The sequence below is a fragment of the Saccoglossus kowalevskii genome, chromosome 6 (genome assembly GCF_978046115.1).
Source record: "Saccoglossus kowalevskii chromosome 6, keSacKowa6.1, whole genome shotgun sequence".
Classification (NCBI taxonomy): domain Eukaryota; kingdom Metazoa; phylum Hemichordata; class Enteropneusta; family Harrimaniidae; genus Saccoglossus; species Saccoglossus kowalevskii.
Window position 1 is genome coordinate 25,119,100 of NC_140646.1, and position 288,358 is coordinate 25,407,457.

A 288,358-nucleotide genomic window follows, 5' to 3' on the forward strand; every position below is an offset into this window, starting at 1 on the left:
TTGTTTTAAATTGGCCTTAGATTTAGAAGGAAAAGGAGAAATTGTATTTTGCTCCATATTCTCACTTCTTGTTCACACAAGAACAGTAATGCTGTAGTTGTAATCGTGTCAATACATACAGGAACAGATGACATACTTATCCCTGATGCGCAATCAGTGAAACAGTCACTTTTGACCTTTAACTGACTTCTAGTCTAACCAACACTGACCCATCACCATGAATGGTGTTTCTTCTCAAGGCATCAGCATTTCGATTATTATTCTTACTGGATCGGTACTTAGTAACAAACTTGAACTGTACAAGGTCAGTGGCCCACTTTATTTATGTAGCATCCAACTTGACTGTCATCTGTAGATATCTCAACACGTTGCTGTCTTTGTATATGGTAAGTTCAGCTATGACCGAGAGCTCTCGGCATTTGTTCAATAAAAGCTCATTTATGACAAGAAATAATTCTGCACATTGCTTTGGTTTGGTTTTCGACTTCTACTGGAATGGGCCAGTACAACAATTCTGTCATTTTGTTTACATGAAATAACAGCTTCACGACAAGAACTAGCATCGGTTTCTAGTATGAAAGGTATTTTAAAATCAGGATACCCTAGGAACGAATAACATGTTTAAGATTCTGACAAGACTGGCAGCACTTTTCTTTTACATTACATGGTTGGTTATATGCGACCCTTCCTCTCTTGTCTTCATTGGTTTCATTCCAGGCTCAACTGGGTGTTGTGTAATGGTGCTTCTTTCCTGGAATAATCTGGCACGAATCTTCTGTAGTATCCCGAAAGTCCAAGCAATTCAACAGTTCACGCTCTGTTTCTGGGGTTGATCATTCTACTACAGCACACACTGTTCCATGGCCAGGAGAAACACAACAATTAGATACGATGTGACCTAGATAACTAACATTGGTACAGAAAAGTTGACACTTCTCGAGCTTCAGCTTGAGGTTGAGATTGATCAGATAAGACGAATCAGTAAATATAAAGTCTAGTCAGACATTCTTAATGGAAGATACAAAAACTAAGAGTACAAGGAGTGTTTAGGTCATCAAGTGTTGAGTCCATTAATTAACTAACGTCTTCTCAACACATCTCTCAGCTACTGGTGATTGATTGATGCCATGTATCAAGTCAAAACTACAAATATACTTAGCGCCACTAATGCTTCTTCTATACAAGACAATGGATAGGTGTTCTTCTGTGTTTTTGCATACAAAAGCCAGTGATCAATACAAAGTCACAACTTGCTATTTTTTTCTGACTAAGGCGATTAGTTAGATAAGACAATACGGGCTAGATGACTCCCTAATGACACTTAGTTCTAAAGATTTCTTCAAATACTCCTTCACTTCATTGCACTGATGTGGTAGTGTTCTACAGTGTGGGGTCTTCACTATTTTGTCACCAATAGTGATTATTCTGTGTTATATAATGTCACAGTAACCTATGTCATCTTCATCTAACTCTGTCCACAGAGGGACTAATCAATACTCATTCCATTTGACCATGAAATCAGGTTGTGTACAAACAGGGATGTGACGTCTGTACTTGTGACTGTTGTCACTTCATTTTCATTCACATTTATGGTATGGATTTTGATACATGGCTCCAAGGTCACAGGCTTGATCGCCTTGAACTTGAGTATGTGACTATTCATCTCTGTCACTTGAATTTTTCACCTACATGGGAACTCTACCGCCATCATCCACTGATAAGTATGCTGCACTAATGGCAGCTCCACCTTGCTACATAGGCTTTATGCTTTTTAAGCAAAACAAGTCTGTCCCATACAGGTTAAACATACTCTTCAATGAAACATATTGAGTGAGTGGGGACTAACACAGGCAACCTTAAAAAGACACATGGTCACTGTTAATACACATATCTGCTTCATGCAAATTGGACTGTACACTTCAAGGATGTGTAATGCTGCCAGGTCAATGTCTTGAAGCCCTTCAGTCACACTTTCCTTGACACCATATTGGTCAAAATGGGACATTTCGAAGCCTTAAAATCTCTCCTGAAGAAATCACTCAGTAATTGTTGACACTTCAACACCAATTTGGTGCCACGCAACAATTTAACACCAATATTTGAAAAATCACCTACAACATTATGTAACTGGGAGTCTCAATAAACTGTATATTCACTTACTAAACAGCTCTTAGTAGGGGTTGGACTAGTGTTCATGTTGTTGTCTTTTCTTCTTGGAACATTCATTGCGAAAATGACCTGGTAAATGGGTTTATCATCACCTGGGTGGTTTTATGCTTTGGAGTATCTCTAGTCTAAACCACCATCGTCAATGATTTAATCTTTTTCTGTAATGTGACTACTTGCTTACGCATCAAGGAAACAAAGTTTAGGTTGGTCTGCATTCAGTCTTTAACTGACTCTCTCTCTCTACCTGGCTTATAAGAGGAGACTGTGGTAGATTATCACCATCACCAAAAACCCTTGCAGGTACTGAAAATATCTTGTCTGGGCTTAATGTGGTATCAACAGCTCTGTCCAAAATGTCTCTACCTGCTTTGCCAGCAAGGTGTTCTATGCCAGCAGCCTGTTCATTTGGGCATCTGGGATCCAGTCTTCAGCTGACAAATCAAAATATAAGAAATTGTCAGAGAATGTTAATAAGCCTCTTATGCTGCTTTGTGACAAACATAGTATTATGGAGATCCTGGCGTCATATGACCGTACACATCACAAAGAAGAAGATGTATTAATATACAGCACACGAAAAATGAAACAAATGGATTTAAAGCACATTCATCACTAACTCAAATACACTGACTGTAAGAGACATGTTACTTGACCTGATCATATACCCTGGGGTCTAGGACTTGTTCGATCACCCACTATCAAACATAGTCTAGTCAAGCAGAGTGTACTATAGTACATATATCACCCACATTTGAAATTTGCTTTTTTGAATTGAATGTACCAACTTTGAACGGAATTCATCTATACATGACCGAGATCTGGTTCTGGGATTGCAGAAATTGTTATCACTGAAATGACCGCCATTCAGCCATTTTGAATCTGATGGTCAAACAAATTTACGTACATATGTGCGACAAAATGCATGATGTATCATCGGTCAGCACATATAAAAGATTGATCCACGAAATCACATGAACTAGCACAATATTGCGGCCAAGTCTAATGAACTACTGATAATTCAAGGTTCAACAAACTTATTAAATTATGACCGGCGACTTAGTTCATACAAATATTGAAATGTTTTTAACTGATTATTACCGATGTAGGCCAATACATTTTCAATTTTTTATATTATCCTATGGAAACTATATTCATGCAATACTTTCCTTTAGATTGCTTACATTTTTGCAGTAGCGCATCAGTACCAGTACATGGAATTAAAGCAAGGACAATTGATAATTAAATATTATAATTATTCATTGTGCATGCAAAATAGCTTTTATAAGGTCTGGGTGGATCGACAAACCGACTTAATAATATCCTACATCAGATACAGAGCTGAAACTTTGAAAACCTTCATATACTGGCAATCTCACCACGGACATTTGTCAGGAATATCTGTCACAATTGGTGTCCCAGTAAGTGGTGAAGTCCCGAAGCGACAGTGAACTTATTTGAATTTCTAACAACATAAATTAATTTCAAAACCCTCTGATATTGCTTTTTTGGTGAAAGAAGGGGAGCTACCATGTGCGCAATCATTGGTTTCTTGGGAACTGGTCTTGCCAAACAAAATTATATACATAAGTCTAGAGATGCTACTTACCCCGCATTAATGAAATGAAACACATTTGGATGATATGTGCTTCTAATAAAGTAATTACAGTATTACATATATGTAATTACGTATCCTATTCTCATTACCAGTTTACCATGTATTTCTTCGCAAATCCAAAGTAAAGTTTGATAAGTTATGTAATGATTTCCCTTATTACGATTTGTTTACATGGATACATTTCATTTAATTGACCAAGGAAATATTGGGTTGATGGTCAATTTACAAATTGTTATTAAACAAAATTATACTATGTGTATACTGGAAATGCACTTGTAATGGAAACAGTAGGAAATTAAAAATAATGTTAACCTACTGAACTTGAAGTTATGATAGCGAAATATTGCTTTTACTATACTTCCTGTATTAGTTTAGGGTTGACTTGTGCTGTTTTTTTCATCAACCAAGTCTCGAATTTAAGTCACAAATAAAGAAAAGTAGTCCCGATTATTTGTTGAAAACCTAAATATAGATCAGGGTTAGGGTGTGACTACAGAGAGGTAACGATTTTTGCCGAACAGTTACTGGAGTGCTTTCTATCCAATTTCAGACCCCTCTTAATTGATATATTACATTAGAAAATAAAATTGTATTTGAAATTTGTTTTCGAAAGACGATTAAACACAAATGAGATTGCGATTACTTGTCAAATTAAGTGCATCAGCGTCTTCTCGCGGAAAATAATATAAGCGTTTTACAATTGTATGGTTTTGTTTGGAAAAAAATACCAACAGACAGAATTAGTCAATTATTTGAGTCTCATTTGCGCCAGCTTCTATTGTGTGCTGTTATTGCTTGCCAACTTCATGGCGCCTACCACAATCACGCCCTTTGACCTGACCTATAATCAGCGTTCCCTTAACAGGGAATTCTGCGTTGTCATCATCCCAAATAGTAATTTGCGAATGACAAGCGCCACATAACGGCGTGAGCATGAAACGGGTGTCACTTCCAAGACACATGGGGCCGGGAACAGCCTCTGGTAGTTCTAGCGCTGAGATATGTCTATCCTCGGGGGCGGACATCCGGGCAATTTCTACCGCCTGGCAACCCTCGCGGTGAAAACAAAGACCAAAAACTCGCAGAAAACGGTACTTTGGGATGTTTGTTGAGACTCCCCTGAACAGTGTAACAAGATTAGTCCTACATGTGTAACATATATACATTTGGTTGTTCAGGATTACTTCAAAGTTGAGTTTGTGTTGTTTTCTCGAGTTTTCACCGGCTCCACCGGCGTTCCACAGCAGCGCGCACAAAACCCATAGAAATACGTGGTACAGTGGCGCGCGTCTTAGCAACGTAGAACGTCTGTGACGTAGCTCCGCCCCCGAGGATATCATAACCTCGTTATTAAAGTTGTTAGCATATTGTGTACACGCAGTGCTCATGCTTTGACCTCATTTTCTGTATTCCACAACGCATGAGGTCGATTGAAGTTTACGTTTTATGCAACATAACTTTCAGCACCATCAATGAGGTCTGTCAATCAATCAATCAATCAATCAATTCGTTCTTTTCCATAAACTTTGCTGTATATTCTTCAAATGAATTTCGACAGTACATACATGCATCTATAGCAGACGACTATGGAAATCGAGCTGGTACAATTAATTATTAAATTCCATATTTAATTCAGTCCACACACGCAATTATGTTTGTAAATTGCTTGTTATTTTGTATCATTCATTTTCATTCTATTACGCCGGGAATATTAATTATACAATTAGCATAAATTAGTCAAACCTCATCGGATTTCAATGATTGCGTCTGATTGCTTCGAATCCGTTTATATTAATAGTGTAATTTGCATAAATTGTACAATCTTAGTAGATCCACGTATATACATACGACTCCCGTGTGTTTTCGCGATCCAATAGCGTTACATTTGATTGTACTTCTGCATGGAGTACACTTGTATGTGAGTTTAGAATCAAAAGGTCGTTATACCGCTGATTATTTGGCAGAAGTATTTTGTGTCCGTGTGTACGGGAGAATTTTGTAGCCTCGGAATCAAAATATTGTTTTTATAAGATTTTTTGGATGATGACAAAATACGGAAACGACAAAAGGTCGAAGCCCGTTGTATGTGGGATTGATTATATAGAAGATACGTATAATTGGACAAGAGTTTGAAGACCGATTCCGAAATAGTCATCAATCAGCATGATTTCATTTCTAGAATCATCTACGAATCAGATTGTGCATCTCAAAACGCGTAGTTATATTGGCCACCATAAAATCCTGTCTTATTAACGTCCTTTGTTTATTTAGCTATTTTTTTTTATTTAATTTTAAATATTTTTTATATTTATTTCATGGTAAAGTGACCTGATGTTATTGTCAAAAAAATGTGTGTTGATAATAGTTTGTATAATCATAGATGATATATCAACTGACATGTTTTTTGTTAACTTTCCATGTAGTACTACACTGATCAATGAGAAAAGATGATACTACTTTCCTATTTGGGATAAATTTGTCCATAATATGTCTAGAATGGGTAAACCGTGTTCTGAATTCCCCAGACAAATAAAGTAATTCATTTACGTAATTCAAAAAAAAAAACGCTGACCAAATTTGGCTGTGCTAAGCAGAAGAAGAAGAAGAAGCTACGCATATATTAGGCTATTCGATAGACGTTGTATAGGCCTCTGGAACATGACGGTTGGTCATCGGCTCATCCATGTTTATCGCATTCATGCATTGTGTAACAAATATTCCAGGACTTTGAATAGTATATTTCATTTGAAAACTCGTGCAGAATTGTTGACAGAACACACTGAATGTCCACAAAAGCACGAGAATTTCCCTAAATATATATCTATAGATGGTTGGGGTGGTGGGCTGTAATTCACATATCCTTATGCCTGCGATCTTACCGTTTAACATCGTTTCTGGTTTGACCGCGTTACTTGACGACCGCGACGGCTACGGCTTGTCGTGCCATAATTTGGCAGTGACGTAAATAAACATATGTTTCCACAACCCCATTAAATATGCTATGCCAATCAATTATCAATTATCAATGATTAATAAATGGTATTACAAAACATGTATATTTTATGTACGGAATGTCGTTCTTGCCATTTTCCAATCTGTCACGTCGTTTAAAGTGCAACGTCGCCATTATAACAGCATGTATATTAACAGGGATTATGCACGACCCCTTGATGTCACCCATCCGGGCACTTTCTAGGGGTATTGTTACTTGCTAGTGATAATGTACAATATCTGACGTCTAAGAAGTTGCCATAATTACTGACTATTTCACTGTGAAAAGCAAGTTTATTCATAAAGTTTTTCACACAGTTTTAATCAATATTCCAAGTTACGTTGGTATTAATTCATCGCTTTTAGGGATGCATAAAAACATGCTCACGTAACACGTAACAATTATTGTATTGATATTTCCTGTCAATTATTTCAAGATATGAATTTTGAAAAAAAAATGCTCCTTGGATAAACAAACACGAATATAAAATGACATTAGTTCATAAGTTATTGGGAATATCACAGCATATCATTAAATTTCGTAGAACAAGGATGATATGCACTGAGTGTGTAACGTGAAATTACTGAGACAAACTTACATCACTCCATTGTTACCACCAAACTTTTAACTTGATACACTTTGCAGATCAACATGTTGAATGGTTTTGAACCCGCGTTTTGTCTTGACTTTGATGTTGGTTAAACAAGTATAAAGCTCCAAGTCGGTGAAAGGTTAAAGTCCATACAAATGATTCATAGTTGACCAGTTTTAAAGCGGGAGGGTCGTCACCTGCGCACGCGCGGGAATTGAGTCCCAGGCGACGATAACAACACACGCTAAAAACTCAAAAGCTCATGCTCATGTAGACGCTTGTTTGTAAACAATGACACGCTATGGCCATCTGACGTATGCGCAGGTGACGACTCCCCCGCTTTAAGGGATCACTCAGTTGAAAATTAAGATGAAATTGTTGGATTTTATGGAATACATACATAGTTATAGGGAAAATAACAAAATACTGAAAATAAACAAATATTTGTTGCCGTGCAGATGTGAGGTTCGACGTCAAATACTATTTCAGTTCATTGTTATTTACAAAGTATCATACACTACTAAGTCTGAATATATTAAAAACACTACTACGAAGAAGACAACGTCACATATCACCACTCGGGTCAGGGTTCATAGACGTAGGTTCTACATTGAGAGTCTTCTCCCAAAGCGTCACGTGGTATGGATTCGTCGATTGGCATCATGTCTTTCTTGCTGTCACGTACCTACAAATAAAATAGACCATATTTACTACGACATTAAAGTCACCATTCTTATGGGTTGCGCCCTCTAGTTTAGGGTAATTATTATAAACATATATCACAGAAATTTCATAAACTCATTATTTACTAATTGTGTAGTAGTGGAAACTTAACAATGTTTTAACCTTTGAGACACATCCCTGGTAATCACGTGATCGTGCCAACGGCTGCAGTCATTGGTTGATCACTTATTTACCCCGCCATACCATAGAGTTCTATTGGAACTATGTGAGATTTCGTAATAGAAGTTAACAACCAGGCGCTACCTTGTCTGACTGGGTGAGAAATAAAGCCGGACTTATGTATATTCTTTTTGGTCGGACCTAGTGTCTTTACAGTGTCAAATATTTCTACCAAGCGAGTCCCAAAATACTAGCCTCCCTTCGTAGCAACGTCATAAATAAAAGTGTTTCATTGCTAGACGGCGCGAATATTGAAAATGTTGTGACAATGTTATACGATTCCGATATCAGACATCTCTGGACTCACCTCTTCGGCTTTAGAGAATGCCCTTAGTAAATTATTCCCTAATAACTTTTTGACGTCATCATCAGACCAGCCGCGTCCAATCAATATAGAAATTAAGTCTGGGAACGTGGACACATCTTCCAGTCCATCTGGTAAACTGTAATTAAACACGCCCGGGGTCATTAGGAGAGAAAAACGATTCCTAAACTTGATAATTTCTTGTCATATATGAACGACACAAGGAAAAGGGGGTGTCTTAGATAGAAAGAAAACTGGGAAAATACATGAATCATACATACGTAGTGACGCCGTCATAGTCAGAACCAATACCAACACAGTCAATTCCACATACATCTCGTAAATGTTCAATGTGATCTATAATATAATGTGGTATATAATATAACATGAAACTACATTGATTTAAAGGGATTCACAAGCTTAAAGGGCGACAGTCGTCGTGCCGCGTTCTGTTCGGTATGGGACTCGTACTCATAGCGACGCATACAACGCGTGTAAAATACATTGTTTATTTACATGAAATTCAAACACGCGACAGACATGGTAAATCTATTAATAGAGATGATATATGGATCTCAAAGCATACATCCAACAGTTGTTTTGAAAAGCAAAAGCGAGATTTTCCCGTAATATATTATTAAAACAAATTATATCTGCAACATAATATTACACGCCTGCAAAATAATATAAAATACCTGCAACATAGTATAGCATACCTACAACATAATATTACATACTTGCAACATAATATAACATACCTGCAACATAGTATAGCATGCCTACAACATAGTATAACATACCTGCAACATAATATAACATACCTGCAACATCTTTAATATTGCACGTGGTTATGTTTTTCGGAAGGCAACACACATATTCATCATAAAAATTTACCATCACAACTCCGCCATTGTCTTTCTGTAATATATATGGTTTTAAATCATCAATATTTAACTTATTGTACAGTTCCATGGATGATACGAGAAAATCAACGCAGAGATTACATAACAAGGCTGCAAGACTTGTTTTTGGTCCTTGGTTCACGTGCACGTCGTAGACCCAACCCCTTTCGATTTTAAATTGACAACCAATATACATTTAATAGAAAAAAGAAAGCTGCTTTGTTAGAGATATCAACTTTGCGGGCGCTGTTGTGAATAATACTAGTATTATTATGAGGCCCATTATTCTTTTTGAAAATGAAAACACATTTTTCTGTTAACATTGAATTAATCGAAACTCTGTTTGTTTACACATTTGTGTGTGTGATTAAAAAAAGACCCACAATTTAAAAAAATGCATATAATATGATCAATTCGAACGGAACACGCCTGTTGCAAGGGTCATTCACTGAGTTGAACATTCTGGATGAATGTTATATCATGATTAAAGCGGCAATTGCTGTAATTTTGGACATTTTTTTAGTTTAAATATAACTATATAAAGATGACCAAATCATACCGAAATATTGTCTTAGGCACAATACACAATGCTAAGGTCAGATAAAATGCGATGTAAAAATCAAGGGTCGAGCAGCCGCCATTTTGTTGAAATCAGACACGTGACAGGAACCGTTGAAAATTATGACAAACGGTGCACACTATGATCGGAAATGACACACGAAATCATCAGTGAAAGACCTTCTGATAGAGGCTTAGTCTCTCCGCAAGATGGCGACTCAATTGATATTTTACTTAGTGCCCCTGGAAGTTATCATCTTGTACCGTATTTGTAGTTCGCTTGACAAAACTATATTTCAATAGACGGCGCCCTCTGGGAATGTAACCCTGTGGCCATCTTAATTCCCTTGCAAGTGATTTAATGTACAACGTCGTTATACATGTATAACGTTATATAGTTTTATTTAAAAAGATAGTTACAGCTATTGCCGCTTTCAATTTGCCGAGAGTTTGACGATGATTTAAAGCGGGGGAGTCGTCACCTGCGCATGCGTCAGATAGCTATAACGTGTCATTGTTTACAAACAAGCGTCTACCCTTCCCTCGCGTGCGCAGGTGACGACCCTCTCGATTTAATAACATGAGATTCTCACCACTAGTTCCAATACGTCATCCGGAACGTTTCTACTGTGGTTACATAGTGCATATGCCGAAGAATGGCTGAATATTACAGGCGCCTCGGTCACCTCCAATGCGTCACGCATCGTATCGAATGAGACATGTGAAAGATCAATGAGCATGCCGAGTCTGTTCATTTCTCGGATGACTTGCTGAAACAGACATAGTAAACATAGTAAAGAATAACACGGATGCAATGCCACTCACAATGTCAATGTCCCACAATTTCACGTTGTAATCTTTGGGATTCACCCGTTACACTCGTACTTAGAATTGCAAACAGCCCCTTGTTTATTTGTTGTTGTTTTCTTAATAAAAGAAAATGTTATGGGAGTGTAGAAATGCAAACGTGACGTGACACCGACAAAAACAACGTGAGTTACATACAGTGTTTGTATACACGTAATTTGAATATACACTGTGTAATGCTACCACATCCCTTTAGAATGTATCACTTTCTGTAAAATACACTTTTTTTAAAAAATTAGGCTGAACGATTCAATACGAACATTAAAAGTCGGACAAATATGTACAACCGCATTTTGGTAGGGGTTATCAGACTGGAAAAGACCTAGCACTTACCGAACACGCATAATTTACGAGCGGAAATTACGAAGGAGGTACTACGCATTTCATGAAGGAATGAAACTGTTTTATGAACAATCATAAAAAATTGGTCAGAGATGTCATTATTGTCTTTTTTTAACCTTTCGTCTTTTTTGGGGGAAAATAACAAACAAATATACTAGTAGGTGAAAAAATGGTTAAAGGGAGGTTGTCGTCGTCGCGCAGCGCGCGGTTGGAATATACCGAGCACGACACTTCACAGAGACTACTCGTTTGGTACCTTTCCCCAGTCAGTGAGTCCGAAGAATTGTTCATCCCCTTCTTTCCAGTTATCAGCCCTGTTGGTACATAGAACATGAATATATTACTGTAGAACACGTTGAAATAGCTGCATGCAATTTTAGCGGATTTGACTCTTGACATGAATTAACAAAATCTTAATTTAGCTTTAGTGTTGACCATTTCCCTGTTAGAATAGACTTTTTGTTAAATTAGCTGCACATTGAATTAGCGAAATTACAGATTAGCTGAATTAACTTGAAATTCCACGATTATATTGTCTCTTCATTTACTGTAAATAGACAGTACGCTGTGTTACCAAGCAATGGAATGCCTCTTCGACTAAAAACAGCCTTTGAATTTAATTTGCTTAAAATAATCAAATGATTGGAAGTTTTTAAAAAAACGATAGGAAATAATTAATTGCCAATAATTGATATTCATATTTATCTATGTAAAAGTACTGTTTTAATATTGTTTATGTATAAATGAACATAATATGATGTTATTACTAGGGTATCTTGGCTGCGCATCGGTCGATGCGATGGCGTACTGTCTGAGTGCATACTTTGGGGTATCCTCGTAATAACATTATTTTTATTATTATCATTATTATTATACATCTTTTCCTTCCAAGGATACATCATGGGAATGCCAAAATCCAAAAAGTTTAGAACAGATTTAGCGAACTTCTTTGTGTGGAGTCCGGTCAAACCCTGGGTGATGCAATGTTTGTTTTTATTACGTGCGTAATCGTTTCATACTTGGAATTCGCGTTTCATAATATGGTAGAATGAAAATACAGATTACAATATCGCAAAATTACGACACGCTGTAATTTATGGTGTTACGGTAACAGATGTATAATAAAATGATTTATGATACATCAATAATATTTTTTTCTGGCATTTCACTGTTTACTGTTCATTGTTATAAATTGTCATGAAAGATTATTTGTGTAGTTGAATCATGTAAAATATTACAAATAAAATTAAAACACATAACGCCGTACTCCCTGCATTGTCATAGTCATGTCATTTGAAAAGTCGAATAAGAACGAGGCTTGTATACAATTCCAATCTAGCCATACACAGTCGTGATATCGAGTGACGTCCCCAAATCTTACCATGGAGTGTTACAACTATGAGTTATTGTCATGTATCGAGTGCCTAATTCATAGAGCATGCGCAGAACACCCAACTGGCTGTCCATTCCATGTCCACCCTCTACACCAATCAAACTTCCGATTTTACCAGCTGCGAATGCGTCCAATATTCCTGCATATATTTAACACAGGGAAAAATTATAGATAAAATATATACGATGTTTCACACAAAAATATTTTAGTAAACTCGAGATAGTATGACTCCTCCTACCTTGGGCCGTGGTTACGAATTCAAACGTATCTGGGTACTGCTCTGTGAATCGTTTGATGACGTCAATCTGTTCAATTGTATGACGTAATGCATCTTTATATTGAGCATCACAGCTCATGTATGCAGCCCAGAACTTAAAGTAGAAAAAAAAACATTATATATACATAGGTCGCTCAAAATACAAGTGTGTGAGTAAACCACTGGATACGTTTAAACTGTTCTGAATCATTCTTCATTTTTCTGATTAAAACAGGTCAGGGTTACTCTCCCCATAGTGGTTATATTGGCTCTTACACCAACGTACTTAGTTTCAGCTCAGACCAATAATTTATTAGTGGTCTGGGGTTTAACACTCTTAAATCATTAACGCTTTAAGTATTTACTGTCGCTAGACAGATTAAATAAATGGTGGGTAAACTTTATTCAGCACGTATATATGGCTTTTTTCATTAGGGGAAATAGTAAATTAATACTGAAGCAGCATAGAATAGTATGATATAGGACAGTCGTGCAACTATCTTGGAAATACACTCGACTGATACTGATTGAACCGTAGATAAAGGGCGGTGGCCGTCGCGCCACGCATGTGCGAGATATGGGTCTCATACTAGTATATGAGCAAAAATGGCGACGTTGAATGTTGCTCAGAACAACGAGTACAAACTGAGAGGTTACCAAGCTTTAACTATGTAAAATCTTATTTGATTGGTCACTGGCGGTAATTAGTTCACATAACGCCCAGGTCAAAACTCGTACATGTGATTTTCATTAGAAGAGTGCATTGGATTGTGGGAAAATCTATGTTTATTAACACAAATGCCGCACATGCGCGGCACGACGGCTACAGCCCTTTAAGGTACTCGTTTACAACAGTATGCTGACAAGCGCAATGTGAATGATGAGGTTATTTGTCTGGTGACGCCGCTTTCCTTTTATGTTTCATATTATTAATTTTATTCAGTGTGGTAAATGACATTTATAATATCCACATTTACCAAAGATTCTATGTAAAATTGTACACATTGTAAGCTTGAAATTGGTGTGTGTGTTTTGTTTAGGAGCGGGAGGGGTCGCCTTAAACCTAAAAGAACGTTCTAGTCACACATCCTAAAGAAAATGTTGTTTTAATGTTGCTTCATTAGAAATTGTTAGCATATATTGGGTAAAAGGTGTGACTACTAACAAAAGAAAACAAATCAACATTAACGACGTTACATTGTACAACGCTTCATGTATTGTAAAATTAAATTTACCTGTGCTCCAAGCAGTCCTTCTCGCAGTCTAGGAATGTCTGTGTGTCCATAGTCTCCAAATTTATCTCTTGTGCTTGTACGCAGATCAATATTTTGTAACACGTTATCAAAATGGCTCTTCAGTTGCCATGGCAAATCATTGTGACTGAATGAAAAAGAATTGTATGAACATAAAATATTGAATTTATTAGCTGTGTTTGTCATGAGTTGTATATGGTTGTCAACTGGAAGCAAAAATACTTCTATTTTGTTCACGATTGGTCGGAAATCTGGTATACTAGCTCATGAACATAACACAAGTGATAACAAGTCTAAAAACGCTGTTCTTTCGGTAAATCACTACTACATTTATATGAAAACATGCTGGTATATATTAAACACATATATTAGGCCATGTAATATGTGTTTTATAACAAATTACACGTTCATGCTGTGCGAAGCCCGGCGTAGAATTGCCAGAGGAACGTGCACAGATCGTCTGCTGTCTTCTTCTCTACGTCTGCTAGGAGTGTCCCGAATTTCTTCACAAAACGATGTAAAGACGCTTCTAGAAAACCTGATAGCGTCCTTCGTCTTCGATGCATCTTTATTTTTTACTAGTGTGTCAAGTTTTTCTTCTGAACTGAAGCTAAATCGTCCAGTCTTTCGAGGCGGACCACCGATATCAGCGACCGAACTAGCAGACGACATATTGGAAATAACACGGTGACGTCATCCCCGGGCACTAGTTGATGTACTAGTCTCCCTAGTAATTTCCCTGGCGCTACTATGGTAATTAAGCCGATCCTGTGATCCTGTTTTGACCAATTCTAGTACAGTATTAACGAGTGATGTGTTAGAAATGTTCCACCCTTGATGGAATCACGAACGACCGAGGAATAAATAAATGAACTGCTCACATGCGCATGCGCTTGCACCATGAATTACTGGCACGTACTTGATATAAATTGTGCATGTTGCATAAACAATGAATTTATTTGACAATATATCACAAGTGTAAAATAGCATGTACTATCGAAAATAAAGTCCATCTATATTGCTTCTTAAAATAATTCTAAGAATTCGATCGCTAAAGCAAAGTAACATGTTATTTGTCGTGTTAAACAAAACTTGGAAATGAGAACTAACCTTTAAGTAATTTAATACGTGATATGATTAGAATAAAGACCCTGTACCCGGACTCGTTCGGGATTTAAAGTGTGACTCGTGATAGAATATCGAGGACACAGGCCATATGCAAGACTTTATATTGAGAAGAGTCCTAGCACGAGAACTTTATTCGACTTATATTCCACATTATGTATCTAATGATCGAATATATCCCCACACCAAGAACAAGCATCGTGTTCCAGACAGCTCAACGTACAACATGTCTATCATGGCGCCTGTGTGTTTGCTACTAAATTAGTGTTTGCGAACTGTATGTGATTCGACGGTGTGATTCGACGGTGCAGTCGGCGAGGCCCACCACCCGCCGTCCGATAAAATGCGAACACTGATAAGAATGAGAATAATACAAGGCTAATATAAGTCATAGAACAACTGGTGACTAGCTTTGAGTTGATTATGACTATATAGTGTACATAAAGTCCCGCAATGGAGCATTCTAATTGACCGTACAGCATAAACTACATTTCAAACATTGTTACGCCCCTTGAACCTTTTTTCAACCAACATTATAACTGACCATCTTCCGATAAAAACAAACACTGAATCATATAGTGCATAATGTATATTTTTTACAAAATCAGACAAGATCACTCACCCATCCACGAGAGGCACTTCCTTCATCAGTTTTTTCGCCGTGTCAATGTCTTTTGTTGACCTTGACAACGGCAAAGCGATTGCCGTCGCAATGACGGCTACTCCTACAAGAGTTATACCTACAACAACAGCAACAATTATCCATCGTGACGAGTTCTTCTGAGAAAATGTTATAACATTAAGTTTCTCTGACATTTTGAGGTAAAAATATGGCGATAGCGGTCGATTCACGACGTACGGACCTTAATGACAAATATATATTCTATACTGAATGCCAACGACTTCACGTCTGTCCAATCAGCTTGTTATCCCCGCCCCCAACATTCGGAAGCAACTTATATTGCGGAAACAACAACTTTCCAGTTTTTGACTTTTTTTAAACTTAGAAAAAACAATAAAATGAAAAACATTAATAACACTCTGGTAGTGTGATGGGTATTAAATTCAGATTCTTTGCAGTGGGGTCGTAAAATAGTAGCCAGTTTATATTTTTTAAAGTGATTTACATTTTTGGTATGCTGGGTCTATAGGTCATATGAAAAGTAACAGTGGTAAACTAATAGACCATCTGTCAAAAGTTGACAGCCCGCATAACAACTAGTTGCTGGGCATCTTGACATGATTCCTACTGGTAATCATCTGCTCTACCCTGCTATAGAATGGAACGACTCTATGAGTCACTTCAAATTGATTGGTTGTAGTCCAAATTAGCTACCCAATCACAATAAATCCTTGATGGCTCTATAAAAAACAATCTAATTTGGAATCTAAAGAGCTAGAAACCGGTACCAAAGAACCCATCTTTGAATCTCTATATAGAGGACTTGCTACCTTAGCATTTGGAACCTTTAAAAACTGACTAATCTTAACGATACAGATTTCCATCTTCAGTTCTCTAGTTTTGTGACACTGGCTATCAAGGTATTGAAAATAAGTGACTTCTCTTTCCCAATAAGGCTTATAGAAAAAATACTCTGGCAAGTTTACAAGGCCTACTTCGAGCAATGCGCATTGATGAACAACTGGAAATGAGACACACAAAGTATCTGATGGTAGGTTTATCAGAGTTTGTTCAAACGGATTTGACAGCAGCACGACTAGAGCTGGTGAAATATCATATTGGGAATTGACCTGGAAACTAGACAGGAGATGTAGGTCTGGCAGGCGGAAACATATGCTGCTGAGTTGAGAAGCAGACAAAGGAAACAAAAAAGAATTTGCTAGAATTTGGAAAAGAGAATAAGAGAACTGAGTGAAATGCTCTGGCAAGAGGATTTGCAGGCCGAAGGCGCTTTTGTTTATCTAAAGTCCCTAAACACAGCCTGTATTGGAGACGCAATTCCATATGATAAAATGTTGAACCCAGGGAATCATAAATAACTTGTAGATTAGTATAGTTCCCAGCATGGGTGGAATGTTATCGCTGAGATGGGAAGGGAGAATAGACACACAAGAATAGACTGTGCAGCCCTACAAATGGAATGAAACAGAAGAAGACCAAACTGGAAAGAAGGGACGTTGGGTACAATTCAGTAACCAAACCACACCCCAGGGAAATCTAAACCACCTCACAACCCTACAGGTTTATTGTAGAGCTACATGTACACCGACAAATAGGGGAATATAGAATTATGTTTTAATGCATTATAGATGAACCACCGACTTATTGACAGAGATAAATGATGACAAAATTTCCAGGTAGATACACAAAAACTAGGCCACTAGGCCACTGGGCACCAGTTGAATGCAAGTGGATAGGAATTTAATATAGAATCACCCAAAACAATAATTGCAATTGACGACTAGAAAATCATAAAATTCAAGTATTTTAAATTATAAAAATGATACTGGTATTTTCGACAAGGGGTCTCTTCTGTAAAATAAACGATCTTCAGTATTTGAAATTAGCGTTACTGGTAATGTTGCCGACATTAGTGAAGCCATACAGAAATACCTCCCAATCAGATCAAGCAAACAGTGGTGGTAACATATAAGAAAGCAAAGTTTTACTACATTTATTGTTAATATACGTAATGGGCATAAGAGGACATAATGATTTTCTTTCATTATGAAATTCACACCCATCGTTATATGTGTTGATATCAGTAATTTCATTATAATAAGTGTTGGCAGTACAGGTTTGTTTAAAGATACAATGTATTCGGTTTATTCTGGGGTGGAAAATAGTGATTTTTTTGGCCATTAGACGAAACACATTGAGTGACGTGCCATTCTGTGACTCAGATCATCTTACCATTTAACTCTACTTAAGCCGAAACGTCCGTCCACCGTGCTGGAAAGACTGGTAACTAAATACATGGGTGACATCTGAGCTGGATAGTGTATGGTAACTATATACCTTGCCCGGACTTAAATATTTTCCCCACGAAATACGAGTACACATACATTTATTAACCGTGTGTAAAAGTATACTCAGTTTATGGTTTAGTTTTTCTTTTTGTGTGTAGAGTTACATACTGACAAATTGAAAGAATGATATTTGTAGCCATGGTCTGGCAAGTGACTTGTAAAAAAAGGAAGATACATGTATTGCAAACAAATCTGGTGGAATCAAAAATAAAATCCGAGGTGTTTACCATATTTTATCATTGTGGCAGTGTGTGTTCATGCATTTTGTCAACAATTGTCTCATGTTATTTTCATTGTTGTTGCCCTGACCTGACCACACCTGTTTCAATTTTAGTTGTTTAATAATCTATATATTAATCAGTCGGAGTCGGATGGGAAGGCTGTGTGATTGTAATTATTCTCTGCTGAGGTCCCGAAAATACTAGCCGAGTTAAGTTTTTAAGTGATTCGACATTATGGTATGCTTGGTTCAAAGATCATATGAGAAATGACCGTGGTAAACTAATAGGTCATCTGTCAAAGATTGACAGCCTACATAGCAAATGTTTGCCAAGGATCTTGGCATTGTGTTATATATACAAACTTATGTTTATTCAACTTAGCGGTGTGCTGGAATTAGTTATTTTTAGTTAAACTTCAAATGAGGTACGAAGTCTTTGCAAACAGCATGTGTTAAAAGTCCCATTCTTTCATAGTATGACGGACTTGAGTAGGTGTCCGGTGAAACGTTACTATACCCTGACGTATAGTTTATGTCATTGTACGGGAAGGGGAATTTTTATTACTAAAAGTTGGAATGAATAGTGTGCATAATTTCATGAACGCCTTGTAAGAAGTCATATTCATTGAGACAGGGAATAACATTCCATTTATAACAACAGAGGCCGATTGTTTACTAATAAATATTGTTTTATATTAACCTTCAAGTCAATCGTACCGGTGCTATTTGTTAATCACTTGACTCACAATAACCAATTTAAAAAGAGGCCGCCTCTAAGTTGAGCCATATATCAATTTAATTGAACTCTCATATATCAACACTTCATCGAACAATGCATCTAGCGTTCATGACGTCAGTGTCCTGAGCCTTGTTTATTTACAATCTCACAAATAATGAGACAAGGCCACGCGAATAATATGTTAATAGTTATGATGCCAAAACTGTTTTCTCTTTAGTGACAATTACAATATATATATATATATATATATATATATATATATATATATATATATATATATATATATATATATATATATATATATATATATATATATATATATATATATATATATTATGCATCTAATAGAGAATAAATAACTGAACAGGTTCGCGTGCATTCTTGAACATTCTTGGCCTTCGTCAGAGCTTAGAAACAAAAATATTGATTGTATTCTAGTATATTTAAATTATTTATTTTCCATTAGATAGATTATATACTCAGATTATATACCCTACACGTTGGCAAAACAGAGTTTAAAGTGATCTCCAAGCAACCATTGACAGAAAGCAATGCACCATAGCGTCACTGAAAACAAACATAATATAAATTTGATTAATGAGTTGATGGTTAGAGCGTTCTTGTGAAACAAATGCCCCAAACTCTCGCATTTTTTTAGAAACATCCAAGATGGCGGATAAATTGCATAACTGATCCGAATTATTTGTTTGTTGTCTGAAAGAGGTTGGTATAAAATGGCAACATGGCATATAAATTGGATAAATTTCACGTCTATAAAACAACTATTACCTGTTTAGAAGAAATCAAAGATGTCAACCAAATCAAGAGCTGTGAAAACTTTATTGAGCGTTACACACAGATGTAAAAATCTAGTTTCAGATGAATGTGTTCAGTGGTTCTCAAGAAGACGATTTTCAAGCGTTTTTGCCATTTTTCAGGAAAACTTCTGAATTTTTCTAAATTTTAGAAGATTTGGGTTGTATAAACAAGGACTCGCAAAAATGTTTAACATTACTGAAAGGGGCATCGTTAATCCAATACAGTGATAGTTAAATTAAGAAATATTTGCCAAATTTGATCAAACACGTATTCAATTTAATCCTAGTTTCCGATATTTTTTTTATTGTTCTATGATCGTATAACTGCAGTTTCGTCATCCTTATTTTTAAGTAAGGCAATCAAAATGAAACACCTGTCATGACATTGTAGTGCCTAAATGTGTGTCTAATTATTCTATGGGCTCATTAACCATCTAGTAATTTAGAAATAATAATTTGTTTAGTTTTAGGAATGCAAAAACACAACAAACAATAGTTTCATTTGTGCATTTGAAGTAGTTGAAAGTAGTTTAATTGTTAAACCATTTATCACCAATGATCAACTACTCGCAACATTATTCGGTGACAGTATCAACTGATTACAGATACAATTTTGTGTAAAGGCACTTAACGTTGATTGGCCGATATCGAATACAGATCGACGATAATACTTATGTTATTGAATGTTACAAATGGTAATTTTGTAAGAAAATTAATTGACGAACTTTATGTTCAGATCTTTTCATTCTTAATAATTTCCTTTTAATATTTCGGAATTGTTTTGTTAGTTTCTTTGGTTTGTGTTCTTGTTTGTTGGAACTTAAGCAACCTGTAGTGTGTACGTTTCAAATAGAAATAAATATAATATTGTTATTAGCCAGATTTGAACCCCCTAAAATACTGGTTATTGATACGACATAAATATCCCTAGAATTGTGTGATGCACTTATATGATTGATATACATATCTCGTGTTGTTGACAATACTTTACTTGCATATTTATTGACCCTATACCGAGAAAACCTAGATAAATAACATCCATTGAATTGTGGCGTCACTATATTTTATTCATCAGTTGGTTTACAAGCAGTAATAACAATTTAAAACCTTCAATATATATTTCTAGGGCTCATAAAATATTTCAATCCGGTTCAAAGTACTATAGAACAAAGCAGGAAAAGTTCTATAAATCGTGATGGAAAGCTTCTGCGAATTCAAAATGACGTATGTCATTCAAATCGACCATGATTGGCTCTGTAGTCGTTGGTCATATATAATACAGTAAACTCTCTTGAAAACATAATCTTCGTTGATGGTCGACTTCATATCAAAACGATTTCGACAATTTAAACAGCCTTTGTATAACCAAGGTTACTAAAAAAACGTGGTCAGGTGTAACCCACTTATATCATATGAGTGTTTTGAAACTAGAGGGCGCGATTTATATGAAAGGAGGTATTTATTAATATTTTGACTACCCTTTAAATTTTGTATTGCCATTCAGACATGAGAAAACTCATATATTCAAAGTCATTGCATCACCTGTTGTGTCATTTTGTTGCAAAATGGGCGTCGACCAGTAATAAATTACCTCAATGTAACAATCTGGACTGCATCTTTCAGAATACCCTATAAATGATATCAGTAGACGGTCTCAGACCACAGAAGTCTGATACTGGCTGCCTCATTTCTGTAATTCTCCTTGTTGCATGATCTTATGTTTCGAGAAGATCCCTTGACCCCTGACCTCTCATCGAACCCTTCTAAACTAACTTACACCGTAAATATTGATATTAATAAAATAAACAAATAATGATAATGTCCAACACCAACCTTACAAATCTTAAAGTTTCCGGTAAAATTCAAATATAACCGGAAATTCAAATCAAGGCAAGTTCACAATGTTCAAAGCTTTGTTCACACAGCGAATTGGACAATGGCCTCTATGGAAATGGTGAAGAAAGCAAATCAAAAAAATTCTCAAACACTATCTCAGTACATTGTTATTTACAAAATATCACGCACTACTAGATACAAAAAATATACTAGAAACACTACCACGAAGAAGGAATGAATGCGTGCGGCGATATCGAACAAACGTGCACAGACAACGTCACATATCACCACTCGGGTCAAGGTTCATAGACGTGGGTTCTACATTGAGAGTCTTCTCCTAATGCATCACGTGGTATGGATTCATCGATTGGCATCATGTTCGTCATAGAGTCTCGTACCTATAAGTAAAATAAAAAAAACCTAATATTCAAAGATGTCACTGCGACTCTCAATGTCGAATGATATAATTTCGAAAGTACACCATCATACAATAGTGGACTTAGTATAAGTAATCATTATATAATATAAGCCACTAGGCACTCCAAGAACATAGATACAAATTACTTAATTTCACTAGTACCTCATTACCATATTAATATGTTTTCTAATAACACTGCACATTTATAGCATAAGCTTGAAACATAAGCTTTTTGAAAAGAGAGACCAAATTAAGTATTGACAACTCTAGTCACACAGCAAATCAAACAATGTCATTATATGGCAATGGTCTGAATCTTCTGAAAACTAATTCTTCATTAACTTTTTTAGTCATTGAAAATAATTTACATCACAACAAATTTAAGATCTAAACCAACTTCTAGCCGTTTGATACTTATTTTCGAATTGGCACACCTCTTGAAATGACATAAAAATTCACCAATAACTTTTTGAATTATAAATGAAGATTTCTCAACATCTGATCAAATGTTTTTTTGTGTAAAGACAATCCATTAAAAACGTTTTGAGTTACTAATGAAAACTCATTCCTGAATTCGCTATTTCTATGGAAACCAGGTTCACATCGTTACCAAAATTGTATGAATTGGGTAAACTCTCCTGGACAATTCATAAGAATTCATTCATAACCTTTCGAGTCATGACTGAAATCTCATTCTCGAAACTATCCTTTCCTTAGCAACAGGGTCCACATCTCTAAACTGTATGTAATTGGTTGGTCCTTGAGTCCTCACAATTTCAGGAGAATCCACGTATAACTGTTTGAGTTATCATGCTGAAAGTTAAATAAACAAAAAAACACCGGCCAAACGCATAACCTGCTTAATGACACCACACGGAGGACTCCTCCTCTATATATACGTCATTGCGCGTCTACACTCACCTCCTCGGCTTTAGTGAACGCCCTTAGTAAATTATTTCCTATCACCTGTTTGACGTCGTAATCAGACCAACCTCGTTCCACCAATATAGCAATTAAATCTGGGAATTTGGACACATCTTCCAGCCCAATTGGTAAGCTATAAATAACGATAAGTTAACAAGCATTTATTATAATACGTGAAGGAAACCTGACACAACCAAGATTGTGTACCATCAGTCTCTTATAATCTGTTGAATACGACTATTGATATTAATGATTGGGTATGTCAGTGCTTCTTATTTTGTAGGAGCAAAAATGAATAATTAAAACATCGTATAAGCAAAATGTACGCAACATACAGAGGTGATAAACTTTAAATGTATAGTGGCATTAGTAATGAGTTTTTATAGAATATCCTCTAGGAATCTGGCAACTGAATAAGTCCCATTAAAGTAGAATCGTCGATTCGTCGATATAATTAGTTGTAATACTAATCAATACAACATAACATAATTATTACAATGCTGTTAATTCAATCATATAATAATTGTATTTCAACTATAGTCTTTCTAGTCATATGATGGCATGAATTTTAAAACCATATGTAATAATTAACATTTTCAACGCATAATATCCATGAGATGAAAATGGTTACAATAATTTAAAGCGGGGAGTTGCCACCTGCGCATGCGTCAGATGGCCATAGCGTGTCATTGTTTACAAACAAGCGTCTACCTATGAGCCTTTGCGTTTTTAGCGTGTGTTGTTATCGCAGTTAGCGCAGGTGACGACCCTCTCGCTTTAATTAAAAACAACATAAACGAAGAAAAAGTGAAATCTGATAGCACAGTAACAGTCACAATTACAAGAATGTCATACATACGTAGTGACACCGTCATAGTCCGAACCCATACCAACACAATCAATTCCACAGACATCTCGTAAATATTCAATGTGATCTAATAAACAAAATAAATTGTTTTCATCATCAAAAATATAACAATACAATGGTAAAGATTCACTTATAAGAGGGCGCAAATGACCACAGTCGCCTACAACCATCATTCTGTGTCTTACATAATCATGTAACATGGGATGTTCCTCCCATAATTCTGTAACATTGGAAAAATACCTCTCATCTTGTGACAATAAAATATAGTACATTGGAAGGTTACCTCCCATTCTGTGACATTGGAAGGTTACCTCTCATTCTGTAACATTGGAAGGTTACCTCCCATCCTGTAACATTGAAAAGTTACCTCCCATCCTGTAACATTGGAAGGTTACCTCCCATCCTGTAACATTGGAAGGTTACCTCCCATCCTGTAAAATTGGAAGGTCATCTCCCATCCTTTAACATTGGAAGGTTACCTCTCATCCTTTAACATTGGAAGATTACCTCTCCTCCTGTAACAATTGAAGTTTATCTCCCATCCTGTAACAATGGAAGGTTACTCTCCATCCAGTAACATTGGAAGGTTATCTTTCATCCTGTAACATTAGAAGGTTACCTCCCATCCTGTGACGATGGAAGGTTACCTCCCATCCTGTAACATTGGAAGGTTACCTCCCATCCTGTAACATTGGAAGGTTGCTTCCCATCCTGTGAAAATGAAAGGTTACCTCCCATCCTGTAACATTGGAAGGTTACCTCCCATCCTGTAACATTGGAAGGTTACCTCCCATCCTGTAACATTGGAAAGGTTACCTCGCATCCTGTAACATTGGAAGGTTACCTCCCATCCTGTAACATTGGAAGGTTACCTCTCATCCTGTAACAATTGAAGATTATTTCCCATCCCGTGACAATGGAAGGTTACTCTCCATCCAGTAACATTGGAAGGTTATCTTTCATCCTGTAACAGTAGAAGGTCACCTCCCATCCTGTGCCAATGGAAGGTTACCTCCCATCCTGTAACACTGGAAGGTTACCTCCCATCCTTTAACATTGGAAGGTTACCTCTCATCCTGTGACAATGGAAGGTTACCTCCCATCCTGTAACATTGGAAGGTTACCTCCCATCCTGTAACATTGGAAGGTTACCTCCCATCCTGTAAAATTGGAAGGTCACCTCCCATCCTTTAACATTGGAAGGTTACCTCCCATTCTGTGACATTGGAAGGTTACCTCTCATTCTGTAACATTGGAAGGTTACCTCCCATTCTGTGACATTGGAAGGTTACCTCTCATTCTGTAACATTGGAAGGTTACCTCCCATCCTGTAACATTGAAAAGTTACCTCCCATCCTGCAACATTGGAAGGTTACCTCCCATCCTGTAACATTGGAAGGTTACCTCCCATCCTGTAAAATTGGAAGGTCATCTCCCATCCTTTAACATTGGAAGGTTACCTCTCATCCTTTAACATTGGAAGATTACCTCTCCTCCTGTAACAATTGAAGTTTATCTCCCATCCCGTGACAATGGAAGGTTACTCTCCATCCAGTAACATTGGAAGGTTATCTTTCATCCTGTAACATTAGAAGGTTACCTCCCATCCTGTGACAATGGAAGGTTACCTATGCCATCCTGTAACATTGGAAGGTTACCTCCCATCCTGTAACATTGGAAAGGTTACTTCGCATTCTGTAACATTGGAAGGTTACCTCCCATCCTTTAACATTGGAAGGTTACCTCCCATCCTGTAACATTGGAAGGTTATCTCCCATCCTGTCACATTGGAAGGTTACCTCCTATCCTGTGACATTGGAAGGTTACCTCTCATCCTGTAACATTGGAAGGTTACCTCTCATCCTGTAACAATTGAAGATTATCTCCCATCCCGTGACAATGGAAGGTTACTCTCCATCCAGTAACATTGGAAGGTTACCTCTCATCCTGTAACATTGGAAGGTTACCTCCCATCCTGTAACATTGGAAGGTTACATTCTATCCTTTAACATTGGAAGGTTACCTCCCATTCTGTGACATTGGAAGGTTACCTCTCATTCTGTAACATTGGAAGGTTACCTCTCCTCCTGTAACAATTGAAGATTATCTCCCATCCCGTGACAATGGAAGGTTACTTTCCATCCAGTAACATTGGAAGGTTATCTTTCATCCTGTAACATTGGAAGGTTACCTCCCATTCTTTAACATTGGAAGGTTACCTCTCATTCTGTAACATTGGAAGGTTACCTCCCATCCTGTAACATTGGAAGGTTACATTCTATCCTTTAACATTGGAAGGTTACCTCCCATTCTGTGACATTGGAAGGTTACCTCTCATTCTGTAACATTGGAAGGTTACCTCCCATCCTGTAACATTGAAAGGTTACCTCTCCTCCTGTAACAATTGAAGTTTATCTCCCATCCAGTGACAATGGAAGGTTACTTTCCATCCAGTAACATTGGAAGGTTATCTTTCATCCTGTAACATTGGAAGGTTACCTCCCATCCTGTGACGATGGAAGGTTACCTCCCATCCTGTAACATTGGAAGGTTACCTCCCATCCTGTAACATTGGAAGGTTACCTCCCATTCTTAACATTTGAAGGTTGCTTCCCATCCTGTGAAAATGAAAAGTTACCTCCCATCCTATAACATTGGAAGGTTACCTCCCATCCTGTAACATTGGAAGGTTACCTCCCATCCTGTAACATTGGAAAGGTTACCTCGCATCCTGTAACATTGGAAGGTTACCTTCCATCCTGTAACAATTGAAGATTATCTCCCATCCCGTAACAATGGAAGGTTACTCTCCATCCAGTAACATTGGAAGGTTATCTTTCATCCTGTAACAGTAGAAGGTCACCTCCCATCCTGTGACATTGGAAGGTTACCTCCCATCCTGTAACATTGGAAAGTTACCTCCCATCCTGTAACATTTGAAGGTTGCTTCCCATCCTGTGAAAATGAAAGGTTACCTCCCATCCTGTAACATTGGAAGGTCACCTCCCATCCTTTAACATTGGAAAGTTACCTCCCATTCTGTAACATTGGAAGGTTACCTCCCATCCTGTAACATTGGAAGGTCACCTCCCATCCTTTAACATTGGAAGGTTACCTCCCATCCTGTAACATTGGAAGGTTACCTCCCATCCTGTAACATTGGAAGGTTGCTTCGCATCCTGTGAAAATGAAAGGTTACCTCCCATCCTGTAACATTGGAAGGTTACCTCCCATTCTTTAACATTGGAAGGTTACCTCTCATTCTGTAACATTGGAAGGTTACCTCCCATCCTGTAACATTGGAAGGTTACCTCCCATCCTGTGACGATGGAAGGTTACCTCCCATCCTGTAACATTGGAAGGTTGCTTCCCATCCTGTGAAAATGAAAGGTTACCTCCCATCCTGTAACATTGGAAGGTCACCTCGCATCCTTTAACATTGGAAGGTTACCTCCCATTCTGTAACATTGGAAGGTTACCTCCCATCCTGTAACATTGGAAGGTTGCTTCGCATCCTGTGAAAATGAAAGGTTACCTCCCATCCTGTAACATTGGAAGGTTACCTCCCATTCTTTAACATTGGAAGGTTACCTCCCATTCTGTAACATTGGAAGGTTACCTCCCATTCTGTAATATTGGAAGGTTACCTCCTATCCTGTAACACTGGAAGATTGCTTCCCATTCTGTGAAAATGAAAGGTTACCCCCCATTCTGTAACATTGGAAGGTTACCTCCCATCCTTTAACATTGGAAGGTTACCTCCCATCCTGTAACATTGGAAGGTTACCTCCCATCCTGTAACATTGGAAGGTTACCTCCCATCCTGTGACATTGGAAGGTTACCTCTCATCCCGTAACATTGGAAGGTTACCTCTCATCCTGTAACAATTGAAGATTATCTCCCATCCCGTGACAATGGAAGGTTACTCTCCATCCAGTAACGTTGGAAGGTTACCTCTCATCCTGTAACATTGGAAGGTTACCTCCCATCCTGTAAAAATGGAAAGTTACCTCCCATCCTGTAACATTGGAAGGTTACATTCTATCCTTTAACATTGGAAGGTTACCTCCCATTCTGTGACATTGGAAGGTTACCTCTCATTCTGTAACATTGGAAGGTTACCTCCCATCCTGTAACATTGAAAGGTTACCTCTCCTCCTGTAACAATTGAAGTTTATCTCCCATCCCGTGACAATGGAAGGTTACTTTCCATCCAGTAACATTGGAAGGTTATCTTTCATCCTGTAACATTGGAAGGTTACCTCCCATCCTGTGACGATGGAAGGTTACCTCCCATCCTGTAACATTGGAAGGTTACCTCCCATCCTGTAACATTGCAAGGTTACCTCCCATCCTTAACATTTGAAGGTTGCTTCCCATCCTGTGAAAATGAAAAGTTACCTCCCATCCTATAACATTGGAAGGTTACCTCTCATCCTGTAACATTGGAAGGTTACCTCCCATCCTGTAACATTGGAAAGGTTACCTCGCATCCTGTAACATTGGAAGGTTACCTTCCATCCTGTAACAATTGAAGATTATCTACCATCCCGTAACAATGGAAGGTTACTCTCCATCCAGTAACATTGGAAGGTTATCTTTCATCCTGTAACAGTAGAAGGTCACCTCCCATCCTGTGACAATGGAAGGTTACCTGCCATCCTGTAACATTGGAAGGTTACCTCCCATCCTGTAACATTGGAAAGTTACCTCCCATCCTGTAACATTGGAAAGTTACCTCCCATCCTGTAACATTGGAAGGTTACCTCCCATCCTGTAACATTTGAAGGTTGCTTCCCATCCTGTAAAAATGAAAGGTTACCTCCCATCCTGTAACATTGGAAGGTCACCTCCCATCCTTTAACATTGGAATGTTACCTCCCATCCTGTAACATTGGAAGGCTACCTCCCATCCTGTAACATTGGAAGGTTGCTTCGCATCCTGTGAAAATGAAAGGTTACCTCCCATCCTGTAACATTGGAAGGTTACCTCCCATTCTTTAACATTGGAAGGTTACCTCCCATTCTGTAACATTGGAAGGTTACCTCCCATTCTGTAATATTGGAAGGTTACCTCCTATCCTGTAACACTGGAAGATTGCTTCCCATTCTGTGAAAATGAAAGGTTACCCCCCATTCTGTAACATTGGAATGTTACCTCCCATCCTGTAACACTGGAAGGTTGCTTACCATTCTGTGAAAATGAAATGTTACCTCCCATTCTGTAACATTGGAATGTTACCTCCCATCCTGTAACACTGGAAGGTTGCTTATCATTCTGTGAAAATGAAAGGTCACCTCCCATCCTGTAATATTGGAATGTTACCTCCCATCCTGTAACACTGGAAGGTTACCACAAACCCTGTAACATTGGAAGGTTATCTTTCATCCTGTAACAATTGAAGATTATCTCCCATCCCGTGACAATGGAAGGTTACTCTCCATCCAGTAACATTGGAATGTTACCTCCCATTCTGTAACATTGGAATGTTACCTCCCATCCTGTAACACTGGAAGGTTGCTTACCATTCTGTGAAAATGAAAGGTCACCACCCATCCTGTAACATTGGAATGTTACTTCCCATCCTGTAACACTGGAAGGTTACCACAAACCCTGTAACATTGGAAGATTATCTTCCATTCTGTAACAATTGAAGATTATCTCCCATCCCGTGACAATGGAAGGTTACTCTCCATCCAGTAACATTGGAATGTTACCTCCCATCCTGTAACATTGGAAAGTTACCTCCCATCCTGTAACATTTGAAGGTTACCTCCCATCCTGTAACATTGGAAGGTTACCTCCCATTCTGTAACATTGGAAGGTTACCTCCCATTCTGTAATATTGGAAGGTTACCTCCTATCCTGTAACACTGGAAGATTGCTTCCCATTCTGTGAAAATGAAAGGTTACCCCCCATTCTGTAACATTGGAATGTTACCTCCCATCCTGTAACACTGGAAGGTTGCTTACCATTCTGTGAAAATGAAAGGTTACCTCCCATTCTGTAACATTGGAATGTTGCCTCCCATCCTGTAACACTGGAAGGTTGCTTACCATTCTGTGAAAATGAAAGGTCACCTCCCATCCTGTAATATTGGAATGTTACCTCCCATCCTGTAACATTGGAATGTTACCTCCCATCCTGTAACACTGGAAGGTTACCACAAACCCTGTAACATTGGAAGGTTATCTTTCATCCTGTAACAATTGAAGATTATCTCCCATCCCGTGACAATGGAAGGTTACTCTCCATCCAGTAACATTGGAATGTTACCTCCCATTCTGTAACATTGGAATGTTACCTCCCATCCTGTAACACTGGAAGGTTGCTTACCATTCTGTGAAAATGAAAGGTCACCTCCCATCCTGTAACATTGGAATGTTACCTCCCATCCTGTAACACTGGAAGGTTACCACAAACCCTGTAACATTGGAAGATTATCTTCCATCCTGTAACAATTGAAGATTATCTCCCATCCCGTGACAATGGAAGGTTACTCTCCATCCAGTAACATTGGAATGTTACCTCCCATCCTGTAACATTGGAAAGTTACCTCCCATCCTGTAACATTGGAAGCTTACCTCTCATCCTGTAACAATTGAAGATTATCTCCCATCCCGTGACACTGGAAGGTTACTCTCCATCCAGTAATATTGGAAGGTTACCTCCCATCCTGTAACATTGGAAAGTTACCTCCCATCTTGTAACATTGGAAGGTCACCTCCCATCCTTTAACATTGGAAGGTTACCTCCCATCCTGTAACATTGGAAAGCTACCTCCCATCTTGTAACATTGGAAGGTTACCACCCATCCTGTAACATTGGAAGGTTACCTCCCATCCTGTAAAAATGGAAAGTTACCTCCCATTCTGTAACATTGGAAGGTTACATTCCATCCTTTAACATTGGAAAGTTACCTCCCATCCTGTAACATTGGAAGGTTACCTCTCATCCTGTAACAATTGAAGATTATCTCCCATCCCGTGACAATGGAAGGTTACTCTCCATCCAGTAACATTGGAAGGTTATCTTTCATCCTGTAACATTAGAAGGTTATCTCCCATCCTGTGACAATGGAAGGTTACCTCCCATCCTGTAACATTGGAAGGTTACATTCCATCCTTTAACATTGGAAGGTTATCTCCCATCCTGTGACAATGGAAGGTTACCTCCCATCCTGTAACATTGGAAGGTTACCTCCCATCCTGTAACATTGGAAGGTTACCTCCCATCCTGTGACAATGGAAGGTTACATTCCATCCTTTAACATTGGAAGATTATCTCCCATCCTGTGAAAATGAAAGGTTACCTCCCATCCTGTAACAATGGAAGGTTACCTCCCATTCTTTAATACATTGGAAGGTTACCTCCCATTCTGTAACATTGGAAGGTTACCTCCCATTCTGTAACATTGATAGGTTACCTCCTATCCTGTAACACTGGAAGATTGCTTCCCATTCTGTGAAAATGAAAGGTTACCTCCCATTCTGTAACATTGGAATGTTACCTCCCATGCTGTAACACTGGAAGGTTGCTTACCATTCTGTGAAAATGAAAGGTCACCTCCCATCCTGTGACATTGGAAGGTTACCACCAACCCTGTAACGTTGGAAGGTTATCTTCCACCCTGTATCATTGGAAGGTGACATTTCATCATTCTGTAACAATGGAAGGTTGCCTCCATCCTGTAACAATAGAAGGTAACATCCCATCCTCTAACAAGGAAAGGTTACCCCCAACATTGGAGGGTTACCTCTTATTCTGCAACATGTGTGCCAGGTTGATAGCCATCAACACAAATAGAAGAAGATATAAAAAAAATACCTGCTACAACATTAATGTCACACACAGTCTCGTTACTTGGGTAACAACATACATACTGGTCATAAAAGTTTACCATAACAACCCCTCCATTGGATCTCTGAAACATACAAAATGTTATAGTCATAGCCCATAGAATAGTAAGAGGTTGCACTGACTTGCATATGAAGAAGTGTGCTCACACAACTTGTCTGTCATGGTCACGTTTGCCTTGATCAATTGTATACTTGACTGGGTTGGCCATATATATGGCTGAATTATAGCACTATACTAACCTGAGGGTTTTTCCTTCAGGTTATGGTGAGTCGTTGGATATTACTATCACTGTTCGTAAAATGTATTAATTACATGTGAAAATTCTTACCACTAAATGCAATATGTCATCGGGTACGTTCCTACCATGGTGACAGAGCTCATATGCGGATGAATGGCTGAATATTACAGGCGCTGTGGTCACCTCCAATGCGTCACGCATTGTATCGTAGGAGACGTGTGAAAGGTCAATGAGCATGCCCAGTCTGTTCATCTCACGGATGACTTGCTATAACATGATGTACAAAATTGTGTTATCATATATTGTTTTCACCGAATACATTATTAGTTAAATGTCGTGATAGATAGACAGTATGGCAAATCGTGGACCTACACTATTTTAGCTCATGCCATATAAAGTTGACAGCAATAGAGCGTCCAATACGTGATTTACGCCCTCTGACGACGGGCGCCTTAATGACGTACACACGGCAGGAACACTATTCTTAGCATGGATATTATTTTAATCTGTTTCTTCCGTCAATGAAAACAACAGTTTTTAATAGATTTGCAACATTAGAAATACAATCAACCGCACAACCAAATACAGCCGCCGTTTTGATCTACATTTGTTAAAGGGCGGTGGTCGTCGCGCCGCGATAATCTCTGTTGATAAACATTGATTTTTCCAATGCGTTAGTTTAAAGCTGGGGAGTCGTCACCTGCGCATGCGTCAGGTGGCCATAGCGTGTCATTGTTTACAAACAAGGGTCTACCCATGAGTCTTTGCGCTTTTAGTATGTGTTGTTATCGTCGCCATTCCCCCCGCGTGCGCAGGTGACAACCCTCCCGCTTTAAGGAAGATACCTCGGAATACAACTTTAATAACTATATACATTTTGTGATTTCAGACTGAACTGCTGAAAGATTCGACCCAGTATTGGGGGACCGGCGACATTAACGTTAGTAAATACGATGGAGGCAGACATTATAATAAATTGGTCAAAATCGTGTATTTAATCGTATAATACTTAGGTACCTTTCCCCAGGCAGTGAGTCCACCGTATTCTGCTTCCTCCGCAATCCAATTGTCAGCCCTGTTCGTAGAAACAAATACACAGTGATATGATGTATTTACCTACCAGGGCTACCACTCTCGATACAACTCCAAACATATTCAACCTTACGAAAGTACAAGTTCAGCGTACAATTACAATACTCTAATACATGTATGTTTAATTTTCAAACTGAACAGATTGTTGATTGTGTCATTTATACTGTGGCCAAATTTTGTTCTCAATTACTAAACAATTCGGCGAAGAACATTTCAGTTGTTTGGTAAATTCAAAGCATAACATCCACCGTGCAGTGCGCGTTGAATTTCGCGTGAACAAATATATAAATTACTCCTGTTGTATACGTTGCATGGAACTCACAATGAAGCGGTCATATATCATCAGTTATACAAAATCACCTAAGTGCACGTGATTTCCGGTAAGAATGAAATTAGCATAATGCATCGCAAAAGAACAAAGCTCATTGAAGAGCTTTTGATATCAAGTAACGTCACTAAATCTTACCATGGAGTGTTACAACTGTGCGTTATTGTCATGTATCGAGTGCCTAATTCATAGAGCATGCGCAGAACACCCAACTGGCTGTCCATTCCATGTCCACCCTCTACACCAATCAAACTTCCGATTTTACCAGCTGCGAATGCGTCCAATAATTCTGCATATAAGTAGTGTAGTAAACAGTTACAATATAGCTGAAAGCAGCAATGATCGGCATGCAGGCAAAGGGCTGTTGGGAAATTTGGCTAAGGATATGTTAATATAAGGTTATTACGAGAATGCCTCAATGCCCAAAATTCAAATTGTTTAGAACAGAATCAGCGAACTTCTTTGTGTGGAGCCCGGTCAAACTCTGGTGGCAGCCATGTTTGTTTTTATTATTAGAGGACTCTTACGCGCGTAATCATTCCATATTTGGAATTCGCATTTCCTAATATGGTAGGATGAAAACACCCCATGAAATACCGCAACATTACGGTACGCTGTAACTAATGGCGTTACGGTGACAGATGTATAATAATGGGTGTTGTGGATAACCCCTTAACGAGGTTGCCAACAAAATAAAAGCATTACAGTAATATATATCGCTTCACACTCTTAACTCACAGACTATTCCATGTTTCAGAACATGAAATAAATGTACAGTACGCCAATACAACGTTTTTGGAAGTGCGAAATTCAAAGTTCATATTAGGACACTCCTTACCTTGTGCCGTTGTTACGAATTCGAATTCCGGATACTGCTCTGTGTATCGTTTGATGACGTCAATCTGTTCAATTGTATGACGTAATGCATCTTTATATTGAGCATCACAGCTCATGTATGCAGCCCAGAACTTAAAGAAAGGAGATTATTGACAGATTTGATATAAACAGTTTGTCACAGTCAGCTGGCGTACAAGTGATAATGAATTATATACGATAAATTTACTGATATTTACTATATATAGTATATAGGCCGATATCTTGAACCTGGTCGGATTCAAGGCGGCGGTCTCCATATAGTAAATATTGGTGAATTGCGCGAGTAGCCAATCAGAAATGGCGTCTCAAATGGTTATTGTCGTTAGTAAGAGGTAAGCCATAGTGTTACTGGCCTTACTTCCCCGCTTCAAACTCTACAGATGTAGGACTGAACGTTTCAGTGTGGTTGATAAAGTAGAGTGATTATAATCAGCGAGGCCGTAAGGCAGGTGTGGTCCTTGCTGCTGAGTGGTCAGTTTCAGCAGCAGGTGGAAAATAATTTGAGAAGGTAGAGAATGATTTGTTGATGGTGGACTTATATTGAACTTGTCTAATAAATTGAAGTATGTAGCACCGCGGAACATCAGGCAGTTGTCTCGGGCTACGCCCTCAAAACACATTTCTGTCCCGTGGTGTTACCAATACTTATTTTGTTATCTCTTGTACACAAGCTGACTGTGTCAATAGTGACCCAATTCACCGTGTCCTCAAATAAATATGACGCCGTTTTTGATTTAGGAGTATTCTAATTCCAGTGGTCTGCTAATATTTGTGTATTCAAGGTATTTGAGCTCCATAAAAAAATGATATATATCTCTAAAAATGATCAATAAAATTAAAGTTTATACTCAGTCTTGGCAGTTTTATTATTTTATTAGAAAATTTAAATATCAGATCAAAGTGCCTCAAAGATAATCTGTAAATTGACAAGGTCACTAGGCGCCAAATGACGTCACATGGTACCGGGAATGTTTTGATGATGCAATGGAGAACATGGAGAACCTTTACAACCATACATTAGGGTCCAATGAGTTATTTACCATTTACTTAGATTATTTTTGAATGGGTGATACAATTATTGGTAACAATTTCTGAGGAGGGGTCAGAAATTCAATCGGATAAAAGTAGAGGCTGTTGTCACTTTTAATTGTGTTTGCCGGTGACGTCGCCTTCTTAACTACGACTGATGAGCTACTTATATCATGGAATTATCACCTCCATGCTTATATCAAGTCGCAAATGAAAATCAACCAATCAGAATCAGTGTTATATGCTGATAAGGCACAGTTTAATTGGTTGAACGTGACTTGCATACTTGTTTCGAAATATTTTCATTGTAATTCGCAGCCTACAATGTCGAGTTCAAGTTACCTGTGCTCCAACTAGTCCCTCTTTTAGTCTAGGAATGTCTGTGTGTCCATAATCCCCAAATTTATCTTCAGTGCTCTCATAAAGGTTTATATCATGTAATCTGTTGTCATAGTGATTTTTCAGTTGCCATGGCAAATCGTTGTGACTGGAGGAGAAAATAATGTCATGAATACACACGTACAAAATTTCATTCTTCGAATTATTATTTATGTTTATTTTGAAAACTGGTATATTATTGTTATCAATCATACACCCCAATAACAATGACATCTCTTTAAACTGACAACAAACTACTTTGATGTGATTGACCGATGCCGGTCTGATGCAACCGAAAAGTCGTCCTGTGACCCATTTTGTTTTATTATTTTCGGTATCCTGACCCAACTATAATTCTGACGATGTACTGTTTTATCTTATCTACAAGTCTGGTGACTTTGGGCAGAATGTCGTAAAATAAATTCAGTGCTTTAAGCTTGTAAATAAAAAATACGCTCAGTTATTGTGACTATAGTCTGTGTGTCACTAAATTGGCAGACGTTTCAACTCGATGATAATGCAGTCCGTAGTCTCATGCCATTGCTTATAGAAAGTCGCGCGTTTCACGAGATTCTACACTGAGCATCAGATTGTTTCGTCCTTCGGTTTGCCCTACATAATTTCTTCAATTACTCATGCTCGTCAAATTACATCGATCTGACGCAATTGGCTGTCTTTTGCAAATAAATGCAAATAAATCACCTATTTGTAGGTGATTGGATCATTTTCCCTGACTGTGACCCAGAAAACCAAAAAGATGGCGACCAAGTTACGTTAATTTTGTTTTCAACGTAAACTTCCAGACCTAGTTTGAACGATTTCAGTTAAAGGGTGGTGGTCGTCGCGCCGCGTCCAGTAACGATATTGGACTCATAGTGAGTAAAATACACGTTTGTTTGTTCACACGAAATTGGAGCACGCGCTGCGCGGCGACCACCGCCCTTTAAAGTTGACATGATGCAAATATGTACTAGTACGCCGACTACTAGTCATCTATCATCAATGTTACAAGACCTGATGTTTGCTATTGGCAGCAGTTTGCTTATCAGTAAAAGGAAACAAAATAATTGTTTAACAACGGGGGGGGGGTATTAGAAGTGAGTTACAATCGTACCAACTTCTAAACACATTGTGCTTCTTTTAGATATTTATTTAACGATCAACTCATGTCACGTTTTTAGTACTACGCAACGCGGAATTTAAAAAAAACAGCTAACCATGTGCATATATGTATATGTAGTCAATTTTCCAGGTTTCTTGGTAGTTGAAAATGTGAAAATTGTTTACGCTGAATATGCAAACATGCAAAATTCTGAATGGCTTGTTTTCAAAATCTGTGGTCTGCAGAAATATATTGAAAACCACCATTATAAAATGAGACTAGATTATCGTTTTTGTATTACTGAGCTAAAAGTTGTGTTGGTTGCACACTATAGTAGTATTCATTTGATGGATAACTCACCCATCTACAAGTGGCACTTCTTTCATCAGCCTTTTGGCCGTCTCCAGAGAGTCGCTTTCTTTTGTTGATCTCGACAACGGCACAGCGATGGCTGTCATCACAGCAGCTAGCACTACTATAGTTATGGCGACAATGGCCACGATGACGACCCATCGTTTCTTGTCCTTCTGATACAAAAATATATCTGACTCTGGCATTTTGGCGATGGTGATCAAGTCGCGAATTACAGGTAACTGTTAATAACAGCGCGTCGGTATCTCGAATGGTTAGTTTAGATATCGATCACGGCGTCCTTATCTGTCAATCGCACCGTGTAAATATGTCCCCTTTATATCCGCCTATAATTGCTCATGGATCAATACAGACAGGTTTGAATTTAGGAATTAATTGACTTCTCTTACACCGATAAATAAAATGATCGATGAGTTTTATTCCAGTTCCGGGCTGGAATGATGTTGTTAAAGACGCCCATGATAGGGCTCGTGAATGTTTTCTTGCGTGGCGGGATGCGGGCAAACCCGGACAAGGTTTCATTCACCATACGATGCAATCATCAAGATCACAATTCAAGCTTCCACTACGTAGTTGTCGGTAAAATGAAGTACAGACAAGAGCAGACTCTATTACAAAATTCTTAATAAATAAAGAGTGTAGTGCATTCTGGAAGAATGTTAATACAAAAAAAAAACGTGTTACACCGCCCTCCACGGTTGAGGGTACTTCGGGTGAACCAGACTTTGCATGTAGGCAGATCATTTTGAAGCTATTTTGAAATCCGTGAAGAATGATCAATATAAAGCAAAAGTTCGAAATTATATATCTGACTGTGATAATGATGGTAATTATGTATCTGGTGCGGATATTGTGAAAATTATCGGTAAGCTGCCAATTCAAAAGTCACGTGACTCTGATGGTTTCTGCGCTGAGAATCTTAAGTATGCTAACTCGTATGTTAATGTGCATTTGTCTAATGTGTATCTCATTCATGTTTGCTCACGAATTTATCACTCCCGAGATGTCAAACGTTATCTTTCTCTCTCTATTGAAAAATACAAAAGAAAATTTAACAAGCAAGAAAGTTTGTTTCAGCCTATGTAACCGATTCAACACATCCTTGCTACAGAAAACCTTTATTAATAGTTGTCTAAGAGAAAACAGTTGTAAAATGCTATAAGATGAACAAAATTTGCCATTTTCACACATCGTCCGCCTGCACGGTGTTGTTCCGTTCGGACATTCCTCCCTCTACAACACCGTGCGGTAATACCATTCATAATCGTGTATGTCACGTGGTTGCGCGATAGAAAGTTTACCGACCAATAGAAAGCTTTGTTACAAAGACTGCCAGAAAACGCTCGGAGCTCTGCATTTCTGATATTTTCGGCTTCATTACTGCCAATATGTGTTGCAGTGATATCACGAGCTTTGGGGTATAACACCTACTCTTCTATAACAGTCAACAGTGGTGACAACACTATTACCACTATTATTAAGTAAAGCTTGAATAGCTTTGGTCTGAATATCAGTGAGTTGCATGATGTATGGATATTGTCGCTGTATCGCCTCGACAACCAAGCAAACACAGCTTTAGCTGTGCTCAGCAACATTTATTCTCGGGTCAGGCATTTTCACCGCCTGGCAACCATCATGGTGAAACAAAGACCAATAAATTCTCAGAAAACGGTATTATGGGATGGTTGTTGTCACCCCCTACATATGCAAACTATTTAAATTTGGTTGGATTTCTTCAAAGTTAAGTTTGTGCTGTTTTCTCGATTTTTTGACCAGTGCACAGCAGCTCGCGCAGAGTCCATAGAAATACATGGTATTGTGGTGCGCGTCTTAAATAGCAACGTGGAGCGTTTAGTGACTTAGCTCCGCCTCGAAGATTTTGATAGCTTGGCCAAGCGCGTTGAAGAAAGAAGTTATATGATTGGCTGTTGTTAAACTGATTCTAAACTGTGAGGGCATTGTCACATACACATAGTCCTAATGAAATACTTCAAGGTGATATAGAGTGGAGTGCTTCGCCGGAACATTCACCTTGAAAATTCAAGATGTTTTCACAAGGTATATCGATTTATCCTACATATAAATGTTGACAGAAATGGACAAATAATTCTCGCTTTTTTTACAAGTTAAACACCAAGTGAATAAAATATTCGTTATCACATGAGCCTGTGGCGCCATAACAGTCTGAGCCACGGTAAATAATTCTATTGACGTGCATAGCATTAAGTGCAGCGATACATATACTAATACCTCATAGATGGGTAAGGCCAGACTTTTTTTATTCCTTGTTTCTTGAGTTTTTATAAGGCAATTTTTTTGAGGAGGGCGGAAAAAAAAAATTAATTCCTTTTTTCCATTAGATTTGTGTGATTCTCAAAGAATTGTAAGTGAGATCGTTACATACATGCATTTTGATGTGGTAGTGCATATGACTCTCCTCTGGGTTTGGGGGTAAAATGTGGAGAATAACAAATAAAACGTGTTTTTTTTTTGTTCAAGTGTTATAAATTTCATTTGTAAACTTAGAGACTTCATCTGTAAATGCAGATTTGTATAAAAATGCGACCCAGGTAGGGGTGCATTGGAGTGCAAATAAAAGTTCCGTGAAAAAATCATTTTGAAAGACAAAAATAACCTAAATGTAATAAAGCATCTAGAAATTAACTAACGTTTTTTTGACACAAAGTCAATAGATAAGCATGTTGGACAATAACATCTTGAATTACTACATGCATATATAGTGAATAATAATAAATGTAAACATATTTAAATGAAAACGCAATCGTGGTTGTTCCAAAAAATGATGTCATGCATCAATAGCATTCAGTTCTACCGTTGATTGCGTCATCTTAGCTTGTCACTATTTAATATTAGCGCCCTCAGTTGCCAGAAGAAACTGCGCATGCGCTTAGTTCCTCTGGAAAAACAGGTTTGCGTTGTAATCTCCATGTTATCAGACGGATCAGGAAAACCCAGTAAAACAAGAACTTTAATGCACTGCAGGACATTAGTTGGTTGAACAGATTTAGTCCAGAAGTATTCCATGTACATGTATATTGTACCATAACAAATAATTTGGTATATTCTCCGAGTACCACCTCATTGATCACTTCCACTATTCATGTGTTGGTGAGTAAATATTCTTTAGGTGTTGATTTTTTTCACAAGTTTTATAGTTTATACTAACATTCTTGTAGAATTTGCACAATAGTTATGAAATCATTTTACTTGTAGGTGGAGATACATTTTAAGTTAGATATTACTACATAACTGGAGAGTAAAATGGAACTAGACTCCTGTCCAAGTACAAGTAGCCAGCGAAATAGTCAAGATAGCTCCATCCAGTAGAATTTATGTGTCTTGTGCCAAAAACAGTCAGATGAAAAGTTTGTCAGTCTAACCGCAAATAAGCAAGGTTCAGGATGCCATACACTGTCTGAGAATTTGTCTGGTTTTCAAAAATTAGGAAATGTACCTATGAACATTAATATAGCTAAACTTGATGAAGGTCAAGGAATTGAGGCTACCTTGAGAAGAAATGATGCAAAATGGCACAAGTCATGCTACAATAATTGTAGCACCCTCAAGCTCCAATGAGCACAAAAACGAAAACTAAGTGAAAGTGTTGTAGCACATGCAAACCCTGGGTTTCTAGTGGAAATAGGGATACAACAAACTGAGTGTGTTTTTTCTGTGACGAACCTGGAGGATCCCTACATCGAGCATGTACTCTTGACTTGGACCACAAGGTAAAATAGTGTGCCACAGAACTAGGAGACAGACAGTTATTGGCTAAATTAGCTGCTGGTGGCATGCATGCATTAGATGCTAACTACCATTTGAAATATCTGGTGTTTTTGTACAACCGAGCTAGGCGCACTTGCAATGGAAAGTAGGAAACTAGAACTGATGGGGAAGACACCACTTGCATATTCAGGTTATCAGACTTGGTGAGACTGTATACTTCAAGATTGGAACAGAATGGGGCTTATGTTCCTATCAGAGTTAACTCTTCAAGACTGAAGGAGCGACTGTTTTCAGAGCATATATAGAAGGTAGAGAAGTCATGCTTGCTTTTGAAGGAGACATTGGCACAGCTTTGCAATTCGCAAACAGAAGCCATGTATTTATCAAAGGCTACTACTATAGTGAGGAGGGAGATACTCAAGAAACAGAAATGCTTTGATGGCTCATTTGACCCGGAGTGTCAACATAATGTGTCTGACACATTACTTATAAATATGATATTGAAAGGACCTGACATACACAATCAGATAGGCAACGAGAAAGTTTATGCGGCTTTAACATTGTCTCAACTAATCATTTTCAATGCTGTTAATAGAGTGAGATCTCATAGTACACAGGCCAGGCATCCTACGGACAAGGAAACACCTCTAGCCATTTATCTTGCATTAATTGTTCTTGTTAAAACTCCTAAGAGAACTCTCGTGGATAAGCTTCATAGACTAGAACTATCAATTTCTTATGAGTTCTTCAGATATTAGCTGACATGGGCAATAGTGTATGCGCCTTGCATGAAACTGAATTAGTGGTATGTCCACCAAAACTAAAAAAGCAGATATTCACAACTGGAGAAAACAGATAATATTGATCATAATCCTAGTTCACGCACATCTAAGGACTCATTTCATGGGACAGCCATCTCTCTTACCCAGCATCCAAGCCAAACATCACAGGGAATAGACAGCCAATTTGTTGTCATAAACTCAGATTTAATAAAACATAAAGGAGTGTCGTAGCTTCCAGGATCATATAATGATGTACAACCCGTCTTTCTTGCAAAGGGGAACCAATATGCACCTATGGTTGATGGTCCAGTAAAACCCCAACCAAATCTTGTTATAGAGGTCCGAAAATTAGACTATAGATGGCTAGAAAGAGTGGATGAGCTTTTGAAGAAAGAGAATCTCGAAGATTGTGATTATGTTTCATGGTCTGCATACAATGCATCAATACAACCATCTTTCTCTAGACCATTGGCTAATACATCATTACTACTACGCTTCCACGAAACTGCACATTCGCCAGCAATGATGTTGAACTCAATGAAAGTCATAAAGAACTCAGTGGAATACCTCAATACCCTGGACAGACTCCTGTTGTGGTCATGTATCAACCATTGTATGCCATTAGCAAACAAATTCAATGGCATATTACTGACACATATGGTGAAGACAAAAACATAGTGATGATGGGACCACTGCACATTGAGATGACTTCCCTGAAGATGCTTGGGCATTGGTTGGATTGTAGTAGGTGGACAAGTGCATTAGTGCAAGCTGCTATCACAACCCCAGGGGAAGCAGATGCAATTTTGAAGGCCTCGCATGTCACACGTTCTTGCTATGCTCATCAAGTCAGTGCATGTGCACTGTATAGCCTATAAAGCCTGTAAAGCATATACTGATTTTGTTGAGGGCACAGAAGTTCTGGGTTTCACTACGTGGACAGAGGAACTGTCTAAAAAACACCCTCATTTCAAATTCTGGTCCACTACTTTAAAGTTGGAGCTTACACTCCTGGATTTTGTAAGGTAACAAAGAGTGGGTGACTTTTCCTTATATGCTCAAATACTTTCTGAGATAGTTCCATGGATGTTTGCACTGGGCCACAATAACTATGCCCATATATAATAGCTTTAGACCAAAATCATGAACAATAGAAAGAAGTAATTAGCTGTTGGATTGACTGAGAACCCAGCAGCTCTAAGACCCTGGATGATTGCAGGACCAGAGGTTGCAAAGGCTGTGAAAGAGTTTGAAGCTACCTTTCTTGCGCCAAAGATAAATGATTTGCATCACCATGAACAGGTTCCAAGTGTGCAAAATGCACACGCCCTTGTCTTTGTCATGGAGGAAATAGGCAACCCTTTCACAGAAGATAGCACTGATCTTCTGGTGCTCGACACCAAGGATATTATGCCTGAAAGTGTTGTTAGGTCAATCAATTGTGCAGAGAAATTGGGGCAGTCACAGTATCTTAAATATGTGGATGAGAGACATCAAAAGTGTTTAACTCCTGTCACAGACATAATTTCCAAGAACAGTTTGCCTTTGTTTGGAGCCCCCCAGAAAACTCGGTCAAGAATGAAAACCCAGATAGCTTCATTAAAGAATGACTGCAACCTTTTTTCCAGATTACATATTGCATGTCAATCCAGAGATCGAAACATCAAAGAGTTGTTTAAACAACGAGAACCATGCCTACCCTCCAGGACTCTCTTCCCAGGGAAAACTACGAATTGGTCATAAATCAGATTTACTTAAGTGTATGGAAATGAATACAGTATCTGACCCTCCAGATGTAGATAAGAAAGTAGTAGATGGTGCTGTCATAGTCAACATGCTTCTGCCAGGAAAATGTAAGACATTCGAGGATTATGCAGGATCAGTTTTTCTTCCCCATATTAAAAAAGAAGCACAACCTGTAAAGCGATTGGATCTTGTATGGGATCGATACATTCCAATAGTCTAAAACAAAGCACAAGAGATACAAGGGGCATGGTGTTCGTGAATGAAAACAAAACTGAACTGTTCACGTTTTTGGCAAGATATGTGACTGATAATACAATAGATGAAGTGGAAGTAGTCATCTTTTATAACGAAGATGTTGTTAGTTCAACTTCGATTGATACTACTTGCATTGCACCATGCTATCACGAGGAAGCGGACACCAGACTTCTCCTCCATATATCACATGGAGCAAAGAATGACCAACAAACAATTATGGTAAAAACACATTTTCAAAAGCTAGGCATTCAAGAACTGTGGATGGACTTTGATACTGGAAAACATAAACGATACATTCCTGTCCACATAATAGCTAATTTATTAGGGTTAGAGAAATGTGAAGCACTTCCATTCTTCCATTCTGTAACTGGGTGTGACACAGTTTCTGCCTTCTCAGGTAGAGGGAAGAAAATGGCATTTGAGACATGGAATGTAGATCCAAATGTGACTCCGATATTTCGTGCACTCTCTAACAGACCAATAACTATATCAGAGGAAGATCTCCAATCAGTTGAACAATTTGTTGTTTTGTTGTACATAGCCAAGTCAACAAAGCCCGTCAAGCCCTGTTTTCTCAAGGTAGAAGATCTATAGAGAATATTCCACCTAGTCAAGCTGTTCTAATAGAACATGTAAAGAGAGCTGCATACCAGGCTGGTCATGTCTGGGGACAGGCCCTTGTTTCTATTCAAGAACTTCCCAGCCTAAGTAACTGGGGTTGGGAATCACCAGACAATAGGTGGATACCAACATGGACTACCTTACCAGAAGCATCCAAATCATGTCATGAACTGATTCACTGTGGGTGCAAACAAACATGCAGAGGTAACTGCAAATGTTACAAAGCAAGCCTTCAATGCACCGAATTGTCACCAAGACTGAATTATGATAGGTAATTTGTTGTTTTGATAATTTTTTACCAAAATGTGATATTTTACTCTAAACACCAGTCTTTACGGGCCAGTTACAAGAATGGGATATGAATCTAAAATACAACCATTAAAAGTGTATACGTGTGCCAGATTATATGGTTTTAAAACGATCAAAACATTTGTAAATCATTTATTTTTATTTTCATATTTTTGAACCAAAATCTGATGTTTTTGCCCTAAAAGATAGCTTTCAAAAGTGATCTCAACGACAGTTCCAATTTTATATGAATTGTTACACGAAAATGTATATATCTACTAAATTTCAAAAGTCTACTATGATTTCAACATTTCTAAATTATTTATTTGTTATTTTCATAATTTTTGACCAAAATGTGATATTTTACACCAACAATAAGTCTTCTTTGGTCATTTACAAGATGAGTGAGCCAATGAAATATGAATCTACACATAAAAGTGTATACCTGTGCAAGATTGTATGTTCTAAATCGATCTAAACTTTTGTTAATCATTTATTGTTATTTTCATGTTTTTTGAACCAAAATTTGATGTTTTTGTCCCAAAAGATAGCTTTTAAAGGTATGCTCAACGATAGTTGCAATTTTATATGAATCGTAACTTTGAAATGTATATATGTACTAAATTTCATAAGAATACTATGATTTAAACAATTTGCAAATTACTTATTTGTTATTTTCACAATTTTTGACCAAAATGTGATATCCAATCAGTCTTCATCGACGAGATCTGCTATAAATTATATAATTATTGGTTGAACACACGCTTGATCATTCCGCTCAGTCGTTGCCTGGTATTAATGTTATTGCGGTTAGTGTATGCGAATAACACGATATAAAATAATTTTCAGTGGCAGACATGCCAAGTTTCAACAAAAACGCAGCATAAACGAATGTTGTGGCAGTTTCGACTCTAAGTGGCGCTGTTTGTGGAAATGCATTACGAGTACGTACGCGGTGATAACTTCACAATGAATAATGGGTTTCATTGTGTCCAACAAAATGTCAGGCGAGATCATCAAGAAAGAATTGAGGTAGATTCGCTGTACCCAAGAGCGAATGAGAGCCTGGTGTGGGATTATTACCACTAAGTGCATGCGCGTTTGCTTTCAGCGCTGCTAGAACCAAATCTCTTATGTTACCATAATGGCAATAAATAAGAAGGAGGGCTGACCCGAATTATAGTGAACATTGCATAAATAAAATATATGTAAAGCGATCGTCAAGAAATAAAGTAGGAAAGCGATCACATTTGCACTTGCACTTGTACATTGTATAGTGTTTGTCCCACTTCGGCCATTATGTTATACTGACCGTATTGTCTGTAATAGCGCCCGCTACGACAGAGTCCCACTCGGGCCAGTTAAAATCACATAATCCTAATAGAAAATTTGCTTGGCAAGTTTTTTTTTCAGTGGCTATGGGCTAAACGCCGCCCTGGGCGTCAGTGTTCGCTTTTCACGGCTTCGTCTTTAAGAATGTGTAAAAAATCGAATCAAGCAAATTCACAGGCATCCTTTTTATAGCCACCATTCCGATAACAGTGGGATAACTAGGAAAGAAAGCAGCATACTAATAGTACTACACCCGTCAAAGCAGTCTATCAAAAAACTAGTTTATTTGTAATGGAAGTGATATATCAAGTTTTGTCGCTCAGGCATTGAGAGGGCGAGCACGATTTACTATCCAATGGTGACTTTTTGAAACATCCTCCAAAAACCGAATACAGATGGACGTCAACTAAGATTAATTCTTGATTCCGATTAACCCCCCCCCCCCACTTTATCATTACAAGAAGCAAGTCGACCCCTTATCAGCAGTGAAAATAGTTAGAGACAGTGTGTGAGATCTAAGAGTAGAAAAACAGTGGCCGGCGGACTAAAATTATAACTGAGAATGGAAACATGTCATAAAATAAAATATTTATTATTAAATCATATTACACTGAATGTTCTTGTTGCTATATGGTAGATATTTATATTTATATATTACATATATATGTCGAGAATAAATTTAAAGACAGTTGATTATCGATATCAGCACTTCGAAGACACGTGCCGATGACGGAGCATATACTAAATAACTGAAAACGGAAATAGACAAATAATATCAAACTAGTGTAAATTCAACTTCGTGGTAATACTGTACAATATTAATGTTTCCCTCTTCTACAAAATGGCAAGCATAATACGTTGGTTTTATTTTGTTCCAACTTACGGACATGAACACATGAAATGTACACATTACCGTCTATTTACATGATGGAATACCGAAATACTTATCTCTCTCCTTCTAAACCCCCCCCCCCCCCACTTACACTTTGATAAGATAGTGTGCAAAGTATCTACCCGTTATCGTATCCAAAAGATACAAATAGCGATACATTCACGGTGAAAATTAATACAGAAACTATTAAATATTTTTTTCCTGATGGAAATTACCGTCTAATTTGGCATTTAGAGCGAGCTCAATGGCTGGCTGTGCTACCAATACGTGTGCGTATCGGGCGTCATGCTCAGGTACACAGTCCAACCAAACATGAGGTTCAGCTGATTTTTGCACATCCAGTTTAATAAATACAATAACATACACGGCGTTAAGGGTACATGTAATTAGCAAGACCAGTCAAGTACCATCATATTATACACCCCACAAGAACGTCCGCGGCCTCATGATTGTCCCAACACAAGTCCACGGTCTCGAGGTAGTATAGTTGTGCGTCGACGACGGGTCCAAGAATCAACTGGAATGCTCACAATTTTACCTGCGTCAGTTTATTATTTACAGTATGTAGTTGGAACCACACAACAGGTTACTGTTCTCTGTCAACAAATTTGAACTGAGCGGGAACATCCGGCGCGTTGGCAAGTCTAAAGAGTTGCTGCATAGGACCATGGTGCCATTCGATGCGGAAGTTTTTGATGAGCTAAAATAAAACGGGGGATAAACATTTAAATTATTTGTGCTGGAATTATAAATGGTTTATCCAACTGTGTAATTACTAGTAATATGTACAGTGGAGGGGAAGTGAGGGTGGATATGTCGCTGAAGATTTTCCAAATAATTGAATTTTTAAATGTCAAAAACCAATAAACATCATCGCAATGTAAATAAAATAAGTCGTAATGTACAAAAAAATCGATTTGAAAGATGAAAGTATTGAAAAGAACAGAAGAAAAAAATCCTTATTTTACATTTGTCTCAACGAACCACAGTAGTGCCGACGTTCGAATTTTACAGGCGTTGTAATACGTCGAGTGAAATCCATTACAATCACTATGCAGAGTGTCATTGATAAATTACAATTTATAAAAACGCATCGCAAAACATTTTCTGTCTAGGCGACTGATTTTTTTCTAATCATACCTTTGCTATTAAGATGTGTAGTTCTTGCTCAGCGAATCTACGTCCAATGCACATCCGGGTGCCACCGCCGTATGGCAGCAGTAGATGGTGGTCGATTTCTTCACTGGAGACCCTCAGCCATCGTTCTGGCTTAAACACGTGAGGTTCGTCAAAGTATTCGTGCATAAGACCCGCAATGCAGTGCGTTCGAACGACAGTCTGTAAACGAAAGAGCAAAAAGTCAGAACATCGTGAATATCATTGTCAACAAACAATTGCTTGTGTGTCTGCATTGATTGTTTTCTAGTGGTAGGTGTAATTCTTCATGTTCGTGCTGGGCAACGTAATGTTTATTTCATTCGAATAGGCATGCGCCTAGATTCTATGCAATTCAACATGCAGATTTGTTTTTGATATATTTTCCCCTACAATGTATTTCCCATCTTAGCAAAGAAAAAGTTCACCCATAGAAGCCTGCCCTCTCCATCAGTTTGACGATAAAGCACGTGTCAGACACGCGCGTGACAATAACATTGTTATACCTTTGCTGGGATGTGAAATCCAGATAACACGATATCTTTATCGGGAATTCTCGTTGTACCGTCAATGGTCGGCATCATGCGATGTGTCTCTTTGACGCACGCCTTCAAGTAAGGTATATTCTGCAGGGATTCCAGCGTCATTTCTTGGCTGTTCGCCAGTACGCTGTCAACCTCTTGGTGAAGTTTTTCCTGTGCATCGGGATTTGTGGCTAGTTGATACATGATGAAAATAGCTGTATGTGATGTCTGAAAGAAAAAAAAAAGATTGATAAATCAGTAAATAACTAATTACAGACAATGTCAGTTTTCGCATGAAGTAACTTATGGGAATAACGCCGTTCAATAAAGCAGTGATTATTCCGTTATAGCGCCCTCTACTTTACTACACTTACCGTGTCAACGCCACCTTGCATGATGTCAACGGGTACCATGGCAATCTCTTCTGAACTAAGACTCTTTTTGGATAATAAATAAGACAAAAGTGAACACTCTTTGCTCTCTTCTTCCAGACGTCCTTCCCTTGATAGCCGTTTAAGTTTGTCCAATGCTTTTTTTATATGTTTTTCGGCTATTCTGTAGATGCATACAATAGTACAATTAGAAGCCAACAGAAAATCCCACAATAGGTGATTTTCCGTTCACGTAAGAGATCTCGTGTGTTGCGAGGAATGCGCGGACCGAACGTTTTTTCTTTTCTTTTTATGGCTCAATGTCGAAAGACCGATCTTTGAGAGGGGAATATTGTGTTTAGTTACCCTTACTTCATCAAAATTGACCATCAACAAATGTGCATATCACATTATTAAGCGTGGAAATACCACCAAATACTTTCGCGTTTGTTGAATTCCACGTGAGATTGACGGCACTAAAACGCTATTGACTTTGTTTGCCCTGTTTTGACGTTCGATTCACGCAAAACACGATATCTCGCAATGAACGGGAAATGGTATATTAATAAAATTGTTACTTTTTCTCGAATATGTGAAATTGTTTTAAAATGAAAAGACTTTTTCTCGAATATGTTGAATTGTTTTAAAAAAGACTTACTTGTAAAAAGTCTCGTGGTGTTTTTCAAACTGCTTCCAAGTTTTGTTGTATATCCCAAATTTATATAGAGGCATGGAGAATGTCAGATCCCGCATTGTATCAAAGAAACCCAGAGTAGCTGTTATCATTTTCTGAGTATCAGAACCGCTCTGGATGTTCCTTTCCATACACCCGAGCCTCGTTCCCAGAGCCAGTGTACCGACACCTGCAAAAGAGAAGTTAAAACCTGTTGTAAATTGATGATAATGATAAATGTATTTTTGACTAAGTAAAGACAATTATGATTACGTATTCAACGTTTTTTTGAACATGCTTACATTCTAAAGCCCATTTATAGACTTCGTTTTGATAGTTATCCACTTCGCCATCTTCCCGTCGTAGCCTTTTTATCGATTCCGTGAATTCGGTTGTCACTTCGTCTACTATGGGTATATACGACTGTACATTTTTGGGTTTCAGCATAACTTGTTGAACTGGTTTTCGTACTCTGGCCCACTCTTCACCTTGCCTTGAAAGAGAAAAAAACGTGACATCAGAGTTAAAATAACAAAAGAAGAGTTCCATTTAAAGGGTCGGACCAGTTACGTAATAAGGGGTTGTCCATTATTTCAGCAAAAGTGGTAATATTTGATAGAATCTGAAAATGTATGGAAATAAACCAAAACAAGAAAACTGTGGTATTTTTTCCATTGATAGGTAGAATCTACTAACACTTACTGCCATATGATTAATCTGGTCGAGAATATTGCCACGCCCAGTGTGTTCAAAACGTTCAGTCCTAATGATACTTACAGACTGGCCAATCCAATATTCCGTTTTCGGAGCTCCCTTATGTACTGTAAAGGCGCCATTGGTGGACGAGCAGGATTTTTTCCGGAGCTGCGAAAGAGCGTTTCGACATCGGAAGCTTCGATGATGTTGATGAATGTATTTTCACCGATGGTTTCCTTAAATATCGGACCGTATTCTCGGAACCGTTCGATTGCAGCTAGATGTAATTTGTCGAGCTGATAAGGACCTGTGCAAAAAAGATTATAACTACGATAAAGCGAGACGAGACTGGAAATAAATAAATAATAATAAGATAAATTATATTATAATAATAATAAAATAATATATATAATATTGCAAAAGTAACGTTCTGAAATAAACGCCGGTCTCGCCAGTGTTAAAAATGTTTTCGGGACTATAGCCGTCACATAACTCGTCAGTTCGTTGCTGAAAATCATCAACCACATAGTACACGTCTGTTGCCATCGGTGTTAATTGATGGGAGCAATAGTTTAGCTCCGATAAAATGCTGCCGTGTAAACCTAAGCAATAATACTGCCCGGCCGAGACATCACATTTTTGCTTACTGCCGAGACACCACAAGATGCATGCGTGGGCGAGTGGTGTCAAAAACTCAGTCAGCTATTGTTTTACATATGACGTACTACAAGCAAGAGCTCGTCATCCCTTGTTGGTGTGAGATTTGGTAAAATATTTGCGGTGTTCACTTCTTAGGGCGGGTAGATGGATATGACAAGACAACGGATATGATGCAACTGGTCGGTTGGTTCGTCGATATATTCAGAGCGAATACTCGTATTTGACCGGTCGGTGTTCGGAGTAGACAGTGGTCGTATTTCACGAGTTGTTTTAGCATGAGCATCTATTGAGAATTGTCGGCGCCAAAATAAATCAGTTGATTAATCCCGGGTCGATTTTGCTATGTTTTACTGTATTTCATTAAAAAATGCGTGTTTTCAGACGGGATGATTATTACCGACAATCCGAAAAAAAAACATGTCATTACCTATAGTGTAATCCAGAAGAGATCCGATAAAGGGCAACCCTCTTGGACCAGGAATATCTTCGAATTTTTTTACTACCATTTCCTCACTGATAATGTTGTCATCATCTGATATATCCAGCGCTGCACTGGTTGCCATGGCGCAGCGAGAAGCTATAAACATAGCTTGCTGCTGAAAGCGGGCGCACTCGCTGATCAGTTTAACTTGACGTAAACTGAACATCTTCAGTATAAGGTCTGCAAATAACAGAAATTGGGATTGAATATTTGGGATACGATGAAAGTGTTTTCCTACTGCTGATAAACTCCTAATAGCAGATTTACAAGATTTTATCCGTCTTTGAGCAGCTCGTCTAAGTTCATTAAAAGCGGTGACGAAGGTCAAAAAACTATCCAATAGGATCACTACCAGGCATTAAGGTCATTGTAAAGTATGTCTATACCGCTAACTCATTGGCTGGAGTACGCGAGCACGCCAATATCGAAACGCTTGATGTCGCCGCGAAGGAGGATACAATTGTCATGGCAACAACGGGATGATTATTTTTACACAGAACAATGACGTAAAGCGAACAGCGATTGCGTGAGCAATTACGCAACACTAAGGCGAGAAAATACTTATAGGAGAATAGGATAAAACTCCGACTTTTTAAAATTTTAAAAACAGTACATTTCATTGAACGGACACATTGAGATTTGTGGAAAGTTGCCAACAAAGTTAGACTTCGAACGACTGATATACTAGTATTTGTTTTTAAAAATATGCAATGTGTAGCAAAAACGTTTTTTTTTCCATAGCTCAGGCTGATGCCGTTAAACCGGCACTTCGATAAGATATTTTTATATTATGGGAATAAATGAGTCAATGACGAATCAGAATTGATCATGAAGTTAGGAAAGATGTACTATACGTTGTATGAATAGTAGATAAAAGACGGTGCCTTACCGCGTTGTCGCAAAGGACGAGTTAACGGTGAATGCTGTATCGGAAATCCTGACCGGCGCTACTCTGACTCGCTGAGTGAGGAAGACGCGTGTATCTGTCACTTTATTCATGTTCGCGTTCTTTTTATATCATCGGACATAATGATATGTAAAATACCAATGCCACCGGGCGATATTTGTGAATGGGGGCATAGGATTGGATCGTCCCACTCGCTCTCGGTTGGTTAGTAACTCATTTTGTGGGCAGTGTCGAAGACGCGGCAACCGGAAGTTGTTTTGTTTTGCTACAATGACAGCGACAGGGAGTGATTGGTATTCCGGACGGTGCCCGGTCTCATTACCATGTAGTAGGCCAGCCCACATAACTACGTCATAGGCTGAGACGTTCTTGCTGGTAGGTAGGAACGATACAGGTGACTGACCGCTATGATCCTAGCATATACAGGATTCCAACTAAAAAAAAAGGCTATCCGAAATTAAGAATTGTTAAAAGTTCCTTATTATGCACCGGTCCATTAACGAGAGTTACGTGGGTGTACTAGGATCCTGGAGACGAGGATATACCCAACGTGTGTCCTACGTCCGTGGATAAAACAAATCGTCTGCATCCCAACATTCTGCCCCTTTTGCCTGCCTTCAGATTACTGTTATACCGTGCTTATTTGTATATTATCGCCATTATTTAAAGTGTTTGATTATTTTATTAAAGTGGGGTAATCAAGTACGCGTTAATAATGTATTTTTAGGAAAACAAGAAATGACCGTAACTGGGATCAACAGGGGTTAATGAACGACGATGAATGCCGCCTGTTTGGTGATCCCTTGGCTATAGCCAACGTCACCCGTAATCTAATTTTGTTGCTAGGAAACGAGGAAGGACATTCTGAAACAAAACGATGAATCTTGCTGTACGAATACCTGGAACATCGACACATTTCCACGTATTGTGCATGTGAAAGTATGCAAACAATCAAGACGTATTACGCAACTCACAGCACTACCCGCGTTTTATGGGTTACATAATTAATGCTAATTTGAAAGGAGCTGCCGAGTTCGTTGACCGACTGGCTGACACCCCTTTTCAGTGACGAGATTTTTGTTGTTGGCTTTAATTGCTGGAATAAATCCAATTAGCATCACAACCTTGAACGTCAGTTGACGTAAGGGGTCAAACATTTGAAATCAAGAGGTGATTGGAAGAGTTTGACCAGTATCTTTTTTTCTTGTAGCACCTGGCTTGCAATTTGTTTTTCTTGTTGTGTAGCTTGCAATCTTTTTTTTTTCTTTTTTTTAACGAATCTTCTAGCCACCCCTCATAATTTCAACTGGTCGATCCCTATATGCAAATGAGGATAATGTTTCCATCTTCCACAGTCGCGTTGTTAAGGATGTTTTGCCATGTATCTGTAATGAATGTCACTATCTTCCACATCACACTTTAACTTATCTAATTTAATTTAATCTTATCCAATTTAATCTAATCTAATCTCGCGTAAACGCATTTAAGAAAATACGCCATCAACTCAGTGTCTCGTCTTGTCCGTGACCACTTCATTACGTATTATACTTGTCCATTGTTCATGTGTGTGAGTGTCTGCGCTTTAATAATACTAGTATGATGAGATACCGCTAATACGTGATGTGCACCGTTCTTATTTATATTGCACTCTCGTGAACCTGTCCCGGACTCCCTCTTGATTTATCGTTCGACTTTAAATCATCGGTGATTGAGGGGGAGGTATAAACGTTCCGAAATGAGGTTTTGATGTTTTATTATACACCAAAGCAACATAAAACTGGCGACATTTGAAATGCCTTGCCTACACAATGGAATGTCTCGTATCGCGGCATTCCGAGGCATTCGTTTATTGTCACAACATTAATGCCAATAATTTAAAGATTTCGGAGCTACTTCCATTCGTGGCAAAGTCGAAAATATTCAAGTAAATAAATATATTAAAAAAATGGTGAACGTGATAAAAAAAAAAAAAAACCGCGTGTATGTATTGTTTGCGTTATCAAGGTAAAAGTGCCACACCCACAGTATTATTCATCAGAATATGTGTTGTCCGCGCCACGCCCAGCATAAATCATCGCATGGTTTTGTCGCACGCTTGAAATCATCGAACTGTGTGTAATCACCCAGTCCCATCAGAAAGCAGGACACACTACTTAATAACATTCCTTAACAAAGCATAGAACTAGTGCTTAGTATATGATCGCGATTGCCATGCTACCCTAGTTAGTCAATTCGTGAGATACACTCGTCACAGAGGCAGCGGCACAGTATTTTTCATGGGACGAGACCTGTACACTGTCCCTACTTTATTAGGAAGGACAAACATTTGAAATCTAGACCCTCTGAAACGCTATTCTCTGCATTTTGAGGGCGAAATTTTGCTGACATACACAGCTGTGGATTTAAGTAAAAAAAAGTTTTCAGCTTGATATAGGGGGGGTGGCGACGCCCCAACAAATTTGTTTAGGGGCGACCCCCCCCCCGTTCCGCCGCCACTGCGGCGACTTTGGATTGCACCGCACTCCGGTGACGTAGTTGCTACAGCAGGCTACTTGAGTCAGCTAAGGACCCCGGCATTTCAACCGAGAGGCGATTTTTACACTCATCGTAGAAATGTTGAAAAGTATGTTTACATCATCGTGCCCAGAATCCCGTATTTCTAGAGGTGACGAGATTGCATGTATCGTGCAATGCATGTGTAGTGTTGCTATATGTTTTGCACGTCATGTCCCCGGCTTGTGATTAACGGAAGATAATATACCTTCCATGCGTGAACATTATACTAGTATCTTTTCATGGACCACATTCCCTCTTTTCCCATAGAGGAACTGTGCACGACGGATGAACTGAATTATTGTGCGTTGCGCAGTAATTTCTATGAAGGAATTATAAATTAAGAATTTATAAATTATTATAAATTCATTATAAACATACTTTAATGAGAGTTAAGAAGTATAGGAAGGCTAACTATGAATTTAATGGACAATTCGGCTCATACATTTCTAGGGTTTGTATATGTAGGGACGTGTAACAACTGAGGATTGTTTATCGTGACCACGTGGTACAGAGATATCTCTCGTTGGGAAAACGCCTTTACATCGACAATATTAAACCGCTTACTTGACGACAGTCAGAATTTTGCACCCGATTGGGAATAGAAACTGACTTCCGACTTCAACAATCTTGCCATGGCAATAACTCTGATATTTCATTAAAACTAGTATGGTATTTAGGAGGTTGTGTTTTTAGTACGCCATGTCCCCAATACAGCAATTCTGCAACTAACACGCACGCTGCGATGGTTTCAAAAGCGATGAAATGAACACGGTAAGTAGGATTATATGTACACAGGTATACTACTATAAAGGCATGTTTGACTGCACACAGTGTGCCCATACGTGGTCAACGACCGGCGTTAGTCGCCCACAAAGGAAGGTGCTTTCATTATAGGACGGGTTCAATGCACTTAGAATATGATGAACGCGGTAGACCTGGTGTACGTTAGGGGGAGGGCGGGGGGGGGGGTATTCATTCAGTCCAAAATATTATAATGTAATATAAGAAAGCAAATAAACGACACTATATGTGTTTACCCAGGTAAATCAAATACTAGTCCGGGCGTTCAAAATCCAGGGCAGTTACTCGATGTGTTCTAATCGTTTCCGTTGCACAAACACTTCACCGTAACAATAGAACTGCCTTCGGGTGAGCCTTAAGGGCGAGAAATCTTTGGAACTCGGCCAGTCCAAAAAAAAACTCACGATGGCATTCATCTTATCCCAACCTAAAATTGAGCCAAAAACACCCCTCTCGCATGCGTATAATGCGGGGGGGGGGGGTCATCAATAATGCCACTTGCCAAAACAACACGTGTTTGTGTTGTTGTCTATGTTTTGTTTGGTCAAGAAGCGAGAACTTTACAAATATTCGTACGTGTGACGTCACTGTTAAAAAGCTTAAAATCAGTTGTAATGTACTATGAATATGACCACCGACGTTGAAACCGTCACTTGTTATCGAGGGCTGGCCCTACCAGTATTACCCCGGGAATCGTATTTTCACCAAGGTCGTTTAACTCCTCCCTCGGAGGTCATGTGGAGTCAATGACCGGGGAACGCATTTTCAGTACCACGGATGAGCAGATCAATCTGAATTAGGAATATTTATTTAAATTTCTTATAGAACGTTTTCGAGAACAACAGTTGGTTCAGTGCGTATAATATAACTCAATTGTTTTTCCTGTTATATTTTTTTTAAATCTTGTGCAATCAGTATTTATTCGATAAACAAGTATGTATATGATATACCATCGAGTTGAGTGTTGACAAAAAAAAAAAAAACGCACTTTGGAATGTGATGGCGTCACGTGGTGACTGGACCCCGGCCACAACTACACAGGTTCACATGTCTGCTAGCTACCCCCCAATCTCTTGTCATCGGCGTAATAAAACAACCCCAGAAGACAGTTGACCAGCAGCTACTGCATTACGATTGCCCGAATCGTACGAAATATCACAAGCCAAAATTACTATCTAGTGCAGTGTGCGATTGTACACCCGGCCATAATAATAATAATAACTTTATTACACTACTAAAAACCTTCAAAGGGTGTTTGTATGGTAAGGAACATAAATCCAAAGAAATAAAAAAACATACAATACATAAGAGATAAAAATAAAATGTTAGTAAAATAAAAGAAAAAATAAATTAATTACTTTCTGTGGTTTTAAAAAATTGTGCTAAAGCTATATTATTCTCCATAATCTTTTTAAATATGGAATTCACATCCATTGTGTAAATATTTATTGTACACTCATCAAACAGTTTTTTTCTTTGTTCTATATAGCCAGTACAAAATAGCAGGAAATGTTTTTTTTTATCTCATAATGCTTTCGTGTTACATTTATTACAGTGTCTATTTTCTAATTCTATTTTGGGCTTTGTTCTTCTACCTAATTCTATTTCTAAGTTGTGGTCACTCAGATGGAATTTTGAAAGCATTTTCCTGAGGCTGAAATTTGAAATGTTTTGCAAATAATTTTCCATATTATAACTTACTTTGAATAGTTTGTATGTTCTCAGTTTTGTTCCCCTATTTTCATTGGTTTCACTGAAATTTAGTTCTTCTCTCCATCTTTGAATATAAATCTCAGATAGTCTGAGTTTTACTTTTTTTAGTATTTGATTCCAATTTTCCATATTGTGATCATTTTTTATTTTAATTAGATCATGTCCCAGTGTAGCATTAATATTCCTTACCCAGTTTGAATTAATTTTTATCATTTCATCCAGGGCTAATTTTAAAATGTGATTATCAGGCAGACTATATAGTCTATGCCAGTATTTAATTTGAGCCAAATTAATTTTTACTTTTACTGGTAACTTACCAAGTTCTGCTTTCAAACCACTAATTGGCGTCATTTTACTCACTCCTAGGATAAACCTGTAAAAATGACTGCAAACTTGCTCTAAACTGTTACTGTCAGTTGTGATTTCATTGGCCCAGATTTCTGCACCATACATGAGTATAGGTGAAATTAATTGGTCGAAAATTTTCAAACTGAGTGCTGGTGAGATTATTTTGTGGTTTAAGACTGTTTGTTTGATGCTGAAAAGAGCCTTCATTGATTTATTTTTTAACATAGATAAGTTTGTTTTAAATTTCCCATTTGGAGTAAATATTGCCCCTAAATAGCAAAACTCGCTAACAGCTGTTATGTCTTGGTTGTTGATTTTAAAATTCATGTTTTTAATCAGTCTGTTGCTGCAATTAATTACCATGACTTTAGTTTTCTTTACGTTTACTTCTAAATTTCAATTTATACAATAGTCATTTAATTTGTTCAGACAGCTTTGTAGGCCGTCTTCCGTTTCTGAAATAAGTGCAAGGTCATCTGCATACTGGATGCAATTTATAGGTTTCTCGCCCATTAGAACTGGTTTATCAATTTGATCCCCAAATAATTCTGGCAGATCGTTCAGAAAAATGTTAAATAAAGTTGGTGATAAATTGCAGCCTTGCTTAACTCTACAGGTAGACTGAAATCTATCAGTTATACCCTCTGACAATTTAATTTTATATTTAATATCCTTATACATAGATTTTATTATTTCATAAAAGTTCCCCGTAATACCAATGTTTTGTAACTTGAAAAAAAGCCCATCCCTCCAGATGCTGTCAAAAGCTTTTCTAAAGTCAACAAAACATGTGTATCACCTTTTTCCGGAACTGCTGCTTTTATTTTTATTATAAATTGGTTTTTCAACTGCTGTTTTTAACAGGAAAATTGCGTCTGTCGTTCTCCTGTCTTTCCTAAAGCCAAACTGCATGTCGGTAAATAATTTATTTTCTTCCAAGTATGTGGTCAATCTTTGATTCATTATGCCAGTAAATAGTTTTGAGAGACAACTTGTTAATGGCAAACATGGGTTTAGGGAACGCGAGCTCGCATGCCAGGAATTACTCGTGCAGGAATTCATCTTTATCCATACATCGCCGCAGTTTCAAAAACAGACCCGCCTTTACTGCGCAAAATAATCTTCGTGCCACTTTCTCGAATTTTCGTGATGTATGACCTTACCAACATACCTTTGCAATTTATTATTAAGCCCTTTATGAAATTAAAAAGTCGTACACACCCAAACCGAAAGGAACGCACCGCTCCGCCTATACACATCTAACCGTAGTACACCCAGAGGGGACAGTGACATTTGGTCAGTATTCTAGTTACCGGCGGAATTCGTTGAACTTTAATCGCACAAAGGTTTCAGTGAATAACACAGTGGGCGGCAATGACGTATTATAGTTCCACAATTTCAAGTAACTGATATTCACCCGTTAATCTGTGGTTTCTTGTTGATATTCGAAATGCGTTGCTCGTAGTGAACTTTCGCCATATATGTGAATAATATTGAATTACATAAAAATACAGTCACTAGGAATTCTCATTGCATGTACTCGTTGAAACCACAGAAACCGCAATTCTGTCTGAATTAAATTAATAATGTCATTTAACAAATGGCCGTAAACCGATGAGAATATATGTTTTAAAATAATAGTCACGGTGGCTTTCGCTGAAAAGAGCATACGCACCAATATTCACTCACCTTAAAGTCTGATTATAACCCCGAAATGTAAATTAGTATATACGTTGGGTATAGCAGCAGCGCTCTTAATTAGCGCAGTGGTCGGCGCGGTAGCAGTTGCGATGATGTGCTCCTGAATACAATACACTGTGTGCACCTATAGCTACAGTAGTTCACACTTCACTGAACACATGTTGGTACTGCTTTATTTTGATCGGCAAACCATAAACAATAAATACAACAGCCACACAAACACGGAATAGACAACAGTTGGTATGGAGACGGCTTATCTTCGTCATCACGATATCAGCTTTCACGTCATTCCATAGGACTGTTCCATCGATCACCGATCAGTCAGCTCAATACAACAACGGTCACTCGATGTCATTGTATTGTAAAAATATGAGCGTACTAATACAATCGTTAATACGCCGTATAGTTTTTTTTTTTGTAATAATTTAGCTTGGCCAATGTATACACGCCAACATTCATGTATTGTGCTTTCCTGTGTCAATGTCAGGACAAACCGATGAATTGTATTGCACCTGACAAGCACTGCGAAATCAGGTCACATCATGAGTGTTGTTTTTACTGGGTGTTGTTGAAGTACTACAAATACTGCCATGACCCAGACCGGGCATTACAAGTATTTCAGTCTTTCACATCCACGTCGGGAAAAATAAAAATAATATACGCGCGGTTAAACTACACCATTTCATTCACGTCAGGTTTACTTAACCTGCAGTTGAGGGAAACCGTCACGGTCAAGTTTGCACACGTCATAACCAACGTCATATTTATCATGCACTCTACATGGTCAGTGACCTTATCGGTGGTGTGAGTATATGTGTTTTATTGGAAATTGGGCGACGGACTATGACGGATGTTGTTATGCGAAAAACAACTTGATATGTGAAAACCGATTCAGAAAACAAAAATATAATCTTCAACTGCCGTACGATATCTGTTCACAGTACGACGGGTCCGAGTCCAAACTTTCTCTTTATACTAGTACCTTATACATGAAAACACCGCTGAGTGGGCGGGGATTTTTGCCACGGCTGGTATGCCGAGACCTGGCTTGTTATTCGTGTGATCCGTTTTACGTCATGAAGTCGTAACCTTGATAAAGGTAACCGAGATTGGTCCACGAAGGCTCGACATAGCATACCTATTTATATTCGAATAAATGTTGTCTAATAATGCCAATTTTATAAATCGTCTATTGCATCACAGTCACTCCTAGTAGAGTTACCGTGATTGCATGAAAACTTTGCTCGTTGTGACCAGCTTTTAGATTATTTATATGAAAACACCCCCACATTGCTTAAATTCGATACTGGACGATATTATCGATCCTATCGGAGATTTAGTGTCACGTTTGTGTTTAGATAATATATATAGTATCGCTTTAGTCATACGTTTTTAGATAACAGTCAGTATTACTTTAGTCTGACGTTTTCACATGTACATGGCTTTAACCATAGACCCTCTTTTAGAGGGTCTATGCTTTAACACGCTGACACTGTCGGATAATATTGTTTACTATCTTCTATTATCGAAGTTTTTAGTAAGTATTTTCAAGCTGTACGTGGGCACTAGATAGTTGAGATTTTCAATAATACCGGATTCTATCGCAGATTGCCAAGCAGTGGAACACGTGGAAAACACTTCCACGACATTCAGTTAACACAGTCTATATTTGATACTAGGTGTTATTAGACGACTCGGAGATATTCAAGCCAGTTCTACTAATCACTATCACTTGGGAAACATTTCCCTGACATTTTGTTAACTACAGTCTAACTTTAAGTTAGTTAATACATGGAAGGTACTAACGTTTGTACCTTCTATGGTTAATATAAGAAATTTTCCAACTCCGATATTCGGAGATAATCTCTGATTTCGATACTAAACTACCTAACATACCGGCGATATTTTATAAATGTGCAATGTCGTGCCTTGGTTGACAACCTTTCCCAGGATGACATTTAGGAATGCCGGGTAAAGTTGTAATTGTTTCTATAAGTTTGCAACTAACTGCCAGTGAGTTTATTCACCTGGGTGTACACGCATTTTTTGCGTCGGGTGAATGATAGTAAGGTCGCCAGTAGCAATTAAAACCACGTTCCGTGCTTCACCGAGACTGGTTCAAATTAAAGAAGTTGGTATTTTTACCCGAGCCAATCCAGGGTCAAGGCAAGATTACGGAAAATACGTCGACCTTCAAGATATCAATCATTATGTTATCATCAGTAGTGGAGCGAAACCGGCGATTAGTTTTTCAATATTAGCTTCATAGTTGTTAAATATTGTTGGGCACAATTGTCATAATTTGTTTTATTTAAACAACAATGACCCCCTCCGCGATATATAAATACGGCGAAGGGTATATAATATGTGAGGCGAAGCCAAAAACATTATTGAGTCTTAGAATCCGAATCCAATATGAAACTGTGAGGATTCATTAGTTACCCACCATCAGAATTAAACAAATTAAGTTAAATTTGTTTTTTTGTTATTGAATTAAATTCACTTGCGAATAGAGTTTTACATTATTGTGTGATAATGTAAAGCTATGACGTTATAAAAACTAGTGGTGATTTTTAATTATTACCAATAATGTTTTAATTGGACACATACAAAATAGAATTAATGATAATATAGAAAGAGAAAACAAAAGAATCATATCTATATTTTGGTACATAGGAATTAGAATATAGCGTTAGGCAGTCTGATCTGATCCATTTTACAATCAGTTGAGTTCATTTCTGTTTAAATTAGGGCGATTAAAACCGATTTTTATCGGTATGCCGCCGCCTGGCTTGTTAGTAGTGTGGTCTCTGAACGTCAAGTCGTGACCTTGTTAAAGGTCGCCGAGGTTGACGACCTTTTTCAAGACGGCGTTTATGAATGTCGGTTAAAGTTGCATTTGTTTGAATGGGTGGGTGTATAGTAGTGGGATCAGTAATAAATACAACCTCGTTCCAGAAACAATTAAATTGTGGTCGAATGAATTATTTTGGAGAAGGGAGAATCCCGAATTTAGGTTTTGCAGAACTTAAAATAAATACAATGATTGCAGTGTCCAGGGCGCAAACGCAATACAAATATAATAACCACATTCACAGAGCCATATATTGTGTGACCATCGTGACCTTTGTCACTTGCAATATCACTCTAGCGGAACAGGCAAACAACAAGTTAGCTGTGACTTTGTTTGACAAGAAAACGGCCGTGACGCAATGAAAGCTCACTGGAAAAGGGCAAATTAACTAAATCTACATGCCCGTGTTGGAATTATACTTAAAATTGATTTCATTGATCTCCGATTTCTGATATGGGTACTAAAATGAATTGAATTGAAATGATTTCAATTGAATTCAATTCAATTAAACTGGTTTTCAAGCAAAGCTAACTGAGACCGTTAAATTAAATTATAAATTAAATTAGCCTGGTTTTCAAAAGCAGATAACCGAGACCGTCATTTGTCGAATGTTCCAACCTAGTGACGTCAGACCCTAATGCGATAAATATCTGACAAGTTTGGGTCTAAATAAGCGCCAAATAAAGGAAAGTAAGCCAAGTGTTGGGGAAAACTAATCTATGTTAAAAAATGCAGCTATAACTATTGCGTTAGATCCCTGAAGATTTGTTTCTCAACGGCCCACACACATGCCCGATAAAAATATTATCTCTTCGGATTAGGTTTCTGTTTTTGGTAGAACCAGAAATATCGAATTCTGTTTTTAATGAGTTTTAAAGCAACAGATACTGGATATATACAACAAACCGAACAAACTGTATGTCCAAAATTGGATCCAAGTTGACGGTTAATCAATATACATGAGAATACTTACTTCTCATAACGTTCCCATCTCAAATTTGAGTGTTGAAAGTTAGGATTGTTTTCAGTCATAACAGCTCAATCAAAACCAATTGACAGTTTCAATCCTGAATAAATAGTACCCACATGTATTCATTTCAAAAAAATTGAACTATACATTCCAGGTGAAGCTGAAAATTGCGAAAACCGAACTGTAAATAAAATGACACCCAAAATGTACTAAAATCTTCGACCTATCCACATCAGCATCTACCAGCAGTCGTTACTACCACATTTCTATTGGTCGTCCTAATCGTGAGTTTAGCCTGAGCACCACTGCCTTTACCGACCACTGGAAATCTATCTGACATTTGTGTTACCACGAGTATCTGATGACTTTACTACCTGGTCCAGATAAAATCTACAAGGAGAAGCAATGCAGGTGTTTTTTTAATGACAATCAGTTGTCAGGGACATCCTACCTAGGCTGGCCAAGGAAGCCTGCCACCTCACTGCACAGAATTTTACCTGCGCAAACTCTGTTCAAGTGGTATTGAACATCTCCATTTATGATTGTGTCAGTGGCTAGTCAACTCATTCGAATCTAGCTGGCCCATCAACGTTCTTTGAGTGTAACAACATATACCACTTGCTGATTCTCGCTCTCTGCTCTCCCTGGCTGATCGAGTGATGCAACATATCCTCAGTGGAAGCTGATAGGTGGATGATTCTAAGTCTCCTTTACTACATTACCACCAGGCTATAGAGCCCAAAGTACAGACATGACATTGGTTTCATTCAGTCAAACACATAACATCAAAGTCACATTGCAACTACACAAGACTTACACTTTACCTGACCTGGGTGAATACTAAATGGTAATGTAGAGTGACACATGGTGAAAATGAGCCTTGTTGACATAAATGTGTAACACTGGTAAGCAGTCAGCGGACCTAGCAGGGAGTAGTTCCTCTGCTACTCAGCTCTGGAGTTGACTACTTTGAGTTTTACCGCAGTAGGGATATGGCCGAGATTCCTTATTTTTACAATGACATCTGGTGCTATCTGGTGCTATCAGGTGCTATCAGGTGACCCTATACCTGGGCTAGGACAGATTATATTCTAGGAGTATTTGGGAGAGACAAGATTAGCATTTATGTAGGAATCCTTTTTCAAGGGGTTTTAGAAAGTACTACATTAAGCCATATATGAAAAGCCAATTGCTGGCCTCCATGAATGTTGCTGCTCTTAGTCTTTGTCCTGACTGGGTTTGCTCTTAGTCTTTGTCCTGACTGGGTTTGCTCTTAGTCTTTGTCCTGACTGGGTTTGCTCTTAGTCTTTGTCCTGACTGGGTTTGCTCTTAGTCTTTGTCCTGACTGGGTTTGCTCTTAGTCTTTGTCCTGACTGGGTTTGCTCTTAGTCTTTGTCCTGACTGGGTTTGCTCTTAGTCTTTGTCCTGACTGGGTTTGCTCTTAGTCTTTGTCCTGACTGGGTTTGCTCTTAGTCTTTGTCCTGACTGGGTTTGCTCTTAGTCTTTGTCCTGACTGGGTTTGCTCTTAGTCTTTGTCCTGACTGGGTTTGCTCTTAGTCTTTGTCCTGACTGGGTTTGCTCTTAGTCTTTGTCCTGACTGGGTTTGCTCTTAGTCTTTGTCCTGACTGGGTTTGCTCTTAGTCTTTGTCCTGACTGGGTTTGCTCTTAGTCTTTGTCCTGACTGGGTTTGCTCTTAGTCTTTGTCCTGACTGGGTTTGCTCTTAGTCTTTGTCCTGACTGGGTTTGCTCTTAGTCTTTGTCCTGACTGGGTTTGCTCTTTCATCGAGTGTACTTTCACAGGCTTTGACAGATTTTATTCGATTAAAATTGTCTTCACTCGGTTGGTTCATGATGCACATCATTTATTTCTGTGATTAGATTTATTTTTGCAAGGCAAGACATAATGGTGAATATTCTCCCCAGCTGTTTGGGAATTTTGGTGAAATTTAACTGACGTTATACAGCGGCCAAGTGTTTGACAGTAGGACTGGCCAATCGTCGACCTCATTGATTGGTGATTTCTTGCATTGATGAGAGACAAAGAAATGATGTTACTGGCCACAATTCCTCACTTAAACGTAAAAGCAGCTGGTCTGAAAGTTTCAATGTTTAGTCAGAAGGTGGGGTTATTTTAAGTAGTGAAGTCATATAGCAGGTGTGGTCCTGTCTAGAACGGCCAGTGTCAACAGATGATGGGGATTGGAGAATGATTTGTTGATGCACAGTACGTCAAATTAAATTAAAACAGTCAGTGTATAACACTACTGGAAATCAGAGAGTTGTCCTGGGCTATGCTCTCATAACACCCCATCTTAACCAATTTTATTTAAAATTGGTGGGAACAACACACATATCATGTTTTGAAATTTAATATCAGAATATTCAACTGGATCATGGGTGGATTATGCATTTGTGTCCGATATCACTGAGAATGAATGACCTTATTGCCAGAAGGCACCACTTTGACTGCAAACCAGGAAAATGTACCATTGAAAACGTTTACATGCAGAATACATCCCAAGCATTTAATTACAAACTAGCTACATCTTTCATGACACAACCACTAAAATTGGGTGGAGACTATGCCATTGATAATTAATTATTGTTGATAATTGTGTGTTTTTGACATAAACAAGGTAACAGGTAAAAATATATAATACAAAACACCCTCAGTAACAAATGTCACATGACATATGGGAGTCACTGTCAGTTATACAGCTACAACATATCAGCCTCGGCTTCGGTTCGAGATGGGAGGATAATTGCACTGTCGTACACATGACGCGTGTAATATAACTGGCGGCATGCGATGTTTCTTTATATAGAACACACATATTCTAAATATGAGAAATTCCTACAAGTAATATTACAATAACGTGCCATCCATTCGTGGCGATTATCCCTTTGACGTGATAGTATTGCACGGTGACGTCACCAGCACCGTCATAACACATTTGTTTTCATCGTGGCGTCATATCCGGTGCTGAACGAAATTGACATACTTTCCGGATTTGGAAGGCTGGTGAACTTTGAATGTCCGTTAAAATATGCGTTTTTGTCAGTGTTTCGTGCACTTTGCCTTGGAGACCTAAATATCAGGAGGCATTTTAGCTTCAACACAGACACTGTAACAATGATAAATGCTAACACTCGAGTAGTTTAAACATCACGCGACGTGTGTGAAAGGAATTGTCATCAGATATGAGCGCAACGTCGATAATCTTTTTGTAAGATATGTGTTTGACGCTGAGACCAAGGTTCATCGTACATAAATCACAAAATCACAATATATATAGGTCACCAGACGGTCTTGGCATCGCGACATCGCAAGTAAAACCACCAGGCATAGATCACGTGATCTCATCTCACGTGGCTGACCTATATTAGGTGTTCTGTATAGAGTAACAAACTATTTATGTCACAAAATTTATAAGGATAAAATATTTGATTTAGTAGCTATTGATAAACAAGTGTACCATGGCCACTGGAAAGATGAATTAGCACAACAAATACAAATATAATACGAGGAAGGACGTGTAATGTTTTATCCTGCTGTTAGATGTCCGTGAAGACATTTGATTAAAATTTACCACGAACTGTAAAAAAACGTCGATTTTGTCAATATGCCACAAGTCTGAATATTCATTCCATGAACAAAAATGAAATTCTCTAAAATGCATATGACCTTATTGTATTGATATGTACACTGATATATGCATAATGGTATCTATCATCTGAACAATACTTCTAGCGTGTTCTGCAAAAGCAACCCTGTCAGTTTACAACATTAAAAAAACATAGTTAAACTCTAGTTACCTTGTTCTTTGTTAGTATACTTTGAAAGTGAGCAGATGTTGTCACTCGTATGATTTCTATTCTATTTCATCAAGGGAAAATTCAAAGTCATGAAATGGACAAACTTGAGAAGATACGATGTAAGAATCAATTCTGAATAATGGTTTGAATACGAAAATGAAATATGTTGATAACACCAAAACAGACCTACTGATGATGATCAGTTTTTTTATTAATCTGAATGTAGAGTGATCTATGATAACTTTTAAAGCATACATTCAAGCAATAACACTTTAGAGTAAATTGGAAGATATACGTTCGAATACAAAAGTAACAGAGAAACAAACACAATTTGAAAGAGGCCCACCAGAGGTACCTAAATACCAATAATAAGTAGGAAATGTGCAGCCAACAATGACAGTTAAATTTGGGATAAATGTTAAACAACTCAGATAGAAAGAAATTCTATGTATTGTATGTGTAGACTTTAACAATAAAATGCAGTTATGTTATTTTTACAACGAATTATGTTATATATTTAATGAATTGATGTACTTCGTGTAGTGAATAAGTAAAGTGGGCATATCTCTATGCACCGTTGATGTCAATTGAAGTTTGATATCTTTGACGCTGAACTCTTTGAACGCCATTTCTCCGCCAATAGTTTAATGCAAAACATTATTTTTTTTAATAATTTGTTTTGATAATTTTAAACTAAATGGACATAGTTGCATATTGACTTCTGGTCGTGATCACAAGTTTAGAAACATGTGAACACAATTTTATGATTATAAGGAGTATTTATTGCATGTATTTTCTTGATATTTGCAAATTACTACTTAGCTTACTTATTCTAATATACTAGTATTCAGTTCCCTTTATTTGTTGACATTGAAGCCTATTCTAACATTGGGAAATTTATTGTCAGTGATTTTGTTTACAAGATTCACGTTCACAATTGTGAATATGATGGTGAGATACATTCCCTCTGGAACCAGTGTAGGTTTTGAATGCATATCAACTCTGTGACCAAGCACACATAGTCAGAGACAGATTTAGACCACAAATTTTTACAATATTTCGTGTCATTTTTGCGTGAGACATGAGAAAATCAAACTCGGATAACATTTTATACAAGACGCATTTATTCGGCCATCGACTCACCGTTGTAACGGGTTCGTAGGAACGGCTAGGATGGATGGGTATTGGCAAAAACCGTGCGAATCGGACGATTGGCGTTATACTGATGGATAATGTAATCAAGTTTGACATTGTTTGAATAAAAAAAGTTATCAAGCACATATGAGCAATTATTAACGAGGATGACAAAGTCGACAGACAAATTAACTCCCAATTTAATATTTATATAATATTTATTTAATATTTAATTTTATCCTAATTTAATCTTCTGATGACATTCTTTCAACTGTATCTCGATTTAACATTTTTGGTAATGATCTTCCCCAAACATTTGGTGAACAAGATGATTTCCCTGTTTCAATCAATGACAAAATTAATAATACAACTTTCATAATGCTGATGATCAAGTTCTTGTTTTACATACTACTGAGACCTACAAAACTGCTTGCATAAATTCACTAGTTACTGCTCACAATGGCAGTTGAGTGTTAATATTTAAAAAAAATCATGATTTTCAATAAATGTAATCGTTTATTAAATAATAACAATTTACTATTTACAGTATAATATAATTTAACTTTTTTGCAAACACCTGACATCATTTCTCGGCCTCAACTTTGAGGTCCATATATCGTTCATTCATACAATAATTTCTGTGAATGTCCCAGGACTGATCACTTCCCCTCGTGCAGCACATTAATTTCTGTACTACTATACACATAAATGTGTGTGCGTGTAAAGGTACTTTGTCTCATCTAAATTGTTATTGTTATATGTCAATTCTAGAAATCTCTAGACGACTAATGATTTTCGATTACTGGATGGATATGTATGTGCCGGTATTACTATCTTGGAATTGTTTTCACTTCCACTGGCAAACTCAAGGTCAGTCAACTGATGCTAAACAAATATAGTCTTAAAAGCATTTCTGTTGTAAAGTCGCGTGTCATAAAATAACAAGACCAAAGCTGTGTTCTAAACTTTTTGACCAGTTAGTTATGCATGTTTATTATACGTAAGTTAATAAGTTTGTAAATTATGTCATCGTTCCATTTTAGGAGTTAGTAACGTTTCTCCTACTGTAGGTATTCGAAGTGAACTTGGTAGAATGTCGAATTGGGAGAATTAGAATTATAAGTTCAATCATGAAATCCAAATATTAGTTTTGGGTAAACCCACTTATTGATAATCATTGCATTAAATCTGCACTTATCGACTCACTAAAGTTAGTTCGGCTGGGTCAAATAATATTGTACATTTAGTGAAATGCTCATGGATTAAACAAATAAGTCACAATACAGAATACCTGACTAAGTTTACTAATTCAGTTCAATCTTATTTGTTCAGTGGCTACTGATTCACCTGGAAGAAACAACTTATTGAAAAGCAATGGTAGAAATGGGGAAGGAAATTAACTTTGGATTCATGGTTTATTCAAATGCCAGTTTGTTTATGAAAATAACGTCATCTTAAATTTTAAAAATTCGTGAAATGTTAAGTAAATTTAGACTTAATGATCACAATATTTAAATTGAACTTAAGCGTCGACAAAAACCTAAAATCAATTAGCAAGACTACAATGCAATGTAGAAAATACAGTGCTAATTTTATTGAGGATGAATTGCTTTTTTAATATAAAATGTCCGTTTTTTTAAAACTGAAATAAACACGATGAATGAAACCTCAGTGTCATAGGAGAGATGGCGTTATGTCTGAACAAACCATCTTCATTAAAATTATGAACTATTATGTTCCTTTAATATCTAAAAGAATACTTTATTTGTGGGTTAACCTTTTGTTTCACCATTTGTTCTTGTGGTATGTTTTTTTGAAATTTACTATATTATACCCTCAGAAGGTTTTTAATATATAAGTGTTATGTTGTCGTGTATATTGCATCTTTAATAAATGCAACACAACTGTGAATCAACACTCTAAACTACAACATAGTACAATCATGAATTTTAGCGGCACAGGAAGCACGTGTTGAATTTTTTGTGTTAACGTTTTTTTCTTTGTGCAACTGATTTAGCATGTTTCCTTCAAACATTTTGCGCGCACTTTGCTCGATGTATTAGCTGCGGATCATGATATTTCTGGTGACTATAAACAGATTCAAGCCAATTGTGGCACAAGAATACTAAAAACAATATTTTAGGGTCGATCTCCGGCCACCTGCACAGCAGAGCCCATCCCGGGTCACCCATCCATCATATCTCACACGACCATACTACCATAGGTACATAGCTTCATATACGGTTGACCTACACTTGGACCCACGAATCCAGTGACCGTGGGGTCACTGGGCGGGTTTAAGTTCGTCATCAAGTTCAAAGTTCATTCTTCGGTGAAATGAGTTGCAGGGCTCTATGTTTTTGTCCTTTGAAATTATTGCAGCCTGTGCGCATGTCCAGTCGGAACAGGGCTGGCTTGAGTTGGTAGGACCTTGTGATCTCCCCATAGTGTTAAGCGTTATTTAGGTGGCCATTTTGGAATTAATTTTTTTTCAAAATACACATAATTCAATAACTAGTTCGTTTTCCCCACTTTATTTCTTCGGACGTCCAAAAAGCAAGTCACAGGGAATTATAATACTCTAGGAAATTCGATAGCCAACCCCGAACAGGCAGTCATCGTGTGCTTTGGTCTGAGTTTTTCAAATATTGTCTTAAAATGTATTTAAACAAAATATATACAATATGCTGGGGAAGGTGTGGGATAAATCGTTTTAAATGAGCGTATGTCTATTTACCAATCAGAGATGTGCTCCTTGTGCTCAACTATCGAAGGGGTGGCTACGCGTGATCGCCGACTAGCTGTGATTATGCATCGATTTCCGGTTAATTATGAAATCCTAAGATTTTGATACCTATCTACCACGCCTTAAAAATGATCTGAGACGAGAATTACTCGGAATTGTTCACATTTCCAACATCCCGGTGTTATGATAGAGCATTACTTAGACTCCTTGAGTACCGTTAACAATTTAACTCTACGGTGATTTACCAATTGTAATAACATCAATTAATGAAATAATACATATTATTATAAATCTGTTACTGCGACGCCATAAGTTACAGCGTGCCGTAATTTTGCGGTATTTTACGGGTATTTCAACCTACTATATTAGGAAATACGAATTCCAAATATGGAATGAGTACGCGCGCAAGCGTCCTCTAATGGCTGCCATCAGAGTTTGTCCGGACTCTACACAAAGAAGTTCGCTGATTGTGTTCTAAACATTTTGGTACTCAGATACTGCGGTCGATATTCCCGCTGTACTGTCTTCGTACATACTTTGAGGTATCCTCGTAATAACCTCATATTAATTACGCTGCCCCCTGCAGTAACACTCGTCATAATCGTGACATATCATATATAAAAATTGAATAAATGGTTGTACGCACAGTCACATCATAATATTAAAGTGGGGGGGGGGGGTCGTCACCTGCGCACGCGTGGGAATTGAGTTCCAATCGATAACAACACTTGCTAAGAACGCAAAGGCTCATGGGCTGTTTGTAAACAATGACACGCTGTGGCCACCTGACGCATGCGTAGGTGACGACTCCCCTACACAAGGCTATGTAAATTGTCTTTTGTCCAGCAAAAAACCCACGGGCAAGTTAACTGTATGTTAAGTACAGTACATGTATATAGGATATCTCATCAACCCTTTAACCATCATTTCCGCTAATATTTTAAATCATGCATTTTGACTATTTTTGTGTATTTTTTGGATTATTGGTGTAGGTGGACATAATTTCCTATTGGCTATCATGATAGCAATTTTGAACAAAAAAATATAAAAAAAATGTAGGTTTTATTTTGTGACATGGTCATAGATTTAAACATAGGGGAACCTATACTGGGTACTTTTTGCTAAAGTGCGTCAATTTGAAAATACTACTTAGCTTAATGCGCTTCCATTTGTTGACGGTGAAGTCCACTTAGTCCAGTCTATTCCCAGGGGATTTTGGATATGGATTGCAAGTGATCTTGTTTACGTCCACAAATTTGAACACAGACAATAATGCATATTCCCTCTGGGCCAGTGGAAGGGCGTGAATACATATAACTTATGTGTACACACGCTCATATTGTGCTCTACGTAAACTTTTTTGTTCAGAAAAAAAATATACTGCAACATGCAATCTCGTAGGCCGTTTTCCGGGCAGTCGCAGAGTTGGGATAACATAAAGATTGTTCATGAGCTATTATAATATTTTTACACTAATCGTATTTAATAATGACAGGTTGACGTTGTACTTATTTGAAGGCGTCTAGTGTGTCCAACAAATACGTCATTATCTGTGTTTCACAGAGTCCATATGGCCGTGTAATGCATTATATTCCAGTCTGCCAGTATGGTAAGATAACTGGTGCTGTCCAGAGTGACTCGAATTCTCTGTCCTGGACTCTATGAAATACGGTAAATTTTTGCCCTTTTCTACTCAGCAGGCATATATGTGTGCACGACCAGTGTTGTGCCCGCGTCTGAAATAAATGGCATTTGTGCCACGCTCACCGACCTTTAAAAACCACGTTGCGCAAGTCGTTTGAACTACGGAGACTTAGCCAGTGTCTTAACATTAGGTACAAATGTTGCGTCCATTATGAGCAAGTCCAATGTGCATGTATACCGGCGTGATGTTGTTTTCCCAAGATGGCTTTTGGTACAAAAAAAAAAAAAAGAAAAAAAAAGAACGTTTCCACTCACGACCGTCACATTCCGTTTGAATGTAATTTGTTTGTTTTTTTATTCACGGAAACAAAAATTTCAAATATATTCAAGTAACTGGTCATTCCGCTTTCAGGCTGGAATTATATATCAGTTTGCCTTCATTTAAGGTCAACCCAAACGATAAGCTTCAGTCTGTCCGGGCCTACTCAATGAATGTACAAACAAGGCGAAATTTGATACATAGACAAAAACAAGTAAATACAAATTAAACTCAAATTAAACTCAAATTACGTTAATAAGCATATTTGTGTTACCTGTTTATAGTATGCTCCAATACATGTGTCGACCAGACAACGATAGAAAGGAGTTATTTCAATACGTGGATGGTTTGGATAAGCCGGGCTATCATGCCGGTGTCAATGACTTATGAAATGTCAACCAGGTGTCAACAGGGGGGGGGGGGGTGTATACTACCAATGGCCGAATGCAGAATACTGTCTACTGTTTTTTTGGCAGCATCTAAGTGAATTGTGTCCATGTTGTTGTGATCCGTATGTCGTCTGACTTATTTTTTTGTATGGAGCTGTGTCACATAAAAATAGTTAAACACAAAGGAGACTGATATTTGGCGGTGAATACTAAATGGTGCTTTATTTTGCAAACGTTAAGGGCAGGCACATCCCAACACCGTAAAACAAAAAAAAAACAGCAAGAACCTGAAAGTAAAAAAAAAATCTCTGATAACACTCAATAAAACTTGTTATTCCTCAGCTTCTGAGAGCGAGGTATTTGTAGATATGTTGGCGATCGCCGCTGTGTCTGCGGAAGTACTATGAGAGATTGCATGATGGGAGTGAACAGTCTTTTGTTCAGTAAGATAATTTTAGAAAAGTGAAAACTTGAGTGACTGTGAAATAAAGGTTGGTTTTAAATATAAAATATCATGGAATCTGGATGAAATAATGAAAGGAATTGAACGGGTATGAAAGGGCAGTAAATGTGACAAGAATGCAAGGTCAGAATCCGGGGGTCAAAATACGTCACAATACATCCATCATCATCCATCGGCTCAGTGTCAACAACTATGGATGCGGTAAAAGTCTTGATTTGCAGTTTGCGTGAATGGCCGGGGGAAAAATCATGCCAATTCTGTGCTTCAGTAAGAGTATTTGCTGCTTTTTTGTGCAACGGAAATTAATTCAAGAAATGCTGTCAAAGGACATTTCCTTCTAGTAAACAAAACAACCCTTGGACGTTTATCTTGAGAAATTGAGAAGACGAAAATCTCTTGGGACAGTCGTTGTTGTGAAACAATGGACATACTTCTCCAGGGTATCAAGGGTAGTTTTGATTATTAGAAAAGGGAAACTGCTGCTTTATGGAAGAGCAAATTTCAATGTCATTGGCCACAGTAATTCTAAATTGATGTTGGTTTTAATTGGTGTTACCCGGTGTAGAAGTAATAACATTACGATGTTTTTGAGTTTAATAGTAAATTATTAATATTAAGAAATTAATAGTAAATAGTAGACTCCCTTTTGAATAACATCAACCAGTCTAACCTGTTTGACAACAATGAAATTCTAACAACAAGGCAATTAGGACAAATTAATAAAAATATACATTTATATCAACTTGGAAAAGTGAATTACAAAACGACAATCAATCAAACCAAAATGAAATATAAATAAATTAAGAACATACAGAGAATTAAAAAACAATTTTGCTTTTGAAACCTATCTTGTTACCCTGTAAAATATTGAGATGCGCGAAAATTTAAACAATTCCGCCTCAGTGACCATAACTTGAAAACTGAGACTGACAGACACAACGGAATACCCCTTGCTAATAGATTATGCAACCTTTGTGATCAGACTCAAGTAGAAAAGGAGTATCACCTAATGATGTCATGCAAAAGATATACCCCCTATAGAAATGTATTATTTGAAATGGCAAAAACCAAAATTTGTCACCAAAGACACAATTCATAGTCTTGCTAAACAACAGTGGTCTAATACTCCCTGTAGCAAGGTACCTAAAGAAGTGTTTTGAAATAAGACAGCAACCCCAGTGACAATTTTTTTCTATCTTTTTATTGTATAATAATTTAGTCTTAATATTTTCTTTCTCTGTTACAGTAATGTATTAGCTTAATTTTTTGTATGTTTTTATTTTATTTTTTTGTCTTTTATAATTTTTTTTTTATTCATATATTTTCCCCAAAAAGTACATTACTTCAAAATAATCTTACATGTCAAAAAGATGTACAAAAAAGATAATTAATTATCTTTTTGTATGTTTTTATTTTATATTATTTATTTAATTTTTTTAACTTTTTATTCTTTCTTAAACATTTGTAGCCATTGCCAATCCCTCCGGGGAATGTGTAAGTGTTAATGAAATTAATATTATTTAATTAATGAACCTGCACATTATTGATTGGCCTTGGCTAGTTGAAGCGTTTTTTAAATGGGCGACTCGATAGAAGTATTCGCCGTGATTCAAGACTTTTCATTCGGGTTTATACAACGCTTACATGTTACTGTCAGGAAGGTTTAATGTCTTGTTTGTATTAGCACAATGTGAAAGAGGGGTTTATTGTCAAAATGTACTAGTATATGGGTGGTTGTATGCATATTGAACTATACAAAATTTGAATTATGTCACCAAACTGTACGTTTTGACGACTTGTATGCAATTGTAAGATTATATTTCTGATATACTCGAAGTGAATCTGAGCACTGTGCTTTTTATAAATGTTATGGTTCGGTTAATAATTTCCTGGAAACTGTGCAGAAAATCACAGACTTTCATTATTTTTTGTTCATAGTTTTTCTAAATTTCAGTTTTTATTGTTCGTAATTATTTACAGCAATAACACTTGTTTTCTGTTGTGAAACCATTTCCAGTTATTATCATTGTGTACATGACAGCTTTCCCCCACACAATAAGACATGTATAGATATGTGCGAGTATGTTTCATGGGTTAACAAGTCATTGAAAATGCCACAGTCCCCGTTAAACTTTTGAAAGTTCTCTTTGTGCTCGTCATATTAAAGCGGAGGGGTTGTCGCGAGCGTGTCCTTAAAACTTGAGTTCCAAGTGGCGTATACAACAGATTGTTTATTTACATCAAAACACATGTTCCGTGTAGTAGTAATATGGCCAAAAATAAAAACAGCCGTTATTCGGCCATCTGATTATGAAACACACTGATATGTATGATGTATGTGCCAAATACGAATGAAAATGGTACATAAATTGTAGAAATATAGTAGTAAGGCCAAAAACTCAGATGGCTGTCAATCGGCCATCCTTGACCAGATTTTGAAACAAATTGTCATGGACATGCATCGTAACATGTATAAAGTACATGTATGTGTCAAATTTGAATGAAAACTGACAGAGCACGTCCAAGACACCGCATAAAAAAACAAGATGCCTGCCAGTCGACCATCTTTGATCCAATTGCGAAATAAATCGTCATGGACATGTATCCTAACATGTATAATCTATATACCAAGTTTGAATGACAACTGACAAAGCATGTCCAAAATACAACATTTTTAAAAAACAGGATGGGTGTCAGTCGGCCATTTTAAATCGAATCACTAAACCACTGCATGTGCATATGTCCCACATAAGGTACTAGGCACATGCAAAAAATGAACGGAATCGGCCCACAGGATTCTGAAATATGACTCTGGACAGACTGACACACGAACGGAGGGACACACGGACGGAAGGCCAGACTCTGGAACTCGCGGACGGTCGGGGACATGTATCCTAATATGTATGATCTATGTACTAAATTTGAATGAAAACTGACAAAGCATGTCCAAAATACAACATTTTCAAAAAACAAGATGGCTGCCAGTTGGCCATCTTTGATCCAATTGAGAAATAAATCGTCAATGACATGTATCCTAACATGTATAATCTATGTACCAAGTTTGAATGAAAACTGACAAAGCATGTCCAAAATACAACATTTTCAAAAAACCAAATGGCTGCCAGTCGGCCATTTTGAATCGAATCGCTAAACCACTGCATGTGCATATGTCCCACATAAAGTACTAGACACATGCAAAGAATGAATGGAATCGGTCCAAGGGATTCTGAGATATGACTCCGGACGCACGGACGGAGATCGAATTATAAGTCCCCGTTTACGGACTTCGTCCGAGCGGGACTAATAAGCCACTTCTTTATTCCTCACAATGTCTGGTTATTCTAACTAACTACTAATTCGCAAATTTGCGTAGCCTTGCTTCTACTCCCAATTTTGTCCTTAATAGTGAAGGTTAATGCAAATATATTGTAAATTACAGAGGTAACACTACAATACATTTCCCTTTACATTCCCTGGTATCACACAACAGCCTTTGTGCTGAGGCAGTTATGGTTCACAATGATCACCAGTTCTCTTGTTTTTGTTTAAAACTCTGAGACCTGTCATCAGCAGCTGCTCTTCAATGGCTGCCACCTACGTCATAAGTGACACTGGCTCATTTGCATAACATTTTTGAGTGTGCGTATTTTTAAATATTTTGTTTAAACTGATGTCAAACGAGCCCGGGCTAAATCTTACACATTCTGTAGTAAAACAAAATCGTTGTACATATTCGTAACCTTTTAGCTTGTTGAAATGATGGTTCGTTCTTCTAGGGGGTCACAACATCTCGTATTGTCCAGGCTAGGGGGTCAGATACAAACAAGATGGCGGCCTCCGAAAAGAAAATCAATGAAGGAATGGAACATATAAGTCAGGCAGAAAAATAGTGAGTCCACTCTCATTTGCAATTCATTTCAAGTCACAGATAATGTAGAAAGTGTAAAGTTATTTGTTGATACAATATACCCATGGAAGGCGAAAGACCTTTTTAACAATGATTGTTTATCATGTATTACTGTTGTGTTGAATCAGCTCTACAGTTCAATAAACAGTCAGCTGGCGTGTTTGACCTAGGGTGTAGAAAAAAGGGGGTATTGCGAAATATTGCTTTAAGACCTTTCCGTTTCTAGAATATCTAAGCCAAGTGAGTGAGTGATTTAGTGAGTGAGTGTTTTTCAATGATGAGAAAATGAGGGGTATAATTATTCATATTGAATAAAAAATCATCATTCCTACATTATCTTAAGAACAATTCATGATCTTCAAAGAACTGCATTCTCATAAGTAAACTGAGGATGTTCCACACACTCTCTGCTCAAATAAAGAATAAAAACGCTGCTGCATGCTCAAAGTGACTTGAAACATACATTGAGAGTACGCTATAGACTGTCTATCATTTTTTAATAGCTTTCTGTCATGAATAAGTTGACTCGCTATGCATAGACTGAAACAAAATGGCATTTAGGTTTTTGCCAAAATCTTCTCTCTCCTTCAGTCACTCTTTTTCCAAAAATAACACAATCTTTATATAATAATAATTTAATAATTTATTGACACAACACCGATATAGTACAATACGGCAGTATGGCCACTAAATACTATTAAGGGACGACGTCAAACGATCGATGTCGAATAAAAAACTTAATTCCTTTAGTTTTTTCCACATTCCCCTACCCCCCACTGAAACTTAATTGATAAATATTGGTCATGGCGTCAGACTACATTCACCATTAAATACAAATTGATAATCGACAGTAGTATTGCATAGCAGTTGGTTGTCGGGTGAGTGTAAAAATATTTTATAAATGCACCTCATTTGACGCACAGATTTACACTCGAACCAAACCATTTTTTCTGTGTTTTTTTTCTTTTTTCGGTTATTTCTGTCCATGATTGGATAGAAAAAAAAAACGAACTACAAAATATACCAAGATTTTTTTGACTTCATTAAAAAATAAAATTGTTTTTGTAGGATGGAAACTTTTTGAGGTCAAAACCCCCCACCCCCAAACTAAAGGAAATAAGTTTTTTATCCGACATCGATCTTTTGACGTCGTCCCTAACTACATTTAAAATTGAATTAACATATTTGGTGAAAGGTATCATAAGATGAGTATCCAAAGCACTTAATAAATAAATGAATTTACATTCTTGATTTAGTTTTTCAAATTCTGGATTTAGTTTTTCAAATTGTGAAAAAAAATTCTCTAATTGATTTAATATCTGAGTTTGAACAGTTCATAACATAGTGCTTTTCATCACCCACTTCAGATGAGTCGCACAATTTGCATATTCTTTGTTGTTGATGGATATTATTGTACCGCCCTTTCTCAATTGGCAAGTTATGGCTTGAAATTCTTAATTTTGTAATTGCTGATCTTATTTTATAATTCATAATAACTTTTAGATAATTTTCAAATTTGTAATTTTTCTTTACCAGTGAGTATGTCTTTAATTTGTTGCCAACATTTTGATTGTTGTCTTTATTGAGTTGCTTCATCCATTCATTATTATATGTATCTTTAAGTTTATTTTGAATAATTCTTTTTATGTTTTTAGAATTTAGATTATTAGCTTCCCAGAGTTTGTTACATTTAAGTGTTTCTAACGTGTTTTATAAAAGTTACAAATGATTTCTGTCCATGTTCGTGTAGATCCAGTTCATTTTGTAAAGCTACATGTATCTTTGTCAGAATCGGGGACTTTCCATGTGCTATCCTTGCCCAGTAGGAGAACACATTGTTAATTACCTCCAAATGTATGGGGTATCGACCTAATTCGCCCCGTGATGCAATGTTTGAGCTTCTCCTGTGGACTCCTAATGTATTCTTGCAGAATTTTAAATGTAGTTTTTCATATTCCAAATTGTCATTTGTGATTGATTTGAGTGTCCCTTTGTGTTCGAAATTGTTGATGGTATAGGCACCCCAAATTTCACTCCCGTATATACAAACTGGTTTTACCATGCTGTCAAATAACATAGTGTGTTAATTTGAGTATTGGCATAAATATTGAATTGTTGTCTAATTGAAAAGTAGCTTTTTTGTGCTTTCAGAGTCAATGATTTAATGCAGGTTTTGAAGTTACTATTTGAGATAAAATTGATTCCTAAATATGGTAATTGATTGTCAATCTGTATCTTTTTATTATCAATATAGAAACTCTCTGAATTATCAATTTTTTTGTTCATAATCAGAATTTTTGTTTTCTTTACACTAACATTTAATTTCCAGCTTTTACAATAGTTTTGTAATTTAAAAAGGGAATTTTGTAGTCCAGATTTAGTCTTTGATAGGATGACTATATCATCAGCATACATAAGGCATGGAATTGGTTCCTTACCCAAAATTGGGCAATCAGCTGTATCTTTCATTAGAACACTTGGTAAATCATTCACAAATATGTTGAATAAGGTTGGTGATAGTGGACACCCTTGGCGAGTGCCTAACTTACTTTCAAAATAATTAGTGTACCCATCTTCCAATCTAACACATGATTTTAACTCCTTATACATACTGTTGATGACTTTGATGAACTTGTCACTCACCCCATTTCTGTACATTTTGTAAAACAGTCCATTCCTCCAAATTGTATCAAAAGCTTTTGCCAAATCCACAAAACACATATATATATATATAGTTTTCAGCATCATATTGGGAGATTTTGGATGGCAAGACATCAACTTTATTCACGATAAATCGCGAATACTGTATTTGGATAGATTACAAAAGATGAATGATACCAGGTGGACCAAAATAGTTTTCTCTAAACTACATGAATCATATCAGAACAAGGCTAAACTTGCTTGGAACTGGCCAAAATATATATCAACAATATCCTAATTCAAAATGGTATGGATCATGTTTATGGCCTAAAAAGACCACAGAATATTAGTTGGATTAAAAGTTTCAATAAAATTAGTGAAGAAAATGAAATAAAGCGTTTTGTTGAAACTATTCAAGACATGAAATCCCTAAAGCACTATGGTTGGATTAAACACAGCAATAAAAAGGAAAATTATATAAAGGATCCTCTTGATCATCATGGCATCTCACTCCTCTGTAAGGTGAGGTCAAACGCAATAGACTTGGAAGGGAATAAAACACGATGGGAAAATTATAAAGGCGACGGGGTATGTATGCTTTGTAATGATGGAAAGGAGGATGTTTATCACTTTTTATTTCTTTGCAAATCAACTAACCACTTGAGAAGTAAATTCTATTCAGCACTGACCAATACAATAGTGGAAAGTGGTGGAGAACCAACTATTGTACATAGATTTTTCTCAGGAGGAATTAATTTCAAATTTAATTTTCTCTTCAGTGATGTTTTATGGGCAATCAATAAGGATTTGGGAAATAATACATCAAACGAAATCTGAAACTTTCTCACCCACCTATGAAAATTCAGAAACGAGAAACTGAATGATTTACATGTATGAATTAATGCTTCTTATAGATTGTTTTTTTTTTCTTGTTGTTGTTGACTTGTATGTTAGCTTTTACGTCGTTTCAAAGGCTAAAAAAATATTATTATTATTATTACAGATAACACTTACAAAGGTGTAAAATTGAACATGTGGAAGGAAGTTTCACAGGGCAATGAGTTGCGATATTTTCTTCTGGGGGAAACTAGTCAGGGGTTGAATGCTGAATTGTGTAAAAAAATAGATAACATTTTTAAACAATTCTTCATTAATCAAAAAGAGCTGAAAAAATGTAATCAGTAAAACCAACTTCATGTAATTATTTGTGCCTTCAGTTTTCCTGCTCTTAATTTATTTTTTTTCTGTAAGCTCCTGAACACTTGATTTAAAAAGGCTGCAACAAACAAATAAATAAAAAAAAATAAAGGATGGATGGGCGGTATATCAGACTAATATAGTAGTTGTTAAAGTTTGCTACTAGGTTTATGTTTATATACATTATTATGACATTTCAGATGGCCAAAAGCTACATTCGAAAGGAGCAAACAAAATGTATTTGTTTCAAAAGTGTTATGTAGTTGTTGATTTGGACACAAGTCACAAATGTTTGGGAAATATACATGCATGTCTGAAAAAAATGTGAAAATTTGGAACTATATCCATTGAAATGCATGCATTATTTCATAACCAGTTAAACCGCGGCTCCGGGTGTATAAAAGGAAATATGGTCGCCAGTTTTCAGTATGCAAATGACACTAGTGTAGGTCATTCAAATAAAACACAATGACGATTTGAGGTTTCGTACTCCATGAATAGTGCTTTAAAAAATATTGCATGGGCCCTGTGTGTGTTACAAATCAGATAATAGTGTAATGCATGATGTTAGCTTACGTAATTAACACCTTCAATCGAAATGATAACAGCTGTGTACCAAGTACACAACTGGGCGGACCATGCAAATTATATTTCCCATGATGCACTGGTGAACAGCTACCATGTGACATCTTGGAAAGATTGCGATGCTCTATGAGGTTTACAGTTTCAGTCAAGCTAAAGGTAATTTTTTTCTTGCAGCCTCAAAACATCATTCTTCAAATGGAAACCTGACTTTGACAGTGCATCTGACGAATTCAGCAAAGCAGGTATGTGTTAATGAGATGAAACCAGAAACGATATGATTCAAATCAATTTTGATAATATTGATTGATATCAGTTAACATACGGTGCTTTAGGGACGACGTCAAAAGATCAATGTCGGATAAAAAAACTTAATTCCTTTAGTTTTTTTCCAAACCCCCCTACCCCCCACTGAAACTTAATTGATAAATATTGGTCATGGCGTCAGACTACATTCACCATTAAATACAAATTGATAATCAGACAGTAGTATTGCGTAGCAGTTGGTTGTCGGGTGGGTGTAAAAAGATTTTACAAATGTACCTCATTTGACGCACAGATTTACACTCGAACCAAACCATTTTCTCGTCTTGGATGTGTTTTTTTTCCCTTTTCGGTTATTTCTGTCCATGATTGGATAGAAAAAAACGAACTACAAATACCCCAAGATTTTTTTGACTTCATTAAAAAATAAAATCGTTTTTGTAGGATGGAAACTTTTTGAGGTCAAAACCCCCCACCCCCAAACTAAAGGAAATAAGTTTTTTATCCGACATCGATCATTTGACGTCGTCCCTTACTTACCGATATTCCTATTTCTATTCAAATATCTTTGCAACATGCAGCAAAAAAAAAACATGATGGACCAACCAGCCTTTGTAGTATAACAAATGAAATGAAAATTTATTCCATGTATTTCAATGAAAATAAATTACATGTAACACTCCAGTCTGCTATAGTCGTATACCATATATATCATATATCAAGTATATCCCAAGTCTGTAAAACAATATAAAAAGATTCATTCACTAATTGTAGACAATATGTCTGAATGCACGAGACCATTCAGTTTCCATGAAGGTGTTATGATAGGAAAAAGATTATAGAACATGTCACATAGTTGCAATCATGGAATATAAAATTGTACTATGCATTGTATGTCCACCATCAATGCTTGCAATTTTTCGCATACCTAAGACAAATCATGAGAGACAACAGTGGCTTTCAATATCAGAAACTGGCACACAAATATTCAAAAGAACTTTTTTTTTAGATCTTGAATTTAGTGTAAGACAAGATTTACCAGTATTATTCACATCAAACTAACCCCCAAACCCTACAACATAATTGACATCTCCAATAAAATAGTTGCATCTGTCAAAATCTTTTAAATTTTTATCAAAACCTGTAAGCAATGTGAGATTCTATGTCTCTTTGTTATTAAGAAAGTTTGCAGTCTGGAATAAAAACACAGACAACAATTTGTGTTGAAATATTACAGTATTAAATGCGTGTCCACTGTGACCCAAACATTTCTAATGTTGACAACTTTTTAACCTTCAACAGCTGTTACTTCTCATTGTGTATATTGATAATTTCTTTTATTTGTTTTTGTTTCAGCAACTTGTTTTAAAAATGCTAAGTCCTATGATCAAGCAAAAACAGCCTACCTCAGAGCTGCACATGCATTAAAAAACAACCATCAGTATCCTTTTAATCAGTAAACAACAGTTGTATTAATTTTGTTTTATATCTACTAATCTTAGTTGAACTCTTCCACATATGTAGTGAATTGAGCCACCCCAAAGCAAAATCAGTAGTTACGCTGTTAGAGAGTTATGTGTCAGAATTTGTTGCTCAGCAGCAAATTTATTTTTTATTTGCACAACCTAAACTCTTTTAAATCCTGCTTCAAAATACACCAAAACGTTTGAAGTTCACTTAAACACAGTGGCAAAAAATAATAAGTCTTAATATGGATTTAAAAGAAAGGGATTTCAATGCACAGGTACAGAAAAATAGATGTTCATCGCTAACAATCCACAGGGGAGTACAAAATGTATATTTGAATAGTAGATCGGAAAGTCTCTAGTGCAATTCCATGGACTTGATGATACCCTTAGATAATAATAATGATATTTACTCGCCATACATTGTAAGTATTACAAGGAAATCAATAAATAAATAACTAAATTAAATAAATACAAGTAAATTATGAAAATAGGTAAGTTAATAATGATAATAATGATAAACTTTCAATAATCTATGGCAGAGAAACAGAAATAGCACAATATGGCTAGTCGAGTCTGTTTCCCTAAAATATATTGGAAAATATTTATTAAAGTATATAACGAGGGCATTGTGAAGACCATTTGTGACATAAATGATAAAAAGCAACAGAGATTAATGAAACGTTATAAGAAATCTATAAAGAGTATGTTTCAAAACCTAATACAATCTAACGGAGAATTGGTCAGAGCGAATCATCAGATTCAAATACAGGAAACTCGATCACAATTGAATCTGCGGAAATGCCTGGTGATGTTAGGCTACTTGCAAAACACTTCTTACATGCACATCTTACGAATATGACACTCAGTACTTCATAAGTCAAATGCTACAAACAAAAAATATCTGAAAATACAACTTTAACGCTACAGTGGGCATACTTCTTGTAGTAATATAACTCCCTAGACTAACATCAGTATAGTAATTCTAATTGTGGAATACATGTATACCAAAGTGGCAGTCATGTTCTACACAAATGCAGAATAAATATTCACCCCAGACTTGCTAGGATGAGTACTGCAAGCTTTTTTAGCTTCGCTGTCGACTTTGTCAAGCGGAGCTTATCATATGAGTGATTGTCCGTCGTCGTCCGTGTCAATGTTTTACTTTTTTCGACTTCTTCTTGAAAACTACAAGCCTGAATGCTTTGATACTTAGTGTATATGTACCTTGGGTAGACCTCTCTCAGATTTGTTCATTTCATTATGATATCTTCAATTCTCTAATTTTGGTGAATATTTTTGTCATTTTTGGTAAAAAGTGATATTTTCAACTTCTTGTTAAAAACCGCAAGTCCAATTGCTTTGATATTACATATATAGGTACTACATGTGGACCTCTCTCAGATTTGTTCATTTTGTAATGATATCTTTAATTCTCTAATTTTGGTGAATATTTTTGTCATTTTTGGTAAAAAGTGATATTTTTGACTTCTTGTTAAAAACCGCAAGTTCAATTGCTTTGATATTACTTATATAGGTACTACTTGTGGACCTCTCTCAGATTTGTTCATTTTGTAATGATATCTTTAATTCTCTAATTTTGGTGAATATTTTTGTAATTTTTGGTAAAAAGTGATATTTTCGACTTCTTGTTGAAAACCGCAAGTCCAATTGCTTTGATATACTGTAAAGGGGTTAATTATTCACTGGGTTTTAATTTTGCTTATTTCCCTGACTGGAAAATGCGCTAAATTAAAACCCAGTGAATATGTAAAATTTAGCATAGAACACATTATCTAAATGATAAAACCGTGAATTTAGAACCCAAAGAATATGCCTGAAATGGCAAATCAGTGAATTTTAAACCCAGTAAAAATTAGTCATTTTACAGTATTATACATATAGGTACTACATGTGGACCTCTCAGATTTGTTCATTTTCTAATGATATCTTCTGTTCTTTAATTGCCATGTGCATTGCTAACAGCGGAGCTATCTCAGCCGACAGGCTGCTTGTTTCACTACTGAGCATGTTACTGCACATATATGCAATGCATTATGGGAAAACACTTCCCATTTTATGTACTGAAAAACTTATGACACTGAGAACTCACTGTTACAAATGTCAATTAGTTGAAATGTTGTTAACAATAATTAGGATTTGTATCAATAATAGTATATGAATATTTCAATCATAGAAACCAGTTTGAAAAATTGAATTTTGATCATTTTTCATGAAATTTTCGTCTCTTCTTATTCTAAAAATTGCCCAGTGATCTCATTTAATAATATTCACAAGGCATTGACCTACAGTAATCATGAAAAAAATAATGTCATTTTTAATTTGGCTGAAAATATTTGAATAAGCTGAAGAAATATAACGTACTGATGAGGACACCTTGCTTAGTAATGGTCTACACAGTTACAATGTAGTTTGTCACATGGTGACCAAAGTTATTCAAATTGTCTGTAAACTGTGAATTACAGTTTATAATAATTATGTATAATAATTAAAGAATAATTAGTAGTAGTTTGATTAATTATAGCTTGACTTATTTATGTGACAAAGAGAAAAAAGTTTCTTTGTGTTTCTTGTGTATTTGCATTCATGATATATATATTTCTACTCGGCCATGGCATTTTTCTGAGTAAACACATCATACTGATAAAGGCAAACAAAATCCATTAAAATCTGAAATATGTACTTCACCTCAACTTTAATCATATAAAGACTATTCCATGCTGCCAAAGCTTATGAGGGTGCTGCATTGATGTTAAAGGTAACTTGATTTCAATTTATTTTTACATTTCCTTATATCAATCACATTAAAGTGCCTGTGAAATGGCTGCTATTTTCACGCCTAAAATTATCCATTGATACATAAATATTATTAATTTTTATGTTTCTAAGCATGAATTATTTTTTTTAAAGTGAAAAAATGTGTTTTATACTCGATCTATGGCAACTTTATTTTTGTGTATTTTAAAACGAGACTCCTCATTAGTTTTTTATTTGCATACAGAAATTCCCCTTGTGACGTCAGAAGGGGAAGTCGCATGGCAGCTTGCATTGCCGATGCGTGTAAATAAGGCAAATTTCTTGTGCAGTTTTCTCATCTTTGACTATATTGTCACTTATGTACTTGTTCGTCGAGGAAGAATGGACCATAATGAACACATAGTATCAATTTTTGTTGCATGGGGTTGAGTTAGATGCAAAATATGTCCGTTCTGGTGTAGCTGGTCACCGTGATCGTCACCGACACCGGCGCACGTTTGTACACTGTTGCTTGACAAAATAGGTTACTAGGCACGTCACTACACTGTTTTATTTTATCGATCGTCTGGGTAAAACTTTCAAAATTAAAATAAAAGAGAACATATTTTGACATTCTAAACATTAGACTATAGTGATCATTATAAAATAATTAAACAAATGACAAAGGACAGTTACTAAATAAATGACAGCCGCGTGGAAATAAATTTTTTGTTGAAATAGGGGAACGCGTCGGGTCACGACGAAGGCAAGTGCGTTAAAAGCGGCGTTTAATTGAATAACAATAATAATCGAGATCGACACACATACAGATAAATTAGGAGTTGATTCGAGTTAGCGTGATCCATGGTGTGATTGTCATAATTATAACATCATATTAAAACTTTATTTAGTGGAAACACATTGACCAAGCCCGGATTCTTATTTCATAAATTATTACGCAGATCAAGCTGCAAGCATGGAGGTAAAAAAAAAGAACAGAGGTGTGAATTCGACATTCAACACCAATCACCAAACAATTCAAAAACTTTTAGCCTTCGAAAATGAAAACAATTAGCAGTGTGTAAGGGCTGTGTAATTTTCTGTTCGTTCGACGCTTTGTTTTCGTGTCACTACTACGTGTCATTGCTACTCTTTACTTAACAAGGACTAAATGGTCTCTATAAAACGATAAGCAGGATCGCAAAAAAAGTCAACTCATTTGAAACACTTGCCGTCACTCTCTCTCTCTTCTGAAATCCGCCTCGGTGATCATGGTCCGATATCTATCTCTTTCAAAAGTGTTGCGCCAGGTTTATGTTGTCGGCGTTTTTCTCTTTAAACTTAGTTTTTTTTTCTCATGGACGAGAACAGTTTTTCGACAAAAAAAGAAGCTGAGGTTAAGTGGCTTTCGTCCACTGATGTTGCACTTTCGGATCGATTAGAAACGTGTGAATACTTACACAACATCTAAAAAGTCTCTCTCAAAAAAAAAAAATAGACAAAAAAAAAGACAAAAAACGCCGACCGAAAAATGTATATTGTTTAAAAGTATCCTGAATGACCAGTGTTATTACGGCTCAGGGGTATGACTTCCTCTCACATTTTGTCATTTGGTGGCGCACTTTCGGCGAGAGTCGAAAATCCGGAAACAGTCGACCGTTTCAGGATAGGTGGGCGTGGCTACAACACGAGAAATATCCCAAATTTACTTGGATACGAGTAATCATTTTCAGCAAAAAAAATCAATAACTGCCTATTTCAGTGGGACTCAGATCTAAAATGGGAAACATGAGGGTGGGCATTGCACAGGCACTTTAAGATATTTTCTTTTGTGTCACCTTTATGACATTGCCTTTCATGTGTTTCATGTGTAGGAAATGAAAAATTTAGATGGTGCAGGTGATTTGATGGAACAAGCTGCACAGATGTACAGAGAACATGGTACGCCAGATACAGCGGCTTTGACATTGGAAAAAGCAGCTAAGTGAGTGTTATAATTTATAAGAACAAAATGATGTATTGATATTAGTGTGACTAAGTGTGATTTAAGGTAGAAGGAACAAACATTTGTAGGTATGTCCCTTGGCCAGCAGTTGTGAGTGTGTCTCTTGGCCAACAGTTGTGAGTGTGTCTCTTGGCCAACAGTTGTGAGTGTGTCTCTTGGCCAACAGTTGTGAGTGTGTCTCTTGGCCAACAGTCGTGAGTGTGTTCCTTGGCAAGCAGTTGTGAGTGTGTCTCTTGGCAAGCAGTTGTGAGTGTGTCTCTTGGCCAACAGTTGTGAGTGTGTCTCTTGGCCAACAGTCGTGAGTGTGTTCCTTGGCAAGCAGTTGTGAGTGTGTCTCTTGGCCAACAGTCGTGAGTGTGTTCCTTGGCAAGCAGTTGTGAGTGTGTCCCTTGCCCAACAGTCGTGAGTGTGTTCCTTGGCCAGTAGTCTTGGGTGTGTTTCTGGGCTAGCAGTCTTGGGTGTGTTCTTGAGCCAGCAGTTGTGAGTGTATTCCTTGGCCAACAATCGTGAGTGTGTTCCTTGGCAAGCAGTTGTGAGTGTGTCTCTTGGCAAGCAGTTGTGAGTGTGTCTCTTGGCCAACAGTTGTGAGTGTGTCTCTTGGCCAACAGTCGTGAGTGTGTTCCTTGGCAAGCAGTTGTGAGTGTGTCCCTTGCCCAACAGTCGTGAGTGTGTTCCTTGGCCAGTAGTCTTGGGTGTGTTTCTGGGCTAGCAGTCTTGGGTGTGTTCTTGGGCCAGCAGTTGTGAGTGTATTCCTTGGCCAACAATCGTGAGTGTGTTCCTTGGCCAGCAGTTGTGAGTGTGTCCCTTGCCCAACAGTCGTGAGTGTGTTCCTTGGCAAGCAGTTGTGAGTGTGTCCCTTGCCCAACAGTCGTGAGTGTGTTCCTTGGCCAACAGTCGTGAGTGTGTTCCTTGGCAAGCAGTTGTGAGTGTGTCCTTGCCCAACAGTCGTGAGTGTGTCCTTGCCCAACAGTCGTGAGTGTGTTCTTTGGCAAGCAGTTGTGAGTTTATTTCTTGCCCAACAGTCGTGAGTGTGTTTCTTCGCCAACAGTCATGAGTGTGTTCCTTGGCAAGCAGTTGTGAGTGTGTTCCTTGGCAAGCAGTTGTGAGTGTGTCCCTTGCCCAACAGTCGTGAGTGTGTTCCTTGGCCAGTAGTCTTGGGTGTGTTTCTGGGCTAGCAATCTTGGGTGTGTTCTTGGGCCAGCAGTTGTGAGTGTGTCCCTTGCCCAACAGTCGTAAGTATGTCTCTTGGCCAGCAGTCGTGAGTATGTCTCTTGGCCAGCAGTCGTGAGTGTGTTCCTTGGCCAATAGTCGTGAATGTGTTCCTTGGCCAATAGTCGTGAGTGTGTTCCTTGGCCAACAGTCGTGAGTGTGTCCCTTGGCCAGCAGTCGTGAGTGTGTTCCTTGGCCAGTAGTCTTGGGTGTGTTTCTGGGCTAGCAGTCTTGGGTGTGTTCCTTGGCAAGCAGTCGTAAGTATGTCTCTTGGCCAGCAGTCGTGAGTATGTCTCTTGGCCAGCAGTCGTGAGTGTGCTCCTTGGCCAACAGTCGTGAGTGTGTTCCTTGGACAACAGTCGTGAGTGTGTTCCTTGGCCAACAGTCATGAGTGTGTCCCTTGGCCAGTAGTCTTGGGTGTGTTTCTGGGCAAGCAGTTTTGGGTGTGTTTCTGGGCAAGCAGTCTTGGGTGTGTTTCTGGGCTAGCAGTCTTGGGTGTGTTTCTGGGCTAGCAGTCTTGGGTGTGTTTCTGGGCCAGCAGTCTTGGGTGTGTTTCTGGGCCAGCAGTCTTGGGTGTGTTTCTGGGCCAGCAGTCTTGGGTGTGTTTCTGGGCCAGCAGTCTTGGGTGTGTTTCTGGGCCAGCAGTCTTGGGTGTGTTTCTGGGCCAGCAGTCTTGGGTGTGTTTCTGGGCCAGCAGTCTTGGGTGTGTTTCTGGGCCAGCAGTCTTGGGTGTGTTTCTGGGCCAGCAGTCTTGGGTGTGTTCCTGGGCCAGCAGTCTTGGGTGTGTTCCTGGGCCAGCAGTCTTGGGTGTGTTCCTGGGCCAGCAGTCTTGGGTGTGTTCCTGGGCCAGCAGTCTTGGGTGTGTTCCTGGTACAGCAGTCTTGGGTGTGTTCCTGGTACAGCAGTCTTGGGTGTGTTCCTGGGCCAGCTGTCTTGGGTGTGTTCCTGGTACAGCAGTCTTGGGTGTGTTCCTGGTACAGCAGTCTTGGGTGTGTTCCTGGGCCAGCAATCTTGGGTGTGTTCCTGGGCCAGCAATCTTGGGTGTGTTCCTGGGCCAGCAATCTTGGGTGTGTTCCTGGGCCAGCAATCTTGGGTGTGTTCCTGGGCCAGCAATCTTGGGTGTGTTCCTGGGCCAGCAATCTTGGGTGTGTTCCTGGGCCAGCAGTCGTGGGTGTGTTCCTGGGCCAGCAGTCGTGAGTGTGTTCCTTGGCCAACAGTCGTGAGTGTGTTCCTTGGCCAACAGTCATGAGTGTGTCCCTTGGCCAGTAGTCTTGGGTGTGTTTCTGGGCAAGCAGTCTTGGGTGTGTTTCTGGGCAAGCAGTCTTGGGTGTGTTTCTGGGCTAGCAGTCTTGGGTGTGTTTCTGGGCTAGCAGTCTTGGGTGTGTTTCTGGGCCAGCAGTCTTGGGTGTGTTTCTGGGCCAGCAGTCTTGGGTGTGTTTCTGGGCCAGCAGTCTTGGGTGTGTTCCTGGGCCAGCAGTCTTGGGTGTGTTCCTGGGCCAGCAGTCTTGGGTGTGTTCCTGGTACAGCAGTCTTGGGTGTGTTCCTGGGCCAGCTGTCTTGGGTGTGTTCCTGGTACAGCAGTCTTGGGTGTGTTCCTGGTACAGCAGTCTTGGGTGTGTTCCTGGGCCAGCAATCTTGGGTGTGTTCCTGGGCCAGCAATCTTGGGTGTGTTCCTGGGCCAGCAATCTTGGGTGTGTTCCTGGGCCAGCAGTCGTGGGTGTGTTCCTGGGCCAGCAGTCGTGGGTGTGTTCCTGGGCCAGCAGTCGTGGGTGTGTTCCTGGGCCAGCAGTCTTGGGTGTGTTCCTGGGCCAGCAGTCTTGGGTGTGTTCCTGGGCCAGCAGTCGTGGGTGTGTTCCTGGGCCAGCAGTCGTGGGTGTGTTCCTGGGCCAGCAGTCATGGGTGTGTTCCTGGGCCAGCAGTCGTGGGTGTGTTCCTGGGCCAGCAGTCGTGGGTGTGTTCCTGGGCCAGCAGTCGTGGGTGTGTTCCTGGGCCAGCAGTCGTGGGTGTGTTCCTGGGCCAGCAGTCTCGGGTGTGTTCCTGGGCCAGCAGTCTCGGGTGTGTTCCTGGGCCAGCAGTCTCGGGTGTGTTCCTGGGCCAGCAGTCTCGGGTGTGTTCCTGGGCCAGCAGTCTCGGGTGTGTTCCTGGGCCAGCAGTCTTGGGTGTGTTCCTGGGCCAGCAGTCTTGGGTGTGTTCCTGGTCCAGCAGTCTTGGGTGTGTTCCTGGGCCAGCAGTCTTGGGTGTGTTCCTGGGCCAGCAGTCTTGGGTGTGTTCCTGGGCCAGCAGTCTTGGGTGTGTTCCTGGGCCAGCAGTCTTGGGTGTGTTCCTGGGCCAGCAGTCTTGGGTGTGTTCCTGGGCCAGCAGTCTTGGGTGTGTTCCTGGGCCAGCAGTCTTGGGTGTGTTCCTGGGCCAGCAGTCTTGGGTGTGTTCCTGGGCCAGCAGTCTTGGGTGTGTTCCTGGGCCAGCAGTCTTGGGTGTGTTCCTGGGCCAGCAGTCTTGGGTGTGTTCCTGGGCCAGCAGTCTTGGGTGTGTTCCTGGGCCAGCAGTCTTGGGTGTGTTCCTGTGTATAAATCTTGAAAATATATTTCTGTGTTTCTTTCTTGTTTGTAGAATGTTGGAAAACACACGACCTGAAAAGGCAGTAGAATTATATGAACGTGCATGTGAAGTTGCTGAAGTAAGTCAAACTATATCTGACTATAAATTCTTATTTCCTGGATGAGTTATCCAAAGTTGAACATTTGTACTGTAAAATCTGTATTAGTAACCGAGACTTCTATTAAAATGGTACACTGTGACAGGGAATGTAGCTTCAATTAGAGCATTTACACAAATGAGAAGTAATTAATTTTGGGTTTGCATACAGTATGCCTATAACATGGTGTTAAGGATGTAGTAGACTTTCGTGGTGATTTTTTTTCATACCTATAGGCAGCCATACGCCCTTGTTTTTTTATTAAATCACGTTTTTATTTCAAGAAAAAAACAGCTTTTTAAAAAATAAAAAATAATTTACAATTAACGGAAACCCCGGGAATGTGCACTTCAGCTAAGCCCCTCTGAGTCAAAACAATAACATTTGTAATTAGCTTAATCCCGCAAATAAACATCGCGTATACGCGTCCGGTCAAATGACCAGATACACTCACTCGTTGCTGATAGTTCATTGCATCGCTTCTCTACTATATATTACTGTTCATTTATTTTGTTTTGACCAAGTTTATTTTGAAAAATGGCACAGGGAAAAAATTGGAAAAAGAGTGTTCCAATGACAGGCGAAACCTGCAAATTTATGAATAGCAGAAACCGTATTTTTTACTACGAAACACAGTCCCTCTACGAAACAAAGTCGGACGAGTCGACAACAGACAAGTCGAGTGAAAACCCAAGTGACATCTGCTCCACCGCACTGGAGACTGAGGACACCACCGTAACTACCTCGAATGCTGACAATGAGGACACCACTATACTGTCATTGGAGGCTGACGACACAACATCAACATACAGGATGAGCATGATGTTGAAACGAAAAATATCGCCAACGAAGTCTGCAGTATCTAGTAACGCTTGCGGTGAAGCGAATAACACGAGGCTCGTCGACCGGGATATATTGATTTCGAATCTGGCTGACCACTGTAAATGTTCTCGGTGTAAAAAGGGAAAAATAAATATCCATCGTTATGGATGGGAATCTCACTTTAGTTTCTGGTGCACATGCGGCCTTTCGAACATAGCACATGCACGCGGATTGGCTAAGAATACGAGGTAGTCAAAAATAGACTAATCAGGTCCATTGTGTCATGTGGGACGGCAGACTGACTTTCAAATTTCAGTGACGCATCGGTGATTCGTAGACAAAGCAGTTACACGTACATTCTTAGCTCTTGGAAATGAAAACTGTTTTGTGCTGGTAATAATTTGATAACAATCGTACTGCAAGTCGACAAAACTGAACTAAACGAAACTCCGATTGTAAGGAGTTATAGAGCAAAAACGACGACCTGTAATTCACGGCAGTACTGTCGGCAAGCTTGACTGACTTGCTTCCAAGCGGATTCAGTCAGCAAATAGTAGGCCCTTTTTTACTTCAATTACAATTTTTAATTGATATTCAACAACAAAAGTGTCATCGCCGATATTTAGTAAAAATAAAAAGCGTGGCTTTACCGAGTACTCGCGTCTCATTATGTAGTTCAGGTGCCGTGGCTTACGAGAAAGTTGCGAGAAAAGGAGCATTAGACACAACAGTGTTCAAGTTTAATGGTCACATATCACGTTTGTACATAAACAATTGCCAAGTTTGTTGTGATATTGTATAACACTCGAAACTAAGCTTGTCAAGCAAATAAATTTAAATTGATAACGGGATTACACTGTTTATTCAAGGGCGGCCGTTTTCACGTTGCTTTTTTCAAATTATCGATTTTTTCATAACTTTATCGGCCATGTACCAAATGTGTTCTTCTGATTTCTATAAAACCAACACAATAGCTATATTAAACATCAAAAAATAACTGAATACGATGCGCTGAACAGAAAATATCCTCTCGACTGTGCTACTTTTGGTTTTTGAGTCTTTTCAGCCATTTGAAACGTAACTTGTCTAAAACCACAAAAATCACGATTACGCGAACAGTTCTTGTCCGATTCCATTGATTTTTTCAGAGATTGAACTCAAGATCATTTGACAACAAAATGTAAAATATTTTTCAAGTATCAGTAATATTTCATTACTAATTGACCTGTGAAAAGAGAGCACTCTAATTTATTATAGAATTCTTCTCCACCACTTTGTAAAAGAACCAAGCAATTCAGAAACTATCTCTTTTACATTATTGTTAAGAACATTGTAGTCTTCCTTTTCTCATAAAAATATATTGGCTAACTGTTTTCGTTTTCTAGTGGCAGTAAAAATAGCAGAACAATCGATTGTTTTTATTTAGCAGTCACATGACGTAATTAATGTTGACATTATTGTTATCATAATTTTTTGATAGTGTTGCAAGGGCTACAATAACATGTAAAAATTGTTAGTCATTAATCATTATTATTATTTTTATCAAGCTTTTTCTGTTTTGCCCAACGAAAGTCTACTACATCCTTAAGTGGGGCACTTTAAGGTTATTTAATCATGGACTGGACATTTGTTGCAGGTGTGAAATAAAGATAAAAGAAAATTATGCTAAACAAAATTATGTGATATATTCCGTGCATAAAAACATCTGGGTCTAGTCGATATGCAAACATACAGCATTATTTTTAATCTTAGTCTGTATTAGAGCTAGGCCTTAACACAACTATTGAGGATAAAATGATTATTCCCTAGCAAACGTGGATCATGTCCTTAGCAACCAGCTCAAACAAAGCCTGAACCTCTTGACCAATAACTTATTTGCAATTTGTAATCAATAAATTGACTTGAGACTGAATTGGGCTCAAAAATCCATACAACACTCTTTAGTCCCCGTTCGGACGCAGTCCGAAAACGGGGACTTATGTTTTGCCCTGTGTGCGTCCGTGCGTCCGTCCGTGCGTCCGTGATCACCTGTATCTCGAACATGCATGGACCGATTAAGTTCAAACTTCACTCATACATCACACATTATATGGGACATATGCACATGCATTTTTTTCATGATCCGATTAACGATAGCCGAATAGCGGCCATTTTAAGGCCGAAAATGCATCAAAATCGCACATTTTTACCATTCCGGACCCAGATCTCAGTTATGCATGGACGGATTTTGTTCAAATTTGGTACATACATTAAACATAATAGGACCTTGATGCACGTCATTTTTTTTTTTGGATCGGGTTCGAAATGGCCGACTGGCGGCCATTTTGTTTTAAAGAATTCAGTTCTGGATCCGTATCTGAGACATGCTTGGATTGATCGAGTTCAAACTTCACACACACAAGGTACATCATGTCACAAATATGTATGTGCATTTGTTTCATGATCTCATTAACGATAGCCAAATGGCGGCCACTTTAAGGCCGAAAATGCATTGAAATCGCACATTTTCACCATTCCGGACCCGGATCTCAGTTATGCATGGACGGATTTCATTCAAATTTGGTACATACATTAAACATAATAGGACCTTGATGCACGTCATTTTTTTTTTTTGGATCAAGTTCGAAATAGCCGACTGGCGGCCATTTTGTTTTAAAGAATTCAGTTCTGGATCCGTATCTGAGACATGTCTGGATTGATCAAGTTCAAACTTCACACACACAAGGTACATCATGTCACAAATATGTATGTGCATTTGTTTCATGATCTCATTAACGATAGCCAAATGGGGGCCGCTTTAAGGCCGAAAATGCATTGAAATCGCACATTTTCACCATTCCGGACCCAGATCTCAGTTATGCATGGACGGATTTCATTCAAATTTGGTACATACATTAAACATAATAGGACCTTGATGCACGTCTTTTTTTTTTCGGATCAAGTTCGAAATAGCCGACTGGCGGCCATTTTGTTTTAAAGAATTCAGTTCTGGATCCGTATCCGAAACATGTCTGGATTGATCAAGTTCAAACTTCACACACACAAGGTACATCATGTCACAAATATGTATGTGCATTTGTTTCATGATCTCATTAACGATAGCCAAATGGGGGCCGCTTTAAGGCCGAAAATGCATTGAAATCGCACATTTTCACCATTCCGGACCCGTATCTCAGTTATGCATGGATGGATTTTGTTCAAATTTGGTACATACATTAAACATAATAGGACCTTGATGCACGTCTTTTTTTTTCGGATCAAGTTCGAAATGGCCGACTGGCGGCCATTTTGTTAAAGAATTCAGTTCTGGATCCGTATCCAAGACATGTCTGGATTGATCAAGTTCAAACTTCACACACACATGGTACATCATGTCACAAATAGATATGTGCATTTGTTTCATGATCTGCTTAACAATAGCGGAATGATGGCCATTTTAAGGCCGAAAATGCATCAAAATCACGTATTTTCACAATTCAAGAACCGGATCTTAGTCATGCATGGATGGATTTTGTTCAAATTTGGTACATACATTAAACATAATAGGACCTTGATGCACGTCTTTTTTTTCCGGATCAAGTTCGAAATGGCTGACTGGCGGCCATTTTGTTAAAGAATTCAGTTCTGGATCCGTATCCAAGACATGTCTGGATTGATCAAGTTCAAACTTCACACACACATGGTACATCATGTCACAAATAGATATGTGCATTTGTTTCATGATCTGCTTAACAATAGCGGAATGATGGCCATTTTAAGGCCGAAAATGCATCAAAATCACGTATTTTCACAATTCCAGAACCGGATCTCAGTCATGCATGGATGGATTTTTTTTAGATTTAGCACAATGTGTTGTACATATGCAGGTGCATTTCGGTCATGATCTGCTTTGAATGTATATGTCACTCAAATATGAACGGAACGGGGACGTGTCATTGACAATGACTTGTTTTTATAAAGATTACTGTATGTGTGGTGTGTTCCCATTTTAACCTTTTCACCACTAGTTCCCTCTTTTCATGACAAATTCACAAAATAGTCCCGTTTATAGTCTGCACTTTCCTTCAGACGATACAAAAATAACCGCATTTTTTATTATAAAGTAAAAACTTGAATTTAGTCTGTTGGTTCCAAAATAAGGATTTTTTTCCATAAATATTGAAGAATACAAGAAAAAAGTGCAGAAAAATGTAGGTTGGTGGTGAAAAGATTAATGCTCTAGAATTGGCTAGCAATTTGGAAAATAATCACAGGTGATATACTTAGAAGCCAGGTAGACAGACGAGAGGTTTGGTGATATATATATAAAGCCAAGAAACTTAGAACGCATGCGTGTCTAAAAATAATATGTACATCTCTCCAGCTTGAAGACCGTCCACGCCAAGCTGTTAATTCTCTGAGCCAAGCTGCCAAACTGTTGGTGAGAATCAAGGAATTTGACAAAGCAGTTGCTGTGCTGAAACGAGAACGAGAGATTTATGCGGAATTAGAAAATCTACCGTCAATCTATAGGAATATTGTCGCAACATCACTAGTACATCTACAAAGAGGAGATTTTGTAGCTGCAGATCAAACACTTAAACACGGTCTCAGGTATAGTATGTTGAATTTATTCAATGTATGCGTTTTTAGCGTCACATGGCATTTATATCTAACATGTGTTATCCACACTTTTATGGTGGATTGATTTACCGGTAGTTAAAAACTTCGCTATCATGTTTGAAACTTTTCTGTTGAAACCAGTTATTATCACTACTCAAGTTGAGCAAACAGATCATTAATGAGTTAATTAAGGAGAATGTTTTCTGATGATTTCATCTTGGGATATTGATCATTGTATCAGTCAGTTTTACAGTCAGTTTCATGTAATAGTTGATGTGGTCATTTACGTTCCAACTTTTAAAGTTATACTTTGAAACAACATCTAAAATGTAATTTTCATATGCCGAGATCTGATTTTTCGTCTTGATTATCAGCATCATTCTTTTCAGTGAACCATTTTACTAGTTACACTGAAACGAAGACCTTTCTTTCGTCATTATAAATCCACCCTGTTGAATGAATGAATGAATGAACGAACGAACACCTGAAGAATTTGGAAAAGTGCCAACTTTCTTTATTGGGATGAATCCAATCACTACCGTCCGTCCGTAATGTAAGAACTGAGTTGATTCTCCACCAATGAATGTCTAGCAGGGTAACCAGACATGAGTCATATATTTGAACCTAATTTGAAAAGAGTTCAAGTTGTTCAAGTCTGACCTACATATGAGTAAATCTATGTAGTTCATCCTCCCTAGGGAATCCTGCTCACAAAGACATCCTTTGAATTTGCGAAATGTAGTGAATTCAAATGGAGTACTGTCTGGTAGATGTATGTACGGTTTTAATGGAAGTACATTGTATCACTGCTCATGAATATTACCCACCCTAAAGCTTACGTTTGACTAATAATGGCTTTGAGGAAGCTTATACTAGTATGAAGATGGAACCCATGTTGTAGTTCAATTAAAAACATCAGACATTTTTTTTTTTTGCCACCTTTTGAACTCAATATAATGAAACAAAGTGGGACGGGGTACGCACCTATTTGTAAAGATATGGCAGTTTGCCTTTTTTGCGTTTAGAACTCACTCACTCAACTGAAACTATTTTGGTTAGCCTGGAATTTGCTGTACATGCCTGCAATTAAGACTCTTAAGACTGTCAACATGCTATACAACTATTGTTTTTCTAGTATCAACATTGTTGTGTAGCAAGGAAGAAGGTTTAAGCTATATTATGGATTTAAAGATTGTTAGTCCCTGTTTGGATGCAGTCTGAAAAAAAAGAACTTAAAGATTGACCTCTGTCCGTGTGTGCGCGCGTGCGTGCATGCATGCATGCATGCGTGCATGTGTGCGTGTGTGTGTGTGCGTGCACATGCTCGCTCGCTCGAATCTATCATGGACATTCCTGGACCGATCACATTCAAACTTCATACATACATCATACATTTTGAATAAATATTTACATTCATTTGTTTCATGATCTAAGTTGGCCAAATGGGGGCCATTTTTAAGCTTGAAATTCATGAAAATCAAGCATTACTGCAATTCCGGAACTGGATATAGGTCGTGTATGAATGTACTTTGTACATACATTGGAGACAATGAGATCTTGATGCCTGTCATTTTGTTTTTCAGATCAAATTCAGAATGGTTGACTGGCGGCCATTTCGGAGGCATATTTCTGACACGCCGTGACCAATCATATTCAAACTTTAGAAATACATCATACATTATGGTTGCACATGTGCACATATATAGGTTTAATGATTCAAGACAACTAAATGGCAGCCATTTTAATGTTACAAAAATAAGACATTTTTACCATTTTGAAACCAATATGCATCCAAATCAAGCATTTGTTCCATCCAAGACCCAGATTTTGGTTATGGACAGTTAATTTCCATTTTGGTACAGACATGAAACATATACATAACGTAACAATAACAATTTTTTCATTCAGATAAGATTAAAAATACCTGAATACAAATGCTCTTTTCGAGCCATATCTCCGACATACATATGTATATTGACTGATACCAATCACTTTGCTGTACATGTATGTTTCGATCAAAATTGTAGAAAAAATAGCAATGATGCAGGTTTGGTTTTTAAAAACAAGTGTTGATGCTAGTGGGTGAATGCCACAACTCTTAAAAAAAAATGTATTCATACGTGTGACCTTAAATGTCTTCGAGGACGAATAGAATTTCTAACGCATTTGTTGCATGAAATGAAAATACATCACTAATTACGATATCAGTTATTTGTAATTGTTGCTCTTTGTGACATCCCAGCATGTCGCTACACTTTGCGACCTTGCCCGTTATATAATCCTCGCTACTTAATATTTGTCACGATTACAAGATATTACTAAAAATAGAAATGTTCAGTGTATGAAACAGATGCTTAACATGCATAAACCCCAGCTGCGTTACATCACTTTGGCTTTTTAGTGATTTGCTTTGCATCGCAAGGAGATTTAAGGTCTGAACCAACCTTTGCAAAATTACTTCATATTGTTTGTAGTAATCATGTGTTCTAATCAGAGTGTCGTTTGTTAATTGCTTTATATCTTGTGTGGACATTGAATTGAACTTATCTCATTATCTCTGTTGCTCATGCTTGTAAAATGTTAACTATTTGAAGAGTTTTGAAGAGCTAATCTATGTGTATAGACATTTTTAGGTCTGCTTTGTGACAAAGTCAAGCAGAGCTGGTCATATTACGGATTGTCTGTCATAACCCGTTGACATCCACTTTACATTTTTGACTTCTTTTTAAAAACTATTACTAAGAAGTTACCTTGGGTGGTTCTTTGAATTTTTTCATTTCATAACGGTATCATCAATTCCCTAATTTTAGCTGTTTTTGTCATCTGCTTGACAACAGCCAGTTTGATTGGTTGGATATATATCATATGTAGGTACCTTGGAGGATCTTTGATTCAGATTGATTTGATTCACTCTTTTATGAGATTAATTTCTTCAGTGTTGATACCTTCAGTGTATATTCTTGTATCTTTAGCCTGATTGCTTTGTTTACCTCTCACATTTTGCTTATTATGGGTTTCAATTTTGCTTATTTCGCTGACTGGAAAATGCGCTAAATTAAAACCCATTGAATATGTAAAATTTAGCATAGAACACATCATCTATATGATTAACCTATGAATTTAAAACCCACTGTGAATATGCCTGAAATGGTAAATCAACGAAATTTAAACCTAATTAAACGAAATTTAAACCTAATTAAATTAGTATTTTTACAGTATAATAGTTACATGTGTCTACTAATGTTAATTGTAATATTTCTACGTCCATATTTTTTCTGGGTTTACCGTAATTAACAATGTGGGAGAAGCATATCAAAGTTTTGTGAATTAGTAATTCATTGTGAAAGGTTACCTGTTTTAAAGCAGGGCAGACAGACGACCATGGCCTGTTGTTGTTTACAAATAAGCATTTACCCATGTGACTTTGTGTGTTAGCATGCTTTGTTATCGTTGTTTAGAGCTCAATTTTGGAGTGTGCGAAAGTGATGACTCTTTGCTTTAATAAATATATATATATATCTTGAATCATTGAAGTTCTTTTCTCAACTTTCAATTTCACTATACATTGTAAAGTTAGACTGCCATCAACAACATGCCCTTGAAATTATTTTGTTTTTTTACATGGATATTGTATTTATTCCAGGAAGATATTTCAGGAGATGGACTGGTAAATGTTATGACATTTTCCACTAAACCACGTCTTTTTGCTACAGCAAACCATCCTCTATCTCCATTAACACATTTCATATATATATATTTGCATTGGTGTAAAAAATGCTAAAACCTAATTACTTGTGGACCTCATGTTGTATATGATATAAACCTCCTTTCCAAACCCTGACTTTTAACCCTTGAATTGGTGTACTCCTGATTATCACACCAGTATTTTATTATATCGGAATTCACCTTTTGAAATAGTATAATTTATGATCTGAAATGTAAATGCACTGTCTGAACTTCTGATGAACCCGATTTTGATTGTACCTGTGTCTCTCACATAAATATTTTAAGTGCTTTGTTTACCAGTTTGCACATGTAGCTAAGATGTCGACTATAATCACCCAAATGGCCACCTGTAGACTGTACCTATACGAATCTGTTGTGAGAAGAAGAGAACGCCTGGTTAATATATCTGCTGTTACTGTTACTGATTAATTATTGTCACTTGTACTATTCTTTCTTGATTCTTACCAGATTCTCATGTACCTTAGAACTAAATACATGTTCCTATATTGAGTAACATTTTGTAAAAATTGCTTGTAATGAACATTTCACTCAGGAAGATGGAGCCTTGAACTTGAAATTATGTCTATGCTGATGATGCATTAATTGTTAATTAGGATCCATGTCCGTTCGGACCCTATTGTTTTTGTTTCTTCTTCTGCCATTTCATTGTTGCCCTAGAACTTGAACACGATTGCCTGTAGATTCTTGATTCTTGAGTCACATTGGGGACTATGAGAACTAGTGAACCTAACTTTCAGGATTTTGATTGGTCAACTTGAGCTACAAAAAAATGAAAATAGTTTTATCCAGTCACATGGTTCTGTCTCCATCTTTGATTTTCTCCAAAAATTACATAAATTTCGGGTGTCTGTATCTCATGAGTGCTTTACCTAATCAACTTCATATTTTGCATGTAGCATGTATGGCCAAAGCTATTTATGAAAAATAAGATCGTTGATCAGTCACATAGTTTGACCGCTGTAATCCCATTTTTGAATCAACTGATCAACTTGCTATTTTACATGTAGTGTGTGTGACCAAAGCACCTCCTCATGAAAATAATATATATATCAATGGGTACATATAAAGACATATTCAGCCTTCACATTGAACTTCACAATTCCGTAGCTTTAATTTATCTTTAGTTTGATTGTGCTGTAATTGTTTTGGGGGAATGAATACCTTAGCATTTTTAGTACTATATATAAACTATTAAATGTCATTGATGTGTGACCATGTATATTTTGTTGGCTTCTTGTCTTTGTCCTTGTACTAAGTCAAAGTATTGATGACCTTCATTGACATTGAACTTTATCTGGGTGGAGTTCATCATTAACCCAGACACTAGGGTGTAGCAGTCTGTCGGCATACATGCAAGTAAAGATATGACTGGCTTTGTCACACATGGTAGACAAAAGAAGTATCAACTAGTGTACATGGAAATTAACTTTTTATTCCCCGTTCGGACGCAGTCAGAAAACGGGGACTTATGTTTTGACCTCCGTGTGTCCGTCCGTGTGTCTGTGCGTGCGTCCGAACCTGTATCTTAGAATTGCCTGGACCAATCACAATCAAACTTCACACATACATCATACATGATAGTATACATATGCACGTCAATTTGTTTCACGATCTGATTCAAGATGACCGAATAGCGGCTATTTTTGTGCTAAAAATCATCAAAAACAAGCATTTCTCAGCTGTTAACAGATGGATTTTGTTCAAACTTGGTATATACATTAGACATGATACGGCCTTGATGCACATCATTTAGTTTTACGATCTGATTCAAGATGGCCAAATTGCGGCCATTTTTGTGCTAAAAAATCATCAAAATCAAGCATTTCTCGGCTGTTTACAGATGGATTTTGTTCAAACTTGGTATATACATTAGACATTATGGGACCTTGATGCAAATAATTTTGTTTTTTAGATAAGATTCAAAATGGCCGACTGGCGGCCATTTTGTTTTAATGAATGTGGTTCTCGTGCCATATCTCTGACTTGCTTTCACTGATTATGTTCAAATTTTAAATATTCATTATATCATGTCATAGATAGACAGATATATTGGTTTGACGATCCTATTCAAAATGGCCAAATATCAAACTTGGTCAGATTATTCATCAGTATAGTATATTACCAGATTATATTATGGTGTGTGTTCAGTTGTAGTTAATCTTGTAATCAATATCATTGGTAATGTATCTCCCAAATCCCATGAGAACACTAGACTGGATTTCAATGTCAACTGGTGGATGAACTGTTGCACAATTTACTTACTTTCTAATAACATTTGCAAACATACCAATAAAATACATAAATATCTATTTCAGTTAATCAATATAAGCACTTCTATGAATATCCAAAGTACCAAACTTTTAATCGAGATCTAAAGCCAGTGGAAAATTATGTCTGTTTTAGTCCAAAGTTATCAAAACAAAAATATATATCAGGCAAAATGTTGCATCCAAATATTGGAAGAAAAATTGTACTAATAAATATCTATGCTGTATTTGACATACAGTTCACACAACAGAACAAGTGTATTTACTATTTTATCAGTTCAAATTAGGCACTAAAGATAATTATAAGTAAGTAATGAGTTTTTGTAGTGTTTTTATTCAAAATAAATTGTCACAATGCATATTCATATTAAAACAAACTTTGATAAATGAAATAATATTAAGTAACAAAGGGCAAGGTCACCACAGGTTAACTGTTAATTATGAAGATGATGCTAACACACAAGGTTGTGATGACCAAAACCCATCCTACCAAAAGACGAGGGTTAGCAATGAAAGTGGCAGCATACCATTGACGATGAAAAATCATAAGGCAAGCACACATTTCTGGATAGAAACACTGACACAAATGTGTGAGTGGGAGAAAAAAACTTAAGAGTTGGTCTCAGATTTATTTACTTGCTTAGATTGTGTATTTAGCTTTCTTCAACAATATCACATGATTGTATGAAAGTTTTTTTTTTTTTTAACTCGCTTATTTATTTCTATAACCTGCTGAGTTAACAGTCTGTTGGGGAATTGAACCCGCAACCTGTCTGATGCGGGGCTAACAAACTAACTGCTGTACTTACCTCAGGTCCCTGAACTCATTTTACACAAATAAGCTGTCCCATTGTTACCTACAAGTATTCACAGTGTTCTCTGCTGCTATTGACTTAATTAAGAATTCTAAAAATGTGTTAGGACTGTGAGTTTACATTGCATGGTTTCAATGGTATTTTTATCACATAATAATATTTTATTACCGGTACATCCGATTTCTAACAATGTACAGCAAGTGTAAAAAACACGAAATATAAAATATTTCGAACAGGTACTGAAAGAAAAACATCTCACTCTCTTCTAATAGAATTATTTTTATATAAATATTTTCAGTTTGTCTAACCATGTTATCTTTAGTTGTACTCAATGGATTAACATTTTTGTTGTATTGGTTTTTCACTTTTTTTTGAAGTTTAACACATGAAAGTCATTTTTGTATGTATTTTCTATAATTTGTACATTCACTGAAGTAATGTTTTGTACTTGGGGAGGGGGGAGGTAAAATATTTATGTTCTCATTTCTGTTTTGTGGTGGGTGTGTTTATCTTTCTCTATTTTTAATATGTCATATATGTCTTTCTTTTAATTTGTTTTTTAAAAGTATTTATAAGGTTATTTCACTCAGCATCCAAAATAATGATTTATGTTTTTGAATCTGGCTAATGTTCGTTTACTGTAAATCCAACATTTCGTAATTATCCCTAGACTGACTGTATTCAAAATTTGTACAAAGTTAAGTCATAATGTCATACATATGCACATTGATTTAGTTTTTGCTTTTTTTTTTGGAGCTCAAAAAAGGTGGTTTCGCTTTAATAGCGAAGGAACTCTTGATGGTTTAAATTCCAGCAAGTCATTATAATTTAGTTGTTCTATTGTGTAACCCTTTAGACCCCCCCCCCCCCATCTTCTGTATGAGATCCGGATTTGGTACATTATGATTCAAATTATCTACTGAATTGCAGTACACTTGCGTACAATTTTAGTATATGCAAATAATTTGGTTTAAACATACATAGACGAGGTAGTGCAAATGGTTTACAAAATCGTTTATTTATTTTCCACTACTGTAAAATACTTTATTTTCGCTATTTTCGCTGAAAGAATGATTCAGTGAAAATAAAATCAAGTGAATATTTTTTTCCTATATTTTTACATTTAACTCGTCAAAAATCAGTGAAAATAAAATCCATACAAAACACCCAAAAAGTCTTTTCAGCAAAAATTAATTCCGACTAAAATAAAGTATTTCACAGTACATAAAATAATTGTAGGTCTCCTACTTTAATAGAGATTCACCCAGAGTGGGCGTGCCAACAAGTCTATGTCAGCTAGATTCGAAAGCCAACTGTTTGGTCAAAACCCAAGCAGTTAGCCGATTCACTAGCGAGTTTGCAAATTGGCTGCCCCAATACTTCTGAGACTTGTAAGAACATTAATCATGATGGCTGGTGAGCAATGGATCATTATCCTATTATGCAGTAAATTTTTTCAGCCTACTTGTTATGTTCATATGTTGACCTTCCTCTTGATTCAGTTACCCTGGCTTTGCTGAGAATGAAATGTACAATGGCTTACAGCAGTTATTAGATGCGTATGATGAACAAGACCAAGAGAGACTCAACCAAGTTGCATGGTATCCTGTATTTACATATATGGACAATGATGTAAGTATACAACCAGTCATTTTGACCATTTTTGAATCCTTATTTATGAGTTTTTGCAGTTACCCTGTATACCTCTGTGTATATCACTGTGCTATGGATATCTGAAAAATGCTCTCATCATATTTTAATGAAATTTGGCACATAGATGATCTGAGACAATGCTTTTAGTACTCTCAGCACACAGCCGAACTTTCTAGGCTTTCTTTGATGGATTCTGTATTTGAATGGATGATAACATGTCATTAAATATTTATGAACAAGGGATTTTAGAATTTATAGCCATTCAGATTGCATCATTTGCATAGATATGAATATTCATGACCAGGAATCCATTTTGAATTCACAGAATAGCCAATCACATTGAATTACTGTCTTAATCTGCATATTCAAATGAATATTCATGATCGGAAATCAATTTTGAATTCACAGAATAGCCCATCACTTTGTACTTATGTATTTGTCTTTATTTGAATATGAATATTCGTCATCAGGAAGCTTATAGCCAATCAACAGATGATAAAATGTTGATATTTTGCTGTCTTTTGAATAAATTATTTTTTTGCTGTACTGTTGTATTAGGACATAAATGTATTGTGAGTTTCATTCAAAACTTTTCTAAAATATGCATTTTGTCCTAAAGTTAGGGTTATTTGCATAAGTATCGTGATTAGAACTTTGAAAACATTGTAGTCATGCATACAACTGTTGTTACTTGGTTCATTGTGCAGTTAGGCAACACCATTAGCACAAGTTACCTAAATAAGCCTCGCATAATTCATCCCCCCCTCCCCCATAACATTACAGTTTCAGTGCATTGTGGTGGGAGTTTTTTCTCTCCTGACCAATTTCTTTGGCAACCCTATTTACCTTTATGTAGTGACCCTTATATGCTACCAAGTACTTGAACAAAAAGACAGCTTTGCTAGACATACAATTGTCAGTGAATTGAATTGTCCGATGTCAGTTCCACTTCCTGAGTAGTCGTGCCAGCCTGAAGGCGTACGAAAATTATCTATAGGCATGTAACAGTGCTGTATTGAAACTCTTCAACATATCCCAAATCGAGGATACCAGGCTTTTATTAATAACATGAGTCAGATCAGTCAATGCACTGTCACATAATTATTCACATTTTAAGACCAATCGGCTCTACTTTGTGTTCAACCAGTTTACCTACTCACCTATTTATGTTATTTGCAGTGTCGTCTTATACCAGGCACTTTTTGTTGGAATCGCTCCAATTTAAATTTGATTTATTGTTTACAGCGTTTCTGGGGTAGATAAAATTTTAAGTATAACATGCCCGGGTTATAATGCATATAAATCATATGTACACCCTATTCATTATGGTTTATTGTCAGTCCATTGTGTTTTGCTGAAATTTAGGAGACGTAACTCTTTGTAGTGTTAGGATTTGTTTTTTTGAAAAGTTGGAGTGTTGAAATAGCGTTATATTATGGGCCATATACATTCCAAGTACTATTGAGGTTTAGTTCACTTCAAACCAGGTCACTTACCTCTGGGTGCAATTGTTTGCTGCACAAAAGCACTATTGGGTTCCATAGAGCTGCCTGTATGGTACCTACCTATACATTATATAGAGTCAAAGTTGTATGGTGCCTAAAATGATAAAATGAGCATATTTATAAAAATGTTGTGCAGGTCCTAATATCGCAAGTTTAAATCTTCCTGGAGATTTGAACATCTGAAGTGAAGCCTGCTGTATCCTTGGTGAGCGTGCCTTGAAGGACAAACCCTCTATAGAGGGGGACTGGGCTCAACGAGAGGGGAGCGGAGCGGAGTTGAAGCTGGGATTCTAATCACTTAGGAATGTAACTGTAGCGCGCGGGGTTGGGGGGTGTTTTTTTCTCAGTCTCTGTTTAGTTCACAGTCACTAGAGGGATTAAAATCCGAATAAATCGATCAGTACTATTTTTTATTGATTTTTTCCAAATTTTTCCATCATTATTACTATATAATAATAAAGTTATGAAACTCGGCCGCCAAAAAATCAACACTTCATTTCTTTCTTAAAAACTATTCTTTCCTTCTGTTTAGTTTATTTCCTTCAAAACCAGAATAATAATAAGTTTATTTCACCAGAAGCATGACTAATAACATAAATGAATAACAGAAAGGAAAAAAAATCAAAAAAAGATTTAATAACTGTATCAAGATGTTTTTTTTGTGAGTGCTCTGGTGCGGGACATAGAAATAGTTTTAGAAATACTAATCTAGTCCCTCACTCTTCGGATCGAAATCAAAACAATTAAATACTGACTGGGGTATGAATGACACAGTAAAACTTTACCTATTATGTGTACAAGAATACAATATACATACAACTAATCTAACAAAAACATTGAAATCTAAAGAATAGTATAAATTAAACAAAACACTAGAAAATAATAAAAAAAATAAAATAACATAAAATAAAGGTAATCAATTTGACAGAATATATGTTTTCAAGGAAAGTGAGAATAGTTTTCCAGTTAGGCATTCCAGTGAGATGATGCTGCATATTTAAGGCTATGTTTGTTTGAAAGTAATGGTTAACAGGTTTTATGGAACGGTCATTATTCACGCATACAAGATTGAAATTTTGTTAGTTTGTAGATGTCCAAAATGCTGAGTTGTTGGAAGGGAGGTGCAGTAGGAGTATTAAAATTGGAAAAGGTAATAATGGCACTTGTCATTAATGTTGGAAAGGTTAACTGTGTTGTCTTCGATGAACTGAAATAAATTTGTATCATCTGCAAAAAGCTTAATATGGTGAAATTAACGATGTCATTTATGTAGATTAAAATAAATTTTTGTGGGACCCACATTTTGTTGTTTTATAGGAAGATTGGATAATGCCAATGTTAACAGATTGCTGGCCATTGTAGTAGGAGGCCCCTGATACCGTAATGGTAACAGATTGCTGGCCATTGTAGTAGGAGGCCCCTGATACCGTAATGGTAACAGATTGCTGGCCATTGTAGTAGGAGGCCCCTGATACCGTAATGGTAACAGATTGCTGGCCATTGTAGTAGAAGGCCCCTGATACCGTAATGGTAACAGATTGCTGGCCATTGTAGTAGGAGGCCCCTGATACCGTAATGGTAACAGATTGCTGGCCATTGTAGTAGGAGGCCCCTGATACCGTAATGGTAACAGATTGCTGGCCATTGTAGTAGGAGGCCCCTGATACCGTAATGGTAACAGATTGCTGGCCATTGTAGTAGGAGGCCCCTGATACCGTAATGGTAACAGATTGCTGGCCATTGTAGTAGGAGGCCCCTGATACCGTAATGGTAACAGATTGCTGGCCATTGTAGTAGGAGGCCCCTGATACCGTAATGGTAACAGATTGCTGGCCATTGTAGTAGGAGGCCCCTGATACCGTAATGGTAACAGATTGCTGGCCATTGTAGTAGGAGGCCCCTGATACCGTAATGGTAACAGATTGCTGGCCATTGTAGTAGGAGGCCCCTGATACTGTAATGGTAACAGATTGCTGGCCATTGTAGTAGGAGGCCCCTGATACCGTAATGGTAACAGATTGCTGGCCATTGTAGTAGGAGGCCCCTGATACCGTAATGGTAACAGATTGCTGGCCATTGTAGTAGGAGGCCCCTGATACTGTAATGGTAACAGATTGCTGGCCATTGTAGTAGGAGGCCCCTGATACCGTAATGGTAACAGATTGCTGGCCATTGTAGTAGGAGGCCCCTGATACCGTAATGGTAACAGATTGCTGGCCATTGTAGTAGGAGGCCCCTGATACCGTAATGTTAACAGATTGCTGGCCATTGTAGTAGGAGGCCCCTGATACCGTAATGGCTTATTTTTTGTAAAAGAACATCATGATTTATTGTGTTGAATGCCTTCCTAAGGTCGATGAAAATATCAAATCATTGTCCAGTTTTTCTGCAATGTCAGTAAACCAGGTAGGCCAGGACAAGTTTTTCACAAAAGCCAATTTAGGTGTTAATAAGTACCGGTATATGATTTTGATCGAGAAATTCAATAAGTTGTTTGTTCGTTTGTTAATATGACCACAAGTATTTCAACAGTTTCTACCAATCTCAGTTCAAAAAGTCACAGAGTAATACAAGAACTGTAAAACTGTATCATACTAATTCAACCTCAATTGACGCACTTAAATAGGTCTTTGTTATCTTCAGTAAAATGATTACCTTTCGCACAAAATCCAACTTTCCTTTGGCATAAGAGATCACTTTGAAAAAGTACTAACAGGGACTGTGTCATATTCACTCCCTTGTCATTCATTATTTCATAGCTTGTTTAAAAATGGGCAAGTTTACATTAGTTGTGCTATGTTTTTATTTGTGTATGCTTTATATGCCTTGTTTGTCAATATTTTTACATATACCATATGTGACAATTTTATTTTATGTATACTGGATTTTTAAAATATGATTTATTATGATTATACCTGGCATTTACATAGCTGTATGCTCATATTGTAGTAGGTATCTACCATGGTACTGAGTATGCTCAAGTATATACTCCAACAGCAGGAGGCACAAATCACAAATTAAATACTGTAAAATACTTTATTTTAGCTAGATTTAATTTTCACTGAGAAGACTTTTTGTGTGTTTTTCATGGAATTTAATTTCACTGATTTTTGACGAGTTGGATGTAAATTTAAGGGAAACAGGTATATTCGCTGGATTTTATTTTCACCGAACCACTCCTTCAGCGAAAATAACGAAAATTAATTCTAAGCGAAAATAAAGCACTCGACAGTAGTATGCATTTGAGTTTTTGTGTAAACAAGGTATTGTACAGGGGTTGTAGTCATGGCATGGGAACACATTGAAAATGGTGTGTTGCGATGTGACCACTGCCCTGCACTGCTAAATGTCATTCACTGAATATTTAACAAGGATAGAATTTGAATTACCTGACCGGTTTATCCAGTTTCCACAAACTAAATTTAATTGTAAACAAAGAAAGATTCTGGGCGTAAACGTGCTTGATGACAATACAAAATATCACCTTTTAAACTTACTGCAAGGAAAGGACATTTTTAGAAAATGTTTCAAAGGGGGTAGAGCCTTGTGTTTGGCCTGGAAGCTAGGTTATTTCCGTTTCTTTTTCATCTTTGAACTGGGCTCTTCATCATGAGCAGCTGCCAGTGTTGTTGGATTTATTCTAAAAAAGGCTTAGTCCCGCATCACTGATTTAATTGAACTGTCTTCTTTTTTTTTGACTTTATTTGAATACTCTGAGCTAAACTTAGAATCTCCAATGTTTATTAACCTTCTCCTAGGTGAAGGTCAGCTATAAATAGAATCATATTTGTAATTAAACCATTAGAGTCGCATCTTTACCAGTTTCATGTGAAGTTATTTGACACTTAGGCAGAGAGAAATGTCAGTGACCCGTACAACTGAACGGGCGGTGTTTTAACGAGGATGCTCTGCTGTACTGACGGCAATCAATCACCACCGGATGGCACCACAACATAGTAGCCGATTTAAAAGACGTAACCGCAAGAACTTTAAAACTGACATTCCTAAGATTCTTATTTCGTTTATTTTACCACCTCTGAGATGCTGGTACAATTCGATTAACAGTGTATAGATATATGTGGTTTGGTTTGATAACTCCTCTTATCTCTGTGGGCTATAGGTGATGTATACTGTAAATAGCGTCTGTTTATATTTGCATGCACTGAAATATTTACAGAAAATACTTCCATTCCCAGGTGCCAACCTTCAAAGTATGTCATGAAGTATCATTCCTTGTATATTATTTTAAGAAGAGGCAGATATTTTTTCGTTGGGTATTACATAAACTAGTATTGTTTGATCAGACGAATATCAGTATTGCAATACTTTTAGTTCAAGTACAATATTTTTGTTATTGAGCATTATCTATGTAAATTAGTCTACTTTGCATAGTAAAACACCAACCTGGATAGTAGGACCAGGTATTTTAAAAGTACTTTGTACTGTTCATAATATTGATTGCTTACTTGTACATTATAAGAATTTAAATTACTGTAAAGGGGGTAATTATTCACTGGGTTTTAATTTAGCTTATTTCGCTGACTGGAAAAATGCGCTAAATTAAAACACAGTGAATATGTAAAATTTAGCATAGAACACATTATCTAAATGACGAAACCTTGAATTTAAAACCCATTGAATATGCCTGAAATGGTAAATCAGTGAAATTTAAACCCAGTTAAAATTAGTCATTTTACAGTAGATTTCATGGTTCTGGTAATTATGGTACTCATGCATAAGATCTACCATTCCCTTTAATAAGTTTCAGTTGGTGAATTCATTTTTAAGTCTTTGTTGTATCAATGTAAGTCCTTTTACTATCTAGTATTTGTAAACTGCAAACTGTGGTAGTCTTCGTTAAGTAGACCAATATCCTGGTAGATGATCTGATTTCTGTTTCTACCGTTTTGCATGCATGCACTGAAACCGGCATTTAGTTATAGGCCAGATATCCATGACCTTATTTTTTGTTCACTTAATAGTGTGTTTTGGTTCTGCTTTGTGATTGATTTTTTTTTTGAAGGGCCTCAAGGAAAGTGCGTGAAATAGTGAGAAAGCATGTGTGAACAAGAACTGAAATATAATACACAATAATAAAGCATTTCATTAGATGGCATGACTAGAAGTGGTATAATTACTTGTGTCATGATCTGCCAAAGGTGCAATGACCAGCTCTGCATAATTTTTAGGTCAGGTTCTGCACTGTGATTGGACACAGGTTGTGAAATTGACATGTGTCACTCACTTCATACTGATTAGCATTGTTAAAGTTCTGGCAAGTCTCCTTGACCCTTGACCTGCTAACTTTTTTTTTTTTACCATCACATCGTGGAGTCCAAGATATACATATATATATATTTGTCCTACTTTTCTGACCCTGCTCTGCTAATTGTCACAAACTATTTTTGGGAGGGGACTTGCCCTTTTTTTTCTCCCAAGAGAGGCCATCGACTTGCATTCTCTGCACAATGTAAAACTGCCAAACAATAGTTTACAGTGACAGATGCCTTGTATACTCTAGTTTAGTGAATGATGGGAACAATCCACGGGTTTGTTCTGTGGGTATTTAAATGCATGAAAGAGAAAGATTGTTTGTATACTGCTGTTTATATTAGTAGCAAATGAAAATTATCCACTATTTCACTTTCTCAAAATGCAGAGATACACCACACATATGTCAAATTAAAGCTGTATCAGGGGTTGAAGCATGTGAACCTGATCCAATTCAAGATAGAAACCACATCAAGTGATCAATGAGATGACTGATCAATGTCAATGAGATTCATAAACATTGTATTGGCGCATATACTGATTGAGCAGTACCGTAAAATCTGTATTAAAAGCCGCATTCCTCATAGAAGTCGCACCCATTCTTTTTGAATAATTGAGAACCAAAAAAAATCATCATTTCTCATATGTGTAGATGCTCTAATAGAAGCCGCATCCTATCTGTTGCATTGTACCATTTTAATAGAAGTAGCGGTTTCTAATACAGATTTACAGTACTATGAATCAAGTAGATACTGTATTTGCTCTATAAATCATTCATGAAAAACAGACTCCAGATTGTTTATGGACAATATAAGTTATATTTTAATAGTCCTGCATATAATAAATTCAATTCTTTGTCTGGGTCAGCTTCTTTTGGAGAATAGCTGGTTAATCCTTGTTCGAGCAAAGTTTGACATGGGAACTTGTAATTTTGTTGTCTGTGTGCGTGTTTAGAGTCATTCTACTTCTAATTAACGTACATATATCCATATATACATTTCCTGCCAGGAGGATGAATTGCTAAAATATTAGTGTAGCAGAAATTAGGGCATGGTATGTGTGTGAACAAAATTTGGCAGAAAACTTACTTGCTTGAATCACTTTACCACATTAGATTTGTGGTGGTTATAAACATTAGTTGTACCAAGTAAAAATTACTGTTAGCTTAATGACAATGCTGTCAGTAATAATGTCATGGGCATAATACTGTATTTGCTGTATTTAAAGTGCATACAAGCCAAGCATGAATTATTTGTTTTATTTTATATTTTGAGCACAGAACATCTCCATCTTTCAAGTGCAATGCACTACTAATAAAGCAACTACAGTATTAACAAACAAACAAACAAAATGTTGAGAAATACTTCTGATCAGTCTACTCAAAATAGCTTCAACCTTTAATATGTTTGTTGGTTTGGAATCTCTTTACTCAATACAAGTTTTTGTTTTTATTCATTTCCACAGTATGCCAAGTTGGCAAAGAGTATACATGTACCAGGAGGCGGTGTCAAGAAACCAACATCTGGTGCATCAGAAGGCGCGATTGGTGATGATAATGAAGGAGAAGAAGATGAATACGCTGGAGGATTATGTTGAACGTCCCATCCCATTCACACACTGTCAAATACCGTAGTACAAATGACATGACTTGATTTAAACCACCGAGTCGGACCATGCAGCTCAGGTCCTAACTCTGTATGTGTACTGTAGCTAAACATAAACCTTGAAGTCTTGTTGTCTACTATATTTTGTCTTTACTCTAACATATGTTACTTGGTTCATGAACCATATTTAAAATTTACAGCGTTTTGGTGTTATCCATGTCAGGTTCTACTAAAGTGGAATGTCATTCTGCAAATAAGTTATCAAGACAACCTCAAATTCCAGCTTGCTTAGCAGTTTTATCTTCACTAACACAACTGTTTGTTTGGATTAAGTAGCAACAGGAATTGTCATATAAAATCAAAATGTGTATCACAAAACAATCTTAAATGCTATACATTGATTTTTGTAACAAGGTCAATCGGAAAATCTGATGTGACCCGGTGACAGTGACTTGTTATGCCGTGAATACCATTTGATGTATGACACACATTACTTCATATTTCAAGGTGACTTTTAACAAATACCGGAGATTCTAGAAAAGCTAAGACGAGGATCAAATTTGCACTGACAAACAGCGCCCTCTATGGTCATATAAGTGTTAAAATAATAAAGTTTTTTTTTAACTTTGGGCAGAATATATATCAGATTTATAATAATTCCTGTGTGGTGTTGAAATTGAACTTGTGTATATTTGCGTACTTTTAAAAACTGTTTTAATATTAGTTAATTCAACCATGGGCAAACTGAAATATATCAGACTCTTGATAATTTCATTATTCCTGTGTGGTGTTGAAATTGTATATTTGGGTACATTTAAAAACCCACTCTGCAATCTTTTTTAAAACTATGTGATGCATGTGTAATGCAATAAATTAATATCGTGCGAAAAGCTTTCTTATCTAGAACTTTACTTGTAAATGTAAAGACATTCTTGTATTTTCTCCACAACAGGTGACATTGTGAAATTTAATATTACTGTATCTACTATCTTGGTTATTCCTCTTTATACTTGAAGCCAATGACCTTCTGTAGTTTGACACTGAAATGTAAATGTCTTGTGTATAGGAAGTCATTCAACTGTTTGTTTGAGTAGTGCCCTCCCCTCATGATACCACAATATCCATAGTAATAATCAATACTATTTGTGTGCGTATGCCCTTCAACCAAAGAATCCAAACGAGTGCTCCAATTCAATTTGATGTATAGTTTTAAAAAGATTTACTTCATATCTGGTTTTAGTTGTCACTACTAAAGACTTTTGAGAATGACATGAATTGAATCAAACTTGCATCTGATCCATTTATGCAAATTGTTTTACTATCACCTCGTTCAACATAATTTGCTGACTGGTTTGCTATGTACATCTTGAACTTGTTAAATCGAACCAATAGTACAAGGATGTGATGTTGGGCAGAATGAGAGGCAGTTCAAATGTACATGTAATTTATTTTTATTAATAAAAACAAACATGGTGGCTCTGTATTCTTTGGCTGTATGTTGCAGGTCTGGTAAAACAGCTAAGTTGAGAAGACATTTCTGGAGAGCTATTCTCAAAAGGCAAAATCCACAATTTTTTAGGTACACATTCATGTTAACACGACGAGCAAATATGCCCAGTAAACTGGTTAGTAAACTCTGTCTCAATGTTGGTTTGACCCAACAAGTTTTTATCAGATTACAATCTGGAGATGTGTGTAGAGAAAACCAGTCAGCAAGAAACAATATGGGGGCGACAGTAAAAAAGGCATTTACGTAAACTCCTTTTTCATGATAGATCAAATGACGTGATTATAGAATTACAGCAAAATATGTAAAAATGGAACTATGAAGTATTTGCGATGTGTAATATTTATTTCGAATTTAATAAAATATATGCTGGATTATAAATTCAATGCTTGTAAAATTATTCATTGTAAATTGCTAGCAGATACAGATTACTGCACAGTCCTGCTTTCACAGATTCATTCATGGTCTTCACTGAGGATCACGGATGTTGAAATGCACAATTTGTCTCATTTCTTGTAATAAAATCCTTTGTTTGCCGGTCCATTGAATTGTATATGCCAGATTTCCCATAATAAGACTATAGAGGGCAGTATTGACATTTTCTGATACCAGTGTAAATGATTCCCAGTTCTTGGTTGCTGTAAGCGCTGAAAATTTGGCTCAGCAAGGCAGTCTTCCAACTTAAATGGTGGATCTTAGAATATGTAAAACGCGATTTCATGAGGAAATTTTTTTTTTGCTAAAACTTTAAAATCCTATTGCACTATTCGATAATTACATAATGCCTCACAAGGACACAAGTTGCAGATTTGTATATATTAAAAGATTCAATTATGCTGGAGAACTGAATTATTCACATGGGTGGCAATCCTTTAACTTCAGGAATATCTGCTGAAGGGTCCTTTTCTCTCAGTCCTTCACTCTTTCGTTCTTTACCTATTAATTCCAAGATGGCTGCCGCTTCAGGATCAGCATCCAGAATGCTAGGTTTATCCTCATCCTAAATGGTAATATAAAAAAAATTATCCATCAAGAGATATTACATAAGGATTAAGAATGCATCTTGGACTGGGATTTTATCAGGGTTTGTGGACCCTAAAAGGGAAGTCTAACAACATGGTGCTCTTAGATAAAAGAGCTCCACATATGCAGGAGAATTTTCATTCTTTGGATATTCAAATTCTCGAGGTAGACATCTGGGCATTTTCATCACATGGCAATCATCACTGTGAAAACAAAGGCCGAACACTCTCAGAAAACGGTACTTTGGGATAGTTGTTGAAACTCCCCTGAACAGTGCAACAAGATTACCCCTGCGTGTGCAACATATATAAATTTGATTGTTCGGGATTACTTCAAAGTTGAGTTTGTGTTGTTTTCTCGAATTTAGCTATTTTCACCAGCTCTGCGACCCGCGCTCCACAGCTGTACAGAGCCCATAGAAATACATGGTACAGTGGTGTGCGTCTTAGCAACGAGGAATGTCTTGTGACGTAGCTCCGCCTCCGAGGATAATCAAAATTATGTAGTCCACCATTTTGATTCTCCAGCAGTGGATTATGGGTAGGGTATGACAACATAACCACTATCGGTAGCATACCAATGTCAACCAGTATAGAATACGTATAAAATGGTTGACATGGCAACATATATGTACCTGAAAACAATAATTTTTACATTGTTCCACCAAATGCTCAATTCTTTGTATATTTTATACAATTTATTTAGGAGAATAGCTTATACAGGTTGTATAACCTGTTGACTGCAAAAACATTCTGTTTTCAACAATCTATTTTCAATCTTGCAGTATTTCTCAAGTTATACATGAAATAATTGGTAACAGTGATTACCCGTATGATGTCATATTTTACCCATAATGTGTAAAATCGAAATGGTGACTACAGATACTGATTATGAAGTTGAATATCTGGATAATAAAAAGTGATATAGAAAAGCAGTGAACTGCATTCTTTTCCATTTGTGGAGCTCTTTCTTCTGGAGCATACTTTTAACACATCACAGCTGAAGCTATTTTTTCTCATCAATTTTGGCTGTGAAGGCTTTCAGCAGACAATTGTTGAGGTATATAGATGGATTCCACTCATCTACTAGTAATATATCACAACACATACAAGTTAATATTATACATGACATTATAAAAATGAATTTATTACCTCTGAGATCACTTGGATTGGACCCACATGCCACACTTCCACAACATCTACTTGAAAGTTTTCTTGTTTTGAGAGTTGTGGACTGTCATACGTCGTGCACCGTGGTTTTGCCTTACTGCTGCCTTTGCCAAAATTGGCATCTATCCACAAACCAAAGTAATTTAATTGACCACCCATGCCCTGCAATGGAACATTTATAGAAATCATGTCAAACTTATATGTGGATGGAAAACTCACCTGACGACCGTTATTCACTGGTGGATTAGTTTGTGCCAAAGTTGAATCAAGCAAAATACAATACTGAATGTTTTGAAGCAAAGATGATATAATTGCAAAGAGCAATACCGTTAGTTCTGTAAAAGTATACCAAACAAAAAACTTCACTTCTGGCATCAACTTGAATATTGTAACATTCTCAAGGAAAGAAGTGAGTGGAAAATTGTTCCCTCTATAGGCCAAATTGAGAAAACTAGTTGAAGAAATGACATATGCTGTTATTAAGTCTTGCATATTATGGGATGGTGCACAACAAAAGAATAATTTATGGATTTACATACCAATCCATTGGGTAATGTTTGTTGATTCAGATTTATATACATGTAGTGTCCATTTCTCCCAGATGATTCGTAGACTTCCATTGTGGGATATAAACTGAATAGGAAACTAGTTGCATTGCCTGAAAATAAACAATACCAGTTGCTTATACCCATACAAATATGATAAATATCTGTTTTTGTTATTTTGAGTGTCACTATCTTTCTCAAAATTGTAATTGAAACCTGTGAAATGTATTCTTATATAGCTTTGCATAACAGCAGTACTCAATGTAATCCCATAAAAGAGACAAAGCCAAACAAGAAAATATTCTACCGAAGAGCATCATCATTCTGCCCCCATTTTAACTTAAAGAAATATGCTAAATATTTGACAGGACCACCAAAACGCAGTTAAACTGGATCTTGCGTGATCTTAGTACTGTGCCTGACAGCAAAGATGGCCTCTGACAGGAAGTATGATGAAAAGTCGGCATTATGTATTAGCCAATTGAGAACAAATGCATGTATATGCATTGCTTTGTTTTAAGGTAGCGGGACTATTATTTGCATACTTGTTTTCATCTTCTAATTGTGACTAAATGACTACAAATAGACCCGGGAAAGTATATATTTTTAGAATCGCCAGACTTCAAGCTTTTCACAAGTGTATTTTGCATGCCCGTATCTGCATTCTACGACGCGTTACTCAATCAAAGGTGAAACATTACTTTTTCTGTAAAAAAAATAATTACGCATTTATGCTGGCGATAAGAAGTATTTTTTTCACTTTTCCTAGTTGTTCAATAGTCTGGTAAATTGAATGTGTCTGGTCAGTTTTATTCAAGCAACGCGTTTTAAAAAATAGTGTGCTGAATTTCAATTACTGTTTTAGTCACATTGCCCCCAACTCAAACCACAACTCGTTGGTAAATAATCGATGAAATAGTTTGTCTGGACACATTCAAGTTCCTCTCGTTGTCACCTTAAAGCTGTGAAAATTTGGTGTTAATCCGACGACAATAAGTATACGTTATTTTTTGTTAAAGACCTTGTATTTTGAAAAACATAAACTCCTAGAAAACGTCCATGAAGTAACAGCAAAGATTTTCAAGCTTGTTTATCGGCACAATCAATTTGTTTTCCCATCAAGGTCTGTTTTACCATGTGCAGGGGTATTCAAATGTGTAAGGCTATTATAAACCAAATCAAAGAAAGCTTAGAAAGAACTCCCATGTGCTGAGAGTATTGAAGACACATTAAATATAATTCGAAATTACTTAGCTGAAAACTAATTATGCAAATCAGAAAATTAATATGACCAGATTTGAGTGTAAAACTAATGAGGTCTGCGCAATGTAACAGAAAATCTATGTCTCCAAGTTTAATTGAAATGTGATTAGAACCAAAAAATTATGAATTATTATGCTTATTAGGGAATTAATATGAACAGATTTTTACCCCAAACTAATTAGGTTTGTACATTGTCCTAGAGCATCTTTGTACTAAGTTTCATTGAAATGGAATAATTAGTACCGTGAAAACTCCAAAATTTCGACCCCTCTAAAAATTCGAACGCCTATTTATTTGCCGGGTTTTCGGTGTTTTATTTACCTCCAAATTTTCGACTCCACTAAAAATTGCCGACTCATTCTTATTCGAAAATTGCGACCAGTTTTAGTTTTCCCCCAAACGAAAAAAAAAACGATGTGAGCGTTCAAACGGGACCTTCCTCGAAGGCATGAATCCGGGTTTCTGATTGACTGAGAGATTTTTATTTTATTGGTAACGAAAATATATTCTAAATAAACGAAGTTTCAAATAAAAACGAACACAAAAATCTCGGCATGCTGCGTTTCTGAATTGTTGATTATTACTGTACTCAGTAGTGATTATAATAATGTACACAAAATAAATTTGTTGAATGGTTATGAAATACAAATAAAAGTCAACTTAGTTTCATCGTAAGCGAATGATTCCGGTCTCGTATAAACGTTTGATGCTGTAGGATATCCGCCATGTTCTCTTAGGTCAAATAGGTCAAATCGCTAATTAACCAATCAAAAAGCTGGATGATGCCAACGTGTTCAAATTACCATAGCTTATTTAAATAGATTGATGTTGTAGTACGATATTTTGGCTTGGATTTTGATGCGAAAACGGCATGATTTTTTTTAAATAAAAAAATTAGTTGTTTTTAAAAAATAAACTGGTCATCTGAAGAATAATTTAACATTGTTCACAGTGATAACAGCTCATTCTCGAAAGGAAGCTTACCCGCTCACGCTAGTCACGATAAAAATCATACACGTGTACTCTTGAATAGACCATGGAGGTAGAAAAGAGGTCTCTTTTCTACCTCCATGAATAGACAAACGTCAATGACTACGGTAAAACTTAGACTCTATTTTAGCCGGCAGGATTGATTGAAATGTCCGAAAAATGACGCCAAAATACACCTTAAAAGTCCCATTTTATTTTCTTAAATCCCATTTTATTTTTTAATCCAAGGGCGAATTTACGGCAGAATTTGGTCCCTCAAATAAGGGACACGTGAGCTTTGATTCTAACCGGATACATTGCACTGGGTCGGGGAGATAGTTTGCTAAACTTCCATGCAACTTTTGTCCAATGGGTACCTGTACTTCGAACATTCGCAAGTTATTCTAGGTAGTGCGAGACAGCTTTGTCTTTTGACCTATTAGTTTTGTGCTGACCTCTTCTCCGCGTCTTGATGTTTTGTTTTGCTTGTCATAATACTCACTGATTGATGACTTTGTTTAGATTTTGAGTTACAACTCGGCCACGACCTTTGCTTTTACCGTGAAACATGAGGAAGTTTACGTCAATTGACGGACATTGCATTTTTTAAAAACTAATGAAGCACACTGTCTATCATCCCCATTTTTTCATTTGCTGACTTCTATTCTGAAAAATTCGACCGTCCGAAAATGCACCTTAATTTTGACTCTAAAAACACGTCACATATCTAACACCAATTATTTAAAACCGGTCGAAATTTTGGAGTTTTTACGGTGCTTTAGATATCAGTGTGAAAGCTTAAAATTGGTTAATTATGCAAATTAGGTAATTAATATGTACAGATTTTAACCCACAATTATTCAGGTCTGTCTATTGTCCTACAGCATCCATGTACATTCATTGATATGTGATGTATAGTACCTGAGATATCAGTGTGAAAGTTGGTTAATTATGCAAATTAGGTGATTAATATGCACAAATATTTACCGGAAACTAATTGGGTCTGCATAATTCTAGATTCATTGAAATTTTTAAAACTAGCGCCGAAGGCGCATATTAGTTTTTATGTTTATATAAGAGATTGCATACTTACCTTTGGTTAATGAAATTTTAATTTCATAAACAAATGGGATAATTGCCAATTATCATATAATACTGGTTAAATAAAATCGAAATAACAGTGGATAGCTCCCGTAGGGGGCGTCCTTCCCCTGTCATCTGATTTGCATACTTCCAGATCTTTTCAATTGATGTATGCGCACGCTATATACCTCACGAATAGAACCTCACAGATACGACCTCACGAATAGGACTCAGGAAGTGACGTATTGATTGTTCAATGGCGTTGTGGCACATTATAATTTAACGTTGCCGGGCCCATTAGTATCAATATATTTGGTATTTCGTAAATAGAAACTGAGCTCGCGACGTGGACTCGGGTCGCACACAGTCGGACAGAGCAAGGGAGTGTTTGGTTATTGAATGACCCTTGGTTTGCGGTGCTACTATTCGATGACTCGCGATGTAACGGTCGGTACTGTGACTGATTCAAACGCCGTGTGCCGTTATATTCCTGGGCACAGAATGTGTTTTGAGGCCTTCGAGTTCCAGTTCATAATCTTCAACTTACCGGTAGTGATGTTTTCAACAATTAGATTTTTCGGTACTTTGTAGAAGTTGGTCATGGAGAGCGACACGTTTACTATAGAGTCCTGTAGGTCCTAGCGAAGTACTCTGATGACAACAAACAATGATGCTCGCAAGATAATTCTAAAATAAAACAGCGTTTGCTTATAATTATAAATGTGTGGGTTGAATAGAACTGCGGTGCTATCTAAATTTAGCTTTGAAAAACAGATTTCCAAATAATCTGGGTGACAGGAAACTCTCAATCTATTACATAAAATATACATGATTCGTCTTCATAGACTAAAAAAATATTTGACCCATTATTTGAATTGACCATCAGCACTAAGTTTCATGTTTTAATGCTGTAATGGAATTATTTACGTTCAACAAACTTATATAGAACTCACGGTTTCACGTTTTGTCACAGTCCGTGCTATTACAGAGAATGGCATTTTCCAGTACACTAATAACGCTTTATAAATTCTCTCAGAGTGCAAATTTTATTTCAAATGACAGCAGTGTGATGATACCATTCAAGGGAATGTTTTATTTGCAAACTCAATGTCGAAATATGTAAGATGGTATGTTTTAATAGGTGTTCTAAACTCCACTTCTTATTTATATTAGAAAAGGTCTTAAAACTCAGGCTCCATTTTGGGTAAATTGTACTAAAATGGATATTCAAATTTCGACATTTTGATGAAGATGTGTTGTCATAATAAGACATAGTTCTACATTACACTGAAAAGAGTTTGAAATGAGAACTCCGTAGCGCAGAATGTACCTATACCTCTCCAACACAAGGAGCTTCAACTTGGCAGTGAACCCCTTCCATTCACGGTGAATCGTCATTTAAGGATGTAACCCTGCATATTGTCTGTCTTTCTGTTGTCTAATAAGTATATTAAATGAGATTGGGTAATGGCAAAGAAATATTATTTTCTATTGCTATTTTGACAAATTATTATACTCAGTTTAGGTGATGAATTCCACGTCTTTGTTTCACTCATTTAATGAAATATACATTGCACTTACTACTAAATCAGAAAATACAACAACAGCTACATACAAATTAAAACAATATAGAGTACTGAGGCCTTTCATAGAAATGTAGATGTTTTAAGAATTATCATATTTCTACCGTTAAATGCGATTTCAACTTGTTCATTAGTACGGCTGCCAGTGAATGCAATTCATATTCACATAACTGACTTGCAGTTGATTGCCGAATGCTCTGTGAATCAAAACACATTTAAAAGATGCGTAAACTAACCACTGAGCTTAATGTTTCATTTCGCCACGGTTTTGAGAATATGGGCTACTGGCAATAAGCCCCTGCAAAATTCGCCGATTGGCTTTAATACTAACCTCGGAGTATGCAATGTTATTTTTCTTTTAAGGGGCAGTTACACGTGATTCTTTGTGAACCCTGTGACAGACTCATCAAGGCGTAAAAGACAAAATATCCGACATGTACATATAATACACATATCCATGTGATACTAGTATATGACCCAACCATCCGACTACACTATACATATCCATGTGATACTAGTATATGACCCAACCATCCGACTAAAACTACACATATCCATGTGATACTAGTATATAACCTCAACCATCTGACTACAACTACACATATCCATGTGATACTAGTATATCACCTCAACCATCCGACTACAACTACACATATCCACGTGATACTAGTATTTCACCTCAACCATCCGACTACAACTACACATATTCATGTGATACCAGTATATCACCTCAACCATCCGACTACAACTACACATATCCACGTGATACTAGTATATCACCTCAACCATTCGACTACAACTACACATATCCACGTGATACTAGTATTTCACCTCAACCATCCGACTACAACTACACATATCCACGTGATACCAGTATTTCACCTCAACCATCCGACTACAACTACACATATTCATGTGATACCAGTATATCACCTCAACCATCCGACTACAACTACACATATCCACGTGATACTAGTATATCACCTCAACCATTCGACTACAACTACACATATTCATGTGATACCAGTATATCACCTCAACCATCCGACTACAACTACACATATCCACGTGATACTAGTATTTCACCTCAACCATCAGACTACAACTACACATATTCATGTGATACCAGTATATCACCTCAACCATCCGACTACAACTACACATATCCACGTGATACTAGTATATCACCTCAACCATCCGACTACGACTACACATATCCATGTGATACTAGTATATCGTCTCAACCTTCCGACTACAACTACATATATCCATGTGATACTAGTATATGATCTCAACCATCCGACTACAACTACACATATCCATGTGATACTAGTATAGTATATCACCAACCATCCGACTACAACTACATACATCCATGTGATACTAGTATATCATCTCAACCATCCGACTAAAACTACACATATCCATGTGATACTAGTATATCACCCAACCATCCGACTACAACTACACATATCCATGTGATACTAGTATATCACCCAACCATCCGACTAAAACTACATATATCCATGTGATACTAGTATATCACCCAACCATCCGACTAAAACTACACATATCCATGTGATACTAGTATATCACCCAACCATCCGACTACAATTACACATATCCACGTGATACTAGTATTTCACCTCAACCATCAGACTACAACTACACATATTCATGTGATACCAGTATATCACCTCAACCATCCGACTACAACTACACATATCCACGTGATACTAGTATATCACCTCAACCATCCGACTACGACTACACATATCCATGTGATACTAGTATATCGTCTCAACCTTCCGACTACAACTACATATATCCATGTGATACTAGTATATGATCTCAACCATCCGACTACAACTACACATATCCATGTGATACTAGTATAGTATATCACCAACCATCCGACTACAACTACATACATCCATGTGATACTAGTATATCATCTCAACCATCCGACTAAAACTACACATATCCATGTGATACTAGTATATCACCCAACCATCCGACTACAACTACACATATCCATGTGATACTAGTATATCACCCAACCATCCGACTAAAACTACATATATCCATGTGATACTAGTATATCACCCAACCATCCGACTAAAACTACACATATCCATGTGATACTAGTATATCACCCAACCATCCGACTACAATTACACATATCCACGTGATACTAGTATTTCACCTCAACCATCCGACTACAACTACACATATTCATGTGATACTAGTATATCACCTCAACCATCCGACTACGACTACACATATCCATGTGATACTAGTATATCGTCTCAACCTTCCGACTACAACTACATATATCCATGTGATACTAGTATATGATCTCAACCATCCGACTACAACTACACATATCCATGTGATACTAGTATAGTATATCACCAACCATCCGACTACAACTACATACATCCATGTGATACTAGTATATCATCTCAACCATCCGACTAAAACTACACATATCCATGTGATACTAGTATATCACCCAACCATCCGACTACAACTACACATATCCATGTGATACTAGTATATCACCCAACCATCCGACTAAAACTACATATATCCATGTGATACTAGTATATCACCCAACCATCCGACTAAAACTACACATATCCATGTGATACTAGTATATCACCCAACCATCCGACTAAAACTACACATATCCATGTGATACTAGTATATCACCCAACCATCCGACTACAACTACACATATCCATGTGATACTAGTATTTCACCTCAACCATCTGACTACAACTACACATATCCATGTGATACCAGTATATCACCTCAACCATCCGACTACAACTACACATATCCATGTGATACTAGTATATCACCCAACCATCCGACTACAACTACACATATCCATGTGATACTAGTATTTCACCTCAACCATCCGACTACAACTACACATATCCATGTGATACTAGTATTTCACCTCAACCATCCGACTACAACTACACATATCCATGTGATACTAGTATATCACCCAACCATCCAACTACAATTACACATATCCATGTGATACTTGTATATCACCTCAACCATCCGACTACAACTACACATATCCATGTGATACTAGTATATCACCCAACCATCCAACTACAACTACACATATCCATGTGATACTAGTATATGATCTCAACCATCCGACTACAACTACACATATCCATGTGATACTAGTAGATCACCTCAACCATCTGACTACAACTACACATATCCATGTGATACTAGTATATCACCCAACCATCCGACTACAATTACACATATACATGTGATACCAGTATATCACCTCAACCATCCAACTACAACTACACATATCCATGTGATACTTGTATATCACCCAACCATCCGACTACAACTACACATATCCATGTGATACTAGCATATCACCCAACCATCCAACTACAATTACACATATACATGTGATACCAGTATATCACCTCAACCATCCGACTACAACTACACATATCCATGTGATACTTGTATATCACCCAACCATCCAACTACAACTACACATATACATGTGATACTAGTATATGATCTCAACCATCTGACTACACTACACATATCCATGTGATACTAGTATATGATCTCAACCATCCGACTATTTTATAAAATTTATTCTTTACTCTGGGTTTTAAGTGCTCAGTCAAGAGAGCAAGTAAACATTATTCCTTGCAAAATCCGCTATTTTTATGATGATGCACAGTCCCTCTGATGATACAAGGGTTCTTCAGCTTTTTAAATAAATTTCAAATACGTACACAATTTTTTAAAAACAACAACAACAACAACAACAACATTCAATTAACAAAAACATCAAAAGCATACCCTATTGGCGTAATTTCAACACATCAATAAAAACGATTGCCCTGTTAGCATTTTGCCCATCTTTATTCTAAACACCGAATATACATGTTCCTGAATGAGGTTTGCACATTCAACATTAGCCGGCCAAAAAATGAAAATATACTTCTATGAAATCCAGAAATATCATTTTGAAAAAAAATATAATTCATCATACCACCATCATGATATAATTCAGTGTTTGGCTGAACTATTCATTACAAATTATCTCACATCAAAATGTATCATACGCCTTAACGATTAGATCAACTAAGTTCTGTATTCAGGAAGGAAATTATACATATTTATGCAGTTAACACGCCAGTCTGTTCTTCGCGATTATTCAGGGGCGGGGGAATTCTGAACGTCACGTACTACTAAGTATACCTTACCGGAGATTCGCTGGTAGGTTCGCCGGAGAGATTCACAGAAGAAATTACAAAAATGTAAAACTTGAAGATTGATTAGTAACCTCTTTTCCGTTTATCTTATATGTCGGAAAAAATATACCCGTATTTTGTTTTCTCGATTTTAATAACCCTACCTACGTGTAGACATTACTTTCTATTGCATAACCACATTCACGGGCATGCACGCGGGGGGGGGGGGGCAGTTGATACATAGCTGGGTAGGGAAGTGCTCAAAAGTGTGGCCAATTTTATAACTGGATAGTGGCAAAATCTATACCCATGTTTATACCAAAGTACCATTTCTGTCCTCACTGTTTATTTCGAATAAAACAGTTACCTAGGGATATGAGGCCGGAATCTGAGGTGGAGATATTCGCTCATATACGGAACCATAAATACACCAAATTGGGAAAATACTACCGATATTCATACCCATCTTGATCAGAAATAAGACCGATACTTATTTCTAATATTCTAAAAACGAGAACCACTTCAGGGGCACGTAAAATATGCCGCCACTCGAAAATCAAGCTGAAACCTTTTGTGTCAGCACAATTTGCCCCTCAAAATGAAGGAAATAGCTTAGGTTGTAGAGGGTCTAGATTTCAAAATTCAAGGAAGAGTATGCCCCTGGGTCCTCCTAGTAAGCGAGGGGTGATGAGCAGATCTCGCCCCTCCATGGGGTATTTCGTTCCGCCGCCTCTGTAAATCATAATAGCGACTGATTTGAATATCTCGGCAAAATGTATCCTTGTTTATATTACTGTGACCCCCCCCCCCCCCAATACGAGACCACAAAATCTTTGTGCGCGTGTGTTCTCTAGAAAAGTTTGTTCTAGATGATTGGATATAAATTGTATTATCTGATGAAATGTTGAAACCTGTCTACACAACGGAGCAAATGTAACTTCCAGCCATATGTGCTAATTGTTGTAATCTTTCATTTTCCTTCGCAGTGCTGCAAAACAGCACGAACAAGTAATATTAAAATTTACTGTTTTGTCTATTATGTTTCTTTAAGGTTTATGCACACTACGAATTGTTTCCATAAAATGTTAAGAAAATATTGTCGTAACTAATAAGTTTTTGTTGTGTGATAAGTAACTGCCATTTTCGACGGATCAACATGAAACCTCAGCTGCAGCCTTTCAAATAGAGTCTGCGATGAACCTCAGACCAATGGTCTGACATTTACAGATAAATATCACAACTAGGACGAAACGAAACGTTGGCATGGCGACATCGATACACATACTGTAAAATGACTAATTTTCACTTGGTTTAAATTTCGCTGATTTACCATTTCAGGTATATTAAGTGGGTTTTAAATTCACGGTTTTGTCATTTAGATAATGTATTCTATGCTAAATTTTACATATTCACTGGGTTTTAATTTAGCGCATTTTTCATTCAGCGAAATAAGCCAAATTAAAACCCGGTGAACAATTGATCCTTTTACAGTATATGGCGCATTACGTGTGAAATGCGAGAAAGTTGTAAATATGCACAATGCTTTCAAAACCTTATGCTTTCACAAAGCTTAGAAGACAGGATGCCCATGCACGATTATTTGTTCAAATACAAATCTGCAATATATGACCCTGATTTAGAGCTTGTGCTGCTGGGTGTAATCAGACCAGACGTTACAAACATGATTTATTGGTTGTCATCGTGGGTGGGAAAGTCCAATAACGTGTCGGCAGATGAACATTTGTAGACGGAGTTCAGTTCATATAGCTGACGGCCGTACGTGGCTACATGGGGGTCGAAAGTTTTTTTGATAGTGGTTTGTCATCAGCTAGGTCAGTTTACCAGCTACCCAAGTTACAGTTGGTTTTCCAGTTCTCATCATGAATAGCGGCTACTTTTGTTTGAAGTAGATATAAGACGCATAATAATAATAACTGTATTTAAATCTACAAATACAACACTATCAGATATTGACAATAATGAGCTAAAATCGTCACAAATGTCACGGATATACGATAAAATAAAAAATGTATTTATAAAGCATTGGATTAACTCAATTAATGATGATAACAGACAAAACACTAATACAAAAAACAAACTGAGGACTTACAAAAAATTTAAAACAAACTTCATTTTGGAAAACTACTTAATTAAGCTAAAAAATAAAGAACTGAAAAGTACCCTAACTAAATTCAGACTGAGCAATCACAGTTTAGAAATTGAAAAAGAAAGACAAAACAGAATCAAAAGTAGCGACAGAATCTGCAAATTGTGTAATAAAAATGATATTGAAGACGAACATCACTTCCTCATAATATGCCCAGTATATAGTAAAGAGAGGGTCGTTTTATACAATGAAGCTGAAAAGATTATTCCTGACTTTACTAATCTCACACCTGAAAATAAATTCATAAAAATAATGTCAAATAATAACTTAGCAATTCCTCTGGCACAATATCTGAAATACAGCTTTGCTATTAGACAGCAGCACCTACCCCTGGTACTTAGTCATTGACTTTTTCTTTTATTTTTTTTTTACACCTATTCATTGGGTTTTTGTTTTTATATTCAGTTTATAGTTTTTTTTTGGTGTTTTATTTTACTTTATTATATATTTCCGTTACTAACTTTTATTCTGTTTTTAGTCTGTTTTTGGTTGTCTTTAAACTATTAGCCATTGTAATTTGATTAATTTTTTTTCTGTAATTTTTGTTGTTGTTGTAACCTTTAACCTCCTTCAGTAGGTTGTTATGAGTTAATAAATTGTACTGTATTGCATCTTTAGAAATACGCAATTTTCTATCAGTACCGGTATATAGCAATAACTCCAAATGTATTAGAACAGTGTACAGAACAGTGTTGGGTGCTTCCGCAGTAAGCTATTTTTGGGGGTTATGTATTGCATGGAGCTTCATGTGTAGCCAGCTGACAATGAATGTTTGTTAGTTCATGGTATTATCAGCACTTTTAATATGAAAAACATTTAAATATCATCTGAAACAATTTCTTTTCATTGTAATGTTTCAGTGTCACTTTATTTAACCCATCGAGGAAAGGGAATTATTTCCTGGACTCGAGACTCAAGTTAACAAATGAAAATAGCTTATAAGATGATTATCAAAAAAATATTTTCATTATAAACTGAAATAATCTGGCAAAATGTCTGTCCTGACGTTGCACCCACATCTATACAATGTTGATAATTCCAGGTTAGCCAGCATTAATTTATATTATATCCAGTATACAGTGCAGTAATGTTGGTTTCCATACAGCTTGTTCTAAAGAATATAAAGGAAAAAATATGGCATTCTTTATCAGCATCCTCAGTTATATTATATAGGTTCTCTAATAAAACACATTTTGTTTTATAATAATTGTAAATGGTTGCAGTGTTATTCCATACTAAATAAACTTGGTTCTGAATGTCCATATGATTTGTGTGACATTTTAGGCGCAAAACTGACAATTGAGATTTGTGTCCACAAAATATAAATAACTGTACATCCACAATTATGAGCAACTAATTTAAAGGGCCAGTGAAAATTTGCACCACAAATTTCATCAAGTATCTTAAGTAGGTAAAGATAATTTTCCAAAAAAATTGAAAACTGTAAATGTGCTGCCTTCTAGATGACTAATATGGCAAGTGTCAGTTCTGCAGTAGCAATAATTAGCTATTTAAATTTGAACTGACATCAATGAAAATCAGTTGTCACTAATACCCTCATAATTGTATTAAAGTTGCCTACAGTGCATGTAAGTAATATACTGGAATGTGGTGGATACTTATGTCATCGTCATCTCAACATTTTATTACAAACTATGGAATTATAAACTTGTTAAATAGGTTAATCAAGTCTAGTGTGCAATGTCTTCATTATAACACTGTGTGACTATCTCTATATGCACTAGTGCTCCTGACAGGACTCTGTACGAACCTGTGAAAATAGGGCATCAAGGGACACCAAATACTTTCTGCATTTTCCTATACTAATGTAACATACAAACTAGAAAAGCATGTACTCAGAATGTCAAACACACATGATATATACAAGGATGATTTATCTGTGGTTCCACAGAATTTCTGTTTTCTTAGCCATGTTTTTTAAGATTTATATATAGTTTAAGCTCAACAAAACAAAATAATGTTTCAGATCACCATGCACATCATTCAAAGATTACATGTCAAATGTTTTTTTTTGTAGTTGGCCATGGTAGTAAAGAAATGCATCAATTTTGAAAAAATAATTTGGCCAGAAACATTGTTTTTGGGCAAAGAGTGTACAATGTCACCTTTGACTTATTGTGGTACAATTAAACTGCTATAAATAGATAAAACCCAAGTTTTACTGTATTGCCTTCCCAAAAATACTATTAACAAGTTATACAGTCCTCATTGGTTATGAAGTTTAAGTCATTGCATAAAAAACAAAATCCATCCAAGATGGGGCCTTCTGCAGTCATCTTAATAATATTTATTAGATGCATAAAATCCTCAGGGAAGAATAAAAAGGTCTTACAAAAAGAAATTTAAAAACTATAATTTAAAAAAAAAACAAAAAAGAAAACACACTATTCTAAAAATAAAAAAACAAATAAAAAACAAATATGAATAAAAAATATGCATCCCGAGTTGTGTGCATGTTTAAAGTTTCAGGTTAACTATCCAAGTACTTTCAAGATATGGAACCAGAATTATATTTGTTAAATCAAAAGGAAAGGACGCGCATCAAGATTCAATATTAGTTCAGAAAGGCCAATTTAAATAAGTTTAATGCATTTTTAGTACTAAATCTTGAATCAAGTAGTAGCACATGTTGTATGGTGTTTGTATAAAGTTTGAACTTGACCATTCCAGTGTTTCCAATATAGAGACCTGGAACTGTATTTGGTAAAACAAAATGGCCACCAGTAAGCCATTTTTAATTATATCTGCATGTCTCGTGCATCAAGGTCCCATTCGTTTTCATTGTACCAAGTTTGAATGTAATCAGTCTATGCATTACCAAGATCTGTTTCTGAAATGGCCAAAACAGGGAATTTTGATGTATTTTTAGCACTAAAATTGCCACTGTTTGTCCATGTTAAATAAGTCTGTATCACAAATGGATGTTCATATGCAAGTCATATGTACAAGCCTATATAACAATTTTGTAAAAGTCTGGAAAACAACCAAATTTGAGGTGAAATCAGTGAATAAATTCATTTGCACAGAAATTAAGGGTGACCAATACATTTTCAAGACTGTATTCAGAAATGGCTAAATAAAATGTTTCATTACTATACACCTTTTTTCAGTTTACATGGTGGTCTATGGGGAAAACTGCAAACATTTAATGTGATGGTCAATTTTGTAAAAAAAAAATACCAGTTTTCTTTATACTCCAAAAAAATTAGAGAAAAGAAATAGAGAACAACAATTTTAATGCACCAATAGAGAAAAACTGTATTGATTGTATATTTTAATATCAGTAACATTTTCCATCAACTGTAAATTCTGCAGTACTGGTAGTAGCATTGGAAATGATGGGAAATGTTCTTAAGAAATATGTTGCTAACATAAACACTGTATTTGCTGTTTAATCTGTTTATGAAAATGATTGGTCAAACTACTACTTGTCCTAATCAATATGGAACTCATGACATACACAATACGTGTAAAATACACATTTGTTTACAGGGAATGCGCAGCAACGCTTTAATGACCATGAATACATTAAATACAATTATTTAATTGTAAATATGGCACTGCCAAACTGTGGTTATATTTATTCCCACTTTTAAGAAACTTTGTGCATGCAAATTTATGGGATCTTCGTTGATTTTATTATCAGGAACAACATAATATAATTATTAAGATCAAAAGGTAAAATAATAAAGAAACATAATTCAACGAGCATGCAACACAAGCTATTATATAGTATTCCCTATTTTGAGTGACGTATCACTAGGAGTCCACAAACTTCAGATCTTCTGTGCAAATCAAAGACTCAGATTCCTATATTTCACATGGATGTTACCCTAATATTCAGAACTTGTAATGGTTGTCGTTTATAGATTGCATATGTGATTTGATAGCATAACATGTACACAGTGATGATTTGTGCTGTGAAATAAATCATTAATCTACTGAAAACCAAGCGACCTGACGGTCGAAATAGGTCCGCTGTCTTCATTATCATGGAACAAGAATCAGTGAAGTGGCATTGTGGTTGTAATATTCATAGTCAGTCATTTAGAAAACATTGCAGTTGCAGTTTCTTGCAGTTGCAATTATGAACTTTTATAGTGTTCATAAGGATAGTGCATTTCATTGGACAAACATCATTGAGGCTAAACTTAAGAAATCATGGATGTGCAAAAACCTGAGAAATGGTCGAGAAAAAATAAATATGTTTTTGTTTGAAAATTGTGGTCATGTTTTTGAAATGTTATCTTTCCTGATACGTTGTACATATATGTAATTGTTTTGTTACACCCAAGAACAAATGTTCAATAAATCTGTGCAGTAATAATCTTATGATCAGGTATAAAAGAGTCAATTACAAATGTACTCCAGTTTTACATAAGACATTGCTGAATGCAAGATCAATTGTTGTGCCATATATGTGGTGGCTTCTGAAATAAGCTGAGAAGATCTAAAAGTTGTTTCTAATGACTGTATCAATGTTCTATTTATAATGACCGTCCAAATTATTATGTGTGCAATTTAAGGGACCTGATATAAGCAGAATAATCATCGCATTTTTCATCAAAAATACCAGTTACTTAACTCACTTGTGCTATTACATATTCAAAGTATACTTTAAAGCTGTATTATGTTTTATATTTAGTTGAAAGCTCTCTGTAAATAGGGCTTACGGTTTCGAACCAGTTGTCAAAAATAACATTTTTTACCAAAAATGAGAAAAATGTTCACTAAAAATCCAAATTTGCTTATTTTGACACCAGTTTAACAAATCTGACCATCCAACGTATCATTGCTGGAAATATGAAAGCATTTGGACTTATGGTTTCGAACTAGTTGTCGAAAATAACCCTTTTTTACCAAAAATGACAAAAATATTCACTTAAAATCTAAATTTCCATATTTTTACACAAATTTAACAAATCTGACAGATATATATATATAACAATTTTTTTTTAGATGGTGCCGAGCATTTTTTAGTGGAACTCTGTTAAATCCAATAGCAATGTAAATCAGCATATATTTTTACTTAACTATAAAATATACAAATTAGCAATTGTCTCTTATAAACTTTACGCTTTGACCTTTTGTTTTGAAATTTTCACAAATGATTGACAATGTGTTTATCTTCAAAACGCCGTAGGGGCATTGTTTTTGGTTGAACAGTGTTACAACAATCGTACAGACAACTAGCCTGGGTGTTAATTTATGCATAAACTTGAATTAGTGAAATTTGAGCTGCTGCCCAGGTAGACAGTTTTCAAGACGAAACTTTCTTCATAGTAAACAGATGTACCCGTAAACCAATTTTGACAGGAAACAGAGACATGGTTTAGAAGCGAATTTGTTTTAAATCACTTTTGACCAAAAAAAAAACATTTTTGTGCATATTTCAAACTACAATGTCCATAAAAAAAAATACTTACAAAATTTTAAAATTCATACAATAAGCTTTCTAAAAATATATAGTTATGTGGACAAGGGAGGTCATCTTGGTTGCCTAATTAACTAATTAAAATACCTGTCAGGTAAACTGCATCTCTACCTTAAATATCAATTGGCCCAAACCCAATAATCCCCTTATATAGCTACAATGGTATGTTAATGATTTGTAAACACAATCACTTTTCTATTTCAAAACAATATTCTTTCCATGAGAAATCTCAACCCAGGCATTTGGGATGTGGGATTCAATTAGTCTCAAAAATTGAATAATGCTGCCTAGCACAAAGAGATGGCTGGACAAATGTGAACAATAAGATACAGTATTGTATTTATATATGCAATATTATGCAATATTCAAATGCTGCACCTTTCACAATATGAATGATTAAAATATTAAATAAATGAATTTTCAGGACAGCTGATTCCAAAACTATGGTGCACACAATATATTAAGGCATGCCTGAAAAATGATATTCTTCACTTCATGATTTTAAATGGTAGAATTTGAACAAGGTGGAACTACATTTACAATTATCAGACATTAATCTTTCTTGAACTTCTATAAAACTAACAATTGCTATGCAATCTTCAATTTCAATTACCGGGGGTAGTTCACATTATTTTGTATCTTTCTCCAAGCAACCCATAGAGGGCACTGTGTATTTAAAAAACATTCACTGGTTTGAATTCCAGTGGATACTAAATAGAAATATTCATTAGATTAAAAATTCACTTGTTTGAGAAAGGAAACTATACATTCTACTGTTAAATCATGGACCATTTTATTAGGTTCATACTGTCTATCGGCCATCCAAATCAGCTACTGGTAATAATTTAATCTGATTTATGTACATGCAGCGGTAAATTTGATAAAAATCATTAGCCACATTTTATTTATTATAAGTAATAGAGATGACATCTATTAGTAAAATAATTTGATTTTCAATAAACACAAATTAGAAACATACATTGATCATTATTGAGAAAAAAATTGTAGCACCTGATGGTTACCAAAAGAAAGTTGTTGTAAAATACATTGCAGTAATTAGCCTGTAGTAAGCACACCAATCAGGAACTATTCAACATCATGAAAGATGTTTATTCCAATTACAGTTTTGAAATATAGGTTCTGTCTTGTGTATAGGAATGGGATTGAATGTTTTGATCACTGAAGCAATATAAGACCAAACATGCTAAAACAGAAACATGTTATGTTCTAAGATATCAAATTTATACTGCTCCTTATACCGGGGTATAAACCACTACTATACCAAGATAATAATGTTTAAAAATTACAAAGGTATGAAGTATTGTTTTAACGACAACAATAATACACAGTCACCTGAGTTAGCCAGTGAAATTTGTTTACGTCTAATGTGGAAAGAATATTACCCAGTTCTTTAATGCTGTGTTCCCCAATCTTAGAAAAAAAATTTACCCAAAAACACTCAGGTCTAGAACAAGTAATATCAGGATAACCTTACATTTATTGAAACATGTCAAATTCCTGGAGAGGAATTAAACTGGTTTTATACAATTGTACCAGTTAAATGCTACACGCTAACATACTAGATGTTAAATAGTACATTGGAACAGTACATGCTTCAATGCCCCCAGACATCACTACCTCAAACAAGGATTAGCTGAATTAAAAAATAAATTAATTTGTCAAATAATTTATTTATTCAACACTAAAACGAACTACAGTGAGTTGTTCTATGGTCATATAACAATAAAAATAGATAAGATAAAATAAAATAAACTACACTAAGATACAGTAATGTTAATCAACTACACAGAATGCTAAATAAAGCTAAATAATATTACAAACATGCAAAAGATCATAATAAACTTATACGGTACAATACAATACACTAGCTAATATTATTAAGAGGTAACAAAATCACATTAAAATCACATTAGAGTCATAATTATGGTGGAAAGAATATTTTTAATTTTGGTGGAGCTGCTCACATCTCATTTGCATACATTTTTGTATGTATTGTGCAGTTCTTATTCCTGAACAATATTTCATGATTGCATTGAATTTTTCCAGTTCATTTAACTTCCTAAAATTTTGTATAATTTCCTCACAGTACTTGAATAATTCAATTCTGTGTGTATTGTACAGACTGCAGTCCATAAGGAAATGTATCTCATCTTCAATCTGCTTTTTAGCACAGTGTTTACAGACCCTTTCATTCCTTGGAGTTCTGCAATGCCTGCCAGTTTCAATATGAAGTTTGTGATCAGAGATTCTGAACTGGCATAGGGAGTGTCTCAGTTTAATATTACTCATTGTTATTAAACATTTTTCCATTTTAAACTGTGTTTTGAATGTTCTATAATTTTCCAATTTGTTTGTTCCACCATTTGCTCTGTTGTCATCAAATAGAGCTTCTTTCCATTTTATTTTATAATTTTCTTTCAGTAAAGCAGAGATAGTCTTGGTTTGGTGTGGTTTCTTTTTTTTTATTTGTTGTTTTATTGCCTTATCAAGATTGTTGTCACTGATTATTTTGTCGACATTTCTTGTCCACCTAGTTTTTACTGTATTGACCTCATCAAAGGTGCTTTTTATTAACTTGGGCGTCTATGGAAGTTTTGATCTGAGCCAGAATTTAATTATTTGTGTGATAATTTTTATGGCAAGAGGGTATCTTCCCAATTCCCCTAAGATTGCAAGCTTAGTAGCATTCTTTTTAACCCTCAGGAGTAATCAGAAGAAAGAATAGTTAACAGTTTCAATAATATCGCTATTTTTAGTGACTTCCTCTCCCCATACTTCACACCCATAGCTAATGATGGGTGCTATCAATTTATCAAATAGGTTTAGAGCTATGCTTATTTTGAGGTTTGAGACAGAATTGAGTGTTTGTTTTAGTACGAACTTGTACTAGTGTACGTTTGTTTCAGTAATAAGCCTTCTTCCCTATACCCCCTCTAGATAACTATAGGCGTCCTTAGAAGGGACATACGCAATTAAATTGGGCTAGGAGTGGTATGGGGTGATGGTTTTGGTAAAAGGAGCCCCCCCCCCCCCGTGTTGGAGCACAGGAACTATGATCAAATTTGAAATTTTAAACAGCAACCAATATTCTTCAAGCTGGTATTTTTTTTTAGATTTTATTTTTTCATTCCGTTTGACTGTTTTTTCGAGTTTAAAAAATATGAGCTGGCTGGAGCCTTCATCCCTTATTTCTTAAACTAGATACCAGCCGATAACCCCCCCCCCCCCCGCTCATAGGGATTGCGTACAGTTGATCAAAGTTCCTGGGCTCCGACTGGTTGGAGGGTCACAAGTGTTCATAGCAAAAATGTCTGGAGAGCATTTATAAAATAAAAACGATTAAATAATGTTGGGCTTAAGTTACAGCTCTGTTTTACTCCTGAAGAGTATGGAAATCTATTTGTTATTCTTCCGTTTAACAAGCTGTCGAAGATTCGGGTCAACGCAACGAGTCCGATGCCAATAAATATTCCAATAAATGTCAATAAATCCTACGTTCATAAACATGAATAAACATGCAAACTGAATCGCTATCTCGCGAGGCGATATTGGTTCAAATACTGCGTCAGGAAAACGTACGATTACTGGTAAACGCAAAACATCGAGTACACACTGCGAAGAAACCGAAAAAAACTAACAACTAACCTACCAGCCATTTTGTATAATGCAATATGGGTAATATGTAAAGTAGGTCGTATTCGTGAGGTCCTATTTGAGAGCTCCCAGATACGACCCAATGTGGCGTGCGCATAACCCTTCTCGATCTTTTTGACCACGATATTGATTCGTAGCTATTTATCTGGGGTGGTTTTGGGTGGGAAGGTAAGTATGCAATCTCTTATATAAACATAAAAACTAATATGCGCCTTCGGCGCTAGTTTTAAAAGTTTATTACAGAGTATTGCATACTAACCCCTTTGGTTAATGAAATTTTAATTTCATAAACAAATGGGACAGATTACCAGAGAATATCTCTTGGCAGATAAATACTACCCCACCTGATTATGGAATTGAAAAAATTCCATCCCCCCAACTGTATAACTCCCGCTAACTGAATAATTCTTGCAGTTGCGGAAAGTTACATGCCCTATTGTTTCGTTACAACTTGGCCTGTCACTAGGTAGCCTAACGAGTGTAGGCCCTGTGACTCGGCCGCTAGGTCTTTCAGGTAATAAGAGAGAAAAGTGTTGCTAGTTTTCCAGGACCCGGCTGCTAGCACCTGGGCTAAAGAAGCTCCGCTAGCAAATGCCAGTGTATTACCTATGCCTCTTAAGTCATGCATCTTGGCAGTGACTTTGCCTGCCTCTGTGCTCAAATACTTATCACTATAAGCGTGGTAAACTGTCTCTTTTACCCATCTCGCTAACGTGAATTTCGACGCCGCTGAGCTTTGTTTACCTTTTTGGTAACAAACGAACATCGACCTTTGACCCCTTCTGACCCCGGAAGTACGTTTCTTATAATAAGCTAGCGCACGTACCGGACAAAGAATTCTGTCTTGTTTTTCATTGGAAATATTGCTCAGTGCCGGGATAACGATCGGAGTCGCCGTCTCGTGCAGTTTCTGATTTTTTCCTCTGAATTTTACTGATGTCATTAAAATCGCTTTATCGGGATAAAACACCGTAAAATTGTCTTCAAATGACAGAGCGTGTATTTCGCTAACTCGCCTCCCTGAAGCGAGTGCTAGTAGAAAAACAGTCTTTTTCGTCCAGTCCTGTAGTGACGCCAATTCCTTCGGTTCGTATGGGAATTGTCGTAGCGCTTCAAGGACTACTGACAAGCTCCATGCAGGTGCTTTGTACCTCTCAATGGGGCCCGCCTGTGTAATAAAGCCCTTGAACAGATCGGAGATTGTCGGGTCATCCGAAATGTTTTTGTCTAGGCTTAGTTTGAGTACAGAGTTGATCGCCGATTTATAGTTTTCTACTGTCCCCGGTTTCAACTTTTTTTCGTTGATCAAATAAGAAAAAAACTCCGCTACTTGGGGCAAAGAGGGATAGAGTGGATGTATATCCCCTGCAAGACACCAATTACGAAATTTTTCCCAGTGGTATTGATACAATCCATTTGAGGAATCCCTAAGCCCGGCCGTCGTTGTTTGCGACACTTGGCTTGAAAACCCTTGCGCAATTCTAAATTGCTGGATAGTTTCCACACGTGAAGTTGGTACAGCTCCGGGTTGGTTGGTGTATAACCGCCGGGTTGTGTCAACGTGATTTCTTGTGGCAGGCTTCTCGGATGGTCCGTTAGCAGAGACAGCAGTAACGGAAACCAAGTCTGAGACGGCCAGTTCGGTGCCACTAGAATCATGTGCGAGTTCTCCGATTGTTCCAGTTTTTGTAACGTTCGGTGGATCAATGGAAATGGTGGGAATGCGTAACTGAACATTCCGCCCCACTCCATCTGAAGTGCGTCCCACGTCAGTGACTGTTTGTCCGGATAACGCGTCACAAAAACGGGACGTTTTTTGTTTTCCGGTGTTGCAAACAGATCTACCTGGGGTTCCCCCAACATGTCGAACACTAGGTTTACTGCCGTCTGTGACAGCTCCCATTCTGTGTCGTCGTAGGGTTTCCCCCGGGATAGCGAGTCCGCTACACCGTTTTGGACTCCCGGTATATGTTTGCACATCAGCTCGACTTTGTTTTGTGCACACCACTTTAGCACTGCTACAGCATGGTCGTTTAACGACTGTGATTTCGTTCCCCCTTCCTTGTTGAGGTAAGCTACTACAGTCTGATTGTCGGATCTTATTAACACGGCCCGGTTTTTTACCGCTTTTTTGAAGGATTGCAGGGAGAACTGCTCCGCTAGCATTTCCAGTCGGTTTATGTGAAATTTCCTTTGTTTTTCGTTCCACTGACCGTGTGCAATCCCGTCCATGCAGTGCCCTCCCCAGCCCGTCATGGATGCGTCCGTCACCAACGTTACTGTCGGTTTCGCCTTGTCCATGGGAATCCCCGCCGTGAGGTTCTTGAGGTTGCCCCACCACGGAAGTGATTCCAGAAAGGCCGGTGTGAACAGTACCGGTTTTTCGTATTTTATCCCGTCCTTTGATAGTCGCATTTTTAACTGTGCGTCTAACACTAGGCGTTGGATCGGTCTGGACTGTAGCGCCGCTCTCGGTACTAAGCCCCTCATCGAAGTTAACATCCCCACTAGTCGCATTACCTGGCGTAGTGTGGCTTGTTTTTGTTTTAGAAATGATTGTATCATTTTTTGTACATTGTCGATTCTGTGCTGGGCTGGTCGGATCATGCCTTTCTCCGCATCCAGTTCCATGCCCAGAAAGACTATTTTCTGCGTCGGTATTAATTCTGATTTTTCCATATTTATCAGAAAACCTAGCTTTAACAGTAGACTGACAGTCCGCTCGGTTGATTGACAAATCAGGTTCCGATTTTGACTTTTTATCAGCCAGTCGTCTAAGTAGGGGTTGACGTCTGCTGCGTTCTTGTGCAGTAACGCCACCACTGTGCGTAGAACTTTTGTAAACAGAAGTGGGGCTGACGTCAGGCCGAAAGGTAGGACGGTGTACTGATACGTTACACCGTTCACCACGAATCGTAACAAGCGCCTGCTTTCTGTGTGTATTGGTATGTGCAGGTAAGCGTCGGTCAAGTCGAGGGACGTCATCCAGTCCCCTTTTTGAATTGACGCTCTCACTAGTGCCGGAGTTAACATTTTGAACGTTTCTTTCTTCACAAATTTGTTCAACTCCTTTAAATCCAGCACCAGCCTGTACCCACCGTTGGATTTCTTGACGGGAAATAACCTCGAGATGAAAGAATTTTTCGGGTTTTGTACCCGCTGAATTACCTTTTTTTCGAGTAGTATTTCCACGCTTTCTTTCAGTATTGTTGACTGAGTAGAGCCCGGTTTCCCCGAAATACATGTTCTTTTTTTGCATTTCGGTTCTTTTATCAACGGTATTCGATACCCGTGTGTTATTATCGATATCACATACGGATCGTTTATAGTTTCTTTCCACCGGGGAATACATTTCTGCAGACGCAGTGCCACCGGCGTCGAGGGACTCACCAACCCTCGGTCGCTTGTGGCGGTATACATTGACATCGCCGATTTCTCCATTTCCCCCTGGAGTGAATGCGGCGTTATATCCCCGTTTAACGTCCTTCCCCCCCTTTTTTTCCAACCTGGAGGGGAGTAGGGACTCTGCCTTACGGGTTTCTGTTTTTTCACCGGTCGATGCGTCATTCTCCCTAGGTCCACGCATTCGGCCGGTTGTTTGTTTATACGATCGCCCACCGACCTGAGGTGCGGCCGACCGTGTTTTTGTTGTGCACGATTGAGTTCCCGCCATCCTGGGCACTGAACAAAATCGCTTAATGCACGATGTTTTGCACGACTTGGTTCCCGCCGACCTGGGCACTGAACCGAATCGTTTAATGCAAGTGGTATATGTGTAAGGGGATCTGTGGTTTGATTTGTTTGACAAAAATACTCGGAGACTTGAGTAATATTTGACATGTTTAATCGCACCTTGTTTTGATACATTACCATTTTTGCTGACGTATAGTCAGGAAGACTTTTTAGTGTTACCAGTCTGTTTCGAGAATTGTTTATTCTGTCGCTGCTGGTTTTCACTTTTTCCTTTTGCCTGATACGGGTTTGCCTTTGCGTTTCCCTTGGGCTGACCCGTAGTAGCTTGGTTAACTGGCTTCGCCTTGGTCGCGATGCTCTGTTTGTTATTAGCGGCTTGCTTGGCTTTAAAGGCGCCTTCGATCATCACACGGTTAACTTTTGCCGCTGCTTTCTCATTCAACTTAGAATTCACAGCGCTGAGTTTTCCGTCGAATAATTTGGTCCCTCTGAAATCGATCGTCGCCAATTCGTTCTTGATTTCAGCGTTGGCGGCTGTCTTTAGCATAGCGGACCAAATTGCTGCACGGCGAGAGTGTTGAATAGTCGCTCGTAACTGGAGGTGACTCTGTATTATGTCAGCGTCGACGACGTTAGTCGCGACCAACAGCGGCTCTAATGTGCTAAACAGTTCATCCTTGGTGATGTTGCCTGTTTTGAATTTCGCTAACTGAATTTGTGTAGTAGTAGTGAAAAATTCTCTATGGCTTAATGCAAGAGAAGTGTCCCAAACGTTGTTTTCCAATCTACATAGCGTTGACTGGGACAGGCAATACGGGATGTAAACTTGTGGTTTGCCGAGTGGATGTTTCGTTATACTTCCTTCGGCGACCATTTCCCGGACGCATGGCTCCAGTTCTGGTGGTTGTACGCCGAGAGGTCGTTCGTGCAGGCTGGCGTCGGTACCGACCGGTGTTTTCCACTCATCAGCGGGCGGTATGACTTTTTGGTAGCGTCTGCTCCAATCGTCCCGGTTAGTCCCCAAGAAGTCGTCCTTGGTGGCTGTAGCGGTTTTCTCGGTAACTTCACGATCCCATTTGCCTCCTCCGATCACGCGTTGTTATAGCAGCGCCCTGTGTCAGTCGGGGAGACCATGGTAGCATTGCTGAAGTCGTAAAAGTGTCCTTTTTCGGCAGTGTAGACAAACCGATCGAGAAACGTGGGGCGTCCGCCATCGGTGGAATCGGTAGAGGTAAGATTTTCTTGACCATAACCGCACCTTTCGTGATAGCATCGGAGCGGATTTTGAATTCGGGGTCCTCCTTGTCGGTACCACTCGCTGTTGTGGTTTTCGACGAGCCGGCCTCCCCCGCGTTGCTTGTAGCATCTTCAGTAGAAAAAATCACGCCTGCCTCAGCCAGTGCGTCTTCAACATTTTCTCGCACCACTGTTGTGTAGGATTTTTTCTTTTCCGCCTGGAGAGCGCTGACACTCCATGCTTTTGGTGGTACCTCTTCGTCTACTGGGTTTTCCAAAACTTTAATTTTTCTGGTCAGTAGATCCACCTTGTTCTGTAAATGAGCTATAACACTTTGCTCATTGTCAGTCTCCTTTGGACGTTTTTGGCTGGGTTCGTCTGCCAATAGTTCGTCCTCAGCGTTGGTAGGTACCGATGAAACCGAAGACTCCTCCAAATGACGTTTTTTTGGATTTCTTCTTTCCTGATTTTCCCGTTGACTTGCGTAGGCGGGAATCCCAGTTCCAAGTTTCTATCGGCCAGGCGAGGCAAACACCGCAGTTGATGTGCCCATTACATTTTCTGCCACATGGAATGCAAATACGGTGATCATCGTAAGTGAGCATCGATATATGGCACTCTTCACACTTTCGTCCGAAAGTGTTTGAATCCGAAGTGCTGGGGGATGAACGGTGTTCAACTCTCCGGTATCCATATTTTCCGCCATCTTGAAACTGAAGGCGGGCTTTTGAGTTTCGTTACTAAAACTACAATTTTTTACTCAAGGTGACTAAGTACGAAGTTCTTGATGTCCACAAGAGCTTCCTGACACACTAATAGTTCGGTGGCTGTGTTGATGGGTGGTAACAATGTATTTCCACCGCAAAAACAATGATATTTTGGCAAGCCCAAATTTCAACCGTGAATCAATCTCGTGGTTAAAAATGGAAGTATGCAAATCAGATGACAGGGGAAGGACGCCCCCTACGGGAGCTATCCACTGTTATTTCGATTTTATTTAACCAGTATTATATGATAATTGGCAATTATCCCATTTGTTTATGAAATTAAAATTTCATTAACCAAAGGGGTTAGTATGCAATACTCTGTAATAAACGTGATGATTAGTACTTGAGATACCCGTGGAAAAGCTGAAAATTAACTAATTATGCAAATTAGGTGATTAATATGCACAAATATTTATCAAAAACAATCAATCTCTGCATAGTCCTTGAGTATGTAAGTACCAAGTTTCATTGAAATGTAATGCTAACTACTTATATCAAATGCTGAAAATTAATTAATTATGCAAATTAGGTAATTAATATGTACTGATATTACCATAAAAACTATCAGGTCTGTGCAGTGTCGTATGACATCTATGTACCAAGTTTCATTGAAATGTGGTGATTAGTACTTGAGATATCAGTGGAAAAACCGAAAATTGACTAATCATTATGCAAATTAAGTAATTAGTATCCACGGATTATTACCAAAAACTAATCAAAACCTAGCATTAGTTCAGAGCATCTATGTACCAAGTTTCATCAAAATCCAATGAGTGGTTGTTTAGATATCAGTGGAACAGTCATGGAACCACTAAAAAATAGCTAATTATCATGCAAACTAGGTAATTAATATGCACGGATTTTTACCAAAAATTAATCAAATCTGCGCATATGTTCAGAGCATCTATGTACCAAGTTTCATCAAAATCCAATGAGTGGTTGTTTAGATATCAGTGGAACAGTCATGGAACCACTAAAAAATAGCTAATTATCATGCAAATTAGGTAATTAATATGCACGGATTTTTACCAAAAATTAATCAAATCTGCGCATATGTTCAGAGCATCTATGTACCAAGTTTCATCAAAATCCAATGAGTGGTTCTTTAGATATCAGTGGAACAGTCATAGAACAGCTAAAAATTAGCTAATTATCATGCAAATTAGGTAATTAACGAGCATGGATTTTTACCAAAACCTAATCAAATCTGCGCATTGGCCCAGAGCATCTATGCACCAAGTTTCATCAAAAACCGATGTATGGTTCTTGAGATAGCAGTGGAACAGTCGGACACACATACACACACACACACATACACACATACACACATACAAACATACACACACACATACATACAGACACACTAACTGCAAAGACTCCCATTTTGTGCTTCGCACATGGGAGTCAAAAATAAAGGAATGGGATAGCTATAATTGGATAAATTCGGCATATGAAAACACCAAAATCAATGATTTATTTTCAGTGGCTGTGTGACCTTGTGTCTGACACATTCATATGCAAATGACTAATCTGTGAAACAAACAGGGGCGGAGACAAACCACTCGAATGTTTGGAAACACTCATTGTGTGTCAGATAGCTACTGATAACACATCCTAACATTGCTTTGTCTTGAGTTTATCTTTGAAACTTATAGGCACACAGATTAAACCTGTGTTGTTGATTTTAGAAAACACTACTGAGGCTGCCTTGCTTCCCTTCAGAAAATATACATTTTAACCAACTTACATGACATTCTATGTTATGTTGACTTTATCATATGAAAGTTTATAGTGCATTTCATCAATTAATAAATAAATTTGAAAATCGTAATTTTCAACACAAATAATAGCCTCGCTACCTTAAAACTAACATTTATTTGATGTTTTTCAACATAAAATACTGTTTTCATGATAAGTTTGTCACAGCAGGCTTACTATACCATGTTTCTTGAACAGTGGACGGCACCATTTTGTTTTAATTTTCAGTAAGTTACATAATGTGTAAAATAGCAATAATCCATTGTTATTGCTGTTTATTGCAAGTTATATGAAGTCAAGGAAAAATAAAGTCTTGAAACGTATAATTAACTAAAAATGAGTTTGAGACAGCTATGGCCTCTTTAATATTTCCATACCAGATCATAGTTCCGGTGTCATCCCTTGACTCTTTTTTCTTGACTCTTGACCAATTGTTAATGGGGCCAATGCAACAACCACTACACTACCGGTGCATGGTGACAAATCAATGTAAAATATACAAGGAAATATACATTTTCCTTATTTTTTAAATAATACTAATAAATCTACAGCGAGAATCCAAATTGCACACCCTATAAATGATTACTATGACAATTCACCCCCAATGTATAGGCTAGACAAGCCATTTTATCATTGTACACAACTTCGAATCAAGTTCATGACTACTGAATAAGCTCCAAATGGTGCAATGAACTCTTACCATAAAATTGCGCCTGTGTTTTCCATTCCTCCGATGCAAACCCACCAAACATGTGACCATCATGATCTTTGACTAGAATAATCGTAGGTCCTTTCAAAGTAATATGTTGCAAGAATGTCGCAAAGCTTTCACCGTGTAATCTGGTGGAAAATAACAACCTCCATTCGGTTTTCAGTTTCCCGGGTAAATGTTGGTTCAACATTAACATTGACGGAATGTCTAGTAGCGTTTGTAGTTTATTCCATATAAATTTCACATCTTGACATAGAGGAAAGATGTCGACTGATTGGTAGGCATCTGTGGAGGCAGTCACTACACTCTGCAAAAAAACAACATGCCAGTAAGTGGAGCGGAATAGAATCTGATTTTTCTAGAATTTTTACAAATTTAAATACATTTATTGGACCACATAAACTAATTCCCCAATGGCCTACTGCTTGTGATCATAAATTAATTTATGAAAGGTAAAAAAAAAGTTGATTCAGGTGTCTGAAGGGATAAAAAGGAATTATACATTATAACTCTTTCTACTTAATGAATACTGCCACCAACGAACAAAATCACATTATACTTTTGTTTTTATTAAATGGCAATCGAAAATTGGACTTACCTTTGCCATTTGAAATTTGAATGCATATCTAAACACTTCAGTAAACACTTCAGCAAAGTGTGGTTTTGATTCCAGCCATATCTGGATGTCATCCGGGGAGTAGGACTTATCCGGTAGATCTGTAGTTACACTTACATCTATAATTCAGAAATAGGGGGCAGTAGTTTTTGTATTAATAAACTTATGCTCATATCATTACGAGTTTGATGATGATGACGTCATTTATATGCAAAAATTCTGCAGTTTGATTTTAAATGGTGACCAAAGTAATTAACCCACGAACCTATTAATGAATCAATTTATTACTATGGCAACCATTACATGATATCATCAAAAATGGATGTCATTAATTATTAATTAATATAATCCCCAAAGTTGAATCTGTTTTGTAGAAGTCTAAGCTACACTGTGAATGAAATGGATGATGTGATAGTTGCATCATGGGATCTGATCTACCCATAGTGCACCTGTGATCATTTCAACCAATCCAAGGAACATTGCAGTTTCAACATAGAAATTTGTAAATACAGAGAATTTCATGAAGGCATCAATATTCATAAACGTTTTATAAATTTCAAATGATGGTTGAAAATAACATGACCATGACTATGATTTGTGACCATTTTGGTCACCATGGCAATTAAATTTAGTGAATGGGGATTAAATAAAATATCTAGGTTGCTAGTTGGTGAACTAAAAAAATCTGGCTAGCAACAATAATGTTATATGTAACAACATATAATGATCACTGCATATTTTGCAAGTCTAGTAGTTTTGTCAGCCTTGCAATGTAGGATTATGAGGATGGAAAATGAATTACAAATGTATAAACACCATTGTTACTTCTACAAATATAGATACTGTTACAAATATGTACAGGAACAAATTGCCAACTCAAGACTGTTTTTTTGCATTCAAAACACTGGTAACCCAATCGCTGCCCACAGACGATTCTGCAGTATTGCCTGGGGAAACACGTGTTCGATTATGTCTCAGATATTTCAATGGATACATCTTCAAGCTGAAAATTTGATAATTTAAGGTACATGTAAATATAGTCTGAATACAATATGATGAACAAAATTCTTCCCACTTAATGAAAGAATGGCCATTTTGAAAAACCTATGCGAAGTGAGTGCATTAAGGAAAAAAATCATGTGAATCTGAGCACTGGTTCTTGTAATATCAATGAAACAAGAATTCCATCCTTTTTCAAATTTGTAACCAAATCTAATCAGATCTTGCAATATTCCAATAGTATATGACTGCTCAGTATGCATGATTTTGACTGAATCTTGATATACATGTATTGTGGTCACACATATGTTGCTCAGATGAACAGACAGTACATAAGTATCCGCTGGCTATCAATGAGAGCTAAAAATTCTTATATGTTTATATATGATATATGTATATTCCTTATATATGATATATGTTCTACTGATGAACCTTGGAATACAACTATTGATGAACTATCATTATTTAATGGCTAGCACTAATATTGTGATTTATTTATTTCTCAATCACATACCCCTTGCTGTACTCGCATCATGCTTCCCAGCTATAGAAAACAATAATATATCAGCAATGAGAAGTAATGCACTTCAATAAATCAAACATGCACTTGGTCATGTTGCAACTTGCATTCTTACACTGATCTATTCCCCCTTTGATACTAATATAATTTGACTCCTATGTTTCAACATCTAGACAGTTTTGCTCTAGAACACCAAGAAGCACCATGGTTCTAGTCTTATAAATAAATAAATAAATGCTGCTCGGACTGATAAATATGATATATAGAAGATAATATTTGGTAATCGTAGTCCTAAATAACTATTAAAAATAGCTAGACGTTTCAAGCAGTGGTTCTTTATCGATAACATAGAAGAAAATGTTAAAACGTACAGGTAGAACATAGGAACGTAAGAACGCGCATGAACTATAAATTAGAATCACAAAAAATTCCACAATAGAACAAATAACGCGCAATAGGTAGTGAGCTCAACAAATGAGTTGAACTGTTTGTTAATTCCATGGGGTTCTTCAGTTCCAAGGCAGAATATAGTTTCCTCCTTGACACGCCTGAGCTATTTTTAATAGTTATTTAGGACTACGATTACCAAATATTATCTTCTATATATCATGGTCCTAGTCTGGCTGGTTTACCATGGCCTTAGTTTGGCTGGTTTACCATGGTTCTAGTCTGGCTGGTTTACCATGGCCTTAGCCAGGCCGTTCACTATGGTTCTAGTCTGGCTGGTTTACCATGGCCTTAGCCAGACCAGTTCACAATGGTTCTAGTCTGGCTGGTTTACCATGGCCTTAGCCAGACCAGTTCACAATGGTTCTAGTCTGGCTGGTTTACCATGGCCTTAGTATGGCCGGTTCACCATGGTTCTAGTCTAGCTGGTTTACCATGGCCTTAGCCTGACCAGTTCACTATGGTTCTAGTCTGGCTAGTTTACCATGGCCTTAGCCTGACCAGTTCACTATGGTTCTAGTCTGGCTGGTTCACCATGGCCTTAGCCTGGCCAGTTCACTATGGTTCTAGTCTGGCTGGTTTACCATGGCCTTAGCCTGACCAGTTCACCATGATTCTAGTCTGGCTGGTTTACCATGGCCTTAGCCTGGCCGGTTCACCATAGTTCTAGTCTGGCTGGTTTACCATGGCCTTAGCCTGGCCGGTTCGCTATGGTTTTAGTCTGGCTGGTTTACCATGGCCTTAGCCTGGCTGGTTCACCATGGTTCTAGTCTGGCTGGTTTACCATGGCCTTAGCCTGACCAGTTCTCCATGGTCCTAGTCTGGCTGGTTTACCATGGCCTTAGCCTGGCCGGTTCACTATGGTCCTAGTCTGGCTGGTTTACCATGGTCCTAGTCTGGCTGGTCTACCATGGCCTTAGCCTGGCCGGTTCACCATAGTTCTAGTCTGGCTGGTTTACCATGGCCTTAGCCTGGCCGGTTCACTATAGTTTTAGTCTGGGTGGTTTACCATGGCCTTAGCCTGGCTGGTTCACCTTGGTTCTAGTCTGGCTGGTTTACCATGGCCTTAGCATGGCCGGTTCACTATGGTTCTAGTCTGGCTGGTTTACCATGGCCTTAGCATGGCTGGTTCACTATGGTTCTAGTCAGCCGGTTTACCATGGCCGGTTCACTATGATTCTAGTCTGGCTGGTTCACCATGGTTCTAGCCTGGCTGGTTTACCATGACTTTAGCCTGGAATGTTCACTATTGATGAGCTAACAACTTTTCTTAATGTATTGGAGAGAACATTTATGTTTTTTGGCCTCAGTGAAACCTGGCTGCATTCTGAAACTAATTGCGATTTATATAATATTCCAGCTTACAACTTGATCACCAATCACAGAGATAACTTACGGGGTGGTGGTGTGGCACTGTACATTCATAGCTCTTTGTCTTTCACCCCTATTAACATTAATATTATGCACTGTGAATCGGTCTTTGTGGAAACTACCATTAACAACAAAACAGTTATCATAGGTGTTAATTACAGAAAACCCAATACTCCCTATTCAGAATTCCTCAACAGTTTAGAAGCATGTCTAGATCAGCTGTCTGCTAGTGGTAATGAATGCATTATCCTTGGCGATGTGAACATTGACACCTCTTCAGATTCACCATCTGCCTCCCAATATCTAACATTAACAAGTACTTACAATTTTACCCAGGTAATTAACATCCCAACACGCGTCACTGACAACACAAGCACGACCATCGATCACCTCCTTACTAACATTACAAATTATTTCTTCGATTGCGGTACTATTCAAACCGATATTACTGACCACTACCCCATATTTGGTGTCATTGAACGTCTTAATCACGTGTTTCAGACAGATAATCATGTTCAGAAATACGACTTTTCCCACTATAATAAACACCGGTTTTTGACCGACTTAAGTGATGCATCTTGGCAGTCAGTTTATAATTGTACCGATCCTAATGTCGCGTACACATTATTTTATAATATTTACTACGGTATTTCATCTAAACATCTTCCAATTAAAACCATTCACGTTAAATCTAAATCTCTTCAAAAAACCTGGCTATCCCAAGGTCTCCTTAAATCGGTCAAAACCAAACATAAATTATTTGGCAAATTGAAAAACAAACCAACTGATATCAGTTTGTTAAATAAATATAAAACCTACAGAAACTTGTTAACTAAATTACTAAAATTGGCCAAGAAACGGTATTATTCAAACAAATTTTCAGCATCCCGTGGCAATAGCAACAAAACATGGCAAGTGGTCAACGAAGTCCTTAATAAGTCTAATCGTTCAACCGTTCCACAGAAATTAATTTCAGGCAATTCTGGCAAAATACTGACCACTAGTAAAGATATTGTAGATGAGTTCAATGACCACTTTGTTAATATCGGTTCAAATCTTGCCGCTCAAATTACTAGCTCTGGTGATTTCATTGATTACCTCACTGGCAATTTTCTGAACTCTTTCTTCTTTCATCCTGTAAGCGACATCGACGTTTTCAAAGAAATTATTTCCCTTGACCCGAAAAAATCTGTTGGACATGACAGCATTCACCCAAAACTAGCAAGAGACGCCGCGCACCTAATCTCTCATCCTCTCGCACATATTATCAATTGTTCACTGAGCCAAGGCATTTTTCCAGACTCTCTCAAAACTGCTAAAATTACCCCAATTTATAAAAAAGGACCTACTACAGATACCAACAATTACAGACCCATATCTATCCTGCCTACATTTAGTAAAATTGTTGAATCAATTGTTAATAAACAGCTGATTAATTTCATAGAGAAAAAAAGTATACTTATCAAAACACAATTTGGTTTTCGTAAAAAACACAGCGCAACACTTGCCCTAGCCGACCTGATCTCAGACATAGCCGAGAAACTGGACAAAGGTTATATTACTTTTGGAATTTTTATCGACCTGAAAAAAGCCTTTGATACTATAGATCACAATATTCTGTTCCACAAATTACAATATTATGGGATCAGAGGGCTCCCGCTACTCTGGTTTAAAAACTACCTTTCTGTCCGTTATCAATCAGTGAAAATTAACAATATTACATCTACATATAAACCAATAAAGTGTGGTGTTCCACAAGGATCGATTCTTGGCCCACTTTTATTCCTAATTTACATAAATGATATCAATAACTCAACTAATGCTTTTGACTTTCGCCTATTTGTAGACGATACTAACCTCTTTCAGTATATTAAAAGTAACACAATCAAACTTGCACATACTAACAACGATTTTCAAAGAGTCTGTGAATGGTGCAGTGCCAACAAACTTACAGTCAATGTAGAAAAAACCAAATGCATGACTATTAAAACGCCTCATAAACACCTGGGCATTGAGGGCAGCTTGGATATAAATGGGTTTGAGATAGAGGGCGTTGTTCAATCAATTATCTTGGCGTGTCCATTGACCAGCACCTCAACTGGAAACCTCACATTGAAAAAGTAAAAAAAATAATTGCCCACAAAGTTGGTATTATCTCCCAGATCAGACATTATGTGCCCAAATCAGTTTTACTTTTGTTATACAATTCCCTGATTCTCCCGCATATTAGTTATTGTTTAGAAGTATGGGGAAACGCCTATCATACACTATTAGAGCCTATCCTTTTTTTGCAAAAGAAAGTTGTACGGCTTATCTCATTTGCTGTTTACAATGCACATACTGCCCCTCTATTTAAAAAACTGGGCATACTTGATATTCACAAGTTGTGTAAATTTAAGATATGTCTGTTCATTTATGATCTGAAAAGCAACCGCTATGCCCATACTATCAATGACTATTTCTCCCCTCTACCTCATTTATATCCAACACGACTTGCGTCAGGTAATAACTACTATGTCCCCAGGATGAATCTTTCACTTTCCCAACATACTTTAAAATATACAGCCGTAAAACATTGGAATTCTCTACCTGAGCCAATCAAACAAATTACTAATAGAATAACTTTCAAAAGTTCCCTAAAACAACATATACTGAACAACATACTTTAATATTTAAATACTAGCTTTATCATATGTATGATACAAATATTATTTGCAGCTAAACTTTATTTGTACTTGCCCACGATTGTTCCACTAATAATATGATGTGCAGAGTAGCGCATTAACAGCTCCATTTTTTTTTTCTTTCTTTTTTTCTCTCATTTTTTTTTTATTATTATTATTTTACTTATTTATTTCTGGAGATTTTGTTTTTTGTTTGTATGTGTATATATGTATGTGTGTGCACGTATATATACATATATATATAGCCTGCATAGAAATGTATATTGGTTAGGATTGGGCCACAGACTAGATTAGTTCGGATGAACTACCTCTGTGGTCCACACCAAGAAATTATTATTATTATTATTATTATTATAAGATTACTAGAATTGTTATTATTATTGGTGAAATAAATCAAATCAAACTATGGTTCTAGTCTGGCTGGTTTACCATGACTTTAGCCTGGAATGTTCACTATGGTTCTAGTCTGGCTGGTTTACCATGGCCTTAGCATGGCCGGTTCACTGTGGTTTCTAGTCTGGCTAGTTTACCATGGCCTTAGCCTGGCCAGTTCACTATGGTTCTAGTCTGGCTGGTTTACCATGACCTTAGCCTGGTCAATTCACTATGGTTCTAGTCTGGCTGGTTTACCATGGCCTTAGCCTAACCAGTTCACCAAGGTTCACCTCAGACCTTATCAAAGTTTTCATTTTGGCATCCATAGTAAATTTATTTAAAGCCACAAGCATGCTTTGTTTTGTGATTTCTTGTAGAGTTTGAAGTGTTGTAAATCATTGCCAAGTCACTTTAGAGCACTCTAATGACACATTCATATTTGTTGTACATACACTGTATAGTGTAGACTTGGTTACATCTATAGTGTCAGCAATTCAAGCACATGGATCGCAGAAAGTGTTGACACACCTTGAATCATACTAGCAAATGAAAAAATCATGTACTTGATCGAACAATGAATTAGAACTGATTGTCAAGTCCAGATTTGAATTTGGGGGGTATGCAAAGTCTATGTTTACAAGACAAAATTTTGCCGACAAAGTAGGGGTGAAACAGCCGCTGAGCATATTTTAAACGCATTTTCTGTGTATGCATTAACAGTAGAACAAAATACAATATTACCTTTCCAGAATAAGTCTTTAACAAGATATCTAGCAAATCTATCATTGGATTCAGGTGTTGTTTTGAGTTGCCAATGTTTTGCTTCTATTATAGGCTGCAAGGCATCCTCCACATAATGAATGATATCACTAACAAACTAAAAGAAGGAAATAGAAGTAGATACTGTAGATGAAGGTGAAACTATTGCCATATTCAGATTCTATCCCAGCAAGCAGACTCGGATATACAATTGTGACTACGACTCAATATTTAAAACTGATTCACAACTGATGACATATTGTAATTTTTGAATACATGTACACTTCTTGACAATAGAGTTTGTTACAAATGTATTTACTAACAATATAGCGGTGCTATAGCACTATTCATGAAACTGAAATTGGACAATTTGCCAAGACAAGAATAATACTTTTAAAAATCATCCACCTTGATTTGTTGTTGTGGTTTTGATTTGGTCACACTACATAATAGGCTGACATGTAATCGTGAGTAGCGCCCTCGCCGGCCAAATGGCATCAGACCTCATTAATGCCTGACAGAATAGTGTGTGTCTCGTCGGCAACATCAATACTGCATTTCTAACAAGATGATAAACATTGGGCGGAAATTTTCCACACGTTATGTCAACAAACAAATAATCTCTGCCATGAATGGTTATTCTTTGATGGCTGTCGCTACCTGACGTTTCTGCAGTTTGAATGGTACTGATAAAAAATTGTAGGGGAAGTGAAAAACTACATTGTGCTGACATGCATGTGTTGGGTTTGGAGAACCGTGGAGGGTGCAACTAACGCAACCTCGTCAGGCTAACTACAAGAATGCAATCTTAATAGCCAAATCTATCTCTACATGATTGTGGTTTAATTAATTACCTAATGAATATTTAATTACATTACATAATGCTTTATGACGTCATCAGAAATGAGTGCACATTGCAGTATAACAATCAATTATGTGAAAACAACTCATCACCTCATACATGTCTTGTGAAGATACAGAGTCATTATTTTCGGTTGCTAAGTGATGGATTATGCAACTTTGCTCCTCTATTGTGCCTTTCAGTAGAAATGCCATGGTGATAGTAAACATTTCCATGGTAACAATGGAGTGTTTTTCACTACTGGATGATAGCATGTTGCACATTTCTGCGTGAAGTCTTGTTATAATTTTATCTGAGAGTCGGTCACCAATGTAGTCCTAGAAAATCAAAAAAACAAAGGTTGATCAAGGTTAACCTTTTCACCACCGGATCCCATTTTTCATCACATAATCACAATATAGTCCCGATGATAGTCTGCACTTTCCTTCAGAAGATTAGAGCAAAAATAGCCAAATTGTTTTAAATAAAAGCTGACAACTGACTTAAATTTTGTCTGTTGGCTCCATAATTAGGGCTCATTTCCAGAAATATTGAAGAATATAAGAAAAAAGTGGTGAAAAATATGGGCAAGAATGGTGAAAAGATTAAGGTCATAGGTCATATTATATGAGATCATACACTTATATGTACATGTAGGTGGCTTCTGTTATTTCAGTTTAGAAATGGCACGAGTTTTATGAAATATACCTAATACAGACAATTTTAAAATGTTAGTTAATTAAACATATGTTTTTGCATGAATTATCAATTAATTATTTCCTGATTGACAAAATAATTAAAGGGTGGTGGTCATCACGTATTCGCAAGTATGGGTCCAATATGACGAGTGATGACAACTTTGGGTGTTGCACGAATCAGTGACAAATAATCAAACTGAATAGAAATGAATTCTCGTAAGTTTGATCTTTAAAGGATGTAAACAATCCCTCTTTTTTAAAGTTATCAGTGTTTGTACTCAACATGCATGAATATATAACTGGATAAGCTAAAGTATTAAATATAATCATGATTTTGACTTTTTTTAACATTTTAGAATTTGTTGTATAGAGGATGGGCGTCTTTACATTGACAGTTTACGTACATGTATAGCACTTTCGTCATTTAGTCTTGTGTTTCCGCCAAACTGACCATTCTTTCCTCTGGTCAATGGAGCAGATGGTAAATACAGATAGCCATCCAACAAGATTGTGCTCAACAACAATCATGATTCCTCTCAATAGAGTATAAGATTTAAATTTGGTGTCATATTTGCTACGTTCACACGACAGCATTTTATCAGAGCCCTACGGCTCCAGCCAGCAAAAATAGCCATGTGAACGCGTTCGGCTCGAGCCGGCTCGAGCCAAGTTAGGCTCCACTAAACCCTCAGTGTTCAACTCCGATAGGGTTGAGTCCCGACATGGCTCCGATCGTGTAAACGCATCAGGGCCCAACTATCGGAGCCGAAAGCACGCCCTCAATCGTCTTCTTCAAGTAACCTATCATTTCAATTATGGCGGAGACAACATATTTCGTAATTTCACGCAATTTCCGGCTTAAAGAAGAGGTACGTGCCCTAATTTACACTTGGCAGAGCAAAGAATTACTTGCCACTGCGATAGATTGATAGCTCAAATGGAAACGGGAAAAATGGCGTACGACATTATTCAACGAGAACTTGAAAGAACGACTAAACAGAAACTTTTTAAAGACATGAAAGAAAAAATTGTAGAAGCGATCTAGTAGGTTTAGATTCTTCCGCAGTCCCTCTATGATATACCGGTATAGAGGATAGAGGGACTGTGATTCTTCATAGTACTAGTAGTTTAGATATCACTAACAGTTGAATAATTACAAAATGATAATTTTGCATGACAATAAATAATGGGTTGTAACACATTTTAGCTGGCGTGTTTCCTGTTTATTCGAGGTACGAGTACATGTACCTAAATAATAACACTAGTGCATTGTCTTTTCTACCTCCATGCTCAGACTCGCGACTTTTTTTTTCTCCCAGCCCACCAGCATCGTGCCATGTAAAGAAACAACACAAATACAACACCAAAATCGATTTCAGTACATTTTTTTTCATACTCATTATTCGAGGGCACTGTTTCGCTTGGCTCTGATCGAACTGAATCGAACTCTGGCAGATCTCGGCTCTCGTTCGGCTCCCGACCGTATGAACGCATTGGAGATAATCTCCTGTTAATCAGTGGGAGAAGCAGTAGTTCGGCTCCGATAGAATGCTGCCGTGTGAACATAGCAATTATCATCAAGAGGGTGCATTTATTTACTGTGAGAGGCACACTCTCAGACTATTCTTCCACATTTAACGTACTGTGTTGAAATATGGGGAAACGCTTATCCTACCCTTCTTGAACCGATTCTACGATTCCAGAAAAGACTTGTGCGGCTTATCACTTTTTCAAAATGGAACTCGCATTCTGCAACACTGTTCCGTTCTCTTCAAATTCTGGACATTCATAAACTATGTAAATTCCACTCTTGTCTATATATTTTTGATTTAAATAAAAATTGTTTCACACGCTGTCCTGATACCTACATCAACACTCCTTCTCATAATTATCCCACTAAAATAAATAGAAGTGGTAGCCTCTCTATACCAAAAACAAAACTTTCTATAACCCAGCATAACATAAAGTTTGCATCAAATAAGCATTGGAATTCACTAGAACCAGAACTACAAAATGCCAATATTAGTAGATATTTTTTTTAAAAATTGTCTGAAAGCTGAACTTATATCTGAATATTCAGATTAATTATACGACTATTGGCTGACAACTCACTACAACAGACTGACTGATTAACTGATTGACAAGCTGACTAATTGACTGGTAGTATAAAATATATGTATATGATAAATTTATGATAATCTGCACGTCAGTACAATATTATTTCTTATTCCGGGTCTAGGACTGGACTAGCTCAAATGAGCTAATTCCATGACCCACACCAGAATCCTTTGCAGTGGTAAAAGGGAAAAATTAATTGTGTTATGTATATTTTCTTTTTCTGGTGTAAATAAATAAATACAAATACAAAATACAAATACAAATTACTTAATTGAGGTTAGATTTTTATCTCCTTGAGATGTTAAGTGGCTTCAACTAATGTGCCAAGTTAAAGACAATATAAAGAGGAAATATTCAACCATATTACTCAGAGAAATTGGCTAATATTTGGACTTGGTGACATTTATTCAAAAGAAAATCAAAGGCATAGAATAACTGTGATTGGCTGGCTCTACACAACCGAGATACAAAATTCTGTTATGTACCAGGCTAAAATATGGTCTGGTAGAACCCACCGCTGTCAAGTTTTTCCCAATCTGTGTCGATGTGTATAATAACAAATACCATTGAGGGCAGTATAACAAACAGAAGCGCAAACTACATATGTGAGGGACAGAGACTGGAAATCTAGACGTTCCACGTTGCTAAGACGCGTACCACTGTACCACGTATTTCTATGGGCTCTGTGCGCACTGCTGAGGAACGCGGAACGCCGAGTGAAGTGCCGGTGAAAATTCAAGAAAACAACAGGAACTCAACTTTGAAGTAATCCTGAACAATCAAATTTATATGCGTTACACACGCAGGGGTAATCTTGTTACACTGTTCAGGGCAATCAGGAGAGTCTCAACAACCATCCCAAAGTACCGTTTTCTGAAAGTTTTCGGCCTTTGTTTTCACCGTGATGGTTGCCATACGGTGAAAATGCCTGGATGTCCGCCACCAAGAATATATTCCATGACATTGGACCTGGGTGAATGGCATTCAAGTATCATATCCATACATTGTAATTGTAACTCTTGTTTCAAAAGAAGATTAAATAATTTTACACTGAGATACCCTAAGTAAGACATTTTTGATATATTCAGTTTATTTGCTTTCAAATGAATTACTTATCAATATCACTGTTAAAATATGATTCTGAATGGATAATACTCTCAACACAACAAACTCATTCCCAACTTTATAAATCTTTATAAATTTTACAATTCATACTGAACATGAGGTTTCTATTGGCTGATTGAAGAACATTGGACTGTTTTCAAATAATGACGATGTGCACTGTGCTTGTTGATTGATTGATTGATTGGCTGGATTCAACTGCCATTGAAATTAATAAATATTTATAAAGATGAAGGGAACAGGTTTGTTGTGCTGAGAGTAAGGAAGTATATCGTATGGCATATAAACAATTTTTCGAACCAATCTTGAAAGGATATACCACATTTATGTTTCTCTCACAATGTGTCTTGAGAATGGAGTGACTCAAAATTCAATTTATGCATTCCAAGGCCCAGCTATGTGATTAGTCAATATCTACTCAAGTATTAGCTGGCCAATGATGACGAATGATGATACTATCATTATTAATAATAGAAATACAGTCAGTCAACAAAGCACTGGTATCAAGTCTTAAAAATGTTGACAAAATTAAGAATTAGTAACCATAACTTGGCAATAGAGGAAGGCAAATATTCTTTTCCTAAGAAACCTATAAACAAAATATGCAATAACTGTGACACAAATTCAATTGAAGATGAAGAACATTTAACATTTAGCCCAAAATATAACACACACAGGGAAAACTAAATTATGATACTACTTTCATCCAACAACAAAAATATACAGTTCACATATATACTCTCAAGCAAAAATCCTGGCATAATTATAGAACTTGCCAATTATATTTACACAACAAAAAGATTTATTTAACATTTAAATACTAGTTAAGTTCTTTTTTTTTTTTGTACAATTCTTACATATATCTTATTATTTTAAAACTCTTTTTTGCTGTACTTATCCCATGTAAATCTTTTTACACGGAGGCAATAAAGTTATTATTATTATTATTATTATATGACAGAACCCCACACCCTCCCCGTGGCTTTCGTTGCGTATGGAAGTTATTTTCACGAGTGATGCAGTGTATCCTGCGGCCATACTTTCACGAGCGAAGCAAGTGAAAGTACAGCAGAATACACCGCATCTCGAGTGAAAATAACTTCCACACGCAACGAAAGCCACTGGGAGGGTGTTGGGTTCTGTTATTATTACATATGTTCCATACTTGATTATTTCGTATTAAAGAAAGAACGTGCAAACCGGGATGGAATTTAGGTCGGGGAACCCCATTGCCCATTAATATGTTCTAATATAAGTGTTATGCCCTAGCAGGGCGTGTCAGTGTAGAACGCCCGGAGAACGCGTGTCACTGTTTGTTTAAAATTAAAATAATCCGACGTCTAATCTGAGTCACTGTCCGAATAAATAACTCGTTGACGTTTAGTTGGGACCACGGCAGAACCAGAACTTGAACTGGACGACTATGATACACAGTTTATGTTGAAGTTAAAAGTTCCGCCACAGATTTGTGCATTGGCAAACATGCCGTGCAACTGCAGTACTCCACAGACGGGATGACTTTCGTCGATAGCGGTTGTCGCTTAGCTGCACGCTACAACTTCGTGTGTGATGTTGCTTGCTGGTCGTGGATTGACTGAGTCTTGATTACCGGTTAAAATGGTGCTCTTTTGGCGTTGGTAATTTTTATTTGGAACTGAGTAACGCCGCAACGTCGCCAGCAGAAACCTGGTATCTCGATGCTGATGGTTGCGGCTGCATAGTAATCGCTGATATTACTGCTGGTGGATCTTCTGAGAGCCCTTCAAGGTTTATAAAACTCAGTTTCCAGGTGGTCAACATACATTAAGTTCTCCCAATCGTAGTATTCCATGTGATGTACACCTGACATGCCAAAAATGTTGTTGAACGATTTGAACTGGATAAAAATAGCAGATGAAAATGTGTTTACAAAATAAAAATAGTTCGGTAGCCAATGAAAATACCATGTTCATTTGCATATCGACCGTGAAAATACCGAAAACATTATTGCATGGGTGATATGCAAATTAGTTTGGGCCAAAATAAGTGACTGCCTAAAAGTACCATTACTGTTGTTCAAATTTCATTTCACTCGGCAAGTATATTCATGTACCCCAAGGGGGAAAATATCGTACTTCTAAATATTGTTTATTCCGAAAAACTGTACTCCTGAAGGGACTACTTTGTTTGCTCTCAGACCTCATTTGCATATGGGTTGTGAAAATACCGATTTTGATTTCAGGGACGAATCAAAATAAACTGCAGTACATATGTAATAATTATTATTATTATTATTATTATTATTATTATAACCCGCACTGGATGGTGATACTGGTAGTCCTGTGCACAGGTCTGTAAAAATGTAGGTATTCGTTTACCTACCATGTCGGGTCTGTTTATGGATAGGGTGTGGTGGGTGTGGTTTGAGATACGCCCTTTGATTTTGGGTGCTCCTCAGCAAGTTGAAAACTGGACCCAAATTAATTAACGTTGAGGACGTCAAAACAGTCGCGTATATACGCGTATATACCTCAACTATGGGAGCCATCATGTCCTCGTAAATATCACTTTTAAAAACAGCTATGTACGCAGGAATAGTTGATAATTCTACGCTCGTCTGCATGTTTACGTGGTCTGTATGAACGTGATCAACTCTACCTGTAAACATTTCAATCCAAACGCTGTCTTCACATTTGTATGTCCATCACCGCTGCAAATCACGTTGAAAACTCGCCCCAGCTCGGCTTTCTCGGCAGCATTAAACACAGCTTCATATTTGCTAGAGCACTCTTCAACTTTACTCCCTTGTCCTCCCATCTCTCCTGTCACTTGGGACACGACTCTCTCAGTTTGTGGAACCAACAACAGTCATATGAGCATGAATCGTGCGTGAAATCGTATGCAAGTGCACGTATGAATGAAGGAAGACGCCGAATGACTTCGGTTGAACTTTCAAACAATTGAGACCCCTTAACACGGTCCTTTTTCTTGCAAAATACTTAATGTGTGCAAACGTGCAACGTTTAGATATCACATGATATTGTTTTGACTGTGACTAGTATACGCAAAATCCACGCAAACAAGAGAATGATCATTTGATAGATTCAAGATTAGATGTATACGTAAATAATTTTGCGTAGTTTTGTTTTTTGACTACACTTTATATATATATTTTTTGCTGTGTCACTTGAAATGAATAAAATAATTAATATTCAGATTGTCAATTTAATACGCACAATCTTTCTTGTGAGATTTTAATAGATATTATTTGTTGTAACCCCCCACAAACATCATGTTTTGAAAGGAATTGAAACACACGACATATTTTAAATACTTTTTCACATATAAATTCTTTTATTTGACAAAAGTCGTGATTTATAATAACAATACTTGTATTATTAAAACCAAACCCTTACAAAAATACTTATACTAATGTCGAACTAGAAACAGGATCAGATTATCCATATATCATAAGTATCATAATCCAGGATTATTAAAAATCAAGACCTTAAAATGCAGTCTAGTACTGATAATAGTACTATACTGGAACCAGGATAAGACGATTCACACATACATATATTATAAATATTATCAATACAATATTAGTATCGCGATTAAAATGGGAAAAGATGATACATGTATGATTATAATTGTTAACAATACATGTAATATTAAAACCAAACTCTTAAATACATTACTGATACTAGTAGGGTGGAAACGTAATCTGACGAACTACATATCATATTAACACGCCACCAATTGTAGGAAGAAAAACAATCAAAGTGATTTTTCAATAGAATTTTCTATTATATTGAAAATTAAATAACATTTACTTAATATACCTTTATATACCATACCCGCTAGTAACGCTTCTGTGATGGCACAGTTACGTCGTTGCTTATGAAAAAACAAAGCAACAGCAACGTTTGGTTGTTGAGTCGTCCATTGGAAACTAATAAATCTCGAAATGTTTTGACGGACTGCATGAACTTAAAGTTTATTGATTGACTGTCATTTATTATATAGACTGGATATTAACAATAACTACATCATATACCATATACTACACCGAACTCTTGAAAATATGCCTCCCTGACAAGTTGGATGTTCTTTAAAACTGCAAATACGATATTAGAGGGTTTTGAAAGACAGGTAGCATTGATTTGATCTAGGGTTACATAATCTATAGTATAGGCAACGTTTTTATTCCAGGTGAGTCGTCTGTTTCATGTAATCCTTCACTTTTTCTGTAGGATCCTGTCAGCTCCAGTAGCGCCGATGCCTCTGCATTAGAATCCAATATACTGCCGGTACGTGGGTGTTCATACTGAAATGATAATACAGTTATGTAATAAGTAAATATTACTAATCATCATTGCAAATTAAAATGTTAATAATCACCAGTCCAATCACAAGTTCCGTTTAATACTCTGATTGAATATTCTATATCTAACGCACGTGTTGATTGGTTGATAATTGATTTACCTCTAACATGGAGGGAGGCGGTGGTCCAACTCCCCATACTTCTACGCAATCAATATTAAACTGTTCATTACAAGAGAGTTGATCATTGTTGTACGTCGTTGAGGGCATGCTATGACCAGTAACGAAATCACCATCAATCCACAAACCAAAATATTCAAAATGGCCACCCATTCCCTGTGGAGCAAAAGAACAAAGTGCACATATGATAGTTTTGCAAGTTTTCATTAAAATTTAAAACACGTCTTGAAAAAGGCTTCAATCGTATTTATATTACCCAAGCATGTGACGTAACACACGTGGCTAAAGATTGCATCATCACATCATTATTTCCACAAGCATGTCACATAGCAATGATGCTTCATTTAAGTTCTCAAAATAGTAATATCTAATCTCTTAGCACAACACTATATCAGGAAATCTTTGTTAAAACATGCCAACAGTACCTAACTATCACTCAACATAGAATCAACGAATTACTCAAGGTTTTAACATAGTAACAAGGCATCACTCAGGTTTTCAACATAGAAGCACTGTATTTGTGAAGCAGTTTGAGTGGCTATTTTTTCGTGGAAAATCTATGGTTCACTTCGTCTTTATATTGTCTGAATTGCGGTTGACTTACCAAACCACATGGCAAAGTAGAAACTTTATGATTTATGTATTGGTATCTTGTATTCTTACCAGTGGCATCAAATAATTCCATTACTGGTTTTGTGCTGAATAAAAAGTTAATTGCCGAACCTTAAAAAATAATGCAAACAAGCAAAAAAAAATAATCAGTGAAATGTTATCATCAGATCCAAATAAGTAATTCTCATTTTCCAGTGAAGCCTATTGGTGATATTCATTATCTATGACCCATCCAATGCGCCATTGTGACGTCACAAACGAGCTCCATCACTAGAGGGCGCAACCTATGTATGGAGTATCGTGTCCAATAAAGTCATCAACGATCTGTTTAATGCAAGATGCTATCACCACGTCAAAATTGAGCCTACTTGAAGTTCCCTATAAATAATACATATTCTTTTTAAAAGTTGAATTAGCCTAGGACCCATGCAGTGGTATCCACTGATGTCTGATTACGGTGTTTGTACTATCTTATAACAGTCAGTTATTCCGATCGGGTGCCTATGATGAAGTAATCCGCCAGTACACGTGCTGGGCATGAATGAACCACGGAGCGTTTCAGCTGCATTGTGGAATTTGAAACGTTCTAACTAGCGTGAGTACCAGTGAAGTATGAGCAAAAAAAAAACTTATATTCAATAACTCAAGAGTCTTCATGTCACTAAAATCGGTGCAAATTTTCTTGATTTGTTCATATTTATTTTAGAGAATATACCGTAAAATTGTGTGCTAGGTTGCCAGGATTCCTCAGAAAAGCCACCGAACACATGCCCATCTGTATCTCGTATTATCAATAGAGTCGGCCCTTTGTGGCAGATGTCCTTCACCATTGTGTTAAAGCTCTCCCCGTGCAGACGACTTGAATACAGTAGTCTCCATTCTGCCTGTAGGCGGCGCGGTAGATGATGATTTAAGAACATAAGGCATGGAATGTTCAAGAGTGTATTCAACTTTGACCACGAAAACGTAATATCTTTACAGATTGGTATCATCGCGGCAAACCTTCTGTACGTGAAGGTATCATCGCTGCTTCGTTCACCTCCAAAATCTCCAGCCTTGGAAGAAAGCAACAGATATCCATTAATCAACAATAATGCAAACCCTCTCTGTTTTTTGGTGACGTTTTTTTGTTTTGAAGAATTTTACTAAATACATGAGCAATGCATTCTGGGAGATTACAGATGAAATACAAAAAAATCTGGGAAAAAATAAAAAAAAAATAATGAAACATTTTTAATAGGACTCACTTTACAAATAATATAATATCCTTCCATAACATGGCAAAATTTCAGAATATGAAGAGAAATTTCCGAATTGTTCAGTTCACCCCATTTTCTGTATCCTAATAGCATTATAGTCATAATAACGAAATGACATATGACCTTCGATTCGGCCCGATTGCCCCCCAAGTACTTCCTTCATTATCATGAGCATATGGCTCATAAGTCATTGAAGTATACGAATTTAATTAAAGCAGAGGAGTCGTCGCCTACGCATGCGTCAGATGGCCATAGCGTGTTATTGTTTACTAACAAGTACCCATGAGCCTTTGCGTTTTTAGCGTGTGTTGGGACTCCTGCGCGTGCGCATGTGACAATCCTCCTGCTTTAAACGTTTAATACGTCGTTAATTTTGTTTCAATCATAGACCTTAAAAGTCAAGGTCTATGTTTCAATTTACCTTTTCTTGATGAATTCCGAGTGCGAATCTAAATACTTCGGCAATGAGTTGCGGAATTCGTGGGCGGTGATTAGTAAACCAATATAGAATATCTTCTTTAGTGTAATCTTCAGTTGGCAGGTCCACTGTTACTGTTAACACCGAAACAACAACAAGAATGAATGAATATAAAAATAATAAACATCAGTGGTGACCTATGGCACGGATTCACCTGATGTACCCCGGGGTGGTGGGTAATTATATAGGCGTATATGTATATGTATCGGAATGTCTTTTGAGTTTTCAGCCTCGAAACCTAAACCAGAACCCGTAGCTGAAAAAACGTTTTTCAAACTTAAGAAAATCGTTATTTCTGGTGAGAAAATCATATAGGGTCTATAACAAAATCAAAAACTAAAAACGTTCTTCTTCTTCTTCAAAAAAAAAAAAAAAAAAAAATCGGCATTTCTAAAAAAAAAAGGTAAAATGAACACCAACAAACTTTATTCTGCATAATACAATTTCTATTTCTGATAGGATATAACCTATGGTAAAATAAAAAACAACAACAAACATTCTCCAAGTTTACTTAATTATTATTTTAGTTCTTATTTATTTCATAATATCATGTCTTACCAGTGCTAGGACGTCTAGGCATATCACCCAATGGCTGCTCAACATCTGTGAACAAAGTAAATTAATTAACATATAAAATAATAATAATAATAATAATAATAATAATAATAATAATAATAATAATAATAATAATAATAATAATAATAATAATAATAATAATAATAATAATAATAATAATAATAATAATAATAATAATAATAATACAAAGTAAGTTAATATAAGATATAGACAAACAGACCGATTGAGTTAGGGTCGGTCGGTCAGTAAATCAATGTATTCACCTCTCCAGAAAAGATCTCTCAAAAGATATTTAGCAAATCTCCGGTCAGCTTCATGCATGAAATCCAGATCCCAATATTTCTTTTCAATAACGGGATGTAGTTCGTCTTCAATATAATGAAGGAAGTCACTGATAAACTGAAAATCGACAAAATAAGTATTTCTTGAGATTACATAACAAAAATCTTATTGTCAGACTGTAACGTTCAATGTTAAAGCGGGAGGGGCGTCACCTGCGCACGCGCGGGAATTGAGTACGTTAAAACGCAAAGGCTCATGGGTAGACGCTTGTTTGTAAACAATGTCACGCAATGGCCATCTGACGCATGCGCAGGTGACGACTCCTCCGCTTTAAATATATAAACGTGATGCTGTTGTTGGACATTCAAGAGCATCATACTTTTTAATACAAGTATACGGTGATCCAGACATTTTACTGACATACTTCTAGTGAAAGCATCATGATGAAGGAAAGAAAATTTGATTTTTATTTTGAAAGAATTCAGTGCTGGTTATAATAGCACCTCCATATTAGGAATTATATTAGTACTTACAAAATACATTTCTTTTGATGTAACTTTGTCTTTATTTCCTGAAGCCAACATCATCGCAATTTGACATTGTTGTTCTAATGTACCTTTCAGCAGTTGTGATAGTGTAATTACAAAGGCTTCAAAAGTCACCGTCTTGTGATGACTACCCATCTCAGTGAACAATCTACTGATGACATGCTCGTCTGTGACTTTATCCCCGATATACGCCTACGTAAAGCAATAAATAAACCCGTAAATAAACAATTAAACAGAAAGTAAATAAACACATACACAAATAAACAAACAAACAAACAAACAAACAAACAAACAAATAAATAAATAAATAAATAAATAAATAAATAAATAAATAAATAAATAAATAAATAAATAAATAAATAAATAAATAAATATAATAATATATTTGTGATTACGTTGTTTCAATTGATAGAATTTTGCTGTGTTTCAATGATCGATATGCAACATCATTTAATTTGTTTTTGTTAGTATTTAGTTATTAAATAGGAATTTGAGAAAACCATTATCATGGTTCGAAATATATGTATATAAAAACAACAAAAACAAGAGTTCCGATAGTTTATCAAATTGAATAAAGCATTCATGTTGATGATTATGATGTACATACTGGATTGGTATGTTGTGTAAGCCAGGGAAAAGAAAACATTACGTGTTTACGGTGCATATCTACACAAGGGATTATGACTGGTTATGATGAACGATTCGAATTGCTCCCATCTTTCATCGATTGGTCAATAATTCTTGGCAATCATGTTAATTCATATAATGACAAACTAAGTGAATGGTACGAATAAAAAAAAACACAACTATTTTATAGTCATAAAATAATGCACACTAGACTGTAAAGACTGGCGTCATATTTTGTATAGTAGGCAAATGTTTGAACTCATGGTGGGTGGCTAGAAGTGTGTAAACGTTGCAATTTTCGCGTTGTTTTTTAATTTTCACAATTTTGATTTTTGATTAGTGAGTTTAAATTTAAGTTTATTAGTGAACATATCGAAATTGGTGCGTCTATAGTATGCAGAATGAGAGCGAGAGTGTATTCAATTTGTTCTCCCTTACGCAAATTGCTTCAGATGAATATGTATATTTTCAGTCTTGCTCAATAATTATGTCATAGCCAAGAAGCAAATATAGATGGAATACCTGGAAGGAATCTAGGTCAAATGTTGGTTTTATTTGTTGCCTAGCATTGGCATCACCTGTCTTACAAATATCGTTGAATACTCTCTCCAGTTCCCTTTTCTCATCGGCTGTAAATAACGCTTGGCACCTCTCAAATTCCTCATTTCGAGCACGTCGGCTTGAGCGTTTCTGAAAAATAAAATACGTCTGTCACTAAAATACATTTTTACTACTATTAACACTAATACTATTTTTTTAAATTACGTAATACGTGTATTCTTTGTTTTAGTTCGTTTGACAAGTTTTTTTCTTCTTTAAATTTGCGCTCAGAAAGAAATTAACCTACTGTATAACAACTTAGGGAGCCTCGTTAGTTGTGTCAAAGGTTATTAAGTATGGCAGCAAGAGATGTGACTAGTGGCGCAGACGACGAACTAACTGAAAATGGGGGGAATTTACAGAATATATTGGTTGACACTGTTCTCAATCTGGAAAAGTTGGAGGTGAATCTTTATAGGTAGGTGGATTTTTTTTCCTTCACATTCTGTGACTCGTCAACCGTATCGTGGTATGGTACGATATAACCCCGGAGAGAGCGTGTTTAGGTGATTTTGGCTTTTGGCGCACTCCACTTTACACGTCAATGGAACGGGTGCTCCCGATCGAATCCGTGGACAAAGTCCATAGTGACATTTCGATTTATAGATAACCTGTTATAAACGCCATAATATAATTGACAATATGAATTTAATAGGCTATAAATGCTGCAATGACCTTTCACCTGTACAGAGCAGTAGGTAAGAAGAAAAAAGTAGATCTAGGTCGTCAGTGTTAGCAATCTTCCGATCCCATCATCTATGGGTTTGGTTGGAACTTGAAATGAAAAGCACTGTTGTGAAAATTGCCAAATTCACAACCCCTGGGGAGAGAAAATTAGGCAAATTTTCACCAAAAACAAAACAAATAAACTACATTTTCCTGCAACCCTTTGGCATTTAATAAGTTCTAACATTATATTTGTAAAACCTGGATATTGCCCCACCCCCTCACCCACTCAGGCCTAATTTGTTGACAAATCCTGCCTCCCCCCTTATTTGTCTTGTTTCACCCAAGGTGAGAGGAGTTGGGGATAACATTGACTAGTGCAGAATGGCAGGGAGTTGTGCTATCTATCTATCTCTATTTTATGATTCAAGGCCATTATTTAAACATATGCATATCATCAGACAATACAACCTCATTATACTGGTGGCATTGTATTAGATTTATTTTAATAATATGAACAAAATTATTGATTATTTTGAAAAAATGTTGGTGATGGCTGAAATTTGGGAGGACAAGCAAAATACACAGTTAAACCACAATTATTGAAGCATTATATATGCCCACTGTGCATACATAGTCTGTTGTCTATTTATTGATTTAATATATAATGTATTTCAAGACTGACTGTAAATCATGGTGTTCAACTGAGCTACAAAAAACCTTTTAAAAGATATCAAATTAGCTCAATCATCAAATTTCATTGTTGTTTGTGTCTCCCAGGAACGTTTGTTTCACAGAGTTACTAATTATTTACTGCTAAATAAATGCAAATTAATTAAAAAACTTGTAATGATCCCAAAATGACTACTGTTTATATAATCCACTTAATACTTACCCCTGCCAAGCCGCACGTTAAATAGGCAGCTAAGCTGCGTTTATCTCGACCCATCTGAGTATATCCAGTGATAAATCGAGAGAAAAATACCAGAATCTTTACATATTGTGTGACACACAAACTCTAACTTATTTCTGAATGATGGTGATTGGGTGACTGATAAATATGAACTTTGAACATTCTTTTGCTGGTTGATGATCAACAGAAATGCCATCAGAATAACCTTTTACCTCTCTATCAGATTGAAACATCTGCTCATTTCCATAATGGCATTACAGTGCAATTCAAAACTGTCTGGATTCTTGTCATTTCAATTTGTGAGTTTATGTCTTTTAATTACCTGTGAACTTCTGGACTGGGACCAATCTCCTTGCTAAGCAAATTTTGCATTGAGCAACTACTATTTTCACAAAGAAAGTCGTTGTAGGACAAGATTTCTCACACTTGATGGAGAAATTTCATCCCACACACTTGGGAGATGTTGGATTCCGTTAATCCTAATTAACTTCTTTAAGTAAGTTTTGTTTATCACATTCAAAGAGCTTGTGTAGAGTGAAGATATCCACGACCATACCATCTTTTAAAATTTCACATTGACATTGATCTTGATCATTGTTAAAAACCCCATTAAACATTGCATTACTTCACACTTCAATGTTCCAGAACATCTTGGGAAGGGGGAGGGGACTTAGGAATTAAATCGTCATGCCCAAATATTTATGATGGCAGTATTGTGTATGTGATGTACTTCTGAGATTAGGAACATGTTATGATCAAGTGTGAACTTCCTATAATTTTGCTATGTTTTTGTGTTTTTACAGAAGCAGTAATCATTGGAAACCATTGCTGAATACACATAGAATATTTGGGGGTCAAGTAGTGGGTCAGGCATTAGTTGCAGCTGGCAAAACCATTGATGAACAACTTCATGCCCATTCATTGCATGCATATTTTGTAAGGTCAGGTAAGAGTTTTAAATAATATAGAGTGAATATACAAGAGTCATATCTTCAACCACAACAAATATCATATATACTATATTGATTGCTTTCTAAAGATTTGTAAAAACACAAAAAACTGGTATCCAAAATAAAATATTACAAGGTAAACCCCTCTAGTGGCAGGTTTTGAAAATCTTTTGTTTTTATAGCATGGAATGGATAAAACTCTTACTTTGTACATGTGTTACAATTTTCATTATTTTTTTTTTTTTTACTAAATAAGCACTGTTTTGATTATTATGTTACACCATTTATTCTTCATTTGTATAAAAGAGATGCTTATTACTGACAATTATTCAATTGTTGCTTATGTATATTGTAATTTAAATAATTTGCACATTACCGTATTACCCCGGGCACGCGCCCAGGGGCCTGAACATACAAAATCGGGGGAAAATGGGGGTGGGCGCTTACCCGAGGACCACCCCAAAAAAGATTTTAAAAAGTTGTTTTTTTTGATCGTATGATAAGGTCAAATAAAGGAATGCTTTCATACACTTTGTACACGTACTTATTTCTTGATTTATGCGAGGTTTCAATAAACGTGAGCACTCGGTCAAGAACTGTGGGAACACTAAGACACTGGGTCGAATTTCAAGAATAAAACTTGTTTTATGTCAGCGAATGAAGTTGTATTACTCACTGAAATTGGCTACAAATTATGGTAAGTATTGTAATCAATGCACGGTTACTTTTTTAGTAACCGTGATCAGTGCATGCAAGTCGAAACGGCCGGGAAAGATGGCGATGACCTCATTAGCATAATTTTGTTCACGCACGTATTGATACATCGCATCGTAATTACTGAAGAATAACAGACAAGGTTATGAAACAAATAAACCTTTTATTACTGATGTGAAATGTTTACACACTATTGTGAATACATAAACATATCCAAATGGCGATACATAAAAAACAGACTGAAAATAAACTCTGGTCGACCTCATTAACATGATTTATTCACGTACCCACACACATGACAAAACTACAAAAATAACGATGATGCAACAAGTTCCCCTCGTCGGCTTGCCTCATTATGGTTATCGTAATGGACTTGAGGTCGGCAAAATGTTTTTTCTTCAACGACAGAAAAATAATCCACATGCTGTGATGAAGGATGGAAAGAAAGTAGCAAGTTTACGACGTGATGTCTCAAAAGTGCTAGCTCCCATTATGGATTCACAGTCAGCGAAATACTACGCTTTGAAACCAAGGCTAAGTGCTTCAAACCACTCACCAAGATATGGATCGTTGAAATATTGCAATATTGGATTCATCGTGAATGAAGAGAAAGCAGAACGTGTGCGCCACATGCTGCATGGTTCATCTTACGTCGTTAAGTTCCAATGAGTTTTTACGTAAAAACACAAACAAAGCGGTCCTTTTCAGGGCCACCACACACTCCAAAAAGAGAACTACCGTAACAAACACACTATTTAAATAAATTGAACGCGTTCGTTTTTGACAAATAAAACTTTATTGTTGACCCTGTTCTTGGCTAAAAATCACCCTGGGCGTTTAACCGAGGATGTCCCCAACATGCAACTTTTGTGAAAACAGGGGGGTTGGGCGCTTGCCCAGGGAGGGGCGCGTGCCCGGGGTAATACGGTATTTCAAAGTTTTGATATTGACTCCCATTCTTTACATACAGGCCAGAATAAAAAAAAAAATCATGGTTAATTTATGCTATAGCTGTTGTATTTCTATTGGTCAACAGTGATCCTGTTAATTCTCAAATCTTTTCTGATGTTGACTCCCATATATACAGGTCAGAATAAGAAACCAGTTGTTTATCAAGTAGAAAGAACCCGTGATGGAAACAGTTTTGCAACTAGGACTATAAAAGCGATACAGAATGGTGAATCTATATTATCAATGCAGGTATCCTTTACTAAGGCAGAATATTCAAAGTTTCAACACCAGTATAAAATGCCAGAAGTTCCATTACCAGAAGAGTTACAGAGTGAAGTTGAACTCACTCAAAAACACCTTGATGAAAATTCTCAGTAAGTTTATAGAATGTTTATCTCTACTTGATTTTATGAGGCCCTGGTCATTGTTTGTTTTCCCCCATCCCTTGTCCATCAGCTTTTCGTGTAAACATTGCATTACTGTGCAGTAATATTTGTATTGTACCGTCAATTTTTAGTACCGGTATTTATTTTAATTCACTTTAAAAACCAACAGCCAAAAAGATTGATACACAAGTTGCTCTGTGACTGGTGGGCTGTTACCAGTGTTTGTTTACACCACCATCTTGGGATGGACAGGGTGTTGCTAACAGAGGCAGCTCGATCAGGAGTAGTTGCTTCAGAGACAGAACGTCTTTACAGTTTTAGTTGTGTAAAATTGTAAAATTGTGAGTTTTGTTAATCAAGTGAATTTCTCTCTTTGGAGTTATGGAACTAGGTTTCTAACTAGTGACATCTTTGCTGGGTTGGTGTTATTTATATTCACTTGTCAGCTGCTCACTCAAACACTACCATGAATCCTGCTATAGCAAAATGATGTGGATGTGCAAGACAGAATGTATGCAACACACATGCACACACCAGCAATATCCTTTGAGTCCCCAATAATTTACCCAAATTGAAATTATTACAGATATATTGTGTAATTGATATTTCCTGTTTGGTTTATCTGCTCAGTTCAAAACAGTGTGCATCAAGTTGCTGCACTTCCATGGCGGTGTTTTAGAGGGCAGTTGATAACAGAATGTAAATATTGCCAACTCTTACAATGGCATGGGTCCAGGCTAGTGGTGTTTTATCACATAATTTCATTTCAAGATTATCTGTGTTTTCATTTCAAAAAAATCAATATTGTATTGTATATTGTGTTCTTTGTTTTGCAGTTTATTCCCAGACAGATTAATAGAGTATATACGTAAACGTCAGGCTCGCGAAATACCGCTAGAGGTAAAACCAGTTTCATCTCCATTACCAATAATGTTTCAATTCATGTATGGTGACACAGATTATCCCAGAAGAATGATGTGGATGAAAAGTAAAGGCATTATAGGTAATATTTCATCTATCTTAAAGAAATACTGTCACCAAAACTGGGCATGTAATCACCAAAATATTTACATACCCAGTGTACAAAAATTTTGTATGCACTTGTTTTATGAAGATGAACAAATAAAGTAAATTTTAAGTTAAGTTCCAGCAATATTTTGTTTGTAACCTTTGATATTTTGAGTAATAAATGTAGCAGCCATGGTATTTGCAAGCTATCTATCTGTCTTGCCAACATCATTGAGCAGTTCAGTGGATTTGATTGTAATTGAGTTTTTGACATCTTATTGTTTCATCATGCACCAAATCGCACACAAGATGTTCTGTTCCAATGTTCAAAGATGGAATATATGACAAAAATAATATTCGATGTGAAGCAATTTTCTTCAAGATTAGTCTGAGACTAAGACTCTGGACTTGTTTCCTGTATAGCCATTACGCCCCCCCACCCCCTTTCAAATTTATAGGACGACTATTTTACTTGTGTTACAATAGTGAGTGAACTTGGAACATCAGGCATTACATACTACCTAGGTTAGTTGTATTCGCTGATGTCTTGGTTTTTTTAGCCTCACTCAAAGCAGAATTTGGACAGCAATGCATGACAGGATTTATTGTAGTGAAGAATAAATAACTTAGTTGATAAACAGCGCAAAATATCAGCTACTGATAGTACAGTGTATATATAACCGTACCGAATACCGTAACATTCAAATTTGATTTTTGGTCAAGTTACCTGTACTCAAAAAAGGGCTTTCAACTAAGTTTTGTCAAAGATATTATTCTGTAATTTTCTTTGTTTCTTAAGTCTTGAACTTTTGGTGTTACATGTATCTACTTTAATTGTACAGACTTTGTTAGCAGTGAGTATTTCAATGGTACCCTTCAGACAGGATACCTAGTGGCTTTTGTAAAATTTGGCAATGTGTACACCTTCAAATTATGAAGTTACAAATATTTCTACCATTGCCATCAGCTGTGTTTTTTTTATCCCATTTCATTTAATACTGGGTTAAAATGACAATTGTGATACTGTACATTTATTTCCACTGGCATTTTAATTTCACATTTTTGATGTTTTGAGCAATTTCACTGGGTTCGTATGGATTTAATTTAGTGGATTTTACTCGCCAGCGAAAATAGAGAAATCAAAAACTAGTTAATAATGAGTTTACAGTAATATAATATGTCGGCTCACATGTATATACTTACGGTAATAGCATTCAAATAGCTAGCTAGATTAAAAAAATAAAAAACGCAGCTCATATGTATAGAGAAAAAAGTGAAAACAAAAAATGTGTACACTGAAGTTGATATACTGTATCAATATCTAGAAATATAATGGGAAAGTTTACATTTACGATTTATTTATTTACAGGTGATGATGAGCATTTAAATCGGTGTACAGTTGCCTATATGTCAGATATGATGCTGGCAAGTACATCCTGGCTGTCTAAGCCACAAACCAATATATCTATGATGACATCATTAGACCATTCCATGTGGTTCCACTCACCATTCAGAGCTGATCAGTGGCTGTTGTATGAATGTGAATCACCTCATACAGGTAATGATTGTAATGAAGTTGTGTTTGTCTTGATTTCACATACACACTGACAGCATGAAAGTTGTGGTTTTCAGAAATGAACAGTAATCTTATAATAATCTTACTGAACTGAACAATAATCTTTTCGAAATACGTTGAAGTTTTTGTCCCCATTAATGAAACAATATACACGGATTTTTAATCTCCTGCAAGTTTTTCTTTCATTTGTCAATTTTATTTTGGAGATTTCTTTTCCCCATTGCAGAGAATTTTATTTTACTTTTCTGAATCTGATTACATCTGGTGAAAATGTCTTTCAGGGTGTATTTTGCACATAGCACAAGATTCATGCACTATGTCGCAATCTTTTCATTGACAACTTGTATTGTTTTCATCAAGTTTTTGTTAGATCAGTCTGAAATAGATGACATAATTACTCATTTATTTACTCATCAGTCATATTATATTTATTTATTGCCAGGTAATGGACGTGGTTTCAATCTAGGTCGTATATGGACTCAAGAAGGTACATTAGCCGTGTCAGTAGCGCAGGAATGTGTCATAAGAAGTGAACCCAAATCTAAACTATGAGAGTCACTTTTTCAAAATGTGGACAATGTATAAATGTGAATATAACAAATAATTTTGTGGGGAACATTCAAATTTAGTGCAAATAACAAAGTACTTAATATGTTGTACGAGACCGAGATCCAATGCACACGTCTTTAGTCTAATGACCATCTCTGTTGAAGCTGAAGACATAAGTTTAAATCTGTATTTACCAACTCCATCCAGGTTTACGCTGCCTTCTGAAAGCCACTATGGATTGCCAAAATGAATGGGTAAAAGAGTGTCAGCAGGCAATGTGTGAACTAATTATTAAACACCATGTTTAAATAAACAATGTATTTATCATCCTGTGCATGTTTTGTACAAGACTTATATCTAATCCCAGTCCCAAATTTGTGGAGGGACTGTGATCTAATGCATGCAACTCCATTCACTTACATGTACTTCACTTAAGTTTACATTAAGAAACAGCTAAATCTAAACCCAAATTTACAAAATATATGCCAAAAATAGAGAATTGAAGATATCATCACAAAATGAACAAATCTGACAGGATTCCACCCAAGGTACCTAATTACCAAGTATCAAGCAATTGGGCGGTTAGTTTTTAAGAAGTTGAAAATTAAATTTTTTATGAAAAACTAAGATATTGCCACAAAATGTGCAAGGCTACATACCATGTATCAAGGCAATTGAGTTGGTTGTTTTGAAGAATTTAAAAATTGAATTGTTGATGGACAACGGAAAATCATAATGATATGAACAGCTCACTCTGTCATCTTTGATGACAGCAGAGCTAAAAAGATGTTTTTGACTTGAAAACCATAAGTACATTTTGTACCTCTGGTGAACCTCATTGATTTGTTCATTTCGTGATGAACAACAGAGCCATCTCAGCCAAGAGGCTGTCGGTGTAATCCCGCTAACAGACAAACAAGCACTACTGATTATAGACGTAATCATGCACAAAATTTACTGGTGCTATGTGCAGGAGTGAATGATTTTGAAGCCTGCCAGTTTGATACAAAGTGAGATTCAACAATTTATAGTTAGTGGGCAGGTCTTATTGCCACTAATAAATATGCCAGCATCTGATCTCAGAGATTATAAAAATCAGATATTTGACTGAATTTAATTTTTGATTAATTTGGTGTTTGTAGGTGCAAAATCCTATCCACTGATATAGTATCTCTTGACATTCAGGGTGCCCTCCATTCTAACGTAGAGTGGTTTGTGATTTTTGCAAGTCAAAAAAGAGAAATAGAAATTTGTGCAAGTCTGTAGGGTTTTCAGCGATCCATACATATTGCATAGCAACATTCCTCATCTGATTTGTCAAGCTGAGAGTACACTAGTTGGAAGCATCTGGTTATGTACGACTAAATCAATAAACTCGTGCCCTATTTTCATAATTATGATATTTTGTCACCAAAATTATTTTCCACTATTAAATCATGTTCTTGATTGTGTCAAAAATCTTTTATTTCTGGTTACATTATTTGGATTTCCCTTGTGTTAGTGCAGCTTCAAAATGGAGATCACACTACAGATATTCTACTTCCTATTGAATTATGTATTTTATACTGTGAAAGGCTGCCAGTTGGAATTATCAGTCTTCATTTATCAATCTAAGCTGATGTCAGCCGTAGCAAGGGTAAATTCAGGCTTGGAGCAATAGGATGAGGGTCTGGAACAAAATAAATTATTGCACATGGTTCGTCTATGATGCAATTTAGGGTCACTATTGTTATTCAAATCTCGGCCGAGACCAGTTGCGGAAAGCAAAGCCCATATTTGACTAGTCAATGAACTAATTATATTAAAATTTCGAATGCATATATTGTTGTGGATGATGCATGATGGGTTGAAAGTATATACATTAATTACCCAAGCATTAAAACCAACTTTCGATTCATATACATGTACATTTTCACTCAGAATATTACAGTAACCGCTGTGAAATTTTCACAGTTCCAAAATTATTCTCAGTCTGAGAGTGTGTTTTTTGGCTCAATGGACCATAGGTCCGCTGAGCCTATGGGATGGGTTTCTGTCCTGCGTCTGTCGTCCGTCTGTCTGTCTGTGCACGACTTCTTCTCAAAAAACGCAGACCCGTTTGACTCGATTTTTGGTGTGTGGATGCCTTGAGTGTTGTTGGTAATTTGTTCATGAGAAGTCGATCTGCCAAAAATTATGCAAATTAGCCCCCCAAAACTCTAAAATTTCTTCTATGCTACTATGACACTAAGTGGTCTACAGTGCTGATATTGATAGAAGACAACCCAAGGCACATGCACTATCAGTTTTGTTAATTTGGTAAGGATATTTTCAAATGGTCATTTTTGGTCAAAAATTCTATTTTCGACTTCTTCTTCAAAACCGGTAGCCTGAATGCTTTGATACTTGGTGTGTATGTACCTTGTGTTGACATCTACTAGATTTGTTCATCCCATGGCCATATCTTTAATTTTCTAATTTTGGCAAATATTTTTGGTTAAAAATGGAATTTTAACTAACCACTATTTCCAATGCTTTGGTGTTAGGCATACACGTGTTTATTATTCCATTGTAATGAAAACATAACCACTCAACATATTTAAATGTGTTTTGACATGATTGATTTTGGTGGAAAATTATGCAAATTGCCTAATTTACATACCAATATTTAGACTATTTTGGCGATATCTTGAGAACAATTTAATATGTTTTAATAAAACTTGGTGCATAGATATGTTGGGGCAGTTTCCAGATACATTTATTTTTTGGTGGAAATTCATGCAAATTATCTAGTTTGCATATCAGCTAGTGAAATTCAAGCTATTTGGGTGCTATTTCAAGAACCATTCAACATATTTCAACAAAACTTGGTATATACATGTATTACGAATTCAGAGAATTGCAAATATCATGTTATGTTATTCTCTCAACACGCTGGAGTTCTTTTTAAGCTCTCTTTGATTCTAATTTGATTGAATATTTGTTATTTTTGTAAAAAATTCCACTTTTAGCATTATGTTATATTGTTTCACTCACCGCCTTTTGGGGTATTTGTCATATACAGCACTAATCTTTTGTACAATAGCCGTTGAGCAACAGGCAATTGCCCTATTTTTTTTTTTACGACATTAATATGAAAACTCGATTTTGGTCATAAAGAGGGAATTGCCACTAAGACACCTCAATAATAGAATTCAGCAAAGGATGGGAAAAATATAAAACATGTTTATTACAATGCATAGTGACAGAAATTAGACATAAAAGTGAAAATGAAACAAAGGGCAGATGAATAAGGGCTTAGACGTCTCACCAAAAGAACATGTATAATCATATCCATTTGAAGGTACACTAACCATAGAATTCAAATTTTTACATTTGATAATCGAAGAATATGAAATAAAATTTGGGCATAGGAAAATTCACAACCATCATAAATTCACTACTCTTCTGAAGACTCATTACTGGTAGTTATTGTGGCAATGGCAGTGTTGATGCTTCTAATGCTGGATGACTACAGTACATATTGCACAATAGTTACCTATAGTAAAGTGAAAACTCGAACAAAACATAACAGTTGCATTTTTCTTTGCAAACTCATTTTTTAACCAAAGAAAGACAGTTCTTGGCTAGCTGAAAACTAATTTATTGAAAACTTGTCAATATCTCTAAGGTAATTTGAACGGCTTTGTCAGCTTAGGTTTAGGAAAAGATAATATGAACTTTAAGTTCATAAAAGTGTGTGTAAGATATTGATATCTAATATAAATTATATTATACAGCCTTTTCTCTGTCACAATATTTGAACAAACATCTACCCTAATATATATATTGGTAGTACAGATATTTTATAAATACTGTCACATGACCACTTATATAAAACATGCTGTTAAAAATTATTAAATATAATAAGATAACTTAAACAATGCACTAGATTGCATAACAATATATTGGATGATTAAAGTTTCATTTTGAGGTCATTCCATCAGATCAATAGAAGTCTTAGAACTATGGTTTGAAATATCTGATGGCTTGAATTTGCACGAATTGTTGGAAATATGTATCAAATACTCATTTTCTCACAATTTTGACTAGTGTTTGATGTGCATAGATTCAGAAAGAATTCTGTTCTGAATATTTCCTGCAATCCAGGCAGTTTCAAACTTAAATATTTCAAGCTATATTCCTAAGGCCAAGAAAGCTATAATAAATGATCTTGAATTGTAACTTTAATTACCACGTATGGAGAGAATTCTGATATACCAGAAGTACTTGCATTAAAAATACGAAAATAAACTTGTATAAATCTCAGTAAAATAAACATAACACAAATATATCAGCCTTGCCCATTGTACAGAAAACAGGAATACATTGAAAATCGTGTAATTTGCTATCTATATTTGAGCATCTTAGTGGAAATAACTGACGTATAATCTGGAGAAAATGGATTTTATATTTCAAGATTTAACTTACTGTGAGTAAATTTAGCGAGTGTACTAACACCTTACGTGTCAAATATTTTGGCTATAAGAATAGTTTCAATTTCTACATTTGCTTCCACTCAAGCATGTAATATCTACTTTAAGTAGTATACTGGTACTCTGCAAAACGAAGGCATTCCCTACATTTTTATAGATATTTATAAATTGTAATCAATGAGCACAGTAACCAACGATGTCATTTTAAAATGTCCCAAGGTTATTAAATTGAGCAATAGAAACCTCTTGTTGAAATATGAATCGTATAATTTATAAATATAAAAATGAAGGGAATTCTTTTGTTGTGCTGAGAGTATATATGATTGTCTAATTCAAATATTTCTAAACAACTACAACAACAATTTGTAACTTTCAACAGGTTATGTTACTTTACTGGCAATCCACCTTAATAAAAATTATGAATACATTAGGATCTTTGTAAAAATGATAAATGGTATGTTAATTGCATGCAATATAGAAATAATAGCCATATATTTGACTTGATAAATCAATTGACAGTGATCTTGTGTGAGCTGTAACATGTAGAATGTTGTGTTGTTAACATGTAACATGTCATGTTAGCATGTGAAAGGTCATGTCAGCATGTCAAATATCATGTCAGCATGTCATGTTAGTATGTGAAAGGTCATGTCAGCATGTCAAATGTCATGTTAGTATGTGAAAGGTCATGTCAGCATGTCAAATGTCATGTTAACATGTGAAATGTCATCTTAGCATGTGAAATGTTATGTTAACATGGGAAATGTCATGTTAACATGTGAAATTTTGTATTAAAGTATGCAGGGCTCACACAACAATCAATATTTAAATACTGATAGCCAACAGTTTATAGAGTTCTTCTACAAGTCAGTTGCACATTTACAGTTAAGTATTTATAGTTATATGTCAAATGTCATTATGTCAAATATGAAGGGTGTTAACATGTCAAATTTACATCATAACTATTTAAATGTCATGTCATGTCAAGTAAATAAGTGTGTTGACATGTCAAATGTCATGTTATATCAAATATAGATATATCAGTTATATCTACATGTACTTCAAACACAGAAGGAACTATAAACATGAACAATGTCTGTAGTGATAATTATGCAATCAATACACCAATTAAATTACAGTAACAGATAAAAATAAGACTTAAACAATTATTTTCATAAAAACATAGAAAATGGCAATAATGGGCTACACAACGGTGGTACATAATTCTGTTATTAGTCCAATGAGGGCACCAAATATACTCCCCCATATTATCAACCATGAAAGATGATGTCCAATTAGATTTTTTGTAATCTGAAATAAAAAAAAAAAAAAAGATTATATTTTAAGTTATATTTCGAAACAGAAATTGAAAAGCTTAATTTGATTTGAATTAATTGTTTCTTCATGACTCTGGCTATTAGTCTAGATAAGTGCTGCAAGATCGTATACACTTGCAATAGATTTTTTTAGTTTCAGTCTGAATTCCCCATTAGTAAGTAGGGCTTCTTGTAAATAGATTTATATATTATTTTATCACATCTTTTTAATATGTTTAGCACATTTCTGGAATGTGTATCCATCTATGGATAAACAAATACCCATATTTGTTTCTTACCGGTACTTTACATAGCAAAGAACCCTGGCTGAATTCCCAATGATCACCAATAACATCAGCACAAATACTTTTAACAGGTTTAAAACATTGTACTGTGAATCAGCATGTCAATAATGGAATGTTACAAGATGATAAAAAAAGCACTTAAAAAATAATTGACCAGAATCAATTCCATATGTTCTGCTTGAACCTCAAAGGTAGTTCAAATAATTAACGCATTGCATGCTGAAAGCCTCATATGATATGTATAAAAAGTTTTTTTCACTTGTCTAAAAAAATAATTATATTAATTACTCAGATTGTCTTTATTAATCATTAAATGTTTATTTAAAACAACCAATGAACACATAACAGATATATGGATTAAATTTCAGGAGGTCGCTATTAAACAAAGAATCTTGTAATCTATTTTCCAATGATTGACACAGCAAAGTATGTGTATGCATATGACTTTGCCACTACTGGTGAATTAAGGCAGTTCACTACCATAAAAACCTAGAAAAAATTGATCACAGTAAATCATTCAAAAATTGTTATTATTTAAAGTTTTTACAGAGAAAGAAGGATGTCTAAAACATATGCAAAATAATCCAAAAAAGTGGCCATTTTGGAACATTTTTATAGAAATTCATGTGAACACATCCATGGATAACTTGTACTAATATTCAAAATTTTCCAATTTTCAGTGACAGCCATATGTAGCCCTTAAAGCACAACATATCATTTTTAGGGAACTACATTAAATATGAAACTGAAAAAGTCCAAGTTATAACATAGTTGAACTCTGGTGACCTTGCCCTTTGTTATATAATATAATTCCCTTTATCATAGTTTGTTTCAATATAAATATGCATTGTCATAATTAATTTTGAATACAAACAGGTTTTGGGGTTGAACCAACAGTGGGGAATCAGTCTACCGAATGTCCTTAAAAGATGTAAATATCTTACAAAAACATTGGTGCCTTATTTGTTTAATTATTTTAAGGGACATCATTTCCAGCTTTCTTCAAAGTAATTCAGATATTTTAGTATAAAAACAAATGTCTCATTGAAAAAAAAAGTGCTGCATTTAGATGTGAATAGATTCATAAAACATGCAAGATAACAGAAAATTTTAGCTGGCTTTTGTCCAAGTATTTTGTACAGGTGTCTGTCAAAAATTAATGATTCACTGAGACAAATTGTGTGACTACTGTATTATAAGAAAAGTAAAAAAAAAACACCCTTTATGAATAGCTATCATGTTGCAAGCTCTGCTTTGTATGCAAATCAACTTAAATAGTTAGTTGGTGTCCAGTGGAGGGAGAAGTCAACAGTATTGTTGCCTCCTGAGAATCTACATCTTCAAACACTGCAATCTTTGAAGTGCGTTTTTAAACTAGTATTATAAAAACTCTATCATTCTGTTCTAATAGCTGAAACATATTCCTGTGAGTTTTCATTTGTCGAATGAACTGTTTGTCAAATACAGAATACATATATTTTAGAATAATTTTCTTTTTAAAATGTGGATGAAATGTTTTGCTTTTAATGTATTTTTTATGTATTGTTTTTGATTTGATAACTTTGCACTAAACAGATTTTCTATTAGCTTCAGATCTTGATCAAAGTTAGGCACCCAGTTCATAGGAGTGCTTATATTGATTTTCTGACATCTTGTTTTCTGTAAAGATTTTATTGGTAGGTTTGCAAATGTGTATCAGACTGTGCAATCTCTCCATGAGTTGGTTTTGAAACCCAGTATGGGATTCTGAGATACATTACCAAGGATATTATTACAAGATAAATCATTTGCTTCATTGAACACATACAACAATGCATATTTCCACTGAGATCAGTGACCTTTGATGTGTATCACCAGTGATCAGTCAAGTAGAAACAGTCAAAATATTTTATCAGATTTTCTCAATTTTTGCATGATATTTTCATACAGGACATCTGTTGTTCAAACTCAGGGAAGACTTTATACTGATGAATAAGGTGACCAAGTTTGATAAAGTTTGGAATAGAATTAGTAAAGTTATTATGCACACAATAACAATTATTAACGACGACGACGACAACAACGACGACGACAATGCCGGACAAAATTTTTCCCTTAATATACCTTTCCCTTCCATCTTTGATGATACGGGCAAGGTAAAAACTAAACTTTCATATAATATACATATTCTAATATGTTGAAATCAGATCTGTTAGATAATAATATATATATTTTTTTCAGCAGTATCATACTAGACATACTGTTGATATATCATATGATATTAACTATACATAATAGATTCCTGCCCTGCCAGTGCCTGTGTGATTTTTGCTATGGGGAGTTTATTAATGTTGTTATAGTATACTTGTAATGAGGTGAATATTGAACATCAATCCACTGACAATTGGATAAATGGATTATGGAGACAGTTTTATTACATTACCTTGTTGACTTGATTTGCAGTCATTCTATTTTCTTTAGTCTTCAATAATATTTCTAGCTGTTGTCTTATATTTTCGCCACTTACAACTAAACTTTTAATATCTTTAACAAGCTAAAAACAAACACAAAAATATTATTTTTAGCTGCGAGAGTAGCAAAAGACAAAACATTCATACTGTACAATTAAAATTGCACAGATACTTTCACACGAATATAATCAGTATAACACAGGTATAGGTGTAATTACAATTTTACTATGGCGTGACCTCAAACGCACAATGTAATTCCGAATGACGCGTTTGATTTTGAATGATAAAAACTGGGTGTGCCGGGCCAGGCGTGATACAGGAAATTATTGCCCTGATGTGAGGGCGCACTTCCCATAGCATTAAGTGACCGGGCAATACAAGGTATATAATAATATTGTTTCCTTCGCACAAAAAAAAAAAAAAAAAAAAAAAAATTATGTCAGTTGTTATGTGGAAGTTTGTTCACATCTCAAATTAAATATTTCTGCCATACAGTACACTGTAGGTAAAACTCACTGTACAATATTTCATTGTAGATGAAATTTATTGCCAAATTTTAGATTTGTTTACATTTTAGAAGAAGTTGAAAATATAATGTCCATTATATAAAGAGACTTTATCAATATAAACGTGCTCCCTGCTCAGTCATCTTCGATTACACAAGAACTTAAATCAATATGGTCAAATTACTTGAAGAAAGATGAATACCACTAATTGCATGGATTATATTGTTGAGTTATTGGATTCAGAGGTCATAAAGTAGACACACTAAAGGATCGTTACTGTTAGCAGTGTACATTATTCACACATATGGTGGATTTATATTTATGTAAATCCCTAGCAAGTGATTTACATTTTGTTACATCCAATCACTCCCCAATGATTAACGCATTTTCAATTGGAAATTATTTCAATTTAGTCCAAGATGAACAAATTACAGAAAAACACATAAAATTTTGCAAAATGATGCACTAAATTTTTGTAAAAAGGGTTAAAGAACTCCAGTGAAATTACGACTTGCTTTTCATGCTTCTCTCGTGACTCTCAAAAATGTGTTTCATGCAAAATTAAAGTACCGGTAGCTCACATCTTTTTTCATGCTACATCAACCAGGCTTTGCCTTTTGGAAATGGTCCGTGAGCTTAAAATGGCTTTTCTGAACATAGTAATGCAAACGATTAGGCTAGCTGCACTATTAAAATCTTCTTAAAATGGTATTATTAGGTGAGTGATAATTAGCTCTTCTGGGTCTTAAGTTGAGCATGGGAAAGGCTATGTGCAGTGATCACCATTGACGAAAAAGATAGCTGCTAATAATAGAACACAAGCTAATTTAATTTCAAACAAATAGTGATGGATAAGGAAATTTAAAAATGCCATACATTCTCCATAGACAGACAAAGATAATATAATAACGCATTCTTACAAAAATTAGACACTGGTATCAAGCATTTTCTTATAGTCTGGAAGTCTGCAAAGCACTGAATACAGAAACAAGTATGCCGACTTGAGGAGTAATTTGATTTATTAGTTTCATGAAAGTCTTTAAATTTTTTATTTATATTTTACAAATAAATTACTTATTGTTACACAAGGTCATATATGAAATATATGATATATGGGGTCACGGATAACATTTTTTAGATTAACATTGTGCATATTACATGGGACTCTAGTTGGGGGTGGCGGTGGGGTGGGGGTCTTGTGGAGGTAGTGAAATATGACATGCTTAATTTTTGTGAAACTCTCCATAATAAAACAGTGCGTCAGAAATATATTTCTGACCTATTAGTAAAGATATATCAGTTTCAGTAAAGTAGGTAATTAAGCAATAACCCCCGCCGAAGGCGGGTATACCACGAGATATTGCACAATTCACGACATATATGCACGAGCCGCAGGCGAGTGCATATATGGAGTGAATTGTGCAATATCAAGTGGTATACCCAACTTCGGCGGGGGTTATTGCTATTATATTATACCAGTATATTGACAATTCGATAAAACTTTTAAAAAAAAGAGTTTACTTTCATCTACTAAAAGATCATGATTATGGCCCTTGAACATGAATATTTATAAGAATAGTATGTAGTTGTACGCTGAATGCATACAAAAATTACATGCGCAACACAGTTCAAATTGAATACAAACTAATTTTTATTCCACATGAAAAAAAAACATATCCACGTTGAATAGAGCAGCGTAAACACACAAATTAGCATAACAAAGGCTGACCTTTCTGACCTTTTACTGACGCACAACGCGATTTGAAATACAGGGTCGTGTACAGTTTGGATCATTTAAACAACGGATTTTCCACGTTTTCATTCCGGTTTTTGTACAATTTGAACTGTAATTTGCCCATTGAAAGTACAGTTGTGAAATAAACCGGTTTTGTGACTCATCATACTACTTGTAACTGTGGATATTTGACGTTCAGCGGTACGCGGCGGGACGCGGTGTATCATGTACGGCGACCGGCACAGCGACATCAGTTCCAACATCTGACCTGGATATCTTTGGTATAACCAAAGTTTTGTGACAGTATGACTGACAAGTTTTGTCGTTGTTCTGGGGTAAGTTTGATGGTGTAAGATCGGATTTTCGCATCGTTTTTGTGACACGTACATGATATGCCTTGTCTCAACTCCGGCCGAAAGACTTTGCACGCCGTCGCTCTAATACAGTGGTTGGTGTACACTCGGCACAAATCTGTAGCTTTCGAAATTACCTTCATCATCTCCTGTAATTTATTCACCCAGAGTGAAGAATTGCAATACCATATATCGTCGTCGAATCCTGCGTTGTCCCGTGTTTTTTGAAACAGATGGCAATTACCCGGGTGCACTGCAATTTTGTCAGCTGCCGCTACCGGACACCGGTTGTTATTGGTGGCATACATTTTTGCCTGTGACTCATAGTTTTTTGCATTTTTATGTCAATAAATCCCTCAATTATATCTTGCACTTAAAGATCATGTTTTCTTTGTTGGAAGTTCGCAATCCATCTCAAAGTAACAACACTGAGAACATAGCGTTCTGGCGTTCGTGTAGGCACCTCACGGTGTTAAGGGACGGTGGTTTAGGTTTGTGTGGCGAACGACAATCACCCAACGACCGACGCTCACAACTTGGATCCCAACATTTACAAAAAGCAATATTATAGTTATATAACTTTTCAGATGTTTTTAATTCAGAATTTTTTTCAATATTCTTCTAAAATTCAACCACTATATTTCCCTAAAAATCAAATAATACTGGTTTTATGTATTTCCGTATTAAACCTGTAGTCAATTCATGTTCCAGGGCCACTTGGTTTAGCCGTGCATTATCAGCCAATATACCATGGATTGCATATGCAAATTTTGTGTTTGGACCAATCAAATCAATGGATTAACACCATCAATATACTGGTATAATATAATAGAATATATTTCATGTAAATATTGCATATCCACTTAAGCTCACACAACTTTGGGAAACTGTATTGATAAAAATAAGAGTGTTTTTCATAACGCACTAAGTTCTGTTTGAAATGAGTCGCAAGTGGAATATCATAACAATTATATAATAAAATTATATTTTTTGATTTCATTAATCATTTTTTTGGGGGTGAGAGCTAATTCTTTTCTTAACCTAATAATTTGTGATTATGTACATGTACATTGAATGTTGCATATAGAGACCATTTACAATTAAAATGTCCTAACAGAACATGAAAACAATTATTTTAAAGCAGGAGGGTCATCACCTGTGCATGCGCGGGAATCGAGTCCCAAGCGATGATAACAACACAGATGCTCAAAATGCAAAGGCTCGTGGGTAGAAGCTCGTTTATAAACAATGACACGCTATGGCCATCTGACACATGTGCAGGTAACGACTCCCCCCTCTTTACCGCAGGGATTAATAACACTAAAATAGAAATGTCCCTAAACATAGTGAATTTAGTATTATAGGCACATTATCAGCTGACAATCAGAGGACATAAAATGTCCGTTGAATGTTTAAATTAATTACAGCTGATTTTATAACATATGTGGTAATAACAATTAATAGCTGAGGCCCGTACAGTGAAATTGTGATTCAGATCATCACTAGTGAGGACATCAGATTATCTTTAACTAATAAAAGAGCAGATTGTATACAAACTTTGAAGTACTGAAAAATAAGTGTACAATAAAGATAATTTTGGCTCAATGCAGGATCAGAATAATTTCAATTTTAACTAAAATGCCCAAATTATAAGCTACTTTCCAACACATCTGAAAGCCTCAACCGTTAGACAATTAAAATGGTACGGTATATAACAGCATGCACAGATGTGATAAATTAACAAAATTCTCAATTTAGCTAAAATGTCAACAAATCTCATTGTAGAATAAGTTGTCTGATAAATTAAATAGCTACTTCTTAAATTAGAAAATCTCAATTAAGGTAGAAAGAGGGGGAAAAAAGCGAAAAACAAGCCATGCATGGCACAGTCCCTGTTAGTTATCAAATTTAAGATATATAGTTTTGTTTATAGTAATATAGCTGGAATTATAACCATGTCAGGAATATGATTTTTTTAACATTAAAATGATTGACATTTGTATCTGATCATCAAAAAAGTACTTGTCCATATTGAGAGATATTGCTCTGGAACAGCATTCAAAATCAGCCATTTTGAATACATGTAACATAATATATAACATGACGTATAACGAATATATATAATTTGAATATAATCAGTCAAAGCATTTAAGAGATGTGGCTCTAGAAACCCAATCATTAAAACAAAATGGCCACCAAACAGCCATTTTGAATTCGATCTGAAAAATAAATGATGTGCATCAGGACCCTGTAATGTCTAACATATGTACCACATTTGAATGAAATCCATCCATAAATGCTTGATATTTGATGATTTTTTAGCACAAAAATGGCCACCATTTGGCCATTTTGAATAGGATCGTCAAACCAATATATCTGTCTATCTATGACATGATGTATAATGAATATTTAAAATTTGAACATAATCAGTGAAAGCAAGTCAGAGATATGGCACAAGAACCACATTCATTAAAACAAAATGGCCGCCAGTCAGCCATTTTGAATCTTATCTGAAAAACAAAATTATTTGCATCAAGGTCCCATAATGTCTAATGTATATACCAAGTTTGAACAAAATTCATCTGTAAACAGCCGAGAAATGTTTGATTTTGATGATTTTTTATCACAAAAATGGCCGCCATTCGGCCATCTTGAATCAGATCATGAAACAAATTGACGTGCATATGTATACTATCATGTATGATGTATGTGTGAAGTTTGATAGTGATTGGTCCAGGCATTTCTAAGATACAGGTCCGGAGGCACGCACAGACGCATGCACGGACACACGCACGGACACACAGAGGTCAAAACATAAGTCCTCGTTTTCAGACTGCGTCCGAACGGGGACTAAAAAGACATTATAAAATAATCCCGGATTATGCAACATTAATATTACATTTTTTATGTATCATTGTTTGAAATTTACAGTGTGCGATGCATTTGGTTTATTTTTCAAAACCCAGTTGTGGGTAAACATTCTATGATACATTGACAAAACTAAGTCAAGTGACTGACTGAAGACAATGAATTTCTTTGCATACTACCGTAAAATCTGTATTAGAAGCCGCATCTCTAATAGAAGTTTGGAATAATTGAGAACCAAAAATTCATCATTTCTCACATGTGTAGATGCTCTGATAGAAGCCACATCCCCTCTGTTGCATTGTACCATTTTAATAGAAGCTGCGGCTTCTAATACAGATTTTACAGTAATTGGAACTATTTCACATAACATACAAGAGATTATGAACGAATTAGTTGCATGATATGCCGCCATATTCAAGTTAGCATTCAGTCTTACTGAAATTGCTCAGTTTTGTAAGTTGCTGGGTTCATAGCTTTTTTACATAACAGTCCAAGCAGATCAAATTTATAAGATTAAATTTATATAATCATAATAAGTATGATCTAATCATTTGACAATAAATTGGTGTTACTGTAAAACTACTAATTTTCACTTGGTTCAAATTTCGCTGATTTACCATTTCAGGCATATTCAGTGGGTTTTAATTCACGGTTTGATCATTTAGATAATGTGTTCAATGCTAAATTTTACATATTCACTGGGTTTTTATTTAGCGCATTTTCCAGTCAGCGAAATAAGCAAAATTAAAACCCAGTGAATAATTAATCCTTTTACAGTAATCTGCGGGTCAAATATATAAAAAAAAAAAGTATTATTTCATTTTATGAAATTTAATTATTGACTATTACGACAATTGAAAGAAAAATCTTTCTTTTGTGCCAATGATGCACAAATTTCGTCATCTGTTCACATAAAAAAAATGACGCCTCCTAGACGTTTTTGTGTATCTTTGATTTTGAGTTATGGCTAACCATTAATGAAATTTTGGTAACATAATCTCCAAAGTAATACACAAACATATTCTTCTATATTCCAATTTTCTTTTTGTCACAGCTAGATGCTTATTAAGTGACGGAGAATACTCTAATTGCAATTACACTATTTCTTCTTTTTTTCCTCTCGCTACCTTTAATCTAAAGTAGCAATTACATCAAAATTTGTATGAATGAACCGTTTGCTGACAAATTCACATAACTGATGACTGAGCTATTAAGGCTGTAATAAACTATCAATTTTTTCTCTCCAATTTTTATTTTTAATAACACATTTTCTGTGTAATTAGTGACAATGCATAGCATATACCGCTGTTGTACATTAACACTTGCAAGTGAAATAAGATGACCATATCATTGCATCAGGATCCGAGCACCATCTATTGAAATCCAGAATTGCTAGCGAACCTCAGGAATTACAGTACAAAATGACAACTTCCTGGAGGCCCTGGGATAAATGTCAAATAAGTCACCATCTTGAGTGTCTAAACCTCTTTCTGACGGCCTCTCACTGATGATTTTATGCGTTTTATTTCCCATAATAGTGTGCGACAGGTGTCATAATTTTCTACAGTCCTCACCAAATGACCATATTCAACTCAACTGCTTTTGCTGCTTTGAAAACTAGTCATTGAAAGTGACACAGTTCCAGTTGATACTGTTATGAGCCAAAAATCCTGAAGAAAAATTATTATGTTTAATAAACAAACCAAGTTTGAATGAAATATGTCCAATCATGATCGGTTCCGAAATGGCCAAAATGCTTGATTTTGATGATTTTGCAGCACTTTATAAATGGCCATCTCTAATTGGATCATGAAACATGTGTGTGAAGTTTAAATGTAACTGGCTCTGTAATACAGGTGCAAACAACACAAAATTATAAGTCCCTGTTTTACATAATTAGTATTCAATTTTATCTAATTTGACCATAAAATCTATAGACTAGGATGTTTGGGGGAAATGCAGTAGGAATTCAGCTTTACTAAATTAATCAACTTATCCTAATTTATGATTTAGGCAAAATCAAATATGAATAACAAAGTATCTAGAATATAGCACAGAGGCATTACAAACGGTATGCATTGCACAGCTTTCCCTCAACAACACATACTAAAAATATTCCACTGTTACCATAGCAACTATGAAAATTTATTGTCTTCACTCCACAATCAATCCTCTTTCTTGCAAGAAGGTTGCACATCCTAGTTAATGGTTAATCCCATCTGACATTTGGGTACTAGCATGTCTAGACATCATGCATATTTTATGTTTCGGAATTTTGAAACAACAAATTAAGACAAACTGGAATTGGGTAAATTCAACAATTTAAACATGAATATAATAAATATAGAATGAGCATTTCAAAATAATGATACTTTTGTATTCATAGAAGAATTAGCTCATCAGAGTGAAATTTACACACAAATGTGATATCGTTAAATTGCCCATAAATCCAGTTATAGTACCACATCTTTAGCATTAATCAATTATTTTGCTAGTTACTGGGTAAATTTAGCTTGCATACATTTCACGATAAATTATTTTGCCATGGCCCATATGGCAACAAACAAATCTGATCAAGTCAATGTCAAAGTACATGGGGCTGGCAGGATAAGGGTTAAGTTGTCGTACATTTTACAAATCGTTACTCTAAAGGGACAGAGAGAACAACAGAAGAACATTAATAGAACAGAGCACTAGCTAGCTAGCATTAGCAGCAGTAGTAGAGTCGTCACCTGCGCATGCGTCAGATGGCTATAGGGTGTTTATGTTTACAAACATATCGTTATCGTCGCTTGGGACTCAATTCCCGCATGCGCAGATGACGACCCTCCCGCTTTAAACTTGTGTTGAAGGACAAACTCACCAATGGAAGATTATCCAAACATACTTTTTCCAAAATCTGCTTCAGGATGATTTTCTTGTGAACTGAATCTTTTTCACTGCTTGTTGACGACTGTGCATGAATACCTGCGATTAGAAAGTAAAATTATCTGAAACATGCATTCATCAAAAACAAAAAAAATAATTACACTAAATATCACAACGAATGTACATGCATGATGGTTTATACTAATTTAAAGTTACATGATAAAATTGAAAATTACCGACAAATTAGAAGTTATGAAAGACGAGGTAGAAGAAATTTGAGTTGACTATGAGCTGCAATGTTTGAGAGATCAATAAACAAATCATAATTAGATCACGTTATAGTGGCATCAGAATATAATGGAAACTGATTTGATGCGGTAGTCGTTACATTATTACAATTCTAAAATGCAGAAGCAAGTGTTAATTTTTCTATGTGATTTAGCATAATTTAATTATAAAACCCCTGGTTTTTGTTGTTGGACACAGTCACCAGTAAGCTATTTATAGATAGAAGCTTTTTAATGAATGAATGAATGAAATTGGGTGTATTACTAGCCCGACATGTTCATGTCGTTGGTCCTCACACAAAGCCAGATCTGTGCTGTAGTTTCTGTTTGCCTAAATACTCAATATACATTTCAAGTACCATGTCAACAAATTATTTACCCAAAAGTGTTTGTGTGTGTGTGTGCACAGAGAGTACAGATCAAGATCAATCAAGAACTGTATTGATAGTCATGCATGGAACATGCTAGGCTTAATATTTTCTCTTAATATTGACAGTAGTGTATGGTATTTTAGCGATGCATTTGGTGAAGTCAGGACTTCCCAGGCCACCTTTCAAATTCCTGGACTGTATGAACCCTGCACTGTTAGGCATTATTAACATCCTACCATTTTGACAACATAGCCAAACATTGAAGAACCATGTTAGTTACGATGGCAGTACATACTAAACATTATTCTGATTTTCTCACAAACCTAAATTCTGTCACAGCTACATGTACTATTAATACATATTTAACATATCAATAATAATTAAGCTTAACATACTGTTCTGAATGATGATAACAATATTGTATTTTATTTCTGTCAACCAATGGAAACTATTACTAAAGATGCAATAAATTCATTATTTTATTATTCCATGCTGCATTCAAGTACACAACTTTCTTTTCATACTGTTGCATTATTATTACCGGTACTTCTCATTAAAACAACTAATACATCCAATTGAAAAAATCTAAAGATTTGTTGACCTTTGTGTGTAGACATCTACTCGTAGCCAATAAAAATAATGCTGTGTTCTGAGAAAGAATTGTCTCACCTTCTGGCTTTGTAAGAATTTCATCAATACATTTATTTAGAATGTCATTCATTTTCTCTGTTTTCATGACCTCATTCAAACATTCATCTGCAGAGAGACATTAATGTTGATTACAGTTTGAAAGACTATTCTCTAGTAGTTAAACAGCTCCTGTGATGCGATGTGATGCGATGCGATGCGATGCGATGCGATGCGATGCGAGTAAATCAACATAATACTGGTATGAGCAAATAAATTTAAAAAATTTATCTTCAACAATGTCACACCTCTCAAGTTGACATCACTTATTTTGCATTGAATTTGAAATGTGAGGGAATGTAATATCCTCCTCCACCACATTGTACATAGTATGGGTATTGCCATGGCAACAGTGAAAGGACCCAGAATAGAATCTATTGAGTATGAGACAGGATAGCCTAAAGATGTCTAAAATTGTATTAGATTCTAAATATAGATTGTACGGCATTGACGAAGGGAAAAAAACATTCCGAGAATTGAGTTACATAGGAATCATTCACATGATTAAGTTCTTAAAAGGCTTTGCGAAGCGCCATGAGCAGGAATAATCTGTCCCAATTGTGATGAATCTATTCAAATTCTTGATGCAAACTAGCAGTCTTCTAATGCATAAAGGCTATGTTCCCATAATCTCTACTCAAAATTACATACCCGTACATAGTTTTCAATAATCACTGTTATACATGACAATGATCGACTGTGATGGGATTTATTCGTATCTGTTTTATCCATCTGTCACTTTTTCCCTATTTTCAGGGGCAGAGCCATAAACTATGAGGAGATTTATTCATATCAATCTTCTTTATCCCTCTGTCACTTTTTCCTTATTTTCAGGGGCGGATCTACGTCACAGAACGTTCTATGTTGCTAAGACGCGCACCAGTTTACCATATATTTGTATGGGCTCTGTACGAGCACTGGTCGAAATTCGGTGAAAACAGCTAAAGCCTGAACAACCAAATTTATTATATGCTGTACATGTAGGGGTAATTTTGTTACACTGTTCAGGAGAATCTCAACAACTAGACCAAAAGTACATTTTTTTTTATCATTGTGTCACTGGTTGTGGTTGCCAGGCATTAAAAACACCTGGATGTTCGCTCCAGAGTTTTCCCTCCACTTTGAAACATGCATGTCAGTAATTCTATATCTTTTTTATATGTACCATATTTATTGCATCAAAAACAGGAGTTTTGTTGATCTCCTATCAGATAAGTGAACTATTGACATTATGATTACATTTGAGTTAATTGTTTCCCTGTATACAATTATATTACACTCACCTAAATTAATGGCTTCCGCAAAATCTTCATATTTATCCTTTAAATATTCAGATAAAAACTCCTTATCAAAAAAGCTTTCTAAGACTATTCCCGACAGACAATGTCTTATTTCAATGAAATGTCTCGATATGATGCCACTGCAGAATAAAAAGATAAGGTATCCCTTGACATTATTATACGCATGTCACTGAAAACTATAAATTTACTGTTCTGTGAAAAGCTGTATCTGTATTAGAATCAGTGACAGACGCTCATTACTGCATTCTTTTCTTTTATGTAACATCTCTTGAGATTTGAATGTTATTTTGAATGTTCAATGCCCTAGATATGTTTGAATATTCCTAAACCCATAAAAATCTGTATCTGCGTTCATTTCAAAACAAAACTGCACTCGTTAGAATTTTCTCTTCTTTCAGGTAAACAAATCAGGGACAGGCAATACTGCGGTCTTTTCTTCCATGTAACAATCTCTTGGGTTTTTAATGTTATTTTGAAGGTTCGATGTGCAAGATTGTGTTCGGATATTCCTAGTTGCATCAAACACATACAAATTCCAAGAAAAGAAAATATCAATGTTTTTTCGATGGGTGAATTTTTAAACAAAATCTTGCCTAAGCCAGACATTATGAGCAATACAAGTCGATTTTGAGTGAATTAAATTAATAATGGTGTTTATTAATACAGGTTATGCAAACAACACAGAGTTGACAGTTGTAACGGTACATTTCAATTGTTTTCAAACAAATCTATATGTACAGTAATGTACTCAAGCTATTCAGTTATTAACTTACTAGATATACTGGTAGTACGTTTTCAAGAACGGGTTACACAATCAACCAGAACCTAGGTTAGTTGACAAGAAGTCAAGTCTCCTAAATATTTTGAAATGGTTCCCAGTTTAGCAAATTGGATTTGATATAAGAGCTTTGTGAAATGATAAAACACAAATACTGATGACATCAAATTGCTATGCAGACATTCTGTTGTTTTTTTTAAAGCAGAGAACTGTTCTAGAAATATACAGTAAACAGCAGGCAGCACTCAATATGAGACTATCTCATTGATTCAATAAAAATAAAGTCAATACAATTAGTATCTAAATATAGTTTTATGAATTTTTCACTATACTGCTGATCTTTCGCTTAAATACATTAATGGGATTATTAGTTTTCAATTTTCGGAGGAATAGAAACAGAAAGCGAGGAATGAAATCATGTCAGACATACCTTGACATGTACACATGATTATTATTCCTGTCATCGCTATGCGGATTACACATGCGTGAGCTGGCAACAATTCAGGAAATAATAATAGGATATCTGTGCATGATTACAGACATCATGATAAGCATCAAACTCATGGTTAAGCAGACAATCACGCACACAGACTAGCCATCAAAACAAAGCTTACATTGGCAAGTTTTAGCATCATGATCTTTATTTAAAATCTGTCAACCTCTTTAACCTTTTACCACCAGTTCCTTCTTTTCATCACAATTTCATAAAATAGTGCCGTTTATAATCTGCACTTTTCTTCAGAAGATTGGGACAAAAATAGCCAAATTTTTTTGAGTAAAAACTCAAAATTGACTCAAATTTTTTTCTGTTGGCTATAAAATTAAGGTTCATTCCAGAAATATTGAAGAATACAAGAATAAAAGTGCAGAATGATTTGGGAGAGAAAGTCTTGTGGTGAAAAGGTTAAATCCATGAGAAATTTTTGCAAATTTCGCAAGTCTGTGAAAATTGTTAAATTTTCTAGCAGATAGAATTTCCCTGGGGACTTTCATGAAATTTTGTTTTTCACAAACTTGCATAGAAATTGCGAAAATTTATATCCATGAAATTTAAATGGTAAACAGTAAATAAAATATGACGTAGAGTACTACAGTGTGAAAATGTGTATACAGTAATATTTCAAATTTGATACAGGCAAATATACAAATTAATTACGGTAGATGTAATTAAATTTAAATTGATGATTGCTTGATGATGAGTACAATTTTTGGCAAATGTAATGAAATTTTAAGCATTGTTTCAATTTGGTTTCTCTTCAATGGAAGAGAAGTTGTTGAAGTTGATCACAGACATCAGAAGCAAATCAATACAAATCTAATCTATTAAATACCATATTATAATAACTCAAGGATTTAACCATAACATAATAAATGACATTAATACTTTCATCTAAAATACATCAGTCTGAGAAGTTCCCTAACCTTGATTGCACTGCAGAGATAAGACTAGGTTGAGATTAACCTGGATGACCGTACCTATGACGATGAAATCCCAGCGGTTGTATTATTTGTGTACTTATTACCGTCTAAGTGAGTAACCCTATAAACTATGCAAAGTCTTCGACCAAGAATTTTCTTACAAAATTTATGGTGTAATTTTTTGCAAAGTTTTCTATAATTTCCTTTTTAATTAGTTTTGAAAACCAACAAGCAGCCTATCGGCTGAGATAGCTCCGCTGTTAGCAATGCACATTTCAATTAAAGAACTGAAGACATCATTAGAAAATGAACAATATGTATAGTATCAAAGCAATCGGACTTGCAGTTTTTAACAAGAAGTCGAAAATATCACTTTTTACCAAAAATGCCAAAAATATTCACCAAAATTAGAGAATTGAAGATATCATCACAAAATGAACAAATCTGAGAGAGGTCCACATGTAGTACCTATATATGTAATATCAAAGCAATCAGATTATTGGTTTTTTACAAGAAGTCGAAAATATCACTTTTTACCAAAAATGACAAAAATATTCACCAAAATTATAGAATCGAAGATATCATCACGAAATGAACAAATCTGAGAAAGGTCTACATGTAGTATCTAAATATGTGATATCAAAGCAATCAGACTATTGGTTTTTTACAAGAAGTCGAAAATATCACTTTTTACCAAAAATGACAAAAATATTCACCAAAATTATAGAATCGAAGATATCATCACAAAATGAACAAATCTGAGAGAGGTCCACATGTAGTACCTATATATGTAATATCAAAGCAATCAGACTTGTGGTTTTTAACAAGAAGTCGAAAATATCACTTTTTACCAAAAATTACAAAAATATTCACCAAAATTAGAGAATTGAAGATATCAACATGAAATGAACAAACCTAAGAGAGGTCTACCCAAGGTACATATACACCAAGTATCAAAGCATTCAGGCTTGTAGTTTTCAAGAAGAAGTCAAAAAAGTAAAACATTGACACGGACGACGACGGACAATCACTCATATGATAAGCTCCGCTCGACAAAGTCGACAGCGGAGCTAAAAAGACATACTTTTCCATTACCTACAGGTCATGATCAAAAATGTTGAAAATTATGAAACTAGATCATGTTATGTGAAAAGAAGACCAAGTATGTCTTCTTCAGCATTCAAAAGACCCAAATTGCTGGATGTGAAAATATTTAAAATAATTATGAATGTACTGATTGAAATACTTAGATCAGATCACAAGATCCAATTACACATATCAGACATTTAAAAGTACAAGTTTTTTATTACAAATTGGGCCAAAGTATACCATTTTTAATGATTCATATCAATTTGTCACACAAAACAATTGAGTGATGTAATGTGATTGATTATATTATATTATAAAAAATATATAATTAAATTTTACCAATATTTTACAGGCAAAACATGTCGAGATCCAAAACTATCTGAGATATTGAAACCACAAGAAACAAAGTTTACAATGAGACAACAACACCAGGGAGGACAGATAAATTCAGTGTATAGACCTTTATCTATGCTATGAGCAAAACAATAAAATCATATTGTGAAAGATAAGATGGTAACAATTCACGTGTTTTTAGTCAAAATAAGACATATTTAAAGATCTACCATACAATAAATGCAATTTTGTTGTGTTTCAAACAGAACAAACATGGTATTCATATATTTCTACCATAATTAATTTCGCCACCTTTTTTTATTTGTTTGTGACTAGCAAGTTAGGTCTTCTAATTTCTGAAGTTCAAACAATAAAAAGTCTCTGAAATATCACAAAGTTGTGTTCAACTCACCTGCCAGGTATACCAGGTATTCGAAAAAATATCATTTTAACAGCTATCCAATTGGTCAATCCTCCGGCAAAGCCAAATATACCAACAGCACGCAGTACATACAGAAAATTCATCACTGAAAAATAATAATATTTACATTCAGAAACAAAGTCGCGTTTAGATTTTTCAATTCCAAGCTTTGCATGACATACACACATTAGGTAATGAGAATAAACATGAATTGCATAGTAATTACTGTACCGGTACTACTTCTTCCTAGTGGTACTATCCCCTATCTTAGCAAAAACACTCAGTTTTACACTATTACTCATGATTCATTTATAAATTGGTGTATTCTAATTATGTTATAATATTATTATAAAAAATAACTAATAAAAATAATGAAATGATACCAACAATTGGCAGATATTAGAAAAGCAATAATAGAAAAATATAATGATAATCCACTGATAAAAAAATGATTAAATTTAATTTCATCCAAAATATTTATTGTCAGACAACATATCCAATACTATCCTCTCAAGTCTATATGTAATGTGGAACATATTGAAATAACTACATTCCACTACATTTGACTCTCAATGCATGATTTAATAGAATCTTAATTTTGCTAAAGTGCCAACAATCTCATTTTTGAAAATGTACTTTATTTTAAATTAGCGACATCTTGAATTAGCGAAATTACAGATTAGCTAAACGACATGTTGTACAGTAGAAGATTATTCTTCACCAGTATTAATGATATTCAAATAAGATATAAATAATGCACAATCTTGATCTTGCTGTGATTTTAATAGGGTCTGCATATTAGGTTTCAATCAACTAGGTTGCTTGATACTCTGAGATAATTGGAGCTTGAACACAGCAAGGAATGTTTTGCTCCCTGTTGTCTTTGGGAAGGGGGGGGGGAGTGTAATAAGCAAGCTCTTACACTGGCAGTATTTATGTAATACCAGTCAATCACTTTCTGATTGGCAGAGGGCATGATCCAAGAGCTAGTACTCGTTTGTCAATTCAATAAATCAATCAAATTCCTTTGTGAATGCATTAAATTATAAATTGAAGCAGATGAACTGTATAAAAAGAGGTTACTATTCATTATTTATCCTTAACTAAGTTTAATAAATCCATGTTTTTTCACCAGAGGATATATTTCAGATGAGTGAAGTTTTAAACACAAATGCTTTATTTATCAAGAATGCATGGTCAAGAATAATTACAGAGACTTACTTAAATTATATAATTAATTTATGTATTAATTTTGGGGTCTAGCCTGACAAAAGCCGTATGAAAAACAAGAAGCAATGTTACACTTATCTGCTTGATCCCAAATTAAGATTGAATTTAGTGAAAATTTCAGAAAAGGGAACAAATTAACCCAAATTTAAGGGAGAAAAGAATTTGGCGCTCAAAGGGTTAAACACAAAATTCAACTTTTCATACTCTTCACAAAATAAATATGCATTATCTATATATTTTTTTCAAAATCTGTAATGGATAATATCTACATGGTATATAAATTTGGTCAAAAAACAAAAAGAATATAAGAAGAAAATGTGCATTTGGTGGGATCAAAAGATTAAATGATGGGCGGGCCTGTGAACACATAGTAACTGATTATGTCAGACTAGTTTGAGTAATTTTCTACCACAACTTGATTGCAATGAATTGTTTGGACAAGAGAAAATTCATTATACTGTCTTGATTTTCTATACTATGCTAAATATAGGTAGATAACATATAATTTAATATTAGAATCCCTGCAATGTGATGTATTGAATCTTTGTTAGCATGAGAAATTGACTTGATGAAGTCGCATTGTGACAGTATTAAACAGTGGAGAAGTCATCGAGGTCTAACCATTTGAGTGCCAGTCAACTTTTGTCACATAATTTTCCAAATCTTTCAACAAGACCTGTAGCCAGTAGTAAACTTAGCTCATGTGGTCCAAAGTGAAAAAAAAAAGTTATAGAAAACTAAATAAAAACAAGTAAAAGGTATTTTGCACCAAAATCGTGGCTGGAAAAATTATGCAATACAAAGGGTTAATACCGTAGCTATAATACATATAGCAGATGTGCTGTTCTTGTTCATTTAAAAACACAACATTCTTCAATGATTTGTGGAGGAAGTGACCAAAATGATTAAATTATTTGTAACGTCAAATCTTGCTTCTGCGTTTCTACATAAAAAGAATGACATCAGACCCCACCCACGCATGTATATATCATTGTTGAGCTGTGTTTACCCAAAGTTCACCCATTGAGGGCATGAACTGACTCGCGTACTCTCGCATTAACGTTTCCCGGATTTATAGATTGCATAAATGAGAACATAATCTTTGTGTTTAATAGGTAAGGTTAAATGTGCCTAATTCAACAAATAATTTACAGTTGTTACAACAGAACTTTGAATGAAAAAAATGTCTTGAATGCTCATACACTTCTGCATTTGTTTTTTAAATTTACTAGTGAATTTCTAAACATTGTCCCAATTGCTAATATACTTGAAACATTGTAGACAACCCTCTCAAAAATTTATCACAACGACCTTTCATTATATTGTCAAATAAATAAATATGATAGAGTAAACAAGCAGCCTGTCAGATGAGATAGCGTCGCTGTTAGCAATGCACATTTCAATTCAAGCATTTACAATGTGGTGATTTGTTATTCGAAATCCTGATGGTCAAATCAAGCTCGGGCTTCCTGATACAAAAAGAACCGACAACGCTGAAGAAACCACACGAGCAAATGAAGAAGTAACTCCAGTTTTAGAAGCTTCTGGGCCGCGTGGTCAAAAGCGAAAATGTGGACACTATGAATTTTACAGTCCCAAATCCTGTACGAAGATCGGCAAATACGCAGCCGTAAATGGCAACTCAAAAGCAGCCCGCCATTTTACAGTAGTCTTGGCTAAAAAGATTAACGAAAGTACAGTTCAGTCCATGAAAGGTTCGTACTTAAAAGAACTTCCAATGTCAAAGCAGCCCGTAACTAGCATGCCACATGCAAAACGGGACCGACCACTTTTGTTGGGCGAACTCGATTTAAGAGTTCAGCGATACGTAAAAGGACTAAGAGGCGGGGGTGGCATCGTGAACAGAAATATCATTGTGGCCTCTGCACTTGGTATTATGTTACAGAACAACTGTGCACTTCTACAAGATCATGGGGGACCTACCCAACTTACACAAACATGGTCAGAATCATTGCTTCGTCGTATGGGATTAGTTAAAAGGAAGGGCACAAAGGCGGCTAGAAAATTGCCAGTAAATTTTGGCGAACTTAAGGCGTTATTCTTAGAACGCATTACAGAAGCCGTGTCAAACGAAGCAATACCTGCCGAGTTAGTGATCAATTTTGATCAAACTGGAGTCCATATCGAACACGTGAGCTTATGAACATTAACCCAAAAAGGAGACAAACAAGTCGCAATTATTGGGTTAGAGGATAAGCAGGAAATCACCATGCTATTTGGTGTTTCCATGGCCGGAAACTTGTTGCCACCACAAGTGCTATATAAGGGGAAAATCAGTCAATGTCATCCAAACTTTAATTTTGTCCCGAGTAGGACATTTACCACACTGCTAACCACTGGAGAAATGAGGACAGTATGAATCTTAATGCCAACAATGTTCTCCTTCCACACATCCAGAAAATTCGTAACCAACTTAGCCTGCCAGCTGAACAAAAATCTTTGGTGATATTCAATGTTTTTCGAGCACACCAAAGCGAGAGTTTTTTACAGAAACTCTGCGATGGTGGTGTGATACCAGTATTTGTTCCTCCTTGTTGTACGTCGGAGCTGCAACCTCTGGATCTCTCATTCAACCACAAGTTCAAAGAATGCTTGGAGGAGGTATTTAATGCATTGTATGCTAGCAAAGTAGTGGCAGCCTTAGAACATGGAGAAGATATCGGGCAAGTTAATGTTGATTTGCAGCTGTCTATTCTGAAGCCCCTGCATGCAAATTGGCTACTACCCATCTATGACAGTTTGCGAGACAATCATGAACTCATGATGGATGGATTTGATGGATCCATTAAGGAAATCATTGGCAATAATTGGACAGCTACATTGTAAATTCCTAATTTCCGAGTTACTATTGTTCTCACGAAATTCGATAGAGGGCGTTCTCAAAGTACCCGGATGACAATCCGTTCAACGTTCGTGGTGGGGTTGAAATTTGAGCGGCGTCTGCTGTAAGCAATATACTCAACGCCAGTGGATTCGAATGCGTCGTCGGGAACCTGAGTGGACGCCAAACTATATTCCTGGGTTTGTTCACGGCATTTTCCATCCTGCGCCAGTATTTTTTTAGTTCAATAACTGGAGACAGCCGTCTTTCAACCGCAGTTATACATCGATTGAAAAATGAAGACTCTGTCAGCTTCCCGAGACGAGCGCAAACAAAAACATTGAGCCGGATTTGATGGAAATTTCGCTCGTTGCCGATTCCCACATTGATCTTCTTGTTCAGAATCCTTATGATGGCATTTGTTTCGAAGTTGAAGTTAAAATAACTACGGAAGGAAAAAACGCGTGTCCATTTATGATAACTGCATCTGCTGATCGCCTGGTGGATCATATTAAATCAAACTCACACTACACAGTTACAAACACCAGAAACTAGTAAGGATTTTCCTTCATGGATCATTGCCGAATACACTCTGCCATAGTGAAAATAAATTATGTATTCTGCACATGATGAAGCTTTACGGAAAGTAAATAACCATTATCAAGTCGATATTCTTTCAGTCTGTTGGCTGTTGTCCAGTCATCAAAACAGCAAGAATTGTAGTTTTCAAAAAGTTGACATGGACAACAACAGACAATCACTCATATGATAGGCTCCGCTCCACAAAGGCGACAGCGAAGATAAAAAGGGAGATTTGGTTACCTGGCAATGGCATCTCTCTATGGATCCTAAGTACCTCTATTAACACTACACCAATAACCATTATGATAAAAAAAATAAAGACGAAGATTCCTCCTCCAGAGCATAAACCTGATTCATATACCTGAAAAATGTTTAAATTAAACAAAATTAAACCCAATAATATACATTATATACAATCAAAATTTGGATGCAATGAGCTTGGAATACTGAAAACTGCTTTTGTGAAAGACAAATTGTCACGAATTTCACGAGTCAGTAAAAATCATGAAATTTTCTAGCAGTATAAATTTCCCTGGGGTTCTACGATTTGGAATGCCAACGACTTTCGTGAAGTTTTGTCTTTACAATTGCCATAAAATCATTAAAACGTGAAAATTCACAGAATTTATTAGCAGAATTTCTGAAAATAAATGAACAGCATAATTGGGATCAAGTCAAAGTGAAATGGCAGTATGATAAAGAAGGGTAAATGAAGTCAGGTAATCAAGGTATTAGATTGCCTTAATTTGTTTAATAGGTTGCCTTGATTTGTTTAATAGGTTGCCTTGATTTGTATTAGGTTGCCTTGATTCGTATTAGCTTGCATTGATTTCTTCAATACGTTGCCTGATTTGTATTAGGGTGTCTTGACTTGTATTAAGATTGCCTGATTTGTATTAGGATGCTTAATTTACATTAGCTTGCCTTCATTTGTATTAGATTGCCTTGATTTGCATTAGATTGCCTTGATTTGTATTAGGGTGTCTTGATTTGCATTAGATTGCCTTCATTTGCATTAGATTGCCTGATTTGCATCAGGGTGTGTTGACTTGCATTAGCTTACCTTCATTTGCATTAAGTTGCCTTGATATGTATTAGGGTGTCTTGATTTGTATTAGGTTGCTTAATTTACATTAGGTTGCCTTCATTTGTATTAGATTGCCTTGATTCGTATTAGGGTGTCTTGATTTGCATTAGCTTGCCTTCATTTGCATTAGCTTGCCTTGATTCGTATTAGGGTGTCTTGATTTGTATTAGCTTGCCTTCATTTGCATTAGGTTGCCTTGATATGCATTCGGGTGTCTTGATTTGTATTAGGTTGCTTGATTTGCATTAGCTTGCCTTCATTTGCATTAGCTTGCCTTGATATGTATTAGGGTGTCTTGATTTGTATTAGGTTGCTTAATTTGCATTAGGTTGCCTCCATTTGTATTAGATTGCCTTGATTTGTATTAGATTGCCTTGATTCGTATTAGGGTGTCTTGATTTGCATTAGCTTGCCTTCATTTGCATTAGGTTGCCTTGATATGTATTAGGGTGTCTTGATTAGTATTAAGTTGCTTAATTTGCATTAGCTTGCCTTCATTTGCATTAGGTTGCCTTGATATGTATTAGGGTGTCTTGATTAGTATTAGGTTGCTTAATTTGCATTAGCTTGCCTTGATTTGCATTAGGGCGTCTTGATTTGTATTAGGTTGCCTTCATTTGTATTAGATTGCCTTATTTGCATTAGATTGCCTGATTTGTATTAGGTTGCCTTCATTTGTATTAGGTTGCCTTCATTTGTATTAGGTTGCCTTCATTTGTATTAGATTGCCTTATTTGTATTAGATTGCCTTATTTGTATTAGATTGCCTTGCCTTGATTTGTATTAGATTGCCTTGCCTTGATTTGTATTAGATTGCCTTGATTTGCATTAGATTGCCTTGATTTGCATTAGATTGCCTTATTTGCATTAGATTGCCTTATTTGCATTAGGTTGCCTTCATTTGTATTAGGTTGCCTTGATTTGTATTAGGTTGCCTTGATTTGTATTAGATTGCCTTGATTTGCATTAGATTGCCTTGATTTGCATTAGATTGCCTGATTTGTATTAGGTTGCCTTCATTTGTATTAGGTTGCCTTCATTTGTATTAGATTGCCTTATTTGTATTAGATTGCCTTATTTGTATTAGATTGCCTTATTTGCATTAGATTGCCTTATTTGCATTAGATTGCCCGATTTGTATTAGGTTGCCTTCATTTGTATTAGATTGCCTTATTTGCATTAGATTGCCTTATTTGCATTAGGTTGCCTTCATTTGTATTAGGTTGCCTTCATTTGTATTAGGTTGCCTTGATTTGTATTAGATTGCCTTGATTTGTATTAGATTGCCTTGATTTGCATTAGATTGCCTTGATTTGCATTAGATTGCCTTGATTTGTATTAGGTTGCCTTCATTTGTATTAGATTGCCTTATTTGTATTAGATTGCCTTATTTGTATTAGATTGCCTTATTTGTATTAGATTGCCTTATTTGTATTAGATTGCCTTGCCTTAATTTGTATTAGATTGCCTTATTTGCATTAGATTGCCTGATTTGTATTAGGTTGCCTTCATTTGTATTAGGTTGCCTTCATTTGTATTAGATTGCCTTATTTGTATTAGATTGCCTTATTTGTATTAGATTGCCTTATTTGTATTAGATTGCCTTGATTTGTATTAGATTGCCTTGATTTGCATTAGATTGCCTTGATTTGTATTAGATTGCCTTGATTTGCATGAGATTGCCTTATTTGCATTAGGGTGTCTTGATTTGTATTAGATTGCCTTGATTTGTATTAGATTGCCTTGATTTGTGTTAGATTGCCTTATTTGCATTAGGGTGTCTTAATTTGCATTAGGTTGCCTTCATTTGTATTAGGTTGCCTTGATTTGTATTAGGGTGTCTTGATTTGTATTAGATTGCCTGATTTGTATTAGGGTGTCTTGATTTGTATTAGATTGCCTGATTTGTATTAGGGTGTCTTGATTTGTATTAGATTGCCTGATTTGTATTAGGTTGCCTTGATTTGTATTAGGGTGTCTTGACTTGTATTAAGATTGCCTGATTTGTATTAGGTTGCCTCCATTTGCATTAGGTTTATGCTTTTCTCAACTGTAATAGTGTAATGACGACAACTGAATTTGCATATATGTGCTAAGAAAACTTTAAAAAAAAAAAAAAAGATTGCAAACTGTTAAATTATAAAATGTGTCAATCAAATGTTTTGACCAACACAGGAGCGTTTGATTGTGTATTGGTAAATGCTGCTATGACAACCTCATATTTATGTGTGAATATGAATTTACTTTTAGTGGAGCTTACTTGGATGCATCGGTGAAAAGTCATTGTGTAGTTACCGGGTATGTCAAGTTTCATTGAAATTGGCCCATTCATTTCCAAAATGTCAGTTGCAGACATTTTACATCCAACATGGCCACCAGTCGGCCATATTTATTAAACTGAAAACAAAATTGAACAAAAATATATATGCCATCATGTATTGCCTTTGTATAAAGTTTGAAAGAAACTAGTCAATCAAGAAGTACTCAAAATATCATTTTCTTACAGCAAGAAAGCTTGTTCCATAAATTTTAGTAACTTTTTTTACTAATGAAACTATGTGCATATGTGTCATTATAATTGACGCTACATGTCCTTACAGCAGTTCAGAAATTGTTATCATAAAAATAGCCATCAAAAGTAAAAAGCTGAGATGCACATAACCATTTTCACAAGAAGTATTTGTTAGTGTATAATTAATATTGATTGGATATGAAAACCTGTAAAGCTATCAAACTGCAGTGGGTTTTATTTGAATAGTCATGAAATATTCATTTGGCCATGTGTAAATCACATAACAAAATTTCTCATTTCCTGTGTCTGTGGGTAGAACTAATTAACAGATCGCCCATTTTACCTGCTAGGAACAAAATCAGTCATCTGCTCATGTACGTAAACAGACGTATACAGACGTCAATAGGTCAAACAGAGGGAAATAAATGCAGAAACAGTAGACTGTATCATGTCAGCCTAGCCATATGTGTTTTGATGAGAGTTTAATGATATATGTCTACTAACTGTGCATACAGATGTGTGTTAGCATGCAGTGATCAATCCAACAATTGCACAGTCTCAAATCGTGAATCAATAACATGTAACAGAGTTAAGAAGGTTCATTTACACATGATCTAATAAACTTCTGTAAAACACGTCTTTTTAGCTAGCATGTCATTTTAGTTAATTTAGCTAACCTGTAATTTTGCTAATTCAAGATGTCGCTAATTTAGAATACAGTATAATCTCACAATGAGATTGCTGGCATTTTTGCTAAATTAATATTTTGTTAATTCATGTATTCACTAAAATGGCAAGTAGCTATTTCAATGCGTTTTACAGCACATTGTCAAAAATGCAAATTTATATATTTATTAAGTGCTTCAGACGCAAAGCTTACAATTGCTTTTGCAAACTATGTATATTCCATTTTTAATGTTGTATTTAGTGACCATACTGCCGTATAATTTTAATATGATTGATGAAGAGACAATATTATTTTTAATGTTGACGAAGATGGCACGACCATTCTTTTGTTTTTGTAAACTTTTTATTGTATACAAGGCCAATGGCCTACATTACTGTAATAACATAAGAATAATTTGAAACCATATATTAAAAGTTGTCTTTGACAAAGACAAAAGAACAAAAGGATTATGAGAATGTAATAAAAGTGAAATAAATTGGGTTATTTGTAATAATAAGGGGGGAGAGATTTTTCTCGCAAATGTTTGTGTCTTCCACTTTCTGTAAAACAAATAGTTGGGTAAATGAATAATATATATTGTTTTTGCGTCAACATGTAGAAAAATATCCGTGCATGATTTAATTAGGCGAATCAAAATTGTTTCCAAAATGAGTGCATTTTCTAATAAACTTTAACCCTACAATTTCGTTGAAAATACAATTCCATGCAAAAATAAATCAGTTCTTACCGATTTTTTTTTTGTTACAACCTCAACTTCTTCATTTGGTATTAGAATACTAGTTTCATTTTCCCCAAAGTTGCGACTAGATGATGCCAATGACTCATCAGATATGTAAAAACTTGGTGTTTGAATGTTATTTCTGGAGTTCTCTTGATTTTCATTCAGTGCTTGTGATTCACTGCAATCATTGGCTTGTGCAATGAGGTCCACCAGTGATAGCTTTTTCACAGGCACTGGTTCGTCTACTTTGACCACCTGAAACCTGAGAAGGGGGCAATAATATTTCTTGAGTAGTTGAAAACGAACAATTGAAAATATTGTGAGAGATAAACTTTATATATACCGGTACTGCTAACAAGACTTAATAGGCCTTCTCACCACCAGACTTTCTTCCCCTAAATTTTTCTGCACTTTTCAATATTTCTGGAAATGAACCCCAATTTTGGAGCCAACAGACAAAATTTGAGTCAATTTTGAATTTTTACTCAAAAAGTTGACTATTTTGTCTCAATCTTCTGAAGGAAATAAGTGCAGACTATAAACAGGACTATTTTGTGAATTAGTGATGAAAAGAGTAAATTGGCGGTGAAAAGGTTAATCAGAGGTGATGAACATATGAAATAGGAGAAAAAAAAGAAAAACAGACAAGAAGACTGGTAAAAAAAAAATGGTTTTAAGCAAATTAGCCAAAGACATTTTTTGATCAGATCTGTGTTTCAGCAATAACATTTGAAATTAGTTTAAGTGTGAAAAGTTAAAAAAAAAACCTACCCACGTTTTTAATATGTGGACTCCACGAAATTTAATTTCAATTCAAAGTAATTAAAACGCAATAATACAATAATGTACGTAGTGCTTTTTGATAAGATTAAATAAATTTATGAAAAGATCGGCCAATTAGGTTCGACATTAAGTGAAAGAAAATTGCAGGACACATAATTTGTTGTTTACGGTCGTATACAATAAGGTCACGACGTATAAAATTAGGTCAAATGAGGTGAACATTAACGAACATACCACAACACTACCACAAGGCGACACTGAACGCAATACGTTCCGACTTGTCAACGCATATGCATTAGCGTTATCTAGCGATAATGACTACTTCGGCGTATCAATACTATAAGCGCATCGATATGCAGACTCGTACTCATGCTAAATCGGACCGAGGTAATTTGTCGCCAGTTGACAATAAATAAAGTATACGAAGTCTCGTTGAGAGAACATCGAGTGAACGACAGCGTGCTTACATGAATTCATTAAAAACGTCCCTGTAATGTTTTCTCTCTTGAAATTCATAACTCACTGAACATGTACACATACACCGTCAGCTTAATTAGCGGTAATTAATATAACTAACCGATACCTACCGACTGCTTGCTTTACGTCGCCGTTCTTCTTCCTCCATGTTTCACGTCGAAATGCTTTGAAATGCTGCGTACCCCTTATCTTTGTCGCTGTTCACACTTTCACTCATCGACGCGAAGACCGCACCCAGCGGCGGCGTCATGGATACGCAATATTTACAACCAATCTGAATAAATTCCGATTTATCTATAGGCTCTTTTTTTTCAATTTTCATACTTTATTATTGTACTTTTTGTTCATTGATGACTATTCTTTGGTTTTAAAAAACAAATAAAACAAGTTAAACAAAAAATAGTAGTAAATGTACAATAAAAAATATAGAAATAAATAACAATAAATTGGAGCCTATATCTACATCGGATTTTAATTAGATTGACAACACACAGATAACTGTATTTTTTTCACATGCAATTGTGACTCAAACTGCAAGGCCAGCAATTATGACGTCAGCAACACAGTGCATCATGTACAAAGATTAATCAACATAACCATGGTTTTGTATACGTCCAGTATTATGCATTAAGGTTTATTAACTAGTACATTGCTGTAGATGATACGTACTCAAAAATGAAAAATATTTTGCAAATAATATGTTGCATTTTAATGACCATATTTGCGTTGATGACCAAGGTGAAACATATACCTACTACTTCCATAATCGAGGAACTGTGCTTTGAAATGACGCATCCCTGGCATCATAGGATATCGTTCGACAAATATATGAAATATGATAACTGTGATTTGTAATGAATCGTATGTGTAAAGATTTGTAATATTTATGAAATGTGATGAAAATAATTATTTTGTCATTTTCTAGTATACCCACGGCAAGGAATCCCGACTATACTGTAAAGGGGGTAATTATTCACTGGGTTTTAATTTAGCTTATTTCGCTGACTGGAAAAATGCGCTAAATTAAAACACAGTGAATATGTAAAATTTAGCATAGAACACATTATCTAAATGATAAAACCGTGAATTTAAAACCCACAAAATATGCCTGAAATGGTAAATCAGTGAAATTTAAACCCAGTGAAAATTAGTCATTTTACAGTAACCAGGGGACTGATAACGATCTGGAGCGGAAGCTACCGCAGCTCTCAAACTGAAAAACAACTACACTATTGTATACTGACATGAGTGGTGCACTTTTTCTGTGTCCAGACACAAAAACTTTAGAGATATTAGGAGTTTAAGTTGAGTTTTAGTACATACGTGGTTTTGTTTGCATGAAAGTATCATACATTTTATTGTGTCTTCTTATTCCTGACAGAAACATTTTACTCCAGTAGCAAGTCAAGTCCAGGAGATTGTGCCGAAATATCAATATATTAATAATTTATTTTCATACCAAGATAGTATCTGGATAAGCGACTTTTAGAGGTAGTGAACGTGACTTACTGGCAGGTCTACTTAATTGAGGATAAAATGCACTTTCTAATGCAACAAATATAATGAGTTGCTGTCAGTAATATTAACTTTTACTCTTTTTCTCTGTTATGACAAATTTTACCTATTTTTCATTATTTCAGTAATCTTACATTATTTAGTATTTTAATGATTGTATTTTGTTATTGCTAGATATTTTTCTTGTACCTTGTGACTATTTCCCTTCCCTCCGGGGATTGTGTAAGAGTCACTAAGTAAAAAAAAATATTAAACAAAAGATTTGTTATAAACATCACAAGAGGGCGGTAATTCATATTTTCGACGTAATAGTAATTTACATTTTCGTTGGTGTTGCTAGTCAACTTACACATATTTATCTATGCCCAAGTCAATCTGGTGTGACACATCACTGTTTTATGCATTAATATTATGTTGAAGATTTTATTATATAAAGGAATGGCATAATAAACATTCAAGACATATTTCAAGAGTGTTTATTAATTTCGCTATTACATAAAATATCAAATAGGTATTAAACAAGAACAAACATGCAAAGATGGATATCCCTACAAAATTATGTTAAAATGGATATAGCCCTGTATATTTGTTACAATCCAGCAGTGGAAGACATTCCTGTAATTGAGAGTACACAATAATTGCTGAAAAAGGCAAAAGAAGCACTAGACATGTAAATATACATATACTACCAGTATAACAAAACTTAATGGCACTGAGTATACAAGATTATAACACTGTGCACTGCTCATTATTGAAACGGCAAATCTCATTGGTTGAACCAAACCATGTGCAGGCCTGTTATCAGATAACTGGACAGTTTTTGAGATCAATGCAGGAACTGATGACCAAGATTGTATTTGCATCAGCGATATCCATTGTTTCCCTGTTTGTATGTATACTATAAACGCACCATGAATCTTACGTTAACAAATCCTTGTCATTTTCATTTCATGAAAGCACCCAAATTTGTTAAATTCTGATGGTGATTTATAACGATAATGAATCCTCAACAATGTCGTATTGGATTCAGGGAAGGGTCTAGATGCGATGTTTGGCTTTGTCCCACATATTATCTTACCATAGACCCTTTTTCTCTCAAACAAAATGGCGCTGTGGGCAATTCATTATTGTTTAAACAGGGCTCAGACGAGGATATTTACCTAAATAAAGGTTTCGACAGCACAAGTCCTTGCAAAGTTACCATGCAATAATGGGCAGCGTATCATCCTTTATTCCTTGAATATGGTAGTTGCCTGAGGACCATGCCATCAATTACTGGTATTTCAGTATTTCAACAAATACTCAAGATCCAGTTGTAAAAGACACATAAATGCTATTTACATCTGTTACTGTTCAGATAAGCGATAAACACCATGTGCACATAGAGATACTTATCAAAATAGCCAGAGCCAGTAATTTAGATATATTCAATTGCATATTCAAAGAGCAACGCGTAGCAGCTATCAACATGACCCCGGTATTGTAAGGTTGTCTTTTACGATGACAATTACACAAAAATTATTTAACAGTTTGTTTTTATTACAATCATTTTATTCAGATGGTCAGTTAAAATGTAGCCAGCTTGTAATCTCACTGAAATACATACTCATCCAGATATAAAGGATCACATATCAAATTCTTTCTCACAGATGATTATATTGCGAGGTGTTGAGAACTGATTAGGTCTCAGTACATGTTCACGACAAGTGGCTTTGAATAATGTTTTGATTAGAAATGACCTCTTGACATTCTCAACTATTGAACTCAATGACCTAGATTATAATACTGTAGGCTACTTTAATTTCATGAGTGAAGAAAATCAAGAAATCTTGTTATATTTAACTTTTGTTCAATATTCAAGGTAGCCGTGATGCGGTCTATTATCGTGAAAAATGTATGAATAATAAACTAGAGAGTCTGGAGAGACTAGTGTACAGGTCAGTCTGAGTATGCGAGTTTCCATGGCAATATACTGAAGTCATGGTGACAGCCAATCAGTGATGACACAAAATTCTTTTCCATCTATGTATTTACGTAGCAATTCACCAGGCTTGAGTGCATTGAGAAGGGCACACTGAATGACTGGATTCCAGGCTATATTCCAGGGTATTCTGGTATCGGATTTCTGGCAGCGAAAATAAATGATTTACAGTGATTGGATTAAATTAATTGATTGCTGATCCCACTAGACGTGAACAAGATTTGTATCTGTTATTTGTCAGATGTAGTTAGAGGTAATGTCTATTAAAAGTGAAAAGAGCATCTACGGTACTTAAATTGGATTTAATAGAATAAGTTTACAGTACTATACTAAGTCAGGTATCAAGAGCAATTTGCCTGTGCCAATATCTTGCTCTCAGCTTATTTCGTATCCCAAAATATATGTTTGGAACATGGTTAGAATGGAGACATACAGGTACTGTAAAATACTTTATTTTAGCTGGAATTAATTTTCGTTGAAAAGGCTTTTTGGGTGTTTTGTATGGAATTTATTTTCACTGATTTTTGATGAGTTGAATGTGAAATATAGGGAAAAAGGTATATTCGCTAGATTTTATTTTCACTGAAGCATGCCTTCAGCGAAAATAGCAAAAATAAATTCCATATTGTGGAATATACAAAGAATTGCTCTTGAATACATGCATATGTATTAGCGGTAACCCATGACGTGTGTTATGAGGAGAAAACTAACTCAACTACAATATTTCTAACTAGACTCCAAATGTCCCCTCTCTTCAAACTGTCTTTTAACAACTTCAGATAATGCAGCTAAGTAGTCCTTTAGAGAAACTGTACGAGTCTGAAATTTAAGAAAATAAAGAAATTACATGTAGTATAAAATAAAAATTCAACTGTCAGGACTTTCTTTTGTACGTCTCTATAACACATACATTATAAATTACTGAACTACTACTGTAATCACTCTATTAGAAATGTATACTATATACTGAATCATTAAAATATAACTTATTTTGGCCATAGATAGATTTTGGTCATTCACATAAACACATGCACTACTAATAGAAACAAGCTGCCTGTCGGCTGAGATAGCTCCGCTGTTAGCAATGCACATTTCAATTAAAGAACTGAAGACATCATTGGAAAAAGAACAATATGTAGGTATTAGTATCAAAGCAATCAGACTTGCTGTTTTCAACAAGAATTTGAAAATATCATTTTTACCAAAAATGACAAAAATATTCACCAAAAATAGAGAATTAAAGATATCATCACAAAATGAACAAATCTGAGAGGTCCACATTGTAGTACCTATATATGTAATCAGACATGCGATTTTTAACAAGAAGTTGAAAATATCACTTTTTACCAAAAAGATTCACCAAACTTAAGAGAAATAAAAGAAACATCATGAAATGAACAAATCTAAGAGAGGTCTACCCAAGGTACATATACACCAAGTATCAAAGCATTCTGGCTTGTAGTTTTCAAGAAGAAGTCGAAAAAGTAAAAACTTGACAAGGACGACGGACAATCACTCATATGATAAGTCGACAGCGAAGCTAAAAATATAGTGTACATGTAAATGATATACTGGTAACTTTAAAAGTTGATATAGACACACAATTGAAACTAAGAACTCCTATCGTGGTAGTCCATATAGCAATTTAATGCAGTTCTACTTAGTGAAACATCTATTACATTACCCATGGTAATCTACTACATTTTAGTTTTTAACATTTTAGTGAGACAAGATTTCCCTACTATACGAACGATTTTTTCATGATGCACCATGATAATGAGACACTATTAACATGCTCAGAGTAAATACATGTATTACCTGTATGTACAAGGCATGGGCTAAGAAAGGCAGCTTCCTTAGTGTTCTTCCACTGAGACCATGACTTTGACTGAAAATAACAATAAAACATGCTAACTATACCGGTAATTTTATTTAGGCGAAACAAATATATTCATCTTTCTGGTCTTTGCACATGTACATGTCACAGCTTTTTAACTATATAATATATAACTTTATACCTATATAATAAAAATATGCAGATGCACTGATTTTGAAACACCTATTTTTTTTTTCTAGGTCTTATATTGACACTTCACTTGCAAGCCTGTAAGTGGTGATCACAGCATTTATTTTGTGCATATACTTTACTTACTTGGCAATTTCCCAGAGTCTCATGCTAAGTTTGGTAGCATCATTTTCTTTAAATTCCATGACTTCCAGTGCTCTGAGATCTAACAACTGCTGAAGTGGTTGGATAATACGTTTCTGTGTATTAAATGAAAATGAAAATCAATGAAAAATGAAATTCATAAGGGCATTAATTGACGTGCCTGATATAAGTCACTCCATAGCTGTCTTAGATTTGGAAGCTTTTCACATACGAATGCCAGTCACCCATAATCTTATGAGATTTGTATTGTTTGTTATCATTTTGTGTTCACAAATAAGCTGGATGATGTTTTCTAACATGTCATGACATGACAGAGTTCCTGCTGTTCAATAATAAACAAAAATGTAATGAATCAGCTATTTTCAATTAGAACTTCGTACAAATGCATGTCAATATGTGTGACATGATGTATAATAGATATAGATATGGCTCCACAACACCGTTCATTATTACAAATTGTCCATCAGTTGCCAATCTGAAGAACAAAATAACATGCATCAATGTCCTATCATGTTCAATGTATATACCAAGTTTGAATAACTGTATGGCCGAGATTTGGTCTAGAATGGCAGAAATGAATGATTTTAATGCTTTATCTTGTACTGGATCAACTGATTCAAATGAATACATATGCATATGTGCAAAATGATAGGTTGGAATTTTATCGCTCAAAGCACGTCAAATATATAGCTCCGAAACAGCATTCATTATAACAAAATGGCCACTAGTCGGCCATTTTGAACCTGATCAGAAAAAGAAAATAATATGCAGCAAGGTATTATTATGTTACCATGATCAAAATCTGTCTTTGCACAATTAAGCTCCACTTTCGAAATTGGAGGTCAATCCTCCATCTGAACGGGGACTAAATGGCAGAACATATACATGTATACCCAAAGTGCATTTAATTTTGAATTTGATGACCAGGTGGTGATGACAATTACGATACATATACTTACTCTCATCAGTTCACACAGACATGAATGGTATATTTTGAATACAGCTGCTGGCGAGGGATGACCAATGTATTGTTTGATATCAGCTCTATCCACAAACGCAAGATCTATAGCACCGGTCACATTGGATGTCGTTAATATAATCACATTAGGATGCCTATATGAAGAATTAAAGTAAATATCACATCACAAAAGATACAAAAAATATTGATTTATTTCTCAATTGTGGTAGCCTGTTTAGCACAGTACGGGGTGATAAACATTCAATTTAATATTTATTCAATATTCCCACAAATATTCAATAATCATCATGGGTTACTATTCTGATTATTATTTATAAGAGAATAATTAAATATTAATTAATTATATTCTTCATATCTAATCAGGCTTCTAAAACAAACTACTTTCTAGGTAAAAAAAATATTTGCAGTGGACTACTGGTACAAGTAAAGTACCTACAGTGACTACACTTAAAAACTGAATGTGTAGAAATATATGCAAAAAAAAGGCTTTGAAGAATGAGGAAACTCCATCAAATTCATTATGTCTGAATTCAAATAGAATTTGTCTACTTCTAAAAATGATGTAAATAATTTAGCCCAAAAATAACAATTATTTATGAAAGAAAACGAAAAATGTACAATGCATACCAAATACAGTATATAATGAATATAAATGTATTACTTTTTGATTTGATCTATTTGCGTTAGTAACGCATTAACAACTCTGATAGCGTCTGACGGCTCGGCACCACTCATTGAACTCTTCCTTGCAGCAGTTAAACTTTCAACCTAAAAACAGATCAAACATAATCGCACCATCTGAATCATGTGCTTTAATACACCTTTGGAATGTAAACCTGCTTCAACCTAATCTGTGAGTGGGTGGAGTGGAATTATTAGAGCAATGCTGACAATACAACAACAAAAGAGTAAAATGACTGAAAACGAATTCAATTTGACTAGATAATTGATCACACAATATAGAAAAGCTTCAAGTTCTGTACAGTGGAAGCAAGTTAATCACCAATATCTTGGTGTCTACTCTACAATCTTCAGTTGTTTTGTCCAATATTTATTCTGAGAAATTACACAAGTCTTTACTGTGTTTTTATAAACAACAATGTGAAATCATAATAAAATGTTAACATACATAATATCTGGGTTCTCTATGGAGTGTTAGTAAATTTGCTAATCAAGAATAAAAACAAGAAATGGCAAACAATGTCTATAATTCATAAACATCATCATAATGTAATTTTTAATAATTTATCATGAGATTTTCAGTAAATTTTGAAAAAGAAAATTTCAACTTATTACATTGCCTGCTGATAGAGAGAACATAAAATATTGCATTAACTTATACAATTGCATTAACATACAGAGTTCACCAGCTAAGAATTAATACAGAGTATATATTAACAATCTGCTAAGGTGTTGAGAAGCATGGATTCCAAATGACATAATTTATGACCCAGAAATCTTCTGACATAACAATGAGTCATCTACCATGACCTAACATTGATGCCCCCCAGGGTAAAACATCAATAATCCAATGTACGTGCTTACCTCATCAATGAGAACACATATAAGAGCATCCTGGTTGTCTATGAATTCTTGAATTTTTTGAAACATCTTCATCACTAATTTACCACTCTATAAAAAATAAAAACGTATAAAAACATAAAAATTATTTTGTTATATACTGTACCATATTTGCTCCATTAGAAGGACATCTCAAAAGGAAACTCATAAAAAAAAATTGCGTTTATTGTATACTAGATCATTCAAATATGAAATATTTCATTTATTCATTTACTCTAGAATACTTTATTTTCGCTGAAGGAATGATTCAGTGAAAATAAAATCCGACGAATATACCGGTACCCTTTTTTCTTATATTTTACATTAAACTTGTCAAAAATCAGTGAAAATAAATTCCATACAAAACACACGAAGAGTCTTTTCAGCGAAAATTAATTCCAGCTAAAATAAAGTATTTTACAGTACATGGGTGCATGCGCTTCTAATAGAGCAAATATATTACTGTGAAATACTTTATTTTAGCTGGAATTAATTTTCGCTGAAAAGGCATTTTGGGTGTTTTGTATGGAATTTATTTTCACTGATTTTTGACGAGTTGAATGTAAAATATAGGGGAAAAAAGTATATTCGCTGGATTTTATTTTCACGTAATCATTCTTTCAACGAAAATAGCGAAAATAAATTCCAAGCGAAAATAAAGTATTCTACAGTAATTAACTTTATATAAAATACAGTTTTGAAAGTGAAAGGAGTATGAACATATAGTAATCACAAAAACGATATCAAAAATAATGATATTATACTGCAGGATTTGGGACTACACATATTATGCATAGTTAAAGTAGAAGCTTGAGCAAGCCTCCAAAGGTGGTGCAATGCTTTTATAATAGACCAAACAGTACATTTAGTGGTCTTTTCAATTTGGAATGTAGTCGATTACAATGGTTGATGCAGGTAACAAACTGAAATCACTAATTTTCCTAATAATTGTTTCTAATATGTAAAATATACATGCAGACTGTAATTTTTAGATTACTTTATTTTTAGCTGTAATTAATTTTCACTGAAAAGAATGTTTTGTACAGAATTTATGTTTGAATGTAAAATATAGGAAAAAAGGTATAATTGCTGGATTTTATTTTCACTGAATCATTCCTTCAGCGAAAATTAATTGCAAGCGAAAATAAAGTATTTTACAGTAATCTGTATGACATCAGCTTTTTAGGTTTCAAGGCCTAATAATTTTGCTAATTTGATGCCTGAGATAAATTAAAAAAAAAACGTCATAGGACTTGTATTTTATATTGTACAACCGTGCATCATTATACCAGGGAATGTATAAAACCAGAATACTGTATGGGGTAAACATAAACACTCCTTATTTTACAACGCATTACATTACATGGACATCACTTACACTTAGGCCAGACTTTTATTATCCCTTGTTTCGCAAACCCGCCGAATGAACAGGAGCCGAAAATGAAATAAAAATAACATTTTATTTCAGTGTAATTTCACGCGCCCGCTAAAAAAAATTATTTTTATCTTCATTTTTTTCCTGCCCGCTGCATAACAAACCCAAGATGCATTTTCGTGGGAGTATCATGATCAAAGTATCGAAGTCCCGCGCAGATGAGAAACAAGACTATACATGGAATAACATTTTATTTCATTTCTTCTCTCCAATCAATGATCTAACTTACAATTCTTTGAGAATCACACAAATCTAATCAAAAATTCTCAAAATGATTGCCTTATAAAAACTCAAGAAACAAGGAATAAAAAAAGTCTGGCCTTATTAGACGACACATTTAATAAGGAGAGGGAAAGTAAACAAGCACATAAATTTAATAAAGTAACCTCACCTCTGAAAACCATTTAGAAAATAAACTATGACTATTAATTTCAATCAGTTGGCCATAGCTATACCTGAAAAACAATAAAACATCTTGAGTATATATACCATATTTACTCCATTAAAAGGGCAACTCCAGAATAAGTGCACTGAAACTGAAAACTGCATTTACTGTATACCAGAGAATTCAAATCTGAGTTTGGCCATAGACACAAATGTGTCATTTACCGGTATATATAAAAGCACTTGCACTACAAATAGAGCAAATGCCATATGTATACTCTAAAACATGTCTTTTTCGCGAGCATGTCTTTTAGCGAATTTAGCAAAAGAACTGATTCGCTATTAAATTCAAGATGTTGCTAATGACTTTATTATAAATTCAAAATGGACACCAAACAACGTCTTTTTTCTCCACGCACACTTTGTAAACACCACAAAAAAAACGTACTGACATGATAGATACACTTTATTGAAAAGTAAATTAACACAAAAAAATAAACGTATTCATTGTGGTCATTATTTCAATGAAAATAAATAAATGAAGTGATACTGATATATTATTACAGAAATTAGTAGTACTTAGTAATTTTTGATCACAATATAAAAGATTAATATTCTGGATGTAAGGCAGCAACGATACTCGCTTTTTAAAATCCCTGTTGAATCATTTTTTTATCATTGCGAACAGAATCAAATTACACTTGACAGTTTTTCTTTGTTTTATGAAGTTGATAATTGTGCATTTGTTTTTGCGCGCGACAGACAAGTATTGTGAGCAATTCGCTAAATCAATATTTTGCTATTATGTCATTATGTCGCTTTTTCAACATGTTTTACAGTATGCTGATAAAGTCAATTCATACCAATGCAGATGTTAGTATCTAACCATCTACTTGTACAGGGTAATATTATGTCTGATGTATATAGTAAATCTTAGACTTAATTTAAGAGCTTTTAAAAGTGCAGGGGATTAAGTGCCTGACAAAAATAAGCTAAAAGATTATTCTGGGCATTATATTTGGATAATACATTGCACCAAAGACCTTAGGAATATGGTTTCACCAGAACAAGTTTTACCCGGTAGTTCAACTTCAGGTAGCTCATTTAATATAGTTCAACTTCAGGTAGCTCATTTAATACATAACAATGTATACAGTTGTGTTCTTTACCATTATAAACACGTGGGAATAAATCACAGGGAGCCCAGGGAACTATAATCAACTGTAGTACGCAGTCTCTATGAGGGGGGGGGGGGGGTTGTATCGACTGGTATCTAGTGTAAGAAATAGACAAGGGATAAAGACTCCAGCCAGCTCACATTTTTTAAACTCGAAAAAACAGACGAAAAGAATGAACCAGTTGAGCAAGGCTAACCGAGTCGTGACCTTGATGTGGTTCGTAACCAGTCTTGTGATTGGTTGTTGACAAAATACTGAACAGGCCACGCCTCCAACTGTGCCGTGCGTTCGGGCAAACCGTTAGGAATTCCTAAATGGAGTCAATTTGTGTATTTTTCTTGATTTATTCTGCAGATATCGGTAATATGTAGGTACGGCTTTGGCGAAATTTGAAGGAGCAACTAATATTCTTCAACCTGGTATTTTTTTTAGATTTTATTTTTCATTTAAAAAATGTGAGCTGGCTGGAGCTTTCATCCCTTGTCTATTTCTTACACTAGATACCAGCCGATACACCCCTGCTCATAGGGAGTGCGTACAGTTGATCATAGTTCGTGGGCTCCCTGTGCACAGGGTATGGAATATTTACAACTTTTGCAGCTCTTAATTCACAAATATAACGACTGCATATTTGCTATTTTTCAAATGAAAATTTATTAAAATGTTTAGCTATGTTTGTTTATGTTTTAAAAATAATTTACTTTTGTCTTGTCTTGTCTTGCTTTGTTTTGTTTTTCTTGGACTTTAGTCAAGCATTATATTGTGAATAAATGAAATCTTGTATTTTGCTACACTTCAAGTTTCCCAAGATAACCACTGATTTACAATAAAAATGTTACCTGTTTGACAGACGTATACAGAGTTTTTGAGCCAATGCTTTACAAAGCGATGTTTTGCCTGTACCCGGTGGACCATGAAGTAATATAACTCGGTTCCAAGATATAACATTACAGTCTACATTTTGATCAGAAAACAATAGTGTTGTTGCTGCATAATGCAGCAGATCTTCCTTCACACTGGAATCAAATATTAAATTTTCCCACATCCCATGGAATTCAACTGTGAAATAGAATAGAGCATTTGGTTATTCAGGCTTCAGTGATGCGAATATGTTGCTAACGTGACCAACACCCATTCTTGTCGATTTCCTACGACGAAAAAGTGCTAGCTATCAAGCAAGGATTGTACAAGTACTCATTGGATAAGATGAAAAAAATTTAAATAAAATTACAGAATCAAAGTTATCGTCACATAATCCACAAATTGGAGAGATGTCCCCAAGGTGCCTACATATGAAATATTGAAACAATTGGGCTAGCTATTTTCAAAAGTCGAAAATAGCATTTTTTCCCCAAAAATGATAGAAATATTAAATAAGGTAGGTTTTCCATTCACTGTGAGAGCTTACGTATTGCATGAAAAACGTGGAGAACTTCTGTCGCAAAAATCGAATGACTTGATTTTAAACATGAATTTCTTTTATTATAAATCAATATTAAAATGCCAAATTTTCATAGAGGAAAATTTATTCCTATATGTTTTAGACTAGAAGGAAACTGGCTTACTCGTAGAGGTACTGAGAAAATCATTGAAATCCATGCATTACTGTATGATTATTTACATTATTTACATTTAAATAGTTGTTGTAATGTTTAAAATGTACCTGCTGGTAAAATCCAATGGCTAGCTGCAGATAAATTGTCATCATCCAATTCTTCCGAGGCAGCCCCATCTTCTTGCAATTGAAATACATGAAGATCTAACTGTGTATGGCATAAATCTATTGCCTGTGAAGACATTAAAAGTAATTTAATGCAGCATAATTCACTTCACTCATCAGTGTTGATATGATATAACACATAAAGCTGCATTGTTTCTTACAATCTGTTGAGACTTTTACATTTTTTAAGTTAATTGACAAAATTTAATAGCTATAAATGTTTATTTCAATTTGTATTAATGTCATCATCCTTGAATTGTCCCCTTAAGATGCTGAAAAAAATGAATCTACAGAGATGCGTGGCAATTAACATGTTGTGTCCTCTAATGACAAAGCACTTCTGTAACATCAAAATGTATACATATGTGATAAAAGCATTTTAGCAAGGTCATTCAAATAGACAACTGTGTATTCGTTCATCATTTAGAATATAGTAAACTGTATTTTTTATTGATGGATGTCAACAGATCAGGTTTTAGGTCTGCAAGCATGCACTGGCTGAAAAAAAAATGCACAGTGCACCAAAGTATTTCCAATCCTGCATCCCTTATTATGAAGTATATGTTACCGTACAGTATAAAAATTACAACAGCGGTTGTATTTACCAACAAGGCTAAATCTATTTAATCCCCAGTGCAAACCCAGAATAAATAGGTAGTTCCAAGGTGGATCTAATAATGAAAACATGATTACATACTGGGTAACTTTTGTCCCCATTTTTTGTATTTAGTGAGCAATAAACAATGTCATTATTCAAGAGAATGCGATGCGGGATACACCATGGAGTACCATATTGGGCTTCAATAACAAAGTAGTTACCGGTACTGGTATTTTGACTACCGTATTAGCTCTATTAGAAGCCCATATAAACAAACAAATGCTTTTATTGTATACTAGATCATTAAATGACTTTATTTCGACAATAGTCAAACCACGGTATGCGCATCTAATAGATCAACATACATGTACAAACTCCTAGAGTAATGGTGTGGCAAAATCATTGTCTATATTTTTAAATTCTGTTATTCGTTGTAAAAGCATTAATTTCACTGGGTTTTAATTTGACCATTTTGAGTATATTGGTTTATCAATTCTATTGTAATTTTACATTTACTTTTACATTGAGTTGACCAGAGTTTAAGTGGATTTCTTATCAATGAAAATCAGTGAATAATTGAAACGTAAAATGCTTGCATTACTTGACATTGTATTATTCAGTTCATGTGGAACCAACTTATAGTGCAGTTTTTTTTTTCTTTTTCTTCATGTTCAGTAACATAGTACTGATATTTTATATAACTTGAAGACAGTTACCTGTTTTCCTAGTTTGCTCAAATCTGTATCACATATTGCAACTGACTTGACATGTTTTATAAGAATTGGATCATCAAATTCAGTCAATATAAAGTCACCATACGCTGTTCTATGTTGGTGTAACAACTGCATCACATGCTCTTTGATAATAGCTGCCGTCAAAGTGCTACCAGGGAAGAAAAAGTGAATTACATAATTGTGAATAGACATACCATTGTGTTATTACGACTGTAATAATATAATTTTGTCATGGCCGATTTTGGCCTAAATGGTTTGATTTTACTTCTGTTATTCTAATAGGTAACTGTAATCTTCCTACTCCTAGGCAAGATGTTTTTTACTAAAACTATTTGATTTATTTGTTGAAACCCTTTTAAATCAGGGGCTCACCAATAGAAGTACACATACTGGAATAAATCAATTAGGAGCAGTGAAAAACATGTATGAAAGTACAAATAATTACAAAAATTGGGTTCAACAGGTATTTAAAAATTACTCTTATAATTTTCTTAGTTCAACTGTATCAATGAGGAATTGTTTAAAGGTACTATCTATTATTCTACAAAGTTCAACATTGTAGCCCGGCTATTGTCCCCCAAGACAGGAATTAGCAGTTTATTATATACCCTGAGAGACATCTTTCCACATGTTAAATTCATTATTACTCAGTGAGGTGTGTTTGATTGTATTCAACATAATTTATCTCTGGCTATAAAAAGAATCACATTTCAAGTTGAAATGTTCCAATGTTTCAATACCTTCAAAACAGGGACACATACAATCCTCTACATCAGTTCATTTCCTTTTTGGCCAGACCTAGGGCATATGATCTTGCTTCAAACATAAGCTGTGCCCCTTCATAGTTATTCAATGTTTCTTTTCCTAGGTTCTGAATATCATGTAGAGTTTCAGACTTGATTTGTTTATCAGGTTTTCTTTTCAACTTTAACTTGTCAATATCTTCCACAACCCTTTTTTGTTATAGTATAATGTGTTTTAATCTCTGATTTGTCTGTTTTAATGCTTGTACATATACATGTATTGGTATTATGGTTTACCCAATCCCAAACCGTACTGTCACGTATTGTGGAATCTTTTAACTTATTTAGATTATTACCATCTGCACTCTTTCATATGGCATAATCGGTTGTAATACTGTCAAATACTTTTGCTTAGAATTATTTTTCGCTGAAGGAATAATTCAGTGAAAATAAAATCCAGCGAATATACTATTTTTCCCATATTTTACATTCATCTTATCAAAAATCTATGAAAATTAGTATTTTACAGTATTTCAGTTTCATAATTTATAATCAGTTTTACATTGTTTTAAATCCAAGATTAGACTTGCTTGCAGTCTGTTGCGATTCCGATGAAAAATTCGTGAAAAATAAATATAAATTGCGTAAACAAAATCCCAACAGACTTGCCATCAGTGTAAGCGCCCTCGCATTACCAGCCAGATTAAGGCTTGTAATGATTGACATGTCTAATATGTTTCAACCAATCAGAAGACCATACCCACTTTCTTGGATAAACTTAGATCCCGAAAACATGCGTTGTTTTATTCAATTTTGTTGGCGTCAACAGCATGATAACATAGCGCGAGACAAGTAAACACAGGCATGTGCGATGTCCGGTAATAATATTGCTATGATCTGTGGCCCGGTCGTATGACATACATATATGCAAATTTACAAGCCGAATCTGGTCGGTAATGTGAGGGCGCTCACACTGATGGAAAGTCTGTTGGGATTTTGCGGTCACATGACTTTTGCGTTCACCCCTCGTTTACGCAATTTATATTTATTTTTCACAAATTTTTCATCGGAATCGCAACAGACTGCAAGCAAGTCTAGTCCAAGATCACAAAGTACAGCATCATTTGCTCTATCTCTATACTTGCACCAAGCATAAATTTACCTACTGGGTGTTGTAAGACTTCAATTTTCTCCATATCAGTGATGCTTGGTGTTCCCAACAAATTAAATTACTGGTTTTACAACATTATTTCAGAGTGACTTAACCACACTCTACATTATTAACACTGCCATGATTAGCAAGTATTGTGCTCATAACTGGTTATTGGATTTTGCACTTAGTTTTATCACAGGGAGCCCAGGAACTATAATCAACTGTACGCAGTCCCTGTGAGCGGAGAGAAGGGGGTTTCTTGTGATTGGTTCTTGACAAATTCTGAATAGGCCACGCCTCCAACTGAGCTGTGCTTTCAGAGCAACCATTAATTATTCATAAATTTGTGTAGTTTTCTGGATTTATTCTGCAGATATCGGTAAAATAAAGGTATGGCTTTGGCGAAATTTGAAAGAGTAACCAATATTCTTCAAGCTGGTATTTTTTTTTTAGATTTTATTTTTCATTCAGCTTGACTGTTTTTTTTTTAGCTTAAAAAATGAGAGCTGGCTGGAGCCTTCATCCCTTCTCTATTTCTTACACTAGATACCAGCCGATAACCCCCCCCCCCCATAGAGACTACGTACAGTTGATCATACTGTAAAATGACTAATTTTCACTGGGTTTAAATTTCACTGATTTACCATTTCAGGCATATTCAGTGGTTTTTAAATTCACGGTTTCGTCATTTAGATAATGTGTTCTATGCTAAATTTTACATATTCACTGTGTTTTAATTTAGCGCATTTTTCCAGTCAGCGAAATAAGCTAAATTAAAACACGGTGAATAATTACCCTCTTTACAGTAGTTCCTGGGCTCCCTGTGGTTTTATCATGGACATACTAACAGTAGGAATACGAGAGAAGTCGGCCAATCGCCAAGTCGGCCTGCAGGAGAAGTCGGCCAGTCACCAAGTCGGCCGGGCGGAGAAGTCGGCCACTTCAACTCTACTAATAGGCAGGGAGACTGTACAAATCTATGTTCGTAAGCTACAGAGCAAATTGATGAGTTCATATAGGCTACCTACTATAATAGTACAACCACTGCATGTAGGGCTGTTGGGTACCAGGCGACCCCTACATCACAGCATTCGACAAGCAAAAATATTGACCATTCGCCGATACATGGCAGTTTTGGGACTCATTCAGGGTGATCGCATTGAAATACTTATTAGAAACTTTTGACAGATATTTGTTACTCATACGTTATCATTGGATCTTCATTTTTTTAAAACGAAATCTTGCAGTGACACACATGTGTGCCATGAATAATAAACAATGCGAACCTGTAGTTGAGAGAACGTGCCGGCGGCCATATTGTTACGTGGATAGCCTGGCTTTACCACCCTTTTCACGGGGGTGGCAATGTGTCGGTGCATGGTGATTACTAGAACAATGTTTGATTTTCTCTTTCAGTAAAACCTTATGGCAAAACGGAAGTTCAGTGAGGGAAGATTACCTGTAAGGTCATAGTTATTTAGCCAGAAAGAACTAATTATGTTTTGTGCATAAAATATAAGTCTTTTCGTTTTGCACAGAATACATAACAATGACAATGATTTATCTAAAAGGAACAAATAATGTCGTGTTTAATCACAACTATACTCATTGTCTAAACTGTTAATATTTGAACTTGCCGAGGGTGCGAAAGTGTGAAGTTATGCATCACAATGGAAGTGCTTGAACTGCGTATTTGAACTGCTACTCGTGATGTGCGCTACTTTCATAGTTGTTATGTAAGTTCACGTCAACTCAACTGTTTGAACTGCCGTATGATTTTATGAAATGATGTACATTAGAAAACGTCATTTGTTGCCATTTATTATACACATCAATTATATTCATTTTAACGTGAACAAAAAAATGTATTTGCCGTCTTCGTTACGTATAATGTACGTTTAATCATGGAACTATTTTTTAGATCCATGGTTTAATAAATGGCAACTAACAACATTTTCTAAGTACATATACGGTGTTTCATAAAATAGATGTATTTTTCTTCCAAAATGTTAAGCGATTATTGCTGGATTACAATGCTTTGTCTTAGGTACTACATCCAAACAAGTGATATGAACTTACAGTCATCTCGCCGCCAACTGACACATCATGTGGAAATGGAGACGTTGGCTTGAGTCTAGACTACGGATCACAGATACTTATTTATTTCTGTTTTTTACGGATGTTGGATGACAATTATTTATAAAATCAAACTGGAAACATTTTAAAGTCAAGCATTCCATAGTTTATTTCCAAACAGTAAAAATACATCACATAAAAGTAGCCTAGTTCCGTTGCCAGAAAATGCCAATAAAAAAACTAGAGACGTTTCAAAGTGATAGAATTATTCAAAATAGTTTATTTAGAACAACGAAAAATATATAACGTAAACGTAACTGATATTACAACAAAAATCTAAATAGTCAAAACCTGAAATACACATTACATATTATAAATGCTAATGGAATTTCGATAAGATATATAACATAGACGTAGAGAAATTTATTAGTCGCGATGATAAACGAAAGTAAACGGCGCTGAAAAAAAAAACACTAGAGAAATTTATTAGTCAGCATTTAAGTTTATTTTAAAACATGAAAAGTACATAACATAAAGGTAATCGAGTTGCGATGATAAACGAAAGTAAACGGCGCTGAAAAAAAAAAAACACTAGAGAAATTTATTAGTCAGCATTTAAGTTTATTTTAAAACATGAAAAGTACATAACATAAAGGTAATCGAGTTGCGATGATAAACGAAAGTAAACGGCGCTGAAAAAAAAGCACTAGAGAAATTTATGAGTCAGCATTTAAGTTTATTTTAAAACATGAAAAGTACATAACATAAAGGTAATCGAGTTGCGATGATAAACGATATGGCCGTAAGAGCAACGCATTATCAAGTCGGCAAGTTCAAATATTAACAGCTAGTACAATGGAAAAATGGTTAAGTGGTGTCACAATTACAACAATTCTGGAGGTATAATGAAACACTTAAACACATCCAACTATTGTTTGATCTGTTAATGGAGGATCGAACCAGTCCTATGGATAAGATATATTTTACGTCCAGATTTTACGCCACCACCGGCACTTAGAATAAATATTCACGTCTCTGACGTCATACAGACCTGGATTTGAACCTGTCATTTTATTGTGTTTGACCATGGAGGTATCTCTTTTCTACCTCCATGGTTTGACTGTATACCATTGCGCTGCAGACGCTGTAAACATCTCGAAAAGTGTTCTATATGTAAGTTACACAGGGAATGTATCAGGTATGGTTGATCGACGTTCAATATGAAGCCTTCAAATAAACATTACATAAAGGACAAAATAAACTGTGCTTACGGTACTAACATGGTAATTATAATTTAGCGCACTTGATAATTTTAGTTTATGTACGACCATGGAGGTAGAAAAGAGAAGGAGTCCTTCTCTTTTCTACCTCCATGGTACGACGAAATGTCGGCAATTTAGGGAAAAAATGTATGTGCGGTGAACAGAGATATACCATGGAGATTTATATTTTGAAATCCGTACTTGACGTTCGATAAATATTTTGTATATACTCAACGCCTACGAATGTAGTCTGTACCTTAAAGACCGATTAGTCAATCAAATACAAAAAATGGATTTCCCCGTGGTTAATAAATACGAAGCATAGTCCGATTATCCGTGGCCTTTGTACACCTTCAATAGCAGTGTAATCTTTGTTGGTGTTTTTATAATAAAAGAAACGCAATTTGTCTGTAAAAACATCGGCAGTTATCACCTTGGACAATAGATGTTAATCGGGTCGGTGTGATGCTTGCTGACATACATCCTGTGGGGTCATGTACTTGGCATACACAAAATAATAGCGCTCAAATGTTGCTCAATCTTTATTAAATAGAATAACAGACTAAATCAGACGGGTATGAACCGGACTTTGGTTTTACAATACAATGTACATTGGATGTTCATTTATTTAGCTCCAGATTGAACAATGTGCTTTGCGGTACGACGCAGGTTACTGTCAGAGTGGACTGCCGCTAAAGCTCGTCAAAAACACAACACAACTGAATCTTTATTAAACACAAACAAGAAAAACATTTTCAGTCCGATGCATTCACTCTGAAATCCCTTCAGTACACTGTAAATAGAAAGACATGTTATTCACTAACTGTCAATTAAGTTTAGTTTATTCAAGACACAATCGCGTCTCCTGGGAGACGGATATGGTTAAAATAACAATTAAATACATTGAATTCCTAGTCTGTAATGTAATAGCTGACTTCTCACTTACTCACATTTTTTTAATAGTACGTGACGCACGAAAACACATTTTCCGTAATCAAAGTGTACGAACGCAATCTGTACTGTAAAAACCGACTTCTGACTTACGTCTATACTGTACTGGCCAACTTCTCACTTTCGTACTTGACACATGAAAAACAATGTTTGTAGTCATTATGTACGAACGAAGTCTGTACCGAAATGGCCGACTCCTCACTTTTGTACTTGACGCACGAAACATATATGTACGTAATGACCGACTTCTCCGATGCTCACTGGCCGACTTCTCGCACTGGCCGACTTCTCCGTTGTTTTGCTGGCCGACTTCTCCTGCTGGCCGACTTCTCTTGTTACCAACAGTAGTGGTAGTACGTCCATGGTTTTATCACAGTCCCTCTATCAGGGTATATTACTGAAAATTATCTACATCAATACTGACAATAATCATGCATGATTATGCCAGACATAAAATTAAATCTATTGATAAAAGAATTGATGATGTACTATGTAAATCAATTCTGCGAATAACATAAATATGACCGAGTAGTATTCAGCCGGACGTACACTACAGTAGAGCTTACGGGGATGTTGTGGTAGGAACTTTGGGAGGGGGCATACTTAACACATTGAATGGCCTTGACAGACCGTATGACATACCTACAGGGATTTTGACAAATCTCCACATGTACACTTGGTTCAACATAATCTGGTAACGCATTTTCTAAATCGCCAACTTCCATCTTTCGCGAGATGACACCACTCCGGAATTAAATTTAAAAACAAATCTCGCTGTTTGAATAGACTTATCCTCAAACGAACATATGCACAGTGCCGATTGTTCTGCCAAATACAATACAATATTCTTCCACTGATCCAATAATATAATTAACAATATTGAGTCATTATTGTTATAGTTTGAAACTGTGCTGTTTTGCTGACGAAGACACATTTTAAATTGTCCGCCATTTTAAAACCAACACAGGGGCATTGTGGGTATAGCCATATAAGTTGAACTGTATGTTTCGATTGCTACAATTAATTATTGTATGTGGTCAGTATTACTTTTGTTTTAATTATCTCAGCGCTTTACTGATATATTCAAATTAATCAAAAGCATTGACTGTTTAATGAATTTGTGTATAATTAAAAATAAGACCGAATACAGGTGTGTCCTTTGACTCCTTTCTAATAGTTACTTTAGTGTAGGGTATCAGCCGTAAAACATCGTATGACATTTGCATATCTTCAAAATGGCGACTTGCAGGATTTTTAGCTGAAAGGCTTTCCCGAGGATTTTACGATAAATCATCTTTCTTCGTCACATATTTATCGAACTGTTGTTATTTAATTCCAGCGGATTAGTTCGATCGTTACCGGAAAATGGGAAAGAAGCACAAGAAACACCATAAGTCCGAGAAAAGATGCTATGAAGGTGAGTAGATCGGTCGTGTTCTTTGTTGTTGTCGATGTGTTGGGTGCTGAGTTCATGCACGTTTGTATACACTGCAGACGAACGAGCGGACGAACGGTTTTTAAAAAGGTCATGACGGGCGCCTCTCTGTTACGAAAAAAGATGATTTTTGTTTCGGATTTTCCAGATCAAATCCTATTATGATTGTGTGTGAACCAGGAAATAATTTTAACGGCGTTTAATTAACTTCTGTATCATGTACTATTGTATAGTATACACACGGGATGAACTGTAAACATAGTCCCATCACGCCGGTGTGAATGCAGACTTTCCGAAATTTGCGACGATCGGAATAACGTTTCAGTAGTGTAAGCAGTGTGTGAAATTTTTTAATTAGACGTGTCAAATTTATTAGTATTGATCATCTTTAGATATTGTTTATTATTATTTACACGCATGTAAAAGAACGTTATAATTATATATGATAATACATTTTGTATGAGATTTTTTTTTTCAAAAGTTGTATACTATTGGAAGTGTTTACTTCTGAGGTGTATAACAGTCTGACAAATGTCAGTTGATTCTTACATTTACTTGTTTTCCCTTTTAAATTAATGAGGTCTGTACTATTGTTATTATTCTACAAACTATGATACACCTTATTTGTTTGATAACTGTGTTTACATAAGAATGCGTGTTTAACAGGTGTCAATTAAATGTTGCAACAATTGGACATTTTAACTTTGCCCATAAACATTGCTTGGAGGTATAAATGGGACAACTTTATTCAGTTGAATCAGTTTCATAGTCTCATAATCTGTATCGGGGGGGGGGAACTGTGGAGTTTCTGTGATCACAATTGAGTCAATTTACTATGAATGGAACAATTGTATTTACAATGATAAAACTTATCTAATCATAGACTGGTTCTCAGCATGTGAAAATGATCAAATGTACATGTGTAGATGTTTTAAGCCATAACTGTAAAGTTCTGTATTATTTCTAACTGTCTTTGAGTCATTAACATTTGTTGTGAATCCCAAAGAAGAATTCTATCAGAACAAATGAAATAAACGACTACCAGTAATCACCTTATCTAAAGTTTTAGTAATGTCATTTTAAGGGAATCAAGGAGCTAAACTTCCTCCCCAGTATGGACGGAACCAATATTTCTAAAAAGCACTGCTCTGTAATTTTATTAATCAACTAGTACATTGTATGGAAAGACAAAATAGGCTTTGTTGAATTTTCATGCAGGGTAGAGTAATTATGGGTGTGGTGAGTCATTGCAATATGTTCTTCTGCCACTCTTTATAATTCACCTCAGCTTCTAAGAGGTCATTTGTTCATGCATGTTCCAGCTTGAAAGGATGTCTTTTTAAACCTTATTCATGAATAATGTTGGCAGAATGATCTCGCTAGCATCCAAAATTATGCTGACCATATGATGCTGCTCTTCATTTCCTGTTTCTCAGTACATGGTAACTGGTCAGCCAAGTAACCAACGCTGGCATTCTTTGTAATCAATTCGATAGTCTCTGATATTTGGAGAATGCACAGAATGTTATGTTCTTTCATGCTGAAACATCACCACTGACACGTGACTAGTAGAGATCACTGATTCACATGTGCAAACCACATGTGTTGCTGTACAACACCAAATTACAAATTGCTTGTATTTGTTTCCAGAGAAACCTCTCAAATTAGTACTGAGGGTTGGTAATCCAAGTCAGGAAGTAGTAGACTTTGCTGATGAAAAGTTTACTGAAGAACCGATCTATAATAAAGAACATCATCATAAAAGTTCAAAGAAAAAAAAGAAGAAAAAGTCGCATGAAAAACATGAAAAGCACAGACATCATGAAAAAAGGGTGAGTTAATTTAGTGGATTGTGACTGGTATTATTCTGACTATTTGCTTCTACCAAAACAGAGCAGTTGAAGTGGCATTCAGTAAATGACCTGTCAGGAATTTTATATCTCAGCTTTCTGCTTTGGAATGTGACAATAATTTAGGGTCATAGATATCTATGATTCCCACACAAACAAATGTACATAAGTGAAACTGATCTTAATCAATTGATCTCAATTCCCAATTCTTGTTATTTGAAGGACAAATCAAGTAAGAAACGTGAAAGAGAAATTGAAGATGTTGGGTTTGGTCACATTGACAGGATTGCCTCCCCTCCAAGGAAGAAGCCATTTATTAGCCCACTACCAGAAAGAAGGTTCTTACCAAACAGGCTATGTAGAGAGAAAGAAAAAGGTAAATATATGACTTTGTTAATGTTAACAGCACCCCACATCAAACAGGCCGTGATTCGATTCTTAAATCGGCATTTAAAACAATTGAAAGGTTTACAGTCAGAAACAAAAATTGTCTGTATTCTTATGTGATAAAAAAATAAACTCAGTGATTTTAATTTAATATGCATTGGCTTTTATTTGGCTTAAAGTTTCAAATAAAAACAAACATGAACATTATCATCAAGGAAGTATTTAACACTTTTCACAGTGAGAGCAGCTCATTGACACCCATTCACCCATTCATAATATGTTGTGTTCTTGAATAGGTGTTAGCGATTATGAATAGCCTACTCTACTCTACTCTACACGTAATTTAGGTGTCAGGAAAGATTGAAATGTTCAAAAAGTGATGCCTTAAATTTGAATACACGTATACTGAAAACGAGAGGGGTAGGGGAAGAGTGGTCATCTACATGTTCATTAGTGTGTCAGAACAGTACACATCATGTAAATGTATTACACACACTGTGGTATCACACATACAAAATATATATATAATATTACATGGATCTGACGAATATTTGAATATGCCTCTGAGATGATTCAGATGACCCAACCAAGCTAACTTTGGGCATATTTACAATGAAAATGCAATGTATTAGCTGCCAGTGTCTCTTACATTGCAAATAATTCAACCGGATGTACTTTTTCAGAGCCAGAAACAACACCGCTGAAAAAGATTCTTGAGGTAATACATCGTCAGTTGCAAAGAAAAGACCCAAATCAATTCTTTGCATGGCCGGTAACTGATATAATAGCTCCGGGGTATTCCAGCATCGTACAACATGCTATGGACTTTAGTACAATGCAGCAACGACTAGACAATGACGAGTATCATAGTATTGAGTCATATAAGGTCAGTCATTTTAATTATACTTCTTGACTTGAATTGATCTTTTGAGTCCTAACTGCACACAATCAATGTTCAGTTGGCATTGTGTTGTTGACTTGTACAGTCAAACCTGTGTTAACGGCCACCTGGATATAGCGGCCACCTGCCTATAGCGGTCACAACCGAACAGTCCCTACGAATTTTACATGTAAAGTACCCTGTTTACAGCGGCCACCTGCCTAACGCGGCCAACGGCCACGCTTCAGCGGCCGCAGTGATCAGTTGAACTGCATATAACGGACATAGATCCCGGATGTCTTGCGGACTACTGCCTTCCACCTCAGACAACGAATAAGCTCACAAAGGACAAAGTTAGCACGTTTTCACACCTTTCATTCAACCGATGGCTTCGGCAATTATGTTTTATTCTTGTTTATAATTCAGTTTACCACGGCAAGCACACCGTACCGATGGCTATGGAACGCCAAAAACATAATTACGAATTTGAAAGTGTCTTGATAAAAAAACATGCTGTCATTAATGTTTTGTTGAAATATGTATACATTGGAATAACTTACAATTTTGTTCAATTAATGAATCGAGCAATCACAATGATGACGACCCGCAAAAGTTGTGTGAGTCGCCGGGACACAGTCACGGTCCCTATGCATGTGGCTGGGGTGAATCGGAATGCCGACGGTAAATCCCCGATCAAATTGATTACCAACAAAAAAAACATAACAGCTCACTTGTTATTTAGTATCGATATTTATTCACTTTGAACTCCTATAAATACCGATAAATACGCATGTAACTGGAACTGATAGCAAAAAGTAAAAAAATCAACACAACAGCCATGCCTGTTTATCCATCCAAATAAATTATGCTAATTAGCCTTGCGCATGTGAGTTCTTGTTCTTCCGGGGTTATGATAACTCGGGTCAAAAAGTAGAGTCGTTTCTGTTAGCCCTGCGTCAGTGTGTATCGATCACTGCGAGGGAATGTGTGTGCAGTATCCGTCTCGTTGTCTAAACTAAATTCGTTCAACAATTTTTTTTCGGTCGCTACTGCCTCGGTACATGTAACAATAGATGCTTTTAAACAATGATGTTAAATTGACCCCAGTTCGCCGGCCCATTATTACCTCCATGGCCGGTCAAAGTGGCCAGGCATATTTCACATGTTTCTATTGTTGCACCAGTACAATAACATGGAAGTCGCACAGATTTCGATTGCGCAAAGTAATGTTTTGATTAGGGATCAACCATTTCGTAAGTGAGGTAGGTCGAGAAGATTTTTGAAAAACAAATAACGAAATGTTAAGGGAATTGTGATTTGGGAGGAAACTTTCAAGTTGTCACGTACATGTAACTGGAAGGATACAATAGATAGGTGTTCTTTCCGTATACGTAACGTTGTAGAGATCAATAAAGCACTGCTAACTGTCCCTCTTCCTTCTCCTTGAAAGAATTTGCTATAGCCCAGAAACATTCCGATTTATTAGAACAGTTACCAGACACAATAGATATTTAAAGAAACAAAGAAATTCAGAACAGCTAAGCAAAGAAAGCTGAGTGATTTCTTTAGTAGGAAATGAGACTCAAACTGCTGCTGAACATCAACTGTACTGTACAAATCTTCAAATAATTTTCATACTACTCATTATTGTGCAATGATCGATTTTAGTTTACATAATACAATTTAAAATCAACATTTTTATTTGTAATAAAGTGTTTGGATACTGTGTACAGTAGTGTAATAGTGTTTCAAATGGGGTTGCGAGATCCGTTTTAATACATTCAGTGCCTAATTAATATTCATGAATAAATTAGTGAACCTGTATAGAAAGGCCCACCTGTCTATAAAGGCCAAAATTTCAAAGTCCCTTGGGTGGCCGCTATAGACAGGTTTGACTGTACATGAGTATTATACATCTTTTATTTACACTGTAGCTGACTTGCCCTCCAGCAATATTTACTCCCATCTGTTATTTACCAGCTGTATGAGACCAATCGAAAACCGTTTTATTATCAATGAATAACTACCAGCAGCAGCTAGAATATTGGGATTAATGTTTTTATGCTGACACACTCTTTTTTTTTTTTTTAACTTCCTACACAAAAATTATTAAAGGAAATATTAGTGAGGCTTATGTAGATGTACAATCTAGGGGTGATGCGGTGATTATAATGTGGATACCATTTATTCTGTTAATAAATAATTCACCAATTTCTTTGTTTGAATTTTTCACACAATGTCAAAACTGTTCTGGCAGGATGGGTTGACTAAGCATTTTGTCAGTATAAAAGTAGTTCCAAAAAATGTACCATAATGCATTTATCTAAAATTCTGGTTTTCAAGCAATTTAAAAGTGTGTTTTTATCTCTGTTCAGGATTTTACAGATAATATGGTACTGGGTGTATCAAAATAAAATCTCTGTGTTCACATGTGTTCAATAGTTTTTAAATCTAGCAATGTACATTTCTGTATTGTGGATTGCCATATGGCTGCGTTACTCTATAAGTATTATTCAGTGCCTATGATTTCAGCCAGAATTAGAATACATATCTGTTTAAGATACCGGTAGTACCATGTTAGGAAATATAATCCATTGTTGCCAGTGTTTGTCACTGCTTATAAAATCATGTTGAATTTTGCAGGCTGATATGAAACTTATGTGCGATAATGCTATGCTGTATAACAGACCTGAAACTATCTACTATAAAGTTGCCAAAAAATTATTGAATTATGGATTAAAAATTATGAGTAAGGTAGGAAAATGTCTTCTCTTATGTTCCATGTGGGAGAAAATTTATACATTATCATGATAGTGGCTTGTCAGTGGGTCAGAGCACAAAACCTTCCATCTGGATTGTCTTCAAACCTAAGAATATAGATATTGACTGAGTAGATACTGAATTGGTACTGAAGTTTCAAGCATGTATATTCAATTATCAGGCGTTGTGGTTCATCATGTCGTCAGTGTCAACATACTGTAAAACATGTCTTTTTCGCGAGCATGTCTTTTTAGCGAGAGAACTGATTCGCTAATTCAAGATGTCGCTAATGACTTTATTATAAATTCAAAATGGTCAAGGCTTAGGGATTTGTATACAGTAATCCGGAACATAAAAATCTGGGGCGCTTCCTAATTACACTTGGCAGTTTTTATGGAGGTGATAACTGCGCATTTGTTTTGGCACGCAACAGACAAGTATTGTGAAAACAGGAAATAAACAATGACAAGAGAGATTCGCTAAATCAACATTTCGCTATTACGTCATTTTTACAACATTAACTAAATTTGCATATCATTTGCAACATGTTTTACAGTACATGTGTGGACACCACTTGGGAATCCTGCATAAAAATCCAAATTGTGTCAATTATATTATGATTGTAGAATAGTTATTATACTTGTGAGGCTAGCCTCAAACATGAAATATTTACTGATGAAACAACAAGACCTGTCAGTAGACACAAGTGAGTGCAGTAAAAATATTCACAGTGATACTCATGTTGTATTTTTTCAAACTTATGAACAGTAAAAAAAACACTTGTCTCGTATCAATATGTCTTGTGTTTTACCTTCTCGCAATGCAGGAGCGAATTATACCACTGAAGCGTGCTATGGGTTTTGAAATTGATGATGATGATCATCCAATTACTACTTCTATTAAAATTAAAAGACCGAAACGGGAAGAACCATCCACCGATGATAGTGCTATGGATATTGATATTGTTGAAAATGAAGAGGTTCCTATCTTACACCAAGAACCAGAAGATCAGAACAGGTATACATTAATATTTGCAATATAAATCATGTAGTTCAGTACATGTTTGTGTATACTAGTTATTTGAACTGCTTTGTAATTATTTTGTCCTCCAGTGCAATTGAGAAGGTATTTGAGCCTCTAGAAAATATGGATGAAGACGATGGTCTTACACCAGAGGAAATTGTAGATAAAGTTACGCAAGCTGCTCAGCATGCTAAAGAAAAACTTTCAAGGAGGTGTCCAAATAGTAAAGTAAGTGTTCTGTACAATAACATAAATAACAGAGTTGCTCTGTTAGATGCTGCGCCTTTATTGCAACTATTTTAGACAGTATTTCCTAGTCAGAGAATCTGAATATTTGTTTTGATCAAATCTGAAAAATGAAAACCAATTCCGCTACTGGTATGTTTGTAAATCATGGAAATTAATAATAAGGATCAAAAATTATTTTTTTAATTCCCTCACAAAAAAAAATAATTCCCATTTGTATGCTATTATTAATTTGGGCCCTTGCAATCAATTTAATATTTCTTACTATTATTTTTACTGAGTTTGTACGGTAAGTTTGAGTTTCAGTTGCCCTGGTGGGAAATTTGTAGTGACAGTATCCATGTGATATTAATGATTTTGACAATTTTTTTGTTTGAATATAACCACATGAAGATGATCAAATCTTACCAAATTATTATTTCAGATGCATGGGTAAAGTGACCCTACTTAAGTCTAATATCTCACAAAATTTTGATGTGAAAACTAAGGGTCGAGTAGTCGCCATTTCATTGAAATTGGCCACTTGATGGAGATCGTAGAAAATTATGATAATAAAATTATTGAGAGGTCATCCGATATAGGCTTTGCCTCTCAAGATTGCGATGTATTTGACATTGTTAAGTTGTTACCTTGTACCGGTAATCTCAGATGTTCGCTTGACAAAATGGGACAAAAATAGATGGTGCCCTCTGGAAATCTGGACACAACCTGCCAGCCATCTTTTTTCACTGCAAGTCATTTAATGTATAATCGGTATATATACTTATCAGTATCTGGCATATATGCTCTACTTTCAGTGTCCAAATTAAAGTGTCCACTAATGACACAGGAAATGTTTTATTAAAAATAAAAATTTTGATGGAAAAAGGTCGATAGTTATAGCTATTGTCGCTTTAAAGTAAAATGTATCGTATTTGCTTTATAAGATGCACATACAATAACATATGTGGTACATGTATTAGTAGACCAAATTTGTCAAACACTAGTAGCCAACACCGGCAGTGTATTCTTGTATTTCCTTTCTCTAGATCGGTTTTCTCCGAAGACAAAAAGATGGCACCACTACTTTGGCTGTAGTTAACCCGGAATGTGGTGTTGAATCAGGTGGAGAAGTTCACCCAGTTAATTTAGGCTTACTGGTTGGAAAATTAACAGCAGGCTCTAGTTCTATCGCAGGATTTCGAGAAGATAAAAGGAATAAAGTTAATCCAGGTTAGTAGATTTCACGAGAATCAACTTTAAAACACTTTTCTAGAGACGTATTTTCACAACATGGTGACTTTTTGTAGCTGTGAACACTGGGCTAGACAGTTCCTTTCACAAAATATTTGTTCTTTCCAACATTTATGTTTGAGAGTAGCCCAGTTCAGAAATGCTTCCAACATGGTTTTGTTTAACTGGTGGTAAAATGCAGCCTTATACCAATGAGGAAAAGACTTCATTTTATAGCTCAAAATCAACCCCTTTCAAAAAGAATTATTGTACATGACAGTTACTTGCAGACATTTACCGGTAATGTTCATATACTGTCAGTATAAAGTGTAGGGTTTTTCAATTATCGACTTATACTAGTTCTTGCCTGTGGTGAATATATTTCATAGTGTGTATGACTTGTTTTGGCCTCTGTACGTATGACAGCTTGATCCCAGAACACTTTACTTCTTCAATAATTCATTTGTTTCAACTTAATTATATCAATATCCCTGAAGCCCTGATTGTGTGTCAGTCAATATCTCTGCAAACATGTGACAATATTTGGAGGCTCTTCGTTCACTGAAGCAGCGGTTATTACTGGAGCCTCATGAAATCAGTGATGATACTTGGAGATCAGTTGCAGAGTTACATGTAGACGGATTGATCAGTAGAAACTTTAGTGGCAGTGTGGAAGAGAACTCTGTACTGTATCGGTAGCAATTACTGGAGCCTTGTTCAATGCGAAATCCTTGATGATATTTATATATTATAGAAGTAGAGCTATGTCAGCAATGTATTCCTGAGATTTACGAGACATTTACTTGTGATTACTTTGAGATACTTACATTGTGAGTCAATCATTGCACGCCTTCCTTTCTATACCAAATGCCACTTCCCATTATTTGAAGCATAAATATTCTTAGTTTCGTTAATTACAATTTTGCAACTTCTTTTTCACACAATTATTGAGTTGTAAATATCCCCAACTTTGTGTTTTTGGAAGTAATTACTTGGAAATGAACATTTCTCAAATGAACAAACCCATATGTTTATATTTTTGTGATGTATTACAATATGTACCTCCCAGTGTAGGTCACCCTACTCATAGTCATGGCGGTTCTGTGATGATATCGGTGGTTACAGCAAATTTTTGACTCCCGTGTGCGAAGCACAAAAAGGAATCTTTGCACTCATTGGATTTTAATGAAACTTTTAAAGAGTACCCATCACATTTCAATGAACCTAGGACTATACACCATATTAGTTTTTGGTAAATATTTATGCTTTTTAATCCCCTAATTAACATAATTAAATAATTAATACTGATATCTCAAGTATTGATCATCACATTTGAATAAAACTTGGTACGTAAATGCTCTAGGACAATAGACAGCCTGATTAATTTTGGGTTAAAATCTGTTCATATTAATTCTCTAATTAGCATAATATTTAATAATTTTTTGGTTTTAATCACATTTCAATGAAACTTGGTACATTGTGCAGACCTTATTAGTTTTACACTTAAATCTGTTCATATTAGTTACCTAATTTGCATAATTAGTTTTCTGCGTTTCCATCAATATCTCAAGCTTAATTAATTTTGAATTAATTTTTAATGTGTCTCCAATACTCTCAGCACACGGGAGTTCTTTCTAAGCTTTCTTTGATATAGAAATTGTCACAAATCTTCACTGGTATCTTTGTTTGACTTTTCAGTATCCTATTTAATGTACGGGCCGTTTGGTTCCTATGCACCCACTTATGATTCTAGTTTTGCTACTATAAGTAAAGAAGATTCAGATTTACTATTTTCTACGTATGGTGATCAAACAGGAATACAGTATGCTGCAAGGTAATTATAAGATCTTTCTGGTCTTGTCTTCTTGCTTTGGTGTTCAATGCTAAAAATCATTAAAATCAAGCATTTCTGGCTTTCCGGAGCCAGATCTTAGCTGTTTACTGATGGATTTTGTTCAAACTTGGTACATACATTGGCATCATGGGATCTTGATGCACGTAATCTTGTTTTTAAGATCAGATTCAAAATGGCTGACTGCCAGCCATTTTGTTTTAATGAATGTGGTTCTAGGGCCATATGTCTACCATTCTTTGACTGATTATGTTCAAATTTTATATATTCATTATACATCATGTCATAGATGTATTTAAAATGGCCAACCGGTGGCCATTTTGTTGTGATTAATGTTTTTCCAGAGCAATATCTGTCATTATGGACATGTTAAAAAAATCATCATAATTAAGCATCAGCTTCTGGATCCATGTTTCTGACAAGTTTGTGTTTCAACTATTTCACTATAAACAAAACTATGTATCTTAAATTTGATAACTAACAGGGACTGTGCCATGTATGGCTTGTTTTTTCAAGACTTATTTTTGCTTCCTTTTTCTAGTGCCAAAATATCACTGTTAATCCAGACATGTGTCTCTATCTTCCATCATTTTAATCTACATACTGTTGTGTTTAGTTTACAGTCTTTTGTGAAGGACACTGGAGATTATAGTGTCACATTAGCTAATGGTCTTCTAGACAATCTGACAAATGGTGAACACTCAAAGACACTAAAGAAACTCAAAGAGGTAGGAAAGTCATGGACACACTTGCCATTTTAGTAGTGGATTGGGTCAGTTATAGCAACAATCAGCGAACCAACTTGTATGTCTTGCATAATTGTTGGTATTGTAGTTAATTTGCATTTGTGTGTATTCACTAGGCTGTCCCACAGAAAAAAAATATTGTGCCATTAGTTGCTCTAAACAGGGCTTGAACTTTGGATTTTCAAATACAAAATTTATAAAAGTTATTTATTACAGGACACATAATATTTATGTTGAAGGCTTTAAACATAATTTTGTTGAGAATACAATTTCCTCCCCTAATATTAGGCTAACCAGTTGCAATTTTTTTAATATAGAAAGAGGAGGAGGAGTTGAAAAAGCTGAAAGAAGATGAAAAAAAGACGACAGAGGATAAGGAAAACGATGACAGGGTGGCAAACGAGACTGAGACAGTTGCTGATAAACAGGTACACGCACTAACAATATTTCAGCATTGAACTGACAGTATGTTGCTGACTAGGAAGACAACACAGAGAATTTCAAACATCACTGTATCTCTGTGTTTTTTTTACTAAATGATATCAAAGTACATGAATTGCGTTAACCTCAAATTCTTCTTCCTGGACCTTATTGTTCAGGCATTTACCCCCGATTATTCTAACATTCGACACCACCTGGTCAGCCATCTGGTTGTCCATCTTGGTCTTATGTGTGGGCTGATTGCATAAAATGGTCAGAATATATCAGTATGTCTCACTGGCTTGAGAGATACCCACATGACCACATCATGAGCAAAGTCAAATCTGGACTTCACAAACTTCCCAGCTCCGTGCCCAAATCGTTGCCCTTCGTAGTGTAGGCAAAACCTGTGAGCAGGTTGCCACATCCTTGGGAAGGACTGTACGATGGGTTTTGAACTGGGTCAAACATCACAAACAAGGTGCAGACCTTGAAGATGAGCCCCGATCTGGACGTCCTCGTGTGCTCACTGCCAGAGTCAGGGACATCATCAGGAAGACCAAGGGCAGACAGTGACTGTCATGCAGACGGTTGAGTCACAGACTAAAAAACATTGACGAGAAAGGCTCTAAGAGCATTGTTTATCGCTATTTGACCCAGAAAATTGGTTTGAGGGCATACAAGAGGCCTAAAATACCATGACTGACAGAGATTCAGAAAGGGAAGAGGCTGTCTTTCGCCAAGAAGTATGCCAGCTTGACCCCAGTGGACAGGGAGAACTGGATTTCTCCGGCGGGTATCCCTTGTATTTGTTTCTGACGCCCAACAGTCAAAATGACCGGGTCTATACCGATAGTCCTGAGAAACTGCCTCCTTCTGTGCAGGTGAAGTTGAGTGCCCATACCATGGTGTGGGGTGCCATGTCAGCATCCGGGCTGTCTGAGCTTCACATAGTGCCACAGGGGCCCCAGTAAACGCTCAATACTTTCTGCAGAAGATACTGGAACCTACACTGGTGCTTATCATGAGCAGAAAGAAGAGTAGTGGTGCTGTCACCAGCCTGAAGATTTACAAACGATGCTATCAGCATGTGTTTGTTTTATTGATTGCTAATTAACGCGAACAAACATTTAGGACACAGTGTACTTGGGACCCTAACTTTGAGTTTTAGTTTCAAATGGTATAGTGATATATAGAATGAACTTGTAATGTGTCTATAATCTAATATATTTAAACACAAAGGACAAAAAATCCAGTTACTAATTTTTAGATTATCTGCTTAGATCTATTTCAGTATCATTTTGGACAGATTTTTATATTCATTCATTCAAATGTCATTTTAGTATCATTTTGAAAATATTTCCCATATTTATTCATTCAAAAATTTCATTTCCGTATCATCTTGGACATATTTCCATTTTCATTCATTTAAATATGCCATTTAGGATCCTTCTAGTTACTAATTCAAATATGTCTTTTGATTATCATTTCTGATATATTCCTATATTCATTAATTCAAATATGTCATTTCAGTATCATTTCTGATATATTCCTATATTCATTAATTCAAATATGTCATTTCAGTATCATTTTTGACATATTTCCCATATTTATACTTTCATGTGTGTTAACATATTTCCTATACTCATTTCTTCATTGCAGTATCATTTCAGAGTGCAAATTTAAAAACGATGACACAGAGAAAATTAAGGAGTTTACAGTATATATATAAAACATGAAATAATGATTATGCATCATTTTGATATTGTGTGTTTTGTTTCATGTAAGAACATGTATTATAAGGCCAAACAAAAAAAATTGTTTTGTTGCACTCAGCGACTAACCGAAAAATATGAAATATCAGGTTGTGGTTTGTTTGTTTTTTGTTTTTGTTTTTTAAATAGGCCTGAATATCAAAAAATCACCATTTTAAGCAGTAAAAAAGTGTTTCCTCTAAAAGTAAACGATCCCGGACCGTTGTTTTATCCCAAGGGTCCCCGGGGGGATAAGTGGCGACTTTGAATCTCGTGTTGATCTGTATTTCTCTGACATGTTCCGAATACTATGAAGTCTGAAGAGCAAACACGTCTTTTGCATTTCAGGCCATTTTGACATTTGTGATTCGACGGATAGTTGGTGCACAATATTAAAAATAAAATATCCTTTTCTTAATTAAATAAAAACTCTATTTTGAATCAAAAACAATATATTTTATTGAATTTTATTGAATTTACAAAACGTGACATTTTATATTAAAACTCTCATCCGCTTACGTCACAAACAAAACGACGGCTTTTGCACATTGTTTTAGCGCTGTCATTGTTCTCACTTCTGGGTTTGTCATCGTGTGTTTGTACATGTGTACAGCGGTAGCGAACATGGCGAACACGTTTGCTGTGTGCATGACAGCAAAAGCTGGATCAACTATTAAATTTAGCAAAGTCACGTCACTTAAAAAAAAAAAAAAAAAAAAAAACGACCGACCCAATTTTTCCATTTTCCAACTTGAGGGCAACATAAGTTTGTGTTTATTTTGGCCTAATTGCATATCAAACTTGTAGGTTCATGTCAAAAGGTTTTACTTTTCTCTCAATCATATCATAGGTCGAAAGGGTAGCTGTGAAAGAGGAACCAAGTGAAAAATCATCTGAACTGTGTCAAGAACTCAATACGGAAAACACAATTAAGCAGGAACATGCAATGGAGCCATTACCAGAAATAGATTTTGAGGCATTGAAATCGTTATCGGATATCGGTATTGATATGTCTTTTCTCCCATCTATGGGTAAGCGAATTATTCTTCAAAACCTGATTTGCACTACTACATTTCTGTATTTCTTTTTTAGTTCCTGCTGACAGTCAACAGGTGGTTATGTTGTAGTGCTGTCTGTCTATCCAATCGCCCGTCTTTGTGGCAGATTTGTGAATGCGATATTTCACAAATCTGTGATCAGTATCAAATGAAACTGAGTATTCATATAGTATGGGACAACTGCAACTTCTGATGAGTTTAAAAAACAAATTTGATCCTGCCTCATATGTTTTATTTTGAGGCCTGATGCCTAGGTCAGGGTCCATATGTACAATCGGATCTTTCATCAAGTGTCAATTAGGATTACTTTCATGCAAGTGTTGTGCTTGTGTTGGTGGTGTTTATAAACAATCACACGTGGCAATGTTTTGAAATAGAAAAAAAAACGTCCAAATAAGCCTTATAAAATGGAGTTTTTGTTTAGAATAAAAGCACAGTCATAGATACTGTCATAACCATCAATAATTTAAAATAAAAAAAATATTGAAAAAAAACATATTAAACGTATGCTAACCCCTTAAACTCATTCTATTTAGCATGCCTCTTCTTATATACTATTATGCCAATGTAAATTCTGGCAAATCATCGGTTCAGCAAACATTTGCTTATTAAATGTTACTGTAAAATCTGTATTAAAAGCTGCGGCTTCTATTAAAATGGTAAAATGCAACAGAGGGGATGTGGCTTCTATTAGAGCATCTACACATGTGAAAAATGATGAATTGTTGGTTCTCAATTATTCCAAAAAAGTGGGTGCGTCTTCTATCAGGGATGCAGCTTCTAATACAGATTTTACGGTTCTGTAATTAGTAACATTCCAAGAAAAGTTTGAAATCATCCTTTTCTGTGATCACATGAATAAAATGGAATGGCAATATTGCAGTACAAGACACATTTTTACTTACAATGGGAAGCAATGGCTGCATTGTTAGGAAATTAAGTCCGCAGTTTTACGATGCTTGGCCACAGAAATATGCCATGCTTGAACTTTCAAGGAAACATATTCTGTAAAATACTTTCTTTTCGCTTGGAATTAATTTTCGCTATTTTCGCTGAAGGAATGATTGAGTGAAAAGAAAATCCAGTGAATATACCTTTTTTCCTATAATTTACATTTAACATGTCAAAAATCATTGAAAATAAATCCCATACAAAAACACCCAAAAAGTCCTTTCAGCAAAATTTAATCCCAGCTAAAATAAAGTATTTTACAGTATATATAAGTTATTGATATGTGAATTATATCTATTTTAACAAAATTAATAAATGTGTAAATTAATACGCAAATTAAACTATGATTTGATACAAATGATTGCCCTTTGAAAAAAGGGGGCATACTCAGTACTAAGGTTTCAATGTTAAAAGGGCGGTAGTCGTCGCGACATTTGTGTTGATAAACATTGATTTTCCCACAATCCGTTGCATTTCTACTAATTGAAAGCACAAGTATGAGGTTTGACCTGGGTGCGACTTGCGTAATTATCACCGGTGACTCCTTCGATACCTTTCAATCACCTGAAAATACCTAGTTAAAGCTTGGTAACGTTTCAGTTTGTACTCGTTGATCTGCGCAACAGTCAAAGTCGCCATCTTTATTTATATGAGACCCATATACCGTCATTAAATAATTAAGACTGGTTTGAAAAAATAAATATCAAAATGCACTTTCCCCCTGTATTGTTCAAGTTTCACATTGTATGAGTTGATTTCATATACATAGAAAAATGTGACTTATTTCTATAGAAAAAGACTTGTCAACGGAAAAAGAAGAACTGGTTATGCCGAGTGAAAAGTGTGTACAAGAGAAATTGAATGAGACCAGTGATTTAATACAAGATTTAGAGAAGTCCCAACATGAACGGTTGAGTAAAAAACCCCCATCAAATTTGCAGTATATTAGTGGTCCATCTGATAAAGAATGCGAGATTGCTGAGAGACTTGCACAGCAGTTGAAAGAGTTAACAGCACAGGTATGTACAAATAATTATTTGTTACTACAGTTATGTTTTTTTTTTTTGTCATTTCCTTAATTGACTGGCATGTGGTGCTGTAGGGCTAGGAGTTCAAGTATCGGTTAGATGTCAGGTTTATGTTGTTTGTTACTATGTTGTTTTTTTTTAATTTTATTCTGCAATTCATTTATATATTCTTTTTTTTGAGGTTTAATTGAAGGAGTCAGTTATGGAAATATGAAATCAATCCCCAAAAAATAATAATCAGCATAAAATTTTGTGACATGTGAAATGACCTGCTTTATTTTGACTACAAAATGTCCGGCTGTTATACTGATAAGACAGTGTTCTGGGAAATGTTAGTAAGATTGAACTTGATATATTAATTAAGTTATCACAACTTTGACTTCTTAGTCTTAGTGGCAATGGGAGTAGGGGTCGATTTGTTTGTCTGAGTGTGTGTGTGTGTAGAAAAGCAATTTTGTGCCTAACAAAGAATTTATGTCATTGTATGATTATTAATTTCTAGTCAATGAAAAATAAAATCTGTCTAAAGTAGTTTAAGTGGCGGTGCATGTGCAAGATTTGGGTTGATAAATAAGTGATTTTCATAACAACCTGATGAACTCAGCTCAGTGGCGCAAACATTAATTTTGTTATCATGTTACCATGATACTGACTGACTCTTTTAGAAACCTTTGATGCATCACAATCATCTAAAAAAATTAAAATCTTGTTTTTTGTTCACATTGATCTGTGTGACAATGAAAGTCACCATCTCAATGTTGCAAAGACCACCGCCCTTTCATTTTCATGACGAAAACTAACGTTTTATGTATCATATCAACAGGCTGGTCCTGGAGGAGTGGTTTCAAGTCAATCAGTACGCACTGCTATGGGTGTCACTATACCCGACACTGTGGCTGCAACACCACCGACAACAACAACAACAACAACAACGTCAACCCCTGGGAACAATGAAATAGATCTCATACCTGACCTCTCACCTCCCTCACACATGAGTGCAGAAGAAGAAGCTGAAATTGATAGAGAACTTAGGGAGTTCTTAGAGTCCCCTAGCATTGCAACAGATGATCCGAAAACATGATAGAAACACTGACTATGAATATTAAAGATTTTAAAAATTATATGGTCTGCATAAATTATGAACTGTTTAAATATTTTAACGTGGTGGCTTTTTTGAATTTTTCTTATCCAAATGGACTAGACTGTGAGGCAGTGTCTGAAAACTCATCACCGCCCTCACACATTTTGGATGTCTTCATACTGAAATCATTAAATGAACACAATGTATGATGGAATATGTTATTTGTGATGGAATATAGGTGGAAAATTGAGCACAGGTTACGTAACTGTAAAATACTTTATTTTAGCTGGAATTAATTTTCGGTGAAAAGACTTTTTGGGTGTTTTGTAGGGAATTTACCGGTACTTTCACTGATTTTTGACGAGTTAAATGGAAAATATGGGAAAAAAGGTATTTTCGCTGGATTTTATTTTCACTGAATCATTCCTTCCGGGAAAATACCGAAAATTGATTCCAAGCGAAAATAAAGTATTTTACTGTACTTTTTCTCATGTACTTAGTGGTACACCTTCAGTAGTAGCACATAGATCAAGACAGACATCAATCATTTATTTTATTTTATTTTATGATGATCAATCACAAAACTATCGCTGCATTCATGTCTTGCATACAATGGAACTCATATCACTACCTGGGTACTTTTACAGATCTTAGAAGCCATCATGTACAATGCACCCCAGCCTTATGGCTACCTAGGCTTTAAATTGAAGGCCATCTTAATTGTATTTCTGATACTTCACTGCCATTATAGTGTGGGGACCATTCTTATTTTCAGTTCTAAATGTTTTCCCACTTGAAGGAATAAACTAAATTTCCTGCAGATATGCACCTGAAATTGTCACTTCTACAGAGTAGATGAATATAGTCAAAGTAAGGACAGACTTTTATTACCCTTGTTTTGAACAAGAACCAAAAATGAAATAAATTAAATTTTATTTCTGCGTAATTTCTCGCGCCCATCGAATTGTGAGTGCAAAAAATTGCTAAAAAAGTTTATTTTTATCTTTATTTTTTTTTTCGCCCGCCACCCTAACAAATCCAAGTTGCATTTTCATGGGAGTATCATGTTCGCACAGATCTATACTTTATGCGCGTTGGTTGGCAGTGAATCTCGGGTATTGACCTCTCTGTGTGCTGCTTGAGACTACTAGGCGAGCATAGCGGCGGTGGAGTGGTGACACGCCTTGAAACTCTGTCGTCAAAAACCGAGAAATCCCTCATTAATTCTGAAAATTGTGCCACCATTGGCGACATTGCCAACCACGTTATACATGAAATAACATTTTATTTCATTTCTTCTCTCCAATCAATGATCTCACTTACAATTCTTTGAGAATCACACAAATCTAATGGGAAAAAAGAATTTTTTTTTTTTTTTCGCCCTCAAAAAAATTGACTTATAAAAACTCGGGGAAACAAGGAATAAAAAAAGTCTGACCTAACCCTTTGTTTCATTTTACAGCGTGTTTCTGACACAAGAAATATCTTACTTATCAATAAACTCATCAAGGTTATTCCATGTTACTACAAGTATTTTCCATACAACTTCCTCTTATATTTATTTTTGTTAATCACTTTATTTTCCTGAAGGCTAAATGTCACTAGGGTTCTTCACATTGTAAGACAGCTTTGTCATCACTAATGTTCTTTAAGTGATTAAATCACATTTTAGACATTTTAGGGTTTTAACGATAAAATCACATACATATATGTGTTGAATAGGCATGATGGTCATTTGTTTTTTTAATCTATGTACCGGTAATATTAATTACCAATATTACCCTTGCAGTCCCAAGTGAATGGACACATGATGTTCAGTTTTATGACATGCCATGTATTTTTGACAATAACATGTAACCGGGGAACCAATTTTCGGGTGACCTAAAATTCATTTTTCCCCAGCTGTTGAAGTATTGTTTGCAATATGCATAACATTTTATTCCATGTGTGTTCAATTAGTTCCGCAAGGATAATTTTGGCTCACTATAACATAGATTACAAATTTGTGAAAAAAATGACAAAAAAAAATGCAACTCAAGCCCCTTTATAATACTGAACAGATGGTACTTTTTGAAAGTACACATCAATACTAAAGCTTCCGGAGCTGATATTACTACTGTCCCCTGAATAGTGCAGCTGTTTTTTTTTTTCATTTGATATCTTTCCGCTGCCAGTACTATGTCTTATTAAAAACTGTGGAAATGTCTATTCATTGAAGAATCACTGTTGTTTTCTGCCTTAACGTTTGCCAACCAGTATCTTTCAAACACTGCTTTCTCTCATTTTCAAATTGATGAAATCAATCTACTTTTTGGTGCAGACGAGTCAGTATTAACTGTTTTCTATTTATTTCTATTTTGCTCATTTTTACAGCTTTGTATCATATGGTAGATTTGCTGTCTTTAACAACATTTCTTTTGTTTTTGCTCAGTTTTCAGAATAAAATTTCTAGTATGTCTGTCATATTTAATAACTTTTTTCATTGATTGGATTGTGTACATGTGGTATAAAACTGTGTTCATCTTCTATAGTTCCATTAATTTGTTCCATATATTTTAAATGCATAAAATTTGCTGAATACATTTAACAAATACCAGATTTAGTTAAATGGCACCAATTTCATTGTAATATTAGACTTTTTGATGAATTATATAAATACTTTTCTCAGGTAAAACTTTATTTTTCCCATAAATCATCCTCAATTTCTTTTTAAAGTTATCAAACATGTTCAAACATATTCAAAGGGGTACCCACAATAATTCATTTCATTTAGTTTGAAGCTTTGTCAAGTAATACATGTGTCAAGATAAAATAAATTCTGTTTTTCAGGTAACACTGCATACCCATTTTTTTGGAGTAAAATCTAAAAGTTAATTTCATACAAATGTTTTATTTCTCTGCAAATTAGTTAATACAAGCAATACAAATTATTGGGAAAAACAAAATAATCCTCATCTTCGCCTCGGTTGACAATGAGCTCTTCTGGTCGCTAAGACTGTATGTCCACCTCTGTTGGGGCGAACACTTGTATAATGTGTACTTTTTACTTTACAATTGTTGCCCCCTGCCCAATCGGTGATTATTCATTGGCTACTGTTCCTGTGTCCCAGTAGAACATCTAGTAATTGTACGTATGAGGTGAGTGGCATATTTACTCTAGCATTGATGAGTGGTGGTCGCCGTGCCACGTCCTATTCGATAATGGACTTGCACAGTATAAAATATATTGTTTGTTTACCGCCTTTTAAGCATGAATGGAGAGTTTGATCTATACTAAATGCAGTTTCTAGAAAGGTATAATTCATTGGGTTTAATTTAGTTTGCAAAAGTCTGTTGTATGTCTATTTATCAACAGCTTTCCGTCTATGTACATATTAACACAAATCATATGTGATTGTATTCTGCTATATCTCAGTTTTCTGAAAACATATACATTGCCATAACTACATGCTTAGTAACTGGCGAGGAAAGTCCTAATCTCAATTAAACTATAACTTGTGTTTCCCCTCTCTCTACTCGTTTATCTTAACTGGACATTCTTTCACTGAATAATTTACAAAATAATGAAAGCAAATGGCTTAATAAATCAAGGTGTGTAATAATAACTTTATTGACTTACATTGGGAGAATAACAGAAAGTAAAATTCTTTTTTTTTTTAATAATTGTTATGAAATATAATTTGTAATATCCCGGTATATATTTTTGTAACATCATAGTTGAGATTTAATAGTCCATTTGAGTATCCTCCAGTTATCCTTGCTGAAAAATGAATTTTTAGCATTGAGTTGTCACGAATTTAAAGCGAGAGTGTTGTCATCTGCGCACGCACAGGAATCGAGTACCAAGCGACGATAACAACACAGGCTAAAATCGCAAAGGCTCATGGGTATAAACTTGTTTGTAAACAATGACACGCTATGGCCATCTGACGCAAGTAAAATCCCCAATGTGTCACATGTATCTTGTGCTATTGAATGCACAACAATCTACCGGGAATTGGAAAAAAAAACATCAGCCATATTAGGCTTGACAAAAAAAAATGTTATGTTTCTGGTCAGCCTGAACCTTTTTCACATATCTTGCCATTGCAAATTAAATTGACACCCCCCCCCCCCAAATATTTTTTTCAAATATTTCTGAAAAAAACAAAACTGCCTTACCACACCATTTGTGTCTACTCACCTAACTAAAACATCCCTAGACTGATTTGGACTATTGTGTGTCTACATTTGTCTATATCTACCTGACATTTGACAGTGATATGCTTTACAAGTGAGAGTACAGTCCCTCTATAGAGGGATATGGGGGAGGGGGCTGGGCTGTTAACAGAAGTGATATTAACGCAGCCATATATTTTTTAAATTACTGTAAACCTAAATATTTGCAGCAGTTACAAATTATATGGGCTAATGCATTGATGTCACAGATTTAAAAAAAATGGGCTGCTCTAATATATGCGTGAGCACTGTACATATATATGCAGAATTCAAATGACACCTGCTGAGCCAATTGTTTTTTTTTAATTTGAATGAAACTGATTTTAAAGGAGAACTGGTTAGTTTTTGATCATTTATAAGTTTAAGCATGTTAATTATTTACTCTTGTGCATGGTGATGGTGGGAAAATTTAACAGCAAATAGCAAACATTTGTTATAAGTGATATTAATATGCATACTTATTTGAAATACACACTTATTTCCGAGTTACCATGAATTTTTTCATTAATTTTTGATTAATTTACATTTCAAAACTTAAAATAGCAGGTGAAAACCACATAACCAATCGCAACATTTGATGTTGTTTGTCGAGATGAATGTACATGAGTCAGCTGACTGTGGATGAATGTAATGTCAAAATGATCTGAACATCATCCAATTACCAATCGGTTTCATTCCAACGTTGGATCATGAAAATATTCACAAAACTCCATCCATCATCAGTTAATTTCATCATGAAGGCATGACAGTTTTTCAAACGAATTTTTTTATGAATTTTAAAATAATGGGTAGAAAAAAAGTTGACCAATCACAAGTTGTTATAAAGGATGCATGGTAGTAAATTAGCCAATGAAGAATCCTTTAAAGGAAGTCATACATGTGATTGCCTCAGCTCACACATACATGTGATTGCCTCAGCTTACACATACGCGTGATTGGCCCAGCTCACACATACATGTGATTGGCTCAGCTCACACATACATGTGATTGGTTCAGCTCACATATACATGTGATTGGCTCAGCTCACACATACATGTGATTGGTTCAGCTCATATATACATGTGATTGGTTCAGCTCACATATACATGTGATTGGTTCAGCTCACACATACATGTGATTTGTTCAGCTCACATATACATGTGATTGGCTCAGCTTACACATAAATGTGATTGGCTCAGCTCACACATACATGTGATTGGTTCAGCTCACACATACATGTGATTGGTTCAGCTCACACATACATGTGATTGGTTCAGCTCACACATACATGTGATTGGCTCAGCTCACATATACATGTGATTGGCTCAGCTCACACATACATGTGATTGGTTCAGCTCACATATACATGTGATTGGCTCAGCTCACACATACATGTGATTGGCTCAGCTCACATATACATGTGTTTGGTTCAGCTCACTTATACATGTGATTCGTTCAGCTCACATATACATGTGATTGGTTCAGCTCACACATACATGTGATTGGTTCAGCTCACACATACATGTGATTGGCTCAGCTCACACATACATGTGATTGGCTCAGCTCACATATACATGTGATTGGTTCAGCTCACACATACATGTGATTTGTTCAGCTCACATATACATGTGATTGGCTCAGCTTACACATACATGTGATTGGCTCGGCTCACACATACATGTGATTGGCTCAGCTCACACATACATGTGATTGGTTCAGCTCACACATACATATTATTGGCTCAACTCACACATACGCGTGATTGGCTCAGCTCACACATATATGTGATTGGCTCAGCTCACACATATATGTGATTGGTTTAGCTCACACATACATATTATTGGCTCAGCTCACACATACGCGTGATTGGCTCAGCTCACACATATATGTGATTGGCTCAGCTCACACATATATGTGATTGGCTCAGCTCATACATACATGTGATTGGCTCAGCTCATACATACATGTGATTGGCTCAGCTTACACATATATGTGATTGGCTCAGCTTACACATACATATAACTGGCTCAGCTCACAGATATATGTGATTGGCTCAACTCATACATATAATTGGCTAAGCTCACACATACATGTCACGATTGGCTCAGCTCACACATATATGTGATTGGCTCAGCTCACACATACATATTATTGGCTCAACTCACACATACGCGTGATTGGCTCAGCTCACACATATATGTGATTGGCTCAGCTCACACATATATGTGATTGGCTCAGCTCATACATACATGTGATTGGCTCAGCTCATACATATATGTGATTGGCTCAGCTCATACATACATGTGATTGGCTCAGCTCATACATACATGTGATTGGCTCAGCTTACACATATATGTGATTGGCTCAGCTCACACATACATGTGATTGGCTCAGCTCACATATACATGTGATTGGTTCAGCTCACACATACATGTGATTGGTTCAGCTCACACATACATATTATTGGCTCAGCTCACACATACGCGTGATTGGCTTAGCTCACACATATATGTGATTGGCTCAGCTCACACATACATGTGATTGTCTCAGCTCATACATACATGTGATTGGCTCAGCTCACACATACATGTGATTGGCTCAGCTCACATATACATGTGATTGGTTCAGCTCACATATACATGTGATTAGCTCAGCTCACACATACATGTGATTGGCTCAGCTCACATATACATGTGATTGGTTCAGCTCACATATACATGTGATTGGCTCAGCTCACACATACATGTGTTTGGTTCAGCTCACATATACATGTGATTGGCTCAGCTCACACATACATGTGATTGGTTCAGCTCACATATACATGTGATTGGCTCAGCTCACACATACATGTGATTGGTTCAGCTCACATATACATGTGATTGGTTCAGCTCACACATACATGTGATTGGTTCAGCTCACACATACATATTATTGGCTCAGCTCACACATACGCGTGATTGGCTCAGCTCACACATATATGTGATTGGCTCAGCTCACACATATATGTGATTGGCTCAGCTCATACATACATGTGATTGGCTCAGCTTACACATATATGTGATTGGCTCAGCTCACACATACATGTGATTGGCTCAGCTCACATATACATGTGATTGGTTCAGCTCACACATACATGTGATTGGTTCAGCTCACACATACATATTATTGGCTCAGCTCACACATACGCGTGATTGGCTCAGCTCACACATATATGTGATTGGCTCAGCTCACACATATATGTGATTGGCTCAGCTCATACATACATGTGATTGGCTCAGCTCATACATACATGTGATTGGCTCAGCTTACACATATATGTGATTGGCTCAGCTTACACATACATATAACTGGCTCAGCTCACAGATATATGTGATTGGCTCAACTTATACATATAATTGGCTAAGCTCACACATACATGTCACGATTGGCTCAGCTCACACATATATGTGATTGGCTCAGCTTACACATACATATAATTGGCTAAGCTCACACATATATGTGATTGGCTAAGCTCACACATACATGTGATTGGCTCAGCTCACACATATATTATTGGCTCAGCTCACACATACATATAATTGGCTCAGCTCACAGATATATGTGATTGGCTCAACTCATACATATAATTGGCTAAGCTCACACATACATGTCACGATTGGCTCAGCTCACACATATATATGATTGGCTCAGCTTACACATACATATAATTGGCTAAGCTCACACATATATGTGATTGGCTAAGCTCACACATACATGTGATTGGCTCAGCTCACATATACATGTGTTTGGTTCAGCTCACTTATACATGTGATTCGTTCAGCTCACATATACATGTGATTGGTTCAGCTCACACATACATGTGATTGGTTCAGCTCACACATACATGTGATTGGCTCAGCTCACACATACATGTGATTGGCTCAGCTCACATATACATGTGATTGGTTCAGCTCACACATACATGTGATTTGTTCAGCTCACATATACATGTGATTGGCTCAGCTTACACATACATGTGATTGGCTCGGCTCACACATACATGTGATTGGCTCAGCTCACACATACATGTGATTGGTTCAGCTCACACATACATATTATTGGCTCAACTCACACATACGCGTGATTGGCTCAGCTCACACATATATGTGATTGGCTCAGCTCACACATATATGTGATTGGTTTAGCTCACACATACATATTATTGGCTCAGCTCACACATACGCGTGATTGGCTCAGCTCACACATATATGTGATTGGCTCAGCTCACACATATATGTGATTGGCTCAGCTCATACATACATGTGATTGGCTCAGCTCATACATACATGTGATTGGCTCAGCTTACACATATATGTGATTGGCTCAGCTTACACATACATATAACTGGCTCAGCTCACAGATATATGTGATTGGCTCAACTCATACATATAATTGGCTAAGCTCACACATACATGTCACGATTGGCTCAGCTCACACATATATGTGATTGGCTCAGCTCACACATACATATTATTGGCTCAACTCACACATACGCGTGATTGGCTCAGCTCACACATATATGTGATTGGCTCAGCTCACACATATATGTGATTGGCTCAGCTCATACATACATGTGATTGGCTCAGCTCATACATATATGTGATTGGCTCAGCTCATACATACATGTGATTGGCTCAGCTCATACATACATGTGATTGGCTCAGCTTACACATATATGTGATTGGCTCAGCTCACACATACATGTGATTGGCTCAGCTCACATATACATGTGATTGGTTCAGCTCACACATACATGTGATTGGTTCAGCTCACACATACATATTATTGGCTCAGCTCACACATACGCGTGATTGGCTTAGCTCACACATATATGTGATTGGCTCAGCTCACACATACATGTGATTGTCTCAGCTCATACATACATGTGATTGGCTCAGCTCACACATACATGTGATTGGCTCAGCTCACATATACATGTGATTGGTTCAGCTCACATATACATGTGATTAGCTCAGCTCACACATACATGTGATTGGCTCAGCTCACATATACATGTGATTGGTTCAGCTCACATATACATGTGATTGGCTCAGCTCACACATACATGTGTTTGGTTCAGCTCACATATACATGTGATTGGCTCAGCTCACACATACATGTGATTGGTTCAGCTCACATATACATGTGATTGGCTCAGCTCACACATACATGTGATTGGTTCAGCTCACATATACATGTGATTGGTTCAGCTCACACATACATGTGATTGGTTCAGCTCACACATACATATTATTGGCTCAGCTCACACATACGCGTGATTGGCTCAGCTCACACATATATGTGATTGGCTCAGCTCACACATATATGTGATTGGCTCAGCTCATACATACATGTGATTGGCTCAGCTTACACATATATGTGATTGGCTCAGCTCACACATACATGTGATTGTCTCAGCTCACATATACATGTGATTGGTTCAGCTCACACATACATGTGATTGGTTCAGCTCACACATACATATTATTGGCTCAGCTCACACATACGCGTGATTGGCTCAGCTCACACATATATGTGATTGGCTCAGCTCACACATATATGTGATTGGCTCAGCTCATACATACATGTGATTGGCTCAGCTCATACATACATGTGATTGGCTCAGCTTACACATATATGTGATTGGCTCAGCTTACACATACATATAACTGGCTCAGCTCACAGATATATGTGATTGGCTCAACTTATACATATAATTGGCTAAGCTCACACATACATGTCACGATTGGCTCAGCTCACACATATATGTGATTGGCTCAGCTTACACATACATATAATTGGCTAAGCTCACACATATATGTGATTGGCTAAGCTCACACATACATGTGATTGGCTCAGCTCACACATATATTATTGGCTCAGCTCACACATACATATAATTGGCTCAGCTCACAGATATATGTGATTGGCTCAACTCATACATATAATTGGCTAAGCTCACACATACATGTCACGATTGGCTCAGCTCACACATATATATGATTGGCTCAGCTCACACATACATATTATTGGCTCAGCTCACACATACATATAATTGGGTAAGCTCACACATACATGTGATTGGCTCAGCTCACACATATATGTGATTGGCTCAGCTCACACATACATATTATTGGCTCAGCTCACACATACATATTATTGGCTCCGCTCATACAAGTGATTGGTTCAGCTCATACATATATGTGATTGGCTCAGCTCATACATACATGTGATTGGCTCAGCTTACACATATATGTGATTGGCTCAGCTCACACATACATGTGATTGGCTCAGCTCACATATACATGTGATTGGTTCAGCTCACACATACATGTGATTGGTTTAGCTCACACATACATATTATTGGCTCAGCTCACACATACGCGTGATTGGCTCAGCTCACACATATATGTGATTGGCTCAGCTCACACATATATGTGATTGGCTCAGCTCATACATACATGTGATTGGCTCAGCTCATACATACATGTGATTGGCTCAGCTTACACATATATGTGATTGGCTCAGCTTACACATACATATAACTGGCTCAGCTCACAGATATATGTGATTGGCTCAACTCATACATATAATTGGCTAAGCTCACACATACATGTCACGATTGGCTCAGCTCACACATATATGTGATTGGCTCAGCTCACACATACATATTATTGGCTCAACTCACACATACGCGTGATTGGCTCAGCTCACACATATATGTGATTGGCTCAGCTCACACATATATGTGATTGGCTCAGCTCATACATACATGTGATTGGCTCAGCTCATACATATATGTGATTGGCTCAGCTCATACATACATGTGATTGGCTCAGCTCATACATACATGTGATTGGCTCAGCTTACACATATATGTGATTGGCTCAGCTCACACATACATGTGATTGGCTCAGCTCACATATACATGTGATTGGTTCAGCTCATACATTCATGTGATTGGGTCAGCTCACACATACATATTATTGGCTCAGCTCACACATACGCGTGATTGGCTTAGCTCACACATATATGTGATTGGCTCAGCTCACACATACATGTGATTGTCTCAGCTCATACATACATGTGATTGGCTCAGCTCACACATACATGTGATTGGCTCAGCTCACATATACATGTGATTGGTTCAGCTCACATATACATGTGATTAGCTCAGCTCACACATACATGTGATTGGCTCAGCTCACATATACATGTGATTGGTTCAGCTCACATATACATGTGATTGGCTCAGCTCACACATACATGTGTTTGGTTCAGCTCACATATACATGTGATTGGCTCAGCTCACACATACATGTGATTGGTTCAGCTCACATATACATGTGATTGGTTCAGCTCACATATACATGTGATTGGCTCAGCTCACACATACATGTGATTGGTTCAGCTCACATATACATGTGATTGGTTCAGCTCACACATACATGTGATTGGTTCAGCTCACACATACATATTATTGGCTCAGCTCACACATACGCGTGATTGGCTCAGCTCACACATATATGTGATTGGCTCAGCTCACACACATATATGTGATTGGCTCAGCTCATACATACATGTGATTGGCTCAGCTTACACATATATGTGATTGGCTCAGCTCACACATACATGTGATTGGCTCAGCTCACATATACATGTGATTGGTTCAGCTCACACATACATGTGATTGGTTCAGCTCACACATACATATTATTGGCTCAGCTCACACATACGCGTGATTGGCTCAGCTCACACATATATGTGATTGGCTCAGCTCACACATATATGTGATTGGCTCAGCTCATACATACATGTGATTGACTCAGCTCATACATACATGTGATTGGCTCAGCTTACACATATATGTGATTGGCTCAGCTTACACATACATATAACTGGCTCAGCTCACAGATATATGTGATTGGCTCAACTTATACATATAATTGGCTAAGCTCACACATACATGTCACGATTGGCTCAGCTCACACATATATGTGATTGGCTCAGCTCACACATATATGTGATTGGCTCAGCTTACACATACATATAATTGGCTAAGCTCACACATATATGTGATTGGCTAAGCTCACACATACATGTGATTGGCTCAGCTCACACATATATTATTGGCTCAGCTTACACATACATATAACTGGCTCAGCTCACAGATATATGTGATTGGCTCAACTTATACATATAATTGGCTCAGCTCACACATACATGTCACGATTGGCTCAGCTCACACATATATATGATTGGCTCAGCTCACACATACATATTATTGGCTCAGCTCACACATACATATAATTGGGTAAGCTCACACATACATGTGATTGGCTCAGCTCACACATATATGTGATTGGCTCAGCTCACACATACATATTATTGGCTCAGCTCACACATACATATTATTGGCTCCGCTCATACAAGTGATTGGTTCAGCTCATACATATATGTGATTGGCTCAGCTCAATTGTAGGACAGTTGCTAAATGGCTTCTATAGTAAATGTTTTATAAATATTTTGTAAACTTCCATATTAAAAAATCATTCATCATGAAATTCACTGTACACTCATCTTGGAATATCCATAGATGTAGTTTACAGTTATAAATATATAAATATAAATAAATATTCAAATAGCAATTAGAAACTTAAGATGGTAGCTGAAAACTATTCAACCGATGGCACCAACTGTGATTTTAACGTCATTGCTGCAGCGGAATATAATTTAAAAATTACCTTATTGTCAGTAATCAGCTAAAGTGATAGCGAATCAAAACCTCTTGTTTCAATCAACATTTAAATATTTACAAAAATTCAGGAATGAGTGTACCACTACTGTAAAAACAATGGGGACATACCTTTATTCTGAACGTTTATTTTATTCTGACCGCTCACTAGGTGGCGCTGTCTGAACGGATCCACAGCGTCTTTGCAAAGGCTTCTGGGAAAATAAATGCTGCACAAACGTATAGGGAAAATGGCGACCGATGTGGCGAGTCGTAAGGAAATTGTACTCGTTGACGAAAGTTCAGACAGGTAAGCCATGATTCATACTTTATTAATAACGATTATTGACGACCGTCAAACCCTCGATTAAGGCGGCCATGTTTTTATTATGTGGAAAGGAGAGGAGAGTGATTCTGATGTTGTCCGGTGTGATGAGCAACATTTTGTGTTGGGGGGGAAAAATCAACATCGCATATGCTTGTTGCGATGAATGTAAACTAAAGACTATTACCAGAGTCAGTTCAACTCTCGTTTGTGTTTGTATATCATTTGATTCTGTTTAAATTCTAATTTGCAGTCTGTAATGACACTGACGCCGTTGTATTGACCATAACTATAAACGGAAATGACCTTAAGATTTAAAAATTGCAATATCATTATTTGTGAATGAGGTGTGGGGGTCTTTTGAAAACAAAACCGTTGCAATTACACGTTACTAAAAACAAACGCTTGAAGTCTTTGGAACCGACAATCAAGACAATATAAACCTTTGTATATTGACCACCCAAGGGACATAGATTTTATATAATCTGATTATAGTTTTTTATATCAAGGTCATCTGATACTTTATTTATACATCGATAACTCGTACATAATTATTAATCTGGTCACTGCAAAAATATTGCTTCAGAGGTTGTCACACAAGACACAAAATTGGAGGTCAAAGTCAAAGGGGATTGATTTTTATTGTGAGTTTATTATTTGCTGACACCATACTAATTACTAACAATCATAGTAAATACATAACGTTTAATTTTCTCTTTCAAAGTGAGAGTTCAGAAGAATTATCAACTAAAGCCAATAGTGCGGAAGAAGAAGGTGAAGGTGAAGTTAACAATGAAGCACAGAAAAGCAAACACAGAAGTCGGAAGAGGAAACACAAACGCCATCACCACCACCACAAACGGAAACACCACAAACACTCAGGGGAAGATGACAGAAAACACAGACATAAAAGAAAACACAAAAAGCACAAATCAAGAAAATCTGAATCATTGCCATCTAAGGAGCATTCTTATAAAAAAATAAACATTGACCATGAGAGTGTGGATCTTGTTGACCTTGAAAAACAGAAGGAACTACTGCAGGCACAGCTTGCTGGAAATTTAGATTTCAAAGATAAGTCAGCAATATCACTAATAGCACAAGGGTATCAATCCTCTGAAGATGAAGAAGAGGGACAAATATATGAGCAAAATGAGAATGATGCAGCTATAGACAATGAAATAAAACAACTCTCGCCTCCGAGGAAAGGCAGGGTAAATGATTATAGCCCGGTAATTGCAGCAAAACATAAACGATCAAGAAATAGACATAGTAGAAGTCCCTCTGTGGAAAGAAGAAGATCAAAACGTAGTCAGTCACCTAGAGATAAAAAACATTCAAGACATCGCAGTGCATCACCTAGACACAAGATACGCAAAAGGAGTAAATCTCCAAGAAAGCGTAGTAAATCGCCGAAAAGAAATCGCTCTCCAAGAATGCGTAGCCGATCTCCGAGAAAACGTAGTAAATCACCAAAACGAAGAAGTAAATCTCCAAAACGAGAGAACCGGAGGCGGAAAAGTAGATCTCGTAGCAAGTCACCAATTAAAAAGAGACCTCGCTCTCCACTCAGGCAGCCTATGCAAACTACCAGACAAAGCCCCCCAAGGTTGGTAAAGAATTTATTCTGTGTAGGATATGCTAGTGATACATGTTTGTTTTTATGAATTTATTGTGTTGATTGCAATTTTTTTTTTTAAATTTTCTGTGTTCACAATTAGGATTTCGCCAGCTAGACGAATGAGCGAGTCACCAAGGAATATAAGTACACCTCAACTCCAGAATAGAAGTCGATCACCATGGAGGAGATCGAGAAATAGGTCACCCATGCCACGGAGAGGTGGGGGGTCTGCATATGATAGAAGGCGGAGTCGATCACCGAGGAGACGCGAAGGACCATGGAGACGTAGTAGGTCACCAAGATATCGACGGAGTCGATCTCCTGGCAGGAGACATGAGAATTCTAGTAGCAAGCTAGATAAATATAAAGGCAGTCTATCAGAAGGATTGACACAAAATAAACAAGAATCTTCTGATGAAGAGTAAGTACCGTATTTGTCTTCAATTAATTAGTCGCCACTTTGTTACACTTTCATTTCATGGTGGCGCTTATTTGTGGTTAAATTTGAGCAACTTTGTTTCAAATGGCGCTTATTTCAAGCACTTCAAGTTCTAGTACCAGTAACTGTGTTACAAGCCATTGTTTTTGCTCCATTCTGGTGATAGATTATTGGCAATATTTTACATTACAGTGTGACGCTTAGTCACTGTAGCCTTTCTTTTAAATACTGAGTAAATGCCTTGTCTAGAAAGTTATACAAAAATTATCCTTTAGAAAACATTCACAGTTTGCCGTACAATCAACAGAAAAATAAAACAAACACAAATGCATCGCTTAGTGGTCAATGATCACAGTAGCAAAATCCGGTCATGCTGCATTCCACGGTTACGATTATTACTCAGTAGTAATTATAATAACGTACAAAAAATAAAATGCAAGTAAAATTCAACTTAAGGTAGAGATGCAGTTTATTTGGCTTGCTTTTTAATTGAGTAATTAGACAATGAAGATGGTATTATATATCCAACATGTTATATATTTTCTGAAAGCTTATTATACAAACTTTGTAAAACTTGTCTTTATTTTAAATATCCAGAATGCGTTTTTGATTTTGGGTCAAAAATATGCTTTTTTGGACAAAAGTGGTTTAAAAAAAATTAGCTTGAAAACTTCAAGTCCATTTGTGGGTAAAATTACATCACTGGATACCTTGGTATACTACTAATTCAAATGCGTCCACTCATCTCTCTAACGACTTTCAAAGTCGCACAGCATGACCTCAAAGTTCACTCTTTTCTATTTTTGCATAATTTATATATCCATGTTAATTGCGGACTTGTTATTTTTGTTCCACTCGCCGTAATAAACTGTCCGGACGCATTTTGAAGGGGGAACACCTTGTCAATAATGTGTGAAAATTTCGAGGCAAATGGCCAAAGCGTCTATCAGCTATTTTAATTTAAAACCCAAGAATTCACCAAAAATAGAAGACGAGAAAAAGGCTAATTTGCATATTTGCGCGTTAAACCGGGATTTACTGCTTTGTCATACTTTGTCATACTTTCTAGACTATTGAAATTGAAAGTTGACGTATAGACATAGACATTTTATGTAAAATCGTTGGACCAGAACAACTGCTCTTGAATATATAAATCAGAAACACGTCATTCATACCAGATGGGGTCGGTAAAAACACGTGGCAATGCCCAGTAAATATGACGTCATCTCATGAATTATTAAACAGGGGGCGGTCCTAGGAAGGTGACCTTTTATCACGATCAAAACATGGCTTCTCTTCGATGTATTTTCATTAAAAAATCTACGAGTATTTCAGAGCCTATGGTTTACCGTGAAGAGTACAAAGTGGGATATTAAATTATTTATCCTTGATGATTTTTATGTAGTATTGAGAACCAACTCCAGGAAGCGAACGCACAATAATGAATAATCGCGTAATCCTAGAATCGAAACGCGAGGCACAGAAGTTTTGTTCATCGTTTCCAATCCCATTTTTCCCACTGCAACATATTTGTTAAAAGAAATATTTGAATTATGTTCGTTTTTTAAGGAGGCATTTTTTTATTTTTCCGATTTTGACAACGCCTTATTCAGGGATTTTCTAAAACAGTCGCAGACAATCAGCGCACGGGTGTACGTACAAAACATGCTGTTGTACTACCGGCGACGGTCGCCTGCAAGAAGAGAGCTCCAGCTCCTAACGTAAAAGTTTTAAAATTTCGACCGGTTTTAAATAATTAGTGTTGGAAATCTGACATGTTTTAAGAGTGCAAAATTAAGGTGCATTTTTGAGCGGTCGAATTTTTCTGAATAGAAATCGGCAAATGAAAAAAACAGGAGTGCTAAACAGTGTGCTTCGGTAGTTTAAAAAAATGGAATGTCCGTCAAATTTACGTAAACTTCCCCATTTTTCACGGAAAAAGCAAAGGTCGTGGCCGTGTTGCAGGCTAAAAAACTCAAAAATCAAAACAAAATCATCAATCAGTAAGTATTATGACAAGGAAAGCAAAACATCAGACGCGGAGAAGCGGTCAGCGCTTCGAAAGAGTTGTTACCGTAATGTATCAAGTTACCTCTCCCTGTGATTTATTTTTCATTGAAATTATTTGGTTGTTTTCAATTAATTTTAGCGTACCTTTGCAATTTATTTTAGCATTGTCAGTTGTTTGCTTCATTGAATTAAACGGAGTTCGTCCGGTTGCAAACAAAGCTGTCTCGCACCACCGAGCAAAACTTGCGAATGATCGAAGCACAGGTACCCATTGGACAAAAGATACACAAAAGTTTGTATCTCCCCGACCCAGTGCAATATATCCGGTTAGAATCAAAGCTCACGTGTCCCTTATTTGAGGGACCAGATTCTGCCGTAAATTCGGGATGGGATTTAGAAAAAAAATAAAATGGGACTTTTAAGGTGTATTTTGGCGTCATTTCAATCATTCCTAATGCCTAAAATAGTCTAAGTTTTACCGTAGTCATTGACGCCTATTCAAGAGTATGATGTTTATTGTGACTAGCGTGAATGGGTAAGCTTCGTTTCGACTATGAGCAGTTATCACTGTAAACAATGTTAAATTATTCTTCACATGCTCAGTTTATTTTTTGAGAACAATTATTTAAAAATAAAATCTCTCAGTCAATCAGAAACTTGGATTCATGCCTTTAGGGAAAGTCATGTTTGGACGCTCACATCGATTTGTTTTTCGTTCGGTGGGCTGATGCCTTCGGTGTAGCTTTTGCATCTTCCGACATAGAAATCATCTGAATCTTCTTTCTACCTCTCTTTCTTTTCACACCACACATAATGTAATGATAAAAATTAAGAAAAAACGCTGAGGAAATATAATGTTTGGTTTGCTAGCGAGCGAGAACTGATTTGAGAATAATTGCACATGCGCGTGAATTGAATGAACTATGACCCGTACAATCTCGATTTGCATATTGTCAATCAAAGGTCTTGTTATTTGGTTACTCATGCAAATTAGGCAATTGGACATAAACATTGCCACGTGTGAGTGTTTTTTATTTTTAACCAGAAAATAAACAGCAATTTTAACGGTGTTCCAATAAGAATTCATTGGTCAAATTTTCACAGAATGTTCTTTAGATAAAAATCTATATAAAAAACGAAAAAAACTATTTTTGATTGAAATTCACAAATAAAGTGCATCTCTACCTTAATTTTATCGTAAGCGAATGATTCTGCTCGCATGTAAACGCTTGACGCGATACGATGTCTGCCATGCTTCCTGTCTAGAACTTGACCTGGAACATGTTTTTTGACCTGATAGGTCAAGTCGTTAATTAACCAATCAAAATGCTGGATGATGCCAACGTGATCAAATTACCATAGCTCATTTAAATAAGGTATGAACGTAATGCGGAAGTGATTTGCCAATGTTTGCGATCTTTTGGCTTTGATTTTGGTGGGAAAAACGGCATAATTTCCTTTCAAATCAAGAAATTAGTTATTTTTGGAAAGTAAACTGAGCATTTAAAGAATAATTTAACACTGTTTACTGTGACAACAGCGCATTTGAAACAGAACATTTTCGCGTTGTTTTAATTTCGTTTTTATGGACTTACTGCGAAATTAAAAATCACGCGCATATTTTTCTACAGTAGACTAAAGAGACGTGTTTCAAGAGATTGTAGACCAATTTCTTAAAATTTGTTAGAAACAAAACCAATTTTTTTTACTTAAAAGCCATTCATACAGTAACAGCGAGGGACTTCCGTGATCGCGTCCATCACTACTAACCGGTAGTCGATCCACTGGTGCCCAATTCACGCTCATTACGTGCCAAAATTTTAACTTTGTCTGGCGCTTAATTGAGGTGTAAAATACAAAGTTTTTGTGGCACTGGCGCCTAATTGAAGGTGGCGCTTAACTGAAGACAAATACGGTACCACAAAACTTAATTACCTTGTTTGCTTGGCAGCATTTTATCTGAGCCCAACGGTTCGAGCCAGCGAAAATCACACCCCCTTTTCAAATTATGTTCTGTCCCCCGTCAACCAACATCCATGTGTCAGCTTAGTAGTTGTCATTATTTCCGAAATGGTTTGTGAAAACAGCTTGCAGTGTACTCCCCAGAGCCTGACAAAAGAGTAGTAGCCCAGTCCCCATTATTTGATGTTGTTTCGAAAGTCAAGATGTAAACAATGATTGTTGCAAGCAGCTAACAAGTTTATTTTTCGGGATAAAGTATGACTCTAAAAGTAGATAGTGACATAGTTCAATGTTCTCCCCAGGAATTTAAACCACTGTGGCGGCCCAATTTGCATAGCATTTGCATAGCATTTACATAATAGAAATTGACCAAAGCATATTTACACCCACACAATAAACAACATATATTTTCAAAAACAAAGTGGCAGATATTTATTTTCTTCACACAGTGTTATAAACACTTTTATTTTGGGCACTTTTGTAATATTAATGAGCTCCGTCACAGTAACAATTTAGAAGAGTTTGAATTTAAAAATGAAATATTCTCGAAATGCAAATGCTGCAGACTAAAAAGAAACAAATAAATTGTAAAAGGTTAAATGAAACTCGTTTGAAACATTTCAGCCAGGATTATGTTCATAACTTTCATGATCTTATTTACTACAAAATTCTCCTTCAAAAAATCGTCCACGTAACTATTTGGTGGATTGCTGGTTATTATCCGACCATCAGCTTGCCTTCTACAACGTTTACATTCACAGTAATGAACGAACAAATAACACTTCCAAGCGATCATCAAAGTTACGACGTGACATAATTACTTCGCGATGTTATATACTGATTATACCAATAATTCCTTTTACTCAGTCATGATGCCATGCAAAAATTAAATTCTACTTTTTTAGCTCCGCTGTTGACTTTGTCGAGCGGAGCTTATCATATGAGTGATTGTCCGTCGTCGTCGTCCGTGTCAATGTTTTACTTTTTCGACTTCTTCTTGAAAACTACAAGCCTGAATGCTTTGATACTTGGTGTATATGTACCTTGGGTAGACCTCTCTTAGGTTTGTTCATTTCATGTTGATATCTTCAATTCTCTAATTTTGGTGAATATTTTTGGTAAAAAGTGATATTTTCGACTTCTTGTTAAAAACCGCAAGTGCAATTGCTTTGATATTACATATATAGGTACTACATGTGGACCTCAGAATTGTTCATTTTGTAATGATATCTTTAATTCTCTAATTTTGGTGAATATTTTTATCATTTTTGGTAAAAAGTAATATTTTCGACTTCTTGTTAAAAACCAATTGTTCAATTGCTTTGATATTACATATTTAGATATTACATGTAGACCTTTCTCAGATTTGTTCATTTCGTGATGATATCTTGGATTCTATAATTTTGGTGAATATTTTTGTCATATTTGGTAAAAAGTGATATTTTCGACTTCTTGTTAAAAACTGTAAGTCCGATTGCTTTGATACTATACATATTGTTCATTTTCTGATGATGTTTTCAGTTCTTTAATTGAAATGTGCATTTCTAACAGCGGAGCTATCTCAGCCGATAGGCTGCTTGTTTAGCTCCGCTGTCGACTTTGTCGAGCGGAGCTTATCATATGAGTGATTGGTCTTCGTCGTCGTCCATGTCAATGTTTTACTTTTTTGACTTCTTCTTGAAAACTACAAGCCTGAATGCTTTGATACTTGGTGTATATGTACCTTGAGCAGACCTCTCTTAGGTTTGTTCATTTCATGTTGATATCTTCAATTCTCTAATTTTGGTGAATATTTTTGTCATTTTTGGTAAAAAGTGATATTTTCGACTTCTTGTTAAAAACCGCAAGTGCAATTGCTTTGATATTACATATATAGGTACTACATGTGGACCACTCTCAAATTTGTTCATTTCATGATGACACTTCAATTCTCTAATTTTGATGAATATTTTTGTCATTTTTGGTAAAAAGTGATATTTTCGACTTCTTGTTAAAAACCGCAAGTGCAATTGCTTTGATATTACATATATAGGTACTACATGTGGACATCTCTTTCAGATTTGTTCATTTTGTAATGATATCTTTAATTCTCTAATTTTGGTGAATATTTTTGTCATTTTTGGTAAAAAGTGGTATTTTCGACTTCTTGTTAAAAACCGCAAGTGCAATTGCTTTGATATTACATATATAGGTACTACATGTAGACCTCTCTCAGATTTGTTCATTTTGTAATGATATCTTTAATTCTCTAATTTTGGTGAATATTTTTGTCATTTTTGGTAAAAAGTGATATTTTCGACTTCTTGTTAAAAACCGCAAGTGCAATTGCTTTGAGATTACATATATAGGTACTACATGTGGACCTCTCTCAGAATTGTTCATTTTGTAATGATATCTTTAATTCTCTAATTTTGGTGAATATTTTTATCATTTTTGGTAAAAAGTAATATTTTCGACTTCTTGTTAAAAGCCAATCGTTCAATTGCTTTGATATTACATATTTAGATACTACATGTAGACCTTTCTCAGATTTGTTCATTTCGTGATGATATCTTGGATTCTATAATTTTGGTGAATATTTTTGTCATATTTGGTAAAAAGTGATATTTTCGACTTCTTGTTAAAAACCAAAAGTTCAATTGCTTTGATATTACATATATAGATACTACATGTAGACCTTTCTCAGATTTGTTCATTTCGTGATGATATCTTCAATTCTCTAATTTTGGTGAATATTTTAGTCATTTTTGGTAGAAAGTGATATTTTCGACTTCTTGTTAAAAACTGTAAGTCCGATTGCTTTGATACTATACATATTGTTCATTTTCTGATGATGTCTTCAGTTCTTTAATTGAAATGTGCATTTCTAACAGCGGAGCTATCTCAGCCGATAGGCTGCTTGTTTAGCTCCGCTGTCGACTTTGTCGAGCGGAGCTTATCATATGAGTGATTGGTCTTCGTCGTCGTCCGTGTCAATGTTTTACTTTTTTGACTTCTTCTTGAAAACTACAAGCCTGAATGCTTTGATACTAGGTGTATATGTACCTTGGGCAGACCTCTCTTAGGTTTGTTCATTTCATGTTGATATCTTCAATTCTCTAATTTTGGTGAATATTTTTGTCATTTTTGGTAAAAAGTGATATTTTCGACTTCTTGTTAAAAACTGCAAGTGCAATTGCTTTGATATTACATATATAGGTACTACATGTGGACCACTCTCAAATTTGTTCATTTCATGATGACACTTCAATTCTCTAATTTTGATGAATATTTTTGTCATTTTTGGTAAAAAGTGATATTTTCGACTTCTTGTTAAAAACCGCAAGTGCAATTGCTTTGATATTACATATATAGGTACTACATGTGGACCTCTCTCAGATTTGTTCATTTTGTAATGATATCTTTAATTCTCTAATTTTGGTGAATATTTTTGTCATTTTTGGTAAAAAGTGATATTTTCGACTTCTTGTTAAAAACCGCAAGTGCAATTGTTTTGATATTACATATATAGGTACTACATGTAGACCTTTCTCAGATTTGTTCATTTCGTGATGATATCTTGGATTCTTATAATTTTGGTGAATATTTTTGTCATTTTTGGTAAAAAGTGATATTTTCGACTTCTTGTTAAAAACCGCAAGTGCAATTGCTTTGAGATTACATATATAGGTACTACATGTGGACCTCTCTCAGAATTGTTCATTTTGTAATGATATCTTTAATTCTCTAATTTTGGTGAATATTTTTATCATTTTTGGTAAAAAGTAATATTTTCGACTTCTTGTTAAAAGCCAATCGTTCAATTGCTTTGATATTACATATTTAGATACTACATGTGGACCTTTCTCAGATTTGTTCATTTCGTGATGATATCTTGGATTCTATAATTTTGGTGAATATTTTTGTCATATTTGGTAAAAAGTGATATTTTCGACTTCTTGTTAAAAACCAAAAGTTCAATTGCTTTGATATTACATATATAGATACTACATGTAGACCTTTCTCAGATTTGTTCATTTCGTGATTATATCTTCAATTCTCTAATTTTGGTGAATATTTTAGTCATTTTTGGTAGAAAGTGATATTTTCGACTTCTTGTTAAAAACTGTAAGTCTGATTGCTTTGATACTATACATATTGTTCATTTTCTGATGATGTCTTCAGTTCTTTAATTGAAATGTGCATTTCTAACAGCAGAGCTATCTCAGCCAATAGGCTGCTTGTTTAGCTCCGCTGTCGACTTTGTCGAGCGGAGCTTATCATATGAGTGATTGGTCTTCGTCGTCGTCCGTGTCAATGTTTTACTTTTTTGACTTCTTCTTGGAAACTACAAGCCTGAATGCTTTGATACTAGGTGTATATGTACCTTGGGCAGACCTCTCTTAGGTTTGTTCATTTCATGTTGATATCTTCAATTCTCTAATTTTGGTGAATATTTTTGTCATTTTTGGTAAAAAGTGATATTTTCGACTTCTTGTTAAAAACCGCAAGTGCAATTGCTTTGATATTACTTATATAGGTACTACATGTGGACCTCTCTCAGATTTGTTCATTTTGTAATGATATCTTTAATTCTCTAATTTTGGTGAATATTTTTATCATTTTTGGTAAAAAGTGATATTTTCAACTTCTTGTTAAAAACCGCAAGTCCAATTGCTTTGATACTACATATATAGGTACTACATGTGAACCTCTCTCAGATTTGTTCGTTTCGTGATGATATCTTCAATTCTCTAATTTTGGTGAATATTTTTGTAATTTTTGGTAAAAAGTGATATTTTTGACTTCTTGTTAAAAACCACAAGTCTGATTGCTTTGATATTACATATATAGGTACTACATGTGGACCTCTCTTAGATTTGTTCATTTTATGATGATGTCTTCAATTCTCTAATTTTGGTGAATATTTTTGTAATTTTTGGTAAAAAGTGATATTTTCGACTTCTTGTTAAAAACCAATAGTTCAATTGCTTTGATATTACATATTTAGATACTACATGTAGACCTTTCTCAGATTTGTTCGTTTCGTGATGATATCTTCGATTCTATAATTTTGGTGAATATTTTTGTCATTTTTGGTAAAAAGTGATATTTTCGACTTCTTGTTAAAAACCAATAGTCTGATTGCTTTGATATTACATATATAGGTACTACATGTGGACCTCTCTCAGATTTGTTCATTTTGTGATGGTATCTTCAATTCTCTAATTTTGGTGAATATTTTTGTCATTTTTGGTAAAAAGTGATATTTTCGACTTCTTGTTAAAAACTGCAAGTCCGATTGCTTTGATACTATACATATTGTTCATTTTCTAATGATGTCTTCAGTTCTTTAATTGAAATGTGCACTGCTAACAGCGGAGCTATCTCAGCCGATAGGCTGCTTGTTTATATGAAAAAAACGTAAAATTTGAACTAGTTTTATCGGGAGAAATTATTTTGGATCACTCGATCACTTCGGTGAATAACACAGACCCGCCATGATAGTTGTGACGCATTAGTTGATCGGCATGTGTCCTTTGACCCGGTGGGTCAAAAACGCCATTAACCAATCAGAATGCCGCATGGTAATGCCGGTAGAACTCGAAGTTCTTCGAATGATCGTGATCATAAAACTTACATTGCGGAAGTAAAGCGATGTCGTAGCACGATGTGTTGGTATGGATTTCAGATGAAAACTACGTGTTTTTTTTTGAGTAGCGTGAACTGATCGTGAACTCCGCTTTGCTGATGTTACATCAGGGTGGAATTGATTTTGAAAGAATTTTAGCTTTCAATCTAAAGACTGCATCTATCATCAGAAAGTATTTACTGCTACTTACAAACAAAGAGGTGCTAATCTTACAAAATTGACTTGTATTGTTTAAAACCGCTACCACACGACTATGTCTATTGTTTACAAATTATTATCCACGTCTGGCAGGATGCGTGTCGGTCGGTACGTAAGTAAAATAACAATCTCGTTGCCATATTTTTTGTAGAAATTTTACTCTTTTGTTGGGATAAATTTATGTAATTATATATGTGGTTAACGTAAATAAGAAAAAAAGAAAAAGTAAAATAACAATATGACAATAGTCCTGGTCGGAAGCGTTTCTGTGGTGGTCGCTAATTTTGAGTACCGGTCGGGCCGACCAGCGTGAAGAGATCCCCAATTAAAAAAGCACTGTGGCGGTCTTGCTAATCACTGTGGCCGTGTCAGACCGGTGTGGCGGCAAATAGAAGCACTGTGGTGGGACTGCTGGGGAGAACACTGTAGTTGTAGATGTATTGTCTACTTTTATTTGGCACTGCTAATTACATACTGTATACAACTACGATGACAAAAATTTAAAGAAAATATGAACAAAATATATTTATATGTAAAATCAGGTAGTTTTGTTTTGGTCCAGTGGTTGGTGACATAACTAAATAAGTAGTAGCTATAATGCCATTATAATAATTATAAGATAAGAAAGAAGGTAGTCACTCAATCCTGTCATAGAATCCTAAACATGATATGGCTTCTGTGTCAAAATACAAGTTTATGTCAGCACCTCCACTTGCTTTTTTCCTTGTACAAAAATTATTTCAAAAAATAATAACTGACAATAGATTATACAGTACATGTTTAATCTATCTATTGATCTCATTAATCAAAATTGATCCAATCAATAATGGCTGACTGGCAGCAATTTTGTTTTAAATTTTGCCAATATAGACTCGCGCATGTTGTCTTGTAGTCCAAGATATTTAAATTCACTAGATCAAAAAGGAGTATATAAAGTCTTCAGTCTTTCATTATTTTATATACAGTTTCGTATAAGAGGGACTGTGACTGTGTCCAAGATAACAAAATGAAGTTAGAGAACAATAATAATAAGAATGTATTTTGCAAAACAGTATTGAAGACATTGATCTGGAGGAAGAAGAAGATGAAGAAACAATAATAGAAAGAAGACGTCAAGAGAGACAGAAGTTACTGCAAAAATTTAAAGTAAACGAGGAGGATGAGACTAATACCTGGGGACTACCTTTCTCAGATGGCTTGAGTAGAGATGTCACACCGTCCAGCACACTTGATAATGAAGGTGATGAAGACGAAGAAGAAGAAGAAGAGGAGGAGGAGGAGGAAGAATCAGCAGCAGAAGACGAAGATACAATGGATTTTGAAAGTTCCATGAATGATAAACTACAGTCTATTAATTTTGATCAAGGTTAGTGTTGTTTCTGCCATGTTGATGGTTAGTGAATTTCATGTCCCTGTGCAATTAACTTGATTCTTACCAAACCTTTGAGTTTATATCTGTGAATCTACATTATACCATCTAGTGTTTCTAATACTTTCAAGGGTATGATACACCCCGCATCCCACACAAGGCTCTATGGGATTTGTGACTGTACAAATAAAAATGGTTAAATTTAAAACCCACACAATCGCTTAGCTTGATGACTTTTAGTGCCTCACTACTGACTCCAGCTTAAAATTGTGATTGCTATTCATGTATTCTTATTTTGCTTTCTTTCAGATGGTTGTAAGAAACCTACTTCAAGTTTTGGTGATATCTTTGCAACTGATGATGATATGTTTACTGATAAGCATGGTGTAAGTACACTTGTATGTCTATCTGTCCTTGAATAAGAACCTGAAAAACAATTCAGTAAAATGCATTCTTTCTACATGTATGACAATTATATTTGAATTTGTGCGAAGTGTTGTATATGGAATTCATGATTTCCATAAATAATGTAATAGGCTATCCTCGGGGCGGAGCTACGTCGAAGACGTTCTACGTTGCTAAGACGCGCACCACTGTACCACGTATTTCTATGGGCTTTGTGCGCGCTGCTGTGGAACACCGGTGGAGCCGGTGAAAACTCGAGAAAACAACACAAACTCAACTTTGAAGTAATCCTGAACAACTAAATTCATATATGTTGCACACGTAGGGCTAATCTTGTTACACTGTTCAGGGGACTCTCAACAACCATTGCAAAGTACCGTTTTCTGTGAGTTTTTGGTCTTTGTTTTCACCGCGAGGGTTGCCAGGCGGTAGAAAATGTCCGGATGTCCGCCCCCGAGGATACTTGAATATTCAAATCAAAATAGAAAGCAAGTTATTTTAATCATGCTAGTACTATATTGAGTCAACGTAGTAATCACGTCTGATCTAGTGCCCATCCCTACTTTTGCATCCAAAGTTTGTCTCTATAATCATAAAACCCGAAATAAATTTACAGCATCACGTCTGTTTTGACTATGGACAATTGTGAATGGGTAAAAATGATGACAATGATGATCTGTTATAACCCTGTCAAATACTTTCACCACATTCAGGTTACCTTTAAAAAATCACCAGTTTAAAATAAAACATAGATTGTACTTCAACAACGTTGTTGCGAGTCAAATCGTGCAGAAAAACATCATTGCATACAATTACAAACAATTTCCTGAGTCTCATTGCGTTTACACATTGTAATTCACTTAAATAACTTTTGATTGTGATTGTTTTACAGAGTCCAGCAATGCAGCTACATGTTAATGAGAACCCTAATTTAACAGATAATTGGGATGATGCTGAGGGATATTATCGTAAGTGTTACTTAACTTAGGTCACTTGGATACACTATCAGATGATGGGGATGAGAGGGTGGTGAAAACCTGTGATTTCATTGTGATAAAATATTTTTTTAATAGGCTTCTAATTATAAAGAATTTGTTTCTTTACCACGGTTAACTTTACTTGAATGTTTTGTTGTTGAGGGGGTGTGTGGGTCTGGTGCTCCCTCTAAATCCATCCTGATAATGCATTCTGGAAACTGAATTCTTGGTACTATGGCTATTTTTATGTCAAGTTTGATTGTCATTCTGTATTTTTTGTCTTAAATCAGGAATAAGAATTGGTGAACAACTTGATAAACGGTACAACGTATATGGTTATACTGGTCATGGTGTATTCAGTAATGTAGTTAGAGCACGGGATATTCATAGAGCCAACACTGATGTTGCAATTAAAATCATCAGAAATAACGAATTAATGTGAGTATGCTACAAATTACAGTGTTACCACGGTTTACAGACATATTTTTGGTGATCATACATGCATTTGTAGTTCAAAGTCAAATAAAGTTCAAGAACACTGATCTAAAATTTACATCTGTGCGTCCATGTGTGCATGCAAGCATCTACAACTGTGTCTCGGACATGCCTGGACTGATCATACATATTACATACATCACGTCACACGTATGTTCTGTATTTGCTCTATTACCAGTAGTAGCACATGTGCTTATGTAAATTACAGAGGTGTGTCAAAATAAGTAATATTTCAATGATCCGTGTACAATAAATGCAATTTTTGGTTATACGTGCTTCTATTGGAGATGTTCTAATAGAGCAAACACTGTATAATTGTATACATTTGTTTCATGATCTAATTCAAGACGGCCGATGGTGGCCATTTTAAAGCTGAAAATGCATTTCTGTCATTTAGGAACCAGATCTTATGGACATTGCATGACAGGGACTATGTCATGTCAACGATTTGTCAACCTTTTTTTGCTGAAAGTATGTTATCGCTATAATTTTGTTGTCTGATTTCAACACTGATACTATTTCATTAACTGCTACTGTTGTCACAATGCATGGTTATGTTTCATGTAAACATTAAGTCTTCACACGTATACAATATATGGGATGGGTGCCATGTATGGAGACTGATTTTAATTTATATCAGGTATTTGTTTAAATCGTTTAAATATTGTCTGTATTATCTTTACAGGCACAAAACTGGTTTGAAAGAGTTGGAATCCTTAAAGCGTCTAAACGATGCCGACCCAGATGATAAATTCCATTGTCTGAGGATATATCGTCATTTCTTTCATAAGAACCATTTATGTATGGTATTTGAATCTCTCAGGTAAGTACACTAATTTTATGTTGCAAAAAAAATGAAGATGAAACGCTATACAAACAATAGTTATACACAATACAAACTTGCTTAAATATCTACATTTTGTTTGAAAATAACCTCCATGCATGATACAGTTAATTATGATATGAACACAATGGACGGGAGGTGGTCTACCGTAACTCAACATCTAAGTTTGCTCATAACACTTACTCTCAGCTGGCATCTGTAATAAAGCATATCAATTGTGTTTTTATCTTAGTATGAATCTACGTGAAGTATTGAAGAAGTATGGCAAAGACGTAGGTCTGCACATTAAAGCTGTCAGATCCTACTCACAACAGTTACTCTTGTCATTAAAATTACTGAAAAGAACCAATATTCTACATGCTGATATTAAACCAGATAATGTATTGGTAAGTGACTTACATTCGCTTGACAACATGGCGTGTCTAAGAGTCTGTTAACTGGCGTACAAGTGATAATAAAACAAGTCATTGTCAATGACACGTCCCCGTTCCGTTCATATTTGAGTGACATATACATTCAAAGCAGATCATGACCGAAATGCACCTGCATATGTATAACACATTGTGCTAAATCTGAACAAAATCCATCCATGCATGACTGAGATCCGGTTCTGGAATAGTGAAAATACATCATTTTGATGCATTTTCTGCCTTAAAATGGCCATCATTTCGCTATTGTTAAGCAGATCATGAAACAAAGGCACATATCTATTTGTGACATGATGTACCATGCGTGTGTGAAGTTTGAACTTGATCAATCCAGACATGTCTTGGATACGGATCCAGAACTGAATTCTTTAACAAAATGGCCGCCAGTCGGCCATTTCGAACTTGATCCGAAAAAAAAAAAGACGTGCATCAAGGTCCTATTATGTTTAATGTATGTACCAAATTTGAACAAAATCCATCCATGCATAACTGAGATACGGGTCCGGAATGGTGAAAATGTGCCATTTCAATGCATTTTCGGCCTTAAAGCGGCCGCCATTTGGCTATCGTTAATGAGATCATGAAACAAATGCACATACATATTTGTGACATGATGTACCTTGTGTGTGTGAAGTTTGAACTCGATCAATCCAAGCATGTCTCGGATACGGATCCAGAACTGAATTCTTTAAAACAAAATGGCCGCCAGTCGGCTATTTCGAACTTGATCCGAAAAAAAAAATGACGTGCATCAAGGTCCTATTATGTTTAATGTATGTACCAAGTTTGAATGAAATCCGTCCATGCATAACTGAGATCCGGGTCCGGAATGGTGAAAATGTGCGATTTCAATGCATTTTCGGCCTTAAAGCGGCTGCCATTTGGCTATCGTTAATGAGATCATGAAACAAATGCACATACATATTTGTGACATGATGTACCTTGTGTGTGTGAAGTTTGAACTTGATCAATCCAGACATGTCTCGGATACGGATCCAGAACTGAATTCTTTAAAACAAAATGGCCGCCAGTCGGCTATTTCGAACTTGATCCGAAAAAAAAAATGACGTGCATCAAGGTCCTATTATGTTTAATGTATGTACCAAATTTGAATGAAATCCGTCCATGCATAACTGAGATCCGGGTCCGGAATGGTGAAAATGTGCGATTTCAATGCATTTTCGGCCTTAAAGCGGCCGCCATTTGGCTATCGTTAATGAGATCATGAAACAAATGCACATACATATTTTTGACATGATGTACCTTGTGTGTGTGAAGTTTGAACTCGATCAATCCAAGCATGTCTCAGATACGGATCCAGAACTGAATTCTTTAAAACAAAATGGCCGCCAGTCGGCCATTTCGAACCCGATCCAAAAAAAAAATGACGTGCATCAAGGTCCTATTATGTTTAATGTATGTACCAAATTTGAACAAAATCCGTCCATGCATAACTGAGATCCGGGTCCAGAATGGTGAAAATGTGCGATTTTGATGCATTTTCGGCCTTAAAATGGCCGCTATTCGGCTATCGTTAATCGGATCATGAAAAAAATGCATGTGCATATGTCCCATATAATGTGTGATGTATGAGTGAAGTTTGAACTCAATCGGTCCATGCATGTTCGAGATACAGGTGATCACGGACGCACGCACGGACGGACGGACGCACACAGGGCAAAACATAAGGACTAATAAATGTGATTAATCTACTGCTATTTACTATATGGGGCAGCCATCTCGAATTAGACTTGAAACTAAAGAAAGAGAGACAAGTTGAGAAACAGGTTTTTAAGATTTCTACAAATTGGGGAAAATAACAAACTTTCACAGCCAAACGATTCGTCTCTTTTATTTATTTTCAAGCTGTATTCAAGATGGCTGCCCCTATATAGTAAATATCTTGATTGATATTTGATTATCACTTGTACGCCAGCTGACTGTAGTGTCAGTATTCAAATCAGATCATATCGACATGCAATTATGTTATAGAGAAGTAAATTACTTGCATTTGTTGATAACATTGGAATTAAAGTTTGGAAATAACACTGAATAAACATCATGTCAATATCTACCATGTTAATCAAAGTAAACATGTATTGTTGTGTGGTGCTGTATGCTTGTGTTGAGTACATGGTTACTTTGATTTGCATGGTGTTTACCCTGCTATTTATTCATTGTTATTCTGTGTTTTACATATAAGTAATTCATTTTTTAATGCTTAGCATAAATAAAGGTTGTATATTCCCATTGGTTTTTTGTTTTGGGGTTAGTGTGAAGAATTATTACTGTAGTTTTCTGATTTCAGGTTGGTGTTGAATTTTTTGACAACCCCAAAAAACTTTAGAAGCATAAACATTTTCACTATTTCTTAATAGCATGCACACCTTTATGCCAAACCCGTAAAGATGAACTTGCTTGCCTCCATTGTTTAGTGTTTATTCCTACCTATGTTCTTGGTTTCAGGTGAATGATTCTAAACTTGTGTTAAAGCTGTGTGACTTTGGATCAGCCTCCCATGTAGCGGATAATGAGATAACCCCTTATTTAGTTAGTAGGTTTTACAGAGCACCAGAAATTAGTAAGTATTATAGTTATATGCTGTTTGCATCATCATTCTATTTGTTTTTTTCCCAAATGACCCATATACGTGTTTATTTGCTTGCTACGATGCTGAGATTAAAGATTTACTCTAAATCGCTTTACCAGAATTTTTCCGGATGTCTGACATTTGTAAAAAGCTGATGGCACAAATGCTATCGAATCAGAGAAATTTCTAGCAGTGGGATTTAAAACAGTAATCTCTAACCATGAGATCAGCTGCATTTATTTTAATTTAGCAAAAATTAATATTGAAAAAGCATGCATCTTTCAATTTACGGCATACCTTCTTATCATCATAATGTCACAAAAAATAGTTTTTCGGTATCTTACCAATCTATAGATTCACCCACCATATGAAAGTGAGGGGGTAGATCGAATGATTATCCAGTCATTTGTATTTTGAAACAAGGATGCACGTTGTGCGAAGTATAAAAACAAAATTTATCTCTCTTTTGTCTTGTTTTGTACTCCATTACTGTAAAATACTTTATTTTAGCTGGAATTAATTTTCACTGATTTAAATATAGGAAAATAGGTATATTCGCTGGTTTTTATTTTCACTGAATCATTCCTTCAGAAAAAAATTAATTGCAAGCGAAAATAAAGCATTTTACAGTAATCAGTGAGCTCCCACTTTTTTGTGCATACTGTTAGTCACACTTCAGTATAACTGCTATGTTTATTTATAGTAAACATTGGGCACAGTACAGCATGAACTGCCACAAGGAGGTATTGAATACCCTTAGGTTATAGATCGCTGTGGCTATTGCTCATTGTGTAACGCACATTTTATTCAGTTCTAGGTATGAAATATGACTACGGTATTGACCTATGGAGCACAGCTTGTACCATTTATGAGCTGTACACCGGTAAGATTCTATTCCCCGGTAAAAGTAATAACCACATGTTAAAATTAATGATGGAGCTTAAGGGGAAAATGCCAAATAAACTCATCCGGAAAGGCACACTTAAAGATCAGCATTTTGATAGCAACTATAACTTCAAGTTTGTGGAAGTTGATAAAGTCACTGAACGGGTAAGTCAAACTACTTTGAAATCAGTTTTAGTGTGATTATTTTGAGTACCATGTTGGTATTGATAAAAATTTCACCTGGAGATCCACAGTCCACTATGTATGTATATTGGTGCATTTTTAAGTTTTGTATATTGTAGAATAAGGTTCAATACTTGTAGAAAGTCTAGAATTCTTCAAAGAAATAACATATGTTAATGTGCTCACCTCAAGTTACTGCAGTGCATTTCCATTATAGGTTGATTTCAGTGTGCAAAAATAGGACTTACCCCTGTTAAAGTAATCAGTGACAGAATTTATTTCAACATTAAACTATTGTAAAATACTGAATTAGCTATTGAATTTAATAACAAAATTATATTGTTGTAGTTTGCTGTTGATAGGTAAATGCACTAAATTTAAAAAAATGAATTTAAAAAATGGTAAATATTCCGGAAAGCTAAAATTAGCTAAAATTAAATCCAGTGATTATGTCTTTCTGTATTATTCAGTGAATTGATATGTCTCTGTTTTAAATGCACTAAATGTAAAAAAATGAATGTAAATATTCCGGAAACCTAAAATTAGCTAAAATTAAATCCAGTGATTATTTCTCTTTCTGCAGTATTTACTGGTTAGTGAATTGACATGTCTCTGTTTTTTCTTTAAGTGAATTCGATATAACTGTCTTGCACCGACAATACCTGCTTTGGTATAAGAGACACTCCGCTAAGCAAAAAAATATGAACCTATTTTCTTTCACAAACTGAAGCAATTCAAATGATGCATGTGCATCGTATCGTCTGAGTAGTGGTAAAGTGAAATACTTGTTTTCTGTATCCTGTAGGAGAAGGTTACTGTCTATGGAACTATCAACCCAAACAAGGATCTTCTAGCTGATTTAATTGGCTTTCAACGGCTGCCCGCTGATCAACTACGTAAAGTCCAACAGCTCAAGGATCTACTAGAGAAATTATTAATGTTAGATCCATCAAAACGACTTAGTATCAACCAGGCCTTAACACATCCATTCATACAAGAAAAGATCTGAACTATTGACATTCTGATGAACTTACGATACTAATCATATTTTAACTATATTACTCTTTTGCTTACTTCAAAAAACAAACAAAAAACATGAAAACATGTTCGAACAATTTCGTGTGGTTGAATAATATTTTTATTTTGTAACTATATATAGGACTGCTGTAAAATAAGTGATACACAGGCAGTCTGTGATTGAGTGTATATAGGAAGAGAAAGGCGTTTCTTATCAAATGGTTCATTATCCACTGTATATCTAGATACAAACAAGATGACAGTCAGGTACAGTCTATGAATCATGGTAACTTGTTTTTTTAACATGAACAAACAACAAATATTGTTTTGACTGTGACAAAAATACGCCTGCCTTGTTTTAAAGGTATTCTCGTTTTAATTAGGGAATCAAACCATGTTTAATACTTATCTGTTGAGTAACCTCAGCAGTAAGTCTTGTTTTTTTTTCAGCATCATTTTGTGTCATGTTTTTAAAATATTTCGATACCAGATGTGTAAATAATCTTGGGTTCAATGTCTGTAACTACTATTAAGATGTTTAAACAAATCGAAATGAAGATTTCCATATTTGGGATACATTAGACACACTGCTATTGTTAGGAGTAGTGGTATTTTTGTCTCGTTGAGTAGGGATTGATTCCAGTTTGTAATTCTGTAGGCATTTATTGTTGGTACATGTAGTAATAAAAGTGAGACTCTCACCAAATCTGCTATCTTCTTGTATAGTGTTTGACAGCATCATTAACATATTCCCATGTGCTTTCTCTTTTTTTGTTGGAGAACCACTCTCAACAATTGGATTGAGTTCAAGTTTGGATAGTACAGCCGAAACTGTAAACGGTATTATGGTATGTTCTGCAGCCTGGTGCAATGTCACGGAGAGAGGGAGAAACTATTTTATATCACGTAATGTGAAAGTGTTAATTTTCTAATGCTAATGCAATTTGTTTCTGCTCAATTTGGATGTTGTCTCTATTAAAACCTGTCCTTTGTGTAAGCACTAATTATCTATTGCTTGCAAGTTTACAATTCACAGTCAGACATGAAGATGTAATATTCGCCCATAATCTGGGTCAAAAAGTTGTTAAGTTCTCTGAAAGTTTGTTTGTCTTTTTTCATGCTTTTCAGAGGTTAAGGATGCGATGTATTTCGATTTTATATGGCCTCATGCAGAAGCTGAAAAGTCTGATAACGATGGCTTAATTATTTCCATGTATATGCTGCGAGATTCCCCCATTTGAAAAAAAGATGGCTATTCATAATATTGCATTTTATAATTAATTCCTTTTGGAAAAATTCAATTCTCAAATGGTGACAATAATTGTTCTATACATTCCGTTTTGTGTTTGTATTACCATGACAAAACATTTTTTTAGGTTCCAAAATCTAGCTGAAGCATCCTTAAGATCCCCCTCCCCAGTTGACTTGTTTTGAATCATACTAGACACATTTTACGTTTGCTTGCATTGTCACTAGGTGGCTGGTTGGAGGAGAGAAGTAACAGATGGCTGAACAAGAGGCTCACACAAAAGGTTGACATATAATAAAACACAGTAACATCATATTCCTTTACCCTATTACCATTTATGAATTTCAAGTTATTTGCTGACGTTTCTTGTAGATATTAAGTTTAACATTGAAATGATGCAACAAAGTATCATTCTATTCATAATATGTTGAAAATTCATCTTTTATCAGAGATGTTGAAGTTTAGCAATTGAAAATGAAAGCTATCAGAAAATCCTAAATCTTTACCCTATTATCATTCATGAATTTCAAGTTATTTGCTGATGTTTCATTTGCTGACATTTCTCGTAGATATTAAGTTTAACATTGAAATGATGCAACAAAGTGTCATTCTATTCATAATATGTTTGAAAATTCATCTTTTATCAGAGATGTTGAAGTTTAGCAATTGAAAATGAAAGCTATCAGAAAATCCTAAATCTTTACCCTATTATTCATGAATTTCAAGTTATTTGCTGACGTTTCATTTGCTGACGTTTCTCGTAGATATTAAGTTTAACATTGAAATGATGCAACAAAGTATCATTCTATCCATAATATGTTGAAAATTCATACTTTGTCAGAGATGTTGAAGTTTAGCAATTGAAAATGAAAGCTATCAGAAAATCTTACACCTGTGATTATGGCCTTCTTTTGCAGCATTGCAGTTTATCATTTGATCTTTACTGAACCTCTGTTTTGCTTTGTTTTCATCTTGTATTATTACAGGCACCAAGGTATGTCATTATGAATTAAAAAACTGCTAGCAATCCAGATTGAAGACCATGTTTCAAGGAAGAAAAGAACTAAAAACAGCAGTAAAACTTTTTGAAAGTAGTATCAAAGCAACATCTGTATTTGAATTGTTTTATTATTCAAAAGTACTGCTTATTAGTGTTTGGGTTTTGTTTGTTTGTTTTTACATGTTTGCTTAGGCACTACCTTCACACAAAAACTGTTGCAAAGTTCGAAATTGTGATTTCCTGCCTAGTACTGTTCTATTGAAGTCACATTTCTATTTCTAAGTTTTGTCTTTGGAGAATAATTCTGTTATTTACATCTAACTTGTAAAGTCACCACCAATATGTACAGTACCGGCTAATATTGCTTTCAATTCTGCAAATTTGTTTTTGCTGCTGTTTTTTTTTTTTAAAGTTTTTCTAAATAATGTATTTTGATTTTTAATTTGCATGTTATTGCTTCACTGACAATCATCGTTTACTGATAATATGCAAATATATGCACTGTTAATATATTTACCTTGTATGGATTTGTTGTTTTTTCATCAATAGAGATTTTACGCAAAGCATGTTATTTAAATGATTATATTAAATTTTGTTAAAACTTCAAAATGATGGCTTGTTTTTCATTTG

At 36.0% G+C, this 288,358-nt stretch overlaps 10 protein-coding genes and 2 long non-coding RNA genes across 13 annotated transcripts; 4 read left to right on the forward strand and 8 right to left on the reverse strand.

Annotated features, from left to right (window-relative positions):
- Positions 1 to 7,732: 7,732 nt before the first annotated feature.
- Positions 7,733 to 16,169, reverse strand: LOC100376192 (dipeptidase 1-like). The gene is made up of 10 exons (XM_006825081.3): positions 15,894 to 16,169; positions 14,129 to 14,273; positions 12,876 to 13,008; positions 12,626 to 12,776; positions 11,501 to 11,558; positions 10,629 to 10,805; positions 9,397 to 9,493; positions 8,857 to 8,932; positions 8,579 to 8,714; positions 7,733 to 8,053 (listed from the first exon to the last, which is right to left on the reverse strand). Exons 1-10 carry the CDS (start codon positions 16,085 to 16,087, stop codon positions 7,952 to 7,954), a joined length of 1,269 nt encoding a protein of 422 aa, XP_006825144.2. The 5' UTR covers positions 16,088 to 16,169; the 3' UTR covers positions 7,733 to 7,951.
- A 5,995-nt stretch (positions 16,170 to 22,164) lies between these two features.
- Positions 22,165 to 37,606, reverse strand: LOC100376345 (dipeptidase 1-like). Its single transcript, XM_085500817.1, has 10 exons — positions 37,352 to 37,606; positions 35,854 to 35,998; positions 34,445 to 34,574; positions 33,745 to 33,895; positions 33,204 to 33,261; positions 32,277 to 32,453; positions 31,916 to 32,012; positions 24,077 to 24,152; positions 23,215 to 23,350; positions 22,165 to 22,273 (listed from the first exon to the last, which is right to left on the reverse strand). Exons 1-10 carry the CDS (start codon positions 37,546 to 37,548, stop codon positions 22,172 to 22,174), a joined length of 1,269 nt encoding a protein of 422 aa, XP_085356943.1. The 5' UTR covers positions 37,549 to 37,606; the 3' UTR covers positions 22,165 to 22,171.
- Positions 37,607 to 47,350: 9,744 nt separating this feature from the next.
- LOC100376649 (cytochrome P450 10-like) lies at positions 47,351 to 59,742 on the reverse strand. 2 transcript variants are annotated; one of them, XM_006825072.3, is made up of 9 exons: positions 59,601 to 59,742; positions 51,533 to 51,766; positions 50,527 to 50,752; positions 50,052 to 50,242; positions 49,735 to 49,939; positions 49,080 to 49,260; positions 48,688 to 48,933; positions 48,167 to 48,364; positions 47,351 to 47,726 (listed from the first exon to the last, which is right to left on the reverse strand). In XM_006825072.3, the coding sequence occupies exons 2-9, from the start codon at positions 51,750 to 51,752 to the stop codon at positions 47,613 to 47,615; spliced, it is 1,581 nt and encodes a 526-aa protein (XP_006825135.1). In that variant the 5' UTR covers positions 51,753 to 51,766; positions 59,601 to 59,742; the 3' UTR covers positions 47,351 to 47,612. The 2 variants fall into 2 exon arrangements, with proteins under 2 accessions (XP_006825135.1, XP_085356381.1); XM_085500255.1 differs by lacking the exon at positions 59,601 to 59,742 and adding an exon at positions 52,476 to 52,603.
- Positions 59,743 to 74,090: 14,348 nt separating this feature from the next.
- Positions 74,091 to 116,435, forward strand: LOC100376799 (gamma-soluble NSF attachment protein-like). The gene is made up of 10 exons (XM_006825073.3): positions 74,091 to 74,214; positions 77,724 to 77,836; positions 82,451 to 82,518; positions 83,894 to 83,978; positions 86,734 to 86,782; positions 88,635 to 88,744; positions 92,582 to 92,648; positions 97,852 to 98,081; positions 106,422 to 106,551; positions 114,813 to 116,435. The coding sequence occupies exons 1-10, from the start codon at positions 74,140 to 74,142 to the stop codon at positions 114,942 to 114,944; spliced, it is 1,059 nt and encodes a 352-aa protein (XP_006825136.2). The 5' UTR covers positions 74,091 to 74,139; the 3' UTR covers positions 114,945 to 116,435.
- Positions 116,436 to 116,783: 348 nt separating this feature from the next.
- On the reverse strand, positions 116,784 to 163,275 carry LOC100376951 (MTOR-associated protein MEAK7-like). The gene is made up of 8 exons (XM_002741592.4): positions 163,005 to 163,275; positions 156,543 to 156,767; positions 155,571 to 155,706; positions 148,416 to 148,552; positions 147,806 to 148,124; positions 119,191 to 119,309; positions 118,634 to 118,813; positions 116,784 to 117,459 (listed from the first exon to the last, which is right to left on the reverse strand). Exons 1-8 carry the CDS (start codon positions 163,161 to 163,163, stop codon positions 117,313 to 117,315), a joined length of 1,422 nt encoding a protein of 473 aa, XP_002741638.2. The 5' UTR covers positions 163,164 to 163,275; the 3' UTR covers positions 116,784 to 117,312.
- A 1,313-nt stretch (positions 163,276 to 164,588) lies between these two features.
- Positions 164,589 to 164,884, reverse strand: LOC144343162 (uncharacterized). Its single transcript, XR_013418898.2, has 2 exons — positions 164,832 to 164,884; positions 164,589 to 164,673 (listed from the first exon to the last, which is right to left on the reverse strand). It is a non-coding gene; the product is annotated as an uncharacterized LOC144343162 (long non-coding RNA).
- A 593-nt stretch (positions 164,885 to 165,477) lies between these two features.
- Positions 165,478 to 166,239, reverse strand: LOC144343164 (uncharacterized). Its single transcript, XR_013418899.2, has 2 exons — positions 166,177 to 166,239; positions 165,478 to 165,572 (listed from the first exon to the last, which is right to left on the reverse strand). It is a non-coding gene; the product is annotated as an uncharacterized LOC144343164 (long non-coding RNA).
- A 3,874-nt stretch (positions 166,240 to 170,113) lies between these two features.
- LOC102804197 (acyl-coenzyme A thioesterase 8-like) lies at positions 170,114 to 177,878 on the forward strand. Its single transcript, XM_006825083.3, has 6 exons — positions 170,114 to 170,249; positions 172,214 to 172,356; positions 174,162 to 174,399; positions 175,248 to 175,414; positions 176,789 to 176,977; positions 177,438 to 177,878. The coding sequence occupies exons 1-6, from the start codon at positions 170,128 to 170,130 to the stop codon at positions 177,545 to 177,547; spliced, it is 969 nt and encodes a 322-aa protein (XP_006825146.2). The 5' UTR covers positions 170,114 to 170,127; the 3' UTR covers positions 177,548 to 177,878.
- A 2,850-nt stretch (positions 177,879 to 180,728) lies between these two features.
- LOC102804320 (uncharacterized) lies at positions 180,729 to 212,219 on the reverse strand. Its single transcript, XM_085500256.1, has 9 exons — positions 212,118 to 212,219; positions 210,754 to 211,009; positions 205,980 to 206,100; positions 201,077 to 201,191; positions 197,028 to 197,164; positions 195,727 to 195,813; positions 194,395 to 194,498; positions 186,042 to 186,152; positions 180,729 to 183,309 (listed from the first exon to the last, which is right to left on the reverse strand). The coding sequence occupies exons 1-9, from the start codon at positions 212,153 to 212,155 to the stop codon at positions 183,202 to 183,204; spliced, it is 1,077 nt and encodes a 358-aa protein (XP_085356382.1). The 5' UTR covers positions 212,156 to 212,219; the 3' UTR covers positions 180,729 to 183,201.
- A 2,832-nt stretch (positions 212,220 to 215,051) lies between these two features.
- Positions 215,052 to 233,416, reverse strand: LOC100377253 (pachytene checkpoint protein 2 homolog). Its single transcript, XM_085500258.1, has 11 exons — positions 233,089 to 233,416; positions 226,244 to 226,409; positions 224,873 to 224,996; positions 224,049 to 224,268; positions 222,039 to 222,102; positions 220,198 to 220,284; positions 219,314 to 219,420; positions 218,633 to 218,786; positions 217,656 to 217,768; positions 217,322 to 217,391; positions 215,052 to 216,322 (listed from the first exon to the last, which is right to left on the reverse strand). The coding sequence occupies exons 1-11, from the start codon at positions 233,169 to 233,171 to the stop codon at positions 216,230 to 216,232; spliced, it is 1,281 nt and encodes a 426-aa protein (XP_085356384.1). The 5' UTR covers positions 233,172 to 233,416; the 3' UTR covers positions 215,052 to 216,229.
- On the forward strand, positions 233,054 to 253,602 carry LOC100377402 (bromodomain-containing protein 7-like). The gene is made up of 15 exons (XM_006825074.3): positions 233,054 to 233,140; positions 233,786 to 233,863; positions 235,532 to 235,713; positions 235,954 to 236,107; positions 236,802 to 237,004; positions 239,642 to 239,752; positions 240,585 to 240,775; positions 240,871 to 241,009; positions 242,056 to 242,239; positions 243,938 to 244,073; positions 244,708 to 244,819; positions 245,155 to 245,265; positions 247,862 to 248,042; positions 249,813 to 250,039; positions 250,872 to 253,602. Exons 2-15 carry the CDS (start codon positions 233,812 to 233,814, stop codon positions 251,127 to 251,129), a joined length of 2,241 nt encoding a protein of 746 aa, XP_006825137.1. The 5' UTR covers positions 233,054 to 233,140; positions 233,786 to 233,811; the 3' UTR covers positions 251,130 to 253,602.
- A 10,679-nt stretch (positions 253,603 to 264,281) lies between these two features.
- On the forward strand, positions 264,282 to 286,185 carry LOC100377549 (serine/threonine-protein kinase PRP4 homolog). Its single transcript, XM_002741595.4, has 12 exons — positions 264,282 to 264,409; positions 265,149 to 266,033; positions 266,146 to 266,466; positions 277,339 to 277,652; positions 277,965 to 278,041; positions 278,953 to 279,028; positions 279,328 to 279,475; positions 280,218 to 280,355; positions 280,609 to 280,762; positions 283,271 to 283,385; positions 284,206 to 284,444; positions 285,268 to 286,185. Exons 1-12 carry the CDS (start codon positions 264,327 to 264,329, stop codon positions 285,469 to 285,471), a joined length of 2,754 nt encoding a protein of 917 aa, XP_002741641.3. The 5' UTR covers positions 264,282 to 264,326; the 3' UTR covers positions 285,472 to 286,185.
- The last annotated feature ends 2,173 nt before the right edge of the window (positions 286,186 to 288,358 follow it).

Bases quoted from the DNA above. Each gene is read 5' to 3' on its own strand.
- LOC100376192 (XM_006825081.3), bottom strand. From the start codon at position 16,087: ATGTCAGAGAAACTTAATGTTATAACATTTTCTCAGAAGAACTCGTCA. The intron at 13,009-14,128 runs GTAAATTTAATT...TTCTACTTTAAG, and splicing joins AAGGACTGCTTGGAGCACAG to TTCTGGGCTGCATACATGAG. The intron at 8,054-8,578 runs GTGAGTCCAGAG...TTTTATTTGTAG, and splicing joins CATTCTCTAAAGCCGAAGAG to GTACGTGACAGCAAGAAAGA.
- LOC100376345 (XM_085500817.1), bottom strand. From the start codon at position 37,548: ATGCCAGAGTCAGATATATTTTTGTATCAGAAGGACAAGAAACGATGG. The intron at 33,896-34,444 runs GTAAGGAGTGTC...ACTTATATGCAG, and splicing joins ATTCGTAACAACGGCACAAG to AATTATTGGACGCATTCGCA. The intron at 32,013-32,276 runs GTAAGAATTTTC...TGTATGTTTCAG, and splicing joins ATGACATATTGCATTTAGTG to AGATCCAATGGAGGGGTTGT.
- LOC100376649 (XM_006825072.3), bottom strand. From the start codon at position 51,752: ATGTTCAGTTTACGTCAAGTTAAACTGATCAGCGAGTGCGCCCGCTTT. The intron at 49,261-49,734 runs GTAAGTCTTTTT...ATGCATCTACAG, and splicing joins CACCACGAGACTTTTTACAA to AATAGCCGAAAAACATATAA. The intron at 48,365-48,687 runs GTATAACAATGT...TTTCGTTTACAG, and splicing joins GATTTCACATCCCAGCAAAG to ACTGTCGTTCGAACGCACTG.
- LOC100376799 (XM_006825073.3), top strand. From the start codon at position 74,140: ATGGATGCGGTAAAAGTCTTGATTTGCAGTTTGCGTGAATGGCCGGGG. The intron at 82,519-83,893 runs GTATGTGTTAAT...TTTTTGTTTCAG, and splicing joins TGACGAATTCAGCAAAGCAG to CAACTTGTTTTAAAAATGCT. The intron at 86,783-88,634 runs GTAACTTGATTT...TTTCATGTGTAG, and splicing joins GTGCTGCATTGATGTTAAAG to GAAATGAAAAATTTAGATGG.
- LOC100376951 (XM_002741592.4), bottom strand. From the start codon at position 163,163: ATGGGAGGACAAGGGAGTAAAGTTGAAGAGTGCTCTAGCAAATATGAA. The intron at 155,707-156,542 runs GTGATGAGTTGT...TCCTTCTTTTAG, and splicing joins CTTCACAAGACATGTATGAG to TTTGTTAGTGATATCATTCA. The intron at 148,553-155,570 runs GTAATATTGTAT...TCTGAATTATAG, and splicing joins TAAAGACTTATTCTGGAAAG to ATGTAAGTGTAACTACAGAT.
- LOC102804197 (XM_006825083.3), top strand. From the start codon at position 170,128: ATGGCAGCAAGAGATGTGACTAGTGGCGCAGACGACGAACTAACTGAA. The intron at 175,415-176,788 runs GTAATATTTCAT...ATTTATTTACAG, and splicing joins GAAAAGTAAAGGCATTATAG to GTGATGATGAGCATTTAAAT. The intron at 176,978-177,437 runs GTAATGATTGTA...ATTTATTGCCAG, and splicing joins ATGTGAATCACCTCATACAG to GTAATGGACGTGGTTTCAAT.
- LOC102804320 (XM_085500256.1), bottom strand. From the start codon at position 212,155: ATGGAGGAAGAAGAACGGCGACGTAAAGCAAGCAGTCG. The intron at 194,499-195,726 runs GTGAGACAATTC...TTCTAATCGCAG, and splicing joins AATTCTTACAAAGCCAGAAG to GTATTCATGCACAGTCGTCA. The intron at 186,153-194,394 runs GTGAGTTTGTCC...GTTTGTTTTTAG, and splicing joins GTTTGGATAATCTTCCATTG to CTTGTTAAAGATATTAAAAG.
- LOC100377253 (XM_085500258.1), bottom strand. From the start codon at position 233,171: ATGGAAGTTGGCGATTTAGAAAATGCGTTACCAGATTATGTTGAACCA. The intron at 222,103-224,048 runs GTAACATTTTTA...ATTGTTTTTCAG, and splicing joins TGTATACGTCTGTCAAACAG to GTATAGCTATGGCCAACTGA. The intron at 216,323-217,321 runs GTAATACATGTA...CTTAAATTTCAG, and splicing joins CCCATGCCTTGTACATACAG to ACTCGTACAGTTTCTCTAAA.
- LOC100377402 (XM_006825074.3), top strand. From the start codon at position 233,812: ATGGGAAAGAAGCACAAGAAACACCATAAGTCCGAGAAAAGATGCTAT. The intron at 242,240-243,937 runs GTTAGTAGATTT...TTGACTTTTCAG, and splicing joins AAGGAATAAAGTTAATCCAG to TATCCTATTTAATGTACGGG. The intron at 248,043-249,812 runs GTAAGCGAATTA...TTATTTCTATAG, and splicing joins GTCTTTTCTCCCATCTATGG to AAAAAGACTTGTCAACGGAA.
- LOC100377549 (XM_002741595.4), top strand. From the start codon at position 264,327: ATGCTGCACAAACGTATAGGGAAAATGGCGACCGATGTGGCGAGTCGT. The intron at 264,410-265,148 runs GTAAGCCATGAT...TCTCTTTCAAAG, and splicing joins GTTGACGAAAGTTCAGACAG to TGAGAGTTCAGAAGAATTAT. The intron at 279,029-279,327 runs GTAAGTGTTACT...GTCTTAAATCAG, and splicing joins TGATGCTGAGGGATATTATC to GAATAAGAATTGGTGAACAA.